The sequence below is a fragment of the Calonectris borealis genome, chromosome 21 (genome assembly GCF_964195595.1).
Source record: "Calonectris borealis chromosome 21, bCalBor7.hap1.2, whole genome shotgun sequence".
Classification (NCBI taxonomy): domain Eukaryota; kingdom Metazoa; phylum Chordata; class Aves; order Procellariiformes; family Procellariidae; genus Calonectris; species Calonectris borealis.
In genome coordinates this window covers 5533490-5777282 of record NC_134332.1, presented here as the reverse complement: position 1 = coordinate 5777282, position 243793 = coordinate 5533490, and the positions used below count along the sequence as shown (strand labels likewise).

At 55.9% G+C, this 243793-nt stretch overlaps 6 protein-coding genes across 10 annotated transcripts; 3 read left to right on the top strand and 3 right to left on the bottom strand.

The window, feature by feature from the left end:
- Positions 1-249: 249 nt before the first annotated feature.
- Positions 250-75571, top strand: LOC142091569 (uncharacterized). Its single transcript, XM_075171003.1, has 70 exons — positions 250-366; positions 1631-1745; positions 13867-14014; positions 14921-15079; positions 16578-16773; positions 18371-18514; positions 20343-20384; positions 35191-35452; positions 35537-35946; positions 39207-39251; positions 40140-40259; positions 44982-45020; positions 45147-45200; positions 46026-46079; positions 48970-49077; positions 49820-49873; positions 50970-51023; positions 51154-51198; positions 51481-51534; positions 52998-53042; positions 53436-53489; positions 53578-53622; positions 53964-54017; positions 54441-54485; positions 54740-54793; positions 55600-55644; positions 56275-56328; positions 56779-56886; positions 58587-58640; positions 58925-58978; positions 59185-59229; positions 59846-59899; positions 60151-60195; positions 60907-60960; positions 61707-61760; positions 61968-62021; positions 62260-62313; positions 62670-62723; positions 62911-62955; positions 63239-63283; positions 63621-63728; positions 64043-64096; positions 64382-64435; positions 64650-64703; positions 64987-65094; positions 65524-65577; positions 65888-65995; positions 66327-66380; positions 66515-66568; positions 66831-66884; positions 67302-67355; positions 68118-68225; positions 68435-68488; positions 68639-68692; positions 68961-69014; positions 69504-69557; positions 69744-69797; positions 70108-70161; positions 70876-70929; positions 72031-72084; positions 72164-72217; positions 72383-72436; positions 72557-72574; positions 72735-72788; positions 72976-73038; positions 73349-73514; positions 73838-73944; positions 74228-74308; positions 74578-74766; positions 75183-75571. The coding sequence occupies exons 1-70, from the start codon at positions 250-252 to the stop codon at positions 75330-75332; spliced, it is 5568 nt and encodes a 1855-aa protein (XP_075027104.1). The 3' UTR covers positions 75333-75571.
- A 2646-nt stretch (positions 75572-78217) lies between these two features.
- SLC31A2 (solute carrier family 31 member 2) lies at positions 78218-83263 on the top strand. 2 transcript variants are annotated; one of them, XM_075170458.1, is made up of 4 exons: positions 78218-78326; positions 80801-80867; positions 81542-81710; positions 82318-83263. In XM_075170458.1, exons 1-4 carry the CDS (start codon positions 78321-78323, stop codon positions 82484-82486), a joined length of 411 nt encoding a protein of 136 aa, XP_075026559.1. In that variant the 5' UTR covers positions 78218-78320; the 3' UTR covers positions 82487-83263. The 2 variants fall into 2 exon arrangements, with proteins under 2 accessions (XP_075026559.1, XP_075026558.1); XM_075170457.1 differs by having other exon boundaries at positions 80801-81710.
- On the bottom strand, positions 83225-115710 carry NIBAN2 (niban apoptosis regulator 2). Its single transcript, XM_075170456.1, has 14 exons — positions 115642-115710; positions 99503-99633; positions 95971-96099; positions 95747-95852; positions 94686-94853; positions 90499-90614; positions 90310-90414; positions 88961-89123; positions 88345-88532; positions 87961-88116; positions 87255-87371; positions 86679-86786; positions 86480-86591; positions 83225-85600 (listed from the first exon to the last, which is right to left on the bottom strand). Exons 1-14 carry the CDS (start codon positions 115694-115696, stop codon positions 84561-84563), a joined length of 2694 nt encoding a protein of 897 aa, XP_075026557.1. The 5' UTR covers positions 115697-115710; the 3' UTR covers positions 83225-84560.
- Positions 115711-125236: 9526 nt separating this feature from the next.
- STXBP1 (syntaxin binding protein 1) lies at positions 125237-147775 on the top strand. 2 transcript variants are annotated; one of them, XM_075170461.1, is made up of 20 exons: positions 125242-125490; positions 136863-136912; positions 137078-137159; positions 137918-137994; positions 138214-138292; positions 138627-138730; positions 139546-139694; positions 140091-140175; positions 140352-140482; positions 140897-141004; positions 141121-141181; positions 141660-141725; positions 141896-141976; positions 142100-142238; positions 142449-142558; positions 142737-142838; positions 144100-144185; positions 144497-144651; positions 145596-145719; positions 146914-147775. In XM_075170461.1, exons 1-19 carry the CDS (start codon positions 125454-125456, stop codon positions 145703-145705), a joined length of 1812 nt encoding a protein of 603 aa, XP_075026562.1. In that variant the 5' UTR covers positions 125242-125453; the 3' UTR covers positions 145706-145719; positions 146914-147775. The 2 variants fall into 2 exon arrangements, with proteins under 2 accessions (XP_075026564.1, XP_075026562.1); XM_075170463.1 differs by lacking the exon at positions 145596-145719 and having other exon boundaries at positions 125237-125490.
- A 36-nt stretch (positions 147776-147811) lies between these two features.
- Positions 147812-164918, bottom strand: AKNA (AT-hook transcription factor). Its single transcript, XM_075170460.1, is given in 23 exon segments — positions 147812-150654; positions 150995-151160; positions 151479-151604; positions 152225-152326; positions 152416-152520; positions 152754-152857; positions 153097-153270; positions 153661-153847; positions 154084-154316; positions 154540-154646; positions 154754-154961; positions 155151-155324; positions 155413-155540; positions 155670-155832; positions 155945-156045; positions 156157-156213; positions 156306-156463; positions 156608-156770; positions 157271-157345; positions 157908-158860; positions 159002-159283; positions 164742-164810; positions 164813-164918. Coding segments are annotated over 23 exon segments (4224 nt in total). The 3' UTR covers positions 147812-150371.
- A 371-nt stretch (positions 164919-165289) lies between these two features.
- WHRN (whirlin) lies at positions 165290-221144 on the bottom strand. 3 transcript variants are annotated; one of them, XM_075170452.1, is made up of 13 exons: positions 220451-221134; positions 203524-203739; positions 191571-191696; positions 180007-180209; positions 179577-179613; positions 178049-178261; positions 177504-177716; positions 175647-175679; positions 170445-170516; positions 169446-170043; positions 167565-167743; positions 166783-166905; positions 165290-166044 (listed from the first exon to the last, which is right to left on the bottom strand). In XM_075170452.1, the coding sequence occupies exons 1-13, from the start codon at positions 221048-221050 to the stop codon at positions 165862-165864; spliced, it is 2796 nt and encodes a 931-aa protein (XP_075026553.1). In that variant the 5' UTR covers positions 221051-221134; the 3' UTR covers positions 165290-165861. The 3 variants fall into 3 exon arrangements, with proteins under 3 accessions (XP_075026553.1, XP_075026554.1, XP_075026556.1); XM_075170453.1 differs by lacking the exon at positions 175647-175679 and having other exon boundaries at positions 220451-221144; XM_075170455.1 differs by lacking the exons at positions 175647-175679; positions 220451-221134 and adding an exon at positions 212099-212363.
- Positions 221145-243793: the final 22649 nt, after the last annotated feature.

The window sequence follows — 243793 nt, the reverse complement described above, 5'->3', positions numbered from 1 at the left end:
ATGTCTGCTGAGGGAGCACTGAGAGGGTCAGCCCCTCCTGGGGGGTGGTAAAGCGGTGCCTCCAGCACAGTTTGGGGTTTGACAGCTTCTCTCCACGTGAAGGAAATCCTGGTTGATGTTTATTTGCCTGAACCTTTGCTGCGGTTCAAGCATTATGGGCTGAACCTGACCCATGAGGCTTTGGTGAAATGAGACTTTACAGGAAGAGGACAAATTTTGCTTGGGGGGGTCTCAGGGTCCCTGGCCCCGATGCCTGGGAAAGCAGCAGCTCATGGCATCAAGCAGCTTGCCATGAAGCTTGAAGGCTCACAGGCACCCAAAGATACTTTGGGTGTAAAAATACCAGTGGAGGGGGAGAGGTGGGAGGTGAGTAGCTCTGCGAAATGCCAAGCATAAAGAACTTGAAGGAGCATTCAGGAGTTGAGTAACGGTTGAAACCGCAACAATTCAATAGTTTGTGCAGGAAAATTGGCAGCCGCGAGTACGGAATGAATCACAAATGTGCACATGTTTTGCCTGAGGTGAAAATCAGAGTGCTTTTTGGCTGTGAAATGTCAGCTTGTTAGTCTGGGAAACACTCAGTGTCAATTTTTTCTTTATTCTTGTGAGCTGTGTTGAAGGGAGCATGAGGAGAAGGTCGGGACTGCTGCTCCCGCCCCGCTCTGCCCCAGGCTGGGCTGTTGCTGGTGCATGAGGCTCTTGTGCTTCTTTCTCATTCCTGCTCTGTTTCTGCAGATCCCCCGGGGTAGATGATGAGTGGTAGCTAGATAAAACCTCCAGAACATTGTTCCCGATCAAATGAATTTTAATGTCAGGTCAGAACCTGAGCACTGACCCTTGCAGCAGCATATCTAAAAGCGAAGGAAGCAGAAATAGATCCCTGCAAAGTGCTGTGCGCTTCAGTTGCCTGCAGTGGAAAACTTTCCCTTTAATTAAGCGCACTGGTACTAATTTCGGTTTGGGCATTAGTCATACGCTGAGTAACAGGAGCTGGTAGAGGCACTTGCAAGGCACAATGGCAAAGCTCAGCTCAGGCAGGTCCAGCTCCCACAGCCCGGGGCTGTGGCAGGTTTGGGCTCATGGGAGCAGCGTCTGTCCGTCCCTTCTCCCTCGGCATGGGACCCTTGCTACTTTTCAGGGAATGCCAGTATCTCCAAAGTGATTAATTGCAGCATGAAGTGGCTGTATTTTAGCTAAGGTAAACCACGTGCTGACCTGTAGTCGTTCTTTTCAAGGGGAAAATTGGCCTTGCTGAATGAAGGCATGGCTAGGAAACAGTCTTCCTGAGTTAGGATGGGTTTGGAGAGAGGTAAGAGGTTTGCCAGAAACTTGTGCAATAGGGAGTCTCCTGCATTAGACCCCAAGCTTTTGAGAAAAACAGACAGGAATTGCCTTTCCCTGCCAGCAGTAGGGACCTGGAGTCTCCAATAAGCTCCTATGAAGCATCCCCGGTCCCTTCGCTGCCAGGCGGGCGGCTGGAGGAGCCTGGCAGGCAGCAGACCGTGCCCGGGAGCCCGGACATGGCTGGGGCCCTGGCTCTCTGCCCGCCGTGCTTGGCACAGCACAGCACGGGAGCATGTCCCTGGAAGCCTCGTGTCCGGCCCCGTGTCCCCTGGCTTTTGCCCTCAAGCTCTCTTCCCTGAGTGCCAACTTCTTTCCAAAGCCAAGCCCACGGGACGGGCAGCGCTGGTGTGCATCCAGCTTCGTGGATGTTACTGTCGTGTTTGCCCTGTGCTTCCAGGACCGTTGGTTACTCTGGGGTGATGGTTTCAAGGTTTTCTCTGCAGACTGGCGTGCTGGAAACACAGCTTTAAATGTGAAAGCAGATCTCCTTCTCCTGCCCCATGAGGCAGGAGGGCATGATCTACCATCACAAGCGCTGCAGCCTTGTGTTCACCACAACGAAGTTTGTTGCAAAGTCTCTGCCGTTTGCAACCCTTGTCACCCCTGAATTTGTGAATTCGTACAAGTCAAAACCGATTTGAGTGTGTGTTTGCCAGCTCCGTGCGTGTGTTCGCATGTGATGGGGCTGGAAGGGCAGCAGCAGCGAGCTGCCTGGGACTGCACGGCACCAGGCCAAGGGCACAGCAAATTCCGGGTAGGATCTTTGCCCACCCTCCAGCTCCTCTTGCAGGGATGCAATAGCAAGGTATTTCCTAGGCGAGTGAGGTGGGAGTGACCTGAGCATTACATGATTTCTCCCTGAGTGAAGTCATCAGCTCTTATCAAGCTTGGGAAATTAAGCTATCTGACTCCCTCGCCTTCCCCCAGCCAATTGGTGTTCTGGGCCACTGTGGGGAGGTTGATAAAAGACATTTGTCATGAATACACTGAGACCCAGCAGAGGAAGAGGGTTGCGATTGCCAGGGCTTGATGTTAGGAGCAGAGCAGGCAGCTCTGCAAAGGACCTGCGAGCACACGAAAGGTGAAAGCTTTGGAAAGATTCTTTCTGGATATCTCTGGCTCGTATGGAGGTTGCCCTTCTGCCTCCACCTCTCTAGCTCTGCCAAAGGCTCCCTCAGTCTGCCGGCAGCAAAGTTTGAGACGTGAAAATCAGCCAGGTTAGGGAAATCCCACTGATTTTTTTGGCTGCAATGAAGAAAATAGCAATCAGTTAAGTCAATGCAAGGACTGAATTGTAGGGCTGCTGGGGTTAAAAGCTGCAGCATCTATTGCTTTAGCTGGGGTGTAAGAGATTCTTGCTTGGCACACGATGTCTCGAGGGAGGATGGGCACAGAAGACCAGCAAGAGCTTCCAGGGCAAGCTAATTCTCTGATCCTTCCCTTTGGCTAGGGTATGCACATGTACATCCTTCTTATCTCAACACACATATCCTCACAGTGCCTCCCAACATTAGCTCTGCTTCATTGCTCCCCCTGTGCAAAAGGAAAATCGATTTACCCATGATCATGTGGAAATGGAAATGAAAACCTGGGCGACATGCTGAATCATCGGGCTGAGCCACTACATGGGTAGATTTGCTTGAGCCGAGCAGGTTATGAAGCAGGATCTGTTTAGATATATGGTGTTCAGTTGTCGTTTTTCCTGGGGATCTCAGTCGGCGAGGACGTGTGTCTACAGCTGGGGACAGCACAAGCCCCGCTCCCGCATGGATGGTGTGCGGATGCTCCCCGGCACACTCTGCGTGGGTTTAGGTTAAGCTGAGGCTCCTTTTTATGCCAGCTGGGCAGATTTGCTGTTGCTCCCTCCAGTTGCGACCGCTACCAGAAATGAAGCTGCGCTTGCGGGTGCCGTTGTCTGACCCGATGGGGCAGCTCCAGTGTTCGAACATAAAGTCCCCTGGGTCGGAAAACAAAGGACCTTTCACTGCTTTACTGCTGCTACTTTCCCGCAGTTTTTTGATCCTTTGATTATGACTTGGAAAACAGGAGTCGCAGAGATCCTGAGCCAACGTGTGCTTTTTCGCGGTGTGACAGATGGCTGCTGGCACACGATCAGACTCTTTTTCTGGTTGCCTTTCACCGGTGACTAACATCTGGGCGTATCGCCTTAGATCTGGCTTGCCTTGCACATCGCCAGTGATATCAGGTTTAAGCTTCAGTTCCTCAGCCTTGGATGACGTTACACGTACAGTTTAAAATCGCTATTAGACTAAACCAAATGAACCAATTCATCACTAGTGGAAGGAGCAGGAGCCGGGGAGTTTGAAGGAAGGGTTTGGTTTTGGGGCGCACCAAGCTCTTATTTGCTGAAATGAGAGGAATTCCCAGGATGGGCTCCCTGGACATATTTATTTTTATTTTCTCAGGCTGTAATCTCTCCCAGATGTGTATGTCTGCAGCCGGAGATAATACTAACCCGACCGTTTCCCTTGTTACTCAAGACACTTTCAACATTGTTGAAATAATAGCTCAAGCTGAACCTCTGCCAGACTTTAAAATAACTCCTCTAAGACAATGGGAGGTTAAGCTGGAGAAACATTTGTGAAGATCAACTTGTAATGGAGAAGAAGGGGACCGAGGTGTTTCAAAAGTAGATATTTCCTATCAAATTGCTGCTTCATTCCCAAACTCTGAAATTGCATTTCCTTTTGTAAGAAATCTTTCTGCCTTGCTCACCTCTACCTCTTCATTTCAGTTTTGTAGCTTCTGGTGTATATTTTGCTGATCCCCCTGCCATTTGGCGAAGAAAGGGGAGTTAGGAGCTAAACCAAACCCTTCCACCTCCTTCCCTTCCTACCGCAGCTCGGAGAGCGTAGCCTGCAAAGGGGCTGCTTGTGTGCTGCCGTGCTACAGCTAGCTTTCCTACCCCCACAGTGTGTTGCTGAGATTTTTAAAATGCATCTCATTCTGCCTTAAGAGGAGTTTAAGGCTTCACAAAACATCATGAAAGCTCAAAAGGGAGAGAAAGAAAGTGATGTGTGCCCAGGGATCTCTTGGGCAGGCCAGGCAGCTGAGCAGAAGTATCCTCCAGTTCTCTCCAGGATAGGAGAGACTTGAGCTCAAGTCTCTGCCAACCTCTGCTACACAGACGCTGCCTTTGGCTCAGCAAATCCTTACGCTGTGGGGAGCTGGGAGGAAGCAACAGGAAAGACTTGCTCTGTTCCTGCCCTTTTCCTCTCCTCTCCTGCAAGCATCTGCTGTTGGGCTGGAGGGACCTCCTTGTAGTCATAGAACCATAGAATCATAAAGGTTGGAAAAGACCTCTAAGATCATCGAGTCCAACCGTCAACCCAATACCACCAGGCCCACTACACCATGTCCCTAAGCGCCTCATCTACCCGTCTTTTAAATACTTCCAGGGATGGTGACTCAACCACTTCCCTGGGCAGCCTGTTCCAAGGCCTGACCACTCTTTCAGTAAAGAAATTTTTCCTAATGTCCAATCTAAACCTCCCTTGGCGCAACTTGAGGCCATTTCCTCTCATCCTATCACTTGTTACTTGGGAGAAGAGACCAACCCCCACCTCGCTACAACCTCCTTCCAGGCGATGAGGTCTCCCCTCAGCCACCCCTTCTCCAGCCCAAACAACCCCAGTTCCCTCAGCCGCTCCTCATCAGACTTGTGCTCCACACCCTTCACCAGCTTCGTTGCCCTAGTCCTGACCTTGAAGTCTGTCAAATCCAGACAAGCCTTGGCCATGGGAGCTTGGAGGGGGTGTGTGCACACCAACGTGCGTGTGCTCTCCATCAGCATGAGAGGATGCTGAAAATCAGGGTACAAACCCTGGTGGTGCCATGGGCTGTCCTGCTTGGTGCTGGCCATCCCACCCAGAGGAGGTTTTCACAATCATCCCCTCATTGCTTTTCTTTGGTGGCTTTGTGCATATTTACATGTGTGTCTTCCAACCCTATAAAACAAAACAACAGAGAGGGAGGCTCTTGGAAAGCTGGTGCTGGAAACAAGCCCCTGGAGTGTGATAGTTTGCAGAATTTGCTATTAATTTACTTTGACAATGGAGCAACAAAAAGAAGCTTATTTACTAGTGACAATGAGCGCCAATGTTTTTAGGACTTGTCCCCACTCAGTGTCACACAAGTTTTACTACTATGTTTTTTAGTTGTTTTTAAATTAATCCCACAGGATCCTCTGTATAGGCGTTGTAGACCAATTCAAATCTGGTTTATGCTGATTCACTGTAATTCAGTAATTAAGTTTAATTACTGCAAGGCAGACTTGAACAGATTGAAGAGTGGCTGTGTCGGGATTTGCACGGGTTTAAATGAAATCCATTTAAAAATACCCCTCTAGCTAAACCTATTAAACCCTGAATATAGATAAAACATCAGTTTCACAGTGTTTGGCTTGAGTTAAGCGAGGGTTTGAACTCAACCCAATAGCATTTGCTGTCAGTGCTCCAGGAGGGGACAGGACATGCATGCACCGAGCAAAGAAAGGAGGAACTGGGGAGAATACGCAGACAACAGGGGATAGGAGACACACCGGGGGGGGGTGTGTGGCCTGGGGGGTGAGGAGTGTGCAAGGCTGGGGTGAAGTTTAGCACCCCAAAGCATTTTCCTAGAGACAAGGAGCTTTGGGTTGAGGTTAACTCTCTTGGTTGCTCAGGAAGGAGACGGTTGAGGAGCTCTTGTGGGATCTCTCAAGACATGTCTTGGGAATGGGAGAAGTGGCTTCTTTTTTGTTTTCTTATTAAAAAAAAAGACAAAAAAACCCAACCCAAGTGAGGCCACCAAATTCTGCAGAGCAGCTAGCCATTGTGAGCTTTTCTTCCAGCCCTTCCCAGCGCCTGCTTCAAAAGGGTCTTCGGACTCTTGTTTCTCAGCTGTCAGGATATTGATTGCTCCATATTTGCAAAGCCTTTCCCTGTCCCCACGAGGGCAGGAAACATACTCTTTCAGTTAATGGGATGAGATTTTCATGCTGTCTCATGGCTTGGGCAGTTGGAATTTGCAGAGAGAAGACCCGATGAGGATGGTGAAGCTGAAGGCTGAAATGCCCACCAAGTCCACCTCCCCACTCCTGGCCACTCTGGTTTCATCGTCCCCATTGTCGGTTTAGCAACTCTTAAACTCTTGCTCCCATTGCTCTTCTCCCGAAAGCTCTTTCGCAGGCTCATTTCTTCTCCTGCCACTTGGCCTACTTTTTCTTGTAGCCAGCGTAGCCTTATTCGGGGTCATCCTCGACTTCCAGCAGCCCTTCCTCCGCCCCAGGCTTTGTCCCCAAAAGCCCCTTCCCCATCCCGGCAGAGCTCCCCATGCTGGGCCTGTACAAAGGAGCGGCAGCACGCCTGCAGATCTGCGTAATGAGCTTGAAAAGAAGCCTGTGCTCTGATTTTTCCTGTCTAAACAATGTGTACGGCTAGCTCTTTCTTCTGAAAAGGTTTCGCTTCCCTGAAATTTTCTGTCCTCTCTGTGGGTGGGTGGTTGCATTCACTTTTCCACTAATAGGTACAAGGTTCTCCGTGAGAAATGTGCTTTTTCTTTTTCTTCCTGCTTTGGCTCTGTCCCCTTCATCTTGCAGCCACTGGGTCAAAACCAAATTATCTCTGCTCTCCGGAGCAGGGAGGCGAAGGTTGAAATCCCGTTGCATAACTCTCTGAATGCAGGTCCGTCACTGCGAGCTGTGTGCGCTTCAGCTTAAACCTCATCTCGTGTGGCTTGTGGTGTTGCCCTTAAAAAGAAGTTATTAGGTGACAAGGGAAATGGGAACAGTAGGAAACAAATGTGGCGCAGGAGGTGACACGGATGGCTGCCGTGGACATTATTTATGTTACAAGCAATGCTAGGACAGAAAGAGAAGCAGAAAGAGCTGCTGGAGGGTTGATGTCCTGCAAACACAACACTACCAAGATGTCCTTGACCTTGTCCACCCAATGTGCAGAGTCAACAGGCAAGTCCAAACAAATATGAAGATGCCATCTTGGGTCCCCTTGGTCCAGAGAAGGTCAGGCATAACTTCCAAGTCCAAGGACATCTTTCAAGAGGCAAAGGGTGGAGGATTGTGAGCCGTCAAGAAGGGAGTGGAGGAGCATCAGTGTTTCGGGTGGGCTGTCTTGTTTTGAATGCTTGGCTACAGGCCTGTGTTAATCTGGTGGTGTCAGTGGTATGAGGTGCCAGGAAACCCTTGCCCCAGTATAAAGTCCTCTTTTTCCATCACTTAATGCAGTGAGCCTTTATTACTAAATTCTAGCTGTGATGTACAAGCCTCTCTAATTCAGAGTTTGAAGTGCATGGCCTGTGATCCTAAGCAGACTTCTGGCAGGACATTTTCATAAGGCACGCAGCAATTAGAGGGAGGAAAGACCTGTTAGGTCATATGCTCCGTTCCCCAGCCAGCAAGCACCAGGGCTGTCCTCTGGAGTTGTCCCCAAGGCTTGTCCAGCCCAGTTATTTCAGGTCCCAACCAGTGGTGCTGCATCCAGGGGAAGTGACTCAGTCTGACAGACCCTGTTACGAGCTCTCCCAGGGTTCCAATTATGTTTTACGTTGTTTAATATCATTTCCTTTTCCCTCATTCCCCTCCTTTGGGGAGAACGTAAAGCTGAGTATAAGCTTCACAGGTGCACATAAGCCAGAGGAAAGCACAGATGGTCGCTTTTCTGTATCTGCAACCTGGGGTGTCCCCCCAAGGAACACCTTCCTCTGGGATGCAGCCCCAGGGGTGGGGTGGGGTGGGGTGGTGGAGGATCACTACTGAACCTATCTGGTCCCTGAGAACACTAATGGGACTTAATGGCTCTGACCAGCCTCACCTGGGACCTCCACCCACACCCTCATCCCAGGAGCCCCATTTAAGCTCAGCCCTGTACCTTCAGCCCTTCCCTGAGCTATGGTGTAGGGTGCTTGCCTCCAGCCCTGCCTCTGGCTTTGCCTCCTGGATGGACTATGGACCTACACTGGATGTAGCTTGTCTCCTGGTAGGACCCCTTGTATGTTTGTCTCCTGTCCCATCTTTGTCTCTGTCTCTTGGATGGACTTTGCACCCACACTGTAGCCTTGTTTCCAGACCAGCTTCTGCCCATGTCTCGCTTTGCTCCGTGGGGCACCCTGGACCTGGTTCATGGCTAACCTTGCCTGAGGCTGCCTGTGGACCCTGTTACCAGTGGCTGGCTCTGCCTGTTGTGTTCACCACCCTTGGGACTGTGCCTGTTAGCAAGGCACTGCCTGCACTGGGGTCCCCCAGCTCGCCAGTCCCTGGGGAGCAGCTGGCCCTTGGTGCTCCCTGCCACCTTCTCTCTCCGCTGCCCTGGCCAGGCTGGTGGGTGCCTGTACACCAGGCGTGTTCCCAATTGGCCTCGCAGGGTAACCAAAATACCTCCCTGCAAGGTTCCGTGTCTGCCTACCCTCCTCCTTGATGGTTGTCTACCCTCCTACCTTTGGGGTTGTCCTCTGGGTCCCCAATCTGACCAGGGCATTGTCTGTGTTTCCTGTTTTTATTTTTGTTCCTTCAGAATTTAAACTCTGTGTGGGGCCAAAAGACTGATGAGGGCAGAAAAACCCTGTATTGAAAATATGGAGCTCGTGGTCTGATGCAGGTACATTGACAAAGTCCCCAACACCAAACAGCACAGGGGCACATGCAGACCCCTCTGCCTTCATTTCTCCTTTATCCTAGAAATGCTGGTGCTTTTTGTGTGCTTAATATTTGAGCTGGAATTTGTTTATAACTTCTCAGAGTGGTGGGGTGAAGTCTTTAATCCCTCTTTCTGTGTGTTTTTCTAAGTGACTTCATTTTGAAAAAGGGATGCATAAGTTTTTTTGGATTTACTGTTTAACTTGTTTTACAAAGGAAACAAACAAGAAGTCATAGTTTTTTAAATAACCATCTCTTAAAGTGCACCGATGTGCTCAGGCCAAGGCAGTGGAGGCAATGATGGTGCAGGGCACACTGCTGATAATTGGAGAATGCATCTTCTCTTGCTGAGCTTTGCAAGGCTCTGCTGATTTTCTCCTCTAGCCCGAGCTTAAGATTGCTGGGACATCTGCACTAAAACACAAGGTCAGTCTGGCTGTTTCTCTTGGTACCGTTTCTGGGCTCTTGGAGGCAGAGACCTCCTGACACAACATCAAGCACCACAGTGGGTTCATGGGGTGTGATTCAACAGCTCTGTGCTGTATCTCTAATAGCTTTTTATAGGTGTCCCCCTTTGCACTGACTGCTGTGCTCCCCATCCTTGGAAGGATTTCTCCCAAAACATGCCTGGTGCCCTGACGACTGCTGGTTAACTTCAGCTTGGGGTTAACTTCAGCTTGGGATGCCGCGTTCTTGGCTCTGGCTCCACTGGCCGGTGTTTGTCCTTGCTGAGGTTGGCCCATGCACAAGTCTCCCTGGCACTGGGCTGCCTGGGAAGATTCCTGTGCTGCTTTAGGAGCCCGGAGGCAAGCTGAATTTGGCAGCAACTGTTGAACTCCAGGAATCTCCTTTCCAGCATAGAAATAGCAAGCTTTTGGTTTGAGGTTGAGTAGCAGAGATGTTGGTTTGGCATGCTGAATGTGCACCATGGACAGTCTTGCCTGGCTTTTCTGCAGATGGGTGAGGAAGAACCCAAGTCTAGAGCTCAATGCAAACACAGCTGGACTGTGAGCACAGCTCGGTGTGAGCCCTGCCTCGGGGGTCCTGGGCAGCTTTGCCTCCCAGGTGGAGGTAGGAGCATGCTGGTGGTGAAGGTTGCTCAGCAGTGGCAGAAAGAGTGTTTGTGAGCAGAGCTGCTGGCCACTGGAAGGAGATGGGGAAGCCTGGCTGTGAAGCAAGGCGGGGGGGTGAATGCCTGTGGGGATAAGGCACTTGAGCCCTAGGAAAGCAGAAAGCTCATGCGAAAACATGATTTTTTGTAAAGGAAACCTAGAATTACTGTATCAGACATAGGGTCTGTCCCATCTGTGACTCTGGCTGCTGCAGTGATTGCACTCACAGCATCCTCAGCATCCACCTGCCTGGGATTAATCTGCTCCCAGAAAGGCTGTGACCCTGATCTCTGATACCTGGTAACTCAAACCCTGCAGCTGAGAATTGTTTCCACAGGTAATAGATGTCCTTGCGAAGCAGTTCATCTGCTCCCAGAGGTTAAGGCAAAGAGAGAAAATAAACCTGCTTTGAAATTTAAAGTAAATCTATGACATTTTTGTAACAACCAGAAACCCAGCAGTGTCAGGATAGGGAGTTGACACTTGGTTAATCCTGGGGAGAAGTTGCAAGCAAAAGCTTTGGTGTTGAGGCTGGCTCAGTGTCACAAACAACCTTGCTGTGCATCAGCTTCTGCCCCAGGATGAGAGCGCGGTACCATGAACCACAGCTACCGCAGCAAGACACTCTTCAAAGCGTCTGTAGTAGATCGATCCCATCTGATGCTTTGCTGGCTCGTGCAGCGTGGGTTTCTGCTGCAGGCGTTTCTGAGGCCCCACTGGCTTATCCCAATGGCGCGGAAACTAGCCAGATGAGGCTAAAATAAATACGTGGAAAGCTGCTTCTGGAGAACAGGGAGAGGGAAGAAAAAGCAGTGCACGTGGAAGAACTGCAGTCTGGAGCTGGTAAAGCAGGAGAAGGTATCTGCCTTCCAGCTTCCCCAGCTCTGCATGAGGGCTGGTGTCCGAGAGGCACGTTATGTATTTCAACATTTCTCTTTTGGCTGAGGGGGGAGGTCAGGGAGAGGAGAGTGGTGTTTGCAGTGGCTGATCTGCCCGAGGTATAACAGGGCAGCCCACTGCCAGGGTTTGAATGCTGACCCTCTCTGGGGATCGAATTGACCTGTTGTCATTTGGTTGTTCTTGCTTGTCCCCAGAAGTTTGGCATTGTCCTCTGAACTGCCTGCATTGTGTGAGGGGCCGTGGGGTCCCTGCGCTTGGCTCTTGCTCTGCTGCTCCCTGTGTGCGTGCAAACATGTAGAGAGGTGTTCATAGGGATGGGAACATGACTAAACCCTTCCTGTGATGTTCAGGCTCTGATGGCTGCCATGGGAGAGTCTGCAGTGCTGCATAGCTCCTCTGTTAGAGCTGGGTTTGCTCCTGGCCCCGGGTGTACAGCGGGATCAGCCTGCCTCTCCCTTGGCTGGTGGGTGCAATGTGTGCTGGTGCTCCACGCTGTGGGCAGCCGCCCCCTTGGCTACTCCAAGGTGTGCTTCCTACCTGTCCCCTTGCCTGGGTCGTAGAGATCTCATTAATTTCACTCCTAATTCTGTTTTTCTTTTATGCCAAATTTTTCTCTTGGAGTTGATGAGGGGTCCAGAGGTAAACACCAACCCTGGCTGTTTAAACCTGCCCCTGTGATTGCTCTTCAGCTACCTCCAGTTCCCAGGACACAGGGAGAGGAGTCTCTGCTACTTTACTTAGGAAAGCACCAAGCGCATGCTTAACTTTAACCCTACGTGCACATGTTGTCATGGACCATGGTTTTAACTTTCAGCACATGCTCAAGTTGTGTGTTAAGGCCATACCCTGCCCAGGAAAACTTCCATGCCAGCATGTTATTTCTAGTACTAAGTCCCCAGCTGCAGCTTGCGTAGGAAGGCCCTTCACCTGGTAGGATCCACTGAATTCACACTTGTTTACCTGTAAACACCAGCAAAGCTGATCGATGATGAGGGCTGCAGCCCCTGGAGATGGAGCATGCAGGTCTTGGCATGTCCATTGGTGTCAGCAACTGGGAAATCGCCTCCCAAAACTGCTTGGGAATGAGAAGGGACAAACATCGCTGATATTTTTTCCCCTCTGACAGCTGTGTTTGGTCCCAGATTAATTCCCCATGGTGTGCATGCACATCACTTGTAACAAGGATAAACTCCGCTGACTTGGCAATGTTTCAGGGTTTACAATCACTGAAGTCTCTGAGGGGCTCAGCCCTGCACCCTCTCTGCCTTAGTACCATTTTTGCAATGTTCCTGCTGTTGAAGGCTGTTGCACTCTCATGTTGCTGTCCTGAGAGCTGCCTGGGAACACGTCAATGCTGTGACCGTGTGGGGAGCTGGAGAAATACCCGATGAAATCCCAAGTCACCACGAATGGCCATGTCTCCTGCAGGATCTCATTCCCTCCCCCCTTTCCCAGCATGGGGCTCTTTCCCTTACTAAATCTTCTGAGGAGATGGTGGCAGGACTGCTACATTTGTGTCTGAAGTGGATCAAAGCAGCTTTCTGCTCAATTGACTTGTTATTTTCCAGAGCAGCGGCTCTATACAGTGTGTATATCTCCTGTCAGGCTGCAGCATGCCCGAGGCTGTTCATCTGCCCTCAGATAAATCTCGCACCTCATTGACAATGGGAATTAGAGTGAATACAGAGGCTGGATGCCTCCCAAGTGATGGCAGATGCCAGGGCAGATGCTACTGGCAGGATTCCTGTTGATAAGTCATCGAGTGGGATAGTCCAGGCCCTCCCAGTAAAGGGCTGTGGGTCCAGAGTGATCCAGACCCCTCGTGCAAGGCTGTGCCCATGGGGTGCTGCCCTGGGTCCGTCCCTCGTCCCTACCCCTTGCAGGTGGCAGGGTTATTGCCACACTGCCCAGCATTGTAAAGGGATGACAAGAAAGGAGGGACCTGGTTGTAGATATCTCGGAGGTAGAAACAGTGTGTCTGGGTCGAGCCGCATGTCTGCAATTTTTTTTTTTTTGCTAATGGAAGGGAACAAGAAACCTTGTGGTTTTAAACAGATTTTTGTTCAGGTATTTGTTTCAGGAATGATTCTTTAGTTTAAGAATGAACTTGGAAAGGGAATGTCTCTGTTCACCAGGGGAGTTAAAAGCTCCTCATGAGACTGAAGTGATGGTGCTGCCGAATAGCGCAGACCAGGGCGTCTCACCCCATTCAAACCATCTTGCATGTTCACAGCATAGTTCTGAAAGTGGGCCTTTCACCTGCTGGGAAGGGTTATTGCATGATGCACGGCTCCTGATGGAGCTCCTGACCTTGTCACAGCGACGAGCTCTGCTTTGGGCGGAGGGTAGTGCCCCTGTGCTCTGGTCAGGACACTCGCCTCAGTGAGGGACGCTAACTTCATCCCACTCCTTGGTTCAATTCTTTCTTGAAATTGGGCAAACTTCAACAAGGAAGCTTGGGAAAGGACTGAGCAGGATTTTCTGTACCCAGCTGATCCAGGACTTGTGTTTTTAGGACATTTGTGTCCCAGGCTCTGCTTTACAGTCCCGAGCATCCCAACTATATGGTCATAAAAGTACCACCGCTGCTTGGGTAGAAATGGCCCTTCATGTCTTTGGGACACTGGCCTTGAAACATATATTCTGTTTCAAAGATATCACCTGGCTGCTTCTGAGGTTATCTGAATGTTTGTTTTGGTCTGAGTTTGCTGAATTTGTGAATTATTTTAATTTCCCCAAATTGCATTCTCTTCTTGCTGGGGGTTTTGTCTGTCATCTGATAGGAAGACTGAAGAGAGCAGAGCCCTATAGTGAAGGTATCTCAGCTGCTGAGCATCTCTTTCTTCTCCCCCAATGCAGATGAAGTGAACTTGCTGGACAAAATTACTTCCCATGCACAGGACCTCAGCAATATTTCCTTCGGCTATGATGAAGCCAACTGCAGCATCCTGGAGATCGGGCAGTACGCTACCCTCAACATCCCTACGAGGGAGGCGTTTGGGGACAGGTGGGCTGCCTTCAGGGGGATGGGTTTGTGGGATGGGGGTGGTGCTCAAAATCATCTCATGCATGCTTGTTGGTTTGAAGGGGTCACTTTAAGATCCCATTCCATAACAAATGAAGATAACGCATCCACTCTGTGCTCTTATGAGCTCAGTGCTTCTTCCCTTTAGAATCATTAAGGTTGGAAAAGACCTCTAAGATCATCAAGTCCAACCGTCAACCCAACACCACCATGCCCACTACACCATGTCCCTAAGCGCCACATCTACACGTCTTTTAAATACTTCCAGGGATGAAGTATCTCCTCCATCTCTTGGTCGTGTGCAGGGAAGATGCATTGGCACAGTGCTTGACTGACCATTTCCAGGAATGTGTTTTCTTGGTGTTCCCACCAGGAAGACCTTTCTGCTCCAGTACAGAACTGGAGAGAGCAAAAGAGACAGTACAACCATATCTATCAGCATCACTTGATGCCAAGGCACTGGTCTGTGGAGGCACAGACCAGGTTGGACCTTTGCCGTACTTGATACGGGGCTGTGGCTTGCTGTGGACAAGGACACTGGGCACGGTGAGAGAAGCATTGAAGAGCTGCTTGGAACAGGGTTACCATCCAATCTCAGCAGTGGGCAGGGCAGGACTCCCGTGGAAAATCATGCGCAGCCACATGAGCATGTGCTGAGATTGCACCTGAGAGGGATGCATTAAGGTTATATGGGCAATGCTAATTTTGGCCTGGCTGCTCCTTTCTGAGTACCTGACCTTACAACCTGAATGACCGCTTGCTCTTGGCTTTTTATTTTTTGTCCTCACTGAGTTCATTTGTACTGTGCCCTTTTTTTTGCCTTAAGAGGACAGTTTGTGGTGATTCAGCAGCTGCTGCAGGGTGCCATGCATTGCTTCTTTCTGCTAGGTTTGCAGATGAGCTGAGTGTGCTGATGAAGCTCAGGTACTCGCTGAAGGAGGACACCAGCCTAGTGACCATCCTTAGCCATCGGAGCCACGTGCTTTTCCAGATCCGGATTAACCCATACGCCTTGGTCTTTGTCACTACGAGGAGGAGGCACTATGAGTAAGTTCCAGCTCAGGTGCTTTTTTCTGCCTTTTCATGGCTCCTTTTATACTCCCAAAGCCAGGGTTACGGTTTCCCACTATGGGTTTTGACCAGTGCTGCTCTGACCCCACCTCAGCTCAATCAAGGTTGTGTCCCCACCTCGGTGATGGTCCCTCAGACCTGGTGGAGTGACTGCACGGGTAGTCACTGCCTAAGTACTGTGTTAAAATGATACAGATCTGGAAAACAAAGCAAAGAACAAAAAGGTTCAAATACCCAGGCTGGTTTGGGAGGCTGTGCCAGGGGTGGCTCCGTGAGAAACCCTGCTGGCAGAGGGAGTGGAGATAAGAGTTTTGGGAGCCTTGGCTCTGCCCACCTCCAGCCCAAGCAGCGCATCTAACCAGCCGGTACTGAGTCCAGCGTACAAAGTGGGACTTGCAGGAAAGAAGGGCCCTGCATGAAGCCGTGTATTACATACCTGGACTGTGTCCTGGACCTGCTGTGTGGTGAGTTGTAGCCCAGTGCTGGCCCTCAGGCTCCCCACCCGTGAAACTAGGTAACAACACTGATCTCCTTTGACAAACTCTTTGCAAATGATAAAAGCTGTTTCAAGAGCTGGGTGTGGTGATTTCTGGTCTTCAGGAGCATGGCACCTCCCTTCCACTAAAGAAACCCTCAGGGCTTGCTTTGGAGAGGGGTGTTTCTGAAGCCCCCTGCCTGGCTTGGCTGTAATCTGCAGCAGGTCTTGCTGCTCGCTGCAGTCAGAGCATCTGCAGCAGCAGCTGGAGTCGTGTTCCCACCAGTAGCTCCCTGTGAGCAAGTCCTGGTGGTCAGTCATGATTTGCCTCATGTCTGTTGGGTGGTGGAGGTGGTAGCAGAGTCACGTCTGCTGATAGCCTTGGATGTGTTGCAGTGAAATCAAGGGTGGGTGGAGAGAAACATCAACCCATGCTGACACAAACTCTGAAACAAGGACAGCCCTTCCCTCAGCTAGACCTGAGTGTCCCCATGCTGATAGGCACGTCTGCCTGCTTGGTCGGTGGGCAGATATTCCTGCTCCTTCTGGATCATCCCTGCTTTGCTAGTGCCAAAGAAGGGTGGCATTGCTGGCTGACCAATGGCACTGACATCCACCATAGAGGATGCCCTGGGCCAGCTTTGCCTTTTGCCCTGGGCCATTGCTTTGGTAGCCTACAGTTTGCCCTACAAAAAGACTGGGGATAAATCAAGCAGGGAGAGACACAAATACCAATAATTTCCCAGACACATCAACTGGTTGTAGATTTGCCCAAATCCATCGGATAGAAATAGTATTCCCATGCTGGAAGAGAAGTGATGATGCTTACTTGTGACAATAACGTAGACCTGATTTCTCTTGTACTGTCCTTAGCATCTGCACTAAGGATGGATACATGAGGGACCCTGGGAGCTGGTAAGAGTGAAGCCTAGTCCTGCATAAGGTGTGGGACCTAAGTTTCATTTTGTGCCTCTTCCCTTCCCTCTCCGGGGCATGCAGGTTCCCTGTTTCCCTCCTCGGCGATGGGCACTGGCACCAAGTTGCTCTTAGCATCTCCTTGGAGAGGTTGGAGTTGCACGTGGACTGTCGGCTGGTGGACAGAGTGAGCTGGTCCAATTACTTTGGGATGGGAGTGAACACTGAGGGGCTGATCATCATCGGAGGCCTGATCGAGTCCTTTGACATCCCCTTTAAGGTGAGAGCTGGGCAAATACGGCAGGGCTGTGTTTGAGCACATGGTCTGCTCTAGCTGTGTGAATTGAGGTTACAACTCCCTCTGAAGGAATCCGTTGCTTTCTCTTCCTAAAACACACCATTTATTTTCATGGTTGGGGAGGGTGAGCTTTGCAAAGGCTTTGTATTGTGCAAAGTGCTAGCTTTTGGGTCAGGGCAACACCAGTGCTAGCAGTCAGGCCAGCCGTAGAGACCTCTAGGTTACAGACTTACACTCATCGTCTCTTGTTGGCCATGACTTATACCATGTACAGAAGTCATCCGTGCAGTTGGCATGCAAAGCATTTGATTGGGGAGCCTGTCCCATGCATGTGTTGAAGATAAAGTCCCTGCTTTGAGGACTTTACAAGCAAAGGATTCCCAGTGGGTTGAAGTAGATGGCCCTGATAAATTCAAAGGCTGTCAAGCTTTGTGTTGAAACATATCTGATTGTCAACCTCACAGAAACTGAGGGCATCAAACAGATCGCGCTCTTACAGAAAAAGTCCAAGTGGCATTTCTGAGACCAACCCCTGGTTTGTGTCATCAATCTGAAGCTCTTCCATTTCTGTGGGGTAGCTCTCAACTTGTCCCTGGTTTATAGTGGGCTGCCCAGCTGCACCCCCAGCCTGGGGAGGAAGATTTCGGCTCATCTAGTGAAGAGGTCAGCTGGCAGCTCGGACATCCTCCTCACCGCATTTGCTGCTGCTGGGCGGTAGCAGAGGACCATTGGGTGGACAGAGCCTGCTCAGACTTTCCCTCTGGATAGCCATGTCATGCAGAAAAGCTGCTTGAGCATCAGTGGTGCTGTGTTGCTAACTAATCATTTCAGTCGCCCTGAGCTTAATGAAGGAAATGTGAAGGCAGCCCAGTAAGGCAGGGAAGCCCTTTTTGATTCTGACAAGTGCAGAACCTTGGAGGCTGACATTTTGCCTTATGCAGACAAACAGGCACCTCTGTATATCTACCTCCCTCCTCTATCTGGTGGTCTGTGCTGGGAGACCAATATCGTGCTTCATTCTTTCCTTCTTTGTAAATCCTCTCCTGTTCAGAATATTTTCCCTCTGGTCTCTCTCCTCATGCACCCTTATTTTCAACAGGGCCTTTGCAGTATGAGAGCAGCTCCCTGCTGCAGTCCTCGCTGCCTCACGGAGAGCTGTAGGGCCTGGGGGTGCGGGGAGGTGATGGTGGAGTTGGAAGCCTTCACTGCCTGCAGGCACACGGTTGTCAGCCTGCGGAGGGGTCCCTGCCGGTACTGCCCCTGCACCGGGGTACTGCTCCGGCTGGGCCAGGGGAGCATGCTCCCTTCAGGGTGAACAGTAAGGGTCTGATCCTGCAGTGTGCTTAGCACCTCTTGAGTCCCCGCTGTTATTTACTTCAAGAATAGCTTGCGCATTGCTGGCTTTGTTCCCGGGATATTTGCATCCAGCTCTTGAAGATGGGGAGTGAGTGTTGACTACCTAAACCATCCTGTAAAGTCGTCCCTGGCTGTCAGAGGCTGGAGACCCCCACAGACCTTTCCCTCTCCTTTGGATGAAGCATGTGGGTAAACTGTGGTTTCTGTGTCTCTTCCTCCCCAGGGTGCTCTACAGCAACTGACCTTCGTGATGGGAGACCCAGCAGCCGCTGGCGAGCACTGCTGCAGCTACAACTCAACATGCACACGCTCCTTCAACCTCAACCGCTTCAGTTCCCCATGGGAGCTTCCACCAGCCTGGCCAGAGGTGTGGCTGAGGGCAACTGACAAATTTTGAGGTTGCTGGCCCAAGCTCCTCTTTGGTGTAACATGATTCAAATGAAAGGACCAACCCGGCGAGTTAATGCAGCCTGGAAATACTTGGGTCTCCACTTTGAGTTGAGATGCAAGGAGATGATGGTGGCCAGCGCATGGGGTGGTGGTTCTTTCACCATCTAAACCCCCTCTTCAAGTTGTAAATTGGCTTGTTGCAAAGGGAGAATGAGTTAGAGGGAGAGTTTCTGAGCCAAAGAAAGCCTGGGTGTGTGTATGACTGTATGTGCTCATGTGTTTAACATGGGAAAGTTTTGAGTAGCTGTTGAGTAATGCTGCAGCTGGAGCTTTGCTTTTGGGACGGGGTGAAAGCTGTACTTGGGAATTGTACATCAATTTGAAATTCTTGCTTGCTCCTAGCAAGATTGCTGCATTGCACCCTTTGATGCATCATCCTTTCAAAGGTTGTCTCCTCTGTTTTGTCAGCATTGCTGGAAAACGGAAGTTTGGTGGATTTTACTTTTATTAGAATGTTCAGCAATTTTTCAAGAAATACATCTGCGCCAAAAAGCCCAGATCACATAGTAAATCCCCAAAGACACGAAGCACCCAGGTTTTCTTCGGGAGCTGCATTTGGCCCAGGGAGACACCTCCTCTCTCTAGGCCAAGTATCTAGAAGGGCTTCGTAGCTGCCTGGAAAAGGCTTGCTGAAGAGGCAAGTGCCAAATGTCAACGTTTGGCACGAACCTCCCATGTGTAATACCCTTTTCTGACGGTCTAGTGAGGAGCTGGAAGAGCTGCTGGGAAAGGATGGTGTCAGGGGAGGGAAGTGGGATGGGGCACCTGCCCTGTCTGGGTCCTGTCCAGCATCTCCTTCCTCCAGGGTCTGGTGCGAGCAGGCCCAGGCAGCAAAGAGGGAGCAGTTCACCCAGCTGGTGCTGCCCCTGCCTCTCCCTGCTCCTGGAGCAGCCCTGCCGTAATTGCTCCGTTCCCCAGGATGGGCTGCATCCATTTCTCTATTTGTTATTTTAAGAGGAGGATTTTAAGAAAAGCCCTGATCATAAGGGATTAACTAGGAGCTGGCTTTGCCAGGGAGTAAATGTGGAGAAGGCCAAGTACGTAATGCGGAGCAGGTCACCCTGGTGGTCTGCCTGCTCTAAGGGAGACCGGCGTGTCTGAGTTCCCAGCAAATGTAACCCATGGTCATCCCCAAAAATGATACCTGGTATTTCTCATGCTGACAGCCCTTAGGTACTGGTGTAGCTCCATGAGGTGGGTCAGACTTGCTCTCTAGAGCTAAGAAATAAGAGCAAATGTCTCATTTAAAAGCTACAAGTTGTGTCCTCTGAGCCTGCAAGGTGATGGGCTCCTCTTAACCTGCTCTTAATATCTGTATTATCCTGTGCTCTGTAGGCCTGGAGCCCTCACCTGAACGGCTCCAGTGGCTTGGCTTACCCGGCAGGGAGAAGGTTTTATTTTATTTTAAGCATCAGTAAGTTGACTGCAAGTGGGAACCCACGGGAGAGTTCTGCCCCACATCACACCAGTTCCCATCCCTTGCTGGCCCTCCTTAGGGCTGATTAGCTTCAAAAACAAAACAAAAGAAACCGCAAAAACCACCCAAAGACTCAAGAGGTTTAGTCGAAAGCTGTTCCCTCATGTTGCTGTGAATGGCTGGTTCCCAGGGTGCGTTTCCTAGATGCTTCCCATGCCATCGGAGGCAGCACGCTCTTCAATCCCGGAGCCAACAACAACCACATGCTTCAGTCGGTGCAGGTCCTTGGGCAGTGATACGTTTCCTCTTTCTCTCTCCAACTGTTTAGGTGCCAAAAGAAACCAATGAAATCCAGGACTCATCTGCTCAGGTATGACTCTCCTGCATTGCTGCAGGAGGTACGTGCAGGGAATGCCCCTCCCCATGTCCCTCTGGTGTCTCTCACCACCTAAACGTCTCCTGGGGAAACCAGTTACTCGAATGAGCAATCAGGTAAAGAGCCAAAATTCCCAGGCAAGGCTACAAGTTATGATTTTATCTTTCTTGTGATCTGTCTTTCCAATGGTTTGACTGTAACTTGACATGTCTCAGAGCTGGTGGAGGCCAAGGTGAGTTTAGGTGACCTTCCTGAGCATTTGCATTGAACCTGAGAGGGTTGGCTTGATGAAAGTGGTGATGAGATGGATCAGGTCACTGCATGCACAGAGGCGTTTGTGGATCTGCCTGTGGGCCTGGCTGCAGCTGGATTTGCTTGGAGGGAAGGAAACGGTGAGGTTAGCAGGGCAGCAGTCTCTGCATGGTACAGGAAAAAGAAGGAGGCTGGATGACTTGCTTCTGCCCACGCATGGGACATGAACGTCTGCCTGGGGAAGAGCTGCTGCTGCTCACCATCGTTGAGGAGGTGGGAAGGGCTGAAGCTCTGCAGTGGGAGGAGGCGGTTGCAAGGCATCGCGCTTCCTTGGCATGGCTCCCCGGGAATCTGGCGGTGGGAGAGGAGCGGCTGGTGCTCATGGTGCTGGGGCTGCAGCTCTGCCTGGGGCTGGGGGCTGCCCCTTCCCTCTTGGGGCTGCTCTGGCATCTGGAGAGGATGTCCTCTAGACCCTCCGCGTACGTCGGGAGATGAGCGATTGCTCTGAGTGAGGCAGGCTGCAAGTCCTTGATGTTTCTGCTTTATTTGGGATTTCTAGCCAAGGTTTGTTGTTTGAGTTCATGCAAACAGACATCCTGAGGGGGAAACCGGCCAGTGAATGTAAATTGAGATTTTTTTTTTTGTGTGTGTGTGGCTGAGCGGTACAGAGTCCTCTCTATATGCCCCTCACCCTCCCAGACGCTGCTGTTAACTGTTTGGGGATGGTCTCTATTCTCACCCCTGGCTTAAACTGTCTGGCTACACCTTGCTAGCTCCTTCACGCAAAGTACGCTTCACGTATGGCCAAGTGGACTTTTGCAGCTGGGTTCATAGTGTGTGCGTTAGGCTTTAATCGTGACACAAGTGTTGCCGCAGCAGGCAGGCTTACAGGTGAGCATACTGGTTTGCTGATGAGGGTGCTTATGGGTTGGGTTTGTAAGGACAATAACGAACTGACATGGCAAAATCACTCATCCTGAACGTGTCTGAAAGGTGGTCTCTGCCTCCCTGCAATTAGTCCTCAAGTCCTGGTGGATCCTGTTTAGGATGTGCTCCACCATCCGATGGTCATTTGCCAGTCGGCTTTGCTGGCAGCGTTTCTCCCGGCGACTGGTGTGAATTGGTGAGATGTTGCTGTAATAAGAAAAGTGGTGAAATTCACAGGTCTACAGGGGGAGACTAACAATATTCTGGATTTGGGACAGGTTTATTTTTCAAGCACTTAATCAGGACCAGAAACGTCTCGGGATCTTTGACATTTGGATTTATTAAAAGAAAAAAATGCGCTACTAACGCGTTACAGTTTGAAAATAATGAAGAGCAGATCAGCTCTGCTGCAGGGACAATCCAAAGCTATACTTTGTAGTTACACTTTCCGTGCCTTTGTTCATTTAGAAGTAAACTAGTATATTGGTGAATTCCTTAATTGCTAATTAGAGCTAAATAATTACAGAGGGCTAGGGTGATGGTGGAGGAAAATGTAGGTGGATGAAGGCAATGGATTAGATGTTTGATACTGGCAGCCTAAATTATACCTGAATTGCAGTCTATTCCTTTTGTGATTTTTTTTTTTTGAGGGGTAGATTGTAATTTATGAGTAATCTTCGAGCGATGGATGGTATTGACCCACTTCTCCTACCTTTTGTCTTCTTTTTGTCTGCCTGTACTAAACGTGCGCAAGAGGGCTGAGTTGATTACTAAACCGAATGGCTTTTTCAAAAGCAATTCAATTTGGGATCCTAAAGTCATTCAACCAAAAGTCAAATAAAGCTTAAATCCCACTGATTTCCAAAGAGGCAAAATTTCACAAGTTTAATTGTCTGGACAGTTCAAGCTACTTCCAAGATTTCTTCCTGATTTAAAAATGCTGTGAAAGCTCTGAAAATACTCGGTTTGTTCATAGTATGTCTGTTCTTCCATGCTGAGGTTTGTTATAGAACAAAATTTGTGTTGCAATCACTCGTTCAGTCCCATTCAATCCTAAAAGTGCTGGTAGCTCCTTAAATAGAAGCAGCTCAGTAGCAGTCCAACACGGTCACTGTGTGTACAAACACAGCGTTTCAGCAGTGGGCACTGCTTGTTCCTCCTCCTTGCCATTCTCTTTGGCCTGCATAACTAAAAAAAACCCAAGGTAGGTCTCTTATTAGAATCTGAGCAGTTCTGTAAGGATTTAAAGTTTTCAGCATGGCATTTTTCCAGTTAGCGGGTGGCCTGATCCCACAGTGATGGGCTGGGAGGAATGCCTGAGCGGATTTCAGGCTGACCTTCAGCCTGAAATTGTGGAGTGAGGCTGATATCACTGTTCTAGCTTTATGGCATGGGCCAGCCAGCAGCCAGGGAGCTCCTTGAAAGTAATTTTTCAGAAATGCTTCCAGGAGGCCAAATGAACCAGAGTGTGCTGGGCAAACGCTCGACTCTGCTCCCGATTTTGCACATGCTTAAGCAGGAGGAGATGCTCCCGTGTGGCACCACTCATGAGTGTATTTCTGCTGGGTCAGGCAATGCTTGGTGGCAGCAGAGAATATGGAGCAAAATGAGCTTGGATGTTATTATGACCTGGATGGCAAAAAAAAGATTTTTTTTTTTTTTTTTTTGGAGACGTCTTGTTGTTTGTTACCAAGTCTGAGTTTTAACTAAAAATTCTTTTTTAGGTGATGTTTTTAAGTATTCAATACATGGAGTAAAAGATTTTACTTCACAGGACTTTCTTGCTAGTTTTTGATCATACCAAGAGACATTCTAGTTGAATAAAGCAAATCACAGTGTGGTGCTCTTGACGATTAGAGATAATTCTTATGGAGAGGAGGGGAAAAAATCTTTCTTTTTATGGCAAAGGAAATGCTATCTCTACTTAAACTAGGAGGAAGGTCCATCCTAAAGATAATATTTGGAGGCAGTTAATGGAGATTTAGTTGCTAATTTCTTGTTAGCACCTTTACCTAATGTACTACCAGAGCATCCTTCCTTTAAAATCAGAGCAGTCTGAAGCCTGCGTAAATCAGGAGACGGACATACTCTGGATGTCAGTCTTTAAAATACCTGTCACAAACCGCTTGCACTTGGTCCATCCTGCCTAATAGAGACAAGCCCTCATGGGGGAGCTGCCAGTCCTCCACCCCACGGGTTCCCTTGACCTTTTGGGCTGCCAGCTCCTTGGATATCCTGGGCTGCTACCAAATATCCCTGTGGGTTTGTAGCGAAGGCTGATGGGGGAAGTCTGACAGCTTGAGCACAGCAATATCTCCACTGCTCTCGGGTGTTATCTTGAGATGGGTGTTCTCGTTTCTGACAGCTCTAATATCTCGGCCGTCTCAGGATCTCCGAAACTAGTTTTTCAGGTAGGATAAAGTATCTATGGATAATTTATTGCACTTCAAATCCACTATGCGATAAATGTAGTGAAAGGAGTATGTTGATCTGAGCCGCAGTGGCTTTTAACCACCACCCCATGTCAAAGAAATAAAGTGCTATTCCACCTAACCAAGCCAAAAGGCATCTTCTAGGGAGAATTACAGCTACTCTTCAACCTTTTATGATCAGACCTTCTGCCTGGGTTCAGTTTTTGTGCCCTTGCTGACTTTTATGGCTTGCTATATGCCAGAAGTACTGTAGCAAGGGCTTGGCTTGATCGGCAGCTTCTCTGCTTCTCAAGCATCTTCACGGGGCATTGCGCTTCCCACCAGTGTCTCATGTCCTGCTGGAGGTTCATGGCCGTGTACTTGGGGCAGCCACTTCTCCTGCGTGCAACCACCAGCAAGGCTGCTCTCTGCCCGAGGGTCACTTAGAAATGGTTTTTGGTTTTGCTTTGGAAAAGACTGTTGGAGGAGAGGCACTTGTGTTCTTTGAGAGTGTGGCAGGGAGCCCGGGGAGTCCCTCGGAGCCTTTCCATCTGAATTTGGCTCCTGGATGTTGAGTTTACAGGAGTGTTCAGGCTTTTGGGTTGCTTCAGTTTCTGAGTGCCTGGGTAGGATACCAGGGAACCCTGAACATCCCCCTGTGAAAACAGGGCACTTATGAGGCATCTCACATGGACCTCCAAAAAGAAATAATTTATCTTGTTTATTATTTAGGCTTACAACGTATTCACTTCCCAAATATTCACTTCCCAAATCCAGCACCCGGGTGCCATATATGAAACTTGTGAGCAAAAATTGCTGCCTTGGGTGACACAAAGCAGTGATGTGAAGGATCACTGGGCTGAGCTATTCCAGTTTTGGTGGAGCAAATGTCTTCTGCACACAAGATCCTGCACTTTGGGCCCGAAGGACCTGGAGAAGGACAGGGTGATGCCTCAGCTGAGGGCTGCAGCCCTGTGCACGTCTCCGAGGAAGCACGGGCTGGTGCGGAGCAGAGGGAGGCCGTGTTGAGCACCAGAAGGGGTTTCTCTTCCCCAGACTCCTGCTGTGGATGCTGCAGATCCAAAGGTATAATTATGTATGACCTGATGTACTGCTGAACGTAGCCCATAGGATTTCCTGGCAATTAGTCCTCCTTAAATAAATGCAGTTTTCTTACCAAGGAGTTCAGCCTTGACTTTCAACTTTCCCATGACCGAGCCTCTTCCAGAGGCTTGATGCTAGAATGCGCTGGAAAAAATAGTTTGAAATTGTCTTTCTCTGATCTTGAGCTTGTAAATCATATTGTACCTTTGTCTGTCGGATAGAAGAGGCTTCTATTAACAAAAACATGTTTCCTGAGAGAAGACACTAAGCTTTGAAATACATTTTACCTAGCCTGACCTAGCTGAAAAATGGGATCCTGGTTGTCTGGGATCCTGTAGATGGACATGCTCCGAGCGGGGTTTTAACCTGTTTGCCATTTAGGAAGTCAGGTGAGTTTTTGGATCATGGTATTGAGCCTTACTAACTGAAAAGCCCTACAGAAGTCTAGGATCATTACATCAACGCTGTTATCTTTGTCAACAAATCACTCTTAATCTCCTCAGGCAAGACACCAAGTTAGTTACACAGCAACTCTTTTCAAAACCATGGCATTAATTACATTATCTGTGGTTTCTTTATTAATAAGCCCCGTATCAGTTGCTCTGTTATTTTGCTTGGGCTCAGATTTGGGGAAGAGGTCTGTAATTACTCAAGGCCTCCTGTTTGCCTTTTTATTTTTTTTTGCATATTGGCACAACATAAAACCTTTTCTCAGTCCCCTGGAGCTTCCCCAGCTTTCTGAGCCAAATTGAAAAATCAGTGCTCATGTTCAGGAGAGCCTGTTATTTTAACGCTTTTTAATTTGAATTATTGGGACAGGATTGAGAAAACCCTCCTCCTTGTCACTTCTGGAATGGAGAGTATTTCGTTGTCATCTGGTTATGTCATCTAGCTTTTCCCAAACGTGGACAGAAATGCAGCTTCTCCAGCTCTGTCTTCCCACGCCGCTGCTGGCGATTCAGCCGCTTCCACGTGGCGGGAGGCCACGATGGGGACCCCGTGCTGCAACGAGGGATGGCCCGGTCAGAGATTTCTCCTGTCTTCATTCTCCTTATCCAAGTCGATTTTCTACAAATCATAGACTCTGCATTGCTCATCACATGCCAATTCCTTTTTTCTTCTGTTTTATCATCCTTAATGGCTGCTTCCAATTTGTGCTCATTCCCCACTTCCCATATCTAATTTCTGGGGGCTTTAAACCCGCATGCCTTGTGCCTCAACTCTCATGCTTTTGGACAACTCCTGAGCTGTTTAAAGCAGTTCCCAATTTCTCTTTCTCAGCTGGTTCTTCTCTAAATTTGGCCTATTTAAAGGAGCAAGCATGTATGCTATTGATTTTGGCTTTTTGTTCTGTTTACACAGAACCAATATAATTCAGTCGTGATTACTTGTGCCTAAGAGACCAGTAACTTTTAGCTTAGAGACCCGTTTCCCCTGAGCTCACCAGATGAGAGTTTCCAGTATAGACCTTTCCCATGCCGGACGTTGAAGTTGAATTAAAAAATGTCTGCAATGTGTAGGAATTCAACGCTATGTTAGTGCAGGCTGCCAGGGCTGGACCCCGGCTTCCCACTGGGAGTCGGCATCCCCTGCCTGGTGTGTGTGTCCTGTGGATTTGTTCTGCACTGGCTTCACCTATTGAATACCTGAATGCTTCAGCTCCTGCCCCTGCAATGCCTCACAGCTTGTGGTTAATAAGATCTGGGCAGCTGGTAAAAATAACATTTAAAGCTGGTGTTTTAGGAAAGTGAGGACAGAGCGCAGGCTGTAAGCCCTGGCTTCCCACTGTACTCTTCCTCACCTGATGCCATCTGCCTAGGTGTCTTATCCACAGGTGACCTGCCTTTGAAGAACTGGCTTTTAAATCTTTGGCTTTGCAGAGTTGTTGTCACAAGGCAGGGTCTCCAGCATCTTTTTAAGCCAGGCCTCCCTTTGTCCTCTGCCTGTCAAATGATTTCTGGCTAATGATGCCCATGCACTTCGTGGGCTTAATCATCCAGCCCCCGCGATGCCCCGTGGAGCAGAGAGGTGCTGATATCTTTCATTAATTTCCCTCTAAGATGTACAGAATGAGATCACTAAGTTCTTTTACAGGCTGCTGTAGCTGAAACTTTTCAATACAGTGGTTTCATTTGTTGCAAAATGTGTTTTAAGGAAATTAGCACTTGGATCAAAACTGGCAAAATTGATGGTTGGAGGGAGAAATACAGGTCATGTTGGAAACCTGAAGTACTTTGATCCTTCCCCCCACCCCCCCCTTAAAGCTATATTTCAAGACTATTTTTAGTCAGAGAACCCTGAAAAGCAACAAAAATGTAACATCAAAACCATACTACTTTGCAATTTAATTTTTGGAAGAAAAAAATAAATTATTTCTTATTTCAACTCCTGAAGAAATGGCTGTAGTTTTTACCCCCTCCAGGGACTGCTGCACAGAGAACAAATACTCGCCTTGCTCCCCTGGAGGGAGCTGCTGTCCCGCGGTGACAGTCACCCAGTGATGTATCTCTGCTGACATTTGCCCCCCTCTTAGGGGCTTCTCTGGGGTGTATAAATGAGGAACAGGGCTGTTGAGGCTCTCCCCAAAGGGGTTCCTCAGACTTTGCAGGACACCTTGGCAGCAGGGCTTCCTCTGCTGTCACACCACCACGGCTGGGCAGGGAGGACTATGGTGATGCTCGTGAGCATCTGCATGGATGCAGGCTCTAAACCTCAAGCAAACCCTCCTTCCAGCTATATGAGGGTGGGGTGGGGTGGAGGCCTGGCTTGTAGCATGGCAGGTGATGTCAGGGCAGGCTTGGTTGCACCAGGGACCCAATTTTATTGTGCCTTCAGGCAACCTTTTACAAGCACGTGCTAGTGTCAGGATGTCTGCTACTGGTGGTGCGTGATGGGGTGAAGGGAGGGTCTTTAGAAACCTTCCCTCTGGTTTCCTGAGCGGAGCGATGCCTCCACTGATTTATTTTAATGGATTTGATGGGACCCTTGCAGCCTCTTTGCCTGGACTTCAAGGTACATCTAGGCATCAGGTGGCTTCTCTTTTTTAGCAGTTTAACAGCAAAATTTAAAAAAAAGACTCCTGTGTAACAGCCCATTGAGTTTAAGAGCTTTCTTGCTACAGGCATTCACATGGCAGCCCATGGAAACCTGAGCCCAGTCTCCATGGCAGCAGCCAGTGCTGCAGATGAGAAAATGTCCTGAAAAACCTGCCAGCACCTCCTGGCCAGTGGGCCCTGGGGACCAGGGCAGGCCACTGCTCACCCCGGAGATGCTCCTTGTGCAGTAAACGCCTGGATTATTGTGCCTTGGTGCTCGTTTTAGAGATCGATGCACGTGGCTGGCTCCGCGTGTGACCTCTTCTGCATGCGAGCAGCGAATGTGAAATCATCCAGCGAGGTTTTTCTCTTGCTACAGCAGCTCGTGCCTTGACCTTGGCCATCCTTGTCTTTTTTGAAACTGGTGAATCCCTGCAGTGGGAAAGCCTTGAGCTGCTCCTGCCCCCTGCACCTTCCCCAGCTCCCTGGGCCAGTGCACACGTTTGATCTAGTGCCTAAATCCTCCCTTTTATGGCTCTGTTGGGTGCTTTTATTTCCTTGACTTACTGTTAATTATTAGCAAAGGCCTTGGCTAGAAGGAAGCTCCAGATGAGAGCAGGGCTGTTGTGAAGCCAATGGGTCTCCTGCAACCCTGGGTCTTGGTGAGCGCCCGGTTGGCTCAGCTGGAGCTGCATGCCCCACTTGGGGGTTTGGGCTGGGAGATGGTCATGATGTCCGTGGTCTCCAGGATGGAGCTTGGAAGTGGAAGGCTCCTATTTTCCCCCAAAAGATGACGGTGCCTAATTAAATGAAAGGAGAAAATGCCTGTTGTGAAGTTTCCTGCATCTTTGGGTGGCTTGGGTGCCATGGGAGATGGGAGCCCGTGGCAGATCCAGGTCACAGCAGCCTGGGGCACGGTTCAGGGCTGTGTTTTGTTCCATCTCAAATGAAATACTTTCACTTCCAGATTGAAAAGTCCTTTCTTAATGTCCTGCATTGCTGCAGGTCTGTTCATGGATGAAAAGTTTGGTTACAAAATAAAAAGCCAAGAAATTTTCTTTGGGGTTGCTGATGAGGTCCTCTGCACCCCCACTACAAAATAGGACTAGAAATAGCAAAGCCGAAGCTAACCAGGAACGAGTCAATTTTTAAAACTATTTTAATTGGAACTTACAAATAGGCCAAGTCCCTGCCTCCACCAGCTCTCGTTTCTTGTTGGATTTGCTATGTGCCAAATCCAAAATTGAATCATGCAGCTGGGATTGCAGAGGGTTTAATTACTGTGCGTGGCTGCGCGGCTGCAGGATGAGGCTTGTGGAGGAGCATCTAATGCCTGGTCCTCACCTCTAAGCCTCCTTTGTGCCAGGAGGAGGACAGGGAGGTAAATGAGCTCCCACCGCCTCCCCCGGGATGAGTTTTCAGCCCCTTTCATATTTCAGATGCTCTTCTCCAGACTCCCAGCTGTTGGAGTTGGAGGCTTACAAATAATGCTAAATATATTTGCTGGGCAGATGTTGGAGCAGGTGGTATGGAGCTGCTGCCAGTTTTGCCATGGTTTGCTAACAAATTATGGAGGCTGTGGACTGCATTGTTCAAGGAGGAAAGTGAGCTAGTGGCTGCTAATTGGAGTGCATTAAGAGGAGCAATTAGCATCTTAGACTACCCAGAAACAACTCCTGGACAAGCCACAGGAGCCGGGTGCTGGGAAGATGGACAGCAGTGGTACCTATGGCCAAGCATAAGCTTTGTGGGTCTGTTGAGGGGTTTGTGGGTAGAGCTGAGGGCACCTCGTCTGTGGGTCTGCAGAGTCTCCAGGTCTGCCCCGTGCTCTACGGTTCCCTTCTTGAGGTGGCTGTAGGACTCCTTGCTGGGGGTGGGCAGAGGATCAGCCCCACGGGTCTGAGGAGGGTGAACCAGCTGCCTGCAAGTCCCTCTGGTTCCCCTTTGGCTCCTCTCGCACGCTCTGTGGGAAGGTTACCTTGCAGGGAATGTGGTTGCTCATGATTAACAGCTGAACCATTTTTAAGATGTACAAATGATGGAGTTGAGTTTTAGCCAGAATGCTTTTTCTGCAGCTCTCTATTTGATTTCTTGCCCGAAATAACTTTGTAAAATAAACTAGGGGTTTTTTTTAATGGCATTAGTTTAAAAAAAATGCTGTTTCAGAGTCTGTGTGTTACAGCTCTTTACTGACCACCGCCAGCTCGCAGTCATCCTTCTTAAACAGAAACAGGACCACAAACCAAGTTAGTTAAAGCTAATGATAGAGGGGCTCTTAGCTGGATTTGAAATCTGGCTTATATGTTACACTGAAGGAGCCTCCAAAGGGTTTTACCCTCGTGTAATTGAATCCATTGATTCTGATACATTTGAGAAGACTGATTTAATTCAGGGCGCTGATGAATATCAGGAGGCAGACGTGGGATGGTCTCCGCATCGGCTGGGCGATGTGTGGCTATGTAGGGGCTAGCCTGGAAGAATAGTGTCTGCTTTTAACACAAACTGTCGTTAATCCCTTGGGCCTCCCTCCCCCTGACGGTTGGTAGTGCTGTGTGGCAAGGAAAAAGGAAAGAAATGACTACGCTGTGTGCGAAGGGGCTACAAAATGGAGATGCAGGGAGAAAGCCCATTGTAGCGAGGGCAGGTTTCTGCCTTTCCTCAACTCTAGTTTCACAGCCCTGTTTTGCCTTGGACCCAAGTTTAAGGAGAGGGAAGGCATACACCTGATAACATGCATGATGGGAAAGGACCGAAGGATCCAACCTCGTCCTCCTGAGAGCTCGTAATGCCGTAGGGAACTGCAAATCGGACCTCGCAGCGGGTAAAGCTGATGCCTGGCAGCTCTATCCTCACCGTCCCCACGTGTTGCATGGCTTCAACCCCTATTCCAGCAGCTTTGGGGTTCAACAAATGCCCGAGTGGTTGATGAGCACACCTCTGTGGTTTGCTTGAGATTTGGATCTTACCTCCATGAGAAAGGCTGTAGGGTTTGTGAGTTTGCTGTAGGGTTAGAGAAGAACGTGGCCGGCAGGGGCGTTTGCTCTCTGGGCAGTGTGGGTGCTATCGCAGGGGAGGAATGCTCTTTCCATGGTTATTTTCTAACATTTGTGAGCAGCGTAAGCTAAACCATAGGATCTTCTGCTGGAAAGGTGTTGTGTTCTGGGTGGAGTTTCTGATTAGCTGAAAGGGCTAATCAGATAAATAAGGGCAGCAAGGAAAGGGCTTGTCCTGCCCCGCGGTCCCGTTCCCAGCAGTCCCCCGCTCAGCGCTGTGCTCTGTGAATCGCGGGGCAGGTCAGTGCAGCTCCCTGATCTGGCTGAAAACTAATTTAGCACCAAAAAAAAAAAAATTCAATGCAATTCTTCCAACGCAGTGCCGAGTATGTCCACATGGTGAGTTTTGCCTAGATTGCAAGAGCTTCCTCAGACCGACTGCCAGCAGCAGCTTCCCAGGCTCCCGTGTCACTGAGCAGAGGGCATGGGCTGGCCAGGACACTTGGGCGAGGGCAGGCACGTGCCAGCTGGCCACACTCGAGAGCTTGCCATAATGCTCCAGGTCCAGCCTGCCCGTGCTGCGGATGAGCAGCACTGGCTGCTTCCCCGCTCTCACGATTTGAAGCCTGATTTCCCTCCACCTTGAAGGCAGCAAAACCGCTGATTTAATTGGCAGCATGTTTTCATTCGTCCCAAACTCTGCAGGCTCGTTTGTTGTGCATTAGCATTTCTCTCAATGAAAACAGCTTCATTACAACCTGTCCCCTTCAGGTGCTTTGCTCTGATGACTTTGTGCAGAGCTTTTGCCGCTTACTTTCCTCAATCTCCAGATACTGGGTGCCGTTTAGGAAACGCAGTCTTTATCTTCCTTTGCTCTTCAGGGCTGCGATGGTAACGAGCTCGCCTGGCGATTGAACTGCGGGCTGGGTAGTGCCCAAGGGAAAATCTGAGAGCAGCTAATTGCTAAAGGGAGCTGGCTGGAGATGAAGCCGGAGAATTTCTCTTCAGGGAGCCGGCAGAGGCAAAGGGCCAGAAGGTTGGGATCTCCTCACCGGGAGGTGCTGCTCTCTTCCTGCGGAGGTGCTTGTTTTCCCCTCGGCCAGCACAGCCGCGGGTCAGCGAGATCACGTCCCCGGGGCACAGGGGCTGCTCCTCTCCGCTGGCGGTTTTGTCCGGCAATGAAGCGAGGGGACGAGGCATTGCAGGATCTGGCTCGAGAGCTTCCTATCCCTGAGAAAACTCCCTTTCAGAATTAGGGTAATCTTTTTGCTTTTCCAACTCCTCCTTTCTCTCCTGTTTTGTGCATTTTACCCTTAAGTTGCCTCTAGTGGTTTCCAGTCTGCAAGGGAGGACTTCGTTAGAGATCTCTGGGGAAAGAGGGGCTGGCGGGTCACCTCCAGTCTTTGCTTTCCCACTTGCCATCTCTGTTTCCTTTGCTTTTTGTGTTTTCTGCCTTATCCCAACCTCTCTCAACTTTTACTCCTTGGTGCTAAGTTGTCACTTGCCTACTTAACACCTACGCTAGACATCATTCTTTAAAAATATGGCTATTGATGCCATTTGGGACATAAAAATCCTGGTGATAGAGGAATGCTGGTCCTTTGGCTTGGGACATAGCGCTGGCTGGAGGAGCAGAGTAACACGGACACATCGGTATTGCCATTGCCTCTCCGTTGGGGGTCAAGTCTTTGTCTGCAAGTGCGGTGACAAATTTGTGCAAAGTACTGAGGAAGTGGGAATATTCCTGCTTTCCAAAAAACCTCTGTACTCGGAGACTGTCTTGGCTCAGAAAAATATTGTCTCTTTGGATGAGTATTATGGCTTCAAGGGGAGTCAGGGGTGGTTGGCCCCAATCCCCTCTCAGTTGCAGCTGCAGGGATTAGAGAGCACCAGGGGTCAGGTAACGTGAGATCTGGATGTGACCCAGGGTAGGTTCCTCTGGTACCTACACGTAGTCTTAGATACGTCCCTCATGTATTTACCTCCTGCAGCGTTACAGGGACCAATGAAAATGGGTGCGCTGCGGGGCTGGCCATCCTCCCGTGGGCGTGAGGGTGGAGATGCTCTGTGAGGTGTCCAGAGGTTGCATCCGTGGCTGGTATCAGCAGTAGCTTTTGGCACTGCTAATTTTTTAGGAGGATGCTGATTTGCCCTGGTTAGAACTTCTTCTGGGGAAAGTGTGTTTGGGGTAGGTTTTGGAAGGGGAAAAAAGGTTGTCAAAATACTTCATTTTGGTCTTTAAAAAAAAAACCAAACATTTTTTTCTGATTTGAGATAGGGTTTAGCTTATAAAATCACTTGTGCATGAAAGCTTGAAATTTAAGTAAATTATAACAAATTATACATATAATAAACAAAGACAGGACCCCCCCCAAAAAAAAGTTTTCACAATTGAGAGCAAGGCATTTCAGCTGTTTTTAGAAGAAACTCTTCAAACTTGACATTTGAAAATTGAAAAATGAAAATTTTCACTTTTCCCCCCCACTTGGGATGGGAAGAGTTTGGAAATCTCCAATCTGATGGTGTGGCATCCAGCAGCAGAGCAAAGGCTTCAGCAGCTCCTGCTGCCTTCGGAGTTCCTCTGCCTCCCAAGGCCCTCCAGAAGTGGGGCTTGGCTGCCCCGACCCACCCATACTGTTGGGTCCTTACCTGCAGAATCACCAGTTCTGGCAGTGAAATTATTGTGTTTTCTACTCGCTGTTCATGCAAATCCAACTTGGTGCTCCCAAGCGAGCATGCATCTTGGGTCCATGGTGCAGAGCAGAATCAGAACCAAGTAACAGGTTCAATCAAAAGAAGATAGGACAGCAAGGATAATGGGAAGGATGCTCCATATCTCCTTGTACCTCTCTGCTCCCCTTCTGCAGCCCTGCAAGGCAAGTGTGGGCCTGCATCTCCCTCTAGTGACTTCTCACAGACTCTCTCTTCATCAGCTGCATGGCACCAGCACCAAAGAGCCACCAACCAGGGCTGAGGTCCCACCAGCTCTTCTTGGTGCCATGTGCCGGGTTGTCTGTGCCCCGTGGAGCTCAGTGGAAGCGCAGAGCGAGCTCTGAGCAGGGGGTGGTGGGTGTGCGGGGCTGATGGAAATGCTGCCAGCTCTTCCAGGAGAGGCGAAGGTCCTTCACACCCACCCGCCAACCAACCCAACCCTGGGTCTGTGCACATGTGGCTCAGTGTGCAAGCCAAGTCTGAGATACTTATACTGGTGCTGGATGTTAAACCAGTGTACATTTTAGATGCAGGTAAACTCTCTAAAGTTTAACTCTCTTTTTCATATTCAGCGCTTTCGTCTTGAGTGTAGATATTTCTATCAACATTGCAATTTTCCTCCATCCATGGTTGGTGTCCAGGCTCTGGTGGTGGTTGTAGGGCTGAAAGAGCCGTTGTGACCTGCGCTGTCCTGCAGGGACCATTTAGCATGGCCCCTGAAGACAGAGCGAGTCCTTTGCAAGCCACTGCCTTAAATTAATCTACCACAAACATCCAGGAGGCTCCACCTGGGCTTGTGTCTGCCTTCCCTTCCCGACTCTCGGAGGTTTGCCAGGAGCACTATTGCAGCTGCTTGGGGGAGGAGATGTGCGGTGGGGGCTGCAATTCCCCCGAGACCACCAGGAGCCTTGAAACATCCAGAAGCAGCAAAATCAAAGGCTGAAGGGACAGGCACTATATGTCTGCTTTAATTGTTTTAGTAATTGCTCTCAAGCTTGGATTTCTGTTATTAAGCTACGGGCTCTTCTCTCGATGCCCCTCCAGCATAGAAAATTGGGGGGGGGATCACTGCAGTGGGACTGTGAGAAGCAGGTTCGTGTTAGTGTGGTCCATGCCGAGAACTGGCTTGTGTCCCTTGTGGAGGGTGAGTTCTGGTTTGTAGGTGGTTGAACTGACCTGCCCATCACTGATGAGCTTTCCTGGAGCTCGGGGGCTCCTGCCTGGGGCTCACAAGCCCTGGGCTGCCTTGTGTCCCCCGGCGGCACTCATGCCTGTGGGAAATTAAGAAGCACAAAGTGTGTTGAGCAGGGAGGGAGGAAAAAAAGTGAAAACTTCAAATTTCATTTTTTCCCTACTTCCTTCTCAGGACTCCAGATCCACTGATTCAGATTTGACCCTGGGGCCACCTTGGACGTGGGAGGATGCCCAGGAGACCCTCAACCTCCAGCCTGATGAGAGATCCCCGACTTCACTCTCTGCCACTGAGATGCCATCCGCTGAGGAAGAGGAGGGCAGCCTTTCTATTGAGGATGAAGGCTTTGAGCTGTTGAACTCCACCTATAATAAAATAACCGGCCCCGGCAGGCCAGGGCTCAGCAGGAGCAGCCTGTGGGTCACTGGTAGCTCCGGTGAGTCCATAGTCACAGTTTCCTCCATTTCTCCTGCACACTGTCACGATGCCTAGGTACCTGATGGTGCTTTTATCCACCCAGGACCCTCCACCAAAACACACAGAGCAGCCAAGAAGGAGCGTGCCTCCGACCCCCGGGAGGAGAATGTCACCACGGAGAAGCTGACGGGTGATGCAGGCACTCAGCGGCGGCTCTTGCCTGGCAAACCGGGCGATGACATCACTGACCTGGACGTGCCTGCCACCTTTGCCAAGGTCTCCCCATCGGCACGTCAGGCAGCTGCCCCCAAAGGAAACATGCCCAAAGGTCCCCTGGGGACGGGGTCAGCAGCGGGTGTCCCGGAGCATCCTCTGGTAGCAGTCAGCCCCACTGTCCCAGGGCTCGGGGACAGCACTGCCCACCCGGGACACCCCACCTCGCCAGTGGCACACGGGCAGCAGGGTCATGTGAAGCTGGGACCACCGGGGCTGCCAGGACCGCCGGGACTGCCGGTGAGTGGTGGAGGTGATGGCTGCTGGAGGGGAGGGATGGGTGGTGATGCATCTTCCCCTCCAGAGCAGGTGGTGGGTGCAGGCTGCTGAGCTGTGGTGCCAGCACCTTGCTGTGGGAAACTGGGCAGGGAAACCTCCTCCATGTGGGCAGCTTGGGGCTGTGCACCAGCCTGGCCCTGCGAGAAGTTTTTTGATATCCCTGAAGAAACTTCACTGGCAACTGGAGAGGAGAAGATAATTCCCTTATCCCCCCTGCCCTAGAGATGGTCTCAAGTCATTTAACCACGTTGTTGGTTTTCATTTCACCCTGGACCTGGGCCCAAGGTTGTCTGAAGGCGACATCTCTCGTTATTCTTAGAGGAAAGGTTTGGAGATAATGGGGTTTTAGCATCAACCTTTTCACTTGTGGGGTTTTTCTCCTCCTCTTTCACTGGCAGTGTTGGTCAGCAAAGCCAGCAGGGCACAGACCTCCAGCCCTGCCCCAGCACGTGATGGGTCCTCTCCCTCGGTGCAGGTTCATGTATGTCTGGTTTGCCACCCTCAGAGATTTTTATGCTTTTGCAAAAACACTTTGAGTAGCTGTTCCAGTCAGCAGGTGTGGATGGAGGTTTATTTATCATCCTGCCAAGTCCTGATCGTGCCCTAGTGCTGTTCAGGGCATTTATGGACTGTAGACCCCACGGACCGCATGTCCTCAGTTCCCATCCCAGTCATCGTCCACTCTGAAGGCATTGAAGATCTGTGAGGAAAAAACCAACACGTTGTGAGAAGTGGAAAGTGTTTCTTACTTTAAAAGCTGTCGATTTTTATGATCTTGCTAATCCTCCTTGCAGGGATTTCATTGTGCTGCCAGTATTCAAAAGCTCCTTGGCTTTCACAGACAGGTTTTCATGGGGGTTCCCAGCTGTCGGCATGTCCCCACAGGCTTTTCTTTTTCTTTTTTCTTTTCTGTTACTCAAACTGGCTCTTTAGGAGCAGAGATGTGGTTTCTATTCGTAGCCTTAAATTGAATCCTGCTGGAGGCATCTGGTGTCAGGGACGGCGTGGACCCGGGTGACAGGCAAATGCAAAGCCTTCTCCGTACTTTCCTCCCGGGAGGCAGTCGCTGTTTCACAGCACCCAGGGCGGCAGCCATCGGGTCACACCGCAGGAGGAGGGATGGTGCTGCGGAGCGGTGCTGCGTGCAGTTTGCAGGGCAAAATGCCGGCTGCCTTCTGCATGAGATCTCTTGGATTGATTTTCATTTTTCTCTCCTGAAATGTTACAGCCCTTGGGTTCGTTGTTCCTGATGTTCTGAATTGTTCTTTTTGGTTTGCACAAAATGGCATCGGCTTGGGAGCTGCTTAAGGGAGAGAAATCTCCTTATTTGATGCCGTCAAATTTCAGGGGGTGCTGTTGTGCCCGTGGCTCGGTCCTGTCCCTCCACGTGCACTAGGACTGCACGTGTTGGCTTTGCAACCTTGGTGTTCATGCTGGGGGGTGGCCATGGCCAGTGCCTGGGGAGGAGCAGGAGGAGGAACAGCTCTTTGGCCATCTCAGAGAGGGTCCTGGTGCATTTAAGTGTCCTCGGTGGAACACGGTGACCCACTGATGACCGCGTTGGAGGAAGGGTTCATTGGGCATCCCATCAGCTGCTGGCGTATCTCAGCTGTGGACCTAGGGCAGCGTGTGTCCATGCAGGAGATAAGCTAGAGGCTGCACCCAGAAGAAGTGACTGGACCCCATAGATCTTTTGGGGGGGATCAGGAGGAGGCAGGACTTACTGAAGGATCTAATTTATATCTGCACCCAGGGCGGAGAGGATGAGCCTGTCCCCAGGCACCTTGCAACGGGCACGTGGTGCTCACAGTAAAATCCCAGTGACTCCAAACTGGGAACCTTCCTGCTGAAGTGGTCTCTCAGCAGCATGCATCCAGCTCCTTAAAGGAGGGGTGCTGGGTGGATAAGTATAGGGGCTGCCTGGCATTGGGGGGGTCCCTGCCCATTCTGGTGTATGTTTTTATATTGGGTACAGCGGGCAGGAATTGCTTTATTTTACCTCCTTCAGCGATGGTGGACTTGGCAGTGTTAGATTTACTTTTAAGAGAGATCTTAAGGTCTTTTCCAGCCTAAATGATTCTATGATTCTAATACCCAAGGTTTGAAAATCAGACCAGAGTTGCCAGCACCACGGCCGCTGCGTGTGCCATTTGGCACAAACACGTGCCATACACAAACCAAGCTCGAGGGGCACGGCCCCCAGGCCCCAGGGAGGGGGAACTGAGCCACGGAGCCTCGTGGGCTTCAGATCTGGGCACTTGAGGTGATCAAAGTCCCTTTGGTGAAGCATCACTCAGTGCCAAAGCTGTTTCTGGACATGCAGCTTGGCCTTTTTACCCATCCCATCGGCACAAGGCAGCAAGGTCAGGGCTGGATGCTGCCCGAGCGGGGCTGCCTCGGGCATGGGGGGGGTGCAGGGATGCAGTCGTGACTGTGTTGGGGTGGTGTTAATTCAGTGTGGATTCCCAGGCTTGCTACCAGGCTCGGACAAGGCTGTTTGCAAGGTCAGAACAAAAACGGTGGCTGTAACTGAAGCCATCAGAGCCGCAGCTCTGCAGCAGACGCTGTGCTGCAGCCCGGGGTGTTATCAATCTCTGCCGACATCTTCCAGGTAGATTTCTTTCATCGAGAAAAGCCGGGATCTCCCATCTGACTTTGTTTCTGTCCAGACGGATGCTTCGGTAAGCCCTGAAGTGGGGTCGCTGCTTGGCCAAAACGTGCGCTTTTGACTAGAGATGGGCTAGATCAGATCTCACACAAATTAGAAGTCGCAGATGTTTGCATCCTTGTCCAAACTACTGTTTGAGTGTGTGGCCGTCATCCAGCTTTATGGGCTTTTTTCCTAACACACTGCCTTTCCTCACCAGGTGTCAGGAAATGTGCTCCTGCTCCCTGGCCATATGGTCTGGGGCATTTCTGTGATGGTTGCCGCAGGATTACGCTGCTCAGCTGGCCGAGCAGAGCTGCTTTCTGATGCCAGGGCAGGAGAGTGGGAAGGGAGCAAAATAAAATAGGGTGCATTTTGCCCCCCACCGGTTTTTGGGGTGTTACTTTGAGACTTGGTGCTGCTGGTTTGCTCTAAATCAGCTGTTTCAGTTCCTGCTTCCCTGGGGCCGGGGTGGCCCTGGCCGTGGCACTGGTCACCCAGCCACCGTGGGATCTCCCCTGGTTGCGGGGGGTCCCCCTTCGGGGTGACACAGCTCTCCTCCTTTGCCTTTCAGGGCTGTCCCGGGAGACGTGGACTGGTGGGACCCAAAGGAGACAAAGTGAGTATCCAGGAAAATACGGGAAGGGGTGTAGGGTCTGGGGCAAATACCGTGGATGGTTTGGGTTGGTTTGGGTGTTTTTCATCAAGAGGGCAGTGTGAGCTTCTGAAGCTGCCGTCTGGTGGCCCTTTATGTGCGTTTGGAAGAGGAAAGAACTATTTTTACTGGATATTTTAAGCCCAGGCTCAGGACTGAGCTGACTGTCTGGACAAGCTGCTGCCTTTCCTCTGAGCCACTTAATGGCTCTGCAGAGGCGGCAGAGCAGGGAGATGAAGCGGCTTTAGCTCAGGTCGCCTGGAGGAGGGATGCTGGTGTCTCCCACAGTCCAGCCCCATGCTATATCCACCAACTCATCTTGGAGGGACATCTGTCCTCCAGCACCGCGTTGGTCAGATCCATGGCTGCTCTTCCTGCTCCAGGAACCCAGCGAGCAGCAGCCTGCATGGCACAGCTCATTCTCCTGCTGTGCACAGCATTGCCTAGTGCACTGACAGATGCTTGGAGATGCTCTGGATTAAGGGTGGTGCCTCAGTTTCCCCATCAGTAAAACAGCAAGAGTGCTCCTAACCACCTTTGCACAGCGGTTTCCATCTTTCCCAAGGTATAGAGGAGCAAACTCGTTGCCCTACGAGTCATGCCACTTCTCTGTGTGTTAACTTCAATATCTGTGGCATTTAGATGGGTCTGGGCACAGACATGTGCGTATGAAGCTCACTCCTTTTGCTTTCCCTGTTGTCAGGGTTATTTAGATCTTAAGAGCTGGTTTGAACCCAAGAACGTGCCTAGACCCAGACTCCACTCAGAGGCTGACTTCAGCCAGAGCCTGTGTCCAGCCTGTGTTGACTGTTAAACCAGTCTGGTTTTAAGGAGCTGCCCTTGTCTTCCTAGGGGTACCCTGGAGCCATGGGGAGGACGGGCCCCCCGGGCAGCCCAGGCCCTGCGGGCATCCCTGGTGTCCCCACCATCGTCCTTTGGAGGAACTCCAGGGAGGACTGGCAGACATTCACAGTGAGTTGCAGCAGCAGCGGGCGAGCGCTCGGGGAGCTCCACTTACACCTCCCCATCAGCTCCCATGCAGGCACCCCTCTGCTCTGCTGGGACGAGAGCTGGGAGGAAGGGTTCACGATGGTTTGAGATTCCTAATCTGTTGCTTGGGAGGACAGAGGCAGGGTAGGCAGGTGGGGCAGAGGGAGGATGCCAAGGAGAGAGGTGCAGCTCACTGGGAATGGCTCTGCAGGCAGCTGTCCCTGGGTGAAATGGGATCAGTGTGCACCCTATTTACAGCTGTGCTCACACAGCTATCCCTCTTTCCCCTGTGACTGACTGGGAGAGCTTGGGTCCCCATGGTTCACACACATCCATGACCTCCCAAGGGTGGTTCATGCCCTAACTCTGTAGGACAGGGGCGAAAGAAGATCCAGAAAGCAGCCCCTCTCCTGCTCTGCGTTGCCAGTTACAAAGCATTGCTCCTGTTTTCCACCATATCCCAGTTTTCTGCCATGCCCCAGCTGTGTTCCGTGGCTTTGGCTCACAGGGTCTGGGCCCATCAAGTTTCTTGCCAAGGCAAGATATTTTCTCACCTGAACCCTGCTGCTGTGGGGAGCACAGGAGCGGGGATGGGACCTGCGGGGAGGCAGGAGTGCTTCAGCTGCTGCGTAACTGGCTGCAAAACTCCATGCGCCATGGGAGCGATCACTGCAACGACCCAGCCAGCCTCATCCAGGTTCCCCAACTCCTGACAGCACAGTGACTGCTGTGATTAAGCTTAATTTGTCTTGCCTGAGCCAGACAAGCTGAAGGCATTGGGTTTCTAACTGCTTTAGGCACTTTACCAACCTGCGGCTGGAGCTCCCTGGAGCGGGGGTGCTCTCTGCGTCTATAATGTCCCTCTGATGGGACTGCAGCCTGTCTGGATACCAGCTGCTCGAAGCAAATGCTGGGTAGGTTGGCTTGCAAGGCAAGTTGGTGCAAGGGGCAGAGTAATGGGCCGGTGACAGGCCAGGCTTAATGCTCTCTAAAAGCTTTAATGACCTTGGGCAGGACATTTGACTTCTCTTCAACTCATTCATTTGTGAAGAGAGGTAATGGCACTCTCTGCTCCAGGGCAAATGCCTTCAATGCTGGCAAGACCATACAATAAGGAGGACCTCTGCTCTCCCAGTACAGCACACCCTGAGGAGGGGCGATGCTGGCTGGAGGTATGAGGTGGAGAGTGGCCCTGTGCTGGTCTGGCTCTGAGCTTGGATTGACCGACCACAAGTCTTTGGGCCAGACCTGCCCCTTGCAGTTTTGTGTTGGATTGGATCAAAGCAGCTGCAGAAGATAAATACTTGTCTTAGAGGTGATCAGATTCCTCCTGGGAAGCACAGGAGAGCTGATCATTGGGAGATATCTTGGTTGACCTGGAGGACCTCCATGTTCTCCTGTCCTCCTGCTGCTCTAGAGCAGGTGCTGTGCTGTTATCAATGCTCACGAGACCCATCACAAGCACGCAATGCGGGACCAGAGTAAATGGAGATAGGAGAGAGCGAGCTGGAAGTGTTGCCTGGAAGAAGCCTGCAGTGCCAGAGAGCATCTCCATGCCTGTGCTAGGGCACTCGCCTTCCTCCCAGGGTGTTTGGGGTAGACATCTGCATAATCAATTCCCTTGCAGGGCTGCTGATGCTCTTTGCTCTGCACGCTCAGTCAGAACTGCATTTTTTTTTCCTGCCTGCATTTGGAAAGGGACCTCAGGCTTTGTTCTTCTGCAGGCAGAAACCTTCATGCTTATGGTTGTTGCTGTAGACCACGATTTCTTTGGTGAACCTCCACATTCAGTGCTTAGGCATTGGGAATGCTGGAGGGAGCAGACGGTCTCGTCTGTGTTTGGGAAGCCGAAGCTGGAGGGCTGCCGGGGCCCCGGCCGCAGGCTCCCGGGGGGTTTGCATGCTGGCACTTGGCCCGGGGCTTTTGGCAAAGTGCCGATCTCGAGGGGAAGGCAGTGTCTGGCAAGGATGATGTGGGGTACCCAAAAGCCTTGCTGGCCTATTGTGTTTGGGGCCGTATGATCCCAGCAGTGCTGGCGGCGGCGTTTTGCTCGGCAGCAGGAAACGGGAGTGCAAAGCCGTGGGCTGGGTTTTGCTAATCTTTGTTGAGATAGCACAGGGGTGAAAAGCCGAGTGCTGGCTGCTGTGGGGATGGGGGGGCTGTCTGCTTCTGCAGCCTCCTACAGCTTGCTGGGGGGCTGGAGAAATGCTATGGCTTGGGACAGTGCTGCTCTTGTGAACAGAGCGCTTGTGATTTGGGGATGGGGGGGGGGGGGCATCCTGGGCTGCTGGGGTTTGTTGTTGGCTCAGCCTTTGGAAATGCAAGTCAGAGCAGCCACCTCTCAGGCTGGGGGGTGTAATGCAGTATGATGGACCGGGAAAGCAAGGGACATCGGTGATTGTCCCAGAGCAGTTATGGCTGTTGGGATGCTCAGTAGCCTCTCCTGTTCCTTCCCGGTGAAACAAACCTTTGTTCATGGCAATTGAGCAAAAGCAGCTTAAGGCCACTGCAATTCTGCCCCAAGACCCTGTCCTGCGTTTTTGTTCATGACATGTTGACAGACATTGGGTTTGCCAAGAAGTTGTCTCAGTGTAACTCGAGGGGCAGGAACTGTTGCTGTCTTGTTCTGGCAGTGTGGACCTCGGTAGTGGTGGAGTCCCAGAAGCCGGGAAAGGAAGAAGGAAAATTGGAGCTCCCACAGTTGTTAGGGAGCTTATTCTGCAGCGCTGGAATCCTTTCTTTTTATCTCTCGCAATACCTTTAAAAGCAAGAGGTCAGGCTGGGAAATGAGAACTGGTAACCTTAGAGCAAAAGAAAATATTGCTCCGTGCAAAAAGGAGGCAACTTTTAGGGGTTTCCTGCTGCTGACGGGTCGGCAGCTAACGCAGCTCTGTGACTGCGTGGGGTGGGCTGGGGAGGGTGGTCACAGGGTGGGCTGGGGAGGGCAGCCAAGACCGTGCTGCAGGGCATGACCTGCTTCCTGCAGAGCTGTCGGAAAGGTTTTCTCTGCCCTGCTCTCAGGCTGGAGTTTTACAGGAGGACAGATCCGTACGGCGATCACTCCCCATCCTCCATCCCCTCCCTTTGCTTATGACCCCTGTACCCGTCACGCCGCTCCCTGCTGACCAGAGCTGCGGCGAGCAAAGTGGTGACTATTTCCTGCTGAAATTGCAGAAGGCGATTAATTTCTCTTCCCTCTCCTTGGCATCTGGTGCTCCGAAATACGAGTTCACATCTCCTGTGGGATTTTTTTTTTTCCCCTTTTTAAAAGGTTGGTTTTTTTTTTTTTGAAGCCTAATGAAATAATATCCTGTCCCTAGTTAATCTGAGTTCACTGATTCCCGAGACAAGGCCAAAAGCATTGGCCATGCTCCAACCTCCCAAAAAAGTTTTTGAGAGCAGCTTTTGAGGGAAATAAGAACTGGCTGGACAAGAGGACCATGGCCTGGCCCTGGCAGGCTGGCAAGGACTGCACCCGTTCACTCACAGTAATCAATTCGGGATCAACTTGAAAGGAACCGAGATGCCTGGCGTGGCGTTAGAGCTAGTTAAATGCATCCGTCCATCATCTGCCCCTGAGAGCCCCGCTCATTATTAGAAATATTTCCATATGTTGAAAGGTCTGTGTTTATTTTCGTTAATGAGTTCCTTGGCTTTTTCCCTTCTCTCTCCTCTGGTATCAGCGGATGGATCTTTAGAGGGGGGGATAGGAGGGGGTTTCCCAGCACCCCTGAGGCTGAAGCTGGGGAATCCTGCCCCTCCAGCTGCTTGGGATTGGGGTGATGAACAAGGGGGGGCTTTTCTTAGCCTTTGATGCAAGCCAGGATTTGGAGGAGCTGCCTGGACCGTATGTCTGGGCTCACCGTGGGAAGGAGGAGGGAGGAGGAAAGGTGGGTTTTGCCTCCTGAGTGTCTGTGGTTTGTGCTGCTGGGAGGGCAGGAGGATGGCTGGTAGCTGGAGACAGACATTGTTTTGTTTCCTGGGCACCTCCCAAAACTTGGGGAAGCCTGGCTTGGAAGTGTGCGGAGAGGAGGCTATGCTGAGTTTTTAGAACCTTTATGCTGGCTTTGAATACGGTGGGATTAGCTGTGGCTACGATGGGATTAGCCCATCCTGTGGCTTTTGGGTGGTTTTTTTTCCTCTTTGTGGTCATCTGGTCTTCTAAAAAAATTGGAGATGCATGAAAGATTGGCTGCTAGAAGCAGCGAGGAGAAAGCCTGCCGGCCATGACTGCTGGAGGATCTCATCATCTCGGGCTTCAGATGGGGCTGGTCAGGATGAGGTTTCCCACCTGGGGCAAACTGCAGTGTCAAAATAGCTGATTTTAGTCCAACCTGGGCTAAATATGATGGTACCTGCGCTCACCAACAACATGTTTCTGACCTCTCTACATGCAAAACATTTCTGGCGTCCCAAGGCTGCTAAGGCATCCATGGGGGAGCTGAATTTCAGCAAACTTCAGAAGTGGGGTCTCTGTCTTCATTTGCTAATGAGGCCAGCAGTTCTTTATCTCCTATGTGTTGTCCTCAGATTAAGGCTTGTCCTGTGACTTGCATACACATAGTATTAAAAAAAAAAAAGAATTAGAGGACAGGTTCATTGCTGTGTCTTCCCAAGCAACAGGAAAAAGACTTTGAAGCCGGCAAAAAGGGCTTTAGATTTTTTTTTTTTTTAACATTTTGCTCCCCCCCATTCTCCTTTCAGCAATCATCGTTTTACCAGCTTCTACACGCAGGCTGGCCGGTGAGTATCGCTGTTAAACAACTTTCTGTGGTTTGTTTTTTCCTTGGCTTGGTCAGCTGGATTTTCCTCTCTCCAAGCACTTTGTCAGTGAGATTTGTTTTACCAACATTTCTCTTTTTAATCCAGAGAAAACCTGGAGCCCCTGGGCCCCCGGGACACCCAGGGAAAACGGGAGCACCTGTAAGTAAGAAAAGCCCCGGTGTCCCCTCTGCGGCTGGGTGCTGCTTGGCCCCGGCTGCCTGGGGCAGCTTGCAGAGTCAATGTCCCCAGCCACTTGCACAGTCCTGGGCTGCCCCGAAAACTATCTGCTGCCTGGTAGCTTCTGGCATGCTGTAATAAAGGGCCTTGGGATTGAGTTTCAAAGAAATCTAATGGTTTGCTTCTCTGCTTCCCACTGAAACCTGGATGATGTTTGATACCTAACTCCCTGGGTTTCGTTGGCAGATGCAGCCCCTGCCCCTCGGTCTCTGCCAGCTGAACAGTGCTGGCTTATCTTCCCCAGGGCATCGGGTTCCTGCCCCTGTGTTTGGGTAGGGACCATGTGGATCCCTCCCAGAGGCACAAAAACAAGCCAGAGAACGGCTGATGCAGTACTTGTGTGGGGCCAGCCCCGTGCTGGTGGGTCTGCAGCCCCATGCCCACGCAGCCCCCGGGATTGCTGGGTGATGCTTCCCCCCTTGGCTGGCCTCTGTGAACAGGGCAGCGCCATGAGGCAAAAGAAACAAAGACAAAATTCCCCGTCCTGACCTCCGAAGGGCATCAAAGCAGCGGGGAACTGGATCTGTTGCCGCCTCCAAACCTGCCCTGGCCACAGACCCCGCGAAGGTGGGCAGGGTGGCGGGTGTGCCGAGGGATGCGAATCCTCCCGCTCCGCCCATCCCGAGGCTGCCTCTGTGCATTGCTCGTGGTCCTCCCCATGGGAGGACATGGGGCTCCGCAGGGCTCGGGCTGCTCTCTGCAGGATGGGGGGACACGTTTGTTGACTCGATCCCTGTTTGTGTGCAGGGACCCTGCGGAGATCCAGGGGAGCCGGGCAAGAAAGGCCAGCGGGGGTACACGGTGAGTGGGGGTGCTGGTGGAGTCGCCTGGCTGCGGGGGGTTGGGGGGCTTGGCTGCAGGGAGAGCCCAGTTTGGAGAGGTCGAGTGAGCGCCCAGGGCTGTCTGGGGGACCCTTGGAGACCCTGCCCCTCCTGGGTGAAACCCTGGAGCACTGGGTGTGGGAGAGCAGTAACAGTCAGGTTTGCTGCCGCTTTGGGAACTGCGCAGGGAAAGGTGTGCCTGCTTTGAAGGGTCATGGGAGGCGATGCCCCAGTCCTCTCTCTGGAGACCTTGCTGTGGCTGGCTGGGGTGGCTCTCCACAGCAGGCTCATTCCCCCGCCTGATTCCATGCTGCAGCTCCTCTTGCCTTGTGCTTGCAGCACCCTGCTCCAGAAGGTGCATGAGCTCAATGACTGCTCAGCACAGTTCCTTTGGGTGCTGGACTCTGCTGTGTGTCACCCGATGCCCTCCCAGGCAGGTGGACACAAGTTGGCATGGTTGTCCCAAAAGCATTCTGTCCTTTTGTCACCTTCTGGAAACCACACACCTCCTTCCCCGCGGCCGAAGGGATGTGCGAGCTCTGCCTGTGCTCCGTGATGGGAGCTGCTGTGCAGTGTGCCCTCGTGGGACCCAGCGACCTCCCCCGGGACCGAGCAAGCACAGCTGCCTGTGGGGTTTGGATGCCCCATGGGTAAAAGGAAAGGAGAGCAGGTGTCCCAGTCTCCCAGCATCGCTGGAGCTTTCCACCCGCTCTCCCACCCATGCTCGCTGGTACCCAGCCCTCGTGGGAAGAGCTGGTGCATCCTGAGTCTTATCCCTCTTAACAGAGCAGGTGTCCCCCAGCATCCCCCTGCCTCTTGCTCATTTGTCCTGGTTGCTGCTGGGCTGCTCTGAAGGGACAGCAACACCCATCCCTGCTGCTCCTCATCTCCCCACTCACCCATCTACTGGAGCAATCGTCTTCCTTCAGCCCTCCAGTATTTGCCATCCTGCATAGCATCTCCCCAGTGACCTTAACCACAGCAACGTGGTCCCCTTGGCTCCCTCTCAGCAATGACCTTCCTCTCCTCCTGCCATCTTCTTTGTCATCGTGTCTTCCTCTCCAAAACTAGGGTGGCTTTTCCTCTGGTTTAAGAAGAGGAGCCAAGGACAAGCTGGGCTTATATGGATCGATGCTGAAGGAGGATTTGGACAGGCTGGCAAGCAGGACACAGGCAGCTGTGTTGAACTTTTGAGTCCCAAAAACTCATGACAAAAGTTAGAGTTGATATCTTGGGCAAGAAACGCAGCTATGCCATCAGGCGCTGTGTGTCTGCTCTCTATCACGCGTCCTGCTGCCAGGTGTCCTGACACCCCCGGCCCTACTCCCCTGCAGCAGGGATGCACCCCAGGGATAGTGTTTTACCAGCTGCCAACATCTGGAAGGCATCACTGACTGTGTTAAGCTGGTTGAGTGTAAACACTGGAGTCTGTCGGTGTACCTTAACCAAAAGGTGCCAAAGTTATTCTTGGTCTTCACATAAACAGGATCTGCGAGGGGAGTCAGCACTTCGGGGGGGGGGGGATTAGCATAGAAATGGAAAGGAGCAAATTTCTTCTACCCATCACAGTCCGTCTGCAAGCCTGATGTCTTCGGTTTGGGGGGCTGGGTCACGACCGCAGCCCTGTCCCCAGCCTCCTGCTCTCCTGCTCTTGCTTTGGCATGGCAGGTTTCCAACAGGGAAACTCAACTCAACTTTGGACTCAGCTCTTGACCAGTCTGGAGTGGTTTTTGTAAAGGTTCATGTTTCGACTAGAACTTGGCCCAAGAGGTCTTTGATGCCCATTCAGGCTCCAGCAGGTCTCCTCTCACTGCCCCAGGGAGGCTGACCGGATGACAGCAGGGGCGAGGAAGAGGAGGAGGGATTTCATCCGCCTGCATCAGCCCCTGAGCACACGGTTGGGTTGGGCTGGGTTTGCCCACGGTCTGTTTTGCATTTGGCCCATCTGCTAGGACTCACCTGCCATGGAGCACAGCCAGAGGTGCATCGCAGCCCAGGTCTCTTTCTTGCAAAATTGCAAATAACAATAAATATTCCCCAAAGCTGGGACTGGAAGTGGAACAGGGCAAAAATGCTGGCTTTTGGGCTGGGTGCCCCAAGCATACATGGCCACCAATGAGCACGGGGGATGTGCGTGGCTGGCTGTGCGATGCTGAAGCCCTTGCGGGAGGGAGGTGGAAAAGCAAACCTCCCCAAAACAAGCTTTTATATTTTCGCAACCAGATTCTTCATTTGAGAAGTAACTGAGGCAGCTGCGTCTTTCTGCCCTTCCTTCAAACTCTGACTTTACAAACTAAAACAAAGTCCAGTTTTTTGGACTTGACCAAATGTTCCAAAATTTTTGAGAAATCCAAACTATCAAAGCTATTTGAAGGGAAACGTCTTCTCTTTGTTCCAGACTGCTCTTTATCCTGCCTTAGTTCAGAATTGTCAGTGAGCTAAGGGGTAAAAAAAGCTTTAGCTGGTGATTCCCAGTCCAGAGGATCTGCTCAGGCTCTTGCACATGGGAAAGCATCAGAAATAGCTTTGAGCATAAGCCCCAGAGCCAAGAAGCAGATGCAGAGGGCTTTCGCTTGACTTTCTCTTAACGTATTGCTTCTTCCCTGCCTTCTGCTTTGTTTCTTGCTGTACGGTCGCTGGTTGCGACTCTCCCACGGTTTCGATCAGAAAGCCTGGGCAGATCCCCATGCCCAACGCTTGCAGCACCTGGATGCACGAAGCTTGCATCCTCCCCCTCTCCTTGCGAGGTACTTGGTGTTTAGCAGGCATTGCTGCAAAAGCACAAGGCAGGCAGAGCTCAGCATTTAATTTATTGGTTTCATAATGATGTGGATTTTTTAATTTTCCATGCTTGGCTTTTTTCTCCCCAGGGTGAACCCGGGCTCCAGGGCTTGCCGGGACGTGTGGGTTACCCCGGCTCGGATGGCTTCCCTGGCCTGGATGGCAAACCCGGGCCATGGGGGCTGCCGGGACAGCAGGTGAGCTGCAGGCAAGCAGGCAGGGCCATGGCATAGCCAGCATTGGGGTGGGGAAGCTGCAGCCCCAAGCCCCAGGCAGGAGACAAGGGGCTCCTAATGCTGCTGCTCTTTATGTTCACTTGCCTCCTTTAACTAAAATATTCCTCCTAAACCTACAAACCCAGGCAGTCCTGGATTAGTGCCTCGAGGTTCATGTTTCCCCCAAAAAACGGGCTGTAGAACATCATACGTGTGCATTAAGGTGCAGCTGGGACAACCCGAGCACTGCAGATCCTGCATTGTGGTGGGCCTGAGCACGAGGGCTGGGCTGCTCTTCTGCATCTGAACCTCCTGGTTGCTTTCACAGGAGAAAATGTCAGGGGGGAAGGGGCAGGGAAGAAAGAAATGAGAGCAATTATGGACTGCCTGGATAGCATTCAAGCTATGAGGCTGGTCACTTGGTGGCGTGATGGTCCCTGCCTTTTCCAGACACCTGGCAGCAATCCCTGGGGAATACGGGCAATGCACCTGGGCTTGGAAGCTTTCTCAGGGGGCTTTTGGAGGATGGTGACAGGGACTGGACCACGCTGAGAGGTTTGGGGCTCTCAGCAGCCCCCCGGGAGTCTGCACCGGGGTGGCCGTGGGCAGGAGGCAGCAGCTGCCGGCGCAGCGGGGAGAGGGGAGTGGGGCTGGAGCCGGGCATGGGTGGGAGGCACTGGGCAGCCCCTCAGCGCCCACTCTGCTCCTTCCTCCCTCTCCCCAGGGACTGCAGGGCTTCCAGGGTGACCGGGGGCTGGCTGGCGAGAAAGGAGAAGAGGTAAGCTGGCTCTCACTTGTTCAGCCGCTCGGTGCTGTGGGCACGATTTGGTGCCAGCCCCAGTCCCAGCACGTACACTTAATGCCAAGCAGTAAGAGCTTTTCATTACTGGTTTCACCAGTACTGCACCAGCAGCGCCTGGTACCCACGTCCCCCCCTGCGGGCACGCATGTGCCAGCCTGCTGCTGCGTTACGGTGCGGGATGCCCTATGCCACCCTCCAGCCGTGCGGGATCTGGCTGGTGGCCGCCCTCGCCGCTGTGCCCGCTCAACCTCCGGCTGTACGAATGCCCAGTGCTCCGAGCTGCCCCAGCCCAGGGGTGGCGGGGGCCGCCAGTGCGTGGCACTGCGGTTCCTCTCCAGGCTGTTCCAGGGGTTTGTCAGCCAGGATACAAAAATGTCCATAAAAAAGTGAATGCTAGTGGTTTGGTGCCCTTTTTTTTTAAGGCAATTTTTAGAGCTGCCCAGGAGATTTTGGGCTTCTCCGAGGTCTGATTATACTGGGATGTTTGAAACCCAATTTCTTCTTTTTGAAACAGCAATCCCACATGGTTTATCATATATTTTTTCTGGTCCGTACTTTGTCTGTGAGCATCATCCCAGCATCCAGATGGAGAATCTCTTGCCCTTTGGCTCAACTTCTCTGCACTTGAGCGCTCGGCAGCTGTGGACACGTGAAGCTTTGCACCGCTTGCATAGGCCCATGAAGCTTTTCTTTTTCTTCCCCTCTGCCGCTGTGTGCAGCTCAGGGCACCATGGCGTGCTCCAAGGCGATGGGCATGGCCCTGCCACCCGGTGCAGCGCTGCTGTGGAGAGCCCCATCAAGCCCTGCGGGTGCTGGGACACCTCCGTGTCACCGTTGCGTTTGGCATGATGCAACACTAGCTTGGGACCCGGGAGTGGAGTAGCCGCAATGGGGTGGGCACTGTGCTGGGGACAAGCAGCCAGGCTTTTCTTTTGGGGCTGCCTCATTTAGCACAAGCTTGAGGGTCCCCATCCCCCTGCACCATACCGACAGTCCTTTGGGGCACTACAGCCACGTTTTAGCTCCTGATGGTCCAGTTGGGGCTCACACGTCCTTGTTGTTCCCGTTTCAGGGTTTCTTGGGTGACCCTGGACCGGTTGGGGAGAAAGGAGAGAAGGGAGTGAAGGTGAGGGTGTCTGTCCTTGTTCTTCGCAGCCCTGCCTGGGTTGGGCAGGGGGTTGCTCCCCCCCTGCCGCTGCCCCCCAGCCCCTGGTCATGCTTTCCTCCATTGCTAAGGCTCCTCTTGGCTTTTCCAGGGGGTGAAGGGAGAAAATGGCCTGCCAGGTCCTGCTGGGCTTCACGTGAGTTAACGGGGAAGCCGGGGGTGCCTCGCGCCCTGCCATGCCGGGATTGCTCCTTCCCTCCATCCCCTTTCCTGGACTGACCCCTTTGCTTCTCTGCGATGGCCCCGAGCTCCACCCCTGCCTCCAGCCCACGTTGTCCTGCCTTTGGGCAAAGCCCTGGTGGTCTCTGTGTTTTCCCTGACCCTCCTGCAAGGGATGGGACAAAGGCAGCTGCCACCTCGGGGTGAGCCTCTCGGGGTGGGCACCTCGCTGACACCCCGCTCCTGGCTTCTCTCCTAGGGGATGTCAGGTCTGAAGGGTGTGACGGGTTTCCAAGGTCCCGTGGGGCCAGAGGTGAGTGGTTTTGCTTTCTCTGTGTCACCAGCCCTCCCCGAAGAGGTGCAGGAGCTTGCTGCTCCCCACTGGAAAGACGGGTCTGAGGAGGGAGGACTTGGGCTTTGCAAGTCTTTGGTACAGTTTTGTGATTCGTTCTTACAAAATCCTTGGGTTTTTTTTTTTCCGAGAGCTGGACCTAAACTACATCTGTATCTTTGTCCTGGAGGTGGCTCTTATTAATGGGGATATTGCCCCAGAGCAACCAGGCACGTTGTCCCTCTGCATGTTGGGGGCAGGAGCCTCCCCTCGCCTCCAACACCTCCCACATGGACGTTTGCATCCCAGCTCATTCTTCTGGCTGGCGATGAAGAGAAATGAGCCTTTGCAGAGCACATTGCATCGCGGTTTATTTTAGGTGACCACCTTCAGCTGAGATGAATCCCAGGCTGACAGCACCTGGGTTTTTCCATGCTGCTCTCAGCAGACTGAAAGCTTAACTGCTGCCACATCTTTGGGAGGCATCCCAGCCAGGGAAGGGTTTGCAGAGGATTTAAAAGGAAAATTGAAGTGGTTTGGTGGTGGTGACTGGAAGCACCTTCCAAGACGAAGGGAGTGGGGGAGCCAGGGGCTGGCCAGGTAACTGTTCGAAGGGACATCAAGTAGCTGATGCTTGATGCAAAGAAAGGGGGGAATTTGGGATGTGAAGACTAAAAGGAGAGAATCAAAGCAAAACAGGCTAGAAAAATAGCATCTTTTAGAATCATAGAATAGTTTGGGTTGGAAGGGACTTTTAAAGATTATCTACTGCAACCCCCCTGCCGTGGGCAGGGACATCTTCAACTGGATCAGGTTGCTCAGAGACCCGTCCCACCTGACCTTGAATGTTTCCAGGGATGGGGCATCTACCACCTCTCTGGGCAACGTGTGCCAGTGTTTCGCCACCCTCATTGTAAAAAATTTCTTCCTTATATCTAGTCTAAATCTCCCCTCATTTAGTGTAAAACCATTCCCCCTTGTCCTGTCGCAACAGACCCTGCTAAAAAATCTGTCTCCATCTTTCTTATAAGCCCCCTACAAGTACTGAAGGGCCCCAATAAGGTCTCCCCGAAGCCTTCTCTTCTCCAGGCCGAATAACCACAGCTCTCTCAGCCGTTCCTCATAGGAGAGGTGTTCCACCCCCCTGATCATTTTCGTGGCCTCCTCTGGACCCGCTCCAACAGGTCCACATCTGTCCTGTGCTGAGGACCCCCGAGCTGGACGCAGCACTGCAGGGGGGGTCTCACCAGAGCAGAGGGGCAGAATCCCCTCCCTCGACCTGCTGGCCACGCTGCTTGTGATACAGCCCAGGATACGGTTGGCCTTCTGGGCTGCGAGCGCACATTGTCGGCTCATGTCCAGCCTTCCATCCACCAGTACCCCCAAGTCCTTCTCCGCAGGGCTGCTCTCAATCCCTTCATCCCCCATTTTCCCTTCTGCTCCAGGGAGAAGGTGGCTCAGTGGGTCCCCCGGGCCCTGCCGGCCCCATGGTAAGTCACAGCTTTTCGGTTCAAACCACTGCTGAAACGCAGGCGGTGGCTGGGCTGGGGGAGCCGCTGCCGTCTGGCTCGCAGCACAAGCGGGGCAGGACCACCATGGGCGGGCTGGGACGAGCCACTATGTCCTGCCCGGTTTCATCCCTTGTGCTCATTTACACCTGAAAAAGATGCGTCTGCTTTAAATGCAGCCTCCTGGTAGTGGGGGGGGGGAAATTGCAAAAGGACAAATGGTGTTAAAAACTCATGCACACCAGTAAAGCCCCCCCAGCATCACCACTATCCCGGGGCTGCCTCTGCTGCCATGGGAGATGCCTAGGGGGGCCCCGTCCCATCTCCTCCTGCATCTCTCCTGGTCGCAGGGCTGAGCACGCTCTCGCATTGCAGGGAGAGCCGGGCCAGCCGGGATCCGTCGGATGCCGAGGCATCAATGGCTCTCAGGTGGGTCTGCCCCAGTTCTCCTCCTTTGCTATTTGGGATTTTTCCGGCCACTGCACTCACCCTTGTCCCTTCCCTGCTCTCTCCCCAGGGAGAAATGGGCCCTCCTGGCTTGCCCGGCCCCCGGGGCCCCAAGGTACGTTGGTACGCGCCTGCACCGAGGGATGAGCAAACCTCACGTTGATGGGGTGTCTTGGGACAGCTGGTGGAGATGCTGGGATGGGAGAGGGTCCCAAGGGTCTCCTCTAGCTGGGCTGTGATCTCAACCTACCCCAAAATCTGCAAAGAGGCTGAGATGGGGGTGGGAATCCTTTCTGTACCCCTGGCAGGGGGGTCCCCTCGCGCCAGCCGGCTGGGAGCCCTGGAGCTCCTCAGCAGCACAATATTTCCCAGGAGAGGTTTTGCGCCACAGGCTTTGCACGATGTGTGCAGGGATTTGATTCTAACAGCAGCTCCTCGTCCCCCACTGCTTTGCAGGGACCGCAGGGATTGCAGGGGAGACGCGGCCCCTCCGGCCCCAGGGGCATGCAGGTAAGTGGGTGTTGTCCTGGCTCAGAGCCCACCATGTCTCTGAGGTGTGGGTCCCCCCTCCATGTGCTTGCTGAGCGAGGAAGGAGCTGCTGGGACTTATCCCCTATGTGCTTTGCAAATGGGCACGAAGTCCTTGACCCTGTGGGTCTTTATGGCCACCTGGGAGTGGGTGGGAGTGGGTGGGTGGGTGGGAAGGGCCGTGTCCCATGGGCAGGCTGCTGGCTGCAGCCCTGGCTCTGGGTGGGACTGGGCAGGCGGGGGGTGAAGAGAAGGGTGAGGTGATGGGGATGTGGTCCCTGGGGTGAGATGCAGCTCCTGGGGGGCCGGGCAGGGTTCCTATGGGCTGGGGTCTCATCCGTAGGGCAGGACAGCGAGCAGCATCCCTCTTCTCCCAAACCTCCAACCGCCTTTGCTTTTCCTTAGGGTCCAGCTGGGATGGAGGGATCCGCTGGTCCCAAAGGAGACATCGTAAGAGCTTCTTGCTCGCTCGCTTTGACCTTGGTGGGGATGAAGCCTGGGCTTGAGGGCTTTCCCTGGAGGGACCCGAGAGGTGGGGTGAGGTGTCCCTGCCCCTGCTTTTGGAGGGGAGAGGGGGGCAGCGCTTGCAGCAGACCTCGCAAATGAAGCCTGGAGGTCCCTGGCAGCCCCGGGAAGGGGACACGGTGGGGCTGGGTGCTCTCTGCCCAGCGCAGCACAAGCTGATGCCAGCACTCCTCTTGCAGGGTGCAGACGGTGCCCCCGGGCTGAGGGGACAGCCGGGACAGGAGGGCCCTGGGGTAAGTCCATGGGATTGGATGGCTGGGTGCGGGGTGCCCTCATCCTCCCCCTCACAGCCCCCCAAAGCACTGTGGGGGAATGCCCTGCTCCCCCCCGGCCACCGCCACTTCCCATGGTGCTTGTGGCACAAGGGCTGATGGGGATGACGGCCACATCCCTATGGCCAAGCTCCTCATCTCCAAACTCCAAAGCTCCTCCGACTCTGCTGCTTGCAGGGACCTTGTTTGGTTTTTTCTTTTCCCTATGTATTTATCAGCAGAGATGCCCCAGCCCTGGCCCTGCCTGTCCCTTCCCTGGTGTGCAATTAGGTGCACCCCTTTTCCCAAGGGGTTTGGGTGCTGAGTTGCCCTTTCCAAAGGGTAAGGAGGCCGGGGCAGCCTGGCCTTCCTCCTGCCTGACCCACGGTGTCCTGGCTGAGCACGGCCCTTGGTGCATTTGCTTCTCACGTGCTGAAACCCCGACATGCAGAGCTGAAAACTGGTGCTTGCAAAAGGGATGAGGGATGCAGAGTGGGATGTGGTGGGTGGTGCATTTTGGAGGCTAACAAGGACCTCGTCCTTGTGCTGGGGGCTGCTGTGTGAGTGGGGGCAGCCTTGGGAGGGCTTATGCGTCCCCTGGTCCCTGTTGGGGAGCAGATCCCACCGTGGCATCAGCAGCAGCAACTCTGCAGAGCTAAACTGGTGTCTCCCGTTTATCAGCATCTTCCTGTCCCTGTAGCGTGGGAGGGTTGTCAGCCTCCACGGGTGCATACAATATATTCCTTTGAGTTTTTTTTTTAACTTGCATTTTTTGTTTCTCTCTGAAGGGCTTTACTGGCCTGCCAGGTTCAAAAGGCACCCAAGGAGACCGGGTGAGTGATGGCACCCGTGCCATCCCTGCTTGGGATGCAGGAGAGCCGCGTTAGAGCAGCCCAAAGCACCAGCTTCATGTTCTTTGCCTGTCTTTAGACTTGACATTTGAATAGGTGGCAACTGCAGTTGTTTAGGAAGGCAGAGCTGCACTTGGGCTCGCCTTGCTGTAATAAGGGGAGCTTTCAGACATGACAGTGTGTCCTAAGCTATTGTCTGCTTTGGGGAGGCACAAGGGAAGTGGGAGTGCTTTAGCCTGTGTGAAGGAACACAGTAATGAGGACAAGGTGGTCATCGTCGTTGTGCTGATATCAGGATGGTGCAGCTGGGATGCCACTACTGGCTGCTGCAGGTGTCCTACCTGCCAGGGAGCTGGGGGTGGGATTGGCACGGGGTGCTGAGGGCACTAACGGTTTGGTGGTGAATGAACCCAGAAGCTCTGGAGCCTCCTCGCCATAAGGAGCATGTATCTGCTCCCAGCTCCAAAAGGTCCATCGGGAGGAAAGCCCTGATCTAAATTGGGCAAAACTAACTTTCTTTGATGCCAAAATCAGATCACAGCATGCTTTGGTTGCAAGGAGTGGCATAACATGGTTTTCTGAGGGTACCTTCCATCTCTGCTGCTCTTGCAGGGCTGTCGAGGTCCGGGTGGAGCCAAGGGAGACCTGGGAGCCAAAGGAGACAAGGTACCATGTACCCAGGCTTGCGGGGGGGATTCCTCGAGCTGCTTCCTCTTTCATTGTTCAAATGTACTATTTTCCAGCTGGTAGATGAGTTTCTATGGATGTCCAGGGACCCAGGGGCATTTGCTTTTGGGGACCATGAAAGCCAGGCCACTCAGGCTGTGCTTGATACCTCCACGCTGCTGCCCCTGATTCATCCTTCCCTGCTCCGTCTTGCTTTGGCTTTTTAAAAATGTTATATTGCCCCGTTGTTGGTGCCCCAGGGATGTTCTCGGAAGAGGGTCGTGGGGTGTTCACCCAGAGTGGCCCCAAAGGCCAGGTGTGCAAAGAGTCAGAGCAGCAAGCAATGGGCTGTCTGGGGGGGTTCCTGCCCACGGGTGGGGAACCCCAGGCACTGGCTGTCCCTCCTGTTTGCAAGCCCTGCTGTGACATGCTGTGTCTTATTCCTCCAAGGGTCCACGCGGAGCACAAGGAGCAAAAGGGCCCCCAGGGATTCGGGGCCAGGTCGGCTTGCAGGGTTTTCCCGGCCCCCGAGGAGCAGCGGGGCCCCAGGGACCAGAAGTAAGTGCCACGTGGTGGGACATGCGTGTGCCCAGTGTCATGTCGTGAGGTGGGTGGCATGGGGAGGGGACAGCCCTGAGAGATGCAGGCGGCGTGGGCAGTGCTGCCTTGCCCCAACCCTGCCCGGGGTGAGCCCTCCTGCCTGCTCCCGAGCCCGGGCGATGGGCGGCATGCCTTGGTGCCTGCCCAAGAGCCACGCATTGCAGTGCTGCTCTCTCCCACTGCCTAATCCTGGCTCCCCTCCAGTGTCCTGGGCATCTCCACCACCCTCCTCCTCCTCCCGCGGGCTGAAGGCACTGGGCTTTCCCCAGCCAAAAGCCCACCTGGCAGCAGCACTGGTATCTCCTCGCTCGTTGGGGCGGTGGGAGCTGGTGCGGGCTCAGGGAGCCCTCTAACGGCATCTCCCTCCATGCTGCTTGGGCACCGCTGGCCCCTGCTTGGCCGTGGGGAGCTTTGCCCAAAGCGACCTCGGGGTCGCGGGTGCCCTCACCACCGCAGCACTTGGCATCAGCGGAGCTGTGACCCGGCTGCTCCAGACCCCTCCGGCTGTGCCCGCATCAATGACCCGAAATTAGCTGGTAGGTTCAGCGATGCGAGGAGAGGGCAGCTTCAGGCAGGGGATTTCCAGCCCTCCCCAGCTGCCTCTGCCCGAGCATCTTTGCAGGGTTCCCACTGAATCCCTGCTCCACGTCAGCACCCTTCGCAGGTATTTTGATAGCACAGGGCTACAGATCACTCTCCTGATGCTCATCCCTGACTCCTGCCAGGCTCTCTGCCTCCTGAAGCCTGTGCTGGCAGCTCCGGAGGGCTGCCGATGCCCAGCCCACTGCCCTGCTTCTCACCAGCTACACTGCCTGGTCCCGACCCTCCTGAGAACCGAGCACAGCAGCACTCAAAGAACCACAGAAACAAGGCACAATTTTTAGAGTGCTTTTTCCTGCAGTGTGTGCTCCGAGTGAGCTCTCAGGATGGACAAACCCAGCTGCAGATCAGTATTTCTACCTGGGAACTGAAGCCAGGCTGGCTGCTTATCTCTAGTAGTTCCCAGCTTCTCAGGAGAAGGAGAAGGGGGGGGTTATATTTTCCCACCCACCTTTCTGGTCTGCAACATCCCCCGCGTGTGATGCCCTCCCCCTCAGAGGGCTTTTGGGATGCCAGCCTGCATCTGCTCTCACATTCGCTCTTCGGGATGAGAAACGAATCCTCCCACCTCTCCAAGAGCTGGAGACGCAGCACGACCCATCTCGCTGCCAGGCGGTGCCTTTTCCACCCGGGCAAGCAGTGCTGCCCTCACACGGCATCGGTCTGGAGCCGGGGTCCGGGCTGTGCCTGCCCCGCTGGGGCTGTAACCGAGCAGGCAGGAGCCTTGGCACATCAGTCCTTGGAATTGCCTTTAATTTGATCAGCAGGGAATGAAAATACTCAACTGCGCTGCTTTGGGCCAACACTGAACCTGTTAAGCTTGCTTTCTCCGGCCAGTTTTATGAACCTGAGGGATGGGGGATGAACCCCATCCCCACCTCAAAGCTCGGCTGGTGCCCCAGGTCACATTGCCATGTAATTAATGTTACCTCCAGCCATGCTCCCTGTGTTTCTCCCCTACACAAGGCAGGGGGACGGTGGCTGCCATGGCTGGGGGAGCAGGCAGGGGATCAGAGGCTGCCTTTGCCCTGGCCGACTCCTCTCCTCTCTCCTGGCAGGGGGAAGAAGGCCAGATCGGCCCGGCGGGGCTGAACAGCAGCGAGGGACCCAAGGTCAGTGCTGGCGTTTGCTGCTGTGTCCCCTGGTTCCCTTGTCCTCGTGCGGATGGGGCAGGGATGGGGCCACCCTGCCCATGACCTCCAGGGTGGGTCCCAGCACCCAGGGGACAGCATCGCGATGCTCCTCCCCCCAGGGAGGGTCCCATTATGGCCATGTGCCGACCTGCTGATGTGGTGGTGGCTGGATGAGTCCCATGGGTGCTCGCCGGGGTGGAGGGGCTGGGGGAGACCTGCAGGGTGGCCTAAAATGACTGTGTTTCCCTTTGTGTGAATTTTAGGGAGGCCGAGGACCTGATGGCCCGAAGGGAAGCCCAGGACCACGGGGAGCCCGGGTAACTAATGGGGTGCTGGTACTTGTAGCTGAATCTTGGAGTATCTTTGGCTGTGGGAGATTGAAACAACCCTGGACACCCCTCGCTGGGTGGCTTGGGATGTGCTGGGGCTGAGCCATGGCATCTTCGGGCACAAATTTTGCCTCCAAACCTGCAGCTTTATTGCTGGGAGAAGGATGCTTTTCTTAATGCTTCCTGTTTTCCAGGGCCGTGTGGGTCAGCGTGGGCTGGTCGGAGTCCCTGGGCTGCCCGTAAGTAGCAGATGACCCACGTCCCTGGGCTGGCACGTGGTGCCATCAGCGCTGGAACGGGAAGCAGCATCCTGGGATGCGGCCAGATCGGAGAGTCAGGCTCTGCTTGGGAATTTGCACAGGATAAGTTGGGAACGAGCAGCTCAGGCTTTTGCACATTGCATGAAGTGTTTTGACAAACCACCTGCCCAACACCACAACTTCTTTCTTAACCCTGAGCATAGAAAATTCAGGAAATAACTTTTTAAGAGAATTCTGTTATTCAGAGTCGTGTTTGGTGAAGGAGCCAGGAATAAATAGCTGGGGCAAGAGGGGAAAAAAAACATGGTCGAGGTGTTCACAGTGGGAACGAGTTTCCTCCCACACTCATGTTATTTCCCAGCGATCGTCTCCAAAGGTGGGATGGAGCAGGGAGGAGCTGCAGGAGCTGTGCAGGGATGAGCTGTGCACTGACAAACCCATGGCTCAATACAGACCAGACGAGCACCCTGGGGACCATGCCACCGTTGATTTGCCACCTTTTAATAGTGGAGGGTGGCTCTGGGGCTGGATGAGCCCTTGATGGGGTCACCCTGCCACCGGGCTCTGCTTTCCTGAGATGAGACTCTTCTTCCAGGGCTCGCGGGGCATCCCGGGAGCAGAAGGCGCAGAAGGAAAGCCTGGTACACAGGTTCCCATCCTACACTCTGTACTTGACTGCGGGCAAGGGCTGGGGTGGTGGGTTGTATCGAGAAGGGGAGCTGAGCCTGATGGGGGGGGGACTTCCCAACCCCATCGTCCCCATGGCCATGCGGGTCAAGACCTTGACGCCATGTTGGACCTTGCCATGATGTGCATCAGCTGGCTCTGGGCTGGCATGGTGGGACTGGCAGAGGCTGCCTCTGCCTCCCCATCCTCATTATCACCTGCCTTGTCCTGCAGGGTCCCCCAGGGACCATGGGCAGCCTTGGCAGAAGGGGACCTCCGGTGAGTAGAGCCGCATGGCTGTCTGATTTCTGTCCTTCCTCCCCTCTGCTCGGCTCTCTTCCCTTGGTGATGTGCCTCAAAAACTTGTCCATGGGATGGAGCACAGGTGGTGGGTGGCAAGACCAGCCGGAGGGTGCTGCTCCGGGAGCAGGCAGGGACCTGCTGAGAATCGTGCTGAAGGGTCAAGGAGAGGGAATGGGGCAGTGCATTTAAGAACTGGCTACTGCAAAATGATATCTCATCCCTGGCACTGCTATCCAAAACAGGTCCAGCAGCAAGACCCGGACAGGCAACAAGTTTTCCCTTCTGCAGGATTTCTAATATTTGTTTATCTTTGGTCTGAAATGCAAAAGAAAAAAAAAAATTAGCACTTCCCTCAAAATAAAATATGAAAAATGTTCTGCTCTGGGTCAGAGACGCACCTCTGAGTTTGCTGTTAGCATTGCACAGCGCTGTCTAGATGCACGTGTGGGCGTTGTGTGCATGTGCGCACACAACCGTGGTGCTTCAACAACGAGAAACCAAAGAGCTGGTTTGAAGTGGGAGGCACCAGCGCTGCCTTCGACAGGCTGAGCCTTTCGCCTGTGCCTGGCCCCGGGTGCTGCGCTCTGGTTTGGGTTGGTCTCGGACTGCATGCTGCTGGGGGGAAGCCTCTCCATCCCTCCTACTTCTGCCTTCCCTCCATCGCTCATCTTCTGCCCTTTCCTCCAGGGTTTTGCTGGCTTGCAGGGGGGCCGTGGGCACGCAGGACCTCCTGGATCAATAGTAAGGAAAAAAAAAACATTCCTTCTGCATGAACTCTGCATTTTTTTAGGTGGGAAGTCAGCAGGGCTGGTGCCACTGGTGGGGTATATGGGACTTTCCCACCTTGAGAACCAGCAGGGGATCAGGGCATCTGTAGGACCTGATCTTAACTTCTTGTTAAAAGACATTTAAAAAGTCTCAGGGGCAGAAATAGCTGTGGCTAGGGAAGAGCACAATAATTTCCCCAGGGAATCAGCCTGCCAGAGGGACTTTGCAGCTTTCCCAAGCCTAGTGGGGTGTCCGTGGGGGACAGCAGCCCATGGAAACCCTTCATACCTGGGTGGCTGAAGAGCAGCACGGTCCTCGGTCCTGGGAGGGGATCAAAGCATTTGCTCCATCCCAGGTGGAAAGGGGTGGTACAGGTTCAGGGAGGACAGTCCCATGTCCTTGCTCTGGATGGAGACCCAGAGCAGCTCCTGCAGCTGGAAGAGCTCCTCCCTGAGAGTCTGCTCTCAGCTGGGCTTGGTGATGATCCCAAGAGTGAGTGTCATCACCTTCCCCACTGACAACCCTGCCAGAGAGCCAGCCACGGGGTGCTGGTGTGCAGGACCCACCAGGATGGGCCACGGTAGCAGAGTTTGTCCCCAGCAACCCAGTTTGGACCAGGCAATGCCTGTCCGTGAGCACAGAGGCAGCAGTGGTGGCTCGGTGGGGGTTGTCTCATCTCAGCCTTTTGACTGACACTTCCTCCCTAAATATTTCCAAAGGGATCTCTGGGAAAACCTGGACCTGACGGAGACCCGGGTTCCCTGGGCCCAAAGGTGAGAGTTGGGGCTTGGGGGGGCCATGAGCATGCCGGGAGGGCTGGTTGGAGCAGTGATGGTGGTCAACAGCCCTGACAGGCTCTTGGCTGCCATGGGGAGACCTGGGGGGATCCTGTGGGTTCAGAGGTGGACAGCAAGGATGGGAAGATGCCTGCCCACATCCCGGGAGCAGAGGTTCATTAATGTCCTCGTCTTGCCTGGCAGGGGCTGCCTGGGAAGCCTGGCTCAGAGGGGCCGCAAGGACCTGTTGGCACCTATGTAAGTGATAGCCCTGTCTGCGGAGGGGGGTACGGTGCTGCCAACCCGCCGGGTTGGGAGGGAAGCTCGCTGGAGCAGCGCTGCCTCCAGCCAGGCACTCACCCTCCTGCCAGGGCTCCTGCGGTGCCCGGGGTCCTGCCCTTCCCCGGGCAAGAGCTCAGCCTCAGCAGCTGCCTTTTCCCAAAACCCGGACGTGCTGGGCGGCCCCGGCTGCCTCCTAACATCGTGCTCTCCCCAGGGCTACCCCGGACCTGCCGGTGACCGCGGGAGGCCAGGGCGCAGGGGAGACAAGGTAGGGCTGGGAAAATCCAGCACAGCAATGAGGGGATGTGCTGGCGTGGGAGTCCAGGCTTTGGAAACATTTTTGGATTGGGCTGTTGAACCCAATGGATAGGTTTGGGTGGTGTCCACGAATGGTGCCAGGGAGGTTGCAGGGGTGGCAGGAGAACGGCTGGAACTGGCTCCCATGCTGGGCAAACTGGTGGTTCTCCAGCATTTCATCTGCCCAAACTCCTGTGGCTTGTTATAAGATGCCAGGCAGCTGTTTTTTTATTTGGGGTTTTTTTTTTGTTTTCTTTTGTTTTTCCCTTAAGAGGTTACTGCATTAAAACATATGGAGGAAAGGAAATCTTTCTTGCCTCCTAACAGGGCGAAATGGGAGCCCAAGGCCCACTGGGATTTCCAGGAAAAGCTGGCCCCAAGGTGAGTGCTGTTTGCTGCTGCCTTGGGCAGCTCCAGCCCCCCCGGCGAAGCACTGAGCAAGTCACCTTTGCTGGGCTGGGTATGGGAAAATGGGAAATCTTTGCCACCGGCATCAAGGGGCTAAACTGGGGAGAAGGGAGCAGTCAGGGCTGCGGCGTGGGGCTCTGATGGCTCTCTCCTCCCCCAGGCCCTGCCAGGTCCCCCCGGTCCACGCGGTGCTCCCGGCTCCCAGGTAGGGCTCGCCGTGCTCCCCGTGTGCCTGGCTTGCTCCGCTCCCTCTGCTGCGGTCCTCTGCGGATGTGCAATACTCTGCAATATATACCATGTGCTACCTATAGCATTAGCAGCATGGACCCCTCTGCATTTGTTGCTGGCTGGGTTTTGTCCTGATGTTGCACAGACACTGTTGAGGTGGCCTGGGCACATGGGGATCGTCCGAGCGAAGCCTCTCCCTGCTCGGGGTCCCCTGTGCATTCTTGCCATGACCACGCTGCTGAGCATCCTTCTTGTTTCAGGGCAGAGTGGGAGACCCGGGTCCTCGAGGGCTTCCAGGGCTGCCTGTAAGTGGGAGAGCTGTAACTTGCAGAGATGCTCCGTAGGCTGAAGTTGGGTGATGTCTGATGGGATGAAAGATAGGTGCCCACACTGGAGGCAGCTTCATCCCCGGGCTGGTTGTGGGGCAGAGAATGACCCAAACCCTGCATGGGTAGCTGGGTGGTGACAAGTTGGGTACGGGGACGAGGCACTGGGACCCACTAGGCACAGGTGGTACCTTGCAGACCCATCTAGGTGGTGGCCCATCTGATTCAGGCATGGGGCTCCCACCTGCATTGTCCTCCATGGAGCTGCACGCCACGCTGCATTTTGGTGTGTCTAAGCGGCCTTTTGGCCTTACAGGGGGTTCCTGGCATGCGGGGGCTGGACGGCGTCCCCGGGAAGCCTGGCTTAGCAGGAGAAACGGGGGCTCCTGGAGCGGCTGGTGCTGCTGGCCCACCTGGGTACCCGGTGAGTGCAGACATGGCTCCTTCAATTGATGCACAACACAACCTCCTGCCTCAGCCATTTGCTCTCCACTGGTAGGACCCAGTGCAGCAATTTTGCTGGTGCAACACTTTTAAGGGAGCTCCCAAAAGCACCTGCAAGAAGAGAAGGAAAAGGGAAGCTTGTACAAGGAGCTTGAGAAGCTACGAGTGGTTTCTCTGTCCAGGGGGATGTGGTGTGCTAGGGCCTCCCAGCTCCTGCCACCCATGCTTGGGAGCTGCAAAGGCCTCCTGAGTTAGTGCAGTGCCTTGCTGCTGATATGGACTGTTTGTTTTCAGGGACGGGAAGGTCCAAACGGACCTGAAGGGCCTTCGGGGATGAGAGGAGAGAAGGTAAGGACAGAGAAGGTGAGTCTTGAGCTGCCCAGGCAGGCAGAGCCTTGGGGTCGCTCCGCTTGCCCAAAGCAGGGTTTTCCTCCCCTGGGCTGTAGGTGCAAGCACACCTCCCAGTTTGGCCACTGGCTTTGCCCAGTGGGATGTGGATTTACGTGTCTGGTGTGAGGTGGGAGAAGAGCCTTGCAAGCCCTCCTACGGGGGCCAGGGCAGCGGGATGTGCAGAGGACCTGCGTGGAAGACCACCGTGGCTGCCTGTCCTAATGTCTGTGTGTTCTCTGGCAGGGTGATGCGGGAGATCCTGGGGAAGCCGGCGTCAGCGGGCTGGATGGCGAGCAGGTACGTCAGTTGGGGACCCTGTTCTTCCCTCGGCTGGGGCTGCTCCAGCCTGCCTCCCCCTGCGTGCCTTCTCCGGAGATGGGAAGGGAAATAGTTGTTGATCCTTAACTAATCCAGAAGGTTAAAGCTGTGTCCACGTTAGCTGAGCCAAAGGCTTTGAGCAATGTGGTGTAAACGAGCTGTGCTAGGGCCAGGCTGTCTGTTTCCTCCCCAGGGACCACCGGGACCACCGGGAGCGGAGGGTCAGCCGGGGCCCAAAGGCGAGCAGGTCGGTTCCCGCTGGGTGCTGGGGGCGATACCGCTGGCGGTCCTGCTGCTGGAGGTGCAGCTAAGCACCTAAATCCACGTGGGGCTTTTTGAAATCCTCCCCCTGCATCCTCGTGCCTGGGGATTTATGTTGCTGGGTGTGGTAGGGGGGTCCAGATCCCCTCAAAGTTTTGGTACCTGGTACAAGGAAAACTGGGGCTATGGTGAGAAATGATGGAGGAGAGAGCCAGGGTCAGCTGGAAAAGTCAGCCAAGAATAATCCTGGTCGTCTTTGTCCTGTCCAGGGAGAGGCAGGAACCTGCGGAGCTGCGGGCATCAGAGGGAGCCCTGGGGAGCCAGGGGACGATGGGCCAGAGGGGCCCCTGGGGAGGCCCGGGGAGCAAGGCAAGGAGGTATGTGTGCTGGCTGACACCACGGCGGTCACTGCTGCTCGCCGGCGTCCTCTGCCAGGGGATGGGGACGGGATGGGGACGGGAAAGGTGTGCCACCCAATGCACTGGCTCTGCTATGGCTCTCTACAGACAGGCTGAGGTGCCCCCATGGAAGGAGGGGCTGATGCTTTAGGGTCCCCTTGCTGGGGGAGCTGCTGCTTGGCTGTGCTCCGTGGTTTGTCCTCACTCACTTTTGGGCTAGCGTGGATCACGGCTGAGGGTGGCCTCCTGGCACAGGTGAAGCTGTGGGGCCATCTCTTACCCAGCACCAAAATCCCGGCCAGAGGAGGGTGGAGAAGCCCATGAAAGTCAGAGCTTGGCTTTCAACCCCCCGGGACGGGGCTGGGGAGCAGCTGCTGCATCTGATGCCGACATTTCCCCCCCGGGCAGGGTGACGCTGGTGATGCTGGAGACCCGGGTGAGCCAGGGCTGCAGGGACAGAAGGTGAGGAGTGCCTCTAACTCTGTCCCTCCTTGCAACACCTTGGGGACACTCATAGCCTGCTCAGCCTCTGCTGCTCTGTTTGGCGTGGTGGGGGCAGAAGCAGGACAGGGGTGTCCCCATGGCTGAGGACCACTGGAGATGTGGGGCTCAGATCTGGCATCAGCACCTCTCCTGAGCACTTTAGGGTGAACTTCTCCTGTCTGCAGCACCCAGTGAGAGGGTGAATCGCATCATATCCATGCAGAAGCTCATTTAATTGCTATTCCTTTTTCCTCTCTCTGGTGACATCTCTGTCTCCATCCCTGAGCAGGGTGATGCTGGCCCCAGGGGCCTTCCTGGAGTGCCTGGCCCAGGAGCTGCTACGGGGGAAATTGGAGAAAAAGGTCATAAAGGAGAGAAGGGCCAAGAAGGTTTGCTGGCAAGTACAGAGAGGGGCTGCCTCAGCCCACCGGGCTCCCGGCATCCCCACGGGCTGGCCGTTGGGTGCTGGGTGCCAAGGAGCGGGGCTCACACCTGGCGGGAAACCTTGGGCTTCAGGAGCTGCAGAAAATACTAGGAATGGGCAAATCTCCATAATTGGGGATTTTCGTGTCTCATGGGCATGATACCAAAACTGGGTCTTGTTGGCACAAAGGGACAGTTTGGACTTGCCGGGCAGTCCAGGTTAATGCTCCCTCCAGCCAAACTCCAGACTCCTGCCCCCGAGCCAGGCTGGGACCCTGCTGAGCACATCTCCCTCTCTGTCCCAGGGCCAGGTTGGTGTCACCGGAGCTGCGGGATCTGCTGGAGCCAGAGGACGGTTTGTAAGTTAGCTTGTGTCCCTCCTCCCATTTCAGCTAATCACGGACCTGGCATGGCGGGCGGGGGGACATGGCTGTGACTGGGAGCACTGGGCAGGGTTGAATCAATGGGGCTTCTTTGCTTGTGCCCTAAACAGGGTGGGACGGGTCTCCGAGGTCCTCCTGGGCTTGACGGTCCTGAGGGAGCAAAGGTACGGCGCGGTGATGGCTCCCACCCTTCATCTCTGGGTGAAATGCCTTTTTCTGGTCTTTTCCCAAGCTCTACTTTCTGCCTCTGGCTGATGGGGGACGTGGTGGGGCTGGCTGTGGTGGAGGAGCTGTGTCAGACCTGGGCAGGCTGGTGACATGGGGGACCTGCCATGGGACATTCCCTGCTTTGTTGCCTGAGATCCAAAGTCAACAAGGCAAGGAGAGGGTTTGCTGGGGACAGAGCTGTTTCCCCTTCTTCCCCAGGGAGATCCAGGGCCACGAGGCATGGATGGACCCGCTGGTGCTGCTGGATTAGAGGTACTGATGCCTGGGATCTTGTAGAGCTGCCAAAGGCTTCCCCAGTGTTTCACCATTTCCAATACAAACCAAAGCCAAAGGATTTATTGTCCCTTAACTGCCCAAGGCAGGGGGCTTAGGAGTGAGGAGGGATTTTTAATGCCTCGCATCTTGGCACTGACTCCCAGGAGGTACTTACGTGCCCCCATTCCAAAAATCAGACCATTTCAGTCTAGCACCCAGGGATGCCTTGTGGAAGACCCGTTTCTGCTATCGCATCATGTTCACTCCCACGCGGTTCCCAGGTGCTGCCTGGGCACGTGCCTTGGCCAGCTGAACGTGGTACAAGGGAGAGGATGCTTAAAATACCTGCAGAGGGCCTGAGCGTGAAGCACATGGTGGTGACGGGCTTATTCTAAATCCCCAACATCACCGCAGGGACTTGCTGGAGATGACGGAGTCAAGGGAGATGGCGGCAAGCCCGGTCCAGCGGTGAGTACCGGCCCTGCCTCTGCAAAACTTCCCTGGGAAAAAAGTTTGGTGGCATCTCGTGATGGAGCAGCAGAGCCTGGGGCTGGGGCTGTGTGTCACCCAGGGGGTGGTCACAAAGCGAGCTCTGCCAGCCCCAGTGCCGGGCTGTGTCTCCCGGGTCCTGCCCTGCAATAGCTTTGTAACTGAGTCATCGTTTCCTTGGTTTCCCTAGAGCCAAAGCTCATAAAGGGATTTTAATACAGCTATTAAAAACCGTGAAAAGTGTCGTGGCTGTTGTGCAATTAACACTTGGCTGTCGGAGTCTGCCTGAGGCAGGACCAGGACATTTGGTTTCCCCCTCTTCTGCTTTCGCAGAGCCAATCTGCAGGTGTCTGTAAGGTCAGAGGGCTCCAGGAACCGCCCTGTGCTCAGGAGCACTTGTGCTGCCCTGAGATGCATTTTGTGGTCGTGGTCCTGACAAGCACAGAGCCACAGATGTGTTATTGATGCCCTGCACTCGGCTGCAGGATAAATCCCATTTACGTCCCAGTTTTTCCATGTTGCAGTGCCGCTCTGCCCAGGCAAGACATGTCCTTAACTCAGGCGATTGCCTTTGCTAGGAGAGGTCAGGATGTGGAATAAACTCCGGGCGGATTTGCAAAGCAAACAGCAAGAGCTGTTGCTCGGTGTAGTTGAAGCCCCTCGAGGGGCGGCTGCTCGGACCCTGCTCCAGACAGGGTTGGGCTGGGGTGTAACCGGTGCCTCCATCTGTGTGCACCGCAGGGCGCAGCGGGTGCCCGCGGGCCGGCGGGTGCCCCTGGGTTCCGGGGCTATGCCGGCCACGAAGGAGCCAGAGGAGCAGCGGGCACAAAGGGAGAGCCGGGCCGGCAGGTAACTCCTCTCTCTGCCATGGGGACGGGCAGGGGACATCCCTGCAGGGTGGCCCAACCCAGCACAGCTCTGGCCCCGGAGGTCCCTGGGGGGAACAAGCCAGTCCAGACCCCGGGGCAAAGCAGCCGGCTCCATACTCACCCTCCTGCCTTCCCCTGAGTAACCCGGAGCTGATGCCAGTCTCCTCTTTTGTCCCCGAATGAACTCAGGGTCCTTTTGGGCTACCGGGCGAAGCTGGAGCCACGGGGCTGAGCGGCACCGAGGTGAGTGGGCTCCTCTGCTGCCCCACTTCTCTGCCTCCGCCTTTTCTCGCAGCCCGGGTCTATGTCCCTTGGACAGCCTGCCCGGGATTTGGGAGAATAACCCTGGAGCTTATTTTTCAGAGTTGGGTTGATTTTTGTTTTCCTTCCTAGGGCCTGGTGGGCGCGAAAGGGGAGCCGGGCAAGCCGGGAAAACCGGGGCGAACGGTGAGGATTGGGATGGAGCCGTACTGGTTCTCCCTGGCACAGGCAGTGGGATCTGGGATCTCCTGGCTGCAGTGAGGCCCCACACGAGCAGCATCTCCTGCTCCCGCTGAAACACCCGCGCGGCCCCGCTCTGCCCAGCCTGCTCCAGAGAGGGGCAAAAATCTCAAATGGAGCCTTCACCTTAGAGCATCCTCTGTGGCACAGGAGAGAGCCGGGAGGGGACATCCCTGGTGCAGCATCCTTACGGAGGATTTTCCTTCTCCTTTAGGGATCTCTGGGACACGCCGGTCCTAAAGGGCGGAAAGGTCATAAAGGAGAAAAGGTACCTCCGAAATCCTCCTCTGCGGATGGCACTTGAGGGGGACTGGCCTCTGGACATGGGGTGGCCGAGTCTGAGCTGGTCAACCTTGTTGTGGTCCATGGAGAGAAACCAGGGATAATCGCCCTGGGGGGGCCCTGTTTTTCCCCGCTGTACAGGCAACCACACATCGGTGCCTGGCAAACAACAGAGCCCTTGGGCTGCCTTGGCTGGTTTTTGGGTGAGGGGGTGGCAGGTCTTCCCAGCTCAGCCCCCCCAGCCCCACAGGGCTGCCTCCATCCTGGGTTAGGTACCCTTGAGGGGGGACAGGGAGGATCTCCCCTTCACTGGCCAGCTCTGCACCATGGCCTTGGTGTCCATCTCCAGGGTCCCTCAGCACCTGGTGAGCTCTGTCCCCATCTCCACGCAGGCAGCAGCCCCTTTTCCCCAGTCCTGGTCTGGGATGTGGCCAGGCTGCTGGTGACTCACGTCTCCCATCTCTTCTTCCCCCAGGGTGATGTGGGGAGCGAAGGGGAAGAAGGGGTCCCTGGAGAAACTGGCAGACGGGTAAATGGCACTGTTGTCCCCATGGAGGGTGGCAGGAGGCATGGGGCTGATGCTTGGAGCCCGCAGAGGTCTTGCAGAGGGGCCCCGGTTTGCCGGGAGCTCAGCATCCCTGGGTGGGCAGAGAGGGGGACGCGGGGCGGCTAACAGGCTTGAATTGCTCGTGAGTCTTTAACCTGTTGTTCCCAGGGCAAGCGAGGCAAGGTGGGCCACCGGCCCCCGAGAGGCCCCCGGGGACCCAAGGTAGGTTGGCTTTGCCCCGCCGGGGTGAGGGCTGCTTTGGCACCCTGGCAGCTCAGGGGTGCTCCTGAGCCAGGGGGTGCTCCCACCTGCCTGAGCCCCCGGCTTAGAAAAGGAGAAGCCAATATAGGAGCATCACGTAGCTGGAGGGCTCTGTGTCCCCAGTCCCCTCTAGCCCAAAGGGGGGGTCTCCTGCACCCCCAGCCCCTGTGAGCTGCTCTCCCTGCCAGAGGCACCGAGCCATCCCTCCTGCCTTGCTCTCGCGCCGCACCGCTGTGCCCACCAGCCGGGGTCTCTCGCTTTTGCATTTCAGGGCTACCCAGGCGACAAGGGGCCAGAAGGACCCCAGGGCCCCCAAGGACCTTATGTGAGTATTACTTCAGAGGTTTTGGGGTGCCGGTGCTCCCTGTTTGGCCCTCACAGGTACCACTGTGCAACCCAGCTCTGCAAACAACCGAAGCAGAGATCCATTTAAAACGAGTGAAGTCGCTAGGTGTTCCATCCATCCGTCGTTCCTCCATCTCATCTCGCCTTCTCCTCCCGAATTAGCATCCCAGCAGTGCACATGCAAGTCAGGCAAATCACATAATTTCCAATATGTTGTTCTAGAGGTCAAATACTTCCCTTCCAGTTCAGTGTCTGATGCCTGGCAGTGCTGAGCACTTGCAGAGGACTGTCCCCGTGTTCCCGGAGAACTGCCATGGCTGGAGGATCCGGCTGCACTGCAGCAGCCAGGATTGGCCAAAAAAACTTACTCAAATATTTTTTTTAATTACTGGAAATTGTTTTTTTCTCTATTTAAAATAAAAATCCCGGCTTTGGAAACTTCACAAAACAAAGCCGAGATGTTCTGCAACCAGCCAAGGGACCTGAACTGCATTTTTAATGGGGTTTGCTGAGGGATCCTCCCAAAAACAAAAATCAAAGATTTGATGAGAAATGACTCAAAGTTTCTAAAACTGCCTGAAATTCTCAGAATCCTTGCGGCAACCTAGGTTGTGGCGAGGTCCCTCCTTGCCAGGGAGCCGACGGGAGCAGCTCAGCCTCAGGGTGATGCAGTGCTGCGTTGTTTCTCTCTTAGGGCATCCCAGGGCTGAAGGGCACGAAAGGAGACCCTGGACCGAAAGGACACAAGGTAGGTGACATGCACCGGGCACTTGAGCCCCAGGCACAGCAGGGACTCCGGGCACAGGCTGGCATTTAATTTGCTGGATGCAATCACTTATTCCCCTCTTCTTGAACCCTGATCGCTGTAGCATCCTTCGTTGGGCGTTGACCACTGTGTCCCCAGGTGCTGGGAGATGGGACCTTTAGACTTTCTCCAACACCAGGTCCTTTTCCAGCCTCTCCATCCTCCTGGAGTTGCAAGCAGCAGCATGTACAGTCTTTTAATCCCCTGCTCTCAGCATTGATGCTGACGCAGCACAGGCACGTACCTCCTCTGTGCCATTACCAATGAGCTGATGGATCCAACCTTGGCCTGAGAAGCCAAGCACATCCTCACGGTCCCATCCGTCAGCCGCAAAGCTCTAAATAAGAGTGACAAGCAGTCCCTGGCAGTGGGTAGTTGCCTGCATCCTTCAGGAAAATGAAACCCTGGTAATAAATCAAGCTTTAAATTTATTGCAAGCTAAATGAGCAATGGCAGAAGCTAAAGTCCAGGGCGTTCAGCAAGGCCAGAGCCTGGGAGAGCAGGTGGAGGGGAGGTTGGGGGTAGCTGCTATGCTGGGATTTCTTCCCCTGCTTCACCAGATTTCAGCACACAAGAAATTTTGTTTTCTCAAAGTGTTTCCTGGGAACTTCCGAGGTTTTCTTCAATGTTTATTTTAGTCTAGGATAAAATACTTTCAGTTTTGCCTTCGCAGCTGAGCAGGGGAGGCAGACGCTCCATCACGCCGCCTCCTTCCCCAGCAATATGGGTACAGTAATTCTACCAAATCAAAAGGGTTTTTTTCAGAAATTTTGCAGCTGGAATTTCCTGGGAAATTTCCTGGGAATTTCCCATTTCCAGCTGCTTGCTGGAGGCCAGCAGATGTTTAGCCTGGGGAATCTCCTGCCAGGGTCAGGCAGCAAGAAAAACCTCCATTGCCTCCCTTATGAAATATCACCGATGGAGTAACTAGAGCAGGGTTCCCAACGCCCACCCTCTGGGGCAGAGCCCCCCACCCAGGCGGGTGTCCCGGGAGAGTTTCTAGCCTCCTCTTTGCCACCAAAGCTCTCCCTGACTCTCTCCTAGGGCGAGAAGGGCAGCATGGGTGACCTGGGCCAGCAAGGGGACGATGGCTTCAAGGTGTGTGAAGGGTTTTGCTCTTTTCCTCCCTCCACTTGGTCCCTTGTCATTCTGGGTGAGACCCTGCCACGTCTCCTAGGGCAAGCCGGGACCCCATGGCATCCCTGGGAGGCCAGGACCCAAGGGACAGCAGGTAAGGGCAGGGTGGAGGGCAACGGGAGGAACCAAGATAACTATTTGTGTTGAATTCCTCATCTTTCCATGCAAAATCCACGTGGGGAAGGGGCTGGGTCGTAGAAGGACATAGGGCTGGGGGATGCCATGTGCGGTGCCCTGACCTCCTCCGGTGTCTTTGCAGGGTGACACTGGCCCCCCTGGCCCACGGGGACACCCTGGCTTCCCCGGGATGCCGGTGAGTCCTTCGCCCTCCTGGCAGGTTTGGGGTTCGCTCCTGTCCCGCAGGAGTCGTGCTGGGATGGGGCTTCGATCCCTCCTGCCTCCCTCTTAGCCGGGTCTTGTCCTTCTCTTCCAGGGCTTGTCCGGACCGAAAGTAAGTAGGGGGGAGCGCCTGGAGCCGGGCTCAGCCCTGCTGCGGGGCACCCTCCCCTCTGCCCTCTCCCCGGGGTGCAGGGTGGCCCCATGGGGCACCCCGGGGTGCTGCCTGGCATGGCAGCATCTCACCCCCTTGCTTTTCTTCTCTCCTTCGGCAGGGGCTGAAAGGCTTCCCAGGGCTGCCGGGACCCAAGGGCACACCGGGCCTGCCGGTAAGTGGAGCCACTAACGTCCCTCGTGCCAAAATTTGGGTCCCTTGCTCCCCCAAATTTGGCAGTGAGGTCCCACTATGCCATGCCATGGGGATGGCTGGCTGCTGGCACCGTTGGAGGAGCTGCAAGCGTGGCGGGGGGCTCATGGGCAGCAGCCAGCGTCACCAGCTTTGTCATTGTCACCCAGGGTCTCGCCGGCCCCCCTGGTCCCAGCGGACCCACGCTGATTCTGTCCAGGGAGGAGCTGCGGGTGAGTGCATTGGAGAGGCGATGCTGCGTGGGGGCGAGGGGTTTCCATCCCCGCTTTGGTGGGTGCCACCCTGGGGGGAAGGGGCAGACAGCGATGCTGCCCCATGTCCCACTGCTCCTGAGGTCCTCTGTGCACAAGGACCAAGTGCCTTCCACAAAATGCAAGCAGATATGGTTAATCCCTCTCCCACCACGCTTGTCCTTGTCCCCTGCATGTCCCATCCCCTCCCTGAGCACCTGGTGATGCTCCTGGCCAAAAGAAGAGGTGGGGCTAATGCCAGCTTGGTTATATTCCTCACTTTTTCTTTCAGCACCTAATTTATCCCTCCAATCACCTGAATTACACTGCGGTCTGGGCTCTACTGGACACCCTGAACCAGGAGCTGCGAGCCCTCGTCGAGCATCCCAACGGCACCAAAACCAACCCAGCGGCCACCTGCAAGGAGCTGCTGCTGGCTCACCCTAGCCTGCCCGACGGTACTGGGGTGCACAAGGGGTCCCCTTGTGTTGGACCTGGATCCGGCCAGCCCTCCCCACGCCGGGGACGGCGTGGGGAGGGCTGGCCGGATCCAGGTCCAACACGGGGGGATGGGCAGCTCTTTGCAATTAAGAAGGGATGAGGATTTGGGGGATGAGCTCAGCTGGGTTTCATGGGCATCCCCAGAGCAACGGGATGGCAGCCAGGCTGCATCCCAGGAGGATGGAGGTTGCAGCCAGGGATGTGCCACGAGCTGAGCTGGGATGGCATCCTCCCCGTGCCAAAAAACGGGTGCCAGGAGCCCCCCTCTGTCTCCCTCCAGGGCAATACTACATCGACCCCAACCAGGGCAGCCCCCAGGATGCACTGGTGGCCTTCTGCAACTTCACGGCAGGGGGAGAGACGTGCATAGCCCCTGTCCACAACCAGGTATGGGGTGGCTTTTGTGGGGCACCTCCAGCCTCACGTTACTGCTCAGGGTGGCTGAGGATGGGGGGTTGGTGTGGCTGGAGAGGGACAGTGTGGCCGGTCCCTTGCCGTGGTGCCATCACAGGGAGCTGTTGGAGCAGTTTGGGGTGAAGATCCTGGTCACAGCGTGTGACCAGGCTGCAGGGACAGGTCACACGCATGGACTGGTATAGCTGGCTCCTTGTCCTGATGGTGCCACCGTCCCCTGCTGGGACAGCGTGACATGTTCCCCCCCTCCCTACAGGTCCCCATCAAGGCTTGGCTGAGCACCTACGCCTCTGAGGACACCTTCGAGTGGTTCAGCGCCCTGCCCGGGGGCTTCCTGGTGAGTGCCCAGCTGGGACAGCTGAGGGGACACACAGCCCATCTCCTGGGGTTGGAGGTCTCCTGGTGCCTGTCCCCCTGCGGTGGGGCGATGCCTGGGCACAGGGTCCCGCTGGCTGTGCATGGTGGGACACGACACCTCCCTCTGCAAGAAAATCCAAACCAGTGCTTTAACAGAGAGCTGAATCCTGCCCAGTTTTTGACTGGGGGGAGCACAGACCCCTCCAAGCAGCCCCCACTACCCGGGTTTCTCTCTCGTTGCCCCTGCAGCTGGAGTACGCGGGGGCCAGCCCGGTGCAGCTCCGCTTCCTCCGCCTGCACAGCCGCCTGGCCACCCAGAAGGTCTCCTACTCCTGCAGACCGGCCCCCGAGCAGGGCCAGCCCCAGCTGGAGAAGGAAATCCGCTTCCTGGCTGACTCCCGGGAGCAGAGCTATGCAGCCAGCCTGCAAGGCTGCGTGGTAAGCTTGGTCATGGCTGGACCCTTTTCTCTGCCTGGAAGAGCCCCCTGATGTTTGCAGAGCCCCTCAGCATGTGTTTGCACCCCAGGGTTTGGGATAGACCTGGGGGATGAGGTTTCACAGGGTGGGATGGGGATGGGGATGGGGAGCATCCTCCCCTCGGGCCCAAGGAGCTGCCCCAGTCTTGGGGAGCGGGCTGGGACGTGGCAGGGGACAGGTTGGGCTGCGGGGACATGAGGGAGGCCACCTGCCTGGAGAAGCCATGCAGGGCTGGAGACCTGGCTCCCGTGGGGCTGTTGGGTGAATCAAGGAGCAACTAGAGCAGCGAAGGGGAGAGCGGGTGCTTCGAGAGGGTCCTTCAGGCCAACAGGCCAAGGGTTTCGGTGCCGCTCAGCTGCTCCCGGTGCTCGTTTCAGCTGGACAACGAGTCCTCCATCACTGACACCATCTTCCAGTTCACCACGGAGGAGCTCTCCCTGCTGCCCCTGAGGGACCTGGCCGTCTTTCACAACGGTGATGCCTCGCACCAGTTTGGTTTCACAGTCGGACCAGTTTGCTTCAGCTGAAACCGGTGACACCCAACCGAGCCAGCCGGTTCCCTCCCCACCCAAGAACTGTCCTACTGGGGATGCATGCGGAGGCGGGGGTGGCACGGGGCTCCCACCCACTCCCCGGAGCTGCTGGTCCTCTCTTTGAGATACGTGTTTGTAGCTGCATTATGCCACGGACTACACTTCCTTCTGGAGTAGAAGAATATTGTTTACAAAAGTCATTTCTCTATAAATTATATATATATTATATATATATATATATGAGAAGGTGCTAATTTAATGACTGATTGGGGGAGGCTCGTATAATTATAACCACCGGGAACTGTCTGCTATAGAAAAAAAACCCAAAAGGCAAAAATGCTGCCAGCTTGGGAGAAGGGGAAGGCAAGGGGCTTTTCTTCGCCTCAGTCAAGTGCACAAGTGCTTGGAGCCTCGTCCCCCCAGGACCGGGCTGAGAAGCAGCGCTGGAGGGCCCCGGCCGCCCGGGTGGGCAGGTCCGTGCCGTGCTGCCTGCTCTCCGCAGGGCAAAGTGACCGGAGGCTGCTGCTTCAGCGGTTACGAGCCACCGGGACTCCAGCCCAGCCAGGCATCAGGGGCTGAAAAGGGATAAAAAAAGCAAAAAACCCCCCAAGTCCTGGCTCTGGTTTGGGTCTGCAACTCATGCAGGGGTCAGAGGGGCTTTAGTGGTGTAGAGTTGGGTGCTAGAGCAAGACCGTGCTACAAGGCAGCATCGCCCTGGTCAGGCAGGGGCAGGAATTTCAGCTGTTTGGCTCCCGTGCTGTAGCAGTGCTACTTATCATTTTATTTCTGTTGTTCCCAGCAGTGTTTCCCTTGCCTCTAACTGTCCCGCCATCACTGGGCTGCTTGGCCCCAGGCGGGTTCGGGTGAGTCCTGCGGGCAGAGGGCTTTACGTGTGGCACCTGAGCCACAGCTGTATTACCAGCACCCCCATTTCTCTGGTGCACAACCCAAAACCACCCCCAATCTCGGCTGGCTTTGTGCTGCACCACTGGCTTTCTCAGCACCTTTCACTGCTCGGGGTCTCACACGGCGCTTGCCCGCCTGGCCCTGCAGCACGTGTGCCCAGGCTTGCCCGTGTCATGTCCAGGTGCCAGCGCTGCGGTTGGGCATCGATGCCAATGCCAGCGGAGCAGTGCGGCAGCTGGGCCAGACCCTGGACCGGGGGCCAAGGAGAGCAGCAGGCGCAGCCTTTCCAGGGGCCAGGGTCCCTACGGAACGGTTTAAGCAATGCCACAGTGCTCGGTCCCTGGTGTAGCATCTTTTCGTGGGGTACAGTAGCTGTCCCTGTTGTGCTCTGTGTGTCACCGGCCGTGCTGGCCCAGGGGGACACAGGACAGCACCAGCCACCACCCACTTCCAGGCAGGGGCTGAGCGCCTTGAAAAGGGTTTTTCTGCTCTGGCATTTAATTTCTGTTTGCTGTGACACTCTGGTTGTCGTGCACTCTGCGAGGACGGGATGCCAGTCCTGGCCCTGCCTGCTGACCTTTCCTCTCCCCCAGAGCTGCCCCCACCCCTGTGAGACCCCCCCCCAGCAATGTCCCCCTCGCCTGCAGCCAGCCGTGGGGACATGCGGGCGCATTGTCACGGGTGGAGCCGACACCCCAATCCCGGCCATGCAGAAACTTCCCTTCCCTGCAGGGAGGTGAAAGGGGAAGAGGAGCCATTTGCGGCCAGGCTGGCCGGGGAGTGGACGGTTCCTGCTCGCTGCACGGCTGCCGGCAGCGCAGGCGGAGGGGTCAGGCAGCGCCGAGGGTCTGGCACATCCCCCGGGTGCTGGTGAGAGAGACCCTGTGCAGCAGATTGCAAAGGGAAAATTAAATTCCAACTCAAGGCACGTGTTAGATCCTGAGGAGAGAAGCAGAGCAGGCTGTTACGTGACAGCAAAGACAACATTTTTTCAGGGCAGAATTTTTTTTTTCTTTTTTTTGCACAAATTGCTCATTTTAGCAGCATTTTCCCCTGTGTTTTTGCAGAGGAGGGAAGTGGCACACACCGTCCACACCTCACCTCACCCACTGGCCGTGCTGGCCACAACCCAGAGGAGCTTCAGCTGCCAAACAAATTGTGTGTCCATTTTTGATGGAAACTTTTGAGGAAAGGTTTTCAAGAGAAGTGGTGGGTTTATCCAATATTTTTTCTTAATTCAAGCAGCAAATGCATCTTGAATAACTCTAATTCAACCTCTCTGGCCATAAGGAAAAATACACTCACTACCAAAAGCGGTGTTTTGCCTGCAACCCTGTATTTCTTTCCCAACCAGGGAGTTACACATAAATCCTCTGGCAGGCACTGGGTGCCTTTGTGGGCATCAGCACCCATTTGCACTTAGGAAAACAGAGGCAGGGGCAGCTCCAGCGCTCCCTCCTCCTGCTCCCCGGTGTAATGGAGATGTCCGGAGTGTGCCAGCAAGGAGCGAGCGCCTGCATGCTCTTGATAAAGCTGCAGCCGGGAAGCAAAGTTCCCCTTTGCTCTGTCCTGCTGGAGTAAAAAAATACCTTCCGTATTTTGCAGCTGCAGGGCAGCTGGGGCTGCAAACGCTCGGTGATACCCTGCTGTCCCGCTGCCGTGGGGAAAACCAGCACAAACACTCGTGAACACGTTGAGGGGCCTCATGCTAGTGATGGGAGCCTGAATTAGCGGGGAGCGAGTTAGGGATGGAGAGAAGGGAAAGCGAAGCCCCAGGGGGGGTCAGGCCCCCTCTTTCCCCAGGGATGCTGAGCCCGCTGCGCCGCCGGGGCTGACCCGGGGAGACGGTGCGGGTGGGGACACGACACCTGGACCGCCCCGCCCCACGCCGTGCTCCCGCCCACCGCGCCCACGCGTGCTCCGGCCCGGCCCCCCGCACTACAACTCCCGGGGAGCTCCGCGCCGCGCGTCAGGCGCCCGCGACGGGACGGGACGGGACGGGCTGGGCTGGGCTGAGCTGAGCTGGGCTGAACTGGGCTGAACTGGGCTGCACCGGGACGACTCCGCACTGCCGCCATGCAGGTGAGCTGAGCCGGGCCGGGCCAGGCCGGGGGGGTCCCGGGCAGGGGGGCGGCGGGGCCGGGTGTGCGCCCCTGGCACGGCCCCGCAGCCTCTCCGGTGTGGGGCTGGGCGCAGCCCGGCTGCTCCCGTAAATCACCCCCGAAACCCCTCACCTCCCTGCGGACAAGCGCTACGTAAAGGCTGCGGTATCGCCATTCACCCTCCGGCACCGCGTCCTCCTGCCAGAGCTTCGCCCCGGTTCCCCTTTCGCCCCGGTTCCCGCTTCGCCCCGTGCCTCGGCCGGGGCCGCGGCAGAGCTGCCAGCAGCGGTGGCTCCGGCGAGCTGTGCACAGGGTGGGCTGGCTGCTCCTCGCACCCCTGTGCCAAAGGCTCTCCTGTCGCCCGCTCTCCCGTCACCCATGGAGGGGCTGTTGCGGGTGCGGGCTTACACCAGGCACTCGCGGCGGGAGCTCAAGTCACGGCACGGGCCTTAAACCATCACCCTGAAGCAGGTTTGCTTCATGCTCCGAGCTCAGACGTGAGATTTAAGGCTACTGGGTCCCCCAATTTGCTGGCACCAGCCCCCCACAGCAGCACCCCTGCGAGGTCCAGAGGGTGGCTCACACTGGCTCCAGAGAGCATCCCGGTGTGGGGACACCTCCCTGGGCCACCGTGGCCCCAGTGTGGGGCTGCAGTTTGGGCTGTCTGGGACAGTGTCCTGCTTGTCATGCTGTTTTGCAAACCAGGGGTTGTTGTGCTGCAGGAAGGCAGGCTCATCCCGACGTGCGGGGCCGGGTGTCCCAGTCGGACCGGAGCAGCAGGTCGGGATGTGCCAGGCATCCTGACACTGCTCCGCGCAGGCACCGCTGGGTTTTCACTTAACGGCAAAGAGTAACCCCAAAACTGCAGTGGATTAAGCTGCTAAACGCAGATGTTGTGCACATGAGCAGAGGCAGCGCAGGATATTTTTCAGCAGCTTTATTTGCATGTGTGAATACCTGCAAGGTGCAGAGGAGGAGCTGGGCACAGCCTTACCCGGGCGCCTGCTGAATCCCGCGTGGGCAGGTGGGTGAGGACAGGACCACGTCCCTCCGACCAATGTCGCTGGGCCTGGGCCAGCGTTAATTCCCCTCTTGCAAAGAGTGCAGAGATGATTAGGACTTGCCCTCTTGACTTTCGCACCCAGCAAAATGCTGTCTCTGGAGAAATCATGCTATAGCATCGCTATAGGAGAGGAGCAAGGGGCCAGTGGCCCAAGGAGCATCATTTTGGCCTCACGGCCATGCTGGGTACCCAAAGATATGTGGCTTCACCCCAGGCTGGGAGACCTGGTGCAGCGAGGGGATCTTCTGTTCCCCTGTCCCTAAAATAGTTACCTTCTCCTTACACGGTACTGCAGATTTGTGGGTGAAGCCTGCAAAGGAGAAATAGCTTCATTTAAAGGCTAATTATCATTAATCTGTTGCCAAAGGAAGCTTAAAAGTGTGAGCCAATTACACGTGCTAATGTGCTTTGGGTAACGAGCAGCTGAAGGGTGTAATTAGAGCCCGTCTGCGGCGTGGACACCCGGTTATTGGATGGTATTTCTGGCCGAGGCCGGTCCTGTCGGCCGCATCTGCTGGTGTCAGTAACGGCGGGTACGCGCGGCCAAAGCCAGGTCGGTGCGGCAGAGGAGAGGGCGCGAGCCCTGCCAACACCACCTAGGGAGATTGACCAAAGGGAAGAGAAAAAAAAAAATCCCAAAATTCCATTTTTTGTGGTAAAATGAGCAAGACTTGGCAGCTGTGGTACGTGGGTTCATTACACAAGAGCAATACTTGCTCCTCCTGTCTCAGCGTGGTAAAGAAGGGGGTTTGAGCAACCCCAGGTCAGACAGACGGACAGTGCTTGGACCGATGCTCCTCTGCCAGGGAGGCAGCCCTGCACCAGCCGCCCCGACGCCCATCGTCAGGCGGTCGCGCTCGTGGCTCTGGGTGCTTTGGCCTGTCCCGGCGATGCAAGAGAAACCCCTGGGAGGCAGAGGAAAGCGGGGGGTAGCTGGGCTCTGACCACCAGCCGGCTTCGCTTCAGGCTGCGGACGGTGTCCACCAGCCTCCGTCTGTCTCTCATGGACCTTCCCTTCTCAAATCCAGGCTAACAAAGTCCTGGGCTCGTCTCTCTTTATCGCAGGGGTAAACTCTGGCTTTTTCTCGCCGGCCCAGACACACACAGGAGCTGCTGCTAGAGGTGAAAATTGTCCTGCTAGAAGTCAAGGGAAGAGTTAAGCCCGGTCAGCGTGACTGTGATTTTCAGTGCAAGTTCCTCTTCCTGTTTCAGGAATTGGGGAAAAAAATTGCACCATTTGGTAAAACCCTGGCTGAGCATTGGCATCGGGGCTCAGCCCCTCGGGGTGGTGGGTGCACAGACCCGCTGAAGATGCGGGCGCCCCAGCCCCTGTCTGCCCCATCACCCCGAGCTGGTTCCTAGCGCTGCCCTTTCCTTGGCCTCTCTTCCAGATGTCCTTCTACTTCTCGGACACGGCAGTGCTGCTCTTTGACTTCTGGAGCGTCCACACCCCTGCAGGTAGGCTGCCAGCCCTAGCCCGGCCCCGAGATACCCGTCTGTCCGTCCGTCCATCCACCACCAGCTGCGCTTTCCACCCAGGGAAAAGGATGCCGTGATGGGCTCCACACATCACTCAACCCACTGCCCGTTTTTGGCTGATCCTCTCCTCCCCTGATGAGCAGTGCCGTGCCCTGGTAATGCCCCGGGCGGGGGTCGACCCTCCCAAGCCAAGAGCAGCAAGCAGGGAGGTGCAGGAAGCATCCCCCCCCTGCCCCCGAGGCCTGCCAGCCCCTCCAGGTCACTCAGTGATGGCTCAGCTTCCCATTTTCATTTAGATTCTTTCTTTCTTTCTTTTTTTTTTTAAATTATTGTCCGAGCATCATATTTTAACGTTTTTGTGGAACTGATGCAAAGATGCTTATTTTTTTTCAGGGCAACCCCCTCTAAAAATACTCCCTAGGAATTTGGAGAGGGGATTGGGCTAAATACACCATTTCCCAACGCTTCACAAACCTGCTGCCTATCGCTCCAGCCCAACCCCAATCCCAGGAACCCTCCGTTCCCTCCACCTTATCCCATGGATATTCCCAAACGCTCCATGCCGGGACCCGCCGCCCCCCCGACTCTCACCCCCACACCCCCTCTCCCGCCGGTGTGCGGCGATGGGCAGCGGCGGGGTGTTTCTCCTGCAGGGATGGTGCTCTCGGTGCTGGTGATCCTGCTGCTGTCGATGCTTTATGAAGCCGTCAAGATGGGCAAGGCCGTGCTGCTGCGGCGGGCGCTGCTGGCTCTGCCCCGCAGCCTCAGCCGGGAGTCGCTGGCGGAGCCGGAGGAGGGGGGCACCGGCCCTGCGCAGGGCAGGTACCGCAGGGCCCCCTTTGCGCCCGGCCGGCGGGGCCGCGGCGGGGCTCGGGGACGGGCGTGTGGCCCCCCGGGCCAGCGCAGGAGGGGAGAAAGGCTGTAAAGAGGCAGCCGTGGAGTAACAGGCTCCCAGGAAAGGGGTATGTGTACAGGCTCAGAAGGTGGCCCTGGGGGCATCCCGGCCCCCCCAGGTACTTTGGGCGATGTCCAGGGTGTTTTTCAGCTGTCCTAAATGCTCGCGTTCCCCCCTAGGAGCCACCGGGGGTGCAGGAGGGTCCTCGTGGTTCGGGGATGGGCATAAGCAGCGGCTCAGGCACCCCAGCGAGGCTGGCCTGGGCATTTTCTTCCCATTGGAGCCAAGCCCTGGGTTTTTCTTCTTCTATTTAATCCCAGACCATGCCTGAGGCTGCTCTTACTGCCAACCTCTTGACAATATCCTCCCCGTTCCTTTGGAGCGGGGATTCCCCCTGCGCTGCTGTTCGCAACCCCCATCCCTCTCCCTGAACAAACCCATCTCTGGCCGCTCAGGGATGCTGGTGGGGTGGGGGTGGGAGATGCCAGCTTCCCCGGTCCCTGGCTGATGGGGTTTTCCCATCTTCTTCCACAGGTGGTTTCGGTACCACGTCAGCCAGACGCTGTTCCACGTGGTGCAGGTGGTGCTGGGCTACATGGTGATGCTGGCTGTCATGTCCTACAACGCCTGGATCTTCCTCGGGGCCATCGCGGGCTCCACACTGGGCTATTTCGTCGTGTACCCCCTGCTCGGTCGGGGCTAGGTACCCCCCCGGGATGGTGGGCGATGTGCTCCGCACCTCCTGCTACTTTGGAATAGCTGCTGTCACTTCTGCTGGGTCTGTCCTTGTCCCCGTGCTGTGCGGGATGCAGCACCCCAGGGACTCGCTGCGGGGACCCTCGGTGGTGGCCCCACTTGGGTGGGGAGGCGCTGGGGAAGGGGAGCCCCACGGCCAGCACTCTGCCACACTGCCACTGTCCTTGGCTGGTGGCTGTCCCCTGGCTCTCAGGGAGCTTTGGCTGGGTGATGATGGTGGGGGTTGCTGGGCATTTCCTTCCCCCCCCCAGTTTTCAGGGGGGTTCATCCTGGCTGGAATGGGAATGGTCCAGTGACCTGCTGGGGAAGGGGACGTGCTGGGGACAGGCACCCCTGCCCTCCTGCCCAGAGCTGCCCTGCACCAAGCCCCTCTTCACACAGTGCCTTTGGGGGATAACGGGGGTCCTGCTGCCCCCCCCAACCCCCCCACCTCCCCTCCTGCGGAGTGCTTCAGGGATGGGGTCGGAGCAGCCCCCGAAGCTGCTGCTGTGGGTGCCTCTTGCTGCTTCCTTGGGACACCCCTTTTAATAAAATCATCTCAGTCGCTCGGCTCCTTGGCTTGTGTTGCTCCTGGGTGGTCTCAGGATGTGACACCCCCCAGTCACAGTGGGAGTGGGGATCCCCAGCCCTACCCCTCGGGCACAGCCCCAGGGGGACGGTTCAGGAATCGGGACAGTCTCCTCTGGCTTTAAATAAAGCTTTTCCATTTTATTAATTATTATAAGCATATTTTTAAACATTTGTATAACTTTCTTAATAAAATATCCTGGAAGAGACAGGTTTTAAGTTCCCAAAGCAAGGCACTTTGGGAGGCCTCCCCGAGTGGGTTAGGCTGGGCACCCCCCTTCAGAGGCAGAAACAGCGGCACCTAAAATACAGGCGAGGGTCGGGGTGCTGGTCCCTGCTCCGTGCACGCACACGTGTCTCACGCTCACGAGTCCTGCCAACCCCCACCAGCTCAGGGGCTTTTCGCATCTCTGCGTGGGGGCTGCGCCAGTCCTGTCCCCCTCCCCACGGCGGGCAGGGCTGCTGGGGGTGCCAGCAAACCGCGGCTAAGGCACCAGCTCTTTGCTCGACCATCACCGCAGGTGCCAAAACCTGCAAAGCCTGAGACTCATCCGTGCATGGAGCTCCGGGGGGCAAGAGCTGGGATCCCTCCACTGCACGGCAAGCCTGAGCCCGGAGGCAGCCCAGTCCTGCCAGGCAAAGCTGGAGACGTTGTGTGAGTGCCACCTTCCCCTCTAAGTTTTTACTCAATTTAAATAGCTGCTAGAAGACCCCAGGGTGAGGGTGGCTGAGGGGTAGGCGCTGGGTGCCATAAGCCTAACCTGGGTGCTGTTAGCCCAGCCTGGGTGCCACAAGCCCAGCCGGGGTGCCATGAGCCCAGCCTGGGTGCTATGAGCCCAGCCTGGGTGCTGTGAGCCCAGCCTGAGTGCCGTGACCCCAGCCCTGGCCCAGCTCTCACCCCATCGGCAGCAGTTTGAGCCACCCCGTATTGCTGTATCCCTGTCGTGTTTTTCCATCATCCCCCGTGCCCCCTGCTCCCACTGGCCCTCCCGGAGCCGGCTGGGTGGGATGGTGATGGGCAGGCTCCCGGAAACCCCCCCGGGCTGGGGCAGGGGACGACCCCCAGGGCAGCCGGGAGCATCCTGCACACCCAGCCACAGCGGGGCTCATGCCAGCCCCCCCCAGCAGCCCCAGGCACTTGTGCTGGGGGGCAGATAAAGCATCTCTTCAGTAGAAAAGAAGAAAATAAGGCAGAAGAAGGACAGAGCAGAGTGCAGGGGGTGCCCCGTGCCGGGCCAGGGACCTCCCCCAGTCCGACCCAGTAGGACCACTTGGCTGTGGCCAGCCCCGCGCAGCAGCGGAGACCCCCCAGTTAGGCAATAAGGTCTCGGTGGTTCCCATCCCCTCCCTCTCCCACAGCGCCATTCTCCATCCCTGGCAGCGCAGCGGGTCCTATCCCCCTACCCCAACCCCCAGCGTCACCAGGGCCAGTCCATGGCGGGGGGGGCTTGGGGCTAGAACTCAGTCTGCACCCCCTCACCGCTCTCCGTCGTGCCCATGGGCTGTGGGGGGCTGCACTCGCCGCCTGGGGGGGCCACCTCCTCGCCCGTCTCCTTGTCACTGGGCTGGTGACAAGCCATCTCGGCAGACGGTGATGGGGTCTCGGCTCCGGGTGTGGATGATGCTGGTGCAGCATGGGGCACGCTGGCCTCTGATGGGACATCAGCTCTGGGCACCGGTGATGCCGGCACGGCTTGAGGCATCCCAGCGCCTGACGGGACATCAGCTCTGGGTTTGGGTGATGCCGGTGCAGTGTGTTGCACACTGGCTCCTGATGGGACATCAGCTCCGGGCGCGGGTGATGCCGGTGTGGTGTGGGGCACCCCGGCCCCTGATGGGCCATCGGCTCTGGGTGCAGCTGATGCCAGTGCGGCGTGGGACATACCAGCCCCTGATGGGACATCAGCTCCGAGCACGGGTGATGCCGGCGTGGCATGGTGCACGCCAGCCTTTGATGGTACCTCGGCTCCGGGTGCAGGTGATGCCGGTGCAGCGCAGTGCACCCCGTCCCCCGCGCTGGCTGGACCCTGAGGGGGTACATCACCCGGGACTGACCCCGCCGCCACCGTCACCTCCTTGGTGGCACCGCTCTCCCGTGTGGCGTCGGTACCGTTCGTCAGCCGCTCCTCCCTCTCGACGCTGTCCCCGAGGCTCTCCTTCAGCAGCGCCTCCCGGATCTCCTCCACCCCATCCGGGGAGCTCGGCGGTGCCCCAGGGTCCGGCTCCCGCGGCTGCGGGGAGCCAGGCTGCAGCACCGCCTCGGTGCCCACCTCGTAGGGCAGGACCCCCTCATCATCCTGGATCACCGACACCACTTGCTTGGCCCTGCGGCGCTTGTCGGCGGCCGGCTCGGCCTCGGGCTGCCCGCTGTACTCCTCGCCCCAGTCGATGGGGATGCCCTCGCCCAGGAGGTGCAGGTTGGGATCGCTGTTGTGCATGACCATGCTGTCGCGGTACAGGTTGTGCTTCCGCTGCACCGCCGCCTCCTTCACAGCTGGGGACACCGAGAGAGATGTCAGATGGGCTGCGGGCACGGGGCAGCGCCCGCCGGGCTCGGGCACCTCTCCCAGTGCCTGCCTTGGGTGTAGGGTGCAGGGAGAGGTGTCTGGGGCCGGGCAGAGGGCTCAGCATTCCACCCGCTGCTCAGCCCTGCCAGCGGCAAGGCCAGGTGGGAAAGCTGCTCCTGGTACAGCCCCCAGCACCCTGCTTGGGGTCACCCCTCCTCGTACAGCCCCCAGCACCCTGCATGGGGTCACCCCTCCTCGTACAGCCCCCAGCACCCTGCATGGGGTCACCCCCTCCTCGTACAGCCCCCAGCACCCTGCATGGGGTCACCCCTCCTGGTACAGCCCCCAGCACCCTGCATAGGGTCACCCCTCCTGGTACAGCCCCCAGCACCCTGCATGGGGTCACCCCTCCTGGTACAGCCCCCAGCACCCTGCATGGAGTCACCCCCTCCTTGTACAACCCCCTGCATGGGGTCACCCTTGCCTCCTACAGCCCCCAGCACCCTGCTCGGGATCACCCCTCCTCATACAGCCCCCAGCACCCTGCACGGGGTCACCTCCTCCTCATACAGCCCCCAGCACCCTGCTTGGCGTCACCCCCTCCTTGTACAGCACCCTGCATGGAGTCACCCCCTCCTTGTACATCCCCCAGCACCCGGCACAGGTTCACCCCCTCCTCGTACAGCCCCCAGCATTCTGCTCGAGGCCACCCCCTCCTCCTATGGTCCCTAGCATGGGCCCTCCAGGTGCTGCTGAGCCCAGGCTTGGCTTACACTGATGCCACCCACCACCCACCCTAGGGTACTGGAGCCCCCTGGGGCTCAGAGCCGAGCAGGTCCAGGCTCCCCAGTGCCGTGGGACCCTACCTTGCATGATGTCTTTCATCACCGATTGTAGCACGACCTCCTCGTAAGTGTTCTCCACCAGGATGAAGCTGGCAAAGTCCTCAAAGATCAGCTCCTGAAACTTGGCCAACTCCTGCCGTGGGAAGAGATTGCTCAGCCCGGTGGGGACGGGAGGGAGGGTGGGTGGTCTTCCCTCCCACCCCAAACTTTAGCCTCTTACCCCTTTGCAGGTGGGCGCCAGTTTTTTCAGCAGGAAGGGGATGGTGATCTGCAGCAGGGCCTCCCTGAAGAACTTCTTCCGCACGGTGCTGCTGTCGTAGTCGTATTTCTGCAGGGCGAGCGAGGACAGCCCCGGCTCAGTGAGGGCTGTGGGCTGGCAGCACCCCTGCCCGCGGGCACAAGCCCCTGCGGTTTGGTCCCCCCCCCAACCCATTTGCAGGAGCGTGAGCAGGTTCCTCTGCCCCTCGCATCTTTCTCTCCAACCGGTTCCTGGCGTCCCTAAGCTTTGGTAGGAGCCAGCTCCTCCTTCGCTGTCTGCAGAAGGGTTTTTGGGCCAGTCTGAACCCCGGGTGGCTTTTACAGTGACGCTTGGTGGTCAGAGAGGACCTGGCTCCTCCAGATGACTTCCCACTTGCCTGCCCCACGTCCCAGCAAAAGGCAGGAAAATCTCAATATAAAGAAGTATTTCCCCAGAAGACTTTTGTTAAAATTGGCAAGGTCAAAACTCCTGGCCTCTTCTCCAGGCTGCTGGCCCTTGGAACAAGGCCACCGAAAGCCCCGACCCACCACCCCTCACCTTGAGCACCCTCTCGAGGATGCGCTGGATGGACTTGCACAAGTCGTCTTTGCCCTGCAGCTTCCCCAGCTCCTGATGGAGCAGCGTCTCGAACGTGTACACCGCGTCGTCCATTTGCTGTGAGCGGAGGCAGACGGTCAGCACCAGGCGGGGGGCGGGGGGCACCCAAAGGGACCAACCATGGGGGTGGGCAGGGGGCTCTTCTGGGGCACTGTCACACCGAGATGAGCCAGGGCAAGGTCCCCAGCATCCCAGACTCCACCCTGAGGACCAAGGGTGCTGGGGGAGGAGGGTGCCCAAAGCTGGTTTGCACCCTATCGCCTTCTACACCCTGCTCCAGGTTTGGCTGGATCAGACCCCAAAATTGGGCTACTGGCCTTGCTGGTGCCAGTGGGCTCAGTGGCAAAGGGGCAGCTGTGCAGTGACGCCCAAGCCTGGGTGTTGAGTCCACGTTAGAAGGGTGCCCCATGCTGCTTCCCACCCGTGGGCTCCCTCCCTGCTTGGGCTCCAGACCACAGGGGATGGCCAGATCCATCACAAACCCTTAGCTGGGTGCCAAGGACGTGAAGGTCCCTGAGATAGGACAGACATCCCGGCCAAATCCCTGCCTGGGCTGGACCAGCCTGGCTTCCCCGCTCTGCCTCCGCTCCCAGCCCTCTGCGCTCAGCCCGAGGGCGACACAGGAGGACCCCGGTCCCCGTCCCACCTGTCTCATGTGGATCTGGGCCCTCTGCTTGAAGACGGACGTGCTGGAGACATCAAATCGCTGCTGAAGGCCCTCCAGTTTCAGCTGGTCCATCTTCTCATAGCACGACTGCATCTTGACGGGGTGGAAGGCCAGGTGGGAAAGCTTCTCCATGTACTGGGGATAAAGCCAAGCTCAGCAGGGCAGGACAGCCTCTCTGCACACGCGGGGCTGGGACATGCCACCCCACCCCAGGCACGGCAGCCTGCACCACCACATGGGCTTCACCCCCACGTATTTTCTCAGCCCAGAGTGCCCCAGTGCCATCTGCACCAGGGACAGCAGCAGGACTGGTCCTACCACCCCCAAGCCCGCTGGCCAGCAAGGAGCATCGCTAGGTCTCACCTCCACCAGCTTCTCCAGGCCACCCTCGTTGACGATGTTCATGTTCATGTCTGTCACCTCCTTGAAGAACACCTCCCGCACCTCGGCAAAGCCCTGGCTTGTGGGGGTCATCAGAGCCTCCAGGATGGAGGAGATGTAGGGCTGGACATGATTACGGACGCAGACCTCCGCTTTGGGGAGGACGAATGCTGGGCAGAGAGTGAGGGTAAGCATGGTGAGGCTCCTCCTCTGCCCTTCCAGCTCTGCAAATCAGGCTGTAAACCCACCCTAGGAAGGGGGACCTGCCCCTCTTCCCAGACCCCTCAGGAGAGGTCTCCCAGACTTGCAGGACAATGCAAGGGGTTCTTCCAAGGGGCCCTCGGTCCTCTCCCACTGCCTTGATGGGGGGTCACCACCCACCTTGTCCCCCACGTCCTGGGACAAGGCCAATGAGGACATGCACTCTGGCCACTGCGGCTGCTGGCTCCCCAGGGCTCCCCAGGCTGTGTGGGCAGGAGCCACGCTGCACCCCAAGAACAGCCACACCTTGGTGAAACAGGGGTGATGCCACACCAAGAGCTGGTGACGGACACAGCTACACGCATCCATGTCCACACGTCTCCCCGCAGGGCTGTACCTCGGATCTTGCTGGCCAAGTGCTCCTTCGAAGTGATGATCTGGTCCATGTCCGTGCGGATGGTGCTCTCCATCTGGGGCCGCTCCTCTTCGCACTTGGCCATCGCTGCATCGTACTGGGCCTTGGTCTGCTCATAGACCATCCTATAGACGGCATCTGAGATCTGGCAAGAGAGAGATGGGGTGGTCAGCTCCCCCCCACACCTCCTGCCACCCCCGCTAACCATCGCTTCCAGCACCAGATGCCTGCGGGACCTGCTGAGCCTTCACCCATGCCCTGACTGGACCCCTCCGTGCAGCCTGGACGTAGGTTTTCCACATCAGGGACCACCACAGCCGGGTGAGATGAAGCCCCCACGGTGCAGAAGCTGCTTCAAAGCGGTGCCGAAGTGGCACAGAGCTGAGCGCTGCCTCTGTCAGCCAATGTGTCCTAGGCAGGTCTGGGGATGCTGCAGGTCTGGGGATGCTGGATGGCCAGGGATGCTGGTGGTCCAGGGATGCTGGATGGCCAGGGATGCTGCAGGTCTGGGGATGCTGGATGGCCAGGGATGCTGGTGGTCCAGGGATGCTGGATGGCCAGGGATGCTGGTGGTCCAGGGATGCTGGATGGCCAGGGATGCTGGTGGTCCGGGCAGGAGAGTCCCTGATCCCGTTTGAAACCTGTGCCCTGTCCTGCTCAACCTGCCTGGGATCTCATCCCCCATGAGTGGGATGGAGCCGCTCGCTGAGGCTTCACACTCACTTTGCAGCCAAACGCCACGATTTTGGGGCCGGCGGGAGGCAGAGCCAGCCCCCCCCTCCTCGGGCTTCCCAGCTTTGCAGCTAAGACCGCAGCTACTGAAAAAGCAGCGTTTGTGCATTTTTAGGCTGCTCCAGTGGCACATTATGAGCCTGGTGGTAATTATCTATTGGCTTTTAAGGTTTTAACAGGCAGTTTTGAAGAGCCCTCGGTCTTTCGCAAGGGTTTGGGCTGGATTTAGCCTGTGCTGCTCTAAAAATGGCTCGCTAAATATAGCCAGGACGGGCTTCGCTCCGGGGCTGGGCTTCCTCCTGTTTGCTTCCCTCGCCCCAGGGACGAGGCAGCGCAGGCAGGGATGGGCAGGGCTGCTCGCAGGGGCAGGACAAGGAGCTTTAAAAAGCTGGAGAATAAGGACGGCTTCTTTGGCGGGGGCCAGGAGAGGGGATGAGGCGGGGGGGGCGGTGCTGGCTCTGAGAGGCAGGAAAGCCGGTGGGCACCGAGCCCGGCGGGGAAGGGAGGCAGCAGCGTGGCCCCCAAAGCAGAGGCAGGGCAGGCAGGGGGAGGGCAGGCGACGATGACCCCCCCCCTCCCCAGCAGCCCCAGCCCCAAACCTGGATCCAGGTCCGCTGGCGCTCCTGAGCCTTGCCCTTCAGCCGGGGGCCGATGGTGGTCCTCAGCTCGGGGAGCAGCTCCTCCATCACCAGGTTGCTCAGGACCTGCGAAGGCAGGAGGTTTTGGGGACCCTGCTCAGCCCGTACCCCCAACCCCAGCCTTGCAAGGCGGGGGGGACAGGTCCTCACCTGGGTTTCGTTGCCGCACAGCATGTCCCAGGTGCCGTACTGCTCCTTCGACTGGCGGTACATGCGGACGGCGTCCGTGAAGGCTGGAGCCTCCACTTTGGAGTCCTCGGAGATCCCTGGGGAGGGGATGGGGCGGGGGGGGAACGAGTGAGCAGCCCGGCATGGGGAGCAAGGGGCAGCCCAGCTGCTTGCAGCACCCCAGCCCATCTTTGGGAGGGGGTCCCTCGCATCCCCCACACCCTCGGACCCACGCAAGGAGCCCGTGGCTGTCACCAGGACTAGGGAATCCCATCCCAAGCCCCTGTCTCTAACTGGGTGAGGGGCAGCAGTCTCCCAGACACACCAGTGGCTGGGGGGGGCTCCCACTCTGTCCACAGACTGATCCCCTCCAGAGCTGGACCAAGGGCAGGGAGGCACCCCAGAGCAGGGGCTCGGCAGGACGGGGGGGCTCGGTGACCCCCGATGGTGCATGGGGACCCCGGGACTCAGTGAGCCCCAATGGCACAGCAGGAGCTGGGGGGGCAGCAAGCCCCAATGGTGCATGGGGACTTGGGGGCTCGGTGAGCTCCGATGACAATGCAGGAGCAGGGGCTCAGCAGGATGGGGGGGGGCTCAGCAAGCCCGGATGGTGCATGGGGACCTGCGGGCTCGGCAAGCCCTGATGGAAGCCCTGATGGCCCAGCAGGGGCTCAGCAGGATGAACCCCAATGGTGTACGGGGACCCAGGTGCTCAGCAAGCCCTGAAGGCACGTCAGGAGCAGGGGTGCAGCAGGACGGGGGGCTCAGCAAGCCCCCGTGGTGCACGGGGACCCAGGGGCTCGGTGAATCCCAAAGGCACAGCAGGAACAGGGGCTCACCAGTATGGGGGGAGCTCAGTGACTCCCGATGCTGCATGGGGCCCAGCGAGCCCACCAGCACCGCAGAATGGGGCAGCGGGGGGAGGCTGGAGAAAGGGGGAGCCCTGCAGGGAGCGGCGCAGCTTGGGCGAGAGGCGTCGGGGCTGGAGAGGCCCCGTCCCGGATCCAGCCCTGGGGGAGGCACGGTGGGCTCCGGCCGGTTCAGCTGCCCCCCGAGATGTCACTGCCGCAGGGCCAGCAGCACGAGGGGGGCCCGGACATCACCCCCACCCTCCCGCAGCACCCATCAGGAGGAAGGGCAGGGTGCTGGGAGCCCACGGCCACGTGCCAGGAGGAGGAGGAGATGGGAGCAGCGGACAGGCAGGACAGCCTGGGAGCCTGCTGGCACGTCCCACACATGTCCCTGCCTCATCCCACACATGTCCCTGCCTCGTCCCAGCCTCTCCAGGGTCTGGCTGCGGACACGCCTGCCAGCCAGAAAGAAACACTCCTGGGAGCGAACCCCCCTGGCATCCAACTCCCCTCCCCACGCCCGGACCTCTGGCAGGAGGGAGGTGGGATGGGACCGAGCCCAGGGTGGCTGGTGGTGGCTGTGCCCCGTGGCAAAGGGCTCCCTGGCAGAGCCACCCTGCTCCCAGAGAGCATCCCCGCAGCGATGCCAGCGGAGGGTCACGGCACGTCCCTGGACCACCCAGCAAGCCGGCGTCCCGGGGAGATGCAGCCAGGGATGGCTTCTCCCTTCCCAGGAGGGACAGCCCGGGGTAGTGAGCGGATCTTTTCCAACGCACACAGATTTTTCTAAGATGATTACATTTAACTCCAAGCCTAAGCAGCTTCTCCTAAGGGGCAGCTTAGTATACAGGGGGGAAAAAAACGCTGAGAAAGCGAAGTCTGACCCTTTCTCAGTGCTCGGTGGGAGCGGGAGCCAGAGCAGGGCTGAGCTTTCAGTGCTTCTCCATCCACGGCTCCTTCAGCTCAGCATCGCCTCCCGGGTGGGACAGCCTGGTACGGGCCCCAGTCCCCCGCCAGAGCTGCTACAGCCAAACCCCATCTCCAAATCATGCAGAGCCGGGCAGGAGTCACCTCCCCGAGAAGTCATCTGGATCTGTCCCACCAGGGTCACTCGTCCCTGGCTGAGACCGGGGGGGAGAGTGGGCTGCGGTTGCGGGGACCCAGCCCCAGCCCTGCGCCCTTGCCCAGGGACAAGTAGATAGGGCTGGTTGCAAGAAGCCACCGTGCCACTTCACAGGGCAAATTTAATGAGCTTGCTTCATTAATACGCAGTTAATTAAGCACTGAGCTGAGCTCGCCTTGCCAGGGATGGGAAGCAACGACCCAAGCCTGGACCCTATCCTGGAAAGGCTCCCAGGGTGATGGTGCACCACGGCATGGGGGTCCCCGACACCCGAGAGCGATGCTACACCTCGGCTTTTTCAAAGTCCACCCTGCTCACAGCACAGGATAATCTCCTCTTGCCGGAGGAACGGTGCTGAAGAAGAAATGTGAGTTTGAAGATACTTTTTGCCCGAAACACAGCTGAACAGGGCAGCCTGCCCGCAATAAGGGGCAAAAGCCAGCGGGGTGGGTGCTGCTCCAGCCCCCCGTGTCACCATGCAGGGTGACATTTCGGAGCAGCCAAGGGCACCCAGGCTCCAGGGAAACCAGGCTGGACACCTCCTGCCTGAGGAACAATGTTGCACGTCCCTGGTCCTTACAGAAGAGCTGGTGTTACAAAAATACAGGCTTAAAAAGGGAGGGGAAAATTCCCACACTAATCACAACCGGAGGCAGAAACAGAGTCTCTAATTTAGGGGGGGGAAAAAAAAAAAATTGCTCGACAACAACAAAAGAGCTTTCAGGGGATTTGAAGCTGTATCTCGGACCTCACAGGAGCAGCGAGGGGCAGAAACGGAGCTCGGGAGGGAAGAACCATCTCCCAGAGAAACCCAGGCTGCAGAAATGAAGAAACCCACCCGCGCTGAGCCTTCCCTTGGCCGCCCCCCCGTCAGTTCTTTTTTCATCACATGCTGAGGAGGAGGAGAGGGAGGAGAGGATTTAATGGCACAACCCTGGCTGGCGGTGGGGATGGTGGAGGGGTTCACATCTCTCCCCTCTCCCGTGGCAGCACCCAGCAGCCGCGGGGGAGTGGAAATTAAAGATAAATAAATGAATAAATTGGCTCTTTGTTAGTACAAGAGGTTGATTCCTCTTTTATTAGGAGCTGGTTTTGCTCGCAGTGCCCTGGCTTTGTGGGTCCAGCCAGCAAGCACAGGGGGTCCCGGACTGCGGGCAGCAATGATGCTCCAGCAGCATCCTGGGGGGGATGAGCGGCTGTGGGGGGGTCACTGCACCCAGCCCCCCCCCAGGGAGCCCAGGCTGGGCTGCGGGGACATGCTCATCCCGACGAGCTCGGACGGCCCCAGCTCACCAACAGCGCATGGATGTGTTTTGCAGCGAGAAGCACCAAAATGAAGGGAAAGAGCAAAGCTTTCAGACTTAATCGAACATGGGAGGATGGAAACCCCCACTGAAACCCAGGCTCGGGATCCAACCCCATTACTCTGCTCCCTAAACAGCAGCTCTGGCAAAATGGGGCTACACGAAGCTCCCAGGAGTGACAGAAGCATTAAAAAAAATAGGCAGCGTCTCTCTTTGCCCACTAAAAGACCCGATTTTGAGCAGGTTTCAGCACTGGCACCTCCTTCCCCAGGAAACTTCTCACCAGCCAAGGCACCGCCGAGACCTGGGTCTCAGCCCAGGAGCACACAGGCCGCAGCCAAGCAGGAAAATCGTGTTTTCCTGCCAGAGTATCGCTGACGTGGGAGGCAGGTCCTGCCTCCGCCCCGGCCCCTCGCAGCCCCGCACCCCCTCTGCCCGCAGCCCCGGCCGCCCTCGCTCACCAGAGCCCGGGAGATGCCGGCAGGGCTGGGAGCAGGACGGTGGGGCTGAGAATTTTGACTTTAATTACCAAATATTTTCTACCTTGGGGTGGAAAATAGGTGTTTATTGAGCCAGGCTCCGTGCTGGCTCCTGCAAATGCTGCCTGCCCTGGTGCAGCCATCCCGTTCCTTATGGGTGGTGGGATGCAGCCGGGCACAGGGATGCACTGGGCAGCCGGATCCCTCCCGCTCCCCACCTTTGCTTGGAGAGAGGGTGAAATGCTCAATGATGCTCAACAACTCCCAGCCAATTCCTCCCTCAAATCATCCCCTTCGGTCCAAAACCCAACCCAACCACCGCAGCACCCCCAACACCTTCTCCGGAGCAGGAGGACGATGCTCTCCCCACCCCGGAGCCCCCGCATCCGTCCCCCCGCCCAGCATGGCTCACCGTTGTTGCAGTGCCGCACGCAGTCCTGGAAAACCGCCCGCCACTTCTCCTGCTCCTTGCCCGTCATCACGCAGAAGTAATAGTGCCGGGCATAGGGGTGCCAGAGGATGAGGGGGAAATCCGTGGGGCACTTCAGGATGGGGGAGTGCCCCGATTTGGGCGTCACACCTGCAGGGGGGGAAGGATGCTTTGAGGAAGGGATGGGGCAGGACAGGGATGGGGATGCTGCAGGGTCAGGGGTGTCCATCTCCCCCAGCAATTGGGGCTAGGGGTGCAGCAGGGGCACACAAAACTCCTCGGCTCCTTCCCAGTGCTTTTGCTGTGAGTTCTACCAAAAACATAGGGCAAAAAAAGTGCAGAGAGCCTTGTTCTTCCAAAAAGGAAATCAGAAGTGAAAATTGAAAAGGAAAAAAAAAAAAAAAAAAAATCATTATTTCCAGCGTGAAACCCTCCCCAGAGCTGCTGGCCTGACTCTGCTGCCATTGTGCCCATGCCCTGAAGCAGCAAAGGGCTCGCTGCCCTATGCGAGCTGTTCCAGCAGCTCCTTGGAGGGGTGTCCTGGCCTTTAGGGACTCAGGGCAGGAGGACGGTGAGTGGGGTGGTGGCCGATCCTCCTGGGATGGAGTCTGGATGGAGGAGCAGGAGCTGCTGCCTTCGCCCAGCGCTCCCTGGGAAAGGGAGGCAGGAACCGCTCGGGGCAGCTCTCATGGAGCTGCAGACACATTTTCCTTCCTTCCTTCCCCGGCTGCTGTGGCAGGACCCGACCAGCAGACACTCACACCGCACCCTACGCCCCACAGGGGGAATGGGGCTGTTCTCCTTCCCTACAGCCCCACACCCCGAAACCACCCTTTCCCAAAGGTCCCAAGGGATGCCCACACCCCAAAACCACCCCTTCCAGAAGGTCCCCAGGGATGCTACACCCCAAAACCACCCCTTCCAGAAGGTCCCCAAGGATGCCCACATCCCAAAATCACCCCTTCCCAAAGGTCCCCAAGGGATGCCAGCAGCAGGGGACCCCGAGCATCCCTCCTTGCCCTGCAGCCACCAGGACCACTCACCAGGTAGGCTGCTGTTCACCAGCTCCAGGTACTGGTCCACGGAGGTGAGGATCTTGTAGCCAGCGCTGTTGACCAGTACACGGGGTGGCAGGTCCCGCTCATAGGCCTGAGCAGAAAAAGATGGTCATGGATGATGGAGAACACGGCCACACCACCGCAGCGATGCGGTGTCTCCCTCTGAAGCTGTGCCCACCAGAGATGGGCGAAAGGGTGATGCCCCTCACCAGTTTGTTCTCATAGAGGACCAAGCCATAGTTGTGCGGGACCACGCAGAAGCGGTTCCTCCATTTCTTGTTCTCCTCGATGTACTGGAAGAGGTTGCCCGAGTAGATGACGTGGTCCTCCAGTGGGACCTGCGTAGAGGAGACACTGGCAGCTGGGTACCTCTCCATCTCGTGGCACAGCCTGGCTCGGGGAGCTCAATAAGGTCCATTTGTGGTGGTTTGGGTGGGGTTTTCTGCACAACGGCTATGCTGAGGGTCTCCAATTTCTCCGCTGGATTATCTCCTATAGCATTGCAAATTTTGGTGCCTGAAGGGGCGCATCTGGGTGACAACCTGGGGGTTTCCACATGCACAGCCCTAGAAAACCTCAGAAGCGCTGCGCATGACATGACAGTCACACGTGGTGGTGTTCACCATGGTGGTGGTCACACCTCTGTCCCTGGCATCTCCTTCCTGGGAGATACACCAAGCTCAGCTGAGCAACCTGAGCTCTCTTGGCCGAGCAGCAGGTTGGAGCAGAGCCCTCCAGTAGCTCTTCCCAACCCCAGCTACTACGATTTCCCTGGCTTGGGGCAGGCGGGAGCATGTGTGGTACCGCTCGGTAGTGGTCATCAACCAGCAGGTCCTGCCAGGGTGTGGGTCAGAGGCAAGCTGCAGATGGCAGGAACCAAGCCCTGCCCTAGCATGGTCTCCAGATGGGACATGGAAGAGGAAAAGCAAGAAGCCACCTTGTAGAGCACAATGCTTAATGCTCTGGACTTCATGGAGGACGAGCAACAGGAACAGGCTGAGGACATCCCGTGCCCCCGACCCCCCCCCGGGCTGAACAGCCCCTCACCAGCTCTCCAGCGCTTTTTGGCCCATACGCCGGCAGCGTTTACACCATTCCAAACACAGGCTGGCTAAGTGAGCCAAGAATTTGTCCCAAGAATTTTTATGATCCCAGGAACATAAACAAGAGCCGAGAGCTCTCGTGAGGGCGGGAGCGTGCGGCGGCAGCCTCTTCTGCTGTGGCCACCCACCATCCACCATGGTGGCCTCAGGAGGGACCAGCCAGGGCTTGGGTCCCACCATGTACCCAGCACCAGGACCTTTCCCTCTCCTCTCCCTGCTCTGTCCATCTCCTGGTTCACAGGCACCCCATTGCCTTCCCCAAGCCCCCCACCGCTCCCCGACCCCACACCCCCTTGGGTGGTAGGGAGGTCTGAGAGCAGCTTGGCTCAGCAAACAGGCTGACAGCACCTCACTGCTCCCTACTGCTTTCCAAAGCCCTTGGAAGGGGGAGAAGAAACCACAAAGCAAGCCCTGCAGGGCTGGGGGACAGTGGGAGCAATGAGAGCCTGAACCCTAAGGCCACCAGCGGGGATGGGGACAGAAATGTGGTGGCAGCTCTGGGAGTCCCCATCAGCATCTCACCGGGATGGCTCATCCAAGGAGAATCAGGCCATATAAACCAGCTTCAAAACCACTGCCCAAGGCAGACAAAGCCGCACAGACCGGCTGCTAATGAAATAAAACCCGGACCGAGCCCTGATGTGGGTCCAGGGGACCCTCGGATGGGGAACGGCTGCTCACAGCCACCAGCAGCCCAGGAGCCCCCCGGCCCCACGGTGCAGCCGTCCCCTCCTCGCACACCTTCCTCACCCGGGGGGAGGCTCCGAGGCAGCACCACCCAACCCCGGCAAATATTTGGGACAGGCAGGTATGTGCCAAATTGCTAGGCTGGGCAGGGAGGGGGCCGGGCAGCGCGCGGGCGGAGGGCCCCACACTGCCTGCACCCCTGCCGCGGGGACGGGGAGCAATGGGGAGCGAGACCTGGGTCTGGGTACGAGACCTGGGTCTGGGTACGTCAGCTCTGGGGCTCGGCTGGGGGAGGCAGGAGGGGGTGTTGTGAGAAGAGAGAACGCTCGGGGACTGGTTTTCAGGGGCACGTGAGGATGTCAGACCAAGGCCATGACGTGCGCTGTCCCCATCGCTGGCTGGGGACGCCTGGGCTGCTGGAGAGACCGAAGGCAGAAACATTTCTTCCTCGTTCTCATCGCTGCTGCTTCTTGCTGGCATTTCAGGCGACTGAGCCACAAGTCAGACCCCAGCCCAGCTGTCCCCACTGCCCAGGAGGGCCTCCAGCCCCCGGTATCGCTGCGGGAGCTGCCTCTGAGCACCGTATCCTCCCAGAGATGGCAAAAGATAAGGTAAAAAAATAAAGAAAAAAAAAAAACCCAAACGCCAGATTCCAACCGGACCTGCTCGAGGACAGGGAGGATGCTATCCTGCATCTTCTTGACATCCACAACTTTTTTGGGGCATATTTGGGGAGCGCAAAGCCCAGCTGGAGGAGATGCTCTCCCCAGCTCCTCTCAGAGGCACCCCACGGACACGCAGGTCCCCTGGTACCTCCCGGCTGGCGGCTCTGCCTGCGCCCTGGCAGAGGACGGGCAGCAGACGGGACATCGCGCAAGAGGAACGTGCTATTTATACGCTGGTGTTTTAAAAGACTTGCACGGCGTCCCTGACCTCCCCGCCTCGCCGCCGTTCCTCAGACATTCCTGGGCTGCTTGCTGGAGCTTTTTAATGAAGCAACCAACCTTGGGAGGGAGGTACCCCCCCGGGGGGGGCTGATGGCATCTGCCAAATTGCGAGGAACCCAAGGGACGCCTTGCCGAGGATGCCGGGTGCCCAGGAATCTCCACACCTTTATTTTGCTCAACACACCCAGCACCCAGGCAGCTTTCAGAGGAGATGGGACACTACCAGGTGCCTGGGCAAGGTGTCACCTTCGTGGGTGGCCCAGAAGGACAGCGCTGTGAGCACCCAGGGCTCGAGTCTGATCTTATGGATGCAATCTCTAGATTTCTTAAAAAACCACCCCTTTAAGCCTCAAACAAGGGCAGAAGCCCATCCCCACGCGCAATCACATCTCCTCCTGCTTTCAAGGAGCACCTGCAGGACAGTGGCTCCACCGACCTGGCCAGGGAGGAACCCCAAAACCCATCTGCAGGCGAGAAGCCCTGGCTGATGTGCATCTGCCTTTGGAAGTGGGAGGGGAAGGCAGGATCCATGCCCGGGTGCCAGAGCCACAAGCAACAAGCGGGGGGATGCTTGGAGACCTTTTGCCAGGCAGGAGACATGGGGCTCCTGGAGATCAGGCTCAGAGCCACCTCCTCTTCCCCCGCGGTGTCAGGGATGTCTGCCAGGGGCTTCACTGGGCACAAGGGGGTCCCGGGAGCTCCTGCCAGCCCTGGCATCAAGCACAGACATCCACGGGGGGCTGCAGCCAAAAGCCAGGCTTGCCCCCGCTTGCTGGGTGTGCTCGTTGCATGGGTTGGGAAAGAAAACCACCCCAGGGAGCCCCACGTGCTGCACGGACGGTGCACGACACCACGGGGATGGGCTGGACCAGTGGCACGGGGGCTACATTCCACCCCGGCAGGGTGGAACAGGGAGAGGGGATGTGCCCGGGCCTTGGGGAGGACATCGGTCCGTGCTCGCTGGGTACGGGGATGGAGCTCCTTGCATGGAGCCGGGCTCTTACCTTGCGGTGGAGCAGCTGGGCCTGTGGCCCTCCGTTGCCTTCGATCTCATAGCGGACGCTGTTGAAGAGCGCTACGCCGTACTGCTCCTTGTAGCACCGGCAAAACTCCCCCAGCACCTTCCCCGTCTTCTCTGCAACAGAAAACCAGAGCCGCGTTAGGCAGGGGCTGAATTCGGGGGTCTCCTTGCTGTAGACCCCTCCCGGCACCCCACTCGGACACCTTCCCCCCGCCCTCCCCACCCACCCACCACCTCCCGTCGCCCTCCTGCCTGCTGGAGCAGGCTTTGGTGCAAGGGCCACGGCCGAGCCCACTGCCCTCTGCCCTCCCCATCCAGCCCAGAGACTAATTTGGGGTCAGGATGATCTCTTTTTTTGGCCTTTCACGTTAATGCCATGGATTCCTCTCCCCAGCAGGAAATTCCTGACATTAAGCTGATTCCGGCGATGCTGACGGCTTCCCGCGCCTTGTGCGGCTCCCCGGCCCCGCTCTGACCGCCTCAGCCGGCTGAGATTGGGGGGCAACACCCCATTCCCCAGCCCCAAGCACCACTCGCACCCACCCAACCCCGCTGTGTCCCCATAAGGGCTATCCTATGGCCTCTGCAGCCGGTGACGCAGTCCCGAGGCAGCACCCTTCCCCGGCAGCCCCTCGATGCACAGTGCGGGGGGGGGGGACATTGCAAACCCACCCCCCAGCAGCAGGGATGGTGCTTTCCCAGCCCCAGGGTGGCAGCCACGGGAACCCCTTGTTCCCCCTGGGGCATCAGCTGCAGTGGGGGAGCGGGGCTGTCCCCCCAACCTTTGCTAGCACCCCTGCCCCATGTACATCCTGCCCCATGCAGCACCCTGCCCCATGCAGCACCCTGCCACTCATGCATCCTGAGTGCCCTGCCCCACTTGACACCCTGCCCCATGCAGCACCCTGCCCCACGCAGCACCCTCCCCACGCAGCACCCTGCCCCACGCAGCACCCTCCCCACGTACACCCTGCCCCACGCACACCCTGCCCCACGCAGCACCCTGCCCCACGCAGCACCCTGCCCTCTCCCCTCCCCACCCCAGCTCCAGACCCCACAAGGGGCTCCCACACCAAAAACCCCATCAAAAGCATCACAGGTCCGGGGAAACAACTTCCCCAGAGCTGCCTTTGGCACGCGGGGCCTCTACTTTGAATTTTGCTCAACTTTGCCCCAGAGCCTGCGAAAAGGAAAGAATTTGAGTCGCCTCCAACTATTTCTGACGGCTCAGCCTCTGCCAGAGCGCTGGCGACGGGCGCGGGGAGGAACGACGCTGGCTACGCATCCCCAGTGCAGGAGCCAGCACGATGCTGGGGGCACGAACCCAGACAAAACAGACCCTCGCGCCAGCCCTGGCACAGCTCGGCGGGAGCCAAAATCTCCAGCAGCAGCAGCAGCCGCCTCGGAGCCGCGCTCGCAGCCAAGCCGGCACAAAGGAGCAGCTTGCTCCAGGGTGCTGCAAATCCCTGTGGGATGAGCAGCTCCAGAGGAAAATGCTGCCCGAGGACGGTAGCTGGAGGTGGATAAACTCATCCCCGAGGAGATGCTGGCAACGCCAGCACCGTGACGGGAGCAAACAGGGCAGGCCAGCATCTTGCCATGCCGGGGCTGAAAATCCCTTTAAATTTAAGCCATTTTTTTACACAGCAAAGAACGAGACGCCTGCTCGTCCCAGCAGAGAAATTCCTCACCCCCGATTTTGGCATTTTCTCCTGGAAAAGAAAGAGCTCGCAGTCACGCCGCGCTTGCGTCCACGCCGCACCTCTGTTGCAACTCCCGTCTACAAAACTGTATGATTTTGGCCGGGGCTCTGGGCAGCGATGCTGACAGCTGGGATTTAAAAGGACATTTTGAGGTTTCATTTCCTTTCAGTCCATGGGAAAAAAAGAGCCCCCGGTCCCCGGGCAGGCGAGACGGCTTAGTCACTCATTCTTCCCTGATTAATGACGGGGCCAATTAGGAGGTTTTAAGTAAGTGGAAGAGCAAAAGTCGATTACTTGCAGACATTGAAACAAAAGATTTGCAGTCAAATATCCAAGGTGACTAAACCTCCCCCAGCTCAGCAAGCCCCCCCGGGGTGCAGAGGGATGCTGGGGGGCCACTGGTGCTCCCTGCCCAGTGCCCCTGCCCGCCCTGCCAGCCACCCCAGGGAAGCGAGAGGGGCAGGGACCCGCGGGGGGTTGGGAGGAGGTGGCCAGCGGCGTGGTGAGGAGGTGACACAAGGTGACACCAGATTTGGCAAGATGTGGACTGCTAGTAGTGGTACAGCCGGGCTTTGCTTGAGAGCAGAGGATGGGAAGCCCACGCTGCTGATGCCGGTGGGTGCCCCGACCCCCACCATGCCATAGCACCCTGCGTGGGGCTCACGTGTCCCACATGGAAACTAAGCCACCCACCAGCTCCTTCCCCAAACTGAACAAAACCTCCTGGCAGTGCTGGGGGCTACGGAGAGCATCCCCCTCCGGCTGCACGACCAAGGCCACCCACGAGCGGCCATCCCTCTACGAGCCGCTTCAGCTGCACCTCCAGCCAAGAGCTGGAAGGGTTTCGGGACAGGTGGCAGTCCAGGGACCTGTGTCCCCTGCCTCCTCCGGGCCCCTCACCCGAGCTCCCCCCAGGCCATGGCAGGGCCAGGGAGGGATGGGGCGCGGCTGGCTCCCACCCAGCCACCGCCCCGTCCTGGGTGCGGGCTCAGACACCCATGGCAAAGCGCTCCGGATGCACATGCAGGGACCTCCCAGGGTGTCCCCAGCCGCTTACAGAGGGTGTTTTCCCAAGCCTGGTGTTTGCTCTGGGACCACTGAGCTCCCAGCACCGACACCCTCCCGCTGCTCCGGGTGCCACCACCCTGCTCCCCGTCACACCGAGCCGTGCAGAGGCACCGATCCCCGAGCAGCCAGGGTTGCCGGGCCAGCGCAGGCTCCGGCACATCGCTCTGGTTCCTGGCAAGGCAGGGCATGGGGAAGCCACCAGCTTTGTGGTCGCAGAGGCGTGCCAACGGCACCCACCAATGCCTGGCTCAGCAGGAGCCCCAGCGCCTCTGATCACACACCTCATCTCTTCCTCGGCCTCCCCTCCTTCCCTCCCCAGCCATCCCCATGACTAAGCCGCACGTGGCGGCTGCAGGAGGAGATAAAGGGGCTCTGCAGCAGCCGGCTTTGCACGAGGAGGGCAGAGAAAGGGCTCTGGGCATCCCAGCCGCCGGGCAAACCCCCCAGGCCAGGCTGGACGCAGGGCTGGGTGAGATGCAGGGAGCAAGGAGTAGGGTCCGGCTATGCCACATCAGCTCCGCACCCCCAGCCACGCTCCAGCCCTCCCTGCTAGGTCCCCGGGGACCCACACACCCTCCCCATCACCCACCCAGCCAGCACCGCCACCGCGGGCACGGCAGAGCAAGCAGCTCCCGCGAGGACACCCTGGCAGGGGGACAAAACAGGCAGCACAGGTTTGCCCTTGTCCCGGGTGACGCCCGAGGACTGCGGAGCCTGAGGCTCGTCTGGGCGAAACCAGCCGGGAGAGGCGGCTCCTGCTCCTGCCCACCCCCCCGACCGGTCGTGCCACCGCAGCCGTCATCAAGCCCAAAGCAGCGCCAGCACAACGGCACGGGCCGGATGGGAAGGCAACAGCCACGGAGCAGCCGGTGCCGCCGGCGATGCAGGTTGCACCCCCAAAGGCATGTGCAGCCCTCACGTATTGAGAGGTCACAGCCCGGCCAGAGCAGCCCTGGTCCACTTTTAGTCCCTTTGAACCAGGGCAGGAGGAGGATCTCACCCTCAGAAGGACTCCAAAAGCCGTGGCAAGCTGCCCAAGCTGGTCCAGCAGCCTGGACTGGCTGCGTCCTGCCCTTGGAAGCATCTCCAGCACCAGCCCCAGCCCCACACATGCACAGACCAAAGCAGAAGCCAGCCCTTATCCTGACCTCCCATATGACCAGCGCCAGCCCCAGCTCTGGCACCTCTTAGAGCAAACCAAGGCAAAAAAACAAGCCATGAGTTCCAGGTCTAGCAGAGAGACCTTATCGCCCGGAGAACAGCATGGACACCTTGCCCATATCCTTCCCTCCAGCTGCCTGTATTTGCTGCCTGCAGTTCGTTTCACCACAGTGGGGAGAGCAGGGCTCCAGAAACACCATCCTGGCAGCCCCTGGCTTGCAGAGAGCCCTGCCAGCACGAGGGCTCGTTTTCCTCATTACCCTCAAAATCATGTGAAAATGAGAGTGATGCTTTAAATAGCCCAGGCCGTGGCCGGCAGAGTCAGCAGATCTGGCAGCGGGGAGGTCAGATCCTGCACAGGTTTTGCTGCAAAGTTTGCTTGGGCCCCATCCAACAACGGTGCCCTTCTTGCTCACCGTCCTCTCGACGCATTCATGACCTATGGAGGTATCTGCAGGATCAGGGCTGCTGCAGCATCCCAGCACGCCCCAGGTGGGACAGAGCCTGGCAGGGACAGGGACGTGGCTCAGCCCAGGTGGCTCCCTGGGGCTGGGGACCAGCTTGGCCTCCCCCAGAACTGGGCTGAGCTGCACGGCACCGGGCAGGCTCTGTCGGGGATGCTCGGCAAAGCTGCCTTTCAGATGAGCATCCCTCTGTACCCCTTCAAAGATACCCGATAAGCTGAGGTTGGGGATGTCCTTTCCCCTTTCCTGACTTGCCAGGATCTTGGGTGGGCAGAGGGTGCACTGCTCCTCTGCACCCAAAACAGCCTTCACCCCTCCGCGCCTGGCAGAAGCCAGGCCAAGGTCCTGGCAGCCCTGCCTTTGGGGACACAGAGCTGCCTCCTGCTCCCCGGCTACCCCTGGGCTGGCCTGGCTGGCCCCCGGGGCACAGCCACCACGCTTGTGGCCACCATGCTCATGGCCCCCCAAGGGACAGGGAGTGGGTCCCTGGGGTTGCATCACTGCAACCAGCATTGCCAGGGGGGAGCACCCCGACTGCACCTGGGGGACAGGGCTCTCCCAAGCGCACCCCACGGGGCGGTGTGGGGACAGCGGGCACTGGGTGCTCTGTAGCTGAGCTGCTCATGCCCGAAGCAGCACATGTATCCACGCACGCCCGTGCACACACACATGCACAAACTTGCACACACATGCACACACACACATGCACACCCATGCACAAACATGCATGCACACACGCACACCCATGCACACGCACACACGCACCCCCAGGGAGGCTGGAGGCCAGAGGCTGACAAATCCGAGCAGGAACAGTCATCCGCAACCTCCCTTCAGCCCACATCCCGTTTTGCAAGCCCAAAGCCCCACGTCCCTCGTGCCAGACACCATCTCATCCCTCTGCTGCTACTTAAATATATTCGGGGGGGGGGGTGTGTGTGAAGGTGCCTTTGAAATCCCAACCTTCCCCCGGAGCCCCCCTGGGAGCCCCCCTGGGTTTATGTAGCTGAGATGAGTGGGAGCAGGAGGAGCAGCTGGAAGCAGGGTGCCCAAGCCCTTGCGGGATGCCACAGGGATGCCTCAGCAGAGGCATCCCTGGTCCAGGAAAAAAAAAAAGAGGGGGGAAAAAAAAAAAAAGGACAAAAAGGCTCATTCAAGCAGAGCCCCTGGGCCGGCTGAGCCATGGCCCCCGCACCCGTGACGAAACCTCGCCTGGCTCATTTCCCCCGGCCCCCGCGGGACAGCCTGACTCAGCGGGGCCGCAGGAAAGCCCCAGCTCCCCCTGCCTCCACACCCCGTGCAAGGGGGTGATGGCACGGGGACGTGTTTGCAGGGCAATGGAGGAGTGGACACCTGGGGGGCCGTGCCAACACGTCCCTTTACTGGGTGTCCCTACCCCGGTGAAGGTCCTTCTGTGCCATGGTGGTGATGGCCCGTGCCATGGCGGCAATGGCCCATAGGACATCCCGCTGGCAGGGGACCCGTCAGCAGCGTGTGTGAGCCCAGCCAGACTTGCCAAGGCTGCCGGGGAAGGAGTTAATCACTAATTTAGCCAGTAAATGATTAGTGAGCGGGGGCGGGTTGGTGGGGGGAGCGCAGGCTCCCAGCAGCCCGAGTGGGTGGCACTGACAGGGACATCCACAGGCTGGCATGCAGTGCCACCGGCCCAGCCAGCTCGCACCTCGGGGAGGCAAGAACAGACCGAAGCTGATTTCCACCCAGATACAGGCAGCAAAACTCAAAGGGCCCCTCCTCGCCCCGCCACCAGCTCCCGGGCACAGAGGGGTGCTGGTGCCAGGCGGCAGGGCACGGCTCACCGGGACAGCCCTGCAGCATCCCCGGCTGTCCCCAGCGTGCAGGGGACCGACAGTTCCCATGCCCGGCGTGCGAGGCGGGTAGTGGAGCCACCGGCATCCTGCCCACGCCCGGCTGGCGGGAGGGGAGCCGGGGAGGACGGGCAGTGCCACAACGCACACGCTGCCCGGAAAGTCACCCAAATGCCAGCTTTCCCACGCCAACCCCCTGCCTCCACCCCTCTCCTCGCGACCTGTCTCAGGCTGCTCCAGTTCTTCCCAGTGGCCCAGGAGGACAACGAGGCTCTTCCAGCATGGGAATTGGGGACAAAGCCACCACCGCAGGGAGGTTGATGCCATCGGCTGGGTGAAGAGTGCCCGGGTCATCCCCTGCAGCAGGGCTGCTCCAGCAATCCCACACTGCTGCCTGGTCTAAACGCGCCCGGGGGGGGTTGCTCGCTGCCCCTCGGCTGCCCTCGCGTGCCCCAAATCCTGGCATTACGCAGACAGCGTGTCTGGGCACCCCCCACCAGTGGTGCACAGCTCGCCGGGGATGGGGTGCACAGCACTGCAGAAACAGGGTGCACAGCACAGCGAGGATGGGGTGCACACACGGATGGGGTGCACAGCACACTGGGGACGGGGTGCACAGCGTGCCGTGGAAGGGATGCACAGCATGTCAGGGATGGGGTACACAACACAACAGGGACAAGGTCCGCAGGATGGCAAGAACAAGGTGCACAGCAGGCCAGGGATGGGGTGCTGAGCCAGACCTCAAACCAGCAGCACCCTACGAGCTCTGGGCAGGCTGAGCATCAGCAACACAGCAACAACCAGCAGAAGAGACGGTGCAAGAGGTGCCCGCTGTCAACACCGTGCCAAGAAGAGCCGAGAGCTGCTGCATCTCCCTGCAGGGAGCTGGGCGAGCACCCTGCAGCACCGACGGGTGCACCTGAAGGGTTAAGCCCCAGCCAGCAGTTTAAGGTTTCAGGAATTTGAGTCCGAGTTCATTTCCACCCAGAAAACACAAACGCCTTCACATGGGCCTGACTCAGCCCAGCTGAGCATCCCCTGAGCATCCCCCCAGGAGGGGGGTTTCCAGCGCAGGCTCCCAGGGCGATGCCGGGGCTGGGGGGGTCGGGCACTGACTCCTCACCCGGGAGGACACGGTGGCAGAAAAGGGGCTGAAGGAGGGTTTGTTCCTCATAAAAGCAAAACCCGGGAGCTACCCCGGCTCTTTCTGCACCCCTCTGATGCCTGCACCCAGGGCACAGCTCAGCAGGACAGGGATCACCGCCTGGCTCCAGCACTACTCCAAAATCCGTCAGGAATATTTTCAGCTACAAATCAGCTCAGAAGCACGGTCCGGGTGGACAGGGGACGCATCCCACCACCCCCTCGGTAGCAGCCCCATGCGGTTCCAAGGCCAGCAGTGCCGGGGATGAGCTGAGCGGCCGGCCGCCCTCTGACTCACGCCGTTGCGGGGAAGGGTGGGCAGGATGGGGGCTGAGCAGCAGGAAGGGATGAGGCAGCAGAGCCTCGGAGGAGAAACCAGATGGGCCCAGGCCTGAACTGGTTCATCCTCTCTCACCCTGCCTTCGCCGCGCACGGCTCTGCCCCCGGATGAGTCAGAAGCGCCCGTAGTGCCAGCTCGGGGCTGGGGCACCCGCTGGGGACATGGCTCTCTGCTTCGCTGCCTGCAAGGTGCACCCTTCACCAGCACCCAGCACCCTGCGGCATCTCCCATCCCGACTGCTGGCAGCACCCCGTGTCCCCAGGGATGTCCCCGGAGATGCTCCCGGGGGGTCTATCCCCGCCGTGGCAGCACCCACCCTGTCTCCCAGCACCGCGCCCAGCCGCGGCGGTTGCACAACGCCGCTCCCCTCCCAGCCCCGAGCAAACAAACCTGCCGAAGCAGAGCCGTGCCCGGCGCGGCCGCAGGAGGATCTAAAGCAGACCACGAAATCCACGGGGCCGAAAACGAAGCAGCACGTTCAACAGCAGCTCCTCAAGCTAGGAACAGCCAAAAAATCCCGACGGTGCTCTCGACCGCGCTTCCGACACCCTTCACCCGCTGCTCCTACTCCCTAATCCCAACCATGAAGCCGGACCCAGCCCCCTGCATCAGCCCCACTCCCGTGGCTCAGGGCCGCATCCAGCCCAGCGGGAGAGGGATTAGTGTCCGGCTACGTGCCGGCGGGTGTGTTCCCGCGGTGTGGATGCCGGTCTCCCGCTGCTCCCCAGGAACAAGGCTGCTGCGGGGCTGCGTGCGAGGAATGTGCATGTGAATAACAAACAGCGTTCGGGGCCTTTGAACGTCTCCGGAGAAGCCGGTCGGGGCTGGACTGAGCCCAGGCACAGGGCAGCGCGAGATGTCTGCCCTGAACCTCCCTGCCCCAACAGCCTCTGAGGGATGGGGGCAGGAGGAGATTCCCCCCTGCCCACCCAACCCTGCCGGATCCAGGCAAGAGCCTCCTGCCCTGTCCCTTCCCCTTTGAGCAGCCTTGCCTTTAGGGGTGATGCTGCAAAGCCACAGGGCGCAGGTGCCCACACAGGCACCCCAGCTGGGCTAAACCCACCCCGGCCCAAAGTGCCACCTGCCCAGTGGGCACAGGGACCAGGTTCAAGCCCACCAGAATGGCGATAGCACTCGCAGGGTAGTCAGGATGCGTCCCACGGGCAGGGAGGTGGTTCTGATGAAGCATCCCCATGGAGCAGCTCCGCTCAAGCTGGGTACCATCTCCCAAACCCTGTGCTGGAACCAGGACCCACTGCCCTCATCCTGACTGCAGGCACATCACCCCATGTGTCCTTTGTCCCCCAGGGTCCCACCAGTGCCTGGCCAGGCTGGAAAAGAAGCACCAACCCTTTGGTGCTCACCCCACGGCGGGTGCTGCCCCACAGCAGGGTGGGACCCAGCATCACCCCTCCCCAGATAAGGCCCTGCTCATCCCCCAGCACCGGCCCAGCAGCATTGCATCCACTCCGGCGTGGCGCAACCCCCACCGCGGCTGAGTCAACGCCGGGTGGCAGCCAGTGCCGCTGTGGGGTGGTGCACAGCAGCCTTTGGGCACCCACGCGGGGCCCCACGGCACCTGGGAGCTGCAGGACCAGGGGGGTCCCCAAGGCAAAGGGACCAGATCAAACTTGGGCATCTCCAGGTCTCTCATGCCCTGGGTGCTGGGGACAGCGGGGGTGGGTGGTCCTTGCTCCGGGATGTCCCAGTAAATGTTTCTGTGCTCGGCAGGGGACGAGCGGCTGGCCCCCTCGTACCCCCCTGTGCCCAGCCCCAGGGAGAGGAGCTGAACCTGGCACGTTCTCCCCCCGCCAAGCTGGCCGGTGCCAGCGGGAAACTTAATCCAGCACTGCGGGAGAAGACCAAACAAAGACTTTTATGTACATCCAAAAAAAAAAAAAAACCCAACCAAAAACCAAGAGGTATTTGAACAAAACAACCCTGAGCCTGTTCTGGGCTCTGCCGCAGGCCCTGCTGCTGGGGGGGTTCCTATGCCCGGCTCCTCCGCGAGACCGGGGCAGGACAGAGGGTCCCAGCAGCCCCGCAGTGCCCGTCCCCATGCCCCCCACGCCGGCTCCCTCCTCCCCACAGAGGGTGATGCCCCAGCCGAGGGTGGCCACGGGCTCAGTGTCTCCCATGGCTGAGGATGCTCCAGAGGCACCATGGCCCCTGGTGAACATGGACACCCCAGGCTGGTGGGAACCTGCCCCGTGGGGCTGGCAGCCAGTGCCCGGTGGCATGGAGCATCACCGGTGCCCTCCTTGCTGCAGGAGGGTGGGCAGCAGCCGGCAGAGCAAAGCGGCTCCTAGGCAGAGGCAAGGCAGGGATGTTCCCAAAGCAAAGATGTTCCCAATGTGGGAACGTTCCCAAGGCAAGGCTCTGTTCTGGTTTCAGGGGATGCCCTGAATGTGTTGGGATCAGAGGAAGGGGCTCAGGATGCTTCCCATGGCTGAGCCACCACTGCTTTGGGTGCCTGGGAGCTGGCAGCCCTGCTCTCCTGCTCCACGCAGTGGCACTGAGGTCACCCCAGCTTTGGGGCACGTCCCTTCATGCAGGGAAACCCACCCAAAGGTGGCAGAGGCAAGAAGCCAGGACAAGCATCCCGTGCCCCAGGAGCCACCAATGTAGCAGGAGGGGAGGGGCATCCTGCCCCAGGTCCCCTGCCAGCTCCAGGGCAGAGCACCCCATCCACCCCTGCTGCACGGGGATGGCCCATCCTGGCGACTCCCATAGCGGAGGGGTCCGAGCCCCCCAGAGCAGGGCTGGGAGCCCGGCTGCAGGCAGGGACAGATCCCTGCTGGGGAAGGGCAGGAGGGCACGGAGAAAGGCACCGTACTCTACCAGCTGAAGCAGGGACCTGTGCTGTGCTGCCCTTTCCCTTTGAAAAGGGGGAAAAGGTGGAGTTTTACTCCTTCCTCCCCCTCCGGGCCAGGAGGAAGTCTGCTCGCAACGAGCCGCTCGCCTCTGCCCCTTCCTCCCCGCCTGGCACCGGGCTCTCCATAGAGCTGGTGCGGGCACATCCAGGCACGGGGCAAGGCTCAGGGGCTGGGGAGGGGGCACAGCTGCTGCTTGGGGGCTCCGGGGGCTGCAGCCCAAGGGTGCGGTGATACCTTCTGCAAACTGGGTGGTGGGACCAAACCTGGGTCCTGCAGGGGGAAAGCGGGTGCTCAGCCTTATGCTGGAGAGCTGGTGCTCGCCTGCCTTCAAACCTCACCCCGGCAAGTTCCCGTGGATAAGCATCCCTGGATCCCTCCAGCCCTTCTGCCTGCCGAAAAGCTCTGAGGCGGAGCCCAGGGTCCTGGTGGTGTGGGAGGCAAAAGCCCCGCTGCGAGCAGACAGCTTTCCAGCTTCCCCCCATCTCCCCGCCCGTTGGGAGCAAGGGCAGGGCAGCTGCCGGCTGGGTTGTGAAATAAAGCCTGGTCGCAGGATGCTGTAAGAGGGATGGAAATGGGTGGAGTGGGTCCGACGCCGCTCCTTCCCCACGGGCTGGGACCAGGCTCCTGCCCGTAAGGCCGGCTGCAGGGTCTGTCCATGGGACCCACCACCCGTTGCATCCCCACGGACCAGGGCTGTCTGCACGCCTAACCCTGGGCTCTTTCGGTGGCTGTTTTGGTGACTGTCCCCGTGCCCACGTGGCACCTTTGCTGTTCCCAGCGTGGGGCCGAACCGGCAGCACCGTTGCTGTGGCAGAGCCATGGGTGGGAGCCAGCGGCTTGTTGCAACCTGCTGCAGGGCTCAGGCAGAGGGACGGGAGCCCGTCGGTCCCCAGGAGGGTGGGATAGAGCTGACAGGGGGTGTGCCAAGAGGTGCCGAGCCTCCCTGGGCTCAGAGTCAGCCTCTGCAGCGATTTGGGGGCAGGAGGGAGGCAAAGGCTTGGGAAATCCCAGCTCTTGGCTGTGCTATCCCTTGCTGGATCCCTGCCATGGGTTTAGGGGTGTCTGATACTGCAGTGGGAGGGGGGGGTCCTGGCCTGCGGGGTGCTTTTCTCTCCCTGGGCTGACCCGAGGTCCCAAGGAGAGCTCTCAGCTGCAATGCCGGCTCTGCTCCTCCTGCTCCCAGGCAGAGCAGGGATGCCCTCCATGCATGCCCCAGCTTGCCCAAGGCAAGGCCTTTGGATAAGCCCTTGTTGGGGGAGGCAGGGAAATCCCCCCCGGGAGGGAAGGCAGGCTCTGCCCCGGGGCTGAGCACAGGCAGGGCAGGGAGGGCTCCCGCCTCCTGCCCACATGGGAAGGCCACCGGCACAAGAGGCGCCCGCAGCCGGCGATGTCCCCTGCCCCAACACGCTGGCTCCGAGAGAGCCCCGTGCCCCGACATGACGGCTGCAGGTAAGCCCCAGCTTGCCAGAACCAGCCCTTCCCCGCTGGCAGGGAGCCCTGACATGCCAGGGGAGTTATTTATTTCACGATGAAAGAAGACACACACTTCATTACGAGAAACCACTCTACATCTCCAGCACATCACAGCGCCGATCCCTCAGAGCCTCCCTGCATCAGTCCCCCACCGGGGCAGGGTGAGGGTTTCAGCCGCAAGACCAACCCCAGAGCCCATCACCAGCAGCCGCTGCCTCCCGCGCTGGCTGGAGCCGATCTGCAGCCCAGTCTAGGAAATGAGTGTCATGCTTAAGGAAGCCACGGCAAACTTCTTCCTGCTACCGGCAACCTCCCCCGCTGCGGCACACTGCAGCCAGGCGCCTTTCGGCGTTTGCCGGGAACCTCCGGACCCGACGCCGCAGCCCACCCTGTCGGCACCCAGCCTCCGGCAGGAGAAGGATGCTCCTCGGTGGCATCGGGGATACGCAGCCACCGATGCCCGACAAGGCTCATTGGAGTGGAAAGGCTGTGGGTCCAGCACCAGGGGCGAGGCTGGGTGTCACCTCTGCCACCATTGCGTGGGCTGGTGTCCCACCCCAAATTAACAGCTGGTTTACTCAGCAATTAACGGGCTGGCGACTCCCTGGAGATGCCAGAACAAGGTGTGAGCTCCCAGGGACCCTCCCTGCACTGCCACCCACCTCCCCATCCCTCTGGGCGCAGAGGCACCCGGCAGCTCCTGCTGCATCCCTGGCCTCTCCCACCCGCCGAGTGCCCGGGACCACCAGCCCCGTGGGGCAGAGGCACCCAGCTCCTGCCAGCCACGCTCCACCTCACCCCCTGGAGAAGGGGTCCATGGGGCTGGGACGCACTAGGGAAGGAGTTATTCCAGCACAAGGGAAGAGCTTCATCCAGCCCCTTGCCGAGGGCATCTATTGCCCTGGACAGGAGGGGACACTGTGCAAAAACCCAAGGCACCCTGTGACATCTCAGCTTTCCCGGGAGCCCTGGCAGGACATCCCAAGCCTGCCACCCTCGTGTCCCCAGGCGATGGTGCCCGTGCCGGGCATCCTTGCACAAGGAGGGGGAGCCAGTCCCTGCTCCAGCCCGTGGAGCAGGTCAGGAGAAACACCCAACCCGCATTTGGGAGGAAGAGGAGGAGGAGGGCAGCTGAAGGGTGTTGACAAACAAGCTGGCTGACTCAGGCCAGGATGATGTCTGAAGCAGGGCAGCAGAAAGAAGCACTTATCGGTCATAGAGATCCTGGAGAAAGGGATGCAGGAGCTGCAGGCAGCACTGCCTAAAAACCACCCCGGTGTAGATCACACCCCCTGGGCTGCCCTGTCAGCCCTAGCACGGTGGAGCATCCCCGGTGCTGACAAGGATGCTGCCTGCACGCCTGCTCAGGCAGCAGGAGAGCAGTCCAGCCCCACCAGCACCACCAGTGGGAGGAAAGACCCTGGTCCTGAGCCTCCAACACACAAGTCACGCGCGTGTGGCTCGTGACCTCCGGGAGATGTTGGCATCAGCCTCATTGCAGCCACTGCCACGTGGGCTGGGACACGGCATGGGACCTTCGCAGCACAGTTTTGGTGGCAGAGGTCCCGATGCAGAGGGGACCGCGCTGTGCATGGCATGGGAAGGCTTTTTGCCACCTCCCTCCTGCCTTTAACCCATCTGCAGTGCTCAGAGCTCTGCTCCCAGCAGGGGGGAAGGATCTGGCCCAGGCTCTCACCATCTCCCCACAGCTCCAGGGCTTGCTGTGTGCCCAGCCGGCACAGTTCTGCCGGCGTAAGGGGCCTGCAGCCATGGAGAGCGCTGCCAAGTCCAGAGAGCTCCTGTCCCTGCTGCAATTAGGGGTCGCATCAGCCTGGGCAGCTCCTCCAAACACCCCAAAGTTGGGAGGACAACTGGGTAAAGTTGCTTGCAGAGGGGATGGATCCCTCCCCGGGCGCCGGCAGGAGCAGCGGCAGCCGAGAACACGCCGAGCTAGGCAGGAAAACCCAGAGTTTTCCCCGCCGCGTTGCTTTGCATGCCTGACAGCAAGTCGTGCCTTGCCTGTTGGGTTACGGCCCCTCCCAGCTCTGGGGGCTTTTCACCCAGTGAGAAGCCCAGGCGGAAAGCGGAGAGGTGCTTAGTGAAGCCAGTGGGCTCCAGTCTCTCCCAGGGGCGTGTCCCAGTACAGGTGCGGGTCCCCCCTACTCACCCCGGAACCTTCAGAGCTGCAGCATGGCACAGGACATGTACCAGCCCAATCCGCATAATCCTAATTCACAGGAATCCTATTTTCCCTGTGAAAACTCGTCTGCAGCCCCCGGCCCCGCTGAGCATGGGCTGAAACCCCCCAGTGTAACAGCTCGGTTCCTGCCAGGGTGCAACCATCCAGCCTGGCCTTGCAAACACTTAATTTCTGACCCAGCAGAGACAGATTCCTGCATAGGAAACCCAGTCAGGCTTTTCCTTGTTATTCTTCAGGATTAAGATCACAGGGCTTGGACAAGGAGCTATCTCTGTACGGAGAACCAGTAAGTTAAAGGGAGATTTGGGATGTGCTTTGGACCCGAACATGCTGCGGTGAGCAGCCGCCTGCAGAGCCGAGCCGGTGCAGCCTCATGGATCAGCCGCGTCGAGCTTTAACTATGCAACACGAAAACCCCACGGCGCGTTACAAGCTCTCCTTCAAAGCTCGCAAACCTGCTGGCGTCCTGCTGAGCCGCATACCACGTAAGCATTCCTGCCAGCCGGCCCAGGACGGCGGGGCCTGGCAAGGCAGATGGGCTCCACCATACGCCACGAGTCCGTGTGCCGGTACCGTGGCAGTTGTACCACGCTGCTCCATCAGTGCCGGACCCACAGCAGCTTTTACCCCAAAGCCCTTGGGGCAAAAAGGACTTCACAGCTGCTCCCGTGGCTTTATGGAGGAGATAGAGGAAAGATACAGCAGAGGCACCTCCAAAACCCCGGTGCTCCCTGAGCCCTTGTGCTCTCCGCAAGGCGCACAAGGTCCAGCATGAAGCCACGCTCCTCCGTGCCACCCAACTAGGTTCACGGGGGGGTTGCTTAACCCTTCGGAGAGGAGGGTTTTTCAGCCTGGGGAGCTGAAACTGAAGCTGGAGCACGAAAGGGCTCAGAGGTCAGGTCCTGCCTGCTCGGGAGCCCTGGGGAGTGAAGCGTCCGCATCACAAGTGACGCAAGGCGGCTCGGAGGGGCACAGCACCCCGACAGAGGGGTGACCCCACTGACGGGGGTCAAGCAAGTCACAGCAGGCACCAATTAGCAGCCCTGCCCCCCCGCCACCGCCCTCTCGGCCATCGCTTCGCACAAAACCGTGCCTGTACAGAAGCCGTAATCCCACGTTCAGCGATTCCCAGGCGGCACCGACCAGACATCCTGCGCCGGGGGCAGAGGCGCTGCCAGGCAGTCACCCCGCGACGGCCAGGCTCTCAATAACCACATTGTCACCCTTTCCCGTCCCACAGCGGTGCCGGAGGGACTGCTGTGTCCTGCCCATGCCAAGACAGGCCTGGGGCATCCCAGGGGTACCCCAGGGGTGCAGTCGGTCCTTCCCCCCAGCCCAGAGCCCCTGGGGGAGCTTCCCTAGGGATCCCTCAGCACTGCTAAGGGGGAGAAAGTTCATCTGCCGGCCCAGCTCCGGCAAACCCCATGTTGACAGTGGTTTCCCTGCACAGGACCCAGCCTGCCAGCATCTCTCCCGAGCCCAGCTCCCCCCCTTCCCTCCCCACAGCCCGGGGAAGCTGAGCGCATGAACACGCTCCCCGGTCCCCGGAGCCAACACAAACACCCCCGGCACAACCCAGCCTTTCATTTGGGAGGCAGACAGGCACCTCGGGTGCCCCCCCTCCGCCTCTCCCCGGGCTGTGCCCAGCCAAGGGGACAGGCAAAAACACAGGGAAACTGCAACGTGGTGGAAAGGGGGAAAAAAAAAAAAAGAAGTTTAAAGTCCGGGAGAGAGGGGGAGAGAAGGCGGGGGGCTCCTGGGAACATGGCGGGGGGGGAGTGTGGGGTGTGCATCCCCACCCGGACTGAAGAGAGGGATGGGGAGAGCCCGGCTGGGATAAGGGGAGAGGGGGAAACGCGCCGGGAGCTCACCCGCGATGTGCTGGCGGCGACCCTCGTCCAGGTGCGTGGAGACCACATCTCCCATGGCGAGCGGAGCCGGGCCGGGGCGGGCGGCGGCAGGAGGAGGAGGAGGAGGAGGGAGGAGGAGGAGGAGGAGGAGGAGGAGGAGGAGGAGGAGGAGGAGGAGGAGGAGGAGGAAGGCAGCGCCCGGGGCGGTCAGGCAGCGCGGCGCCCCATGGCAGCCCCAGCTCGGCCGGCCTCCCCCGGCCACTCCCCCCGCGCCGCCCCGCTGCAGCCGCGCCAGCGCCCCGGGGCAGCGCAGCGCAGCGCCCGCCGCCCCCGGCCTGTGCGTGTGTGTCTGTCTGTGTGTGTGTCCCCCCTCCTCCGCCCTGTAATTAGCTGCTCTAATTTGCTCGCTGGGGGATGGGGGGGGGGAGACTCAAGGAGAGCGGCTGTGACGCCCCACCGGGCTGCCCCCCCGCTCCCCCCGCCCCCCCCCGGGGTGCGCTGGGAAGCGCCTCAGCCCGGTGTTAATCCCCCCACGGCATCGCTGTGCCCCCCACCGCACACACCGCAGGGACCCACGCCAGCTCCCGCGGCTGCTGGCGCCAGGCGAACCAGCTCCTTCTTGGCACCGGCCTCCTCCGCTCCTGACATTGCTTCACGGGGGCGATTGCAACACCCGCTCCTCCCTTTCTACCTGCGCGCTCACGCCCAGCTCCTCATCAGCCTCAACCTTGAGCTCCTCTCAATGCCAAGGTGTGCCACGCTGGGAGGGCGGCCGTGGGAGCCGGCCTGGCAGCGGATGGAGTGGGAGGCAGGCGAGGGGCCCCTCTCCCGCCCCCGCCTCTGGGCAGCTCTCATCATGTGGGAGAATGGGCTGGAAAAACTCAAGTTGCCTTAAAACACTCTCCGGCCACGGATTTTGGACCAGGAGCTGTTTGGCCCCACTCTCTCAGGGTGGGGGAAGCCAGGAGGGGGCTGGCATCTCCCAGATCAACCAGCATCACTGGGGAGCTGGAGGGCATGCTCAAAGTGGGATACTAGAACCAGTAACACTCCACCAATCCAGCAAAATCCCCTCGCACACGCTCCGCCGGGGCTGAAAATCGCCTGGCCGGATCCATGGGGTGCTGCTGGGCGGTGGGTGAGCTCCCAGGCCCGGGGCTGCTCAACCAGGGAGGGAAGCAGCTGGGGCTGGGGAGCTGGAGGAAGCGGTGGAAAAGCTCCTCCTTCCTCTGCTGTTGCTGCAGCTCCTCTCCCAAGAGCAACAGGCGGAAACAGCCCTCGCAGGATCCTCCGCGCGCTGCCTGGGCAGGATCCGGCCGGAGGAAAGGCCTTGCCTGCATCGTTCCCAGACCCCTGGGCACAGCAAGCAGCCAGGGTGTGACCAAGGGAGGAAGAGGAGGAGGAAGAGGGAGGACGTGGCGGCGTGGCCAGAAAGTTCAGGCTGTTCCCAGCTGCAGGGCGGCTCCAGGGACTCGCTGCTGAGGTGGATCCATGCCTTGGGATCGCCCCAGTCCCCGGATGCTTCCAGACCATTGGGAGCCTGGGCTGGGCTGGGCAAAGCTCGGCTCAACCGCGGCCAGGTTGCTTGGCTAGGTCCAGGCCAGCCGGTGTGGAAACGGCTCTGAGGTTGTGGTATGAGTCTTTTCCTGGGCTGGACTGTTTACCCGGTGGCGGGAGTGGGGAGTGGAGGTGGCCAGCCCTGGAGCGAGGCATCCTGTTTATCCTGCCTGAAATAGCTCTTCTTGGCTGGCCGCAGGCTGCTTGGGCTGGGGAGGGGGACGGGAGGCAGCTCACACTTCTCCCTGCCAGCTGCCACCAGCCCTGCTCTGAAACGGTGCCTACCGCCCGCCTGGCACTAACACCAAGGTGGGGAACCAGGGGCTCCTTCCCCCCTGCCGTGTCAGGATGCTGTCTCCCTGGGGCCAAGCATCCTCCTGGATGGGGAGGGATGCGGGTGCTCCCACGCCAGGCCAGGCTCTGCTAAAGCCACACACTCAACACGAGGCCAAAGAACAGCAGGACATCAGCCGGCATCCAGATGCCTCCCTGCATCTGCCCCAGCACCCACGGGAGCGAGGGCGGCTGGGTCTGGGCTGCAGCCGGGGGCTGCTGGGGCTGGGGTATCCCCTGGGCTGGGCTCACCCCCCAAGGATGCCCACCACGTGTCAGCCCTTCCCATCTTGACATGTTTCTTACCCCTGCAAGTCATTTCAAAGGGAAAACTGTTTCAAACCTGAAATATTTACCTTTTTCTCTTTGCAATGCCCCATAAGAAGGCTTTACCCTTAGCAGTGGGCTTGTTTGCAGTTTCTTTGCCTGGCCAAAACACTGTTGAAATCAAGGGATTCTCATGGGAAATTTAGCTACAGTGAAATCTCGTTTCCAATAGAAAATTGTTCCACTGGAGGCTTTTAAACACTTTCCCCAGTGCTGATCCCCAAGGCTCTGAATTAATTTGAAAGTCTGCCTTAGTGGGGTGATGGTATTTAAAAGGTGGGGAAAATGTGTCCCCCTCCCTCAAATAAAAAAAAAAAAGTGAATATCTACCCATGGTAATAACTTCATTATTAGAAACCAAGCTTCATTCCTTTAAAAGAAGCAATGTATGGAATATAATTTAGGCAGTGCACACACAGAGTCCTGCTAAGTAGACCAAGTAAGTGGTATAAACCCCTTACTTTTGAAAAATCAATCCACATAAGCGCTGGACCACTACACACTGAGCCATTACCTGAATCTTTTGCCTGCTGATGTATTTCTTAAATAGAAAAAAAAAAACCTAATTAAAAGGTAAAAAATAGAGAGCATTGATATTGTCGATTTGCAAACAGGAAGGTTATATTTGTGGCATGCAGAAATAGTGTGTCAACAGAGGCGGGAGGCCATAATGCAGACACAGAGGCCGTTTCTGGGGCTTGAAAAACCACCTGAAGATGAGCACGACATCCCGGCACCGTTAGTCAGCGCCGGGCGGTGACGCAGTGCCGAGCTTTTGCCGCACGCTGGCTGGTGGCAGAGACAGGCTCAGCTGCTAAAGCTTGGGAGAGGGAAAGTAAAGGAGTTATCTGAAGGGTTTTGTCATGATAGGAGGCGTTCGGAAGCTCAAAACTCAGCAGTGGCATCACGTTGAGCACTTCTTGATGTATTCCCACACAGCCATGTGCAGAGGAGATTGTCCCCAACGTGGTCCTGATCAGGGTTTCCTCCATTCCTGCTGCCCCGCTGCGTGCCCGAGGAGGATGGGGAGAGGGATGGGGATGGGGACGGTTTGTCCTTCCTCTCCTGCTGCCAGTTTCTGGGAGCAACGCGGGGCAAAGCCCAGCCTGGCCCTGCTCAAGCGCTGAGCCCGTCCCACCATGGCTGGGTGAGGGGTGCAGACACAGCCCCCCACCCTCTCCTGCCTCCGCTCCTGGCCCCATCCTCCCCAAGGATATCTTTAAATTCAGCCCCTTTGCACTGCCTGTGTGCAAGGGAGGCTCACTCCTTTGGCACAGAGACAGGCAGCAGTGCCTGCCCGCCGGCTCGGGCATCACCCCGCTCTCCTTCCCCGCATCCCTCTGCAAAGGCGCCTGCTCCGGGTGAGGCCGCTGCCGAGGCTGGAGCTGAGCCCCGCTGGGATCAGGAGCCCTGAGCAGAGGGAAACCCAACGCAGCAGCTCCTGCACCGCAGATGATGCTCAAATAGGTTTATTCAAGCCTGGCCCCACGTGCCGGGGCCTCAAGCGGACTCAGCACAGACATCCCTCCCGTTAGACACTGTGCAGGTATCGAGTTTTAAAAAATTACACCATGATAAAGTCTAATCATCCCAGCTAATTACATCTCACTAAACAGGTGGAAATAATGCTTATCTGCCTGGAGCTGGCTGAATTATCCTAGCTTCGGAATGAAGGATTTCCCTCTGAACACAGCCCAGGAGAATACACGGTTTCAGGCAGCTGCCTGGGACTGTGGCGATGGCAGCAGCGATCTGAGATAGTCCCCGAATCGGCAAAGCCCCCAAAGCGCATGTGAAGCCTGAGTCTGGTGCAGAAGCCCACCACGATGAGCAAAATACTCCAAATTTCTCCTTCACCCTCCCAGGGACCCAGCATGTCTCCTGGACGATCCTGATGCCCCAATCCATGTCCATGAGGGAGCATTTAAAAAAAAAAAACAGTTGATTATTTGGGATATTTTTATGCTCACAGCAGTCAAACTAAGCCTGCCAGGGTCTGTGTGCTCAGCTCCCTGCCCCTCCTGCCCCTTCAGCTGATCCCCTTGGATTCGGTACCCACAGGGAGGATCACCGCTGCCTTGCTCCCTTTGGATTTTCCATGCAGTCATTACCACACTGTAAAATCTGACCTCTCGGCAGCAAAGGTGGTTGATACACCTGCAGAGTGCCCAGAACAGCCTGTTCCTCATCACTTACCACCTCCAGGATCTGCTGAATTCCTGCAACCCCTGAACGCAGGAGTACGTTGTAGAATAAAGCTTTCAGCCCAATAAATACTTATTTCCCTTTTTCTGACATAAGGAGCAATCAGTGGAGTTTTCCTTTCACTTTCATTGACCCTGCGATGAGGATCTGTTTCCACCTCAGCCGGATCACCGGGAAACCCAATTGCTTTGGGGGAAGAGCCTGGGGGTGCTTGTAGGCAAAAGGAGCAGCCCCGGGGTTTCCGGGTGTCCCTTGCAAATAGAACTGCATGCATTTCTCTGGTGGCCCTGGCAGCCAGCGCAGCTGGGCTCAGGTCCCCATCCATGAGGGGACAACCACATGCAAACCCACCCAGGGTCACTTCTAATGCCTCGGGAGGAGAATAAGACGTGTCCTTGTTAAGGGACCCTGCTGCGGCGCAGGGTCTGAGCAAGCCAAGGTTGGGCAGGAGGGAAAAGCACCCGGCAAACAAGGGTGTGAACATATTCTCCCGCTCATGCACTGGGGGCTGCTCGCTTTCATGGGAGCTGATCTTGGGGCAATTAACCGTATAATTGCAGCAGTAAAACTTCCTTCTGCTGATAAAGCCGAGGGCAGCTCTGTCCAGCCCCGCGGAGCGGCAGTGCCGTGCCCCGGCACTGGGGGACAGGCCCCGTGGGTTGTTGCACCTTCAGTCCCACTGACTCCAGTGGGATTTGCTGTGCCGGAGCAGCGCTTCGAGATAACAAGATGATTAAGCAGTGCTGAATCAGGCCTGCCGCCACCCCGGCTTTTGCTGAATCAAGGCCGGAGCCGGGGCAGGATCAATAACCTCCAGCCCCAGCTCCAGCACGGAGCCTCGGCGCAGAGGGATGGAGAGGACCAGCTCCAAGCCTGGCCTTGGCTGGGGAGCAACTGGGGACCCTGCAAAAAAACACAAGCCATTTCCACGGGGCTGTGGCAGACAGCACAGGGGTCGGGGTGTGCCCGGGAGGGTCACCCCCACCCGCACACCCCCGTGGGTCAGCACCCACCCCGCCTGCGAGCGCCCCGCTGCAAGGAGGGGACCCAGCGGGGCCGGGGGACCGCAGCCCCCCGGGCTTGCAGAGGGCACGGGTGGAGGAGGGTGGCTCGTGTGGATCACCATTCCCCTCTGCTGGTCGGGACTGGGATAACTGGTCACCGCCTGCCAGGCGTTGGCAGGGAGCCGGGGCCGGCCCGGTGCAGCCTGCGGAGAGTGCGACAGCCTGGCTGCCCCAGCACCGGCACCGGCACCGGCACGGACATGGCATGGGCATGGCATGGGCATGGCATGGGCATAGCAGACAGCCTATCTGCCTCGGGCAGCAGCACCAACATGGGCAGGGGGTGTGGGAACGGGCACCGGCACCAGCATGGGCATGGGCACCAGCACTGGCATGGGGTACTGGCACCAGCATGGGCACCGGGATGAGCACAGGGTATGGTCACCAGCATGGCATGGGACATGGGAACGGGGCATGGGCATGGGGCATGTTTGTGGGTACAAGGCATAGGCACAGGACACAGGCATGGGTCACGGGGCATGGGGATGGGAATGGGGCATGGGCACTGGCATGGGCATGGGGGCAGTGCCTCCCCAGCTCCTCCAGCTGCTTCCAGGCTGCTGTGGGGACCCAGGGGGGGCTGGGGGCTCTGCCAGCTGCCCGGCTTTCCCGAGGAGCCCACGCTGATGGGCACTGGACACCAATAAATACGGGAACGATGGTCTTGGCCCCTTTGGCTCCAGTGGCTATTCCCAGCATGGATCAGGCCGGGATGCAGTCCTGGCTCTACCCCTTGCTGTGGGATACTGTGAAGAGTGGTTTTCTGACCTGTGGGTTCTGCCCCGCTTCCAAACCCTGGGCAGGAATGGGGCATCGCATCATGCAAGGCCTGGTGCTGGGTCACTGCAGCCACCGCTCTGGCATTTGCACTGGGGAAAGAAAAAAACCCGTATGTTGAGCAATGATGAACAGCTGGAAACAGTGGGAAAACCCAAAGCACAAAACCTGGGCCCTGCTTGCACCCAGAGCAAGTACCTCTGCTCAGCCATCACCCCTCGCTGCCTCCAGCAAAAACACCGGACACTTGGAGATTATTAACCCCGAGCAGCTTCACCCCAGGCGGGTGACGCTGTGCCCTCCCTGTCCCTGCAGCCACCTTCCCTTGGGACACATTCCCAGCCCCAGGGTGAGTCATTTGGCTTCATCGTCACCAGTTTGACTCTGCCTGCACTGAGGCGGGGGTGGAAGCGGCCTCCCTGTTTCACACCCCCTGATGATGGATGCATCCCCCAGTGGGACGAAGCCTGGGGGGTTCCCCCCTCCCTGGGGCCCTGGACAAGAGGACAGCCCCAGGACTCACACAGTTTTGCAGAGACTCGCCCTGCCTGCGAACCAGCAGCACCAGCGGAATCAGAGAGGGCCCAGGGATATGCTCACACTCTCCCACGGCTGCCCTGTGGGTGCCCCTGAGCTCCCAAATGCACCCGGAGAGTGCCTGGTCCCCAGGGAAGGTGGGCAGGAGGTCAGCAGGAGCTGCTGGTGTTTTCCCCCAAGCCCCAGCCCCAGGACTCAGGGGGTGGCGGGACATCTCCATTTCTCCCAGTTAAACACATTTCCAGCATCTCGACAGTTTTCAACTAAACTTTTGGGGTTGAAAAAGCCCAGAGTGAGGCCTCCCAGCCCAGACGCCTTAGGAGAGGACGAGCAAGGAGGGATCAGGATGTGGCCCCGGGGCTGCTTGGGAAAGCGTCTCCCACACCAACTCCCCTTCGGTGCCACAGACATCCTCAAACCTGTCTTTCAGGAAAACCAGCTTCAGCCAGCTCTCTCCAACTTCTTGACCCGGAGACTGGTCCCTCGTCTTGCCTCCCAGCTCCCTCCGTTATTTAGGCAGGGTTAAATCCCATGCCAACAGTCGCTGCTCACTGCGGGGGTCCCAGCTGCCAGCCCTGGCCACCCCGATTCACATCACTTGGACCAAAACAGCACAGGGTGGAGCAGCCACCACCTCTCCCCATCCACCCTGATGTTCCTTCTCAGCCCTACGGTGGAAAGGGAGGGTGAGGAAACGCTGCTCCCCTTCCCTTACCTGTGCGTGGTGTCTCGCGTGCATCAGAGCCGCACTTGCTGCGGCTCGGCTGTTCTAGAGAGGGTCCGGGCTGCTTGGCATTGGCTCCTCACCCGGAGCCCCTTGCAGAGGAGGGAAAGGCTCTTGGTGGTCTCCAGGGGTCTAAGGCCTGTGGCCAACAGCCCATGGTCCCCGTTTGGAGGACCCACCATCCCGAGGGATTTTGCACCCCAGCAAATGCCTTCGAGTGGGACCCAGCCTCCAGCCCCCATCCAGCCGCAAAGCCAGCAGGCTCCTGGACGTCAGGACGTGGGCTCCCCATATGTGATGGGGCTGAGCCCCTGCTGCCAGGAAGGCAATGCCAAAGCATCCTTCCCACAAGCAGCCCTCTCTCCACCCCACCATTTATCTGCAGGACGTTTCTGTCCCTGCCCTCCCAGCACCAACCTCCACGGCCTCCAGCCCCAGCCTGGCACCCAGCCGCTGCCCACGCAGCCTGTGGATCGGGACGGTCAAGGCTCGGTTGCTGATTTTTCGAATGAAGCAAGTGTCACTCTTTCTTTCTTTATTTTTTCTGCCAGATGTGATGGATGCAAGAGAACCATCCGGCTGCTGGGGAGCCGAGTATCCCTGAGGGCAGAGAGGGGGGACACCACGGGGACCCCAGCAGATGGGTCCCGGCTCATCTGCGGCTCCGTGCACGTGCTGTATTTTTGCCTACAGACAAGTGATGCTCAGTCTCACCGGGAAGATTGACAGGGAGATGGGAAAGCAATATAAATACCTTGCTCTTAAATAGCCTGCTGGTATTTATAGCCTGTGGTTGGCAGAGAGTCCGGTGGCTCTGACAAACTCAACTCCAGCTTATTTTTAAGGAAGCATTGAAGAGAACAGGTTTTAAAGCAAAGGATCGAGACGCACGTCTGCCTGACTGGGGCTGCTGGGAACGGACGCAGCCGGGCCAGAACACGGGCCCTCGTCATCCCACCGTCCCTCCAGACTCTCCTTTGCTGTCTTGTGTCCCCAGGCACCCCCGTCCTGCCTTGCCTCTAAGCGACAGGGTGAATGTTTATATGGCCATATATATATATATACACATATATTTATATATATACCTGCGGGCACAGCCTGTCTCTGGAGCACTCTGCCATTAGCTCAGGCTCTGTGCTAGCATCGCACTGTTTCCCACCTCTTTTCCCATTTTTCCCCCTTCACCCCATCACACTCTGCCCAGGCTTGGAAGGGAGAGCACGGAAACACCAAAATCCCCTCGGCACGGCCCCAGGGGCCAGCTTGGGGGCCAACCGCAGTGGCTGGCACACACCCTGCACCCCAGCTCGGAGGAAAAGCCACCCTCCCGCAGCAGCACCCAGCTGCGAGGAGCTGCTGTGCCAGGTGCTGGGCGAGCGCGCAGCCTTTGCCCCGAGATTTACAGCCCCGGCCATGCCCATCGTGTGTGGGTGGCCATGGGGTGTCTGCACCCCCTGCATTGGGGGGGTGTAGATATTTTGCTGGAAAATAAGCCTGGGGACCCCTCCCCACTGCCCTCTCCACTGTCCCGGGCAGGACCTCTCCCCACAAGCAGATGCTGCAGCCCTGGGGTGGGGGCAGGTTTCCTACAGCCCCATGGCGGGGGGAGGCAGCGCTTTGCTTTGGTGCGGGCAAAATAAACCCAGGGGTGCAGAGCTGAGCCCTGAGGGGCACAGGGTGGGGGGGATGGTAGGTGCGGGGGGGGGGGCTGGGTGCGGGGGGGATATGCTGGGTGTTGGGCGGGACGCTGGGTGCGGGGGAGGGACGCTGGGTGCCGGGGGGCGATGCTGGGTGCAGGGGATATGCTGGGTGCGGGGGGATGCTGGGTGCGGGGGATGGACGCTGGGTGCCGGGGGGGGATGCTGGGTGCCAGGGGGATAAGCTGGGTGCAGGGGGGACGCTGGGTGCGGGGGCGATGCTGGGTGCCAGGGGGATATGCTGGGTGCGGGGGGGGACGCTGGGTGCGGGGGCGATGCTGGGTGCCAGGGGGCGCTCTGCGGCGGCGGGCGGGCGCTGCGCTGCGGCGCGGGGCGGTGCGGGGGCGGTGCGGAGTGACGCGCGTCCCGCCCCCCCGCCGGCCCTCCCCTCCGCGCAGTCAGCTGAGCCCCGCCGCGGCCGCCGGAGCCCGCTGCCCCCCCCCCCGCCCGCCCCGGCCCAGCCCGTTCTCCCCCCCCTTCCCTCCCTCCGCATCCTTGCGCCGCCCGGCGCTGCGCCCGCCACCCGCAGCCTCGCCCGGCTGTGTGTACGCGTGTGCCCCCCCCCCCCCAACATCCTTCCCCGGCAGCTGCGGACCCCCCCGGCACGGAGACATGGCCCCCATCGGACTCAAGGCTGTGGTGGGAGAAAGTAAGATCCGCGTCCGGCCGCGCTACTTGCGCACCCCGCGTTGGGGTGGGGGGGGGTGTGTGGGTGTGTGTGTGTGAAACTGAGCAGGCTTCGGCTCCCCTTTTCCACGGGTGGGAGGATGCTGCGGATGCGCAATACGGACCCTCGGGGCGGCATCAGCGCCCGGCGCGGGGCGGGGGGGGACACGACACGGGACACCCCCCTGGGGCAGCCGGCAGAACGTGGGGGCAAGCCAGCGCGGTGGGCTGGGGGGGTGTCGGTGTTGCTGTGTCCCTCCGGGTTTTATTTATTTAACTGGGGGGGGGGGGGGGGCGTTGAGGCTGTTGGGATTTTTCTGCAGTGCTGAGGGGGGGTGGTGGAAAACGGAGCGGGGGGGTAAAGAGGGAAGCGAGAGGCGCTCGAGTCTTCCCCCGCCCCCCCCCCGCCTCTGGCTCCGAAATGGCCGAGGGGCGATCGCCCCATCCGAGCATTACCGGGAAAGCCCAGTCGCCCCCCCCCCATCGGGGGGGTCTGGGCCCGGGGAGGGGGGGCCGGGAGGGGGGCACAGGGATGTCCGGCTGTGCAGAATTCCTCCCCCCCCGCCCCGCCGCGGTGCCAGGCCGAGCGCCTCTCGGCTTTGTCTGCAGCAAATCCCGCTTTCATGGTGATTTTTTAATTTTCCTGGACGTGACTTCTCTTCCCTGATCTCGGGGAGGCTGTGCCCCCCGACCCTCCAACACCCCCCCACCTCGGGGTCGCGATCCGCCCTGCTATTTTTGGCCGCCGAGCTGCGGGGTGGGGGGGGAGGGAGCAGCCCCGGGTTTGCTTCCTCCTTCCCCGGCTGTTGCAAGATGATATTTTCAACGTCTTGATGGCGGGGGGGTGTGCGTGTGTGTGTGTGTCTCCAAAACCCCCGAGGCTGGGGGGGGTGTGTGTGTGACGGCTCCCTTCCCCGTAGCAAAATTAAAGCGAAAAACTCCGCATTAAAAAAAAATAACTAAATCAAGAGCAGAAACGGCAGGAACCGGTGGAAACTTCCCCCGGGCTCCCCGCAGCCATGAAAAGCCTTTCTCGTCCCTCCCCGCTCCTCTTGCATGATTTATTTCCGTGGCATCGTGGCCAGCCGGGGCCGGGTCGCCTTTTATTATTTTTTTTTAGGGGGTGTGCAATCTTGGGGAGGGGGTTGTGTGTACGTGGGTGAAATCCCCGCGGGTGGGGAGGCTCCGGCAGCCGCCGAGCTGTGCAGCTAAGCCCTCCCGCGCAGGCTGCAGATGGTGCGGCCGGGGCTGGTGGTGTGATCGGGTGGGTGGTGATGTGAGGCGGGGGGGGGGGGGATATCCCCCCGGATTGATGTCCCTGCTTTGTTCCCAGTCGTCACCTGCCCCCGGGATGGGGGGCTGCGCCATACCTGCGGTCCCCCCCCCCCCACGCTGGGTGCCCTGGGGTGCTGCATTGGGGGTTAGAGCCCAGCCAGCTGCAAAATGAAAGGGAAAAGGCAGGGAAATGCCCCGTTGTTTCTCTGCTGCAGGATCAGCTTTGGGGAGGGGGAAGGTTGGCTCTTGTGCTTTGCTGGATTTTCTTTTGGGGGGGGCGTGGGGAAGGCTGGACCAGCCGCCCACGCACCCCCAGGCAGGGCCCCATCCAGCTCATCCAATGCCCTCGCTAAAGAGGGGACAGAGACCAGCGCCACTGCGCGTCCCTTATTTTCATTCATTGTCTGTGCGCTGAAATAGGCTGGGAGAGAGCACACACACACAGACACACACACACAGAGGTTCAGGGCAGCATCGTGGAAATCTGGCTCAATCCTTCCCTTTAGGGTTTAGTAACAAACTGCTCTGTTCTTCCCTGAAAAATATTATTCCAGACTGAAAATGATAACTGGTAGCCAGGCATCAGTCCTATAGCAGGGTTATCAGGGAAGCGTGGGTGTCTGGAAGGAGAAAGCAGGATTTGTGCAGGCAAAATGCTGCATAGGAGCGAGGGCCAGGGCCCCCGGAGGAGCACCCTGCGGGGTCCAGCCCTCCCCTCCCACCCTGAGGTGGGGTGTTCCTCAGGGTGCCACGGGAAGCTCCTGGTCTTGGTGGGTCAGTTCCTGCTTTGAGGTGCTGTTTTCAGCTGGAGCTGCTCTCCCGGAGTTAGGACCAGTCTGCAGGGTACCCAGATCCTTCCCTGGGCACCAATGCGGCTAGCACAAGATTTCCCTGGCTCTCCCTCACTGCGCCAGCCTGCTCTCGGGCAGGGATTCCCCCGAGGTTTACCTGCAGGAGAAGATGCTTGCTTATAAGGAGCAAGAGGTCCAAGCCTGGGGCTGACCCTGGGGCAGGGTATCTCTGCTGGGCTCCCTCCCAAGGAGGGAAGGAAGGAAGGATGGTGCCGCGTTGCCATGGCTCGCTCCGGCAGGCCCCCCCTCCGGAGCTGCATTCTGCCCTGGCTTCCCTCCAGACCCGGATTATTCTTCTGACCAGCTGGTGCCATAACAAGACGGGTTTTGGAGGCCCCTGGAGAGGTGGGAGGAGGTGGGCAGGGGGACGAGGTGGGTTAGTGTTGCAGGAGATGGGCAGAACCGGATTGTCACCCCCCAGAGCCGTGGGGTGCGTGCTGGGGGGGCTGTCCCTGCACCTCCCCGCAGTATCCAGCAGCGATGGCTGCATCCCTCCAGGACTCATTGGCCGGGGTCGGAGCTGAGTGCACTTGGCCCCATAGGTGATGCCTGAGGACCAGGTCCTCCTGGTGTGTCTTCTGCTCTTTCTGTGGCCACCTCCCAGGGAACCCCACTGGAGAACCAGTCGCTTTGCTCTGGTGCTGGTTAGAAAAAATCTCACCCAAGTGTGGGAGCTGGTCTCACCTCCGAGGACACCCATCCCCAAATCTTCATCTAACCCCCCACCACATGGACATTCCTCCCATCCCCTCTTGCCCCAGGGCCTCCTTGGATCTTCTCAGGGCAGCCTGCCTGAGCTTCCCCTGCCCAGCCTGGACCCCACTCTCCTGCAGCACCCTGCAGTGGGGAGGAGGAGGAGGCTGGGTTTACTTCATTGAACCATCACCAGCGAGGCAAGATGGGCTGTGCTGCAGGGCTGACACCTGTGCAGTGCCTGCCACCACAGCGGGCTGGTGCAAGACGGAGGTGGTACTGGTGCTGGATCTGGAAACCCCTGGAGTCCTTCACCTGCAAGAGGAGAGATACCTCTCCGAGGGCTTCCTTTTGCTCACGTTGCTGTCACGGACAGATGGAAGAAACAGAGCAGCCCCGGGATAAGGGAACGTCCTGCTCCCTTCCAGAGACAGCAAGAAAACACCTTTCCCCCAGGACACCAGCCGATCCTCCCGCAGAGCATCCTTGCCTATACAGCCTCCCGCAGAGCTGACCTGTGCGCGGGTCCCTGCCTGCCAGAGCCACACCGAGGAGCCCCACGATTAAATCCTGCCTGGACGAGGTCTGATGGGCCCGCAGCACCCATCCACAGCACTCACTGCTGTACCGTGTCACTCAGTGTCCCCATCTGTACCCTCTCGAGGGTCCACCCCTGCCTGGCCCGCGCAGGGACGTGATGACTCAGGGACCGGGGCTCATGCCGAGCTGCACCTCTGGGGACAGGGAGGAGGCACGGGCAGGGCTGCCGGCCCGCGGCCAGCCTCGGGGCACAGCCAGGGGCCCCGGGGACCTGCTGCCAGGTTGCTGGTGCATGACTCACCCAGGCTGCTCCGGGCACCTCACCGCTCCCACCCCCTCTTGGCTGGGGGCACAGGGAGACTTCGGGGGCCAGATGCTGCCCGTTGAGGATGCTCCGAGCCCATCTCGGGGCCCTGGGTACGAGGCTTGTGTGCTGCCCCGGGGCCAGGTCTGGCAAGGTCTGTGCCAAGCAGAGGAGGAACAGGAGGCAGCGAAGGGCCAGTGGGAACGTTGCAGGGATGCACGTCGCATCCTGCTCCCCGCATGGGGGCAGAGCCTCCAGCCCCGCCATCATCTCGGTGTGCTGGCCAAGTGGCTGGGTGAGGAGGAGAGGGTCTCTGCACCCCATCCCCCACGAGTGGGAGCAGACCCGAAAGCCAGTCGCTTCCTGGGCAGCCCACCCTCCTGATCCTCTTCTCTGGGGAGTCCCGAGGGCGATGCGGGGCTGCCTGCCCGATGTGTGGGTACAGGAACAGGCGCTTGGCAAAGCCTCTGCTGGGGCCTTTAGCATTTGCCCTCTTGGGATCCTGTCGCCAGGATCTGTCTCGCCTCCAACATCGGCTCTAAGTTGGAAAAGCTTGAAAAAAAATGTGCAGAATTCAGGGCTTACCTTCACACACATTGCAGAGCACTTTCAGTCTCCAAACCGCAGGCTACACCAGTGGCTGAGAAATACTTGCTTGTACGTGATGATGGAAGGTTACCAAGAATGACAAACCTCACTTTGGCAGCTCTACATCCACCCACCGGTGTCTGCATGTGCAAGAAGGTTGAAAAAGCCACCGACGTAGAGGGCTTAGACTCTTTCCCTCTTAAAAAAAAAAAAGAAAATTAAGGTCTGGGTCTAATTCCCCTGCACCTCTCAGGAAAAATATCCCAGGAGGGATTCCCTCCCTCTTTCCACAAAATCAACACATTTAAAAAGAGAATCATCATCACATGGCTTTTAGTTGCACACTGAGAAGCAAATGCTGCGTCCGCCAACTTGCTTTGTGGGAAGGAACTTGACTCTTGTGTTTTGGAGAGTGCAAAAATAGATCAAGCTGAAGGTGCATTAATTTATGGGCTTCCGCATTGCCCATGTACACACACAAACACATGAATGTGTACACGCACAGGTTGACACGGGTGCTATAGGGTCATTTATGGAGCCCATCAGATGGTTTGACATTGTGCCACTGAGGGAGCAGCAAAGACCACTTGGAGTTGGACCAGCTCAGCCACACATCAGCTGCCCTCCAGCCTGTCCCTGGTGTCCATGTGGGCACAGGAGACCAGCCCAGCCTGGATTCCCACCGAGCTGAGCCTGAAGAGCCCCAATTTGTTAGTGTTTTGCTCCCTCTTGGTTCAAGGCAGAGAAGAAGCAGCTCAGAAAGTCATGGCTGCACATGTAGGAGAGCGTGACTTACCCCTGGGAGAGGGTCACCTCAGCTCTGGGATGCTGTGACACCCTGTGCATGCCATCCTGCTGCAGGAAAGCTCTTGGCTCCTCTTGGCACTGAAGCACCGCCAACATTGGCTACACCAACAGCACCTACAGCCGCCGCCAGCCAGGTACAGCGTCTCTGCTGGGGATGGAAACACCTGGTGAAAGAAGACAAACGTTAGTGAAGGGTGATGCCTTCAAAAGGGATCTGACGTGGTCTGTGGCCCATTGACTCTACCCAAATGGAGAAGCTCTGCTCAACTCCCAGATCCTTGTGCAGACCCGAGGAAACTGTGCCGGGAGTGATACCGCAGTGAAAGTCCTTGGGAATTTTACCCCGTCTCTTTAGTCAATGAGAGCGACTCGGGGGTGTGATCATGCGTTTCATTTCCCTTATTTCCTTTTGGGTGTGTTATTCAATTTCTAAAGTGTTCAAGACCTCCAGGTCTCTGTCCTCCTTCTCTCTAGGCTATGCGGGTTTCCCATGGCTTTGGCCGGCAGGTATAAATATGTACATCCTTCATGAGAGCAGTGCAAATAGGAAAAGGAGGAATTAATCACAGGTTACTACGATTACCGTGACTAATCCTTGAAGCTAGAGCCCCAGCAGCAAAGCAGTGCTGCGCGGCTCCCCAAAGTAGCACAAATACTGCTCGGCGTGGCTTCGACACGTGGCGTGTTTCACCAGCGGCCGTGAGGGAGACGTGCGGTGCTGCTCTGGATGTGAAAATATCAAAGTTCATCTCATCCAGGGTTGGGGAGGAAAGGATGAAGCTGGGCCTGGGCAGTTCTGCCCATGCAGGATGTATTGCAGCTGGACGGCTCCTGGGCTACACCACCAGCAGGTTCCTACATGAGGAACGTGTCCTCCAGAAAGGCTGAGGTCTTCCAGGTGGGCACCAGAAATAATCCAGTGAGAAAAATAGATCAGGACACAGACTGCTGGAGGGGAGATGTTTGAGACTTGCTTGGTTTATGGACACGGTGGTCTCCAGACTCAAATCATCCCTGAGATGGCTCTTAGCCACACTGAAGGACATCAGCTAGGCTTTCCCTCCTGTAAATGAAGTTATTCTCTATGTCCTGAATGGGGTTGGTGGCCTTCCTGCTATCCTCTGGTCCATGAAGCCTATTTTATTGGGGACTGCCTAGAGATCCCCAGCCGAGGATGTTCAGAGGTAGATACGTGCTCCACTACATTCAAACGTGGTTGTATCTATGTAACATTCACACTGTCTAAGCAAATTAGTTAATGAACCAGCAAAAAAGCAGTTGCCAAGCCAACCCAAAGCCAAGCATGTTCATCTTGGAGATGCAGCGTGACAGCCTTTTAAGAGAAGTGGGTCTTGAGCAAACCTCACCGTGGATTTCTGTGACCCAGCTCTCAAGAGCTGTTCTGGGAATTTGGATCCCAAAACGGAGGACGCCTGAGGAGAGTGAACGGACTGAGCCCTGCCGGTGACAGGGAAAAGCCCGCGGTCAGGACCACTCGTCTCCTGTAGGACCTCGGGCAATTCCTACAGCCTGTTGCCCATCAATAAAGCAACTCCATCTTCCCTTACCACATCAGGCCAAGGTGTGCAGACCATGAGGTCCTGGGACGTGGCAGCAAAGGAGCATTTCTGAGCAGCAGGAGTTTGGCCTCCTGCATTGCTCCAGGAGGGAAGGGCTTGGCCATCGCTGCTGGCACAGGCCAGGCTTGGGTCAGTGCTAGAGCAGAAATATCCCCTGGCTGCAGCATCCCTCACCTGTCCTGGTGCTCCATGGTGGGGTGGTGGCCAGGACAAGGTTTTGCCGCTTCCACCGACCGGTGGAGGTCAGGGCTGCTCGTTAGGTTTCAGGCTCTTTCTGAAGCAGGATGACAGGCTTGGGGCATCCCAAAATGAGTTTGTCTCAGCTCAGGCTGTGCTTGGTCATGGCTTTGTTGGTGTGGGCACAAGCGATGGCAGGGTTGGTCCCTCTTCCCCCAGAACCAGTTGGAGACACGGAGCTGGTTGCTTTTGCCGTGAGCGAGCGAGGCAAGGCAGGCTTGGAGAAAAGCTGCCCGGCCAGCTCGGTGTAAATAATGCAAGCTAAGCCTCTTGGAGTGATGTATGGGCTCGAGTCCTACTAGGCCACCGTGTCACCAGCTTCTGGCCCTGCTTGAAAATGATGCAGTGGGTCATTTTCATGTCACGCGTCACCCCGAGAACAAGCCTAACTGCAGGTGTTGGGCTGGGGGAGGTGGTTGCTCTCAAGCATGTTATCTGCACGATTGCACTTTTAGGGCCATATTACTCAAGAGCACTGGAGGTTCTCCATGTCTGGGTGAGATGTGCTTCCTTGTCCATAGGCACTGATGTTGTCTCTACCTTGGAGGATAAGTCCAGAGCTGTCTGTGCTGTCTGTTCTTGGTAGAAATTGTGATTAAAATTCTTCCAGCCTGAAGGAAACACATGCAACGTGGTAGGTCCAGAGAAGTGTTGAAGACGCTGGATGAGAGATGCGTGCACATTTTTTCCCCTGAAACCTGGTTTATCTCCAAGATGAAAAGCTTGGCTGTGAGCATCACCAACTGACGTTACAGCCCAAAAGCTCTGGCTGGCCAGACCATTTGGGGACATTGACGGCAACATCTGACCTGCTAATGCAGGGATGTGAGAGCACCGCTTCCCGCGAGGTGTCCAGGCTTGACTTGAGGACCTCAGGGAACAGAGGAGCTGCTGTTTCCCCCGGGAGTGTTTTGCTGATCTTATAACTGAGTGTAGAATTGGCTTAAGGATGCCTTCCCTGCCATTGCTCGTCCTGGGTAGCTCATATGTGCTGGCATCCCTTCTCCTGGTTAGACCTGCCCTCACCAGAGAGGCTGCTTAGAAATTGCCCTGCTCTGAGGATGGGTCCGGGTGTCTTTTCAACTCTGGCCTTGGCCAAGCCTTCGGTCTTGCAGCCCCAGCTCCACCGTTAGCAGCTACATTATCCAGAACAGCCCCAGGGAGCAGCTGTACTCTTGGACTGTACCTTTTGACCTCACAATTCCCACATCTTCCCCCTTTCCATGCCAGCTCTGGCCCCCTGCAGCGTTTAGCGTTGCCCTCTTGGTCCACCCAAGCGCTAACAGACCGCTCTTCCCTAACCTGGGGGTTTAATGGTTGTTGCAAGGACACCAGGGAGGTGCAGGTCATGGCCACATGTCTTCCAAACAGGACACTGTAATCTCAAGCTTTTGCTCGGGTTTGTGTCTAATGCCCTCCCACGCTTTGCCAGGGCTCCAGAGCCTCTTTGGAGGATGCTCTGTGGATCTGCCCCTTTCCCGACCCTGCCCAGGGTCTGGGCTGGCTCTTCGGTGGAAGAGGAGACCTGGAGACTACTTAACTTTGCAGCCAGATCTGACCCATGGTCAAGGCAGGAGAGGACATCGGTTTAGGGAAGGGCTGTGTCTGCCTGCAGCCCCAGCACGGGGCTGGCCCCTGGTGCCAATGGGGCCCCATCTCTGACCAGGCGATGGACGCCCCAAAACCACAAAGCTCAGATAATCGCCCTCGGAGGTGCCCCATTTCCACCTGGGAGACCCATCGTGGTGCCAGGGTCAGGCCGGGGGACGTGACCGCGCTGTTTGCAGTGGGAGGTGCACGGCCTGGCAGATCTCCCCCCCCATCGCACACATCCAGCTCCCCCCCCATCGCACACATCCAGCTCAACACACACGAAAGAGAGAGAGTGTTCCCACAAAGCCAGGCGCTGAAGACGAAATGTCCCCTGCAGCGACTGCCACAGCGAGGACAAGCTCAGGGGTAGCCGAGGCAGCTCTTTGGGGAGCCCTTTTCGGGCTCCCCTGCCCCGGGCCCCCCCTTGCCGCAGCAAACAGAAGGTGCCGGGAGCACCGCGCCAGCCGAGCTGCGGGAGCCTTTGCACCGCCAGCACCTTCCCCTGTGCCCCAGGACGCTCGTTCCCAGCCTCCTTCCTTCCTTCCCCTCCCAGCCTTGGAGCAAAGCGGTATTTTCATCGCAGGGGCAGGATTTCTTTCTGGCTGCTCACAAACCTTGACCCCTTCCCGGCCGGTATCGCCGCCCGGCACGTGGTGCACCGCCACGGTCCCCCGTGCCTTGCTCCCTGTCGTTTGCGATTGAGGTGGTTGGTGTGGGATGGAGGGTTCGTGCGTGCTGCCTTGTAAACAGCACCGTTATTCCTGGATCCTTGCTCCGGGGAAGGAGCCAAAGGTGAGTAATGAAAAGAAGAGGAGGGATGCGCTGGCATCCCTCCTTCCCGGCCCCGCTCCTGCGCCAGCGAAGGACCAGGACCGGGGACACGGAGGCAGCCCTCGCCGCTGGCCCCTGCCCAGGGTGGAGGACAATTCTCAGTTCACTTTTTTGCTGCGTGGGTGACCTGAATTCGGGTGAGCAGCACACATGGGTGCAGGCAGCAGGTTTTCCCCCCCCAGCAGTGTCCAGCTCAGGGCTACAGACCATCTGTATCCAGTTACCCTCCATCCCCGCTTCCCCCGGCCCTGCACCCCCTTTACTGACAGAGAGGCAAAGGGATGTGACCAAGGGCAGGCAGGACCCCGAGTTCATGGCCAGCACCTGGGGCTGCCCCCCCATTCTGGGGCTCCCCCAAGGCAGATGTCGCTGGGAAGGAGATGGACGTGCAGCGGTAGGAATGGTTGCCTCCAAGTTTTACAGCAGGACAGACAGAGCAGCGATGCTCACAGGCTCCCAGTATATCCCTGCTGGCACCAGTCCCCACCCCAGTGCCGTGGCTCCGAGCCCCGCGGGCAGCCCGGGAGGTGTTACAGCCTCACTCAGCCCATGAAATCACCACGGGGTGTTTGGATGGTAGCACGGTGAATGAGCCCAGCAGCATGGGGAAACCACGGGGAGCATCACCCCGGGGGGCCAGGGCCGAGCCGAGCCTGGCAGGGCCCCTCTGCTCCCCCGGTGAGGGTGCTCCATGTGGCACAGGGCGGCTGCGAGGCCCCGGCTGGCTCCGAGCCGCTCGTGCCCATGCAAATCACAAGCAGGGATGGGGGCTGGGAAGATGGGGTGTTTTTGCCCAAATTCAGCATCACCCAAAAGCAGGCGTTTCTAGGGCTGGGTGCTCCCAGGGCAGTCCCCTCTGCATCATATGTCCCTCAAGCCTTATTCTAAAAAAGGGGCGAATTTAGGCCCCAAACTGCCCCATATAAACTCAAATCGAACTTTACCCGGGGGACCCGCACCCTTGGGATCACTCCCACAGGGGAAGGGTCCCAAGGCTGAGGCTGGCAGGGTGACACCCTCACACCTCGCGTGTTTTCTAATTTAGAAACATTTCTTAATTGGATTTTAATTGGGCATTTCCATCCCTCTCCCTGGGACCAGAGTGTCAGAGCAAAACCCTCCAGGGGAGAAAGCCAGGGAAAGCACCGTGCGGAGGACATGGCGCAGCCGCCCACGGACGCAGACTCTTTCCCTCGGGCTCAGCCGGGCAGTTCCCAGGCGTGTCCCTGCTCTGCGAGGGGTGATGGTCCATACACCAGGGTAAAAAGGGGACCTTCAGGGTTTTGGGGGCACCTCATGTCCCCCAACACAGATGTTTTGGCAGCACATCTGGCAGGAGGGCAAGTACTTATTCTGGCAAGGCTTGAAACGCCCTTCCTGCAACCCAGCCCCAAAGGGTGACGTCCCCGTCCCACTGCTGGGGCCACCTCCTGGCATGGCCTTAACCTGCACCCCACGGGGAGCAGCCCCGCAGGCTGGCCCAGGGCAGAAGCAGGGTGTCTGTGCCTGGGACTATGGGTGCAGGGTGGCCCCAGCCCCGAGGAGTCCCTGGGGCGCAGGGGGACCCATGGGTGCTGCCATCCCAGCCGGTTGCGTAAACCCAGCAGCCGCGGGAGGCGAAATGAGATTGCGGGGGATTACAAGGAACAGGCTCAGGCCGCTTGATTCTTGTTTCTAAAAGGAGCTCTTAAGCCGCTGTTGTTTTCTCGGCGCTTCAGATTAGGGCCGAGACATGTGGGGTGGCCCCCAGGGTCCCCAGAGGGACCCCCCGACCCTCCACCAGCCCTTGGCTCCCCACCAGCTCCGTCTGTTAGTGCCAAGCACGAGAGAAAAACAGGGGGTGACCGTCCCTGCCTGGGTACCCCAAAACCACCCCCCATCTCCTCCCCTTGTCCCCAGGAAAGGCACTGGGGGAGCAGGGCTCGCCGTGGCCCCACACACGGGTGGGGGGTTTGGTGCCCCCGGCGCAGACCCTGCTGCTGCCGACAGGCCCTGGGGTTCTACGGGGGGGAGTTGGGGTGCTCACCGCCCCCACCCTGCGCTCCCTCTCTTGCAGAGATTATGCACGATGTGATCCGGAAAGTGAAGAAGAAGGGCGAGTGGAAGGTGAGTGCCAAACCCCGGGGGGGGCCAGGAGAGGAGGAGGAGGAGAAGGGTGGGGAGGAAGAAGCAGGGAAGGGAGTAGGTGTGGGCAGGGAGCCCCCAAGGGTGGGGAAGGGGTGGGGAAGGGCAGTTCCCTGGCTGCCCCCAGCTGACAGCCCCTCTCCCCAGGTACTGGTGGTGGATCAGCTCAGCATGCGCATGCTCTCCTCCTGCTGCAAGATGACCGACATCATGACGGAGGGCATAACGAGTGAGTATCGGGTCCCAGCCATCTCTCGCAAACCTCATTGTAGAAAGGGCAAAACCTCCCTCTGTACCGGGGGACCCACAAAGGCATCTCCAGGCTGGCACAAGCCAGCCGAGGCGGCGGCACGGCCCCCACCCAGCCCCATCCCACTTGGGATGGAGACACGCTACCTCCCATTGCCCGTGGACGACTGTCTTGGTGCCAGGCTGATATTTCACAGCCTCCCTCCTTGCCTGCTGGGGTTGGAGCAGCCTGAACACCTTGTCTCCTGGCAGTATCTCAGTCCGAGGAGGAAACCAGGTGTTATTTTATGTCAGCCCTATAAATAGCTCCCTGCAGCACTCGGAAAGGAGAAGGAAACTCCAGGCCGTGTATCGGGAGGTGTTTGGGGCAGTGGGGGTTTGCCCCAGCCTGGGTACCACCAGAGCATCACCCCTGGGCGATCCCCTCCAGCGGAGGGATGCGAGAATAAACCAAGACGACAGCAGCATGGGAGCACGCAGACAAATCCACCACCCCCCCGGGACCTTGCCAGGCACCCACGCACGCAGCCCCAGCGGGCACTGGGGGGCTGGGATGGGGTGGGGACGGCCCCGGCCCCAGCTCCCGGGTGGGCAGGGGCGAGTGGCTGGGGACATTTTGGACACGGAGGGGTTGGCAGGGCTGGTCCTGTGCTACCATGGGATATCCAACAATCCCGCGTAGCCGAGTGCCCCTGCCCGCACCGGTCCCTGCCATGGCCCCTGTTTTTCCGCCCCCAGTCGTGGAAGACATCAACAAGCGCCGGGAGCCGCTGCCCAGCCTGGAGGCCGTCTATCTCATCACCCCCTCTGAGAAGGTGAATACGCGGTGCAGGGGCACGGCCCTTGGCTGGGGGGAGGCAGAGGGGTGCCCACCCTGGGATGGCATCTTGGCTCCAGCGAGGCCAACAGTGCCGCTGGGGCGGTGGAGCAGAGGTGCAGAGCTTCCCCCGTGCCAGGAGGTCACCCTGGGTGACCCTGCCGAGATGCCTGCGGTGCCACCCTCCCCGTCCCAACTGGTCCCTTCTCTCTTGCAGTCCATCCACTCCCTCATCAGCGACTTCAAGGATCCCCCCACCTCCAAGTACAGAGCTGCCCACGTCTTCTTCACTGACTGTGAGTACCCGGGGGTCGCAGCTCCCACCCCATTGCCCGGGCACCCCAGACCTCCAGCTCCCCACTGGCACCTCCTGGGCAAGAGAGAAGGAGAAAGAGCAAACCGTGGGGTGACAGCCCCATCCTGCCCATGGCACTGGGCGGCTGCAAGTGCAGACGGGAGCTTTCCATCACCTGCTCCCAAAGGTGCCACAGGCAGCCAGCCCCGCTCCAAGAAAAAAACAGAGGGGAGGGAAAGTCCCTGTCACCAAAACGCATGTAAGCAAGCGGGGATGGAGGGATGCTGAGTGCTACCCTCCTCCTCCTCCTCCTCCTCCTCTTCCCCCCCTTGCAGCCTGCCCCGACGCCCTCTTCAACGAGCTGGTGAAATCCCGCGCTGCCAAGGTCATCAAAACCCTGACGGAGATCAACATTGCCTTCCTCCCCTCCGAGTCCCAGGTGAGGCTGGGCTGGGGACCGTCCCCGCTGGGGTGGTCCAGGGGATGGGACAGCTGGGGGATGCTCTGGGTCCTTCTCCAGCCCATCAGGGTTTGTGTAACAGCCTCGCACCCCTCTCCGCTGGCCGGTTCCTCCTCCCTGTCTCCTTCGATTACTTCTCGGGGCTGATCTGCTGTGGGGGATTTAGCGGGCGCCGCACCTTGGCCCCGTGCCGGCAGCCACATTGGCCAGCTCTGCACCCAGCCAAGGGCACCGGGGAGCCGGCCCCGGCTGGCCCCGTGCTGTCCCCCTGCCGGGGACATGGGGACAAGGAAGGACAGATGGTGCTGGACCCGCTTGGTGCCATTAACGCTTCAAGCTTCAGCATTTCTGGGGAGACAGACAGGCGGAAGATGACCTCTTGGCATCTCCACGCGCAGCCAAATTGGCTTCTAGTCTTTATCGGGGGCATGGCCGGGGAGCAGCCTGTCCCCACTCGTCCCCAGGTCCCTGGTTCCCTGCCTGCGAGCAAGTGACTGCTGTGGGCAGGGGGTCTCCTGCCTCCTCTGCTCACCGTGGGGGCTACGCGTGGGTAGGGACCGTGCCGTGGAGCCGGTGCTGGGGAAGGCATCAGGGTCCTGAGCTGGCAGCCGAAAGCCCAAGGGATGCCCTGAGCATCACTGAGCTCCAGCTGCCTGGTCCCAGGCTCGGCTGGGGACCTTCGTCTGGGGTTAAAACTGGTTTCCAAACCCAGCGGGGTGTCCCGCGGGGCTGCTCTCCTCCGGACATCGCCCGCAGCGCATCCCCTCTAACCTCCCTCCCGCTGCCCCTCCCAGGTTTACTCCCTGGATTCAGCCGACTCCTTCCAAAGCTTTTACAGCCCCCACAAGGCCCAGATGAAGAACCCGATCCTGGAGCGCCTGGCAGAGCAGATCGCCACGCTGTGCGCCACGCTGAAGGAGTACCCGGCCGTGCGGTACAGGGGGTAAGGGCAGCGCGGTCTGCACCCCCCCGGGGACCTGCCCTCTGCCCCGGCAGCGCGGCGGAGCTGGGGCCGTGCTGAGCATGGGGCATGGATGAGGCCGTGCTGTGTCCGGTGCTGGTGAGGGCGTGGGGTTGGAGGAGATGGTGGGATGGACAGACACAGTGTAAAAACAGGTTGACTTGAAGATGCTCTGGAGAGTGGGGGGGGTTGGGACCCTAAAATCCAAGTGACAGCTAAGCAAAGCAGAGCACCCCAAGGAGACGGGGGAATAGGCAACAAAACCTGCTCAGGTCCCTCCTCTCCCATGAGCCAAGGACGTTGCACAGAGAAACCAGCAGCTCCTCCCCATGGGGCCAGCCGCCCCGGGGAGCTGACCTCTCCTCCTGCCTCCTCCAGGGATTACAAGGACAACGCCATGCTGGCGCAGCTCATCCAGGACAAGCTGGACGCCTACAAGGCTGATGACCCCACCATGGGCGAGGTGAGCAGGGACGGTGCTCGGGTGATGCTTCATTTCTAAAGTCTTGCTCGAGCTCTGCCACGCGACAGTCGCAGACCCCGAGTGGGGACCCTGAAATGGCTCCGGCTTCTCCCGACCGCCCGCGGGGCTGGAGGAGCCCCCAGCCCCGCTGCTGACGGCTCCCCCCGGCTCTGCAGGGTCCGGACAAGGCTCGCTCCCAGCTCCTCATCCTGGACCGTGGCTTCGACCCTGCTTCCCCGGTGCTGCACGAGCTGACCTTCCAGGCGATGAGCTACGACCTGCTGCCCATCGAGAACGACGTCTACAAGTGAGTGCGGCGCTGCCGTCCCCGCAACCCCCATGGCCCCCACGAGTCCAGCCCTTGAGCGGGAGTTGGAAGCTCAGCCATGAAGCCTGAGCTTCAGCATCCCTCCAACCATCACAAATCGTTGGTTTGGGAGAAACCATTCTTGCCTGCAGTTTGGCAGCGATGGGCAGGATTGATGCAAAAGGGGCTTTTCGAGCCTTCAACCCTTGGCCCCTTCCCAAAATTTAGCAGTTGAAGGGGTACAAGAAGGCGAGACGTGAAACTGAGTTGAAATAACGTCACCCTGCTGCTGGCAGAGCCAAGAAGAGGCCCCATGTCCCCCCATCTCCCCGCACCTCCCTAGAGCCCAGGCACCGAGGGGACCGTGTGCCCCCCAGCCCCGTCCCTGCCGTGACATCCCCGTCCTCTTCCCAGGTATGAGACGAGCGGCATCGGGGAAGCCCGGATTAAGGAGGTTCTTCTGGATGAGGATGACGACCTGTGGGTCACCTTGCGCCACAAACACATCGCCGAGGTGTCCCAGTGAGTGTCCCTGCGGGCGGTTTGCCAGCTGGGTGGGACGTCGGCTTGGCATTGCCACCCACCCCGCTGTTAGGGTCCCCTCCCCACTGACAGCTGTGTCCTTCTCCTCTCCCCAGGGAGGTGACCCGGTCCCTGAAGGAGTTTTCTTCAAGCAAGAGGATGAACACAGGCGATAAGGTGACCTGACTGTGCCCACCGAGCTGGGGACGGGCACTCGGGGGGCTCAGCCACAGGCTGGCACATGGCAGAGTCTCCTGGGGGACACCTGATGGGGACCTCTGCAAAGGGCCAAGGGTGCTCAGGTCCCTGGTGGGAAGAGATGACTGTGGGGTGCCAGCCCTATGCCTGGGGCTGGGGAAACAGGGTGCCTTGGGAGAGCACCATGCCACGGGGGGTTGGTTTGCCCCCAGCGTGGGGTCTGTGCCCATCCCATAGCGCATGGGGGTCCCGGAGGAAGGTCCTGGGGGGATTTCTCCCCCGGCACTCCAGTTTGCAGACCCCCTCCCTGCCCCTCAGCCGGCAGTGTCACGGCAGGCGTCACCAAACCCCCACGAGGGGCTCACATGGGGACAGAAGTCCTTGGCAGGGTCATCCCCTCTCTGCTCATGGTCCCTAAGTCCCCGAGGGTGAGTGACCATGTCCCCTTCCCTCGCAGACCACCATGAGAGACCTGTCCCAGATGCTGAAGAAGATGCCGCAGTACCAGAAGGAGCTCAGCAAGGTAGGAGGAGGGAGGGAGATGTCTGTGCAGAGCAGCTGGCGTTGAGCCCACCCAGGGAGCGGGCGATGGGTCCCCGGCCATGGGCAGGGGCTGAGGACACGGTGGTGGCACGGGGACCTTTGGCTGCTGCCAGCACCGCAGTGGTGACTGCGCTGCTTGTGTCTCCCCAGTACTCGACCCACCTGCACCTGGCCGAGGACTGCATGAAGCACTACCAGGGCACGGTGGACAAGCTCTGCAGAGTCGAACAGGTACCAGCTCCCCCAGCCCCACATCCCCTCCCCACATCCCCATGGGGACAACCAAGGCTGGCAGCTCCTGCCCCACAGCTCAGCACTGAGCCGTGGGGTGATGAGTACGTGTGTTCTCTGCAGGACTTGGCCATGGGCACTGATGCTGAAGGCGAGAAGATCAAGGACCCCATGAGGGCCATCGTCCCCATCCTGCTGGATGGGAATGTCAGCACCTATGACAAGATCCGCATTATCTTGCTCTACATCTTCCTGAAGAATGGTGAGGAGGACACCTGGGCAGGGGTGGGCAAGATGTACGGGCAGCTCTGGGTGGCAAACAGCTCAGGGTTTGGCCAAGATAAGCCAGATGGAAAAGCTCAGCCCTGTCTCCCTGACCACCACCAGGCCAGGTGTCCTAAGGTGACAACGGAGGGTGTCCCCACCGGGAGGCATTTCTCGGGAGGACACCATCTCCCTGTTGCATTTCCAGGTATCACCGAGGAGAACCTGAACAAGCTGATCCAGCACGCTCAGATCCCAGCAGAGGACAGCGAGATCATCACCAACATGGCCCACCTCGGGGTGCCCATCATCACAGACGTGAGTGTCCACCTCCTGCTCCCCGCAGCCCTCCTTGCTCCTCGGGACGACCGTGGCACCCGCTCTGCTGTGGGAATTGCGTTCCCTCCCGGGTTGCCCCCAGCACCCCTCCGGGGTGGCCCCGATCCCACCACCGGAGCCCCATGTCTCAGGGTGCCTCTCTGCTCTTTCTGCCCAGTCCACCCTGCGCCGCCGGAGCAAGCCGGAGCGGAAGGAGCGGATCAGCGAGCAGACCTACCAGCTCTCCCGATGGACCCCCGTAATTAAGGACATCATGGAGGTGAGCCAGCAAGGACAGGGACGGGGGACGGAGCAGGGACCTGGGACGGAGCAGGGACCTCAGCACTACCCGGGAAGGGACCTGCAGAGAGCTGGCTGCTTCCAGCCCAAACCCTGACACCTCTCCCCGACACGTGCCCTCCAATGGCAACAAGGTTGGGATGTTTGGGGAGGCTTTCCTGGCCCCCACGTGCACGCTGGCCCCAGGTGGGATGCACGGCATCCTTGCAATACAAAATGCAATAACAAACTGGTTGCTCCTTGTGCCGCACCGTGTGCCACCACGGGCACGGCTGGGTGGCCTCGTCGCAGCATTACCCATGTCCCAGCCGAGCCGGGGGTCGGGCATGGCACCGTTCACCCCTGCCCGCAGGCACAGCCGTGCCTGTACCCACGGGAGTTACCGCACGAGCTCTACGCTCGGGCAGCACTGGGCAGAACCAAAAAGTGATTTTTTCTGGCCGCTGCCTTCCTCCCAACCCGCTCCCTCCCAGCCACCCCTCGAATCGGAGCAACCTCCCAGGGCTTGCCCAGAGCTGGGGGATCCCAGGCACCAAAACTGCTCCCTAACACATTTCCCACCTGCTCAGACAGACAGACAGACCCTGGAGCCACATTTTGGGGAGGGGGATATCACTGCAGTTCAGTGCCACCCCTGCTCCCAGGCACCGATGACAAGCAGAGCCACAGCTCCCTCTGTTTCTAAAAGCACGCAGCTCTCACCTTCTTCTACCACAGCCCATACAAAACCTCCGGGGGCAGCTTCATGCCCAGAGCACCCCTAACCCTCACCCCCAGGACCAGAGGGGACCACGCAGGGCAACAACATCTCACTGCCAGCATTAACCCTCCACCACTGATGAAAGCAAGAGCAGGCCCTTACCTCAGGGTACAGGTGTGAAGCCTCCAGCTCAGCTCATGCACCTGAGCTGCTCAGGAGATGATCTTTTTTTAGCCAGCCCCCCCCTTACCCTACCTCCACAGCCACCCCCGAGCTCAGGGCGAGCCCCTCACCCCGTACCCCGTGCTGCAGCCCCCCTGCGCTACCCCTGCCCCACAGCAGCCAAGCACCACCCTCCTCCCCCTAAGCGCACCCTATTACAGGAACACAGCCAAATTGTTCCAAAAAGTAAGGCTATGCAAATATATGCAAATGAATCCTGACCCAGTTGGGCCAATCCTCCTGGGCACAGAGGGGCTTTGGAGCCAGGGACTGTGTCCGGCTCCTCGCTGACCTCTGGCCTGGGGCTCTCTGCCCGCAGGACGCCATCGATGACAAGCTGGACACCAAGCACTACCCGTACATCTCCACCCGCTCCTCCGCCTCCTTCAGCACCACTGCCGTCAGGTGGGTCCCCCGCGCCCCCCCACCCTCCCCCTATACATTGGCACGTATATCACCATTAGCATCCATCCCTCACCTGCCCGGAGGGGCCGTATCCCATCAGCAGGTCTGTGAGGTGCTCTGCCATCATTCAGGCATTCCATGCCTCAGTTTCCCTACCTTTAACAGCGAGCAGCGCTCGTGGCTGGAAAGCTTTACCTGCTCTAGCAGCAATTTGGAAGCTAATTAATCTATGATTTAATTCAAATGTGAACTCAAAGCACAGTTCGTTGCCTCCTGCCCATCCTTCATCCCTCTCCTCTCCCTCTCTCTAGTGCCCGCTATGGCCACTGGCACAAGAACAAGGCCCCCGGCGAGTACCGAAGCGGCCCCCGCCTCATCATCTTCATCCTGGGCGGCGTCAGCATGAACGAGATGCGCTGCGCCTACGAGGTGACGCAAGCCAGCGGCAAGTGGGAAGTGCTAATAGGTGAGTGGGAGCCGGGGCCGGACCCTGCGCCCCGTCGCGCTGGCTGCTCATCCCACGCTCCCTCCGCCATCCCGCAAATTCTCGGCTCCAGATGATTACGGGAGCTGGAACTCTGCGGAAAGGTCTTCTCCTGCTACCCGGTGTCACCCCTGTGTCCCCCCTTCCCCAGGTACAAGCTACATCCCTCCACCCACCCCTGGTTTTGCTCCCATTTTTCCTCTCCCTGGCTGGTTTTGGTCAAGCAGAGCTGGGTGAAGGGGAAGGGAGTTTTACACCTTGAATTGCTCCTGTCGCACCCGTGTTGCACGCTCGTCCTCAGGAGAAAAAACGAAATAGAGAGGCGTGCAACAGGAGCTGCATTTTCCTGTTGCGCACACGCTGCGTGTCCTGTTGCACACGCAACGCGTGTGCAACAGGACACGCAGCGTGTGCGCAACAGGACATGCATTGCGTGCTCAGGCTCAGCACCCCGGCTGTGCTCCCGAAGGAGCTGGGTCAGGCGTGGAGGACATGGTGGAAGCCAGTTGTTAGCAAGGAGCTTTTAGGTCCCCTAAAATTCCTCCCCCCAAGGGAAGCACAGCTGGATACACATCTTGTAGGGCAGGGGCAGGAGCCCCTCACCATCTCATCTGGTCCCTGGATTCTCTCCTGGGGCACCTGGTAGAGCCTCTTGCCGGCATCTCATCTGCTCCTGGTATTCCCCTGGGAGCAGCAGCCCCCCCTCCATCACCTCTCGCAGCCCCCGGCCGTGGCCCCCGGCCACCGGACCCACCACCCAGCTCCATCCCACCTCTCGCCCATCTCATCCCGCGTCTCTCCGGGGACCATCCCCTGCATGCGCCTACGATGCTCCGGGTGGCAACCGCGTCCTTCCTCACCCCGAAAAATGATGTGGGGGTGGGGGGTCTTGGCGCAGCCGTCAGCCCCGCTCTGTTCTCCCGCAGGTTCTACTCACATTCTCACTCCCACCAAATTTCTCATGGACCTGAGGCACCCCGACTTCAGGGACTCTACTAGGGTATCATTTGAGGATCAGGCTCCAGCAATGGAGTGAGCCAAAGAAACCAAGTAAAGGCAGCTTACTAATGAAAAAGAAACTCTTCCTCCCCGAAGGGTTTTCTTTGATTCTTCCGTTCCTCCTTTCTTTAATTATTATTTTGGGTTTTGTTTCCGTTTGGTTCGCCGATAAGAAAATGCTTGCAGTTCCTCCTACCAGGTGGAAAAGCATCCAGCGCCGCTCCATCATCCTTCTGCCATGTCTCTCGGCCAGACCTGGCTGGCTCCTTCATGCCATGAGTTCCCTCTCGGAGGGGCCGGGGGCTGCGAGTCGGGGTCCTACGGGGACGGAGCACCCCGGGATGCTGCCCGCGGCTGGAGCGGGGCCGGGGGAGAGCGGGCAGCAGCGGGCACGCGGGGCGGACCCCAGCGCTTGTCCCGGCTCTGGCTCCTCTCGTCCCCCGTGATGAAGGCTGGGCGCTGCCGTCACCCCCCCAGCTCCAGGGTGCTGAAATCCCGAGTCGATGGGAAAGTTCACGTTTGCTCTTGGTGCCCTTGGACAGGCAGGAGCCCCCCGACGTTGCAGACCCCCAAACCCCGCGTAGGGGTTTAACTGCCAGCGGTTTTGCCGGTGGGACCCGTGGTGGCATCCCCCGAGCCGCTGCCGCGCAGAGCCAGGCTGGCACGGCGGCGTGGGGAGCTGCCGCCGGCACCGGGGAAGCACCGAGGCCGAGCCCGGCTCTCGGAGCAAGGGGCAGCAGAAGGCGAGAGCCCTTTTCCTCCTCCCCTCCCAGCCGTTCCCTCCCAACCACCCCTGGGACCCAGCGATGCTCCGGGAAGAGCCTGGGGACCTGCGGAAGGTCCCTCCTTGCCCGGCCGCTGCCTGCTGCCTGCCCGCACCTCCCGCCCCCTGCACCCCGCTGCCTTTTTGCTGCATCCCCAACGGGTGCGGGAGCGATCCCACCGGCCACGATCCCGCTGCACGGGCACCTCCCGGCCCCCCCCGCCCCCCATCCCGCCCAGCTCCATGCATCTCCTTCATTTCTCCTTTTCCGTTCCTTTCCCGTTATCCTCACCCCACACATCCCCCCCCCATAGATGTACATTTTCTCGCAAGCATTTCCACCGGCGCGCGGGGCCGTCGCCGCCAGGTAAGGCCTCGCCGGGGGGGACCGGGGGACAGCGGGGCCGGCGGCTGGGGCGCAAAGGGGGGATCCCAAAGCCATCACTGATGCTGCCCCCCCCCCCCCTTCTCTGCCCCCGCAGGGTCCACGCACATCCTCACTCCACAGAAACTGCTGGACACGCTGAAGAAACTCAATAAAACAGAGGAAGAAAGCAGCAGTTAAAAGGAAACGCCGCCACCGACTCGATGCCGAATTCACCTTCCCGCCGGCGCCCGGCCCGGGGTGCGATCCTGCACCCAGCCCCCACCCCGGCCCGGCCCAGCTTTCTCTCTTGTTCTTGTGTTTAACCCCCCCCCCGTCCCCTCCCACCGCCTTCCCCATCTCATTTTATCCACAGGGAGGGGACAACAGCCGAAAAAAAATATATTAAGAAAACCCATGCATTGTGTTTAAAAGAGGAAAAGAAAAAAAAAAAAAAAATCTCTATATTTGTAGCTGCAGCTATCAGGAGCACCCATCTGCCCGTTGCTAGCGAATGACGACAACAAAAAAAAAAAAAAAAAAAACCCCTTTTTCCAAAAGTTTCGCTCCTCGTTGGGGCCCTGTGTGGACGGACGGACGGACGGACGGACGGACCACCATCGCTCCAGCCTCTGCTCAGGCAGGCGCCGCGGGCTGGGCTCGGCTCTCGCGTCGCTGCTGGCTCTCGCCCGGGGGGTCCCCGCCGCCGTCTCCTGTCCCTTGTCTTTTCGGGGTGGTGGGTGCTCCCGCCAGATGTGCACGCCAACATCTGGCACACGGGGTTTTGGGGGGGGGGTGCACCTGGGATGCTTCACGCTGCGGCAAATCCCATGTGAAAAGGGACCAAAATGGTCAAAACCTGGAGGCTGGGCCCGTTGGCTTGCATGGCCGCTCCCTTGCCCTGCTGCAGCCCGGCCTCCCCCTGCTCCGGGTATTCCTTAAAATGCATATATATATATAAAAAAAATAAAAATTTAATTTATATATATATATCTCTCTCTCTCCATCCATCCCCACGGAAGCTCGGCGCCCTCGCGCCCGGCTCCGCTCGTGTCGTCCCGTGGTGAAGCGTTTCTGAGCGTGCCGTCGCCCCGAGGCCCCCCCTGCTCCGGGCCCCCCCTCCGGACTCTGTGTATATTAATGACTGTGTCTCGTGACGTTCTTACAAGCTTGGTGTATAGTGATTTAACCAAACCTCTGATTTTAGTTGGGTTTTTTTATTTTTACACCCCAGGATTGCCCCCGCCCTCCCCTGCCATTAGATGCAGTGCAATATTTTGGGGTCCATCGTTTTGTTCTCTCCCCCTGAAGGCTGTGACCCCCTTTTCCTTCCCCAAAATCTCTCTTTCTTGCCTTGTTGGTGGTTAGCCCCCCCTTCCCTCCCCGTCTGTTCCTTGCCCATAAAGTTAAATATATATTTTTAGGGCAAAGGCTATATCATTGCACTGATATTTGTTGGTTCCTCCTTGGTCCTCCCACCCCGTTTGAGTTCCTTCTCAGTTTAGCAATGCAAATGCTTCAGGATCTTGTATGTTGGACATTATTTTTTTTTCTGTTACAGTTATTTATATAAAAAATAATTTATCAAAAAGGAAAATTTAAAAAAAAAAATAATCTAGTCTGTCTTGGAACTTGTTTACCTTGAAATTACTGGAATCTAAATGTTTGAAAGTGTTGAAGCACAAACATGTATCATCTCTGTATATCTGTTCTTCTGTACTAAAGCACTCGAGTGACTAAATAAAAGCGGTCTCCATCCCTAGTGCAACCGGGGCTGTGCCGTGCCGCTTGCTCGGGGGCCAGGCAGGCGAGGGAAAGGCTTGGGGAATACTCTTACCAAACCCCAGATGCCTCCAGGGGAGAGATCCTGGTGTGGTCGTGCCAAAACTCACCCGAGAAATGGCTTCGAAAAGGAAGAAAAACCCACAAGCCAATCAACCGCATTTATTTCATTCAAAAATAGGCGATTATCTTAGTACAAAATACCATCCGAATGGCTCTGCTGGTCATTACAAAATAGGAGATACGGAAAAAAACATCGTCTTTGCTCCTGGCTATTGCATTTGGGATAATTAAATACGGCTGCGTGCTCCCTGCACGCTCCCCGTGCACCCCGGCTGGGCTGGGGGGGTCGCAGCTTCCAGCACGGCTGCAACCCGGCCCGTTGGCTCGTTTGGGACACAGGTACAAGCAGACGCAACCAGAGACACATAAATCCTCTTTAAAATTCCCCCCGCGTGCCCCCAACCCACCCCTCTCCCCCCCAAAGGGCAGCGTCAGGGGCAGCCCCGTTCCCAGCCCCTCTCCGTCCCCCCCGGGCTGGTTGCAGGATCCGGGCTCAGTGGCTTTGCTCGGGGAGGCTCTAGACCTGAGTAACTCGCCCGGGGCGTTAGTGGTTCCCCCCCCCCCCCCCAAAATGTAGGTCTTTGTACACCCCCAAAAAAATTCAAAAATAAATAAATTTGACACGGGCACTTTAGGTAGGTCCTACACATAAACACAGCCAGGGGCACTGCAGGCTGAGATGCTCAGGGATGGAGCGGGGTGCAGGTTCCACGTGGCTGCTCCGATCACAGCCATTTTGCTAAAAAATAGGCATGAATTCATTACAAAACCAGCCTGGAGGTACAGGGGCTCTGCACACCCCCTCGGGGCCGGATCCTGCCCCTGCCTTGGTCTCACGGGGTGATTTTTCCTCTACCAGCCCGAGAATCCCAAGGAAAACCCCAAATCCTTCTTTTTTTCTGCCTGGATGACACCGTGAGCAGCCACATCCAGGAATGGCCAAAAAAAGCCACAAATGCCCTAAGGATTATGCTGGAAATTAAAACCAGAACATATATATGTATCTAGCTATAGATACATACATATACATACACTCACACACGTTATGTATCATCGATCAACCCTAAAAGAGTGATTTAGCTACCTCAGAGAAAAAAAAAATTCCCAGAAAACCACGAAAAGAAGAGCTTTCCCAGGGAGGACCTGGCTCGGTTCAAGTCCAAGGGCAGAGCAGGGGGTGGAGGGGGGCAGGCGGGTCGAGCCCCGGCACCGAGCCCCCGGCGGGTGCCCAAAGGCTGGGAAAGGGGTTGAACAGGGAATCGCGGGTATTTCTGCCCGCGCAGGCACGGAGGTAAACACAGCTGCCGGGGGGGGCTCAGCCCGTGTTGCAGTAGGACCTACACAAAGTCAGAGCATCCCCAGAAGTGCTCAGGGGGGGACACGGGGCCACCCCATTGGTCCCAGGGGATGGTCCTGCCGGGGCTATGCTTGCACCTCGGGGTGCTGCGGGATGGTGCAGGTCTCGGGAGACCTCTGCCCATGTTTTGCCCCCTCTCCTGCAGCTTGGGTGGTCCTGAAAATGGACAGACAGACGGACAAGCGATGCAGGGCGGTCTAGGGCAAGCGGGATGGGGATAGGAGCCAGCGCAGGACCCCGTGGAGATGCCTCCAGCCCCAGTGCCCCCAGATCTGGCAGGGAGCATCCAGTGCAGGGATACTGATGGGGGGACCATCCTCCTCCTCTTGCCTCCTACGAGGGCAGGCAGGGTTTGGCAGGTGCCAGCTGGACCCTCAGAAGAGGCAGGAGCCCCGCAGGTCCCGCGCTCGGCTCAGCTCGGCAGCCAGCGCCCGGCTCATGCGGGTGGTGGTGAACCTCACGCTCTGGGCAGCCTCCACGGCCCGGCTCAGCGACCGGTTCAGCTCCTCAAACTCATCGAGGTCCAGGGCCAGGCAGCGGCGGTGGCCAGCAGCGTGCGGCCGGGGGGGATGCTCTGCCCGCCAGTGCCCCCCGGCATGCTGGAGGGGGACCCCGGCCATGGCTGGGGCTGAGGTAGGTACCACTGGGGAGCAGAAGCTGGGAAGAAGAAGGGGACACGGGCTCAGCTTTACCCCGTGGGCTGTGCCCCCCCCCAGGGCTCTTGCCTCCACTCTGCCTTGTTTTTCATCCCTCTCCCCCATCTCCCCCATCTCCAACCCCCAGCACCCATCTCCCTATGCCCACTCCCATGCAGACCCGCCCCCCCCCACTAAAAGGAGCCAAGGGCTGTGTAACCCTGCTCCCGGGTGCCTGGGCTCCGTGGGCAAACCAGCGGGTCCCTGGGGTGGGCACAGCCTCTCCCCGGGTTCACCCTCCTCCCCTGGGAGATGCTGACCTCCTCCCGCCCCCCCCCCCACCCACCGCAGAGCATCCTTACAGCATGGAGGGTGCGTAAGGCACGAGGGGGACGGGCGCAAGGCAGCCGATGGCAGCAGTGGCACCAGGGCTGGCCGCCAAGTACCAAAGTCCGGGCTGCTCCGGCTTCTCGGCTCGGGGACCAACGCGGGAGTCTGGGGGGGACGTGCCACCGGGGCCACACTCTGCTGCAGGGAGGAAGGCAGTAAGATGTCCCCAGGGGTGTTCGATGTCCCCAGGGGTGTTTGATGTCCCCAGGGGTGTCCGATATCCCCAGGGGGGCACAGTGAGAGGCAGCCACTGCCTCTCCCCACACTGGGCTGCCACTGCTGGGTGGGAACACCCGTGCCCGCGGGGAGCGGGTGGTGGGACCGCTGGCTGTCACTTCTGTCCCCAAGCACGGTGCCAGCGCTGTGCCAGGGGTCTGGGGGTTGTTCCCTGTCCCCCCACCCCAACTCGCATGCAGGGACAAGCCATGTCAAGCACATGCCACCCCCGTCACCCACCGTGTGTGGCTCTGTCCCTGCTGCCGGGCGCGGGGGGACCCATGGGTGCCCGGCAAGCGGGGCAGCGCATCCTCCTCGGGGTGCTGTGCTGGGGCTGCCTCGCGGCATCGGCCCCCCAGGAGCCGGCTACGGAGAGAGGAGCGAGCGTGTCCGGGAACGTTCCCGCGCAGAGCAAGCAAGGGCGGTTTGGAAAGAGCAGAGCGGTTTGGGGGAGCGGGTGGGACAGGAGGCGGAGGCCTTTCCCCGCAAGGGCAGCTGCAAAGGGGGGGCTGCAAAGGGTGTGGGGGGGTGTCTGAAAAGGAGGGTCTGGAAAAGGGGGGTCTGCAAAAAGGAGGGGTCTGCAAAAAGGGGAGGTGTCTGCAAAAGGGGGGGGTCTACAAAAAGGGGGGAGGGCAGTCTGCAAAGGGGGGCTTTTCAAAATGGGGGGTCTGCAAAGCACTCTGCATGCATTCAGCTCAGTTCCAGGCAGCCAGGGAGCTGGGACCCGGGAACGGGCTGGGTTCACCTTCAGCTAAAGGAGAGGGCTGGGGACCCCTTCCCACTGCTCCCGGGGACAGCGGCGAGGAGCAGGGTGGGCGCCCCAGGGCAGGGGAGTCCGGCCAAGGGGCGGTGGGGAGAGCCCCAAGCTGTGGGGAGTGGGCTTATATCTCCCCCCTCCCCAAACCTCTGTAATTAATGAATTAAAGTCATTAGCGGGCATTAGGGAAGGCCAGAAGGAGCTGGGGGCTGCTCCCGGGGCCACTCACCCGATGGCAGCCTGCTCCCGCGGCACCGGGGGCACCCCGGGGTGCCCGCCTCTTCTCGGGGTGCCGGGGTGGTGCGCGGTGTCCCCGCCTGGTACCGTGTCCCTGCCAAAACATAGCGTGAGCGTGGCCGGGGACCCCAACGCGGGGGTGGCCACCCTCAACCCCCGGCACTGACCGCCGCTGGCACCCACCTGTGTACTGTCCCCGAAACGTCACCGCACCCGGGGAGCTCCCAGGGCTCTTCTGCGGGGAGGGGGTGGCCCGGGGCCCGGTGGGCGAGGGATCTGACTCGGAGGCTGTGGTGGAGGAGAGGGAAGTGGGGTGGGATCCAGTGGGTCCCAGCCCCAGATCTGCAGGATCTGGCCCTGGGCTGAGCGCTGCTGGGTCCCATGGGGCCACCAGGACCTGTCCTTTCCCCTGGTCCCGCAGCCCCACCAGCACCCCGCTCCGTTTGGGGAAGAAGCAGCGTGCAGGGAGGAGAGTGTCCCCACTGTCCCCTCCGTCCCCACCCTGGTGGGGTCCCACTTACTGAGGTCCAGCTCCGGCCTGTCCCGGGGCAGCGATGTCGACCTCCCCCTCCTCGTGGGTGCGGCCCCGGGGGCCGCCCTGCCCCGTACCGGGGGGCTCGGCTCCCTGTGGAGGGGACGGAGCTGCCGTCACCACCCAGACCCCTCAGTGTCCCCTCACGCATCCCCCCGACCCACCACCCCGGTGCAGCCAGGCTGCCGGCCCCCCCCACGAGCCCAACCTCTCCCCGGTCACAGCCAAAATGGGACGGGCTGGGGCTGGGGGTGTCCCCACGCCCATGGGACACCAACCAGGGGTGGCTGCTGCCACCTCCTCCTCCTCCCCAGGTCCCTCCTGCCACCTACCCCGAGGGTGCTGTGTCCTTGGGGGACGATGGTCCGTTGGCCACCGGCTGCCTCCTGCCCGGGGTGGCACGCGGGACGGCTTTTCCCTCGGGATAGCTACGGGAGCGGCGCAGGCTCTCCTCAAGCCTCCGCTGCAGCTGCCACACCTCGTCCCGCAGCGCCCGGATGGCCTGGCTGCCGCAGGACAGATGCCACGGTGAGGGGCGCCTGCAGTCAGCAAGGCTCCCAACAGCACTGGCTGCTGCTGGGTGTCCTGGGCAGGGGGAGCAACCCCGTCCTCCCCAGACCCCGTGCCTGCCCCCATCCCCACCAGTCAGGACCCAGTAGCTCATGCTGTGATGCTTCCCAAAACCAAGCCTAGGGCTTGTCTGGGCTGGGGTCCAGTCTCAGCCAGCCCACACGTGTCACGAGTTTGGAGGACTCAGCCCATGGCTCTCTGAGAAGGGAAAACCTGCTGCTGCCCACTGGGAGATGCTGGTGCCTTTGGGGACTTTGCTTGGTGGGGTCCCTGTGTCACCGGGGGGGGGGGTTGGCCTGATTTAGGGGGGGTACATAGACACTCACTCGCGCTCCAACCGGGAGCCCAGCAGGTCGCAGCGAGCCGGGTCGAGGGACGGCGGGTTGGGGGACAGCGGGGTGGGGGACGGTGTTTCGGGGGACGGTGGGTGGCTAGCCGGGCCCCTGGCCATGGCGGGGGGGTGGCCACCGGCGCTGGCGCAACTCCTGCCTTCCGCCTCCGAGTCCATGTGAGCTGGGGGGCAGGGAGGGCACGGTGAGCCGAGGTCGGCGGCGTGGGACGTGGGGGTGTCCCCCCCCAAGGAGAAAGCTGGGAGAGCAGGGTCAGCAGGCGGGAGGCACCCCCAGGCCAGCACCCCAAGGGGGTTGGGAGAACACCCTAAACCAGAGCCTCTTCCACCCATAGAGCCAGGGCCCCCCCAAATCTCTCTCCCCGGGGACACGTCCCTCCCCGAAACGCTGCCTACTCACTGCCATCACCGTCGGGTCCCGCCTCGCTGCCCGCGCTCTCGGCCCAGCGGGGGGGGGAGCTGCTCTGCGAGGGGGTGCTGGGGGGCAGGTGGGGCCCCCCCATGCCACCCTGCCCGCCCGCGGGGTAGATGCCCATCAGCGCCGTCTCGGAGGGAAGCGGGGTCGCCTCTCTCTTCCACGGAGGACGGAGGGTCACGGGGACGGGGATGGAGGGTCCCAGCGAGCCGGGGGTCCTGGGGATGGGATGGGTCATGCAGGCAACCCCCATGGCTCATCCTCTGGCCATGGGCCACCCTGCACATCTCCAACCCCCCCAGCACCCCCTCCCTGCTCCCTTGCTGCTTCTCCCCCCCCCTCCCTGCTCCCCTTCAATGCCCCAAATCCCCCCAGACAGAGCCAACAGCCCATGTCCCCGAATCCCCGCCCTGGGGCAAGGGCAGAGACCCTGAGTCATACCCGGTGCAGGGGGGCTGGTGCTCGGGGGTGTGCACGGGGGGTGACACCCTGCTGGCCTCTGAGCCCACGAAGCCACTGTCTGTCTCCGGTGACACAATGCGCTGCTCCTGCAGATGCATCGGGGAGAGCAGGATTGGTGCTGAGCACCCCCCAGAATCCTCCGGCAGGTCTGGGGGTGCTGGCAGATGGGGACCCGCAGTCCCAGGGGTCTCACCTTGCGGGGCCGATGCTGGGCGGCAGCGCTGCCCACCCCGCTGCTGCGGCGGGACAGGGGCACTCGCGGTGGCTCGGGGAGCCCCAGGGGGGGCTTGGCTGCAGCCGGCGGCTCCTCAGCGGTGGCAGGGGATGGGCGGCCCCATGTACCCCCTGGCCATGGAGGCTCCCCGGGGGGCAGCAGCGCCGCTCTCCTCTCTGGGGGGGGCCTGCGGGGAGGGACGGAGAATGAGCGATGGGGCAGAGCAACCCCAAACATTGGGAAACATCCTGGTGCAGCCAGCTCTCCTGGGGAGGCTGTTAACTCTGAAGCCTATCAATGCCAGTGATGTAAAACCAGAGACCTGATGTAAAACCTCCCACTCGCCCTGCCTGACTTGTGCTCCCACAACACTTACAAGGGGGAGGTCTCGAGGTCGGCCCCCTCCTTTAGTGACCGCGTCCTGTAGGGGACCTTGCCAGGGCCACCGTCCCCTGCTGCAGGTCCATCTGCCTCCTCTTGGGACCCGCTCCCTGCCAGGCTCAGCTGCTCCAGGCTCAGCGACTCCGGCAAGGACTTGAAGTGTTTGTACCTAGGGGGGACCCGCACGCAGGAGTTGGTGGTTTCGGGGAGCAGCTCCCTGCCCACACGCCCTCCTGCCCTGCTGCGAGGGCACTCACTGTGCCAGCAGGTCACCGAAATCCTCCTCCACTCGGAGCTGCTTATGCCAGAGGGGCTGGGGCAGCCCCCCTGCCACCGCCCCGCTGTCCCCCGCTGTCCCCCGGGGACCATCCATCAGCGCACGGCTCTGCAGGGCACAGCAAAAGGGGGTTGGGATAAGCAGGACCCCCACCTCAGCCAGCAGCAGGGCACCCCTGCCCCAGCATCTTTGCACCCCCCAGCCCCGTCCGCCCCCCTGCAGCCTTGCCCAGCTCACCTCGGGGTGCGGGGAGTGGGCGGCCGGCGGCGGGGAAGGGGCCGGAGGGGAGCAGGGCTGGGCTGGGCGCTGCGGGGGGAGCTGCCGCCTGGCCCCGGGCTCCAGCCGCTCCTTCAGCTCCTCCAGGCACAGCCCCAGGTGGAAAATCTCCCCTTCCACCGCGCTGCAAGACAGCAACCATCAGTGCCGGGGAGACCCCAAACCCCGCGGCATGGGGGCCAGCAGCACTGGGATCTGGGGTTTCGCTGGTGGGGCGGTGGGGGTCAAGCACTTACCGGTCGGGATCGAAGTCCCCCGAGGCCCCTGGGTGCTGCTGCCGGGCTCGCAGGTACGCCCGCTCCAGCGCATCCTGAGCATCCTTCAGCTTCCTAAACCTCTGCGGCACAACGGTGATGTCCGAGCCTGCCAGCTCGGCCCCCGCTCCCCGCCACCCCCCCGGCCCCGCTGTGCATCCCCGGGGTGGGGTGCCGGGAAGGGGCTGACGCACCTGGAGCTGCTCTTGGGGTGCGGGGGATCCCCGCATCCAGCCTTCGAAGGACTCCACCTGGTTGGGAGAGAAAGGGCTGAGCCCAGCCCTGCTGCAGCCCCCCACCGCTGCAGCCCCCCACCGCTGCAGCCCCCCACGCTGGGGCTTGCCTGCGCCTGCAGCTTGTGGGTCTGTCCCGCCAGCGTCCTCGTCAGCTGGGTCCCCGGGCAGTGGCACCGCCCCGGGCAGGTGGGACAGCCCCCCCCGGGTGGAGGGGGGGAAGGAGGTCGGGGTGATCCCCCCCGGTTTGACAGTGCCGGTGCTGGAGCTGCAAGAAAACACAAGAACAAGGTGATGCTGGGGACGCCCCCAAGCGTGGGGAAGCCGTGGGTATGGGGTCTCGGCTGAACACCCCCCTAAAAACCAGAGCAGGAGGGCGATGAACCAGACGGGGAAACACGGTTCAACCCACCTCCACCCGGCGAGGACGGGGGGGCCGGGGCCGGGGCCGGGGCCATGCTGAAAGCCGCCGTCCTGGCCTGCGGGATGCTGAGGGCCGTCACCCGGCAGCCGGTGCCCACGGTGCCCACGGTGAGGCTGCGGCTGGGCCATGGTGGGTCGGCGTACAGGCTCACCTGGGGGCAGGGAGAGGGGATTGGGGGCACCCACCCTGCACCCCAACCCCAGCGCCACCCACCCCGAAGCACCCATCCCCATGGGGACAGCAGACAGGTGGGGGTGAAGGCGGGGGGGACAGCCCGGGGGGGGGGAGGGCACAGCCGGACACCGGCCCTGCCTCAGTTTCCCCACCCACATAGTGGTGCAGGGCGGGAGGTGGCGAGGGTGACACGGGGACGTGCTTCCGCCTGCTGTCCTGCCATTTCGGTGACGTGCCCTGCAGCTGCCCCCGCCATTTCGGGGCCGTTTCGGCACAGCCACCTCCCCAGCGATGAGGGGAGCCCGCTGGGCAGCCTCACCCCCCCCTCCCTGGGCTGGGCTTACTCAACCGCAGCTCCCCGGGAGGAGGAAGAGCGAAGCCAGGGGAGGAAGACACCTCAAATAACCCTGGGGAGAGGGGAGCAGAGTGGGGAGTCCCCCCCCCCGCCCCCACAGCCGTCCCCACCCCAGCACCCACCCTGGCACCCAGGCGTAGCTGGTCGATGGTGTTCTCGGCCTCGGCGTACTTCGTCAGCAGCTTGTGGTAGTCGTCCTGCGGGGAGGGGACACGCAGCGGGTGACGGCACCCGGTGCGGGGACGGGGGCTCGGGAGGATGCCCGAGGGGTGGGTGGCAAAGGGGGATGCGGCACAGATGGATGCATCCCTGTGTGGGGAGACGACGGGGCCAGGGGGGGCTTCCATGGGTGGGGGACACCCTGGGGTGCAGAAACCCACCCCCCAAAGCACCCGGCTCATCTGGGGCAGATGTGGCCCCCATTTCTCTGCGTGGGGGAGACCCTCCCTCTCCTTCCAGTGGACAGGAGGACACCCCAGGGGACAAACATCCCGGGGGCAACGAGCATCAGGGGGGTGTACAAGCATCCTGGGGGGGACACGAGCATCGCTGCCCACATCCCCGCCTGGTCCTTCCCTCCTCACCAGCCCCCGTGCAGGACTGGGAAGAGGTGACCAGCACCAAACCCCCCACCGGTGACACAGGGCCGCCTCATGGGGCTGGTGGCATCTCCATTTCACCTGCACCCCCTGATCCCCCCCACCCTGAAGACCATCCCAGTAAGGCTTCTCTGGCTGAACTGGGGGAGCTGGGCATTACCTGGAGCTGCTGCACCAGCTCGGTGGCTTGCCTGGGGGACCTGAACTCCTGCGGCAGCCCAGCGGTGGTGGGGGGCTGCGGGGGGACCCCCTCCCCGCTGCTCAGCAGCACCTCCCGGACGATTTCAGCCGGGGACTTGAAGCCGATGGGGCCGCCCGGGGCCCTGGGGCGGGCGGGCAGCGCTCGGCCCCGCGGCGGCCGGTAGCTCTGGTTGAACTTCACCCGCGCCTCCACCTTGGAGAGGTCGGGCAGGGGGTAGTTGAGCCGCCCTCGGCCGTACTGGGTGCCGTCGGCCGTGCCGGTGCCCGATCCCGAGGGATCCCTCATCTCCTTGCCACCTGCGTGCCGCCGCCGGGGGCTCAGGGACCGCGACTGCCGGCTGGGCTCGGGGGGCAGCACCGTGGGCGCCGCTTTCTTAGGCACCCGGGACCTGTCGTGCAGCTGGGGTGCAGGGGGGGTCCCAGCACCCCAGGGCTCCCCAGTGGGTGCCAAGCCAGTGGTGCCAGGGGCTGGTAGCCCCGTCCCAGCCGGCTGGGGCTTGGGAACAGGCTCGATGTTGGTGGCATCATCGGAAAGGTGCAGCAGGAGGCTCCGGCTCGGGGTCCAGCCCTGCCCGTGCCCCCCGCCGGCGTCCCTGGCCATGTCCCAGCCCCGGTGCCGGCGGGACGGGGTGGCAGGGCCAGGGCTGGCGTCCGACAGCCCCAAGGTGTCACCACCGTCCGTGCTGCAGAGAGCCCGGCCATCCTGCAGCACTTCGGGGCTGCCACTGGACCCCGAGCCCCAGCGGCCCTCGTAGGAGAGCTCGGGGTAGGGCTCCCCATCGCTCTCTGCCCCCCAGGGCCCCTCATCCCCCCCGGAGCTGCCTCGCTCCTCATCCTCCTCCTCCAGATCCTGCCGCGGGTGCCAGCGACCCTCCTCCGCCGGGGACCCCTCCTCCAGGTCCTCGCCGTCACCTGCAAAACACCAGCGCCACGGGGCTGCTGCCAGCCAGCCGGTGCCCCCGGCCCCCTCGCAGCCCCCTCGGCTCCACCACTCCTGGGACACCCGGGACACCCCCACGAGGGTCTTTGGGCAGCAGGGAGGGGACAACTCACCCCACGGTGGGCTCCTGGCATCCTCCCCCAAGCCGATGACTCCATCCTCGTCCATCCGCCTTTCGAAGTTGTCTTCCTCCTCCTCCTCCTCCTCCTCCTCCTCCTCCTCTCCCTCCCAGCGCGTCAGCTCTGTTTGTGTCCAGCGCAGCCATGGTGCCGGGCTGGCCATGGCCCGCGGGCACGGCGTCCCCGTCACTTGTGCCGCTTCATGGCCCGGCGGCGGTGGCGGCGGACCGGAGACCTCCTTGCCGCGAATGTAGGTCACATCATCGCCGCCGCGTCCTGGTGGGCCAGGGAGAGGGAGGGATGCTCAGCGGGACACAGCAGGCTCTGTGTCCCCTCCTGCTGCCAGGGCTTCCCCTGTCCCCCAGACCCTGGGGACAAGAGTAACCCCCCATATCGGGGGGTGACATCCTTGGGCCACCCCCTACCCTGCATCCCACCATCAGCACCATGAAGCTGGAGATGCCGCATCTCCCATGGCCATGGAGGTCCCCGTGGAAAGGAGCCCCCCAGGGCCACTCTAAAAGGCTTTTCCTGCCTTTTAGGGGCACCAGGGGACACCCAGCCCATGCTGGCACCCTCCAGATGCCATCTTGGCCAGGCAGCCACAGCCTGGGGACCATCAGTGGTGCCATCACGGCGCAGGACGGTACCGGGGGAGGCAGGAGCACCCCGAGGCCCCTCCGGCTCTGGGGGGCTGACAGCGAGAGGGATCACAGCAGAGGCCCAGCACACTCACTCCACCGATGACCTAAAAGCAGGAGCTCGCCCTCGCCCCGCTCCTCGGTGTGCCGGGGTTCCCAGAGCCGCAGCGGCGGCTCAAGAGATGCCGGATGCTGTAAACCCAACTGCAGGGCGGGTAGCAAGAAAGGCCACGGGGTTTTCCCAGCAACGTTCCCTCGGCTGGATTTGAGCCCCCCACAACCCAATTTTGGCCATGGGGTAGCAGCTGCCCACATGCCCGTGACTGGTACCGAGCACCACACCGGCATCACCAGCGGCCACCCCGCAGCATCCCCAACCCAGTACAGGAGCATGGAGGAGGAATCGGCCCCAGTCACCCTGCACCAGCATCCCTGGGACATCCCCGTTACCGTGACCCCGCTGGAGGTCCCCAAAGCAGCATCCCTCTGAGCACCCCAAAACCTTCCTGCGCCTGCGGGGTAGCCGGGCTTTTGCAGAAGTAGGAAACGATGCTCGGGTGCTTCCTGCAAGTTTGCAGGCTGCTGCAAATTTTTTAACCCCATCAGGCCCTGCGCGGCGGGAGCTGAACTCTCCTCCCGCGCAGCTTTTCATTAAAAGATTTATTTTTTAATCCAATTTGGAGCAAAATGCCGAAGCAAAAGGGAGGGGGGGGATCCCTGGGATCATCACCAGCTGCAGCCGCCAACAGTCATCAGGATGAGGGTCTTCCAGGAGGACAAGCAGCCCCAAAATTCAGCCATACAGCCCCAAAATTCATCCAGGCGGACTCCCCGTTGGAAATCTCCGGATTTCCAAGGGGGAACCCCGCCTGGCCCCCACCCTGGGATGCTGCTTGCAGCCCCATGGACACCGCGGCCGTAATCAGGCGCCTTGGTGTGTCCTGGCACATTTGCAGGCAGACAATTAATCCAGCTCGTTACTGTGTAATTAGCGGCACGCGGAGGAGAGCTCACACAAGCTCCTGGCTGCTAACGAAACCATGGCACGATCCCTAGGGTGGCTGCATTTGGCCAGAGGGTGCTGTGGTGATTTCGGGGTGCTGCTGGCTTGGGGATGGTAGTGATGAGTAGCAAACTTATGGCACCCACATGCTCCGGGAAAAGTCCTCTAACCCACTCCAAAGTCTCAGATCTGCAAATTCCCTGGCTTAAATCCTGCTCTTAGTGGGGTTTTGGGGGTTACTTTTGGGTGCTACCCGGCATCAAGGTCCTCAGGCATCATCTTTGCACCAGCAGCAGCGCGCTCCCAGCCCTGCCTGCATCCTTGGGACTTTCCGGGTAGGGAGCAAACCCCGAAGCATCCCTTAAGGTCTTGCAAACCTGCCAGGGTGTTTGCATGAGGCTTTTCCCCATATGCTGGCTGGGCAACTCCATTTTCCACACCTGGAAATGCTCCACGGCTTCTCCTGCTGCCGGGGATGACGGGGCTGCCCATGGGATGCTTCAGGCTCTCCGGCTGCTCAATGCAGCTAAAGAGCGATTTTGGCTTTAGCCCCTCTCTGAGCTGGGATGTTTCCAGCCCTGAGCCCTTGCCCGCATCCTGGCCTGGAGAAGCAGCCCCCCAACCCACCTCGAGTCCCGCAGCATCCCCGAGAGACGAGGAGCCCCAAACGCCAGCCCCGGGGGGGTCCCAGCGGGTGGGCAGTGGGTGAAATGAGCCTGTGGGTCCTGTTGTCTCAGGGCAAAGAGGGTTAAAACATTTCTTACCCGGCTTTGGCAGGCTGGTGCCCGGATCGTGCCTAACCCACACATCATCGGCTGTCACCCCGTTTCTGAGCAGCGTCCCCCCCAAGCTGCATTGCCCGCAGCAGCCACAGTCTGCAGGATCTTGCAAATCCAGCCACATTTATCACTTTCCCAGAAAGTCCCTCCACCGACGGTCATGGTGGTAAGAGAGCAAAATCTTGGATTTTTTCCCCCTTTGAGTTGCTCACTGTTATGGTAGCACAGAAAAGCTTGAAAAATGATGTGGCTACGTACTCAGGAACCACAAAGCAAATGCAAACAATCCCAAGTGTGTGTGTATATATATATTTTTTTTTTTTTAATCTTGCCCTTTGAAAGCTGGAATTTTGTAACAGGGCAATCAGACAAAGAGCTAAAAAGAAATTTAAAAGCCTCAGCTGGAAAATGTCTTTTACCCTTGAATTCTGCTCTGCCTGAGACCCTCAGCCCCTCTCCTCCCTCTGCCTCTCTGCCCGGGCTGTCCCGAATTGTTCCTTGGGGGTGGAGGTGCTCAGACGAGGGACGAGTTGCTCAGGGCAGTGATGAGTGCTGCCAGGTCTCTGCCTGGCCAACAGGCAGGAGGGGTTGCCTCTGCCTGTCCCTGCCCTCAGCTTCTAATCTCTGATCCCCTTTAGAAGCAGCTTCACCCTCTGCCACAGCGATCCTGTCCCTGTCCTGCTCCCTGCCCTGCAAACCCCCCGTGGGACAGGGAGGTGCGGGGCTGAGACCGTCCAACTCATTGCACGTGTGAGGCAGAGGAACAGCAGCAGAGTCGAGGCCGAGGCCTCATCGCCGCTCCCGGGTTTATCGGTGGTGACAGCGTGGAGGAGACGCCACATCCCCCACCCCAGGGCTCGTTCGGTGACATGGCGGGGGGGGGTCGGGACATGACAGGGCCGCTGTCACTCTGCCTTCGCTGCCTTGTCAAGCCTGGGCAGAGCAGGCGGGTTGGGGGGGCTCTAACCCCCCCACCTCCATCCCCGTGGCATGAAGGCGACATCCCCCATCGATGAGGAATAACCGGGCCCGGCTGGGATGCAGGAGGGGCTTTAACCCCCCTCCCGGGCAGGGAATGGATATTTTATTTTCCTAAACCAGCTCCAAACCCAGATCTCAGCTCCAGAGAGCGGCTCATCTCCCAGAGGTGCCAAGCACCCGCATCCCCGCAGGGATCTGCACCCCAGCACCCCGAGAGGGCAAGTAGGCAGTGCCAGCAGCCCTGCCTGCAGCCAGAGACCTCCCACCCTGCAGATTTTTTGGCTAAAAAGCTCTGAGCCTGAATCCCTCCGTGCAGCCCAGAGCTCTGCAGGGGGGCACTGCATAAAAATATACATTTTTCTGCTCGAGTGTCGAAAAAGAAAGGTTAAAAGCAAGCAGGGATTGATGTCTAGTCCCGGTGACCTGCAGGGGAGGGCTGGGGAGGGCTGGTTTTTGGGAGCGTGGGTCTCTCGCAGCCTCCCCGTGCTCCCCTTCCCCGCCTCAGCTCGCCTTTTTGTCCCAGCCCCTAGCAGGAGCGGCACGTCAGCGCTGCCATCCACAGCGTCTCTTTTGGGGGGTTCGAAGGAGGGCCAGAAGAACGACCTCGGGCTGAAACTTGGCAAGGGGGCGTCTGTACTCCAGGAGGGAGGAATTCCTGGGTTAGAAACCCTTTTTTTTTTAAGTCCACAGAGTCCCGTTTTATAAGCATGAAAGAGGGCAGAGAAGCGGAAACGCTGCTTTCTTAGTTTGCACCATTTCCCAGTAAAACAAGAGAGAAACCATCACAGTGAGGAAGAGCCTGACAAACCCTCCTCGTCCTCTGAAAGCACACACGCCCCTTACTACACCATCGCTCTAGAGCCCACTCCCGCCCCCCCCAGTCCCTCTGCCTGGAGGGGCCGTGTCCCCCCCAGCTCCCCCGCGCCGGCACATCCCCACGGAGAGGCACCGAAACCCCGCGGACGCAGCATCTCTCCATCGCTTGCACCGAAGCAAAGCCCCACGGCGGGACAGGGAGCTGCTTCCATGGCCGCTTTCCTGTCTCCTCCCCGGCACACGAACCCTCCTGTCCCCACCATGGGGCCCTGTCCTCCCCGGGGACAGCTTTGTCCCCAGGACCTTGCCTTGGAAAGCTGTGGGTGAACATCCTGGGGCTGAACCCCAACGTACCTGCGGGAGCTGGGGTGAGCCGGGGGCTGCTGATGGCCGTAATGCCTGCCAAGGGTGGCCTTAATCCCCGTCTGGAGAGAGCTGCCACCGCCACCGCGGCAGAGCCGGTGGCACAGAGATCCCTTATTAGCAGAGGACAGGGGGAGGCGGCGGGGGACGCGGGAGGGCAGTCGGCCCCGAGCAGCCGCCAGCGACGGGAACGTGTGATGGGGTTAACCAGCAACGGGCTGGAGCCGGGTAAACAGCGCATCGACTGCTACGCCCTCCGGGGACTCCTTAAAACACCCCTGCCTGGATGGTTTCAAAAGGGAGATGCAGAGCGAGGGAAACCCACAACACCCGGCTGGCACCCACGACCCGACTTTAAGGAACCGAGTGCGCTCAAAGCTGCTCTTTAAATAAAAGGAGGAACTGAAGTTGAAGGCAGCCCTCGCAACTTCCTCGGAGGAGCCGCAGGCAGCGGCACGGCCTCACGTCCCGCAACCTCCGCGCGAGCCCCGGGCTTGGCTTCGTGCCGCGGCCCGGCCACGCCAGCCTGATGAAAACCTCCCGAAATCCTCCGGCTGCACCTCCAAGCGCACAAGCCGGGCAGCAGATTCGGCCCCGGCGGGGGAGGAAGTGCCGGAATAAGAAAAGTTATGACAAGTTTCCTCGGGGCCATGAAGGCGCTGGCGGCGTGGGGCGGCGTGGGGCGGCGTGGGCAGGACACGTGTTGGTGAGAAGCACCGCGGCGGCGTGTCCTGCATCCTCCCGGCGCATCTCCTCGGCTGCAGGGACCCCGGTGGGGCTGGGGGTTCCCCCCCTCCACCCAGGGACCTCAACTGGCTCCCAGCTGCGAGCCAGCCCTGCCAGAGCCGGGCTCAGCAGAGCCCGGGGAGTGCTGGATGCGGCCCCCGGGATGGCGCCAGCCCCGCGGGCCCCCAGCTGTGCATCCAGCTGTGCCCCCCGCCGTGCTCCCGGGGCCCTCTCCTTCCCTCCAGCTGCAGCAGGCGGCTTGCAGGGAGCAGCCGCGCTGCGCTGGCCCCGCGCCCTGAGCCAGCCCCAGCCCCCCCCGGGGCACAGCTGGGGGGGGGCACATCTGGCCCGGGAGCACCGCTGGAGGGGCACCCCCCGCCCAGCGCAAGCAACAGCTGCCCCGCGAGCGCCCCGCGGCTGCCCACCTGCAGGGGGGGCCCGGCCGGCCCCTCCTCGCCCGGCGCTGGGCGGCTCCGCACGGCGGCCCCGGCCCGGCCCGGCCCAGCCCCGGCCGCCGCCGCCGCCTCCTCCCGGCCCGGCCCCGCCGGACAATAGCGCGGCCCGCCGGCGGCGGGGGGCGGGGCCTGCGCGCTCATTAGCATACCCGCCGCTTCCCGCCTATCCGCGCGCGTCGCCGCATAAACCCATTCCCCCCCCTTCCCCTATTTGCATAGCCTGCGGCGGGCGGCCAATCAGAACCGCGGCGGATGGCTCTTATTGTCATAATTTATGCAGCGCGGGCACCCCCTGGTGGGGCGCAGCGGGGCCGGGGGCAGCCCCATCCCCGGGGATGGGGTTGGGATGGGGCACCCCCTCCCCGGGGATGGGGCAGTGTTGCCCAGCCGCGATGCCCATCGCCACCGCACCCCCACCTGCCCTGCCGGTGCTGGGGTGCCCCGCAGGCATTCCTGCCACTTACCTTCCTACTCACCCCATCCCAGCCCTGGAGAAACCCCCCCAACCCAGCCTTTTTCTAACCTGATAGATTTATTGAAAAATTAAAAGCACAAGCTCTGTATATATAAATACGACAACGTTGCCAGCAATTTACAAGGCCTCCGGTTGCTCTCTCTGCATCCCCACCCGTGGCCCGTGCCACCCACCTTGGGCAGGGAGGCGAGCACCCGAGGGAGCAGCGACCACCCGAAAAACCCTCCAGCCTGAGCCACAGGCCCACCTTGCTCTGCGTGTGGCACTCAAATGACAGCGGGGACACCCAGACCTCCGCCGTCGTCCTGCCCTGCTCCCCAGCCTGGCCGAGGGGGAAGAGGGTGTCCCCGAAGGGCAGCCCCCCCACCCCAGAGAGGACAGGGATGAAGACTTTAAGGGATGTGCACTGATTTCTGCCCGTTCTCAGCCTGCCCTACCCAGGCAGCGAGAGTCTGCGGTGTGGGGGGGGGAAATTTGGGAACAAGCTGTGGGTGTCTGTACGTGCGGGCAAGGGCTCTGCATGGTGGGATGCTGCTTTCACACCTCGGTGCTGCCTTTCATCCCCATTCAGGTGCTCCCCAACCCAAGCCACTCTCCCCAAACCCATTCGGGTTCCTAAAGGGCAACGTTGAATTCTGTGACCAAGAAATCAATGTAGTCCTTTTCCTTCAGCTTAAAGGCTTCAGCGATGATGCGGGCGGCTTCCCGATGCTCTTTGCCCCGTAGCCCCGTGCCGTTCACTTCCAAAATGACGTGGCCCACCTTCAGCTTCCCACAGTTGTGCGCCGAGCCTCCGCGCTGCGGGAGAGAGGTGGTCAACTCATGCTCCCACCACCCCCTGGCTCAGCCCAGGGGTGAAATATAGGCGGTTTTGGGAAAATGGGAAATATTTCATTTCCATCACGTTCATCCCGGTTCAGGGTAAACACGATGGAAATGAAACATTTCACTTTTTGGAAAAAGAGGACGAATTTGGCTTCTCTCCTGCTTGCTCCTGGAGCGCAGTGCCAGCTGGGGTGGCCAAGAATAACCAAGGCGCAGTCAGCTCTGCTTTTCTTTTGCTGTAACTTGAATTTTGCCCCAAGTAAACAGCAGAGAAAACGGTGCGGGGAGACAGCTCCCAAGGGTTCAGTTCCCCAGCTATCATCCACCATTCTCCCTCCCCAACCCTCTAGCTGAGCAGAAAAAGGGAGTTTCCAGACATCTGGAGACACCAGCCAAGCTTTCGGGGCTGCCCAGACCCTCTCTGAAATGTCTGTGGTAAATCCTTGGCTCCCAGGACGTGCTTTACGGTATGGGATCATCCACGGGACACGAATGCAATCCTCAGCAAACCCCTCACAGCAGAATGATGCCTCCGATGTTTAGGGAGATGCAGGGCTGCCTAGCTGATCTAGGGATCAGCAGGAGGGAAGCACACCTCCAAAATCCCCCCTTGGGGCAGGGCTGCTGCTGTACTGTGGCTGAGGGGCTTTCCTGATATCCAGGGAGGAGAGGGACGGGATGTGCATTGAGTTCTTCCCATTCTCAGCCTACCTGGATGGTGACGATGCGGGGCAGCGGCTGCCGCGTGTTCGCTCCACCCTCGATGGCGATCCCCAAGGTCGGTGCGCTCTTGGACACTCGGATCAGACATGACGTGGGCTCCAGGAGCCCCGGCTGCGGGGACAGACAGCAGTGCTGCCGAGGGAGGCCAGGCACCTTCTGCCTGCCGCGCTCCCTCGGCTGGGGCTCCGCGGCAGGCAGGTTCACCCACAGCAGGCTTCCGCGGGAGAGGGACAGACACGCTGCCTGCAGTTGCTCTCTGACTGTTCACATCCAAGATCCCAACCCTGTGCAGGTGTGGAAGGGCTTGGGGAGGAGCAGAGCGGCTCTCCGGCTGCCTGCCTAAGCCCCTCAACCCTGCCACCATCAGAAACCCTCCAATTTATTTCCAAAACCTGATGCCACCTTCCCTTCCGGGTGACAGGTGACTTCACTCATGGGACACTGCCCTGCGGATGTCCCCTCAGAGCCAGGAACTCTGCCATGTCCCAAGTAGCTGCTTGCTGGAGCTGGGAGGGACTGGATTTACCCAAGATGGAGTGCCCCTCTCAGCCCCTCCTGGCTCCCTTCCCCACAGCTCAGCCCACCAGCGAGCTGCCCCAGCTCATTGAACAAGAGGATAAATAACCCCTCAAAGCACAAAAGAGGGGCTGCTGCCCGCAGGCAGGGGGAGCAGAACCAAGGCAGTGGGGAGCAGCACTGCCCTTTGGCAGCCCCGCGTGCCCACTCCCATGAACGGCAGCGCCCCGAGGCCCCCGGGCACCCAGCCTCACCGGCTTGGAGGCCCCTTCTGCTGCCCCCTCGCTCCTCGTGGCCTCCTTGAGGCTTCGGCTTTTCCCAGGGACCGGCTGCCGGCTCTTGTCCTTGCCGCTCATCTCAACCTCCCCGATGTCCACCCCGCTGTCCTCGCTGAGGGTCTGCCCGCTGTCCGACAGCTGGGAGAGCGTGGAGGCTGGGGAGAGACGAGGGCTGTTAGAGGTCGGGCAGCGCGGCTCTGCGGCCAGCCGAGCACCCCCAGGGCCACGTACCAGAGGGAGGACATCTCACCCGCTCCCAGGGCTGGGCAGGTCCCCTGGGATTTAGACCTGGACTTCAGAGCGGGGTTCCCAAGCGGCCCCCTCCTGAAGAGCAGAGCTGTGCACAGGGAGCATCAAGGAACAAGTGGCCTCAAACCCAGGTCCAAGGATCCAACCCAGATCCCGAACTGGGATGGAGGGAGCGGGTGATGAGTTCAGGGATCTTGCTGGAGGCCAGTTGAAGCCAGCCCATGCTCAACACCAGGGTCTGGGAGGAGATGGGGACAGACCCGAGCAAAGAGGAGCTGACAGGTAGGAGCTTTCTCCCCTTCGAGGGTGAAGACTCTGAGTGCAGATCGAGACTCTGCCTCTGGAAACGAGCGTCAGGAACAACGGCATGACAGCACCTGAGAGGTGCGAAATCGGCTCTGGGACTTGGAGAGTTGGGGGTCACACTGCTGACACCCCTCGGGCAGGATCCGGCCTCCGTGCGGTGTCAGAGGCAGGCACTCCAGCCCTTCATCCATTACCCCGAGATTAATGAACTAATTGCAGTGGGAGGACGGTGCCACAGGAGGGCGATAATGCCACTCGCATCGGGTCCCATGAAGCCCGGCCGCAAACAGGGCATTTCGAGGGGCGCTGACAGGGGCTTGGGGATGCTGTGGGTACCCTCAGCCCCAACGGGTCTCAGCCGAAAGCAGAGCCCACCTTCCTGGGCACCCTCAGGGCTCCAGGGCCACCCCTCCCACTCCCGCTGGACCAGAGCCATTTGCCGAGGGACCTGGGGAGCCCAGCACATTCCTCCCTCACTTCCACTTCTTTTTCCTGGGATATGCTCAGGATAAATCTGACTCCCAAGCTCAGTGTAGGCGTAATTAGACTTTTTTTTTTCCAAAATCTGGAGTTAATGGGAAAATCCCAGAATCGCTTCTTTTTTTCTTTTAAAACTCTGCTGGAAGCAGATTTTTATGAACTAAGGCAGCAAAGCCCACGCAAGAGAAAAGTTGCAATCAACTGCCTAACAGAGCTTGGTCTTTAAGTAAAGGTCAGCCTGAATGGCACTGGAGACCCAGGGAGGCTTTGAAGGGCATGCTGAATGCCGATGGGGAGCTGGCTGCCCTGGCCCTGGGCCTCGCAGGTTTTCCAGCGTTGCCAAAATGCCGGGCTGAGGGCTTTGTCTCAGAGATCAGCACCACTGCTGCTGCTAACACTGTGGAGGGCTTTATGCGTTTCCTGGATTTTCACTTTTTTTGCCATGATGCTGTCAAGCTGTTTTCTGCAATTGAAAATTTATCTCAGGGAAAAAAGCAAACCAACACACAGGTACCAAACGTTGCCACATGGATCCAGAGAGCTTTTACCCTACCCTCTTGACCCAGAGTTTGAACCAAAATCACGATGTTTGCCCTTGCAGCCCCTCCCTGGCAGGCGCTGCCAGCTCACATCCCCGCCGGGAAGGGGGAAGCCCTGCAACCAAGCCTGCTGCTCAGGCAGGGACCGACAGCCTGATGCAGGTCTCCCTCTTCCAACTCTCCCAGTTCCTGCCCTTGAGATCTGTCTCTTCTCTGGTTTCTCTCTTGAGGAACACCCCAGAGAGGGTTTTTTTCACCCCGCGGCTGAGAAGGTGACACCCACCTCTGGCCTGGGGCAAGGGCCTCACTTCATTGACGTCGGGCTCGCTGTTGGGTTGGTGCACCTCCACCATGATGAAATGCTGGTTGGCCATGGCCTGCGGGCTGCCCTTGTCCGGTGGAGGGGGTGCTGGGTGGGACGGGGGAGGAGGAGGGGACGGGGAAGGGGGGCTTTGAAGCCCACCGGCTGCGGGGCCCTCTGGGGGTGGGCTCTTCAACCTCGTTGGGGACTGGACCCTGGGGAAGGGACCGATGGGGTGCTGGCTGACCAAGGAGAGCTGGGCATCCATCTGCCTCCTGGAGCTGTGCAGGGCTGGGGAAATGGTAGCATAGATAGCGCTTGGGGCAGACTCCTCGGTGGATGTGGTAGCAGTGGAAGTCAGGCTGACTGTGTCCTTCTCGGTGTGGCTAAGAGGGGGCGTGGGGTTTCGGGGGGCCATGAAGAAAAGGCCTGACTGAGAGGACTCAGAGGAAGGGCGCTTGGGCTTGTCTTTCCCTGGGTTCCTGTGCTGGGCAGCAGAGGGGTCCAGCATCTGAGGGGCTGAAGGAGGAGGCGGAGGCTTGAAGTTGGGTGGTTCATCTGGGAAGGACGAGAGATCATCCTGCCAAACCAAGAACAGAAAAGTTTAGGACACCATGCCCAGATGCGAGAACTTCCCCAGGCCCACAGTCACCTGTATCTGCCACAGTGACCATGGTAAAATGGGCTGATTTTCATAGAAATGCCTTTCTGACCTTATTGGCCATAAGAATGCAACTCACAAATGAGGACGCTTAGAGGACAAACTACCCAACTTTTGCTCTGGTTCACACAGATGCTACTCTTATTCAGACAGCCAGAATCCTTCTTCCTAACCAGTCTGATTAATTTGCTTCAGTGACTGCAGTGTCATCCATGGGCAGCTGATGTAGCAAAGAGCTACAGAAGCTGAGGCAAAACTCGGTATCTTCAATTTGCCTTCAGCTCCCATCCGAGGCGCAGCAGTACGGTGCAGTGTCTTACCAGGGAGATGTCCGGCAGGGTGTTGATGCTACTTTGGTGGCCATCTCCACCTCCCTCCAATTCTGACGTGTTCTGGTAGGGCAAAGAAGGAAGAGAAAACCAGGTCACAGCAGCAAGAAGCAACCACCACAGTGCCAGCATGATAGGGAACGTGCAGAGTGATGCAGGGCATTGCTCAACCCCCCCCACGCAAGGCCAGTCTTTCACCCAAAGGTTCTGGTTTCCTGAGAGGTTCCCTAGAGACCCACACGTATGAGCAAAGCAACTTGGTTGGGAAACCAACTCTCCCAAGCTAAGAAGCATGCTCAAAGCATATTGTGAACCTGACCTACCAGGTTCACAGGCAATTTCTTCTGCAGCAGAGGAGTGTGCTCCTCTAAACCCAAATCTCAGCTCTTCTGTTTAATTTGGAGGGAGAGGAGGAACCAGCTTTGAGGGCTGCAGGTTCAATACCTGGATCTTTCCCAGGAGAAGGGCAATGAAAAAGTTTAAAACTTCCCTCCCTTGCAAACCAGAGCAGTCGGTCTCAGATGCAAACAGAAGCCGCTGCCACTGCCTTCCCTTTATGAGTCAAAGTGTCGTTAGAAAATGTCACAACACAGTTCTGAACACATCACAGTTCCAGAAATCAAAAAGGGCTTTGAGAATCTGTCAGTCTGTCTGGGCAGGGGCAGCTGTCAATCAGGATGGACCGAAGGACAGGACATGGATACAGTCAAGCAGAGCAAACAGGCACCCAGGCTAAGTAACAGCAGGGATGGCAGAACTGGGGGCGTGCAGTGGAGGCTGGGTAGGCAGCTCTGCCCTGACAAGCCATGCCTGGCCTGGCACTGGACAGGCCTGAACCCAGCTGAGTCTAGCCCGGAGCCATGCCTCTACTGCCGGCTTTGCCCCAGGTACTCTCCTGGGGGATGCTCTGCCAGCGCACAGCCCCAGCTCCACCTGGTTCCCCTGCAAGAGCAAACCCAGACTCAGCACCCCCCTCCCACAGCAACTCCTGATCTAGAGAGGTGCCCGCTGCTCCTCAGAAAGGGTGTACTTCATTTCTGTCACGTTCACAGGGATGTTTGTTCATTTGTGCTGGAATGGGCAGGGTACAGTTTGTGTTTAACTGCGTGTTATTTATTGCAGGGTAAACAACTGGTTAGTTGAAATGCTGGTGCATCTGCATTTCCCCCATCTGCTGGAGGCTGCCGCTGTGCCTGTAAGATGTTAGCATCCCAAAATAGACATGGGAGACAATTAAGAGCATTAAAGAAGTAGCAAAAACATTGAAGGAAAGTGCTTTTATCTCTGTGGCTTCAGAAGGAGCCCCGGAGAATGAGAACTAAAAAAAATGTCTTGTTCAGAGAGTGACAGGTAAAGTATTAGCTTGGGAAACCACTCCTTCCTCTGACGAAGGTTGATTTCACCATCGATTAATCCGATGTAAAGGCAGGTGGCTTTTGAAAAAGAAACATCCCCTACCCCTTCTTGGATTACTGACTGTGAGGCAAGCCAAGGCAGAAGACCGATTTGGCTGAAACACATGGCAGCAGCAACAGAAAGATCAGTCTTCAGCCAGACTTGACATGCCACAGGACCGTGCAAATCCAAGCACTGGCATGAAGGATGGGGTGATACCATATGCCTGAGGCTGGAGGAAGAGGCAGGTAGGGCTATTTCAAAAGCGACCTGCCTTCATATTGATTAAAATGATCACGAACTGCTCTGGGCTGTGCACACATTAGCAATAGGACTTCAGATTTGATTGAAGCGCCAATGAATCTAAAAGCTCGACTGCCATCATGTCCCTGCATGATGCCAAGAAGCAGAGATGCTCAGCTGGACAAAACACAGCGCTGGGTAAATTGCACCAAACGGCACCGGTGCACTCACCGCAGAGCTCCCTCCTTTTGCCATCGTTTCCTCTAACGAGAAAGCTGTTCTGCAGAAAGCTGCCCAAGTATCACCCTCTCCCTGCACCAGCCCACCTCCAGATGCTGCCCAGAGCCTTTAATCCAGCCAAATGGCTGCATGCACAAGGAAAGGAGCCAAGGCGGAGATGGTGGCATTTCAGCACCAGCCTGGCCGTGTTTGGGAGGATCTCAGCTGTGTCCCTAACTCTTCCCTCTCCCTGCCTCTGCCAGCCTCAACCTGCCTCCAAGAGCTCACAGAGCTCTTGGCAAATGCTTGAGGACCAGACCCCTGCGATATGACCGGGAGCAGCCTGACGTCAAATAGTCATAGTTACATCACTACTAAGAAGATAAGAGTCTGCCCGATGCCCCCTAAAATCTGCCAGTGCCATCTCCCCAAGTCCTGCCACTAAATTCTGTGCCCATCACCACACCACCAAGCCCATCCCAGAGCGCATCGTGGGCCATGTCCCAGCCCAAGCCTCGTAGCTAGGACCAGCCTGCGCCGAGACTTGAATCCTCCTTGCAAAGGGAGGGTGGGCACGGCCAGCTGCACCCAGCGCCCTCCCTACCAGCCCAGTGAGATGGCCCTAATCCTGCTGCCCCAGCTCTGCTCACCCTGAACAGCCGAGGACACTAATACTGCTCACCTTCCTCAGGGCACTTTTTTCTGCTGAAGTGTGCAAGGAGGAAATTTGCCTTTCCCCAAGCTTAGTACTTTGGGGGCAAAAGCAATTAAACAGAAATTGCTCTGGGCTGTAAAATGTAATGGCTTTTAAGCTGAGCACATTTGCTTTCAGGAATTGGCTATTTTAAGACTGTGCTTTCCTGGATTTCCCTTGAAAGACCCATCGAAGCCACGTGCCGCTGCTCTGAAAAATGAGTATTTATTGAGGAGGCTGCTCCCTCCTACCGACTCTCTGCTCCTTTACCCCATTTATTTTCTAGTTACTTATAGAAATCGGAGGCCAGCCGAGGCCCTTCCAGCCCCTCTGCAGGGTGCAGCTGGAAAACTTTTGTCCTTCCTATCTTGCATGGAGTCCACGGCAGGAGCGATGGAGCTGGAGAGCATCTTTCAGACAAGCAGCCAGTTTCCATTTGCAGATTAAGTGGTGGAAAAACTGCCACCTCCCTGGGGAATACAACCCAACCTTTAATTAACCTCACAGATCCAAATGAGTCCCTTATTTTCCAGTTACTCTAACGAGAGCTTTGCAGAGCTACTCAGCCTGACTCCCACAGGGTTTAAATTGTGAACAACTGCGCCAGTATGAGAATAAGCCCAGCTTTCCTCCTCTCTCCCACCCCAGAACGCATCCACAGGCTGGAGGAGCCCCAGAGCCCCTGGCCCTGCCCCAGCCTGAGCACAGACCTCGCTGACTTCGGGGGCTCTGAGGGTGACACAACGACACCCACAAGGTGGCTTCACTCTGTCTCCATCCTCATCGCCCGAGAAGACTGTGCCAAGCACATGGGAACCCTCCTCATGGGATGTCTGTGCCTGTCCTGGAGGGGGTCAGAGGACAGCTGGGAGCTGGAGCAGCTCTCTAATGGTGAACACAGGTGAGGAAGATGTCCCCCATTTCTCTGCTCTCGTTCTGCTCTCCCTCTGGGGACACAGAGATCATCTACCAGCTACCAAAGAGGCTGTGGGCTCTTGTGCTTGAGATTCACTTTACAGAGAGAGGAACAGCTCAGTGCCATCCTCTCCTTACTTATACTTCTTGTGAAACCGAGACCAAAGACAGACAGGGGCTAGCAACTCAACTGGGTTACCACACTGGGCCCAATCCTGCACCTTCAGGGAGCTGGGAGCAAGTCAGCGCCTGTGGAATCAGGCCCTGGGAGGAGAAGGCACCTTTGGATGGCAGTGTCTTTGCTAGGAAGCAGTGAGAAAAAACAGAAATCAACAGGGATTTCAATTCCTTAATCCTAACAATGAGGGCTGGGGCAGGAGGCAGGGACAAAGGAAATGCTAGACTGCCTTGCTTGCAAGCAATTAGAAATTCATACTGCTCTGATCAGACAACTCGCATCTGATTATTGCAGTCTACAATTAACCTCTGCTTTGCAGGACTCATCTGGAGACCCAAGATTTACAAAGGTGATGGTGACACTTAGGCAGACACACTTCATCTGTGGGTGGCATCATCAAACACGGCTTTGTCTCATTTCCCAGTACCCCTCAAGCATCCCATAACAGAATCACTTTTCACACAGCAGGTCCTCATCAGCCTCATACTGGTTATTTTTGGTGTAAGTTCACCCACCAACCCATGGAGAGCTGACAGACAGGGGGCCTGGTCTAGTGTCACTGCCTTTGGTCATGAAGCCAAAGAACTCTGTGTCCCATGGTCCAGGGTGCCTGCGATAAACTCAATCTGGGAACACTACAGCTATCCTCTTCTAGATGAGTGCCATTCCCAGAGGGATGTGGCTTTTGGGCCAGGTTCACAGCTACCAGAGAGAGGTCCTCTCTCCCAGAGCAGTACTAGCAGCTCTCAGCTCTACCACTTGCTGTGTGTGTTCAACCCACTGACCCCCGTGATTTCCTCCCAGACAAGGAGGGAAGGCACTCCGCACCACGGAGCTGCGCTGCAGGGCACAAGGCTGAAGCTCTCCTCAGCCTCCTCCCAACCAAGAGCTCTGTTACGACAGAGGGATTTCTGAGGCTCTCCCCACATCCTTCTTTAGCCTCTCTAAAGTCTGTGTGAGGTTTTCTCCAAGCCTGAACAAGCACAACGCGAGTACACCGACCCCTCCTGCACTAGAGTACAGATTTTTGCAGACCCAAGGCCCATAAGGAAAATTCTCCCCCACCCCTGAGGATGTGTGACAGGACGTGACCAGCCTACTGGTATTTAGCCAGGGTGCCCCTACAGCAAGACAGCACAGCAGAAGGTAGAGCAGGCAACAAGGGCAGTCTAGGGTCCATCAGGCATCAACACTGCTGGTCCTTCTAAAACCCCAGCCCTGAGCTGTCAGTGGCAAGGCTTTAGGGCAAGCAGGACAGCGGTACCAGCTGGGTTTGGTTCAAGGCTGAATCTTGTCTGCACTGCAGCACCAAGGCCTGCAGCCGTGCTGCCGAGCTGGGGAAAGGGACTCTGGAATGGCTCAGCAGAGCCAGAGGAAGAAAAGGCAGAGATGGGTGAAAGGAGGCGGCTGTTCACGTGGCTGAGTCGCATGCTGGCCCCTGGACAGCCTGTACCCCGCCTCCCACCCGACGCACATTCGCACGCACTCTCAACCCATCTACTATGGCAACCGCAGTACTCGAGCTCCCCGTCTCGCTGACAGCCCCTACCTCCATCAGGTCTATTAGCCACAAGAGCCGCTCCTGGGGACGTGCGAGGGGAAAAGCAGATCAAAACAAGCATAAAAGCGAAAACATAACATCAGGGAGGATGCAGAACAAATGAGTCAAGCAAATCCCGGCACAACGCATCCCTCTTCCCCCAAAACCCACCCTGCAGAATCCACATCCAGCTGCATCCAGTGCTGAATGTGAAGGCTGAAATGAGCCCCTCCTGCAAGAGGTGCTGGGGAGGGCAACAGCAGCAGGGCCTTAGGGCAGAACAGGGCAGAGGAAATAGTTTGGGAGCTCTGCCCCTCTTCTCCCTCTCCTGCTAGCTGAGATAAGCACCCATCCACCACGAACCGGTGCTCTTTGCTTGGCAGTTGTTTTAGCAAGCAGTGGTGGTAAACATCTCAAGCGTCAGTGTTCCCACCACCCGAGGCAGAGCCCAGAGGGGTGTATGTTCCCACGGCCATGGAAAGAGGTGCCACGCTGCCAGGGAGGACCTGCAGTGTGACCGAGGGACACATGTTCTTGAAGGAAGCTCTTAAAACAGGGCCCACCAGATGGTGCCCACTCTCTTCTCTATGCCAGCGCCCCAGTCTCCCTCGCTGACCCCTGGGCCCATGTGCCAGGTGGGGCTGGGCCATCGCTGGCACGTGGTGTCACAGAGCAGGAGGGAGCGCACGACGCACCCGAAGCAAGTGGTACAGCCCCAGGCACGGGGACAGCATGGGAACGGGGTGTCACGCTCAGCGCGCAAGTCCTGGCAGACCTGTGTTAGCCCTCTGATACTTCAGAAAGATTTTCCCAGCAGGCCTTTGGAGAGCAGCGCAAAACTCGCTTTGTTTATCCTGATCCAGAAAGGATCTCACTGTAATCCATCCTGAGCAGAGCAGATGGCTTTCCTATGGGTATTTGTGAAGTCAACGGGACAAAAGCACAGCTCTGATGCTCTGAAACTCTCCGAGGCCTCTTGGGAGGCTGGACCAAACTGCGTAGGCAGGCACAGCCCCAGGAAAGCCCCCCCACCTCTCTCCCCTGCCGGCTGTGTTGCCTGGGCCCTCCGCAGCACAATCCCACTCGCCCCGGCCATGGGCTGGTTTGCTTGCTGTCGAACTAGAAGAAAGCCCATTGTCATCCATTCTTTTCATGAAGGTTTTAATTTCCAAGGTTGCTAATGCATTTATGATGAAAGGCATTTTATGGCTAGGAAATTAATTTTGGGGCTGTGTGCCTGCACACTCTGACGTGATTACGATAACTTAATTAGACGGTGAGTACAATGAAGGCCTGGCAGAGAGACGTGGGAGCGCTGCCGCTTAATGCTGGAGAGTGGGCAGGGGCTGGGACAGGATGCAGCTGGCCTGGCCGCTGCGGTCCCTGCTGGGATGGGGAGCAGGCAGCCAGCGTCTTTAAGGAGGTGATTAAAAAGCGACAGCCACAGCTGGTGAATAGCGACAGGCATGGCGTGACAGCGACAAGTCGCTGAGACTTCTGTGTGGATGCAGCTCGCACTGCACAATGGAGGTCCTAGAGGGAAGCAGACTTCCTCCCTCGCTGGGGACAAAGTGACACTTAGCACCAGGCCCAGCCTGCATGCAGAGGACAGTGGCAACTGAGTCTTACAGGCACAGAGATACCAAGCACGTGTCACAGCGTCACCTTCTTGCACCTACAAATCATACTATTGCACCCAGTCTGCAAGGAAGAAAAGAAAGCTTTGGGGGAATCCATCGGGGAAGCAGACTGAACAGGGTCTCCTGCAGGGTGAAATACCTTTATAGCACTCCAGGGAAATGAGTTTGTTGTAGGGCTGCCAGGAGCAGGCGTTGAAAGAAAAAGGAACAACCAGGAGGGACTTACCCGGGCTGAGCTGACGGTTGTGGCAGTGAAGTGGCTGCTGGAGGAAGAGACGGTGTCGCTGTAGGACATCATAGAGTAGGAGTCGGTGCCGATGCTGGGCCCCGAGGGCTGTCGAGCCTTCATGGATTCAATCTCTCTCTTCAGCACCAGGTTGTCAAAGCGGTCGAGGTCTTGCGGGGAGATGACACCCCGCACCTCTGAAAGCAGTGAGAACTGGGCCAGGCAGACAGACAACCAAAGAGAGGTTGGGGCACGACCATACTCCTGGGTAGGTGAAGACCCATCCTCCCGCACTGTTCAACAGTGGTAATGAGATGTACTGGCAGGTAACGCACGAGGAGGTTTCGTCCTAAACTTTACCAGAAGCTCCTCTGCCACTGAACACCAGCCTCTATCCCCCATAATGTCCTACATTTAGATTTTGCTTTCATACTCTCACATCCTGAGCAGATAACCTTGGAGGCATTGAGCCACACTGTGACAACAGCTCTGCTCAGTCCACCGGGTGGAAGAAACTGTCCCTGACCTTGGTGTGTGGCTCTCACCTTAGCATGTGTGTTGAGTAGCTCGAAGAGCGCCATGACCAGAGCATCCACAGAGATGTTGCCTTCCTTATACTCGTCAAGGTAGTACCCCATGGTCGCCCGCTCCTGTTCATTCAGCAGGTGCCGTGCCTGTTCCTCCAGCATGACTCGGGTCTGGTTCACCATGCTGCTCAGCGTTACCTGGGAGCCGGCCAGGCCCCGGTAAAACACAGGCTGCAGAAGAAGACAGGAGGTAGGCTTTGGCCTGGGATACCAAGGAACCAGCTGCTGAAAGGAGGGCAGCTGTCTCTCTGCTGAGACAGCTGGGCAGCATAGGCAGGACCGAGAACTGTCCCCTTGCTCTGGGCTCTGCCTACCAGCCCAAGCTGCCTGCGTTTCAGACCACTGCTCTCACCCAACTACCTGCGGCGAAGCTGGAAAGCGGGACTGGAAGGGGGACGCCAAGAATAACTGGAGGCAGGTACCCCCAAGGATTCACCAGCACGGCCACTCGCTTAATGTCACTACTTGTCTGGGTAACTCCAGAGCCATGAGTTTATGCAGCACCAGCTGAATAAACAAAACAGCTTCCCAGCTCTGTTCAGCAAGCGTGGACGTGTCCCTTGACCAGCTATGGATTTAATAGCAAGCTCTATTCCTTCCTGGCAGAGCTGGGGGAACTGGGGCCACAAGACAGAGGCAAGCTTCCCGTCTTGTGTAAAAGGCACATTTGCCCCTGCTGCAAGCTCGAAGCAGACCCTGGTGAAGAAAGAGCCACTGGCAACCAAAGAAGTCTCAGGGAGAGACACGTCTGGCTGCAGATGAAAGGCTTTTTCTAAGAGGAGGTCCTTGCTGTTCCCCTCCCTGGCAGTGTTGGCACAGTCAGCGTAGGGATATGGAGCCAGCCAGGACCCCGACTGTCCCGGGGACACTGAAAGGAGTTGAGGCTGGGGAGCATATTTTGCCAGCAAACAGCACAAAGCCGTTATCAGTGAGAGCCACCTGTGAAACCTTGCTGCTTCATTTCCATTTAAAAGAAATGCGCTTTGCAAAGAGGTGTTTGGAGAAGATGCAGTCACAGCACTGGGTAAGTCCCTGCTGCTGCTGCTGCTGCAGCCCTGCCACCGTCTGGTGTGTTGGAGCAGGCTGGCTCAGCTCTGCTTCAGGATGGGAAAGATCCCAGGAGCTGTCAAGGCCCAGAGGCAGCCACCACGCGGAAGGCATCACGGCCACCTCTGCAGGGTGGAGGGGTCCCCACGGTCCTTGCCCATGTGTGATCATTGCCCCTTGCCCATTAATGTGATCATTCCTAGGCTAGGAGGCACCAGATGTGCTGCAGAACTGACTCACCAGTGGCACTATTTGTAGAAACACAGCTGGCAAAGTGAGATGGGCAGAAAAAAGGCTAAAGCCAGTTAAAACCCCCCAGTCCTCATAAAACTAACATCCCTTTTATAATCAGGAGCACAAAGCCCTCCCTCCCATGGAAAACAAGAGACAACGATGGCGATTTTTTCACAAGGCATCAGGAAGGCCTGATATCTCTTACCCTGGCTGTCGCCTCCGCAGCGTGATTGCCCACTGCCCTGCAAGGAGGGAGAAGATCAGTTAGCACTGAGCGCCATGTGCCCATCACTCATCACCTGAGGCCTGGCACGAGATCCATTATGAACCTCTCTGTGCCTGTAAGCTAAAAGCTTCTGGCCTGAGAGAACAGGGAAGGGGCAGCAGCACGTTGTCTAATCCACCTTACAGGCCAGAGATGCTGTCTTCTAAGCACCACATATGGGGGCCTCACACCTAAGCACCGGGGGTGTTCGCATAGACAGGCTGCCGATGCACATCACAGTGCATCAGGCTGCCACCATTTCACGTGCTGCCACTCCACACCCATCCTGGGTGACACCTCATGTACCCTATGGGAGTTCTGGGTTGGCAGCCCTACACGGCAAGCTTGCAGGGGTGTATCAAGCACATACCCTGCCGAGTTGACAAGGGTCTCTCCGATCTGGGAGCTTGCTATCCATCTGGTCTCGTCCACAGTGGTGCGGGCATGAGGCAGCCTCCCGATGTCTTTCACTGTCATGATGAGGTGGCGGGAAGACTTGAGCAGCTTCACCGCCTCGTCGTGGGGGATGCTGAGGAAGCTCCTGCCGTTCACCTCCAGGATCTGGTCTCCCACCTGCAGAGTCAGGATGGGGTCAGCCTAGCAGGCCCTGGGGGCTTTCCTTTTAGGAATATGCCTTCTTCTCCCACCAGGGAGGAGCTAGTCAGTCTACCCCACCACCAAGGACCACAGCAGTTAAAGGCACCAAGAAAGACAAGGGAGAGGGACCAACTGTCGGTGGCTGGAGACCAAGCACTCAAGCCAACAGCCAGCAATGGACCAGGATGTGAAGCCTTGGAGGAGCCTGTTTAGGAACCCAGGTCAGACCTATCTGCCCAGTCCTCTCCATTAACTAGATTTGCAGACCCACTTGGTTAGAAACAACCGCCAAGAATATCAAGACCTCCAGCCCCAATCCCTCCTGCTGGTCTGGGAACCATCTGCAGAAGCCCAAACCTCAGATCTCTGTGTGTAGCAGGGAGGGTTCAACTTGAGTGTCTCACCAGAGTCTCCAATGCTCTGTAAACTGTAGGATCTGAGACAGCTGGATTTCATCTCTCCTCTCCTCCTATTTCCTCCCCAGCTGCTCCTGAGAGCTTTCATTTTGTGGCCAGGGCCTTTGCTGTCATCGGGAGCTTCTTCCCTGACAGCCTGGCTGTCTTCAAGACACAGCACTCATCTGGTATTTCCCCCTTCCTCCCAGGTCCTCTTATCTCTTTACTTCTAGGCATTCAGTGCCACTCCTCCTCAATCCCATATCACAATTCACCCTGTTTCTGATAAGCCACCTCTTTGAAACTGCTCTTTCATATCTTTGCTTAACCATAGGCTTCTATTCAGCTCTATCAAAACAGAGTCTTATCTTCTTTGTGCTGCAATGCAAGCAGAATGAGACATTCTCCATCTTGGAGGAGAAGAGGAGAAAAGAGGGAGGGGGAAGAATTTCTAAGACCAAAAAAATAACACGGAGAATTAATATGATCCTTTCAGCTCAGTCTATCTCATTCTGCCATTGGGTCAAGGAAGCCTCAGAGGACTGGGATTAATTCTCCAGATTCTTAAAATCATTTACTCCAGTAAGAAGCCATGATTAACCACTGCCAAGTCGATGTGGTGGGCTGTGATTCTGCTGCCACCCAAGTTTCCACCAGTGCTACCCTGAACTTTGCTGTGGTGAAACAGTGGACGTCAGGACTACCACCAGCAAAGCTCAGCTCAGTATAAAGCACGAGAGATCCAGCGGCTGCTCCGGCAGGGAGGGGAAGCCAGCTGCTGATCCAGAAATCGCAGTAGAGCCCCTGCACTTGGACATCGCCTCTGTTTTATGCTACAGCTCAGAAGAGCATAGGGCCAGGGCTTGCATCAGCTACTCTCCAGACACAGCATTGCCAGCTGAGGTGGAAGAAGGCCAGGGGCTGTAGCAGTAGGACTGACACACATATGGGCAACCTGCACACGCGCGCGCATACTCCCGCTCCATTTCTGCTAGCCTGTGCTTGCTGCTACGCCTGCGGCATCCAGTTGGTCGATTCAACAACCATCGAGGCTTCAAGGCTAACAGGACCCCTGTCAAGGCATCCGCTGCTCTCACTTTGTCTTGGGACAACATTTCCCTTCCACTAGTGCATCCAGCGAAGGGCTGGTGGGAACTGAGGGCAGAGTGGCCATGCCACGGTGTCAGATACAGCGCTGATAAAACGTGGCTTCTCCAGGCATCCCCACGAGGACATCCTCGGCAGACAGAGCACAAGAATGGGGAAGAAAAGACAGAGAGAAATCCTGCTGCTCAGGCCAGAAGAGACCTCTGATCACAACCCTGGCTATCTTGAGGTCTGTGGTGTGACGGACACCATTCAGACCACCACCCGATCTTCATGAGAAATCAAGCAGAGAAAAGAAGAGCGAGCTGGTGGAGAGACCCTGGGTGGCAGGAGTGAACACGACTTAGCAGGGCTCTGTCACAGGCGATAGGGGCAGCAGGACCTTGGCTCTGTGCTTATCTCATGAGCTACTGACCCACCTTGGGCTGTCTGAAACTGGTGCAAATCCCAGTCCCTAGAGACCCGCTGGGTTAAGGGCATTTGGTGAGGAGGGTCTGACCCTGCCAGCATTCGGGGACAGTTACCCAGTGGCTGGAGGCTGTCCCAGCTGCAGTGTAACCAGCCAAGGGTGCAGGGCACAACCAGGAGCATAAGCCAGAGTCTCAACAGGAGCATGACTGACCATTTCAGATAGAGGGTTTTAGTCTGGGAGCTGCCATGAAAGCAGAGACCATGGTCCAAGCCCCATGCGCCTCTCTCGTACTCTGCAGTGCCGTGGTCTTAGCCTTCCATTTCTGCCAGGTATTTTCTATTCCTGTGGCACCAGGGCACCTCCCGGACAGACTGCTGTAGAGCAAAGTTGGCTCAACAGCAAAGAAAACCACCATTACCTTGAATTACGCTCCTCCCAGCAGCCCTCAAGGGGAGACTGCAGCAGTTTAATTGTTACTAGATTTTGTTTTGTTTTGAAATGAGTCTGAAAGAAAATTCCAGGTGCCTTTAACAGGGGCCCTGGGCCTGCTCTCCCAAGTAGCGCCAGGCAGCAGCCATGCCGGCCCCGCTGCAAGGGGGACCAAGCCAGGACGCAGGAGTCTGGAGAAACTCTCGGACCCATAATCTGCACAGAGAGGCTGCAGAGCACTGGGGTTCTTCACCCCTTCATGCAGGTGAAGACTGTCGTAAGTGTTAGCTGATCAACTGTTTCCAAGGAGAGTCTGGCTCTTCCCATCCAGCTCAGCACCCACAAGCACCCCTCCCTCCACCTGCCCCACAGTAGTGATCCGGCTCAGTTAATGGATCTGACTGAAACTCACGGCTGCTTCTTGCAGGGTTGGCTTTCAGCTGCTTCAGCTCTCTCATCCAACTCCCCACATGGCTACAGGACCAGGCAGCTGCTGTGCGGTGGCAGGAAGCCCCAGGACTGTCCTGGACTGGTGGGTGGCCACCATGACAGCAGAGAGGTGGCACAGCGTCAGAGCAGCACAAAGCTCCAGGAGCACTTCACTCACTCCAGCCTGCTCTCTAGGGGAGGGCAGAAGAAATCCCTCAAATCCACTGCATGGCACTTGTGCAATGAGGTATTGCTCAGGCTATTTAAGGGATTACAGAGGCAGAGTTTCTGCATGCCAAGGAGGCACGGCAGCTTCCCTCCCTGCCCACTGCAGGGCCATGGAGGGTCATATACGGAGACCTTTGTGCTCCTCTGACCTTGCAAAAATAGGTGCAGAGTGAGAGATGGCACAGGATCTCCCTGAGAAGCAATAAAGAGACGCAAAGGAATGGGAGAACCTGAGGGTTACTGAACATCTAGAAGGTGTGGAAGAACGTCCTGCAGCAGTGTGAGAGTGAGCCCAGGAGAGAGTCAAGATTTAGATTGGATATTAGGAAAGGTTTAGGTTGGATATTAGGAAAAATTTCTTCACCGAAAAGGTTGTCAAGCCTTGGAACAGGCTGTCCAGGGAAGTGGTTGAGTCACCATCCCTGGAGGTATTTAAAAAATGTGTACCTGTGGCACTTAGGGACATGGTTTAGTGGTGGACTTGGCAGTGTTAGGTTTACGGTTGGACTTGATCATAAAGGTCCTTTCCAACCTAAGTGATTCTATAAGATCTACCAGCAACACCCAACTATTTGGGTTAGTTCAGACTAGCAGTGTCAGAAGGGGCTGGTAAAGGTGCTTTGAAGAACCAGGCAGGACTTTGCAACTGTCCGAGATGTGACTGATGCTTCTTGAATGAACAGAGCGACACAGGCGAAAGACTATAACCAGCAGCTCATGGACCACTTTGCTCAGCGTGCAGCTGTGATTTGAGAAGGATCAAGTAAGGCTGCAACAAAAACACGTGATGGGAAACCATGGTAAGAAACGTATCAAGAATAGCTCAAACTAGTGTAATGGCAATATCCAAGTGAACGCGTGACCTTGCTGTGAGTGCATTCCCTGGATACATCCCTGCCAGCCCAGCAAGGAGACACAGAGAGAAAAGTTCTAGAGAAGGGAAACAGAAATGATTAGTGGCAGATGAAGGTGCCTGTGAAAGGACAGATCGAAAAGATTAGGCCTGTTAAATTTAGAGACGAGATAATGTGTGGGGAGCTTGATGGAGCTGTACAAAATAATGCTGGCAATAATGAGAAGCCAGAGAAGGGCTCCTGTTTACCTTTCCCTCTGATGAAAGGACAGAGGATGCTCAGTGAGGCTGGAAGGACGCTCTTGGTGGCGTCAACAGGAGAAAAGGAGCTGGAGCAAGAGCACCAGATGTAGCTCGGATACAGCAGAGCTTGGCTCTGCATTCAGCTCAGTCCAGTGACCTCGAGCAGATTTGCCTCATTCTTCTCGGGATGGTTCCTTCCCCTGTGACACACAGAGGGGCTGGTGGACAGCAAGGACTGTGGCAGCACAGGAGAGCCCAGTCCCCACCAACACCACTGTCAGGGCCCCGAAGTTTTGTCCTCACACGGGTGAGCCGATGCCCTCTGCTTGCTGTCTTCATAACCGCTGTTAATGGGGCAGCTGCACAGCTAATAAGGCAAAAGAGATGATGTAGGTAAGAGATAAACCCACAGTCCTATGGCCAGACGAGAAAGGAGCCAATGCCTTCAAGCTGGGCTGATGCAAGCCTGCAGCTCAAAGGGAAGAGAAAGCCCGTGACAGATGCATTTCAACAGCCACCGCAAGGCCCTGGTGTCAGCACAGGCCAGGTCCTGCTGCACCACCTTTTGCTTTGGCTCCAGTAAGATGCTCAAAGCAGCAGGTCCTGCAAACAGAGCCGCCTGCTCTTGGCTGGCCTTTCCCTCCTCTGACTTCCCCTGTGGAAGGACAAGAGACAGCACTGGGCACAGGTCGGACTTGCCAGGTCATGACCAGGGGGATGGTGGCCCTTCGTACTGGCTGGCTGGAGAGGAGAGAGCACAGAGCAGAGCTGCGTCAGGGTGGGATACTCACACCTACCCCAGCAGACGGCAGAGCACAGATCAGTTGCCAAAATCATATGCTAGGGATGTGAAACTTCCCTGGTTTGAAAGAAAGAGCCTGGAGCCAACCTCAACTCTGTGAACCAGCTGCAGAAAGAAAGCCAGAGGCAGCCAGCTCCACCTGAGCTGGTCCACAGAGACCAAGAAACAGGGAGGGAGGGAGCCCAAGGGAAGGCAAGTGACACAAATGACCACATTCCCAACCATCAGACTCCACAAATATCTCAGGTTCCCTTCGAGCTCTGTCAGCTTTAAACCAACAATCAGAAAATTGCTGACCACCAATATAACAGGGAGGGAAAATTATGCAAGTGCCTAAACTGCCAAGAGAAACACACATCCAAGTGTGATGAGTATCACCTCTCAGGTCTCTATAACCCACTGGGCAATCCACTGGAGTGGATTTTGCTGCTAATATATAAGGAGCACCAGGCTCACTGCAGCACCAAAACAATGAAAATCCAAATTCGTTTAGATAGTTTTATTGCAATTATGAATCTTTACTAGTTTTCCATATCAGGGATTAAACTTTCATGATTTTTTGTTCAAGACAGTTATACAGATTTAATAATCTTTCCTTAGTTTCTCCTTTCAAGAGTGGACCAAAAGGAACCTGGCAAGCCCTCGCCGTATCAGGGAAACCAGAGGGGCCCTGGACAAGCTACTTCATCTGTCTGTGTCTGTCCTTCATCGCTGCCTCAACATTTACTCAAAGTCCTTCATGGCGCTCTGGTCTCTTGTGCTCTGTTAGCACAGTGCCCAGCACAAGACCACCTCTATCTGGTGCTGCCAGAATATTAACACTGGGTGAGAACAACCGGCCACAAAATACTTGGATAAGTTTGAACACCTCGTGCAGGGGGAAAAAAAGACCTTGCAAAAATAATTGCTGGTGAAGGGCAGATAAGGGAATTGTTGGACAGCCCAAATGCCTGCAAATCAGCCTATCTTGATGATAGACTCCTATTAGAGCTGGAAAGAATTTTTTGCTAATTAACATAGATAATTTCCACCCCCCCCCCCAAAGTCAAGGACAACTGGGAAGGTACAAAAGACTGCAGAGATGCAAAAGAACCATCTATTAAAACAAACATTGACCCTGGCAAATTACTTGCTGTATGCACAGCTCCAAACCAGCACAGAATAAAAGTAGTAATAATAAGACACAAAAAAAGTTATAATAAAACACAGAAAAATTATTGCCCTGGAAATTTCAGAAATAAGTTTTCAGTTGTGCTCAGCTAATGGTGGGTGAACACAATAGGACCTGCTGAATGCCTGACCACTTCTGAAAATGGGATTATTCTCATTTCCTAGGGAAAAATCTACCGTGAAATGCAGGGGCTGAACATGACATGCAAAAGTGACAGACTGCAGACAAGAAGCAGAGTTCAGAAACAACATACCTCAATGACGGGCTTGGCTCCTTCTCTTTCTCGAGACAGAATAACTTAGGAAAGGGAGGTGCAGTCAAGAGAAACTTAATGGGCTTAAGACAAGGGTTCTGAGCACCTAAAGTCTCTTAAAAATAATCAAAACTGGCTCTGGGAGAAATTCAGTCACACAGACAGAAAAATAGGTGAGAGATTCTAAACAGGAGTTAATGTTAAATGACACTAAATTGAGCTGGGAATAACAGGGCTAATAGAATGCCAAATGGTTTGGCACTAGCACTAGTCTTATTTAATGCCACTAATGTGCTAGAAGAGAGGTTAAATTACGCTTGCGGATACCACTGAAGTAGGAGGAGTCTCTCTAGCACAAATAATCACCAAAAGCAGACCTTATGAAATTAGAAATATGGTCAGGAAAAAGTATGAATCAATTTTGAAATGACCAAATTAAGACTCGCAGAAAAATAAGGAGGTACTCAGCTTCCCCAGGAGGGAAACAGGTCAGGGCAGATGATCCACATCCAACGAGGCCAACACAACCTGTTGGAAGGATCAGAGACAGATTAGGGAGCAAGGCAAGGGAAGAGTGGGTGCCAAGTGCCGTCTGAAAACATGTTCTTTTCCCCAAACACCTTGCAATACAAATTTGAGGAACAAAGCAGACACAGTCTGGAAATGAAAGCAAAAAAGGAGAGAAGATTGTCTCTTGGGGTAGGCAGTGGTTTCGGCACTGCTGCGAGGAGATTTCTGGTAGCGTCCCAGAAAAGGAGCAATTTAAGCAACAATGTCTGTCCCCATAAAGGTGACATGGTTTGAAGGACCACTCCACACTGCCTCTAGTGGAAAGGTTACATCTTGCGTACCACAACCACCCACCTCCTCACGGAATTTCTCACTATACAGCTTAGTCCCCAGACTCCGAGGCAGCCATGAGGCTCTTTTTTTACCTCTCTTTTCAGTATCTTTGTCTACGTGCAGATCTCAAAATACAAGTCAGTTTTCAAAAGGCAGCTTCATGACTGCCACCGATGATGTAAAATCATTCACCTCTTCCTATTTACAGTCTCTTTTTTTTCTCTCCTTCTCTTGTATATGAATATACATGGATTGTGGTAGCCTCTTTTTACCCCAGCCTTTGTGCTGGGAACTCAATATTGAGTTGTTTGTTCAAAGAAAGCTACCTGAAATCTGCTATTTCTGATGTAAAGGTCAAGGAGAGAAAAAATATTGGTTTTAAAAAAAATCCTGACAAAATACACCACCAGAAAAAATGAATGAGGAAGAAGTCGGGATAAGCAAAGCCACGAACAAGCTCAGCTCCTGCATGGCACCGCTGCGCATGTCACGACAGAGGCAGGGAGGACAGAAGCTGGAAGCAAACAAGACTGGCTCACGTTCCTCCTTTGCTTCCCTCTGCTAACATGTACTTTTTCAGCCTGAGAACTCACACCGAGGCAGCATATTTTAAAACATGCCCAAAGAACACACTGCCAGAATTTTCATGAATGAACATAAAGAAGGCCAAGGCCAAGAGTATGAATATTTAGTTATTGACTGACTGCAGCAATCCAGCCTGTTTTCTGCTGGCACCTGCAGAGCGCTCTGCCTTGTGGCCACGAAGCCGGAGGGAGCAGAGCAGCAGTACCCAAACTGGCATCAGCAGGGCTAGATCTCCTCTGGGACCCACTTCTCAGGACCACGGCCCCTGTTTCTGAAGCAGACAAAAGCTGGCTCAACTTTTGAGCCTGAGAGAAACTTCCTTGGTTTTGACTGGCTTTCAATACCACGTTGTTCGCCCTTTAATCAAAATTTAAGGGAAATGTAAAACATGTTATTAAAACATTCAAAAATTCTGATTTTGTGCCATAGATGCAAGAAGGTTTTCTCTAAAATGAGAAGTCTGGCAGAATCAACTCAAACAATTCTGGTAACAAATTCAGTGAAAGCAGCAAAACCCACAGAAGCATTCGCTGCCTGGGAAGTCAGCAGGAACCTTCCCACCGACCCACCAAGGTTGGGTTGAGCCCACATTGAACAAACGCACAATTTTTCTACTTTAGAGAGCAATGAATTATCTGGAAATCACATTTACCCATCAGTTCTTCCCTCCTCGTGGTATCACATCCCTTCCACCACTACCTGGAGCCGCATAGGGAGCGTGTGGATGCAGTCTACACCCCACCATGTCTAACAGCAGAACATAAAAGGCCTTTCTTTATCTCCAAACCTCCAAGCAGTTCTAAATTTACGGCCTGCAGCGTACACAAATCAGGGTGGGAAGTACCTGCGCGTATCTGAAATCACATAAAGCCTGACATTCAGAAAAGCATCGGCCTGCTGGCACGCACAAATCACTTACTAGAAAACAGAAAAGCAAGGAGAGAGATATAAAGAATCAATAAGCAGAGGCTCTGGTGTGCAAACAATTGCCACGGTGCGGGGACCTCGCTGGGCAGGGATGAAGGGGAGTAGCACACACCGCTCCATGTGCTTCGACTACGGCGTGCGTGTGATTACTTTCTTGCTTTCCTAGCAGGCATGAAATGAGAGGTGGAGGGATAAAGCCATGCATTACGCTGCTGTGACTTTTCCTGCGTGTGCGAGTTTGCAGTGTGACGTTAGCTCTGTGCTGAGGTTGCCAGCAGGTGGACCGAACAAAGAAAAGCCGCAATTTTCCCCGTGCAGCGAAGAGAGGGATTTGGAGCAGTATGGAAGCACTAAAGATGAAACAAACAGAAAGAACCTTAGCAAAACAATGCAACTTCTTTTTCTCCTCCTGCCTTTAATCTTTCAGGCTTCTCGTGTTTATGAGATGGAGTCTAACACTCTGGCACAGGGTCAGCAGGCGCTGGGGACAAACAGGCTTGGTTCAGATGGCGGGTCCCCTGACTCAGCAAAGTCACCCGTGTGGGACCCAGGGCGGCTCGAGCCAGTCCGTCTCCTTCCAGCTCTATTAGGCAGAAACAAATTGTCCTGTGCCTCTTATCATCTCTGTCTTGAAATCCTCTCGTCCCAGAGCCCTGTCCCTGCTGTCTCTCAGCACGACCCTGCGCTAATGAACAAGCATGCGTTGACATCCCTGGAGACGGCTGCGTACCGCCTCAGGTCTGCAGGCAGAGCGGCTGCGAGGTGGCCAGCCCAGAGGCGTAACGTACACTCTGGGAGAGAGGGATGGTCAGCAGGGAGTTTCCAGCAGCTGCCCTGAGAAACACTCAGCCATCTCCCTAGGATGCTCCTACAGCTCCTTGTCCCTAGTGCCCAGGTGACCCTCTCATATGGCAGGGTCCAAAATCCCATTTCCCTGCTAAGGATAGAGAGATTAAGGCTTGGATTGATCCAAACCTCGAAGTTCAGCATTTTCATTCTGTGTCAAAAAGAATCAGCGGAGAGAAACAGAAGCCTGCAGAGGAAAATTAAGTTCAGAAGCGATTGCATTACCCCCACAAATGTCTCCTTGTCTATAAAGGGAACCCTGGTGACCTCAGTGCCCAGTCAGATGCAACATTTTGTGCTAGAGCAACTTGAGGGACAGGATCATGTCTGTCCCAGCCCAAATCAGAGTCCTCTCCACCAGAATCCACCCACTTCATGCTACCAGCCTTTACAGATTTAAGTGACTTCACGGGGCCACTGGAGCAAAGCTGAAGGCTTAGCCCTGAACACTCTGGGGTTGATCAAGGGAGAAACATATCACTTCACAATACAGAGAGGGGATCAGAGCAGATTGCCTCTCGGTCCTCAGCAGTCCAGCACCATTTCAGGGGACTGAGAGAACGTTAGGGAGTTTAACATACATCGATTCTTGACTGACACAAGGAGCAGGGAAAGAACTGTCTCTCAGAGCCCATGGGATTGCACCGGAGGAAGCCAAAAGGGCACGATGTGATTGCAGGGAGTTGGTCATTTAGAGAGAAAAAAACCACCAAAAAAGAAACCCCGAGTGAAGTACAATGCTACAGCCTGGGAAGTTCGAGTCTCAAACACGTCCCATCCATCAGCAGCACAGAGATGCTGCACTCAGAGTCCAATAGCTCCCTTTTCAACTTATTTTACTAAAATTTTAACCCCAAATGCCCCTTCCAAGAACAGGTGAGGTCCCAGGATGTCCCATCCTGTTCTGAGACCTGGTACAGCGGGAAGGATGGAGGAGCTCGGAGGTGATGTGTGTGCATGTGTACGTGGTGGGATGAAAGAGATGTAGGATCTCGCTTTACAAGAGGTCCGCAGCAAAACTGTAGGACTCTGGACGAGACCAGCCTCAGAAGGGCCCAGCCAACCCACAGAGCATCCTTTAGGAACCCGTTTGACTATGGAGAGAGCCTGATGCAGCTGGAGGTCACACCAAGTTAGGCTGCTGATAGATCAGCTCTAGCCCTGAGGGTGATCCTGCTGTTTCTGCTTGTTAAGACAGGATCCTTGCGAATGCCAGTGCTGCAGGAGGAAACTAGCACGCATCTGCTCCCACTGCAGCAAGCCTGGCCTCCTCCCATTGCTGCAGCTAAACACATTCCCTGCAGGCAGGCTATGAGCACCTTGTGCAAAACACTAGCTCCAGACATAATGGGTTTGGATGCGAGATGCAGGAAGACAGCACAGGACCAGGAGCTTTCACGGAAAACTCTTCCCTGCCAGCTCAGGGAGGTGAGAGTGACTTTCTTCACCTGCCAGGTCTGGGCTGCGCTCTCAGATACCTACACCAAAAACACCCCCAGGCTATCTAAGGGGGAGAAATCAGGTGTTGGGCTGCGCTAAGGCAGAAGGCAAGTACAACCTACTCCAGAAGTTGTAAGGCTGCATTTTCCTCTGCACAACAATGTTGCTCCTTCTAGGCTTAGTATCCGAAATGTCCAAAGAACCTGCCCCAAAACGCTGTCCCCAGAAACGCAATGCTCACCTCTCCACTGAGAGTCCTGCTTGGCCAGGGGCAGAGGGGTAGGAAGAGCAGCAGTTACGAGCTGACATGGCCCTGCAGCCACAGCATGTGAAGCTCTACCTCCTGCCCCAGCCCACTCTGGGGTCACTCTTACCTTTAAGCCAGTGCTCTCTGCTTCAGAGCCTTTATCCACACCGGTGATGTAGATGCCCAGGGAATATTCTGCCCCTCCACGGATCATGAGGCCCAGGGACTTCCCTTCATTCAGGACCAGATTCACCTGTAGAGGAGGAGGAACAGTTATTTATGGGGTGTCTGAATGCTGCAAAAAGCAGTCTCAGCTCCGTGCTTCTGAGAACAGCCACGTCCCTCCTGCTGCCACCAGCTCTCCCACCAGTTCCCTAGTGAGCAGCGCACCTCCTGGGACAGAGCCACTTCTGTAGATGCCTCCAGACAACTGCAGCCCCAGATGGAGCTCTAAACCAGCGATATCCCTCCCTGCTGCAGCTGGCTCCTGTAGCAATGCAGAGGAGCGGGGAGAGCAGGTCTAGCTGCTCCTGGGGCTCCCTAGGCTTGTCTGTCTCCCCGTGCCTGTACAAATGGTCAGGGCTGGCTATGGCTCAAAGGATGTTTTAGAGGTACATGGCCTGCAGGGTGGGCAATGCCCCGTGCATCCCCAGAGAGCAGCACGGCTAACCCCAGACACGGGGGGGACAGACAGGGTGATTCTTCCAAGGGGGGCATTTTCCAGTGAAACATGGAAAACGTGCAGCATCCATGATTTGCATTTGTTTTGTCTTCTGTTTTTCAATGATTTAGAGGGTCAAGTGGAGTGAGAGGGCAGATCACGTTGAGAAGGTGTGGAAGTCTGGCTCTTCCAAAGGAAAACTTGGAAGAAGAGAGAAAGATGATGGAATGACATCCAGGACCCAGGTGACAAATCCAGAAGTAAAGCACTGGCATGGAAGGAGGTTAATGCCTCAAGTGGAGCAAATAATGTTATTTCAGGAGGGGTCTGGGCCACAGGAAAGGAGACACAGCTTAGGCAAGGGCTGAGAGACCATTCTGCAGGCTGCAGGCCAGCCAGGGTGTCAGCCAGAGCTCTGCTGGATACTGCCCTTCTCCTCCTGTCTGTTCTACAGAAACCCAGCCTCCAGTATGAGCAACTAAAAACATCAACTAATAAAGCAAGCTACAGGTTTCACTCCAGTTTATGGCAGACACCCTCAGGGTCCAGATGGAGCTGCTATTAAGCTCTTTGGCTGAAGGCCAGGCTGCTCAGGCCCACTGCACCTCCCCTGACACCAGCCCCAGGTGTCACAGGACACAGGATGACAAAGCAGCACCAAAGGAGCCCTTCTGTTCCTGTTCTGCAATCCTCAGAAATGTCAGGAGGAAAATGTGCAGGCGCAGGGAGAGGTAGGACACACGGCCAGCTGGAACACAGGACAGCTGTACCCCCGCCGCGTCCCTTGGCCGGAGAGGGCAGCCCCTGTGGGACCGGGGAGGCAGCGGGGAACGCGAGAAGGAAATGCCAGCTCTGGAGGACTGAGAGGGTTCAGCTACGTGAGGGGCAGCACACGTGGCCTGGGAGGATTACAACCATAAACCAGAGGAAAAGTTGATCTGTGGCAGTTTTCAGTGCTCTCCTTTTACAGCTGCATCTCTGGGCTAGATACTTAGCCAAAAAGAAATCCCCAAAGCACCGCTGACGGAGCCGCTGCGCATCTCCCCTCTGCCTGCCCGTGCCCTGTGCAGACCTGTGGTTACACAGCAACCACCCACATCCATCCAGATGGAAGTCACCCAGCTCCACCTCTCTGCCCTTCTTCTACATAGCAGTGGCTGCGAGGGGCCACTCCAGGCACTCTCTCCCCCGGAGAGGCTACAGAGAAGAAGCAACAAGATAAGCAACACAGAGGTCCCGGCTGCAGTGGGAAAGGCCCCGAGACAGCCCGGGCTGGTCCTGGCACACCGGGCCGGTCCTGGCACACCGGGCCGGTCCTGGCACACCGCCACCAGCCCAGCCATCGCCCCCGCAGCAGTCACTGCTCCGTAGGACACCCCACCCAGGCACCCTGCCTGTCCCAGGCACAGAAGGCACTCAGGACTCCTCCGCACAGCCACGTGCCTTATTATCTCTAATTAATAATGCAAGGACAGATTTTCCATCTATCCTGCCCAGAACAGCCAGCACATACTGCAACAGACATTTATTATTTTCCACAAACCTCTGACAGGCTGAAGTGCCACACAGCACCTGGACAGCTGTTTTTCCCACCAGACGCTGGCCGCAGGGCTGATTTTGCAAGGTATGCCAAAGCTATTAGCCAGCTTCCCATCTGCCTTCTTCCAACCTCTCCTACTCGGAGGGCCTGATGATACATGAAAGTTCAGGTGAGAATTCAGACTGAATGAGCAAGCCTGTATTTAACTCCCTTGAGGTCTCTCAATTTAAAGTGGCCTTTGTTCACTCGCTGCACAACATTTTCTAGAAGAATAACTCCAGTTTTTTTTTGCTTTTGTCCCAAGTTTTAAGTAAATTCTGGAGAAAAGCAGACAGCAGGAATAAAAACAAATGAGAAAAGCCAAAATGTGTTTCACACTGATAGAAACAACTAGAAACAGACTGTGAATGGCTTTTATATTTAAAACTCTTCATCACAGTTAACCCAAAAGCTTGCACATTTACCCAGATGGAAAACTAATTTCTAGCTTCAAGTCACTAATTAACCTGCCTCTCTAGAGGACACAGCATCACACAGGGAATTTAGCCCAGCCTTAGAGAGGCTGGTATTGAAAACCCATTTTCTATCTTGGTAGTGGTACAGCAGCAAGACGGAAATCAGCAGCAGGACATAACTCTACTTAAGGACTATACACTGCAAAATTTTGTACTTTAAGAAATAGATGCCAAAACAGCTCCTACTTTTCTATACCAGTATCACAGCTGGCTGGCAACTGCAAAAATGCCTCATCAGCTGCATGTGTTTTGTTTTATGGATCTGCAAGCTAAAGTTGGGGTGATCCCATGAATGCACTACCGACCCAGGCAGGCGCTCAGCACGGCTGCCCGCTGCTCCCCGCGCTCCAGAAACAGCTGTACTGTGGAAAGCCGGAGAGCGAGAACTGTAAGACGTTAACTACCTGTACCAGCATCCTTGCCTAGGGCTGCACAAAACTGACATTCCCTGGGTTAGTGCCTTCCCTACTTTGAAGGGCACAAAGCACTGGAAACAACTCTAGGATTGAAGCATTATAAAGGAACCATAAAGAGACCTTCACGCTTCAGGCTGGAGAGGAGAATGGGCATTGTACCCACCCAACAGAGCATTTGCCTGTCAAAATCAAGGGCAGTTTAACTGTCTCTTTACATGAAAACATCGCTCTGGACATAGAATGATTACTTTATAGAACATTTCACTGGGTTTTATTAAAACCAGAAAAATATTAAACTTTTCCAAAGTCCTTCTCTTTTCTCCCCGTTTGTCTAACAACGTTCAGGGTTTCCCTTCTACTGTAACTTCTTCACCGCACCGTGGCCCTATCTTTCAAAAATTCCCCAACTTTGGGAAAAATACAAGTAGCAGAAATGCAGCAAAGCGCATGCAATCACAGATTCAGGGTCAAAATAGACTGTTAACGGCAACGCTCCCTCTCTAGGAGTCCCCAAACAACAAATATATGTGCCAGAACTTCACTGGAGTTAGCAATACGAGGGTTAGCTCCGTATCAAGTCATTTACATTTCCCTTTAACACTATCCGGATGGGATGGTAAGCTGAGAAGCCGCTCTCCCCACCCTGATATCATCAGATCGAGTAAGAGATACTCCCTCTCCCTATAAACCTGACGTGCTGCTGCGCGAGCTGTTCACACACGTACCAGGCAAACCTAGTCTTCAAGAAGCAGAAAGCAATGAATACAGCCCCGAGCAATAAAGGTCTGAAAGACCTTCCTGCAAACCCAAGCTGCGTGAAAAAACCTAAGCGCTACTTAAAAATATGTCGCTGCTGGCAATCCCAGAAAATTGGGTTGTTGAGGGCTTAATTGCATTTCTTAATCAACTAATACCTACGCCTCTCCGAATAAACCCTGCGGAAATCGCAACAGAAACTCAGGCTGCCAGGAAAAGCGTAGCAGCAGCAGGGGCCAGAGAAATACCCACTCTCTGGGTATTTCAGCTTATTGACAAACTGCAGATTTAGGAAATAGCCAAGAAATAAAGCGAGTGCTCGCAGGCAGGGCGCTCAGTGTGATCAGACTGGGGAGCGATGAGGGAGGCAGGAAGGAGGAGCGGAGAGAAAGCGTTCAGGAGCCAAACCGAGAGATAAGCTGATTGCCAGGATGAAGCAAAGGCTGAGTCACTTCGTGTTAAGAGCTTAGGGGTAAGAGGGGAGACTGTTCTGCACACTATTTCCCAAGGGCCTCCTGCCTCCGAGAGGCTGTCCCCAGTGACGGGGCACATCGCAGAGCCGGTGTTAGGTGAGGTCGGCACCATCATGCTGGCTGCCCCAAGCACAGGATTGTCCGCACCCGCCATCCCTAATGAGGGGACCTCTCCCACACCGTATGCCCATGCTCCAGACATGGCTGCAGGGTGGGAGGGAGATTGCGGGATGACAGTGAAGTACAAATCAAGCTGCTGTCCAAGGAGGGAGCTACATATGTCCACCGTGCCCAGGCTGTTGTTTCCAGTGGTTCCCACCGTGACTTGATCCTGCCATGATGGAAAGTGCTGATCCTGGGCCCCACTGGGAACAGACCCCCAACACACCGTTTCCTGGAGCAAGCCCTTCAACTTGGGCTTTTCCACTCAAGTAAGCAGGTTTGTACACATATGATTAACACTTCTGTGCAAGTCTTGTCCCAGAAGACAGCGTTTTGGTTACATTCCACTTCATGTTTCCTTCCTCTTCAGCTCTCCCCCTCTTCTGCTGCCGGGCTGAAGCTCAGAGTGAGAAGCTGTAACATACCTCAGGGGCTAGTATCAGGGAAAGCTGGGATCACTCCAAGCTGCTTAACGCACAGCTGTCCTAACACCATCCTAAAACAGAGGCAGCAAGCAAGGCTGTGCAGGAGAGCAGCTATTCTGTGGGGGGAAACCAGGGACATCCAGGCAAGGTAACCCCCCCACACCTTGCTGAGAAGGGCCAGGTATTCCCAGGCTGACGGTAGCACAGGGGCTGCGCAGTCCCCACCTCCTCCCCTATGCTGTACCGGGGCTGCGTCCAGCCCCAGGCTACTCCCACATGTACAACACAGAAACATTTGGAAGATCAGGGTCACAATTTTAATTTCAACTTCAACACTGAAACATCTGTCGCCTCCTGTAGCAGGAAACGAAGGAAAAAAATGCCATCATCAGTAAGGCATTTGCTCTGAGTTGATTCTTGCATGGGATTTCTTTTCTCTGGGTTTATGAAATTACCTGTTGACAGATTCAATTTTACCATTAGAAAAAGCACTTTCCGACAAGAATTACTCTGCATCAGTACGATTCAGCACACAGCTGCGTGAGTGGCTGAGGTTTCACCCATGCCGACAGCTATTTCCATGCCATTACTGCTCCCAAACAACAAAAACAACACTTAAGGAGGCTCGCAGGGCTCATCCTCCTCCTGCTTACCAAGGAAACCCCACTGGCTTATGTCTAGACATCCTGCAAACGTGCGAGCACAGCTCACAGGAACACAGAGCCAGCTCACGACGCATTCACTGAGGTACTGGGAGCAGCAGAGTTACAGCTGCTAGGGGAGCCGAATCCACCAGAGCTGCCTCAACATCAACCCCCCCCTTCCAGGGCAGGCTTTGTAAGGCCATGCTGGGGACTTCGCTGTCACAGCTACACTGGCTGCCACCTCCAAGTGTGTTTAATACTAGCGCAGCTACAGTGCTGCTTTTGGCTACACAACAGGGGCACTGATTTGCAAACAGGTTGTTGTAGCAGGTGTGTGACATGGCAGCGAGCATCTCCCACGGCCGAGAGGTGACACTCGGAGCAGAGGGACAGGCAGGCAACAACAGAAGCAGCGCAGGATGGTCTTTAAACCAAAAGCAGTGCAGGATGGTCTCTAAACCAAGTCCTCTGCCACGGGGCCCGATCCCAAGTCTCAGCCCAGCCCAGCTCTTGGCCACGCTGCTGTTAAGCCCAACAGATGCCTCCGCACTGGGCGGCGCTCGACTCGTGCAGCACTCCAGAGCTCTGGGCCACAATTATCACTTTTGGGTGCTTTTTCTGCTTAAAGTGCCTGAAATAACACAGAGATGGCACTGCTGCCTGCCAGCATGAGGTAAGGTGAGCTGAGGCCTGACACAAGGGACGTTTTGGGGTAAGGCTGCTGGGACAGTGCTACAGACCACCCAAGGCAGAAGGATACCTTTTATCCCCAGGGAACTGGGGGACCAGTGGCTCACGTCACGTACTCCAGTCACCACAGGAAACCTGCAGGCAAGTGGGGAGCTGACCACATACCCCCAAGAAGCCTGCAGAGGCTTCTAGCTGTAAACCAAAGCAAGCCCCAGCAAGGTCAGAGCAAGCGAACAGTGAGAGACACGGGGAGCTGTATCACTTCGCACTGAAAAATGTCATTACAATCTAATAGAAAGAAATCCGTCCTTATCTCTCCTGCATCTCTCATCCTTCATGCTCAAGTAGTCACCATCAGTGTCTCAAACATTCAAGCCATGCAATGTTATCACAGATATATTTTTTCTTTTTTTTTTTTTTTTAATAATAATTATAGCTACTTTTGAATACAGAACTGCCTGAAGGCAAGTTCGCACTCTCTTCTTTACATATATTTTCTTTCTTCTGCTGCACTAAAAGCTTAAAGGAATAAGCAGCTCCCCTGGCAATAAGCACATTAGAGCAACGATTCAGCTGATGAAATGGCATTTCTCAGAGAATTAGCAGTCCAACACTTGCAGAGCATTTTGCATAGTTCATCTTCCTCCCAGCTCAGCAGCACCTATGAGTTTTTGCTGGCTGATGGTTTCCAAAGTGCTTTTAATGAAATAAGCTGTTCATCCCAGAAGCACATTAATGACAATTCACAGCACAAATGGTCCTTGCTGTTGTGAAAAATGTAGAGGACTTAAGCCTGAACAGATCATAAACATCAAACTGCTCTGAAGCACAAGGTGACCACTGGAAGCAGGTCCCATCTTTCCAGCAAGCAGGCTACATCCTCTGTTGGGGTGGCGCTGGGGGACCGTGACCTGCTGCTGTGTCTGTCCTGGAGACAGGCGGCTCCAAGAACGTTTCACCAGAGCTTTGCACTAGTGCAAGCCCTTCATTTCACGCTTATTACTGACCACCATCACTGGCTACTTCACCTTCAGGGAAGATGGGCACAGGGCTCTGATGAAACACTGGATCCACTGATTACGGCTACAGGGAAGGCTGCCCTGACTGCAGGAAACTAGTAATAGCAAAACTTGGGAAATACGGGCATCTCTTCAACCTGCCACAGACAACACAGACATGGAAAGCATAAAGGTTTGCAATAACTTGCACAACCACAAGCGCATACATGCTAGCACCTCCTTCATCCCTCCATTCCCTTAAATTCTCACATCCCTTCTTGTGCCTTCTCATGAGCTATCATTCATGCTAGGTCAGGTCTACGCTGAATAATTGGCCCAGATCTTAGCATTCACCTCCTGCTCATCCACACTGAATAGCCTCTGACCCAAGCTTGGTGCAAGCTGGATTTTGGCCCAGAACCACTGACTGGAACAGGATGGTGAAAGCAAAGCCAGTGGGCAGCTGACAGACCACCAGTAACTTCCCAAAGCCCCAAAATGGCTTCTTCTGCAGCTGACAGCGAAGGAATCCCAGTGTCCACAAAAAAATACGATAGAAAGCCAAGGGCAAAGAATGTGCCAGCCCTAGGCCAGCAATACTGGCTGCCTTCTGCACTAACCCTGTGCTACAGCGAAGCTATCCAAGGAGGTCAGACCGACCTGTCAGCTGAAAGCCCAACCACCCTGGCTGCACACCAGTTCAGCCCATCTGCTCCACACCTCCAGCCCACCGTCCGGGTGCTTGCTCCGGCAAGGTACGCAGCCATGCACCAGATCCCTCCTCCGCCAGATGGATCGGTTACACTATCACACACACGCCAACAGCAGCGGTTTCCATTTCAAGCCTTTTGATAATGAATGCTTCTGTCTACAGATAAGCAAACTTGTTAAACTATGCTACAAACCCCATCCTTTCAGGCATACAGAACAGATGTACTGGAGGGAAAGGTAGGCAGACAGGGATCTCTCTGTTGCCTGATGAACGTAGGATGCCTCCACCAACCTTGAATTTAACCTTGCAAAAGCTGGAAATATCACCTTAACTACAGGAGCATTGCAGGCTTACTGAACTGTAGCAGAGCATTACCAAACTTGCTGTTTACATCGCTTCAGCCTCCTGCTGTAGGGCTGAAGTCTGATCTCCACTGTACTTTCCCAAACGGTGCCTGTTTGAAAACTTTTGCATATGTATTCCAGCACATTCAGATCAATTAGAAATAGAAGAGAGAGGGGGAGAAAAAATAACCAACTAATCCCCAGCCCTTCCCTCACAATGTAAAACCATCCAGAGATCAAATGGCCCTCAGGGGTACCTGTCAATTCCGGTTGACTGAGCTGAATTAACCAGGGATATGTTGCATTTATTTGCATGATATTTGTGAACAGAACAACCCCCCTTTCAGCAGTTTAAAAAAAAAAAATATCTACACATACAAATAAAAAGAGAAAAAACTAGAGGCTGTTCCCATGTTCTGGGACATATTTTCATCTCTTGATGGTGCACAGCAAGTCAGGACAAAGCAACCCAGCTAATTCATGCCCTGAAGCATGTGTTCAGACAAATGACACAGGCAGTCACACCAAATAACCCCTCTCAAATCCACCGGGCTCGGTCAAGCTCTCCTCGCTGCCAGCCAGCCCTTGAACATGGCAAGGCTTTCTTTCACCATCAGCTGGCAAATCAAGGCACCCCTGGATACAGAAGTGTCTGGGTGGCCTCGGTCATTTAAAAGTTGTAGCATCCAGCAATTTTCTTTTGCCAGACTTACAGATAGGAATTCAGGAGTGGAGGCTATCGCAACATGCAGACCAAGCCTTGTACCAATGAGCAGGACTGTGAGGAGGAGCCGGGTCTGGAGGCAGGCTCAAAGTAGTGCAAGGAGTGGAGAGGGCAGGGTGCTGTTCTGAGCAACCTCCGGTCCCACCAGTGCTAACAGCTACCGCTGAAAGCGCTTCTGAACCACTCCCAGCAGGCTAGGGAGAAACGTGCATCATGCTTCTGGTCAGCAAGGACCATTAACAGGGCAAGGAGAAGGCCTCCGGGCAGCGCCGAGAGCTGCGCTGCAGCAGAGCAGGAGGCACACTGGAGTGACACAAGCAGTCAAGTCTGGAGTAGCAGAGGGAGCCAAGGGCCACCAGCAGAGCTGTGTGGGGATCCCAGGACTGAAACAACACACAGTTGATAGCTTCTGTTAGAAGCGTGGTACACGGCCAGCACGGCACAGAGGGGCAGGACGGGAACAGCAGGGTGACCGATAGTGCTGGCATGCCATGGAGGCACATCCAGGCATCTCCAGTGCCTGGAGGAGAAGGTTGAATACTCCTGTTCTCGTGATGCCAGCACTGCCCTCTGCATCAGATCTTTGCACACCCATTTCTGTGAGATTCAAATATTGCAACTGTCACTAACTCTTCCCGGGTTAATAGAGGGACCTTCATCCCCCTGCCCTGGGGTCAAAGCACAATCCTCCACTACAAGAAATCAAAGGGCTGCCTGACTGTGTGAAGCAGCACCAAGGAATGGAAGAATAAGCTTAGATTTTGGAAGAGCCAGGTGGAGTGCGAGGCTCTTCACCACTCCTCACACCTGGGCAAAAGGTCCTGAAGCCCGCAAGCCACAAGCTGGTAGCACTATGAAGACTGGATGTCGCACCCAAGGCTGGCAAATCTTCAAAGTGCTCTGCAGCACAGCCGCGAAGAGGCATCACAGCAATAGCACCAGGGAAGCACAGCTCAGAACAAGGGCAGCCACTTCTGTGAGCCAAGGTCCTGCAGCCCAGCTCAGCTAGAATAGTGCCACAGCGGGTGACTTGGAGCTGGGGCCCCCCTTACACATCGGGAGTGAGTGTATCCATCAGCAGCCAAGCCCAGCATGGATACTCTTTGAAGTTTAACGTGGCCTTCATTCAACTTGGCTTCCTTCACTTCCAAAGCGGATTAAGCTATGGTAATTAAAGCTCTTTTAACTTGCAAAGTTCAGTTGGATTCATTTTCCTGTGCACCCCCTAGGAGACAGCCCTGACAAGCTCAGGACCAGGAGCAGCACAGAGGAGGGTGCTTTGGTCTGGTGACTGGCCCATGCAGCAGCTGAGCTGCCCAGAGACAGCTAGGGCACCTGTAATCGCATCTCCCTAGGGACTGACGGCGGGGGGGTGTCTGGGGCCATGCGAGGCTCAGGCACTGGGCAGGGATGTGTACAGCTTCAGGCTTTTAAGTATTTCATGTCGACACACAGCGAGGACTAAAGGAATGATGTACAGGGAAACATCTACCTACAACTTCAAAGAGTTGCTGCCTGCTGTATCAAGGTGACACTGAGTGGTAGGGGGTGGGGGACACCAGCAAGCCAGCAGCGGCTGCTTTTCTCTTCTTAAAGTAAAAATAATGGGCTCTTCTCCCTTGTGGCCCATGTGATGAATATTTCATCAGCAAACTGCCTCATCCTGTATTAAATTTTTTTCCCTCTCTGGCTGAGATGGGAGGCTCCAGCTTACAGATCCCTCCGCAGCCTTTCCAGGAGGAGCTGAGGATATTTTGGGCATGCAATCAAAGTGCTGGGGACAGCCACAGTGATCTCAGGATAATAGGATGGAGGCTCCGAGCAAGTCTGTGCCTTTGGGAAGCAAGCGCCCTGCTCACTCAGTACAGTGGACAGTACTTGGATATCTCATGAATGCTGGTGAGGCAACACCATGTTCCGCTTGTACAGGACGAACAGGTTCCCTATCCATCACCACTGAGAGAGCGGGCAAAGTCTGCCCCTCCAACCTATGCCTCACTGCAAGGGCATCTGAGCACTGTTCCTCTGCACCTACAAGTCTCTAGGTCTGTTTGGGCACGCAAAGCACAAGGGAGAAGAAACACAAAATCCCCGGGATCAGATATTGCAGCTTGAACATATCCTCTGCTGGCCTCACTTATTATAAGGCCTATTTCAAAGGAGGGCAGGCTCACAGTAAGAGAAGAGGACTGGGAATTAGATGTGCTGATAGGCTTTCCATTCTGTCAAAGGCCCGAGATCCAGGCCCTGCTACAGTAGCCAGCACTGGCCAGACACCACCAGCTCCCCTGGCTACCACTATCACAGCCGATCCCTTCCCTGCTCCTTTTTCACTTCACAGGGCTTTTTGCACAGGCGCTGCTCAGGCCCTTCCTGGCTCAGCCTGCCGCTCCCCAAACAGAAGCGGAAAATCATCCGTTTCATTTTATAGCATTTTTGGAAGAGAAAAATTGTCTTTTTTACTTAGAAAAAACTGCCAAGAGAGCCAAGAAAGTCTCACAGAAACACCTGCGGAAAGATCTGAAGTGCAGGAAGAAGGGCAGTAACGCACTCTCAGATCTAGCCCTCCAAATCCACGAGCCCTCCTGAACATAATATCTATGTCAGCCTCCCAATGACCATGTCGGCAGCAAGCCTCCAGCCAAAACAACAACCTGTTTGGGAAAAAGCCTTAAAAGGAGTTTCTGGTTTGACCGCTGTTCCTAGCAGGGCCCTCACCGCCAGACAAGTCTGTATCTGGACAATGCCTTGTCTCCAGCTCGGGTTCTACTTGTGTTAAATGGGAGCAAAGCCAATCCATCCTGTCCTACAGGACTCCTCGGGGGAGACAGAGGGAAAGCTATAGACCGAGGGAGAAAACCAGGATCCAGTGTATCCTAAAGGAGAGACAGGCTATCCCAACGGAGGCCAGACTGACACGAATGAAAAGCATAAAGGGAACAAGAGGGTTGGCACCTACATAGAGGTAAGAGGTAACCACAGACAGGCCCTCAGGGCTGTGGCTCATCCCCCTTGCTCACCTTCTTCTCATCTCCCTCCTGCAGGAGCTGGAGGTGGCTCCTCTTCTCGCTGTCCTTGCGGAGGGAGCTGTTCTGGTGGTGTGGCAGGCCCATCGGCGGGGACACGCTCCGGCCCTGCGGGTCCACCCAGGTGTAGATGTGGTTGGTGACATAGCCCCCTGGGATGCGTCCCACCGAATGTACAGACAGGTTCAGCTTCTTGCAGCCTTTCAGGACCTGGAAGACAAGCCGAGAGAGAAGCGGGTTAATGCCTACGGAGTGGGAAGGACAATCTGCCTTAGGACTCCGGGGTGACATGGCTTTGCTTTTCCTTGAGGTTGAAAGATCTCAAGCTACTCTGCAACCACCAACTAAATGACTGAGCTACATAAAAAGCTAGTGAAAAAGCTGGGATTTTTCTCTTCTCTCCCAAACTGCAACAGTGTTAAGGCAAAACTGCTGCTGCTGACAGAGAAAATACACCCTCCCCATCAGCCAGGGAAAGAGCAGAGAGAAGCAGAGTATGCGAGGCAAGGTGGGTAGTGACATGCCAGGAGGAACCCCAGTATGGGCTGAACCTGAGACTGAGCAGTTTCTGCAGCTTTGGAGAGGAGTCAGAGCAGGACAGGGACCAATGCTGGAGAAGAGCAGCACTGCTGGTCCCCACAACTCAGCTCCAAACTCTGCCATTAGAAAAGCTCCTGATGCCTTCAGGGGACATTGACAATGCTCCCAGAAATTCAGCCTCTGTTGCCATTTCATTACCAGCTGCCTTCCCCAGCAGAAGCAGTCAATTAATGAGTACAATTATGAAAAAAATATATATATATATATATTTAAAACAGCATGCACAGAGATGACCTTGGGACCCAGATAAGGTGATCTGCAATTGCTCCTCTGCTCCTCCAGCTTCCACTGTGAAAAGCTGACATAGGTTTTATAGTAAACTTAAATTAACACATAGGAGTTCTCCCTGGGGACAGCTATAAGTGCTGATCTGAGGCCTCAGGAACATCAATGCTCTGGATCTGCTCTCAGAAAGGAGGTGCTTTTGATGAGCTGCTCCTGCAAGGTCTCCTCTCCCCACTGAGCAGAGAAACTGCCGAGCAAAGCTCATGACCGGGAAGAACTAATACCGCCAGCTTTTCGGTAAAGAGTAATATCGTCAGTAATACTGGGCTGGCTGGATCCCAGCTCTGACCTGGCAACGCTCCTGTCCCTCCCTGCCAGAGCTAGAGAGAATCCAGCTCGCCAATTCCCACTTCAGCATCTCCATCACATACAGCAATTTGGCTGCAAATTTGTCACATGCCCCCAAGGTCATCACGTGCCTGGAGAGCTTAAACAAGGATTGCAAAACCAACAGCCCCATCAGAACAACCACAGAGCACTTCAACATCCCAGGCTGCTCACTAACTCCAGCCCCTGTCTCCTTAGCTGCCCCGGTCCCTCAAACACATCGTCTGCCGCGATCTCTTCTCTCCCTGCGAGCACGTGGAGCCCAGCCTGGCTGGCAGACAGGCAGAGGTGCTCACCACGCTCCAGTTTTGCTGGCATCAGCCCAAGTCTCACTGAGACAATGGAGCTATTTCTGAGCCCACTGCCCACCCCAGGGTACCATGGCGTAGGGGGCCATCCATGCTTCAGGGCACAGTTCAGCTTCCCCATCCAAAGCCCCTTCATAAGCTGCCACGCAGACAGGTCCAGTGCAGAGTGACCCCTATAAGATGGGCTACAGCCTCCACAGAAACAATCTCATTCTCCATTCAAACTGGAGCCATTTCTACGAAATCCTCTTTTAAGCCTCCATAATGTCATTTACTTACCTAGGTACCGAGACAGCAAACAGCACTGACAGTCCCATGAGCAAAGCCTCATCTCTGAATGAGGCTGCAACTCCTCATCAAGCACAGGCAAATAATGAGGATAATCAGTGATTTGTCCAACTGTACAGGGTTACAGTCCTCCCTCTGCCACAGAAATGCCACATGATTCTAACTGACACTTGCACTCCCACCCTTTTTCCCCTCTCAATGAAAGAGCAGGCGTTCTCACCTGTATATGTTCACAGAACACCTCAAAGCCAGCTGCTGAACATCCCTGTAATTTAAGGAAGGAGCAAAGAAAAAACTCAGAGCTGGGGCCAGTTCAAGAGCAGACACAGGGCCCTCCCAGAGCTGCTCTCTCCCCTGTCTCATTGCATTCACTGCCACCCTGTTCCCATGCGGGTCTCTTCGGGACTGAAGCAGGGATCCCTTCCTCAGAGCATCCATCCTGGCAGGGGAGGGGGATCTGAAGATAACCCTCCGGGGTTTCTACCACACAGGAGAGACAGCAGGTGCAGGAGAAGCGACCACGCGCAGGCAGGACCCCCAGCCCTGCACTGGGCACCGGGGAGCATCCACAGCCCGCCCTGAGGACGCGGCAGTGGTTGTTGCTGAAGGCTGGCAGCAGGCAGAGCGCTGGCTGCTCCTGTCCTGCCTCAGCTAAATGTCATCCCCTGAAAGAGCAAGAACAGCCGCAGAGCTGCTCTCTGGACGCACAGTAAAGTTTCCAGGGATGAGAGGCAGAGATTTACAAGGGACTTTTTATGTCCCCCTGCAGCTCCCTTGACAAGGCCACCAGGAGATGGCATCTCAATCAACAGGGAGATGTTTTATGCATGAAGTTACAGCAGAGCTGGGAGGCGAGGAGGGCAGCCGCCTGGCTGGAGGCAGCAGGCTGGGCCAGGGCTCCCCAGCAGCCTCAGTACAGGAGGAGACACGAGAGGAGGGAGTGAACTGAAGCTGGCGGTGCCCATTGGGACGTTTCTGGTGACAGCGTCTCCCAGCAGAAGGCAGAGCTGTAGCAGGCAGGCCGGTGACACTCTGTGTAGTCCTTTATACATTTACTGAGGCTTCTCAAGGACTCGGTGAGTGAAGCAGTTTCCTGCCCAGCACAGTGTTTCTCCCCCAACACATCCCCACTGCTAATGCCTATTGAAGAGCTAGTGCAGGACTCTAATGGTACCCCACCAGGGCCCTTCCCTCCACTTCGGAGCCCGTCAGGACACAGCTCTGCTAGCCTCCAAGCCACCTGCACTGGCAGGTGACCTGCACCACAGACACAGACTGCACCTTTTGGATACCTTTTGGGTGATCCCCGGTGGAGGAGGGCAGTGGCACCCACAAAAGACTTACCTTACCGCTGTGAGGCAGAGTGGGACCATCCATGCAGCTCAACGATGGTAAGCCAGTGACACTGACCTCAGTAGCTGGGGATTCCAGTTACCTGCCCTTGTGCTAGGTGCTAAACACACGCAGAGGGATGGTGCTTGCCTCAAGAAACACAAGTGAGAAAAAGCAGACAGCAAGGGGAGAAGTGAGGCAGGAAACACCTTGTCCAAGGTGACCCCACAAACCCCTGAGAACGTTGGTGAGAGCCCTTCTCTCTTGGCATGGTGTCACATCTACTTGGTGACACTGCCCCTGCGTGCAGCTGGGTCTCCGTGCTCCCCACTGCAACCCTGACCTGCTGCCCAGCGCTGCCTTTTACAAGTCAGGCTACGCCTCAGCCCCATCTGCTCCCACCCTGTCCCCCCCCCAGCCTGCAGCAGATAGCCCCTGCCATCACACGCAGCTTCCATACAGCTGCCACCCTCTCCGGTTAAACTCGCTCTTCATCGGCTTTATAAGCCATGACACAACAAAAGGCCATGACGCGAGCAAACCCTTCACGTAACTACAAGCTGGTGGAAGAGCTATAGGCCATTGGGCACCCCCAAACCACACAGAACACACATGTATACACTGGCATGCAGATGTATATACTGTGCACAGATGTGTAACACACCATTGCAGGCACCACTGAGACACACACAGGTAAAAAGCAGTAGCTGTTTAACAGGACACAGCAACACTATGGGACCATTTGAGAGTTAAACAGCTGATTTTTTCTCCTAGAAGATGGTCTCCCACAGCCCTGATTCAACATGGCCTTCAGGCATGTGCTTAAATGAACAAGCATTTAAGCCTCTGTCTAGAACATGCTTAAGCATAGGTCTGAAATTCAGCTGGTGAAGCCCGTTTTACAAACCTGAGTCTATTTATAAGAATAGATTGGACTCGTGAACTTGCATCAATTTGAATAGATTCTTTATTTTTATTAATTTTAGGATAAGCCTAGCTTTGTATCAGCTCAGGGGGGAAAATCCTTCTTCAACCACAAGCACAAATAGCCTGAGGAATCTCTACTTTTAACCTCCACTAGAAGCACGTCTGCTCCAGTAAGCTGAAGTACAGCTCCTGTCTGAGGAAGAGGCCTAGCATGAGAGCCAGAGGTTGAGGAGCACAAGGCTTGCTCAACACCACCCGTGTCCTCCCTCTGGCCACCACAGTCTTGTCAAAATCAGAGTACAGTCAGCACAAACCGCTTCCCCAATCCGCTGACCACTAAAGTCAGTTTTGTTCAAATATTCAAGCTTCCTTTGTTCATTAGGCAACCACCAGCTATTTAAACTAAAGCTGACACAGCTATGAGAGGAGATGAGAAGAGAAGCAGTGTTTTCCCTCGGATAACAGCATCGCACACACTCCATAATGAAGCAAGCAGGCATGAGAACGAGATCTGGCACAGACTTATAAAACCTTTGTATGTCCACACACCAAACTAGACTTTAACAAAGCACTTGGCATGCAGAGCTGCAAAGTGATGAGGCATCAGGTGAGCCAAATGGGAGAAGCTTCCATAGTACATCCAAACAGAGGCAGAAATCACTATCAGCTGCTCTGGCGAGCTCCAAGTGACCAGAGCTACTACCTACTTCCCTGCACGGGAAGAAACACTGTGCTTCCCCCTCTGAGGTTTTTTCCTGGCTTTACCAAGGCTGGTGCATCTGTTCATCTTCTGGTTTGTAAGAGTGCCCCTCCTGGCATCTGGGGAGATGAAGTCTGTTACCCTTGGGGGAAAGAGAGGAAAAATGATGGTCCCAGTGGTATTAGAAGACATCTCTGGAACAGGACCTGCTGGGAGAAGGCCGTTCCCTGGGAGCAGTGCAGTGGTCTTGTGGGGACACAGGGGTCTGTGGGTCAGCAGCCCGTGGAAAGGGACCATCTCTGCATTGCACAGCCCGAGACTCCTGTTCCATTGAGGCCTGTTCCCATCCTACATCGCAAACCAACCCCAACACTGAGGGGCTTAATCCCTGTCCCTACCCAGCTCCCAGAAGCCTACAAGTCAGCCATTGGGATCCCCAGCCCAGCTGCCACACCAGCAGAGCCGACAACCTCCACTGGCTTCTTCTATTTACCATCCCTGTGCTTCGTAGCCTTTAGAGCGGGAGCCAAAAAACCTCCAGCTGTTACAGATCCTGCCACTGACTCCTGCCATAGTAAGTAGCTTCCCATTTTTCAGTGCCTCAGTTCCCTTGGATTGAGGCTGACAAATCATCTGCTTTTGGAAAGAATGCTGAGGCAACCCCAACAGCGAGTCCCCTCCAAGCTGGTTCATCTGGATTTTCCACCCAGGCACAAAAGACAGACCCAGGAAGGCTTTCTCACCAAGCTTGGGGCACATGAGAGACAGGCGCCCTCAGCTGCTCCTCCCCTGCTCCACCCCATTTCATCCCTTCAGTTCTGCTAATACACCTTTCCATCAGGCTTTCAGCAGCTTTCAAAGTCTGCAGTAAACAAGGTTGATTTGACATCCCAAAGAAGTTTGCAGGTAATTTTCTCATCCACTGAGCATGATTATCCAGCACCTTTGGAAAGTTAGCAGCACACGGTAATGACTCTCTCCTGCCAGCTGTTCTTCAGGTCCTTATGAAGTGCTTTGGGAGAAGCCTCCCTCTAAAGGGTGCTCTAGCCCCAACACTGGCTCCTATGAGGAATCCAAGCGACCACCATAGTGGAGCATTTGCCATAAATTTCTTCACACCATCTTGGTCCTGACAATTTTTATTGTTACAGCACTGGGGTAGAGAGTAGATTTAATGGGGCCATTTACGCCTGCTACTAAGGTAATGAGGTGCAGCCTACTGCGGCACTACCACTGCACCAGGCTCTTACCACCGGCTTTACAGTCGAAGCAAGGCTAGGCCTGGGTAAGCCAGGGGGCTGCAGAGTGCTTCACGCAGCACCGCTCCTCTCCAATTCAGTATGCAGCTGTAGCTGGGTGCTAAAGTACCCAAGGAAACAATTTCAGAATGAGAATTGAGGTAGAAGTCTTGCCTCTAATAAAAGAAAGTGCTTTGAGCGTAGAGGTGCTGCAAAAATGGAAATCATTAATAGCCATCCAAGGAGGCAAGAGCAAAGGTTAATGGGCTGAGCTGGAGAGGCAACAGGAGTCTCTGCAAGCCCTTGGGGACACACCAGTGTTAGGGGACAATGACAACTGCATTACAAACAGGCGACTCAGCAGCTCGGGCAGGATGGAAGGTTTTTCAAGCCAAGGATGCAGCAACAAAGCCGTTCATCACAGGGAGAGGAGGTGGTCAATGTCAGGGCATCGGAGAACACAACAGCCACTGCCGCTCACCCGAGCCAGCTCCGCTTGCCTTAGCCCCCTCCTCAGCAAGAGCAGAGCGCCTTGTTCTCCAGGGACGCAGTGTGGAGAGGAGTCCTGGCATCCCCTGGGAGCAGCCAGCAGCCTGAGCAGGCTTTGTGCTGATGGACCCAGCCCAGATACAGCCTCTGGCTGGAGCTCTGCACCGCCAAGACCATTGGGCTTCACTTCCCTCTCCCATCAGGGGCAGCTGGTGCTGGCTCTGCTAAGCCAGCCAGGAGCCCCCGGACATGAGTGGAGCCAGTCCTGGGTGGGCAGATCCAGCCCTAAGACTCCTCATATTTGTCCAGCTGTCCCAGCACGCAGGATTATTCTCTCCTCTGTTTCATTTTAATTTAGTTCCTCAGGGCTGGTGAGAAGGGGCTAACTGACAATCTGGGGATCGGAGGTGCTAATTACTGATAGACCAGGGACCCACACAGGCAGCTTCTTCAAGACACCCTTCCCTGCCATCACACAGGCATTTTCGCCAGCAGGGACCATATCTACAGCAGAGGACAGGAGCCATTTTCCAGCTGGTCTCCCTGAACATGAAGCAATCAGCAGGAGTTATTTTCCAGCCCTATCACATTGGCTTCTCCCACACTATGCATCCACCCCGGCCTCCTGGAACGTGTTTGCAGAGGGTCCCAAAACCCATTTGAGCACAGACTTTTGGTCAGCTGCATTGGCCTCTTGGTGGAGAGGGGGTTTATGACAGGTTTCCACCGCTGTACCCTCCTCCCTTGTAAGCCTTCAGGCTGCTGGTCCCTGTGCCTGGCAGCCTAGCTGCTGCTCGGACATCTAGCACTTTGCCTTTCCCCACTCCCAGTGAGGTACCACAGTGCCAGCAAGCTGGCACGAGACCACTGACCTCGATTTTGCTGTCAGGCCTGTTTATAAAGCAGAAACAGCAGCGAGAGGGCCAGCACCTACCCACACAAATAATACACTTCCCATGAGGCAGGTCACCCCAGCTCCCTGGGACCAAAGGAAAAGCTTTTCAGGCCAGAATTTTCATCTAACGTAAAAAGCGTGGGGCCCATGGAGATAAAGGATAGGCTCTGGATGGGAATACTATAAGGGAGAACTTCTCCCTCACCAACACACAACTTGTCTTGTGCCCAATGACTGCAGAAATACCACCACAAAAGCAACAGCATAATTCATCCTGCAAGCTCTTTGGGAAAGCATGTTATTTGACAGGTATACTGAACCTAACCCATTTGCAGTGCACCATTAAATAAAATAATTCCACCTCCTTAATCCCCTCTGCAGAATCAGGCAATGCAGACACATTTCCATTTCCTTTTTCAAGCCATTTCAGGGATTTGCTACATGTTGTTCAGTGCTGCTGTGTTTCGCTCCAGACTCAGATCAAATTTGGCTCTGCCCCATCTATAATGTGTTTGAATACCATGGTATGAAAGGTTTAACACTGGCACCATAGTGTGCAAGCACACCTGCTAGAAGACAAGCTTAAGGAAATAATTTAGTTGCATCTGGGGATCAGTGCCAAAACATTTAGCAGGGAAACAGTCACCAATTGCCTAGAAATATTATTAGAAGCAGCAAGTGCCAGAGAGAAGGGCAGACTGATTCCACAAGGCCACTGATCCCCTGACAACACACTATTTAATTATCTATAAAGTCCTTTGAGAGTGAAGTAGATTGCTTAAAATAATCAAAAAAAGGAAACACACATCTCATGTACCCACAGTTATTACCTTTTAAAAAAACAAAACCCAAAATAACACACAATACAGCATGTTCTTTGCTAAGATCAAGACCGACAGCTGCCACCCTTCCTGAAACCCACCCGTGCCAGGCCATTCTTGCCCAGCACATCTCACATTACTGAAGGCTTTCCTCTCCTGCCTTCAGAATTTTCCCCTCGTTCTTTCCACTTCTTGAGGGCACCAAAAGGTTGAAGGCTGTGTAAAAGCATCTTCCAGGCCTTCAAAAATCCCCCCAGTAGGAATACAGACGTCAGAAATCAATGGCAATTAATCACCAGTATTCTTCTGGCAGCCTGAATAAAATATGCATCTCGTACGGATACAGCCCACTCACTTACCTTCGCCGCTAATGAAATGAGCAATCTATTCCAATTCATTCCGTTAGTGGGTAGATCACAGTTTGAGACAAGAAGCATTAACTATAAGCCATCCTCCCCCTTGCTACAGACGCAAGCTGCTTTCTTCCGGCAATAATAGACTCGCCGGAGCTGTTTGGCTTCTTGGGCTGCTCAGATATAACGGGCATCCAAGCACTCGCTCCATTTGCGAGCCACAAAGGTCAGTGCGGAGGTTATCAATCATTGAAGTACCACGCAATTTTGCATCAAGTCCCAAAAAAGTAAGGCACAGACTTGAAAAAAAGCTGCGAAGGGAAAAAAAAATGCGGAGATACCACAGGAGGGAGGCAGAGGGAGCTTTTACAGCATGCTCCAGCACCACAGAGGGAAGAATTTGCAAAGTTTGTCTAATCACCGTTTCCTGCCCTATCCTGCGGTGTTCCTGCTGGACTCAGGTAGTTTTAAGCTCATGGGCTCAGCTAGACTGAGCAAAGCCATCTTAGTGCCAGGGGGAACGATGAGGTTCCCCGTGTCTGCTATGGAGGGGAGGGGGTTGCAGGGGCAGGACTGCGAGACCTTTTACGGGGAGATTGATTGAGCCAGATCAGCTAAATGGTTCCTCTGCCAGTGGAAAGGCCAGAGCAGAAGACAGCAGGCAGAGGCACCCCCAAAGGCTTGCTCCAGGGATCCTCTGCAGGCAGGACGAATATAAGACTATTACAGCTCCCACCCCACACCTCGGTTAAGGCCAAGTTTGCCAGGTGCCATACAAATGTGTAGGGATAGATAGTCCCCTGCCCCAGACTGCAGTCGGTAGCTGTAAATAAGGTGCTTTGGATTGAGTGTATCCCCTCCCCATCTTGCCTGACCAGGGAACTGCTTCTGTGCAAAGGAACCGGGAGACTCGTCTGCACTGACGTATGCAAACAGCTCGTCCCTGTGCGGGGAGGACGTGTGGCTGTGGCAGGCAGGAACGGAGAAAAAGGGTACAAGAAAAAGGTGACGCAGAGGCAGGTGTAGAGAGAGAGAGAGAGAGAAGGAGGGATGAAGGGAAGCAGAGGCACTCCAGATGGAGCGCTGGGTGAGAGGAACCAAAGAGGAAAGCAGTGGGTGACACAGCATAGGGGATGGAGGGTGTGAAATGGCCTCCTTGTCAGGAAGATAAATGGGAATTATAGGAGACACAGTCCAACCTCTCCCCCTCTCCCTAGGCAAAGGTGACAGCAGCTTGGCTTTCAAGTAGTGGCACTTATGCAAATAAATGCAAATTGATGCATAATTATGGTGATTGCACACATTTAGCCCCAAGGCATCAGGAAGCCCATGTCCCTTTCACCTGGAAAAGTCAAATGAAATCTTAGCTCCCGGGCCTTCTCCCTAACCCCTCCAACAGCTGACACCCCCCATCCCCGCTTTAAGACAACAGCTCTGTCACCTCCCAGGCCCTCAAAGCCGGTCACTGCCCAGTGTACCCCTCAGGCAAGTCCAGGACAATTTTTAAAAAAGCAGAAAACTCCACAAAGCTTTATTTCAATGCAAGCCTGGAAAGCTGTTTAGGTGCTTTCTGGGGTGGCAGGGTGCATGAGGGGAATCTAGATCAAAACACTTCCCCCTGCTTTCTCTTGTTTTCTCTTTCCATTCCACACCAAACACAGTGCTGAAAAATATCATGAGAACCACCAACAAATCCATATTGCCTAGATACAGTCAGTTACTTGGTGGAAAAAACTAACTTTGAAAGAATCGATGGGGGGGAAAAGAACAAGACACTTGACTAAGCACCAAGGACACCCAGCCAGTGCCCGCACAAAGCAGAGGCCCTTCCAGCCTTCCCTGCCAGCACATCCCACCCCGAGAGTCTCAGATGCAGTTTCTGAGCCCAGCAACATGAAGCTGGCAGGAACAGAGTTCTTCCAGGCTGCCCTGGTCCCTGCTTCACCTGTATTTACTAAGCACTTGGTGGTCTGAGACAGGGAGAATTCACAGATCACCCAGTCAAAAGAAACAAAGCCAAATCATTTTAGCATTGTCAGTTTAGGTGAGGGGATTTAGAGCCGAATAATTCTCCGAACAGATGTGGCATTGAAGAAGGCGTCAAGAAAATCCATCATCTTCCCTGAGGACAGAGGAACTGAGTAAAAGACATTTTAACTCACCAGCTATGCTGCACACTGATGCTTTTGTTTTCTTCTAATGGACACTGGAAGGAAATACAGGCTTTTATTCTTCGGGTTATCTTATCAATTTCTCTACTGAGGCAAAACTGTTTATTTACCAGGAGCCTGCTAAATAACATTTATGCTCCAAGAACTCAAGGATATCCGAACAATACTAACCCTGATGAACAAGCCAATACCCATGCCGAGTACTATCATCCTTGCGTTATGAGGAGAGGAGAGATTAAGGACTTCATTCCAATCTTTCGCATCAGTATAATGTCATTTGATTTCATTAGGGCTGATTGTGATTTGCTGGTGTAATGAAGGGAAACAGATGGCTAAGTAACTTGCCCACTGAGGGAAATCAGTGGCAGAGCAGCAAATATAACCTACTCCTGCCTCCAATGCAACAGCTAAACCCACGTTTCCACAGATGCTCTCTGTACATGCAAGTTCATCCCTCTCCAAGTTACACGTGATATTAATTTGATCAGCTCAGATTAGCTCACAGTGACAATGGAGCATCGCCTCCCAGCCCCGCAGTCAGCCCCTCAGTACGAGGTGAGGTCCAGCGCTCCAGCCTGCTCCACCGCGCGCCATCAGATCTGGCTGTGAAACCAAGAACATCACTTGCCAGATCTACGCTCTGTCACTGCCATGAGCCCTTCCCTTTAAATAGCACTAAAACGAATTTAAAATGCAGATGCCTCCAAGTTCAAGAGTGACCTTTTTCCCCTCTCTGTTTTCCTAGAGGGAGATCCTGGGGACTTTACCCTTCCCACCCTCTACCTCTGAGCTCAGCTGGCTACAGAAATTAAAATGGAAACTGTTTGCAGGACAGAAAAGCAAAGCAGAAGCCTGTGGCACTGCACAGCACCTGTGTTTTAATCTGTAGGTGCTTTTTTGTGTGCAGTTCTTGGGGGTTTTTTGTTTCTAAGCAGACACAGAGACCAAGGAATAGGTTACCACTCTAACTACTGGGGTAGTTGCTAGTCACATCCTTCTTTTCCATGCTCCAGCTACCCGAGATCCCTTGGGAAGGTGAGAGGTTTCTAGCCTCTGGATCAGTCAGTGACTTCTAAAAATACAGAGACACAGAGATAAGCAAGCAGGCATTTAAAGGAACAAGCCTGATATCTTTACAGAATCAGGGGATCAATGTATTGCTTCCACTCCTCGTTCATCCCAACCATGACTGTGCGTGATGGTCCACAACTCCAAGAACTTGGAAGGGTTAAAAACCAACCAAAGAAACCAAGCTGCATTCATTCCTACTAGCTGTTACAATGCCTGTACAGTACAGTGGTGATTACTGACTACAGCAAATAAGCAGTCTCAGATAATGATAATCAATTAATTGGGCATCACAAGAAACAATGAAATGAGATTTGCTTTCTTGTAAGCTGCCCGGAAGGTAAAATTGCTCTAAACATGCTTCCAAGGCTCAGGACTGCATGTCTCTTCTTCCATTTCTCAGCGGTCTTTTAGCAATACCACAAGCGCCAAGAGCACAAGCAGCTGAAGCCCTTTCTACCTTGTATGAAGTATTATGGTCTCTGAAGATATCAGCTTGTTTGCCATCATGAAAGTCCAAATGAATAGAACACAAAAAGAATTTTAATCTCCTTTTAATTATTTTTAAATGCCCACTTGACACTATCGGAGCGGGAGATGGAAAGGCTGGTTTGGAAGGAGCAGAGAGCCTGTGGCGGCTGGCAATGCGATCCCCCTCCGTGGCAGGCGAGCCTTCCTTCCCAGGGAGCCACCCGCCAGCGGGAGGGAGAGCCGGCAGGCTGGCAGAGCACGGTGTTGCGTTCCGGAGACCTTTGCCTTCTCCATAACACATCTGCCTCACCACAAGCCTTCCTCCGGCCCCACTATGCCTGCAGCAAAACCCACAGCTTCTCTCCAAAGCCTCTCTGAAGAACCCAAGACAGTGGACTTGAACTACCCCAGGTCCTTCAGAATAAACCCCATGCAAGTCCACTGACTTTGGCAAAGCTACCACAGATTTACAACCCAATGAAAGAATCATGCTCCTTAAGACCGATGCACACAAATTAGTCTAGTTTTGGCGATTTTGACCAAGCTCATCCGGATTTGCCCAGCTGGCAGCATGAACAGAAAGACACAACAGGGCAAATGGTGGAACCAGTGCAGCTCTTCTGAGGCTGGTGTAGCTCGTTAAGCCAAATCCTCAATCAAGAATGATCCATCAGAATCATGATACTTTACACTTTCTCTTCTCCCCTTTCTCCCTAAATTATTTAAAGGGCATAAAAACCTACTGCAAAGCAACAAAAGTAAGGGGTGGGGGAGAAAGGGAGTACAAGTTTAATGCAAACCCCAGAGTAGAGGAGAAATACCTCCCTGTGTAACGTTTTGACGGTCTAAAACCACAAGCACCTCAATTTTAACTACTCTGGAGAAAGTATGACAGCTTATCAATACAAACTTTCAGCACGACTGCTACAATATCAACTGCGTACTATACAGCAAGCCTGATGAAAGCCAAGCGAGCTCTAAAAATATGATAGACAATACAAACTTCTTCACTTACACCATAATTCAAATTACAGCGATCTTTTGCTACAGTGCACTCTTGAACGCTGGAATGATAGAGCTATAATTGTAATGGAGGCATTTAATTTTGATTTGGATGAAACAGAGAGCACGAAGCAGACAAGACATAAAACACCACTACTCACATAAAGGTTAAGAAGCTGGTCATTAAGTGAATTGATTTGGAGGGCTTAGATAATCTTGCCATTTAAGTCAGAATTCCACTTTTTATCTAATTTACACTAAAATACCTACAAACCCCATTGCACTGGTCACAGGCCACCAGTCAGTTTTCAGCTAGGTCAACATGCAGCTCATTACTTTTGTCTTTGCCCAGTGTCATGGCAGTTTTCATTTGGTGCCACGATTCCACTTTTGGTATATCATGGCTCTGAGCGATGCCTGAAAATACAAGGCAGAAGACAGAAATTGCTCCTACCCCACAGGCAGTGCCTCTCTCCTCCTGGAGAGGACCGCTGGAAACGGCTGGGGTACTCCTGCATGGCCAGACCACGCACGAAAAGAGCGCAACAGAACTATCATGATTTGTGAAATGAATGCAGTAACTCCTGTGTGAACGCTCTTAGAAGATTGCACAAACAAGTTAAGACTACATACTTATTCACTGCTCCATCTCAACAGCTGCCTCACTGCCCATATTCACAGCTGGGCATCTCCGAGCACCCTGATAGACAGAAAGCTGATTTCTGGTTCAGGAAGTTTGTCACGCTCACCCCGGAGAGCACGATGTGCCTGGGAGCAGGCTAGGCCAGCAGTGGAAGAGCCTTCCTGATCTCTGCAATCGTCTTATGCCCTGAAGAACAAGCTTTGACAACTTCTCTCACAACAACACATTCTGCATATTATGAATAACAACGCTGCCCTAGACAGACAGTTTCTTGCTGCAGGACAGTCAAGATGGAAGTGCAGCATGGCAACATGCTCCTTCTCAGACAGATGGAGAGCCAGACCATCCCTGCACACACAGAAACGGGAGCTGTGCTTTAATCAGACAGCTTCTGACGGAGTTCACCACATCTACTTGTCTAGAGCAGGCAGACAGCGTTTGGGAGATCAGGATACGCAGCCGTGGTTTTGTATTAAGAAAGCTTCTCTCTGCTCACCTTTCCCCCCTCTCTGTATTTGATCCCAAGTACAGCATACGCATAAATTCCAGGACCAAACCTAGCTCTGGTAGAATTCTGTTTATCCAACGTTTCTCTCTCCACTGAGCCACTACAGAGCAGAGCAGCAGACATCAGTGAGGATGTCAGGACACAGTGAGGTTTGCTCTGCTCCAGGAGACCAGACCACAGCCAGAGGCCTTCGCAGAGCTGCTAACACTTGCGTCAAGGCTGAGCCCCAGATCCCGGGTCTCAGGGCAAGCAAAGAACATGGGGTCAAGCCACCCTGTACATCACCACCTCTTGTCCCTGCAGCTCTGGCACCCTGCACAACATCCAAAACATTAAGCTGAGGTGTTTGTATCTTAATCCCCGGGAAACGCTCCAAAGACTGCCCTTCAGCATCGCTGAATGCTATCTACTCTTCATTTCCCCTCCTCCCAAATGCAGCATGCAAGGACAAATTAGCACTTGCTTAACTTTAAAATCTCCAAAGGAACTATTACAGCTCTACTGTAAATCACTCTGTGACTCTTCCCAAGGAAAGTGTTTCTACCACCGCTACGTGGGTCATAAACCCTTCCCAGATATACCAAGAGTGCAGGAGCTCTAGAAGATGCCAGCACAGCTGGGTGCATGATGAAACTGTTGTTTAAAGAAGTTCAGCTCACAAGCAGACAATTTCTAAGCTTCTCTTTCCTATCAGGATTACATTAACAAAATACAGCTCTTGTCACAGAACAATCCCTTGGCAAACTGCATCCTACAGGAATTATTTCTGTGCAGGAAGCACTTCGTTTCACTCAGTATTAATAGTGTCTAAAAGACATCGTGTACATTATATTAGACAACACACAGAAAGTGATGTGAATTACCCAGCAGTGGTTTAAATTAGAGATGAAGTCATTTAACAGACCGGAGAATTCCTGACACCTGGTTTCTACCCATCCCAACGCCGTAGGCAAAACATGGGTTTTTTGCAATCATGGGTTTTTTGTGCAAGGGCACAAAATTGCAGGCTAAATTCCGAAAGCTTACGCCATTGTTGTCCTATCATTAGGAACAAAAAAAAAAAAAAAAAGAATACCTACAGATCTTTCCTCTGGTCTCAAGATTACTGTGGACTCACTTCCAGCCTGGAAGACATGCCCTTGCCTGGGGCACAGATTTGAAGATGGGGCAGGGAGCACGCAGGTTGGCTGTGAAGATGCTGTTCAAAGCCCTGCAAGATTAATGCACTGTCGGAGGAATGCGCCACATGAAGCAGGCTGCCAACAGGAGTGCTTTAGCTTATTATGGAAGAATTAAAGCATAAACAGCTGCAAAACAGTCTTGTCACCCCAGATCCCGGCTCTCCGCGCACTGCCTACAAATTGTGGCCCTAAACGTCATTTCTCCAGCTCAATAGGTTTGTGCCATGGGAAGCCCCTGAGCTAAGCCCACCAGCCACCAGATCATCTTTGTGAATGATTTTGGTCACTCAAACATGGACTTTGCCTCAAAACACTGAGCTTCAGGTGAAAATCCCCCAGTTTATGGAGCTCCCCCACCTAGCCTTACACGAAACCTTTTGTGGATAGCTCCGCTGCTGTTATGCACAACAACAGGTCTCCGGGGCATGTGGAAACGTGCTGTGCTGCGGGAAGAGCCAGGGACACTTCAGTTGTGTAACTGTTCTCTTTCTCCGCCTGACACAGAAGGGGATCTGGGATCTGCTCCTGCTTTGGGCCCTATGCAGTCCGGGGCGGGGGGGAATTGGGGGGTGTTCTGCTTCTCCATGCCTCAATTTCTCCACCTTTGTGAGGAGAAAACGTGGTATAGCGGCTAGAGTACATGCCTTAAAAGCCGGCTCAAGCAGATTTCCAACTTCCACAAGCCTCCCCGACTGTAAGGAAGACACAAGCACCATCGCTACGTTTCCGAGATGTTGTGATAAAAAAAGTACCGCTCGGCCCTGAGGGGATGAACCTGCCGTGTCAAGGGCTGCAGAGGATGCCAGGCTGAGCCCCAGCAGCCAGTTACTGCCCGTGCTATCAGCAGGCACCGTTATTTTCACCGTAAACTTTTCGGCTCGGCTTCACGCACTGCCGGTGCCCGTCCGCCGGCGGGACGAGCCCGATCTCTCCGGCACGATGCAAACCCGCAGCCGCTCCGCTCTGCGAAGGTGCTGCAGGTTCCCACCGCCGCGCCCCGCGCAGGGGCAGCCCCAGGCTGGGGGGGGGGGGGGGGCGGGGGCGGACACCCAGGGGCTCCTGTCCCACCGGCTGAAGCGGGACAGAGCAGCGACCAAAGCCGGAGGGGGTGAAGCAGGACGGGGCGCGCAGCGACAACACTCGGGGAACGGAGGGAGGGAGCGAGCGGGGCGGACACAGCCGCCGGCTCCGGAGGGGCAAAGCGGGACGGGACGCACAGCCGAGCCGAGCCGCGGGGATGAAGCGGAGCCCGGGACGGCTCGGAGGAGGCGGGACGGGGCGGGACGGGGGGCACAGCAGCCGGAGCCGGCTTACCTTAACAGCCTCGGCGTGGGTCACCCTGTCCAAGGACTTGCCGTTGACACCCAGGATCTGGTCACCGACGCGCAGCCCCTCCCGCTCGGCCAGGGAGCCCGGTTCCACCAGGGACACGTAGATACCGACGCCGTGCTCGGCCCCGCCGCGGATGCTGAAGCCCAGGCCCTCGTGGGCCTTGCTCCGCCGCAGGGTCACCTGCCGCAGCTCGCCGGGGACCACCGGCGGCGGGGCGGGGGCCGGCGGGGGGCGGCCGGGCGGCGGCAGGTAGGGCCCCTCGGCGGTGTACTGGTCGAAGAGGAGCTGGTCGGAGCGCGGCAGGACGAGGCGGAGCAGCGGCAGGAGCTGCCGGCGGCGGGGCCCGTCGAGGAGGGCGCGGAGGGAGCGCACCAGGTCGCAGACGTTGCGGCGGCCGTGGTAGGCGTTGAGGCAGAGGATGAAGCGCTCCCGCTCCGCCTCGCTCAGCAGCGCCGTCAGCGCCTGGTGCAGCCGCCGCACGTTGGCCGACAGCGGCCGCGGCGCCGGCCCCGCCGCCGAGCCCAGCGAGCCCGACGAGGACGAGGAGGAGTGCACCGACACGCCGTCCAGCTCCGCGCTCATCGCGCCGCGCCGGGCGGGACCGGCCGGGACCAGCCCGAACCGGCCCCGACCGGACCCCGCCGCCCCGGCCGGCGCCGCACGCGCCACTCCACCTGGCCGCGCGCTCGCCGGCGCCTCGCGGCGGCTCCCCAGGAAGTGACGTGCCCGCCGTTGCCGGGAGACGGGTTATACAGAGCGGCCCCGGCGGCGGGACCGTGCCCCCCCCCGCCCCCGCCCCGCCCCAGCGCCCCGCCCCCGCGGGAGCGGCAATTAGCGCGGCCGCTCATTACCGCGCCGCACCGCCGGGGAGGGCGTGCCGGTTTGACGGGGCGGTATCGGCCCTGCCCCGGGACCGCCCGGGCTGAGGCCCGCCTGCAGCTCATCGCAGGGGTGAGCCGCGCGGTGGCAGCGGCCGCCTCAGCCGGGGCGGCGCAGGCGGGAGCCGCCTCGCTGGAGGAGCGGCCGGTCAGGGTGGACAGCGGCGACATGAAGCCCTTCCTCGGGCCTGGCCTCCCGCCCACTCGCTCGCTTTCCCCGGGCCCGCCCGTCCCGCAGGAGGGTTTCCACACCCACCCGGGGCCCCGCCGCCCCGCGGGAAGGGGGCACGCAGGGAAGCCACGCTGGCGAGCGGGAGGAATCAGCTTACAGCCCGGGAGAACAGCCTACCCGGGGCACCCGGCACTTGACCCATAGGGCTGTTTTTCCATTGCCTGGTGTGCCAAACAGTGGATTGTCATTAAGTTATAGTTCTGGTAATTATACCCGGTAAGTTATAGCACCGGTAATTCACCCAGTCAGCCGTGATTCAGCAGGTAACTTCAGCACAGGCTTCATTTTAATCACAAGTCAACGGGATTCAGGCACATGCATTACCGACAGGGTGTTGAAGCAATTTTTGATGTTGTCGTGGTTTAACTAAACACCACACACCCACTTGCTCACCCCCTTCTCTGGTAGCATAGGGCAGAGAATCGGAAGGGCAAAAGAGGGAAGACTTGTGGGTTGAGATAAAAACAGTTTAATAATTGAAATAAAACAAAGTAGAACAGTAGTAATAATAACAACAATAATAGAATATTCAAAGCAGGCAATGCACAATGCAACTATCACCACCCACTCACCGATGCCCAGCCCATCCCCAAACCACAAATCCCCCTTCCCGGACCACACCTCCTAGTTTATATACTAAGCATGACGTCATATGGTATGGAATACCCCATTGGTCAGTTGGGTGAGCTGTTCTGGCTCTGCTCCTTCCCAGCTGCTAGTGCACCCGGCAGAGCATGGGAAACTGAAAAGTCCTTGACCAGCGTAAGCACTACTTAGCAACAGCGAAAGCATCAATGCACCTTCAACATTCTTCTCATACCAAACCCAAAACACAGCCACACCAGCTACCAGAAAGAAAATTAACTCTATCCCAGCCGAAACCAGGACAGATGTTGGGCTTGGAGTCAAATCCAAACTCACTGCAATTAACCTCCCTTCATTTAGCAAATACTGTCCAAGTCAGCTGCCCCAGATAAGCCCTTCCTAGAGGGATCCTGGAGATCCAGATCCAGTGATCTGGATCCAGTGAGCTGGCAGGGTGGCAGGCAGTCGGAATTGCAAACCACAGCGTGGATCGGTGAGATTCAGGGGAACACGTTCTTGCCCGGGGACGCTGCCACACGCCTAGCCACCCTCTTTTCTGCTTCCACACCCCTAACTTGTGACTTCAGATCTAAAAGTGAAGCATCAAGATTAGAAGTCAGTGCAGAAGTCCAGGGACTGCTTTTCCAGTTTCTGGATGAATTATTTCTTACTACATGAGGTTTTAGTTTCTTTTACATCTCTGGAGCGCTGAGTAAAGACCATTTTCCATCTCAGTCATTTGAAATCTTTCTGTCTTCGCTGAAGTGCCTTCTATCTGCTGCAGTAGAGAAGGATTAAACCTAATTTATCAGATGCATCTTGATAGCAATAGAATTCATTTTGTTCATGGATATGATGGAAGAGCTTTAACAGCTGCATTACAAGTAGTTTTATGTATTAAAGCTTTGTTGGAGCTTTCAATGCCTTGTTTAAAACAAAACTAAAAGCAGATTGCTAATTGAAATTCAGGTTCTAACTGTGGGTGATAAATAAGCAGATGGAACAGTCAACATTACTGGAAAAAAGGGACAATATAGGACAGAAAAGTGAGTAAAAACAAAAATACGCCTACATCAGCCAAACAAAATAAGAGAAGGGCGAACAAGGTATTGCACGTCTTTGAATTGCACTCAAACACAATTTTAATGCTTAGTACCCCGCTGAAACACTCCTCTCTTTAAAGTACTACTATTCCCACAAGTGCAGTATCTGAGCATCTCCAACCTTTTTTTATCCTACGAGAAGACACCAAGTATGTTCAAGTATGTTAACACAAGCAAATGCAGAAAGAGCTGCCCCTGCACTAGCTCCAGACTGGAGCAGCACATCCAGTCCTTCCCACTTTGGCAGAGCACGGCAATGCCCAAACCGCAGCCACCACGGGTGTTCAATGACCAAAGCTGCCCAACGGTGGCATTTGGTCCCTGATAGTTTGACCACTACTCCAGAAACTACCACAAAGCCAGTTTCCCAAGCCTAAGACAAGTTCAATCCAATGTTACCCGGTAGAAACACGCGCAACATCCGCACGAGTAGCTGCATTTGGAAATAATTCTGTTTTCTTGCTGCTGCTACAGCCCTGTCAGTGGAAGCCGTTCATCCTTGGGATGCCCCGTCCAGCCATAGGACAACTTCCAAGGCACCCCTTTGGAGCAGGGCTGGATGTGATGCCTGTTCTAGTTTCTGCTCACAGACCACATACAGTTTTAATCCCCAGACGCTTTACAGATTTAGATTGTTCACACATTGTGCAAGTTGGATCTTCATCATACGCTGTCCAGCCAGGGACCCCCATTGCTTTTCCTTTGGAGAAGAAAGAGATTGAGATCTTCTCATAGAACCTCAGCTTTGAAGCGAAGCTGATTAATTTCTACGGGCTTTATCCTTTCCACTGCTTTAAGCACTTAAGCCACGCAGTTGAGAGAGAGCAGCACATGGCCCCGGCCAGAGGGGGAAGAAGGGGTTCATCCAGCTCTTGGGCACAGGAGTGCTCCCACACCTGAGTAAAACCTCTCAAAGCTTTCTCAGCACAAATAACACTGCTGAACAAATGCCTCGCAGCAGCCTGCAATACCCGTGTAGGGCTGCGTGGTTCAATGGGCCAGATTCTCACTACTGTAAATCAAAATAATCCTTTCAGAAAGAGAGCTCTGCCCAGCTGGGGAGTTGGCAGCAAGCGCTCAGGATGGAAAGTCAATGCCAGGTACAAACAGCATTACTCTGCAAACATCCAGGTAAGTGGTCCTTTGGAGCCGAGATTAGTGAACGCTGAGAGTCCACATTCAGTCCTGGAGCAGCTCCTGGCTGAACTGGACTTTTGTAAACTGGAGGGGCTACACAGACACCGGCAATGAAACCCCAGCACCCTCACAGACAGCTGAGAGCTGTTGGAGCTGTTGGACACTGCGTAGGCTCAACTCTCAGACAGCATTTCAGATCCACCACCTATCTTGCGCAGCAGAGTGCCTTAAGGCTAGCAAGAGCCGAAAAGGTGTTATTAATTTTCTTTTTTAAAATCATCCTTGCAGCAAAAAATAATCCAATGCATTTGCTAAGTGCCAGATGAATAAATTGCCTAACCTTTCCGCTTTAATCCATTGTAATCACTTTCCAGAGCACTCTTTGAAAAGTGAGCTCCATGTTTCCAGAGCAGCTGTGCTCCTAATTAAAAGGCACTGTAGCAAGAAGACAACGAAACGTAATTCTAGTCGGAAATGCTTTGCTGCAGAGTTGGAGGACTGAGCTGAACTGCGAGGAAGGCCAGGGAGGAAGCAGCAGCTGCCTGTGCTGCTAGGCTCCTTATGAGAGTATTAGGAGATGGCTGGCACTCAGGGCTGCCTCTTGGCTAAATCCCTGTTTAGCAGATTGGCTCCCAAACCTCTGTCCCTGCCTGGACCGGTTTGTATGACTTGAACGTGTGCTTTCCTCAGCACGGGCAAGAATCAGCTGAGTGCTGCAGTTAAGCGGTCTACAGAAATAGCCAATGCAGAGGAAAAAGCACCGTGAGGGTGTTCTAATAGAAGTCCTGGGTTCCAGCACCACCTCACCATTTGTCCTGCGGTAAAGCTGAATCCAGCACAATTCAGACACAAGTTCCCCACTGTGCTGGGAGCTGCACAAAAGCGGAGACACATGCTCCATCTCTTCAGCTCCAGGTATAACAGGCAGAAGTCGGATTTAAAGAAAAGCCCTAGGAGCAGTGAGAAATCATCATTTCAGGGTGAATTTTCTAAGCTCTGAGTTATGAGCATGAATGTAATCCACTCGCAACAGGAACGTTTCCAATTTATAGGCTCTGCCAAGCTTAATCACAGCACGTTCAATTTGACACGTCCCAGCCAACAGCCAGGGGTAGCTGCTTAAGAGCACGGTTCAAGCAGGCAGAGGAGGTAGGGAACTCAGGCACATCTTAAATCCTTCTGTATCTGCATATCTACAAATCTTCATGCTCATATTGCTCAGTGCCACACTGAGACTGTTACTGAGCAAAGCCAGCCTGAAACAGGTTCAATTGGGAGGGAATTTGTTGTGCAAGAGAAGACCAAAGATAAGAATTTTAGCTCCAAACCACTGAGACATACTGTTTCCATAGGGTGGACACCACAGGATTACAGTTTATCAGTCATTTAGATACTGCCTAGATTAAAAAGTTAATCAAATCAAACAGAGCACAATAGTTTCACCTATATTACCAGAAATACTTTGTTTTAATGCTATTGGAATGCTTTGACACTTATTAAAACCCAAAGTCAAAGCAATTCAGATTAAAACAAAACCACATTTTTGGAAAGCATTTGCTTTAGCTAAAGCTACATTTTCTGGTGAAAAAACCCTTCCGGCTAAAAGAAGTTTCACCCAGATTTGCCTGCAGTGATCTCTCCACTGTGCCAACACCCCTGAGTGTGATCCTGCATCACAGCACCAGGCGATTTAAAAGCTGCAATCCTCCTCCCCTCTCCAGCAATTTCTTGCACTTAGGCTCTCTCTAACCTGTTCTGAAATGCCTGAAAGAAAAAGCCACTTGCGTCATTGGCTTTTTTTTTTTTTAAATGCCCAGCACAAATCATCTGTAAGTCACGACGTGGGCCTGGATGTTACGGACAGGCAAAGCAGAGACTTGCTGAGGATCAGTCTCTGTCCTTGCCTGGTCTCCGATTTGGGCACCTTGGCTGTTAAACTTCTTGGTCTATAAAGGACACGGAGCCTGTTCACGAGGGTTGACTGTCCCTAGGTGGGAGAGGGAAAGTCTCCGGAGCGGTGGCGTAGGGAACACATGCAGAAGGAGCCAGCCTTAGGGGTGCAAGTGACTCGCTCCACAGGACTGGGCTTATATTAACTGTGGAATTTGTCAAGCAAGTCCAATATTCTCACAGAGATGAGCTGGGTGGCAGAGGAGGACTAGCTAGATTTGCATGTGAAGTTGCAGGATGCTTTGACAGAGGGGAGAGCACAGACTCGTTATCCTCGGTGTTGCCTTTATGCACGATCTGGGGTCTACCTTGCATAGGGGAGGTGCCATGGTACAAATTTATGCCTCCAACCCTGAATTCTCCTCCTGCTGGGTACATCGCTTCCCCAGCCCAGTGGCCTAATTAGTCTCCACCCTTCAGGCAAGGACTGCCTCATACTGGGTGTCTGCACACCAGAGCCTTGACTTCTCCAGGAGCTACAGTTGAGGCACCCAAGCCAGTGCAGCACATCACACACGAGCTGTGATGCTTACTTACAGCAGTTGTGTGGCTGGAGAGTACCAAATGAATCTGAGGGAAGTACAGTCCCTTTCTGAAGAGCTCTCTTAATCTATCCAACAATTTCAGAACAGGCCTGAGCATTGCAGAGCTCATTTGCACAAGTTCAGCCTCCTAGCGGGTGGGAAATTCAGGGGCTTGACTCACACTGAGAATTGACAAACTCACACAGAGCTAGTCTAATTTGAAGATATTTATCTAATTTGAAGGCATTTATCTAATACAAATAAATTTATCTAAGTCTATTACTTGTGGAAGCCTGTCAGTCTAGCAGGATTTATGGGCCGGGCTCCCGACCACATTTTCTGCAGCAGTGGAAATCCAGCTGGCTGGCTGCAGTGGTACACACTATCCCCGCAGGTTTGCATCAGGAGCACAACTCGGCCCAGCAAGCAGGATAACTCGGCTTCAAGGTCTGATTGCACAGATGTGGGGGAACAAACACGTCTGGGGAAAAAGGGAGGTTACTCCTTATGGCTGCTCACTGAGGCGCTCTGCTTTTCTGTGCATCTATCACAATAGAGACTGTCCCATGTCCTAGGGGCAAGTGCAACACAAAAAAGTCAGTGGGGAGCCGCTCGCTCCTGCTGTGACAACCCTGAAATACCACCAGAGCACCCGGCAGTTCTCTCTTCCTCATATTCACCACATCAGAGGTTTTTGCACTGCTGAGAGTTTTGCTCCCTATTTAACCATTGCCACAGGGTTGAGATGCTTATGCCATGGGAGCCTGGAGGTGAGTGAACCTTCCCGTGAGCATCTCTCTCCAGGTGGGGATGATTTACACCATGTTTCCTCCACTTACTCAGAGAAGTAATAGGGCTGCAGGGTCACACTCCTCATCAAAAGCATCAGCACTCATCTTCTCCAGCCTACAAACCCATCTCTGCCAGGCTGGAGAGGGATGCTCTGTGTTCTGTTATTACAACACTGTGAGAAGACAATCAAAAGAACAGAAAAGGTTAATGAGGTACTAATCACTATTGATCTGTAGTATATAATGCAATAAATACCCCCTGCCATCGATTAAACTTAGCAGGGCAAAGGCAGCTAAATCAATCACATCAGCCATGTGATTTTCTTTTTCAAAATTAATTTCATACCATCAGGGCAATGCTGAGAGGTGCCAGGGGACCGATCTCTAGCCGGAGGAGCACGGCTGGCTGAGCAGCTACAGCCTCAATTCCCTCCCAGCACCCCCCGCAGATCAGTAGCCACACCACTGCTGGGCCAAACCTTGCTGATGGGGCTTCATGAGGTTTCACTGAAAAGGCCACACTGGGGAATTAGGAGCATAGAAGGATAGGAAAAAAAGCCAGGAGAAGCTTGAATCCTGGATCCTTTCTCTGCAGGCTTTTACCTGTTTGCCTCCAGCCCAAAACTCGTTTTCTTGTAGAAATTAAGCGTTTGGTGGAACAAATATTGGTTTTAGCAAAAAAGCTGTTCTGAATGCTGAAAGTTCTCTTAAAGAGAAATGTTCAACAGAAAACAGAAAAAGTCCCAGAGTTCTCATAACATTTCTGAAACTCCCCAGAAGAGAGGGAAAAGTGCTCAGATTTCTGTTAGGGAGACGAAGACGAATGAAACCCCCTACAGCCAGGTGTAGGTCCAGCCTCAAGACATGATGGACGGCAGCACGGTGCTATGCTGAAGCCTGCGTAGCAGGCTCCAGAGCATCGGAAGGCGTTTCTGCCTGCACTGGACAGGCAAGTGGCTCGGCTGTCAGTAGAGGATGAGACTAATTAAGGCTGTGATCCCCTGACTCACACACACTAATGCCTGTGGATAGATCTTTAATGCTCTCAATTCATGCTCATTAGCACAGGCAGCAGAGACAAGACAAGCATGTTATGTCATCATTTAAATCCTGTCACATTTCCCCAATGACTCTGATTACATCTTAAAATATTTATTCTCTTCCCCTGAGGCAGGATTGCTTTGCCCTGGAAGCTCTGAACCCAGCAGATTTGCTCCAAGCAAAGCTCCCACACGTGGCAGCGGTGAACTGATCCTCAGCCCTCCCCTTCCTGGCACCCTATGGAAAGTGGAATTCCCCTGGTACAAGCTTTGAAGGCATCAGCTCATCCTTCCCTAATTTTCAACATGACTTTACATCTCAAGCTAGATTTAAACTGAGTATTTCACCTTTGCGTGAGGAGGGAGAACCACACCAGTAGACGTGTGAGCGTGTGGCTGTGCATCTCAGTGCATGAACAGTCGTGCTCCAGTTAAATAAGCATGAAACACTTTTGCAGGCACAAAACACCAATTTTTCTTGTCAAGTCAACTAGCAGGAGTGAAAAGAATAAATATTTATGGCACATCCTTCACTAATCAGTACCAGCTGTATTTATACCAACCCTCCTTGCTCCCAGAGGGTGGTTTCAGCCTTCTGCCCTCCTGAGTCTCTCCTGCCCTCATTGCCTGGTGACCTGTTGGTGACAGGGTGGTTGGAGGGGTTATAACCTCCCAGGGATTCTGGCCAGCCAGTGCCCGGTGGCTACCCAGCAGCAGTGTCCCCTGAGAGAGCAGGAGGGGTGGGGAGGGATGTGAAATAAGTCTTCATGCTTTGAAAGCCTGGGGCAGAGCACTACTTTAGAGCACTAGTCACAAGCACACTGGCTCCTATCCGAGGGGAAGGAAGGTCTCCCACTGAGTTCAGTGCAGGCTGGACCACTCTTCCTAGGAGCAAGCTACTTCCACAATCATTTTGCAGAAGCTACAGAGGGAGAAGACCTGGCCAGGAGCATGAGGGACAGCCCAGAGCACCCTCGCTAGCCCCCAGCCACAGATTCAAGCCCACAGCACATCTATCCCACTCCTGCTTTGTTTCCCCAGCTGGGCTGTAGAATAGATGGTGGCGTAGGTCTGAGACCTCTGCACTTCTGCTGTCCTCCCTTTAGCACTGCAGACAGCCCCAGCAGGCACTTGGCGAGGTTTTCACTGCAGGATCTCCCAGGGGAAGGGCTGAATTGCTTTTGTTACAGCAGTTGTGGATTTTACACCTTGCATATCAAAGCGGGGAAAGGAAGAAATAACAGAAACCTGGATGGAGTCACATCTGCATTAAGAGAATGGGTTTACACTACATGGCACCTGATCACATCATTTTAGATGCAAAAAGTAAAGCCACCAGGGTTATTACGCGGAATGATGTTATTCTTTTAGTAGGAGCTGGCTTTGTGGCCCTCCCTGAGCTCCCAGCAGCCGTAATGCACAAAGTGCAGCGAGCCCAGCAGCCAGCGCGCTGCTGTGAATGTTAAACATCCTTTGCATAACCCCAGTCTGAATCTCTTTGGAGATGCTGGAGTACCTGGCTTTGCTTGGCCCAAGCTGCTTTCCAACAGCCATTTTCAAAGGCTAAAGCCTGCCCAGTCTTTTTTCAGCAACTTGCCAGCCAGGCTTCATCTAACCTGAAGAACAACTTCACTCTGCGGAAGCAAAGGGAGTTAGAAGGGCTTTGTCCCTCACTGATTTAACTTGGTGTTAACAGGCAGCAAAGCTGCTACAGGGTCGTAACACGGTTAATCCAGCAGCTACAAGCCACCCACCCTGAACACAGCACTACCACAACAGCCACTCAGACACACGAGGACACTCCGGCTCCACCGCAGAGCCTAAGATGTGGCACAGACATGCCAAACCCAACTGCAAGCTCAAGCCCCTTATCCCAGCCGCTTCCTGCGAGGACATGGACAGCGCTCTGATAACAGCTGAAGACACAAAAAAGTGGCCATGGTCTTTGCAGCACTGATGCACAAGCAGCCCGAGGACCTGCCCACAGAGGCACGTGTGGATGGAGGGCTTGCAGGAATCGCTGCACATGGAACGATTCAGTGACTTGGTCTGAGAGAAGAGGGAAATGCTGCCGTCTGGGAAGGGGAGAAAAGGAGGCTCAGGCTTGGTCCTAATAGAGCATCCTCTCTCCCTCTGCCATCAAGAGCCAAGCACACTGAAGGTGGAAGCTGGCCTCGGTCCAGGGGCACAGTTAGCGACCATTTCCTGAATTACCAGCCTGAACCTGAGCTAGAGCTGCCCACCCCATCCAGTTTCTACCCCTAAATACTATTAATGAGATTCCCATCTAAATAAAAGCTGTTAAGAGCTAAATAAAAGCTAATAAGGAAATAATCCCTCCGCAGATCGGTGGCAGAGCCAGCAACAGGTCTCAGCCCAACATCCCCCTCCCTCACCTGGACTATTCTGCTTCTTGGAGTCTACCCTGGGCTGGGGAAGAGATTTCTGCTCCTGGTAGCTACGCAGCACCTTTGCAACGAGTCTCAGAGTAAGGTCACTATCGTACTGCTTTCAAGACATTCGTAGGGAAATTATTCTGTCTCTCCCAAGCAGATAGTCATTGCTTCAGCAGGAGGCAGCAACTAGATTACATGAGATAATTTAGTGGCTGCCATTAAAAACATCTCATTTAGCCTGGAATAAAAATATCTTCATTCAGCCTAAGCTATATTAAAATAACTGAATTCATAGTAAGTTTTGAATAGCCGCTCACCTGGGCAGTTGAATGAAGATTGCCTCCTCCAAGCCATCATCTCCCTGTCATCATGTCCTTGCTGGAAATCAGGAATGACAGCAGGGACTACTGGAGTAAATGGATTCTCATGTGGCCTAAATCTTCCTCTTTGGTACAACATATTTAATTTTCCAGCTTTCCTATTGAATTGCTTTTTACTTTCTTCCTGGTGTCGGCCCACGGCCTCCAGCTAATAGAGAGCAGAGATGAATTTTGCTGCATCTCAAGCAGCTGTTGCTCTGTTTTGACTTAACACTATGCTGTAAGCAGAGCTACGACTAAAGCGATTGAGTTACTAGTATCCTGAATGAGACAAGCAACAGGGAGAAGAGATGTAATGGGATGCAGCGAGGAGGGATATTTTAAGCACTGGTTTATCTGACAAATTCTGCAGTTACACATCCTGTGCTCTGCTTTCCACCGCAGCCCATCAGCAGACAGATGAAAACACTTTTTACATGGCATAAGCAGAAGAGAAGCAATCAAACCCTTGCTCCAGTGCAAGACTCAACTACAGAGGTGCCATTTCTGTAACCTTTGGAGACCTTCGTAATAAAGGAATTACAAAAAAAGGAACCAACCCCATTTTTTGGGCAGCAGCTGCTCTGAAGTGTTGGGGATTCATTCAGGCACCAGCCCAGGAGAATCTCGTCCCAGGAAAAGCAGCTGAAGGGGTTCTGACTTTCAGCAGCAGAACCCAGAGCTCTCTGTGCACAATGGTATTATGACACCTGCCCCCCCCAAAAGCATCACTGCAAGGCCCAGAGCCTTATGTGGCTTTAATTTGTGATTCCCCATCTTGGTGCTTTTTTTTTTCCCCTAATATCTGGAGCTAAAGAATAAAAATTTGCAAATTCCCCCCCTGCATGGAACTGCTGCTAGCAGTTCAAGATGCTCTAGTTCTCTTCAACTGCCCAGCTAGAGAGGACTCCTCTGGAGGTGCACACGTGCTGCCCCAGCTCCTTGCTCCCACACACTACCAGCGGGGCTCTTCTTTCAGAGAAGAAATCAAAGCACCTGATCTTAAAAACCCCCTGCTCTGGATCCCAGCTCTGCGCTGAAGTCTGCACAGAGGCAGGATTTGGCACACCAAGAGTGGTCTCCATTTAATATTTTCTTTAGCAGCTCTAAGCCAAAGCCCCTCAGCACCCTGATCCTTTAGATTCCTTCCCTGCCTTGGTCTCTTTAGACCATCTGGGTACCCAGCTCATGGTTAGTGTTGCTCCAGTTGTTAGCCACGTCTGAACATAACTCCTAGTTCTCTTCCACAAGGATTTGCTCTGAGCTGATGCTTTATGGGTCAGATGCTCCTGGAGGTGATGGACAGAGGGAAGGGCAGGACAATCCCACCTGGTATAAATTGCAACAGCACCTTTGGCTGCAAGAAAGCTGCCTGATTTACACCAGCTGATGATCTGGCCTGAAGACCAGACCCCAAAGGATTGCAACAGTGCAGCTCCAAAGGCCTCATGAAGCCAAGCTCTGCATGTCCATGGACTGCAAGAAATGCTGGCGTACCAGAGCAAACCAGAGGGGACGTAACTGTCCTTCTGGATTTGCTCTCTGGAGCTCTGTCAGAGAAGTCAGAAGACATTTGGCATGTGTAGCTGAATATTAAACTCACAATGAGGATATCTGGGCTTGTTTCCCAACTTTGAGACTGACACAGTTTGAAGTCTCAGTCAGTTCACCTTCCTTTCCAGGCCTGATTTCTCCCCGCTCTGCACCTTACAGAGTCACTTTGTACCTGTACAAAGTGTTAACCCAGCCAGAACATTTTGCTCACTTACACGGTTGTCACATTTCAACATCAACAGAGGAGTACTTTCAGCATCACTTAATGAGGCTTTTCTACTTTGCATAAAAACTTGGCAATAAAACTTGCAAGATGATAAAGGAGGAGAGCTGCCAACTGACAGGCAGGGAGAGAGACAGACACTGCTCGACACCCTCCTTTCCCTTGGACACGAGGAGGAGGGTTGTAAAGACAACCACACTGCCGCACCGGGGCTCCAGCAGCCCTCGTGAACTGAATTCACATCCCCTTAAGGTTCCCACAGCCCAAAGGGGGTCTGTGTTAACACTTGACTCCTGCTCCCTCCAGCCCCCCTTGCCATGCCTGCCCCAAGTCCCAGCTCACCTCCTCAGGCTCTCCAGTCACTCAGGAGCTTGGTGTTCCCCAACCCCCTGCACACAAGCCAGTACAGACAAGAGAATAGAAAAGTTAAGAACATAATGCTGCATTTTCTCACTACTTTGAAAAGATATTACTCTTAAACCAGAGCTCCCTACAAAACTCTAACTCTTCCAGCCAACAAAAGCCAAGGCAGCTGCAGCCACCACTACCCGAGCTCTGCCAGGAGCAGCTGGCTACTGCCCTCCACTCTTATAACCTCCAGCCGGTCTTTCCCAGGTGCTCTCCTTCTACCAATAAGCACTCATCAGGGTTTGAAGTCTTCCAACACCTGAGCTCCTTCTTGCTTTCCCTCATAGGATTTCCATGGGAGAAGGTGCTGTGTCTTGAGGGCTGTCGACTCTTTGAACAAAATACTCCACGTAAATAAGCTGTCGGTGCAGCTTGATGGCCACTGCTCCATTGCTGCGTGGCCTGTGCTAGATGTGGAAATGGTTCCTGTTCCCTTTGCTCATTTAGCTCAGAAGCAGCTCTCAGAGCTGCGGAGGCATCTCAGATAGGGTGGTCCCCATCTGCAGTTTGCAAGTCTCTTTCTGTGTTGTTAGGGACACAGAATTGTAGAGTGCCCAATGCCAACCTTGGCTTCTCACCCTTCCTGCTTGCTTCTTGCAATGCCCGAGGGTGCCAAAATGCCCTCCCTTCCCCGGGGAAGGGAGCCTATACGCTTCGCTGCACTAGTTTCAAAGAACAAGTTTCCCGGTGACAGAAAGCTTGCTGAGTTTTGGCACAAGTAATTACCATTTAAATTAATTTGTCTCTGAGAGTGGTCGGTGCCGTAGCTGAGGCTGCAGCTTTGGTAGCACCGCGCAGGCTGGGTAACGCAGCATCCTGCACCTCCGGGAGCAGAATGAGCCCTGTTCTACAGCATGTCAGCACTGGGTGTTAGGAGATATTTCCTAGTGTTTGATCCAGATGGCATCTTTCTTTTCTTCTACAAACCAGAGCATTTAAGTGGTGAATTAGATCCGTTTGGGATACGTATAAAAATGCAGACAGATAGGAAGCCATTAGCATTGTTAACTTTGGAAGTTCTGAACTACCATTTATTTCGCTGCAGACAGGGGACTTTGCAAGGATTATAACAAGAAATGCTAGAAAGAGAAAGGCAAAAAGAAATCTTTCACACTATTAGAGTTGTCTGTGTCTTGTTCTAACATGGGTGACTACACCCTTCTGAGCCAGCAGCAAGTTGTAGAGGACTATTTTTGTCAAAACCATCATTGCGAACACCATTGAACTTCCTTTGGCCTTCCAAGAACCAGATCATTTCCCTGATTCGGGTCGCATGGATCGGGGACACATCCTTCAAAATAAGGATTTTCTGTAGTGTTGCACACTTAACTACCAACCGCCTGCACCATAGATCTGTTTTCCCCGAGCACCAGACTCTTATCACCCCTTTCTCCTAAAGGCACAGGTAGGAAGCCAAACATTGCAATAGGCTGAGTGCTTGCTGTGGCTATAAACAGCAATCCACAGCAGATAGGAGCTCACCTCTAAGTTATCACTTCAGGACAGTGCAGGAGGAAATCCCTAGCACTATGGTATTGTGGCCCAAGAACAGCAAAGAGGACCTTTTATTTGATATATAGCATACAATGCTTTAGAACAAATTTGAGAGAGAAAACACTTAAAGCCCAGAAGTGGAAAACAGCATAAAAGTCAACATGGCTAATGATCTGACAAGGAACATGTAAGGCTAATTTAGTACTTCTTTAAGTAGGATGCTTGATTTAATAGGCACCAGAAAGGCATTAAATCATGTAGGCGCTCTTTGGTACAAGCATCTGTAATAAGGCTGTGGTGGGAATTTTTTAGTGAAGTTGAAGAAAACAGAGACAAGGAGAAAAACAGAGAGGATCTGGTGAAAGAAGAGATGGCAACGGTCACTGACAGGGGGCCACTGACACTCCTGATTGCAAGGAGCACAGGGATGGAGTCCCTTTAAGGACCAATTTTGCTTAATAACTCCTTAATTACTCTGGCAAAAGGACAGGACTGTGCAGATGAAGTGTCCTCCCTCGCTTTGGTACTCTTTCTCCCTGTGCTCCACCTGGCTCTGGTTGCCCTGGGCAGCCCCATCTGGGGTCTCCACCCACCAGCTTTCACCTGTTGGCTCAGGAGATGTATTTAAGCTCAGCCCCTTACTCAAGTTGTGTTCTGGGTATGTTGTGGATGGTTTTGTGCCTTGGTTTCTTGATCATTTGCCTATGGACTTGCCTGGAGATCGATGGATTGCTAGCTAACCTAGAGTTCCTCTCTTCTTCTTGCTCAGGTATTGTAGCACTGCACCCTCCTTAGTGAGGACACTGCCCTTTGCTCCCTGGTCCCCTTCCCTTGCACAACAGCCTCCTTTTGCTGTTCCCTGGCAGTTGCTACCAAAGCTATAGCAGCAGCCTCACACTCTGAGGAGCTGTGATGCTGTGGCCAGTTTCTATGATCACGTATGCAATATGATATGGCAAAAAGGGTAATGAGGAATTACTAATCCACTGTTGTCACGAGGAAGATGCTGGACAAAATAACAGTAGTAGTTACTAGATGAGAAGAAGAAAGCTAAAAGAGTGTATTAAAAAAAATGAGGTGTTGCTCCACAAATTTCCTCTTATCCTAATGCCAGACATATAGCTCCCTTATGTGAAGTCCATATTCTCAGTGTTTGCCTGCAGCCGGTTCCACAGCCAGATTCAGTTTTGAAGGAGAAACTCTGAGCCTTTGATGTTGGATGAAATGCTACCCAGCAACCCGTTAGCTGAGATTGTTGCTTTGTTGCATGTCTATACAGGCACCAGAAGACAGATGCTGTCTCCCCTCTTGTTTCTAGCAGCAAGGTGTTTTGTGTGAGGTGTGGGGTTTGACTTTTGCTGACCTGTTTTCCCAGAAGAGGTCAGAAGCTTGCTCTGTCTGGTGGCTAACGCCTGGAGCAGCACGTGGACTCTCCACCACTCCAGTTTGTAGTCATGGGATGGTGACAAAGTGCTTCCACAGTTGTACTTGTTTCATTTCATTTGGGCAGTATTGGATGCTCTGTTTGAATAGCCAACATATGACGAATAACCTTGTGTTTTCACATGTGATTACAGTCTTCATAGTCTCAATCAATAAATACAATGAGCTTGAACAGTCTAGTGCTGCAAGTTCTTTAAAATCATATCCTCTATTAGAGGCAAGAATCGATAGTATTTATTCCAGTTTAACAGTGATTATATGCTAGTTACTGCAGAAAGTCACTAGCAATCCAGAACGGGGGACTGTTATTTTCTTTTGGTGTATAGCACATCTGCCTTGCTCTCTAAATATTAGTTTTTAATTAAAGTGGATAAAATACTTTAGAAAAGCCTATGTGCTCATTTAAATACCAGTCATCATTCATGGGAAAGGGATTTAAACAGGAATGTGTGAGCATTTTGTAATGAAATATGTAGCTGACTGCATAAGGTATCTCATTTAGCTAGATGCAATTCATTCAGAGTGTCAGCCCAAAATTACACATGCTCTCTAAATTAGAGGGAGAGGAGGAACGGGATGTATGTGTTTATATACATTCTATATATACGAAGCGTTTGGATTTGATAACAAACATCTTTATTTAAAATGGTGGAAATCGTACAGAAAACAAACACGGTTGGGAACTGATCTCTCTTCTATGCCAGCACGTTGCCTCCACCTGAAATGAGGACCTGCAGGAGGTTAAGTTGTCCATTATTAAACAAAATTCCAGGTGTGGATGTAGCAGATAGGTGCATACGCGTCATTTTGAATCTTATCTGCTGGAGCGTTGTAGACAGACAAACCACACTCCTCTTGAGCAAAATCCCAGGGCTTAGGCTTCCTACACCAATAACTCAGGCTAGAACTGCAGGGGCAGTTTTACCCATCACAGATGTGTTTTTCAGTATCAGTAACAGTAGCAAAACCAGGTTTCCTAGAGCTATTCCGAGACACCTAGAGCTAGAGGTGTCTGTGGTAGGAACAAGCAAAACTTTGATCTAATCCCCCTTGCTGGGCTGGCTGAAATGGAGTTGGAGTTTGGACTCTGCCAGAGTCCTACCTATGAGTGGAGTGAGATTGCAAAGAGAACTTCTCATATTTTTTTTTTCTTTTTATTGCAAATTCACTTTATTGTATTTTATGTTGGGCAGAACAACCAACCTAGCAGGTAGCACAGCAGGAGCTGTGCTGCTGGCACCAGGTAGGCTTGATATATACTGCTCCAAAGGGACTACTTTAGGTTACGTCAAGAGGTGGGTCATGAAATCAATGTGATTTGGATATAAAGAGACAGAGGCTGTATAGCACAGATATTGATGGGCTCTGCCTCTGGTTATCACTAGCAGGGAATTCAAGGCTCACTTAGACCTTGGTCTGGGCTATGGCTCCGCAGTAAAGAACTGGCAGCATGGAGCTAATTTACTGCCCAGGCTGAATTGCTGGATTACAGAGTGTGTGACCTGAGAAAGCAGGGGTTTGTGCGCTGTTATCTAATGTCTGCTGCTCCCCAGAAATGTGCGGAGTGTGAGGATTGAAGGGTGGCAGCTGTGTAGATCAGTAGGTGAATGTTTAGTGCGCTGCAGGCATGGGAAGTGAAGCGGCATGTGCAGTTTGCACAGAGTTAGACCTAGAAGGATGTCAATTCTAGCAGTGCTAGATGCTAATGAGCATTTTCTTTCTACACAAAATGGATCCATGGAAGTCTTATGAGAATTAATATGTAAGAGTTGCAGCCAAGTACCAGAAGTAAATAACTTTGCCTGTTAAAACTGCGGCAGCACCCAAAGGCCCTAGTTGGGGATCGGTCCTTATTTAATGCTTCATGTATGCAATGATGATATGAACAATCTGGGAAGAATTTTTATTTTTATGTATGTTTGACCTCCACTTGATTGTGCTGTTTGGCTACATAAATCAACCAGAAGCTCCCACTAAAACAGATACCTTGCCTCATCCATCCTTGCCTGATAACACAAGTATCGGCGCAGTCTTACCACACTGAGACTTCTGTCTTGTCACACTGGCAACTCACCAATATTGTGTCTGGGGCATAAAGGTTACTAAGCACAGAAGTAAAGGGCTGTAAAGGCTGATTTTTGGCAAGGTACAAAGTGTAGGTGTTTCAGACTTTGCTTGTATACAGATGTCACTCAGACCATGGATTAACATGTGGCAAACTAAGCTGTCACCATTTCAAAACGCTGCAGATACGTGGGCAGGTGTATTGCAAGTCTGAAAATGATGAATCTGTACACCAGGAGTGGCAAATTTATCCGTGGATGAATCAACTGCACTTTCTTATTTTTTTTCTAATGCCTGCCTCAGATGCCCAGGCACAACCTCCTCATTTGTAGGCAGCTGCTGGGATGCATGTTGCTCCAGTTCTGCACCTCAGGGTTCATTTCATGTGTCCATCACCTGAGGATTGTCCTGATTGTTTAGTGATGCTGATATAAGGTACCATTCTTGAGCTTGTATAAAATGCCTCCACTGTTAGAGATTCCCTTCCCTGTGGCAGTAGCTAGAGCAGAATGAGCAATCTCAGCTGTATTTGTACTAGTAAGAGAGCATGCTGATTTAGGTGTGGTTAAGTCTGCGCAGCTCTGGTGTATGGGCAAGGCCTAAGGGGTTTAGGCTCTCGCCTCTTTGTCTGTGATTAGGAGTTAGGAACTTTATTCTGAGAGTCGCAGAAGTGAGATTCCTACTAAGTGGCACTTAGTATCATCTGTAGATGCACAAACGGTTTTAAAAGCCTGGTCCTGCATTGTTTGAATTCTTCATCTATTTGTGAAGATAATGTGGGATTATCAAAGGCATCTAATACTATTGAATCCCTTTGGCTAAGTGGGAGACCCCTTAAAGCCATTTAAACTCCCACTCACACGACCCCTTGGGGTCTGTTCCTTCACAGACGGAGGTGGAGACAAACCAAACAGCAGTACTCCAGCACTGCCATCAGAGCTAGCCACTGAACTCTATCTTCTTTCTACGCCTAGACATATTGATTGCAAAAGGAGTGAAAAGATCAATCCAACCGAAGAGCCTTACACGGGGAAGGAGCAAGCTCATGCATCCTGGCAAAACCCAAGTGATGCCTTTAAAGCCCTACGTAAGCAAAGAAGTTTTTATAGGAGCACTGTTCTGCCTCAGGCATTAGGATTGTCATGAAACCCCCCTGAAATCAATAGGTTTTGTTGATCCATGCTGTCAGGGCTTGGATCAGGTTGAGGGTGAGTACAGAGCTACATCGCAGCTACAAGGATTCTGCTTGTCGTGCCAATGGGCCAGTGTTGCTCTAACAGATTGCATCCTTCTCTAAGTAATTGCCTGTGTTCATATATCACGTTATTATCTGCAAGATGAATTTGTAATGTCTCTCTCGGGATCCTGTGTCTCATCACTGGCAGACTAAAATTATGGATTACTCTTCCCTCCACCTCTATCCTCAGTTCCTGGCAGCAAAGTGAGGCTGCAGGGAGCCCTGTCTGTCGGGAAGGGCTGGGGAAACTGGATCCAAGGCTATGGCCTTTACATCACAGATGTCCAAGAAGCAGCAAGATATTTTGTCCATTTAACTTGCAAGTTCCTCGATGGGAGAAGAATGCTGCAGTGACTCAGTGGCTCTGCGGACGGCAGCAGAGCTAAATTATTACGGAACTGGAAGCTATTCTGCTAGAAGATGCTACGGGAAGGAGCGATTGGTCCTTCTTCCAGAGGTGAGCCTCATGTCTCTGGGAGCATTGCTGCCAAGGCTGAAAGAGGGCAAGTCCTCCCACCTGCCATCTCAGTCCTTCCATGTCCTGACTCCACCACCACCGCAATGTGTGACAGGCTTTGAGATACCAAATCTGCCAATCTCTTTCTGGATTCCTCCTGGTCCAGAAATGTCTCTATAAAAGTCTCCTGGGAAGAAGGAGGTAGTGAACGAGGTGCAGGGGAGCCTTGCTGCAGTTCCCAATGGGTCTCAAAGCCCAAATGGGTCACAGGCTGTCTTTCCTCTGATGCCAATATTAATACAGGTCAACAGACAGCATGGTACCAACTTACCCTGCCTCAGTCCCCAGATGTCTTAGTAATCTCCTTGGCTTGGATCTAATTTTTGTCACCGGCTGTAAATTATTCTCAAATAAAAGCCGTGAGCTGTAGCCCAGCAATTTGAATTGGATGCCCGGATTTGCTTTGACTTATTAACAGTAGCAGTTGGCACTTCTTGTCCCATCTCTCTATATGAAGACTCCTGCTCAACTCTTAGCCTTGGTACAAGGAGCTGCATAACTCCTTATGCACTGGAGAAGGGCTGTGAAGAGGTCTGTTATCTGCTGTTTCCCAGTGCAGATCGGAGTTGATGGAAGGGACACAGACCGGGGGGTTCTGAGCTACAGCAACACCCGTGCACCCTCCTACAGAGGTGCTACAGTTGAAGTAATCTTGAGAGCATCCAGGAGATGCCTGGAAGCAAAACAAGCCCTGGTCTGCCCTGGGACTGGTGTAATGTAAGCTGGTGCCTCCCTGCATGTGGATGGTGACTGGGTAGCAGAGGACTCTGGGTGCTAACCCCAAGCCAAATGACTATATTTCTGCTGCTGTTTCTGTGCCTGTGCATAGCATTTGCAAATTGTCACCTGAAATGTTCCTTGATGTTATAAGTAGCCTGCATCAGAGGCTGAGGGGCACATACTTGTTCCCTCTTAGCCACGCTCATCTCTGCTCCTCAGCTGTGGATATGTGCACTGCAATGCAACAGCAGATGGTTAATGAACCTCTCCGGACAAAAGGTGCAATCACCAAGGCAAGACAATAACTCATCCCCCTGCGTGTGGGCAGGGCCCTTCTCGGGGCTCACTCAATGTTTCCTTTCTGGATCAGGAGATGTGAGCAGATGACTTACATTCCATGTACAGGAGTTATTCACTTGTGCCTCAAAGGAAACGAGAGTTCAATTTCCAGCTGTGGATTACACGGAGTGAGCTTTGGGTCTCTGCTTTAAGGTTCTTCAAACGTCGCAGCACAGTGAGTCTTGTTGGACCCCTGTTACTGCTGGTGGAAAAGCAGCTGGATTCAGCTGGGTTGGGCCTTTAGCAATAGCCCAGAGTCTGCATTCAAAGGGTTGTGTATGGAAAACTGCATGAGCAAATCCAGAGAGCTCAGGGCTTCGGGATGCAGGGGGGGCCAGCCCATCACTCAGCTACTCAGTGCATCTCGCAGGCTTTGGATTGCTCAGCGCTGGAGTAGCCACACTCCTGCCTATGTTCTTCATGCCCAGAGAGCCACATCTTGTCCTGGCTCTGTAACGTCAGTCCCAAAGTCATTTGAAAAGGACTGGCCAGTAGATAGGGGTGGGGAGGGGCAGGAAATTAGGATGAAAGCTGTCACGTTATTTGTGTCCAAATATTGAAGATGTAAAAGCCAACAGCCTTCTCCTTTGTCTTCTGCATTCCCAAAATAGTTTGATCAAGTGCTTTTTGGCCTTTTCCTCGGTATTGCTCCGTGCTGGAGGTTGTTATGGTCCTGTAGACACTCATGGCTTTCCAATGCGGAAAAAACCCCAGGCTACCTCTATATGCAAGAAGGTGATTTATTGTTCTTGATAATCAATTTGTTACCGTGGTTGTTTCAGGTTAATCACACTATTAATGTTCTGAAACCTACCGAACTGCAATTTCATTACACGGAGCCCAAACTCTGCTCCCATGCCCCTGCCCATAACACAGTCAGGCAGATGATTGCAGCCCCTGCACTAGCAGCTCTGTGACACAGCAAACCAAATGGCCTCAGGCTTGTTCGGTGGTGGCCAGCTGCCGGAGAACGCATCTTGGCAACAGAAGGCTTGATGCTGGGAGAAGCTGATGGATGAGGTGGTGGAAAAATAGATTGATTTTTATTTTTTCCCTGCAGCTAAGAGCTGTCTGGCAAATCGCAATGGAAACAAGTGGGATGGAGTAGGGTTTTGATCTGGGGAGGGAAGAGCAGTAAGAGAACAAGGGGGTAATTCAGGTAAACTGGGTAGGCTTGATTCTGCAATTAACTGTGCCTTTGATAATTGAGTCAAAAATGGGTATACAGCATCACCAAAGCAGACCAGCAGCCTTTGGGTCTTGTTTGGCAGAACCATCGGGACCATGGGAGGGTTGTGCTGGCTCTCAGTTTATTTCTGGCCTTTTCTCATAACCCCACATGAGTGGATGGGGCCAGTAAGCACAGGGTTATAGAGCTCAGATTTTTCAAAGGCATTTAGATTAAATATAGACATTGGTTATTAAGATTTTTCCATGAATGTTGTAAACAAATTAGTTCCACTAGGTAGCTAGCTGCATGCGTAAGTGCTTACATACCTCTGAAAAACCTTACTTGAGGAGCTATTTGTCGTCTGACTTCAGGCTCCAAACTCTGAGCTGGGAGTGAGGAAAGTTCCCCTTCCTGGTGCAATTCGGAGTATTTGGTTGAACTTCTGCAGTGAAGGGTCTGTCACCCCACTGACTGGTTATGGAGAAAATCTGCTTCATTTAGCAGGTAGGAGTCCTGTAGCTGACTGACGTGAGCAGTCCCGTGAGGAACCTGCACATCAGCAACTCTTGTTACACATCTCATCAAGCCCCAGAGGCAAGCAGGATGTTTGCCAGAGCCCCAGATGCTGTCACTTGGATGCTTTCCAGCATCGCTTTTTTTTTTTTGGAATGAACAAGTATTTGAGAAGGGTCCCCCAGCACCCACATCTTCTTCCCTTGTGGCCTAGAAATACACCACCCCTCCACCACTGCTTGAAGCTGGTTGGCATCACTGCTGCAGTGTTTTGTTATTGTCACATTTTTCCATTTCTCTAGAGCCTATGATAAGCATCCAAATTAAACCGAGGCATCAGACATTTTTGATATTTCCAAGCAATATTGGTAAGAAGTCTTACACTGCAGTCTGTCATTTATTCAAACGTATCTCAAAGCACCAAACAATCTACATAGGCAAGGATTATTTCATCCCTCACTGAAATTCAGCCACCTGAAAGCAGTGGCTGTACTGTGGTACACAATGACATTGCTCAGTGATTTGGGGCAGAGAAAGCTGAACTGAAAAGCCAAGAGAGACCTTTTATGGTAGGGAAAACAATATTGAACTCTGTGTTTCTTCTCAGTGAAGCAGGAGTAATGCTCTTGTTCTTGCAGAAGCTGAAG

What these genes read in the sequence shown, in the direction of transcription:
- NIBAN2 (XM_075170456.1), bottom strand. Translation starts at nt 115,696, where the DNA reads ATGGGAGATGTGGTCTCCACGCACCTGGACGAGGGTCGCCGCCAGCAC. An exon ending in TCGCCGCCAGCACATCGCGG is followed by an intron (nt 99,634 to 115,641) that starts GTGAGCTCCCGG and finishes TTTCTGTTGCAG; the next exon opens with AGAAGACGGGGAAGGTGCTG. An exon ending in CTTGGCCAGCAAGATCCGAG is followed by an intron (nt 88,533 to 88,960) that starts GTACAGCCCTGC and finishes CTCTCTGCCCAG; the next exon opens with CATTCGTCCTCCCCAAAGCG.
- LOC142091569 (XM_075171003.1), top strand. Translation starts at nt 250, where the DNA reads ATGCCTGGGAAAGCAGCAGCTCATGGCATCAAGCAGCTTGCCATGAAG. An exon ending in CAGGGAAAACGGGAGCACCT is followed by an intron (nt 45,201 to 46,025) that starts GTAAGTAAGAAA and finishes GTTTGTGTGCAG; the next exon opens with GGACCCTGCGGAGATCCAGG. An exon ending in AAGGTCCCGTGGGGCCAGAG is followed by an intron (nt 51,535 to 52,997) that starts GTGAGTGGTTTT and finishes CTTCTGCTCCAG; the next exon opens with GGAGAAGGTGGCTCAGTGGG.
- WHRN (XM_075170452.1), bottom strand. Translation starts at nt 221,050, where the DNA reads ATGAGCGCGGAGCTGGACGGCGTGTCGGTGCACTCCTCCTCGTCCTCG. An exon ending in CCCACGCCGAGGCTGTTAAG is followed by an intron (nt 203,740 to 220,450) that starts GTAAGCCGGCTC and finishes CTTGTCTTCCAG; the next exon opens with GTCCTGAAAGGCTGCAAGAA. An exon ending in CAGAGAGCACTGGCTTAAAG is followed by an intron (nt 180,210 to 191,570) that starts GTAAGAGTGACC and finishes CTGACTCTGCAG; the next exon opens with GTGGGAGACCAGATCCTGGA.
- SLC31A2 (XM_075170457.1), top strand. Translation starts at nt 81,427, where the DNA reads ATGGATATTCCCAAACGCTCCATGCCGGGACCCGCCGCCCCCCCGACT. An exon ending in ACCGGCCCTGCGCAGGGCAG is followed by an intron (nt 81,711 to 82,317) that starts GTACCGCAGGGC and finishes CTTCTTCCACAG; the next exon opens with GTGGTTTCGGTACCACGTCA.
- STXBP1 (XM_075170461.1), top strand. Translation starts at nt 125,454, where the DNA reads ATGGCCCCCATCGGACTCAAGGCTGTGGTGGGAGAAA. An exon ending in CAAGGCTGTGGTGGGAGAAA is followed by an intron (nt 125,491 to 136,862) that starts GTAAGATCCGCG and finishes CCTCTCTTGCAG; the next exon opens with AGATTATGCACGATGTGATC. An exon ending in ATGACCCCACCATGGGCGAG is followed by an intron (nt 140,176 to 140,351) that starts GTGAGCAGGGAC and finishes CCGGCTCTGCAG; the next exon opens with GGTCCGGACAAGGCTCGCTC.